This window comes from Cnephaeus nilssonii (genome assembly GCF_951640355.1).
Source record: "Cnephaeus nilssonii genome assembly, chromosome: 10".
Taxonomy (NCBI): Eukaryota; Metazoa; Chordata; class Mammalia; order Chiroptera; family Vespertilionidae; genus Cnephaeus; species Cnephaeus nilssonii.
The window spans coordinates 29543925-29832282 of record NC_137081.1 but is presented as its reverse complement, the minus strand read 5'-3'; the positions used below and the strand labels follow the sequence as shown (position 1 = coordinate 29832282).

Below are 288358 nucleotides of genomic sequence, written 5' to 3'. Positions count from 1 at the left end.
TACTTCACCAAATGGGATCTGTGGATAATGGCAAATAAAAAGATGCTCAGTACCATTAATTATTAGGGAAATGCAGATTAGAATTACAAGAAAAATCATTATATGCCTGCTAAGAATAGCTACAATTAAAAAAAACAAAACTAACAATACTTAGTACTGGTGAGTATGCAGAGAAACTGGAACTTTCAAACATTTCTAGTGGATATATGAAAGGGTATAACCACTTTGAAAAATACTTTGACAGATTCACAAAGCATCAAACATGCACTTATGTTCAATTAATATGACTTAGTAATACTTCTTTTAGGTATTTATCCAAGAAAACTTAACAATTAAAAATATGTCCACCCAAATATTTGTATGAACATGCTCCTCATCATTTTTTTTCAAACTGGAAATAGCTCAATGCCTATGAACAGATGAATAGATAAATCAACCTCTCATTCATACAAGGGATACTTCTCAGCAATAGAAATGGAGTAACTGCTGATACCCACAGTAATATCAATATGTCTCAACAGCATTATGCTTAGTGAAAAAAGAACAGACATAAATATATTGTATATTGTATAAATTCATGTATATGAAATTCCAGGGAGAAAAACACAGTGATAAAAACAGATCCACTATTTCAAGATCAGGGGGTGCAAAGAGGGACACAGTGGATATTTGTGGATGATGGAAATGTTCTATGTCATGATCATGTTGGTTTACATAACTATCCACATGTGTTAAAACATTCAATTAAACCTTTAAAGTGATGAAATCTATTGCATATAAATTATATCTCAGCAAATCTGACAGGAAAATTAAAAACATGCACAATCTATAGAAAGAAAACTATAAAATTTTGTTGAAGAACAAAAAAAGGTGACGAATAAATGCATAGGTCATTCTCCTTTAAAAATGTTTTAATTGTACCCAAAATAATCTTTAAATTCATTGTATTTTCAAATTCCCAAAGGAATTAGGATGTTTTAGGAGAAAATCTTGATTAGATTCTAAACACAGATGTTCAACATCACTGAACTTCTGAAATCTTTGTCTTTTCTATTTCTCCTCAATGTATCTTTTTTTTTTTTTTGCAACAGAAACTATAGTGGGTAGGAAAAGCAAATTTTACTTTAAACCTTTGTAATTAAGCCAATTTTGTACTGAATTATAAACAGACTAGTTTTTCAGAGTAGAATTCTATTCACAGGTCCATGTGTACAGGGAAAGTCACATGAAAGGGCATTTCAATTCATGAAAAAAAAAGTGTTGAGGTAATTCTTATAATTACTATCTCACATCATACACAAGGAGGTGAATGCTGTGTGAATTACAGATTCTTAAGATCACCCACATTCCCTATTCCCTTCCTCCACCTTAAAACAAATCTTTTATTGATTTCAGAGAGGAAGGGAGAGGGTGAGAGAGATAGAAACACCAATGATGAGACAGAGTCATTGATTGGATGCCTCTTGCACGCCCCTCACTGGGGATCAAGCCCACAACCTGGGCATGTGCCTTTGACTGGAATTGAACTGGGCCCTTAATCTGCAGGCTGACGCTCTATCCACTGGGCTAAACCAGCTAGGACCCTTCCTTCATCTTCAGAGCCACAATATTGTGTCTCTCTGACTCTTCTTCTTCCTCTCTCCACACCAAAGAAAGATTCTCCATTTTTTTAAGGACTAGGAAAATATATTTGAGCCACCCTGGTAATCCAGGATAATCTCCCCCAATTTTAAGTCCCAGTTTAATTAAATCTGCAAAGTCCACTTGCCATGTAAGAGAACAGATTACAGGTTTCAGGAATTAAGACATGGACATCTTTGAGGAGCCATTGTTCTACTACCACAATATTGTAAATAACAATAAAGATAATGAAATACTGGCATTATAAAATTATTTCTCACATCAAAAGCAAATAAAATCTTATTCTTACTTCTTCTCTTCTTGGTTTTTCCTGAAATGGAGTTGTTTCCAAAATCCACAGTACCTATAACAAAGAGGTGGTGATGAGAAAATGGAAATGATTAAATAAAATTTACAAATTTGCCCTTGCCATGGTTAAGGCATCATCCCCTGACCAAAGGATCACTGGTTCAATTCCCGGTCAAGAGCATGTACCTCAGTTGCAGGTTCCATCCCGGACCCCAGTTGGGGTAAGTGGGGAGGCAACTAGTTGACGGTAATTTTTTTTTCTGTCTTCCCCTCCCCACCCCCCCACCCCCGGCCCATTACCTTTCACTCTCTCTAAAGATCAATGGAAGAAATATCCTCCAGTGAGGATTAAAAAAAAAGTTACAAATTTTAGGATGGTTCATACTGCAGAAGTCTTGAGTTTATAAAGGTGTTTGATTAATTGTTTCTTTCTTCTAAAGTAACCACAAACCTACTACATTGAGAAGTAGGTCTTCAGAATTGGTCCTGGGTCTTCCTTTATTTCTCAATAACATTTTGAAAAATACTCTTAAACACCTTTGTACTCAGAGGTAGGACCAGGTCTCATATCCTTAAGGTATTTATGAGGAGGTTTGTGCAAAAGTTTGTATGACATCACTGTATAAACCTGTGACATGCTAGAGCACAGACACACATAAAAAGTATGTGCTGGGTTGCCTGGCTGGTGTGGCTTAATGTTTGAGTGTTGACATAGGTAATACTTCAATTGTAGGTCAGGTTGCATGCCTGGGTTGCAGGCTGAGCCCCAGTAAGGGACGTGCAGGAGGCAGCCAATCTATGATTCTCTCTCATTATTGATGCTTCTATCTCTCTCTCCCTTCCTTTCTGAAATCAGTAAAAATAATATTTTTTAAAAATGTGCTGGGTTTAGAATAGTTGATTTGATGTTTTTCCTAACAGTTCAGTGGTAGAATCAGTTGTCTTTTGAGGCTTTGCTATGATTGTGACAAAATGACAGTATTACTGAGAAGCAAAGAATACTTGGCTTTCATGGGTTCCACAGAATATGGGTGTGTTAGGGATGGATATCACTGTACAAAATCAAGACTTTATTAATTTTTATTATTACACTGATTATTATTAATGATTAATTCAGTGATGTAGTAAGCTAGATACTTCCATTTTAGGAGTGTATTTCTACTACATCTTCCGTGACAATCAACAGGGTTATGTTAATCATGACTTTATAATGATATCTTGCTTTCCTGCTAGTCCCAAAAGAATCAGGCCAAGCAAAAAGAATGGGATTCTGCCATGAACTGGACTCATTTTTTTGTCAGTGTGCTCAGAGTCAAGTGCAACAGAAAACGGAGCTCTCATTTCAGACTTCTGACATTCTGTTGTCCCAGTCCTGTGACTCTCACCTTCATAACTGACCCACTCCCAGCTGGTGAGCTGCCTGATATTCTTGATTCTTGATCACCCATCACTGACATACCAATCATCTATGGTACCTGCTAAATCACCTCCACCCTAAGACCTTGGTTAGCTTTACCCATTATGTCAGATGCTTGGCTACTTTCAGTTCCTGCCTCTTGGCCTCTTGGCACACCTTATGATGAACAAATGATGCAGAAACACTTCTTATTTCCAGGTATTTCTAAATGTCATGTACAGACAGTTATTCTTTGATTCTGATAATTTTACAAAAATGTTTCCTACAGCCCAGTCAGCTTGGCTCAGTGGTTAAGAGTAGACCTATAAACCAGGAGGTCGATTCCTGGCTGGGGCACATGCCTGGGTTGTGGGCTTGATCTCCAGTGTGGGGCATGCAGCAGGCAGCTGATCAATGACTCTCTCTCATCATTGATGCTTCTATCTCTCCTTTATTTCTCTTTAGAATCAATAAAAATATTTTTAAAAAATATTTCCTACAAAGATGCTTCAACTTCAAAAATATTCATTTAAAAAAAAGATTCATTTCAACAGTTCAGTACTTACCTGGACTATTGAACCAACAGAAGAATTAAATTTAACATTACTAGAAAGTAAAGCAGATGACATCTATTGTGGACAACTAACCCAATATTCTGGGCCAGGTCTGTATAGTTTACACACTCATATTTCCTTTTTTCCTTATTTAGTTCCTTCTTACCTCACAAATAATATAAGAGGCCAAGCACTCACAATAACAGTTAATGTTTCCTTTTATCCTTAATTTCTGACTGGAAAGATAACATTGGGCATCATCTTTAAACCTACTTCATAGGTCAAAACATAAAACTGGTTACACATATAGTCAAGGATGTTGAATGCCTAGTGAGATCAGACCAAATAAAGATTTGAAAGAATACTTTTTCCCATTGGGTAGGAATTGCAATGACCACCCCAATGACAGAAAACCAGAAAAATGTTTAAATTGCCCTGCATGCGTTACATTAGACAACAGAATTGCTCTTGACCAAATCTTTCCTGAACAAGGTGGGATTTGCTCTATTGCTAATACCTCCTATTATACTTGGATAAAACATTTCTGATAAAATAAAAATTAAACTAGATAAAATCTAGGTATAAGCAAAATAATTACATAGAATGCCCACTGATACCACATAGTTATTTAATATTTTCATGTGACTGCCTGTGGCTCAGTGTTAAAAAGATGTCACTCTAATAGTGGTTGCTCAACATTTTTAAAATGATCACTAAGGCCTTTGAGACTTCATCTGAGAAACCTCAAGGGACTACAGATGTTTTCCCTTAAAGAAACATGACAGGAAAGCCTTCCTCTGTTCTGATGCTCTTATTGCTCAAATGTGGCCTAAGGCTCCTAAGAAAAGGGAAAACCACTCTTCTTCCTACAGATCTTTTTATCTTTCAGAAAGAACTTCTACCTCAACCTCCAAGAACATATGGCAAGATATAAAAGGTGGTTATTACTTTATACTAGTGCTTATTATGGTTTCTCAGTTGTGTGTAGGGCAGGAGAGTGAGCTCCTCCTTTCTTATGTCCCAAGTTCTCCCTGCCTCCCCTAAGACATGGCCTTTTGGTTCCACCTAATTTTTCAGTTCATTCATTCCCTTTAAGTTTCCTACTTTCCCTTATTCTGTTTCTTAATATTGTCTGTGACCTATGAATGCCTCTTCTAGTCATTTTTTTTTCAGTTTCTCCATTTAATCATTCCCATCATTATCAAAGTTCTGCCCTAGTGACTTTTTACACACCAATCCCTCCACCTTGCAGTTCCCCTTCACCACTCATCAAACCCAGGCACTCAATCTTACCTTCCTGCTCAGACTTTTGGGTACATTGTTCACTTCCTTGTCGACTTTCTAGTGCATTATTGTTGTCAGTGGTTGTACCTGCTTCATTCACATTTATCTGTTGTGTTTCACAGCAGTGCTCTGAGAGTCCATGTTCAGGTAGGGCTGTACCTAGACCAGGTTTTGATTCATAGATATTTTATTTGCCCCTTGCATCAATCAGGGTCTAACAGGAAAATACAAAGCTTTCTACGCTGTTGAGGCAGAAGGAATTTAATCAAGGAGATTAGTTATGCAGCTGGTGGAAGAGCTGACAACTCCAAATAGAAGAACAGTCAACAGGAAAGTATGGGAGGGAGAGACCAAGAATGAGCTCATGTGCCAAGTCACTGGGGAGGTAGAAGCTGGACCATGGCCAGCCTGCTTGGTAGGATGTAGAGTTATGGGAGATCTAGCTATTGCAAGAATTGCTGCTCAAGACAGTGATGGGGAATACCATGCTTCTCTCTTGCTCCCCCTCTCCACTCTCTTGTTGGTGTCACCCAGGTTAGGAGCTTAGCAGTAAGCAGTAATAAGGGAGCTGGCAAGAAAGTCTGCAGGGGCTTGTGGCCAGAGATAGAGGGCAGAGCAGGAACCCATAAGGAATAAATCCCTGAATAAACCATCCAGGACCAATGTACCCCTTCTCCATGGTGAGTCTCCTCTGTTCATTTTTTATTTCATCTACTCATCTTACTATATTCCCACCAACCTCATTAGTATATGAATAGATACATATTTTTTCAGTGCAGTTTAGATTTTTCATTTAGTGCTATTTTTCTAAGCAAAGTATTTTATGTGAAGATGATTTAAATATTAATTCCCACAATTTTAACATAGACCCTGATGCATGTTTTGTGCCACATCCACCGTTCCTTGGAGCATCCTCTTGGGGAAGGGGCATGAGGCATAGCTTTTCCCTTGCCTGTGCTGGTCAGCTGAGTCAGACTTTTCAACACATTTATTATTGGTTTATTGTGAATTATCCTATATAATAAAACCCTAATAGGCAAATTGACCGAATGGCAGAATGACCAGTTGCTATGACTTGCACTGACCACCAGGGGCAGACATTCAATGTAGGAGCTGCCTGCTGGTGGTCAGTGCACTCCCACAGGGGGAGCACCATTCAGCCAGGAGCCAGGTTCACCAGTTGCGGGTCTGCTGCAGGCTGGTGGTAAAGAGTGAGTGGTCCTGGACTGCGAGAGGGATGTCTGACTGCTGGCTTAGGTCCGATCTCCATCTCCCGAGTGGTCCCAGACTGCCAGAGGGTGCAGGACTGGCTGAGGGACGCCCCCCCCCCCCGCCCCTGCTCCTAGTGCACAAATCCATGCACTGGGCCTCTAGTTTGGGTTATAACATCATTTCTTCCTCTCCCTCCACGCCCCCACACACCCTGCACACACAAACACACTCTGAATCTTTTCTCTATTCATTACTCATCACTGTTCCTCCTCTCACTCTTCCTATTTCAACCAGCTGCCCTGGTAGATGAACTGCTAAGTATAAAGATTGATGCATATTGGATATTTTATATTCTTAAATACTAACTTATTATTATTTTTTTACTAAATGTGATTTGATGAAAGTATAATGGTGCTTTCAAAATCATTCTGAAAGATATTTTCTTTTATGAAAATGCATTACTAATTTAGAACATCCTTTCTTAAATAATACACTCCAGTGCAAGCTATATAATAATGACTTCTATAGTGTTGTTAGAGCATCTCCAGGCCTGCTGCCCCAAAAATGATGGGAGAGGGTTGGCTCGGGAGGCACATGGCATCCATGGTCCTGTGTGAGGGACCCAACAGGTAAGAGACCATTAGCCCAACACCCTTGCTTAAGTGCTGGCCACCGCTGACATGATATCAAAGCAAGGCTGCAGGAAGATTCATGCAAGACAGAGGCAGAACATTGTGAAGCCAGGTGCATGGGCATTATGTCCAGGCCCAGGAGCTGGAAGCCAGTGCATTTCAAGAGTATGAAAGAAGCGACCCTTTCAGGCAACCAGGAAAATAAAGACTCCGTTATCTATAAATCCTTGGAGAAATTGCCAATGCAAAGACTGACTATTCTGGGAAATTAGTGCTAAAAGGAATCAAACCTCCCACCATACAAACCATTGTAATTACAGGCATCTGGGCCTAACCACATCGGTCTTTGATATGAATTACCACCAGTTCCTGGGGGAAGAAATGGGAGATTTATTTAAAAAAATTGAAGTATGGGCTGTGCCATTATCCCCTAATCTAATTTAATCTTTATAAATTAGGAGTTCAAGATCCCCTCCCCCAGGCATCAATACAGAGCCCATTTAGATCTGGAGGATCCCACCCAACTCTTGCCATTAGCTGCCCTCTCTCACCAGTCAGGCCATCTCACGGAGATCATTCATGAGCCACTCAGTAACTAGAAATGGCTTTTCTTGTCACCCATGGCCATAGGGAACTTGTTTTTGTTGTCAGGGATTGCCCTGACTGGTGGATTCACCTTGCTCCCTGCAAAATCATGTCTCCTTCTCCTATTCCCCTTCACACCAGACCCTCCCTATGCATGTCTGTTTCTCTGTCTTGTTGGCCTTTTTATAAGATTCAGTGTCTCCTTCTCTTATGTTTCCTCCAGCTCCTGGTATTCTTCTTTCTGTATCTTTCTCTCTGCACGTGTTTCCCTTCTTTGACTCATGTTTTTATCTTTTCCATGAGAATATCTGGGTGTCTATAGGGTTAAGCACACAGGCTCTGGATTCAGAATGACTAGATTCATCTTGATCATTTGACCCAAGGCCAACTACATACACGGTCTCTCGAGATTTCAGTCTCCTTTTCTGCAAATGGACAGAGAGTGATACTTCCCCCCAAGGGCAGCTGTGAACACTAAGCCCATAGTTGCCAGAGTAAATGGTCTATAAGTGAGCTCTTAGTAATGTGGTTGTTGTTACTGTGTAATTTAACCCTTTCTTCTGACTTTCATTTTCCCTCCTTCTCTCTCTCAAAATACTCACATCTTCTCCTGCACATTTTACCACTTCCTCCCTCCCTTCCCTATATGACTGCCCATCTCCTTGAATATTCCTGCTCTTGAATATCATCCCCCACGTTTAACTCAGTCCCTTCCTTATCACCCAGGATCTCCTCAGTTATGTTGACCTTGAGCCCATAGTTCCTAGCCCTTCACAGTGTCACACTCATCTTCTTCTGCAGGGTCTCTCTAAATCACAATTACTGTCAAGTTAGCATTATCTTTAAATTTGGTCTCCTGATACACTGGGTTCCTGTTCCTCTGTCTGGTTATTGGGCCAATGGTCTCTTGTCATAGCTTCTCCTCCAGGATCAGCCCCTGGTCAGATTTTCATACAAACAGCCCTTCCTGCCTTCTCCATGCTCTTGAACAGGTCTTCCCTGATTCCCAAACGTCCATTCTCCTTTCCTCTTAGCAGAAGAGAATAAGTTTTTATCTGTTTGCAATCACCTTGTTCCAGGCTTCGTTGGTAATTAGGCCTCTCCTCATTTTCTTCTCCATCACTTTCTAGGAAGGGTTTTATGTCTGGTATCTCTGAAGAGAGGACAAGAGAAGAAGACAATTAGAGATCTTCATGGAGTGGGAGCCATCTGAAATTACATGTTTAGGAATTTCCACTCCTTGGATCACTCAGTGCTCAGTGGGTCCCAATCCTATTGGTAATGTTCCCCCTTCATTCCTAGGTAAAAAAAAAAAAAAAAGAACAACCAATAAAGAAGCTCTTATACTTCCCACATAGAAAGGAGCCACTTGAATTTCAAGATAAAGGAGGTGTGGCAGCATCGTGAGCTTGTTACTCATGTGAAAATTTTCAGCTGGCCAGAAAAGCATATATCAAAATAAAAAATAGTTTGCTGAACTGTTCTAACTATAAGGAAAAACAGAGGGATTTCCTTGGGAGGAAAACAAAGATCCTATAGAGATTTACGTGAATAAAAGAGGGTAAAATTTCAAATCTTTAAAAATGAGGCTGGACAAGAGAAATTTTTGGCTTAACTGAGTCAGGGAGGATAACTGCTCCCCAAATAGACAAGTCAGAGAACATGGGAACACCTGGACAGACTTCCCAGGGGTACCCAGATCCCAGGACAAAGAGGAATACTCTCTGAAGCTGCAAGCAGGACATGAATATTGTGGCAATGACGAAGGACCCAAGATGCCTAGACCAAGATCTTCGAAGGCTGCCAAAGAAGGGAGAACACAGTACCAGCCCAGGGCCCCTGCATGTAGGTTACTGAGCTAACATATGAAGGAATACTTGGTGTAGGTTTCTACAAGGAGTCTGGGAGGAGACTGAGGGAAGCAGAGAGTGCATATAACTCAGGGGTGATAGCAAGGGTACCTCCTGGGTCAATAAACCTGTATTTATAAACCTGTACTATCTCTTTACTGTGTGGTAATATAACATTAAATTACTTAATTTTAGAAGCCAGACCTCCCCAAATCCTTTTTTTATACTTGTCCCCTTTGAATAAACTCACACAATCTGCTTCTCACTCTGAGATTAATCTGATTTGTCCTTGTTCTGCAGACACAGGACCCTTTAACGCTCCTGGAGTATCTGAATTCCTCAGTGCATGTAATTTTTCTTTTAAATTCTCCAGAATTATTTGGAGACCTTTTTGAAACCAAAAGTATATAGAATAAAAAAACTTTCTAGGCAAGGTAAAAGTTATTGGAGGACACTTTCTTTACTGAGAACCTATTTAAAAAATATAAAATTATGCCTCTCAGGGAGAAAGTAGAAAATCAAACCAATAGTATTGTATATTACTAAAAAATATCTCTGGCAGAGCAATTGGTGTTGTGATTATTTGATTGTTGATCACACCTGTTGTGGAGAATGAGTTAATAAAAACGTTTCAACTTCTTCAAGAGCAAATTTCAACTTGAGTTAATTTTCTTGCTCACTACTCTGGAAACTTGATGAAGGTGGCCTTTCTTCTATGTTAGTAGGCCAACACTGAGCTTAGAGTTAAAAATGACAGTGACTGAAGGTGGGTAAATTTCAAGTGGCCTAAGATGTGAACTATAAGCCACTTTTTGCCTTCTTTCAGTGTGGTAACTCTTGTACCTCAACTATCCCTTGTGTGGTCTCTGAAAGTTATGACTACAGAGTTAATACACAAGAAATTGACTCCCCTGAGTATGGTGTAGCTACATCAGGGTGGATCCCACACCCATAGCTATGCCAATAATTGAGGAGGGTTGTAGTCAACTTGGTGGACTGCTATATGGATCCCTGCAAAGGGTTCCATAGAAGAGGAACAACTAATGCCATCCTTTTGGAATTTGGGGTTTCCTCTCATTTGTCCTTGTAAGTAAATATGATGTCCCTATGGCTCTGGTAGTCTTGTGACTCTAAATGCCTAGTTAAGCAGACCTGCAGGTGGGTGTCTGTACTCTAGCCATTATATCATAAGCTTTGATAAACTCATGATTTGTCTCTTTTCTTAACTGCTACATCCCCACTGCCCAGAATGTCTGTGGCGCATGGTAAACAGTCAATATATACCTGTGGGAATAAATTGCTCTGGACATCAAAATGTAGATAATAAACATAATTACCTTTGTTGAATATTTTATAAATGCGATATAAATCAGTGTATTTATTCATGATGACCTTGCTGAACAGTGCTCGCAGAACGGACATGTCAAATTTCTTCTCCAGTTCACTGAGAACATCATATATGACTTCATGTACAGAAAACCGTTTTTTAAAAGATTCTTGAGATTTCTTAAGAATAGAAAATGGGGAAAATATAAATACAGACTTCCAAGTTACAGAAGATCCCTAGAAAGCGATTTTATTGTTAATGCATAATAATTTCCCAAAATAGGTATCTTCTCACATACAATTTTAGAATCCTATCTAATAAAGACGGAATATGCAAATTGATGCAACAAAGTGAGAAGCGGGAGGTGGCTCTGGCCTGAGCAAAGGCAGAAAGACAGTTCCAGGCCAGAGTGAAGGTGGTGCCAGCAGCCAGGGGAAGGAAGGCCTATTTGTGCACAAATCTTCATGCATCGGGCCTCTAGTGTCTCTATATTTGTGTGGCTACTAAGTGGAACAACTAAATCCTTCCTCCTAGAAAGCACCCACTTGTGAATCTGAGCTCCTCACCCTCGTTTACATGAGATGGAATAAGGAGCCATTAGGAAGAACAAAATGGTTTCAAATGAAGTAATATGTAGCCCTTTCAGAGCCTGGCTAAATGTTATAGGAATAGACTTAGTGGGTGTGAGCTGCTGTTCTATTGACTGGACAACACTTGTCCCTTCCCAAGGACTGACTTGGCCTAGAAGCTCCTGTGAACTTTGCCATAAAGAAAGCCTATGCACAGGGAAAGTGAAGATGTGCATCTCTATATCTCCACCTACCTCTTTTGCTAAAATTAACCTAAATTCTAAGACTCCAGAAATACCAAAAGAAAAGGGGAAAAATAGAAAGGAAACTGAAAACTGTTGTTGAAAGAATAGCAAGCATCTACTTTCAAATTTGTCCTAACAAGACATTAATTCTCTGTGAATTTTAATGTTCTCAGTTCTAAGTATTTAAATTGATGCTTATTGAAATGAAATGTTATGTCAATGATTATTTCATTAAATGAAGTCATTCAACTTATTCACCCATTCATTAAAATTATGTTTAATTCTGAGTTTATACTATATTTTATATATAACTAGAGGCCCAGTGCACGAATTTGTGCACTGGTGGGGTATGGCCGGCCTGGCCCCAATCAGGGCGGATCAGGGCTGGTCCTGTTGGTAGGAGATGGCTGGAGGTTGGCCAGCTGGCCCACCCAGATTGGGGCCCAATCAGGGCCCCCAATCAGGGCCCTAAATCAAGGCAAGGCCAGTTGGGGGAAGAGGCCATTGGTGATTGGCTGGCGGGCTCTGCCCCCAATTGGGGTTTGGGGGCCAATTGAGGGTGGGGCCAAACATTGGGAGGGGCTGTGGGTGGTGGACTTGCTGGCCCCACCCCCGAATGGGATGGGTGGGGGGGTGCCGATCAGGGGCCAGTGGGCCTGGGGGAGGGGTTATGGGTGGTTGGCCCACTGGCCCTGCCCCTTATTGGGGTGTAGGGGCAATCAGGGGTGGAGCCAGCCAGGGGAAGGGGCTGTGGGCCAATCAGGATGGTGGGGCCCATTTGGGGCATGGTCAGCCAGGGCAGGGGATGCAGGAGGTTGGCCAGACAGTCCTGCCCTCTATTAAGGTGGGGTGTGCGATCAGGGGCAGGCCGGCCAGGGGGAGGTTTGCGGGCCTATCGTGGTGGGGGCGATGATTGGGGGCACGGCTGGCCAGCAGGCCCAGCTCTTGATCAGGGTGGGAGAGTCTGATCAGGGGCAGGCCAACAGAGGGGAGGGGCCGCTGGCCCCACCCCCTGATCGGGCTGATTCGCTGGCCACAGTGGGTGTCATAGCGACTGGTTGTTTGATCATTTTAGTCGTGACACCTCTTGGCCTTTTATTATTAGGATTTCTAGAAGGCAATGTACACCCACTTCAGATCCAGCCTATCTAGGAGGCATGACAGAGCCCAATCCTTCAGTTAGGAGCAAGACTATCTCCAGTAATGCCTGCTTCACTTCTCTTTTGACTTGATAGAAATACTTAGCAGTACTTGAGAAGGTCCCCACTCATAAGTGACTCCTCAGTAGCCCAGTTGTGCTCTGAGTTTTAATTCTAGGATATCAAAAAGTATAACTTAGTTTGAGTTTGTTTTATCAGATTGTGACATAATAAACCTCACTTACTTCATACATTTCATTGGTGATGAATCCACAGTCCCGGATAAGTTCAAGGAAAGGAAATGTTGTTGTTATTGCGCCTGAAATCTCCACCTTATATTTTTTAAAGTATGTGAGTGCAATGTCATTGATATGCTTATTTCTTATGTTCTCATCTTCTGCAGACATCCTAGGGAGAAGGAATACCATGATAAAATGGCCATCAAGGTTTTGATATGCTGTAACATTTTAAATGTATATGAAGGATAGATTGGCTGTGAAGAACCAACATAAATTAAGTGGTCCTGAGTAGTGATTAGGACAAATAGAATTGAAGCAATAGACAAAACTATAAAAAAAATGAATCATGGTGGATTAGAAAGACATAATAGTATTGAAAAATACTGGTCTGTCATGATCACAGCCATTGTAAAATTATTTTGTCCCAAACATATCTGGAATTTTTATGAAAACATTTTAATTTGTACAAAAGTAAGATGGAGCAAACAGATCATCCATAAAGGAATATGAAACAATGGTATAACAATAGAATGTAAGCTTAAAAATGTATCTTAATTAACAACCAAGAGAAAATAAATCTCAAAAAGATAAAAACATGGTGCTCCCTCCTTGTCCTACAGCAGTTAATACTATCCTGAATTATAAAACTAGTTCATAAATGGTAAGATGTGGTTTAGTAATCATATGATAAGGCATAAACTAAAATTTTTTTTTAGTGCATGAAATTCGTGCATAGCAGGGCAGGGGGGGTCCCTCAGCCCAGACTACACCCTCTCCAATCTAGGACCCCTCGAAGGATGTTCTACTGCTGGTTTACAGGGAACGGGTCTAAACCGGAAGTCGGACATCCCTCTCGCAATCCGGGACTGCTGTCTCCTAACTGCTCACCTGCCTGCCTGCCTGATTGCCCCTAATCACTCTGCCTGCCAGCCTGCTCACCCCCAACTTCCCCTGCCACCGGCCTGCTTGACCCCAAATGCCCCCCACCAGCCTTATCACCCCTAACTGCTTTCTGTGCCAGTGTGCTCGCCCCCACCCTCCCTCCCCACTGGCCTGCTTGCCCCCAACTGCCCCCCTGCTGGCCTGCTCACTCTAAACTGCCCTCCCGTTGTCCTGATCACCCCCAACTGACCCCCACTGACAGCCTGCTCACCCCCAACTGCCCCCATGCTGGTCTGCTCACCCCCAACTGCCCCCCTCCTGCCAGCCTGATCACCCCCAATGCCCGCCCCCCCGCACCAGCCTGATCACCCACAACTGCCGTTCCATCCTGGCCTGATCACCCATAACTGCCCTCCCCTCTTGGCCTCTAACCACCTCTACCTCGGCCCAGCCACCATGGCTTTGTCCAGAAGAACGTCCGGAAGGTCTCCGAGTCTAATTAGCATATTACTTTTTTATTAGTATAGATAGAGGCCTGGTGCACAGGTGGGGGCTGGCTTATTTGCCCTGAAGCATGTCCCGGATCAGGGTGGGGGTTCCCTTGGGGCATGGGGCAGCCTGGGCGAGGTGCCTGTGGTGGTTTGCAGGCCAGCCACACCCCCATGGGTGAGATTCCCCGCAGGGGGGCGTGGCCAGCCTGGGTGAGGGGATGAGGGCTGTTTTCAGGTTGGCCACACCCCCTTCAGGGTGGGGGTTCCCGCTGGGGTGCCTGGCCAGCCTGGGTGAGGGGCTTATGGCTGTTTGCAGGCTGGTCAGGACCCCAGTGGGGACTCTTACTCCATGGGGCGTGGCCAACCTGGGTAAAGGGCTGAGGGCTGTTTTCAGGCTGGCCACGCCCCCTGGCAACTCAGGTTCCCAGCCCCTCCTTTTCTTTTTTCTCCAACCCCTCTTGAGTGGCAGCCAAGGTGGGCAGGAAGCTTGGCTTCCTCTGTTGCTGGGGGCAACCCAAGCCTCCTGCTCACTCCAGCTCCGTGGCTACCGCCATCTTTGTTGGGTTAATTTGCATACTCGCTCCTGATTGGCTGGTGGGCATTTCTCTTTTATTAGTGTAGATACTGTATAAAAGCCTAAGTGACCATTACGACAGTTGCTATGATGCACACTGACCACCAGGAGGCAGATGCTCAATGCAGGAGCTAGCCCCTGGTCGTCAGTGTGCTCCCACAGCCAACCTCCTGTGACTGGCCAACCTCCTGTGGTCCCTCCACCCACCCATATATTCCTGTTGCTGGTGACTGAATTTCATAGATGGAATAATACATCCTGTATACTTATATGTCTGAGTTCTTTTGCTCATCATTCATGTTGTTAGGTGATTATAAGTTTGTGGCTCTTATTGTTCAGTGTGTATACTACCATCTGTTTAGTCATTTCCTGTTGATGGACATTTGGATTGATTCCTGTTTAGGACTCATTTAAACAAAGCTGCTGTTCTTGTATAAACCTTTTGGTAGTATGTTTTTGTTTCCCTTGGATAAATAACTAGGAATTAAATTACTGGATTGCATGTTTAACTGTTTCAAAAATGTCAAATTGTTTTTCAAAGTCTATTAGAAATAGCCTTTCTAACTTAACTATTCCAATGTGTGATATGGTATCTCATATAGTTTTTTTAAATATTTATTTGATTACTGATGATGTTGGACACAATTTTATATGCTTATTGGGAATTTATATTCTTTTTTTTGTGAAGTGTTTGTTCAGGTCTATGGCCCATTTATGTTATTGTGTTGTCTTTTATTTAGAGATTAGTGACCTCGTGCACAAAATTCATGCACATTAAAAGGAAATTAATTAGAGGAAATATTTTAATATTGCTATTTGCCCTTTCTCTATAATAGAAGTGTCAGAGATGAAAGAAAATTAGTAAAATGTATATGAAAATCTTCCTCCTGTCAGAGACTGGGGTGCGCCACAGGAACCAGAATTAAGTCCCTACTCACCCACGTGTGCCTCAAAATCATGCGAGACCCAGACCTGGCCAGCCCCACCCCCATTGGGCTAGATCCAGACCTGGCTGGACCCAACCCTATCAAGCTCTGCCAGGTGAGGGGTGCCGCCTCAGGTCACCTGGGGTCCCCTGGCCTGGGCCAGAGGCCATGCATTGAGGTCCCCTGGCCTGGGTCATGGGGAATGACCTGAGGTCCTCCGTCAAGCTCCGTCAAGCCCCGCCAAGTGCGGGGCATAGCCTCAGGTCCCCCAGCCCAGCGCCAGGGCAGGGGGCACTGCCTGAGACCCCTGGCCTAAGCTGGGGCAAGGGGCATGCCTTGAGATCCCAATCAAGCCCTGCCCGATAGGGGGCATAACCTCAGGTCTCCTGTCAAGCCCTGCATGGCAGAGGACGAGGCCTCAGGTCCCCAGCCTGGTGCCTGGGTGGGGGGCATGGCCTGAGGTCCCCTGACCCGGCACTGGGGTGGGGAGTACAGCCTGAGGTCCCCTGTCCAGCCCCACCAGGTAGGGGGCACAGCCTCAGGTCTCCTGCCCCAGCCCAGTGCCACGCAGCCTTAGGTACCTGCTGATTGCTTGTTAAGGTTCATTATGGGAACTTGGCCTCCACTGTGGGTGCAACCATCTTGTTATGGCATGATGGTCAATTTGCATATTCCCTCTTTATTAGATAGGATGTGTAGGAGTTTGTTTTTATTACAGATACAAGCATTTTATTTAAAACTAGAGGCCCAGTGCATGAAATTTGTGCACTGGGTTTTTTTTCCCCTCAGCCCAGCCTGTACCCTCTCTAATCTGGGACCCCTTGGGGGATGTCTGACTGCTGGTTTAGGCCTGATCCCACAGGGCAGTCGGACATCCCTCTCACAATCCAGGACTGCTGGACTGCTGGCTCCCAACCACTTTCCTGTCTTCCTGCCTGATTGCCCCTAACCACTTCTGCCTGCCAACATGATCACCGCCTAAACACTCTCCTGCCAGCCTGATCGCCCCCAACCGTCCTCCTTTGTTGGCCCAGTTGCCCCCAACTGCCCTCCCCTACAAGTATGATCACCCCAACTGCCCTCCCCTGCAGGCCTGGTCACCCTTAACTACCCTCCCCTGCCAGCCCAGTTGTCCCCAACTGCCCTCCCCAGCTGTCCCAGTCACCCCAACTGCCCTCCCCTGCCGGCCTGGTCACCCCTAACTGCTCTCCCCTGAAGGCCTTGTTCCCCCCAACTGCCCTCTCCTGCTGGCCTGGTCACCCCTAAATGCCCTCCCCTGCCAGCCTGGTTGCCCCTAACTGCCTTCCCCTGTAGGCCCAGTCCCCCCACAACTACCTTCTCTTGCTGGCCTGATCACCCACTACTGCCCTCCTTTGCTGGCCAACTTGTGGTGGCCATCTTGTGACAATGTGGTGGCGGCCATCTTGTGATTACATGTGGGCAGCCATCTTGTGATGACATGGGGGTAGCCATCTTGTTATGACGTGAGGGCGAGACTCCACCTAGGCTTTTATTAGTATAGATAGGTGTGGTGAACATTTTTTCCAATTTGTGGTTTGTCTTTCATTTTCATAAATCTGTCTTTGATGGGGATTCATTTTAATTTTAGTGAAGTCCCATCTATTCTTTTCCTTTTGTGATTAGTAACTTCAATATGCTATCTAAGAAATATTTGCCTACCCCAAGTTTATAAAAAATATACAAAAGCTAACATGTATAAATCTGTATTTTCTCTTCTGTACCATTAATCTATTTGTCTACCCTTATGCCAAAAGTACATTGGCTAATAGAATTCTTGAATTCAATTGGAAAAATATTGTCTTGACTTTTCTAGATCTTTTGATTTTCTACAAATCTTTACTAGTAGAATAAAGTTGTTGAGTTAGTTTAATGCAGGAAGCAGGCAGCTTAGTGAAGGCTTATCCTGAAGTGTAACTTACATGAGAAGCTCCTGTATAGAAATGGCTGGTGGGATATTAAAAATGGTGGCAGAGTAGGTGGATGCTGCACAGACATGCTCCCAAGAACAAGCTGGAATTACAACTGAAATACAGAAAGGCTTCCTGAATAATGAACGGAAAACTCACAGGAGAGAACCCTGATACCTGAGGACTGAAGGCAGAGATTGCATAGAAACTGGTAGGAGGGGCAGAAGTGGGAAAGGGCTGGCTGGGAGCCCACAGTCAGAAATTAAAGTCCTGGAGAGATATCTCAGCTATTGGGGGAGGGGTGCCACTGAGAACTCTGGAATCTAATCCCCAAGATGGGCTCCCCAGCACAGAGCACCAAATCTGAGGAGGGTACCCACATAACATCTGGCTGTGAAAAGCAGTGGGGTGCTGTCTGCCAGGGAGTAACAGCTGAAAATTCAGGCACCCTCTTGAAGGGCCAACACACAAAAATTCCCTTTGTGCTCTGGCAGAGGGAGGGAGGGTGAAGTGGACTGGAGCTGTGAGGGCAGAACCCAGGACTGGGACTCAGAGGGATAAAGCTTAGAAGGCAGAAACCACAAGTTGCCTGGGCTGAGTCATTCCCTCACACAGTGGAGGACATCTTTCCCACAGACATTTGTCTTGCCTGGGAGGAAGACAGTCGACACACCAAATTGGAAAACACCTTGCCCTGAGGCCACTTAAGAGATTAAAAGTAACAATTAATCTCCAGGAAGAGCAACTGCCCCACCCTGTTGAAAAAACTCTCCCTACACCTGAGGATGATTGCCTGGGGGCAATTCAAGTCAGAAGCCTATTAGTCTGTAGACAGAGGCAGTCACTGAAGGCTTTGAGTTTTTCTGATCCAATTAGTCAGAAACAGCTTTTAGCACAGTCCTGCTCTGGAGATTGAGAGGTGTAGAGGATCTACATAAAACATAGTCACAAACCCAAACAGACAACGAAAATGAGGAGACAAAGAAACAACCCCCAAATGAAAGAGCCAGAGAATTCTCCAGAAGAAGAGATAAATGAAGCAGAGATAAGAAGTTTATCTGAAACAGAGTTCAGAGTAATGATGATAAAAATGCTCAACACTATGAAAAAAGATATAGTAACTCTGAAAAAGAGCAGTCTGAGATAAAGAATGACATAACACAAATAAAGAACACATTAGAAAGAATATACAGCAGAATAGGGGAAGCTGAGAATCAAATCAGTGAGTTAGAAGACAGAGTTGAAAATATCACTCATTCAGAGAACCAAAAAGAAAATATGATTAAAAAACAGAAGGACAGCTTAAGGGAGCTATGGAACAACGTAAAATGTAACAATAATAGAATAGAAAGGATATTTATTGGGTTTTCCTTTAATCTGTAGATAAATTTTGCTGAGAATTGATATCATAACAATATTGAGCTCCAATTTGTTAACACTGTATTACTCTCAATTTACACTGAGTGGCCAGATTATTATGATCTCTGAATGCATAATAATCTGGCCACTCAGTGTATCTATGTATATTTTAGAGGCCCAGTGCATGAATTCGTGCATGGGTGGGGTCCAGCCAGCCTGGCCAGGGGGAGGGGACATGGGTAGTTGGCTGACCTGCCTGCTGATCGAACTCCTGGTCGAGGGGACAATTTGCATATTAGCTTTTTATTATAAAGGATAGACACTGAGTGGCCAGATTATTATGCGTTCAGAGATCATAATAATAATATGGCCACTCAGTGTATGTAGTTTAAAAAAATTTTAGCTGAGAATATTTATAGTTTTCATTGTAGATGCCATGAACTTCTATGTTCATGCAGCATTATTTAGAAGAGCTAAGATCTTGAAACGATCCAAGTGTCCATCAGTAAATGAGTGGATAAAAAAAGCTGTGTTACATTTACTCAATGGAATACTATGCAGTTATAAACAAGAAGGATTTCTTACCCTTTGAAACAACATGGATGGACCTGGAGAGTATAATGCTGAGTGAAATAAGCCAGTCAGAGAGAGACAAATATCATATGAGCACACGTATAAGTGGCATCTAATGAACACAATAAACTAACAAACAAAATAGACCCTAGAGGTATGGAAGCATGGAGAAGACTGACATATCTCAGAGGGGAGGGAGGGAGATGGGAAGAGATTAGCCAAATAACTTATATACACACTAGAGGCCCAGTGCACGAAATTCATGCATAGAGGGGGAGGGGTGGTTCCCTCAGCCTAGCCTGCACCCTCTCCAATTGGGGACCACTTGAGGGATGTCCGACTGCTGGTTTAGGCCCGATGTGGGATTGGGCCTAAACCAGCAATTGGATATCCCTCTTGCAATCTGGGACTGCTAGCTCCTAACTGCTCACCTGCCTGCCTGCCCGATCACCCCTAATTGCCTCTGCCTGCCTGCCTGATCACCCCTAACTGCCCTCCCCTGCTGTCCTGATTTCGCCTCCAATGGCCCTCCCCTGCAGGCCTGATCTCACCCCCAACTGCCCTCCTCTGATGGCCAATTTGGTTCTGATTGGTCAGTTTCTATGCCAGTCAGCATCAAAAGCTCCACCTCCTAGGCAGCCATTGGCTCCCCACAACACCCAGATTTGGTTCTGATTGGTTGGTTTCTATGCCAGTCAGCGTCAGAAGCTCCGTCATGGCAACCCAGCACTGACTGCAGGACTGACTTCTGGTTGGTCTAGCCTTGGTCGTTACTGGTCATTACAACCCAGGGTTTTTATATATTAGGATATGCATAACCAATGGGTACCGAGGATAGTGTGGTTAAGGCTTGGAGTGGGGAGTGGCTAAGAGAAGGGAGGTAAAGTGGGAGGAAATTGGGGGATATCTATAATTCTGTCAACAATAAAATAAAAAATAAAGTAAATGGAAAAAGAAAAAAAGTAAAAAACTCTATACCAGTAAAAGGGTAATATGCTAATTAGACCGGACATCTTCTGGATGTCCTTCTGGACAAAGCCATGGTGGCGGGGACAGAGTCAGAGGCAGTTAGGGGCAATCAGGCTGGCAGGGGAGGGCAGTTAGAGGTGATCAGGCTGGTAGGGGAGGGCAGTTAGAGGTGATCAGGCTGGCAGGGGAGCAGTTAAGGGGTGATCAGGTCAGCAGGGGAGGAATTAGAGGCATCAGGCCAGCAGTCAGAGGTGATTAGGGGTGATCAAGCAGGCAGGCAGGTGAGCAGTTAGGAGCCAGTGGTTCCGGATTGTGAGAGGGATGTCCGACTGCAGGATCCCTGCGGGATAGGGCCTAACCCGGTAGTCAGACATCCCCCAAGGGGTCCAGGATTGGAGAGGGTAAAAGCTGGGCTGAGGGGACCCCCCTGCACGAATTTTGTGCACCAGGACTCTAGTAAAATATAAAGAAAACAGCTTGCATTTTAAGACAAAAAACAATAAGAAGTATAAAAATTGAAACAGGATAAAAATATGAAAAACATATTTAAAACATTAAATGTAAATAAAACCATGGTGCTATTGGAAGGCACAGGATCAAAAATGGAATTCAACAAGCGACACAAGGAAGACAAAGTGCCACAAAAGTTATTAAAATAAAAAATAGGCAAGTTACAGCATGCAGATATCAACAACAAAACAAAAATGATCTTGAAGTTAAAGACTATTTTGAAAAAGGGGAAGAAAAGAAAAAGGGAAATATAGTCAAACTCGGTTCCTGAAAATCTCCCATCTCAAACTTTGAAAAATAGACACAGGTCCACAAACCCCTCAAAAGACCTCATTAACCAACCTGGCCTTTAAGGTCTTTAATAATAGAGATGAGGAGACCCAAATCTAAAAACATAGGTGAGATCAAGCCAAGGCTGAGGCCCAGATGGAGGCCTTCCAGCTCTAGCCACCACTCTCATGAACCCCAAACAAAGTGCCGGTCCTCCAAACAAGGGAAAGTCAGGAGCTAAGCCTCCTCTGGGCTCACACTTCAAATGCAACAAGGAAGGACAGTGGAACAAGGCCTGCTCAAACCCAAGATCTCCACCTGTGCCTTGCCCAAGGGATGGAAGGGAAGGTCACTGTAGTCTGGTCCCTTCAGGTTGGACCTCAGCAAGGCCACCCTCTGAATCTGGTTTGGAGGTCCCAGACCTCTTGGGACTGGCCACCAAAGACTGAAGTTGCCCAGGCCATGATAGGTCCCCACAGACTTACATCAACAGGACAGAGCCTCGAGTAATGATTGTGGTGGCAAGTAAGCTGATCTCCTTTTTAGCTGACACTGGTACCACTTATTCTTCCCTTCCCAAATTTGCTAGGACCCTTGTCCCCTCCTCAGTCTTAATCTCACAGCCATTAGCCACCTCACCTCTATACTGCATCTTACTAGACACCACCTTTATCCACTCTTTTTTTTGGTCAATGTTTGTGCCCAACCGGAGTTACTGTGCATGCCCTCATAAAGCCCAATTGTCCTAAACCACAGTCAACTACCTCAACTTCACTCTCTCAGCCCACAAGGCCAAGCCATTTCTTGGATTGTAAAAGCCTTATCTCCTAATCTCCTCCATGACTGTCCTCTCCTCTGGACAAGAAATGTTCTCCTTTCGTGGGCTCGCTGAGTACTTTTGCCTTTGAGTTCCCAACTTTCGTCTTCTCACAAAGCCCCTCTAGGACATGGTGAGGGGACCTTCACTGAGCCTTTAGGTTCCATGGCCAGCATTCTCACCCCCTTTAATGCTCTATAAACTGCTCTCACCTCAGCACTTTCTTACCCTCTCCCCTCCCAAAGAACAGTTTCTTTACTAAAACTGCAAATGCTTACTTAACAGTGCAGCTACTATGAGAAGCTGAACTCATTATCACTCAAACCTTAGCATGTTATCTCTAAGGAAAAATGTGGCAGTTTTAAATCCAAGTGGTTGGATGTCTGGAAACTGCAGTCCTAGAACAGGCTGTAGGGCCTGCTCCCTTCCCCCTCAGCCTTTCCTCCAGCCTCATATGCCTATACATAATTTTCCAAAGTCTTCTTTGGCAACTTAAAAGCTTTGGAGCATTGCTGGGTTAAATGATAAACATCTGAATATTTTTAATAAGTTTTAAGTTCACTTGATTTTAGCTTTTGTTACAGAAAATCTATAAAGTAGATTTAGAACTGTTAATGTAATGTCTTGTGATTTGTTAAAGGTATGTTTCTTGAAAGTGAGAATGTTCATAAATGTCAGTCTAAGATATGCTGGCTGGAGGGGATCCAAGATGGCAGCCGACAGGACAGCAGTGAGGGAAATGGTGTGAGTGAGTGAGAGAGTGAAAGGGGAGTGCGTGGACACGCAGGGAGTGTGTGTATGTGTGAGTGCGGGACAGTTATATTCCACAGAACTGTTGGAGACTGGCAGACCAGGCTCCCCTGGCTGGACAGCCTCTGCTACAGCTGAAATCCCTCCCAGGGAAGCTGGCTCTGCCACAGAGAATGCACCATCTTAAAGGGGAGAGGGACTGTGATCAGAAGCCCAGACTTAACTTCAACCAGGGAGACCTCATATACCACCCAGGACCCTACAGCCACAATGCGCAGGGACCAGCTGCCTCAGCTGTGAACCCATGAGCACTGAGACTCCAGCCTCCTTGGCTGCGGGCACCTAAAAAGTTTGTCCAGGGGCAGACAAGGTGATAGCCTTATAGGCGAACAGGTCCTGCGCCTTCTAACAAAGCAGATAGAAGAAATAGCTGAATCGAATAACATCCACCTGGAATTGGTGAATTAAACACAGCTGGTGAGGCAATCCGTGGATGGAAAGATCAGAGATCGCATCAAGGATCTGGGCTGGAGGGAGAAATGTGCACAGCTGGGACTAGAGTCTCAGAGGGAGACTGTGCTGCACCAAATCCCCATCCCTTGGAGTCAGTGTAGCCCTCAAATGTGGAAGGGGGTCCACAGGGCTGCTGGCAGCGGGGGACTCTAAATTTAATCCCACAGTCGTGGGAGGCTGTGTACAGAAAGGCAGCCTGAAGTTCTACACCGGCCACACAGTGACCGAGAGAGAAAGACACAAGGCGGTGCAGTTGCTCTGTCTTTATAATTTTCTTGCTTTCACTTGCTAAACCCAGTACATAGGTTCTTTCAATTAAAAACACTCACTAAGATTGCAGGGGAAGGTGGGTTTTGTGGAAACTGGGGAGCAGAATAGGGAGAGACAATCAGGGACAGTCCATCCCTCCAGCCCTGAATAGACATTTTTCTCCTGAAAACCAGGCTCCTCTTAGCAGTACAGCAGAACCCAGTTTTGAGCACAGCAGGAAAAGGAAGATTCTAAATACCCCCAGGGAGACCTGGGGGACTGGGTTGAGGGGCCATTTGGTCCCGAAAACTAATACAGAAACACCGCCACCAAGGGGCCATGTTAGAAATAGACGCTTGTGTAAATAGGACTGAAAGCAGGAAGAAAAACAAAGTGGGCAGATTGATCCCGCCTGCTTGAAACCAAGGTTGTGGCATATGACACAGAGGAGCAGTGGATCTCTGGGAACTTCAACACTGTGCTGACTACCTGAAAGGAAACAGATGTGGCAGGCAGAATAGTAGAGAGGGATCTTAAACCAGCACCCATGGGACATTAAAGTTCCACTGAAGCGAACGAACTTCACTACTTTACTTTTTTATTTTTTATCTTTTACTTAAGAAACTAAAAATTTTTTTCACTTTATTTTATTTATTTTTATTATTATTTATTTTTTCATCTTTTTTGTTTTAAATTTTTATTTTTTAGATTAGTGTTCTACTTTCTATTTTTATTTTTTATCATTATTTTACTCTATATCATTTTTTTCTTTATGCCAACACTTTCTTCCTCACTTTTCCCTTTCTCATCTTGTTTTTCTTCTCCTTATCCTGCTTTAGTTTTTCTCTATCCATTCTTTTTACTCCTTGTTAAAAATGGATCTTCTTTAACTGCTTTATTGACACACTAGAGGCCCGGTGCACGAAATTCATGCACGGGTGTGTGTGTGTGTGTGTGTGTGTGTGTGTGTGTGTGTGTGTGTCTCAGCCCAACCTGCACCCTCTCCAATCTGGGACCCCTTGGGGGATGTCCGACTGCCTGTTTAGGCCCGATCCATAGGACCGGGCCTAAACAGGCAGTCAGACATCCCTTTCACAATCTAGGACTGCTGGCTCCCAACTACTCGCCTGCCTGCCTTCCTGATTGCCCCTAACCGCTATGCCTGACAGCCTGATCACCCCCTAACAACTTCCCTGCCAGCCCCTGATACCCCAGTCACCCCCAAATGCCCTCCCTTGCATATTCCCTCTTTATTAGATAGGGTTTTTTCTTTAGCATATTGGACAGTCCTAACTGTTTTGGCTCAGCGGATGGATGAAGCATTGGCCTGCAGAATCAAGGGTCCCAGGTTCGATTCTGGTCAAGAGCATGTACCTTGGTTGGGGGCACATACCCAGTGGGGAGTGTGCAGGAGGCAGCTGATCAATGTTTCTTTCTCATAGATGTTTCTAGCTCTCTATCCCTTTCCCTTCCTCTCTGTAAAAAATCAATAAAATATATATTATAAAAAAAGAAACATTTAAGATTCCTCCATATCTGCCTGGCTGGTGTGACTCAATGGTTGGGACCCCAGGCTGCCACCGCTGGCAGGGCATGGGGCCCTGGCCAGGCTGAGACCCCAGCCCAGGCTGCTGCCTCAGTCCAGCCAAGCTGAGACCCCTGCCCAGGCTGCCATCTCAGCCTGGCTGTGGATAGTCCGGTGGGGGTGTGCGTCTCCAGCCCAGGCTGCCTTCACTGGCCTGAAGATAGCTTGGTGGGGGTGCACCACCCTGCCGTTGCTGCTGGCTGGGTGTTCATGCAGTTGGGTGCCCGGCCCTGCAGGAATGAGACCCCAGCCCAGGCAGCCGCCTCGGCCAGGGATCATGCAGCTTGGGTGCCAGGCCCTGGCAGTCTGAGACCCCAGCCCAAGCAGCTCGGCTTGGGGGCGAGGTCCTGGAGGCCTGAGACCCCCCAGCCCAAGCCGGCGTGGCTTGCGAGCCATCGCGCGGCTTGGGGGCAAGGCCTGGCTGCCTGAGACCCCAGCCCAAGCCTGTGCGGCTTGAGAGCCATCGCGCAACTTGGGGGTGAGGCCTGGTGGCCTGAGTTCCCCCAGCCCAAGCCAGTGCGGCTTGCCAGCCATCACGCGGCTTGGAGGTGTGGCCCTGGCGGCCTGAGACCCCAGCCCAAACCGGCGCGGCTTGAGAGCCATCGCGCTTGGGGGCGAGGCCCTGGCAGCCTGAGACACCCCCAGCCCAAGCTGGCTCGGCTTGGGGGCGAGGCCTGGCGGCCTGAGATCCCCCAGCCCAAGCCGGCTCGGCTTGCCAGGGATCACTCGCGAGTCTCCGCTCCCAGCTCCTCCTGCCAGCGCGATTGGCACCCCAAGTCCCGCCCCCGCGCCTCCTGCTGGCCCAATCGTGGGCGTAGCGGAGTGATGGTTAATTTGCATACTTTCCTTTTATTATGTAGGATTACTATTAAAGTAGTTTCTGTTGGCCTACTCATATATCTAATTTCCTCTCCCCTACTCCAAGTCCATGCACACTTCTCTTTTCTCATTCTTCACTAGCCAAATTTCTTTTCTGTTCTTTCTTTCTTATTATTGTTGTTTGTTTGTTAGTCTGTTTTTTTATTTTATGCTTTTGTTTTTCCTCTTCTCACTTATCTTCTTCTACTAATAGCTTAATTAGCTTCAATCACTAACTCAGGCTTATCTGCTCTCTATTCTTCTTTTCCAAAAATAGATGAATACATAAATAGATAGATTAAAGAAAGGGAAAATATATATATACATACAAATTTTCTTTATATATATATATTTAATATATATTTTAATTATTTTTTTCAATTATTATTTTCTATTTTTTTGAGTATTTTGTTTTTTACTTTTCTTCTTAGACACTCATTCTCAATCTACCTCCTCTATACTGAATTGTGTCCATTTCCCCATTCATTCAATTCCTGTACCTTACCTTCTGGAAATAAGCTCTGCCACTTCATATTCAGCTTCCCTCCTTCTTTTCTGGGTGTTTGTTGCTTGCATTTTTTGGATTAGTTGGTTTTTTTTTGGAGTTTTCTCCCCATATAATATATTTTCCCCATATTTTTCCTTCTTTTTCTTTTCTCTCTTACCTTTTTTCCTTTTTTCAATATCATTTTTGTGCTTTTTCCTCTCCCCTAATTCTCCTTTCTCTGGTGGTCACCTTTATTTAGGGTTATTGGTATCATGAATACATTTGTGTTTTGTGCCCTTTGTGTTGTATCTTGTCGAGTTGTATTTTGTGCCTTTAAGTCATGGTAGAAAGTGAGCCACATAACCAGACACCCTGAGAGGAGTGAAAATGGGAAGACAAAGAAATAGCCCCCATACGAAAGAAAAGAAGGAATCACCAGAAACAAAATGGAGGCAAGCAATTTGTCAGAGAAAGAATTCACAGCAATGGTCATAAGGACACTGAAAAGGATGAAAGACAAATTCAACAACATGTGTAAGAACCAAGAGAAAATGAAGAACCAAGAAGAAATGAAGAATGACATAGTTGCAATAATGAACACAATAGAAAGCATCAATAGTAGCTAGAAGAAATGGAGGACTGCATCAGTGAGCTGTAGGAAAAAACACCCAAGCAGAGCAGCAACTGGAAAAAATAAAACCCTTAAAAAAAGGAGGAAATTACAGGGAACTCATACAACTTAATAAAAGGAAGATAAATGATCCAATAAAAAAGTGGGCAACGGACCTAAATAGATACTTTTTGAAAGAAGACAGAAGGAAAACCAAGAGACATATGAAAACATGCTCAAAGTCACTAATTATCTGAGAGATGCAAATCAAAATGACAATGAGGAAATCATGCTGCTTTGACTTCTCGTCCAGCTGACTATTATCAAAGTCCATCCCTCTGTGATCTGATGTCACCCTCAGCAGAAAGTAAATACAGAAGATATGACCTTTGTCCCTATTCCATAAAACAAAAACGCTGGAATGTTAGGTTTGATTGAGCAATTGAATCCATACCCCTCCCCTGGGAACTGACTTTGTATACTGGGCCTCTAGTCTATAATAATAAATGTGTAATATGCTAAATAGACTGGACAGCCATATGACCTTCCAGAAATCATTCCAGACATCCTTCCAGACGAAGCTGCCATGGTAGGGGCCGAGGCAGAGGTGGTTAGAGGTGATGAGGCAGGCAGGCAGAGGCAGTTAGGGGTGATCAGGCAGGCAGGCGAGTGGTTAGGAGCAATCTGGCAGGCAGGTGAGTGGTTAGGGGTGATCAGGCAGGCAGGTGAGCAGTTAGGGGCAATCAGGCAGGCCAGTGAGTTGTTAGGGGTGATGAGGCAGGCAGGCAGAGTGGTTAGGGGTGATCAGGCAGGCAGGCAGATGAGCAGTTAGGAGCCAATGGTCCTGGATTGAGAGGGATGTCCAACCGGCAGTTGGACATCCCTTGAGGGGTCCTGGATTGCGAGCGGGTGCAGACTGGGCTGAGGGACCCCCTTAGTGTGTATGAATTTCATGCACTGGGCCTCTAATCCTATATAATAAAAGGCAATATGCAAACAGACTGAATGGCAGAACAACTGAACAAGCAAACAACCGGTCACTATGATGTGCACTGACCACCAGGGGGTGTGCATGGAACATAGTGGGCATTGGCAGCAGGTTGCAGAGTGCAGAACATGGCGGGCATTTGCCATGGCTAGATGGTGGAGCAGGTGAGCAGGGGCACCAGACCAAGATGGGACACTGGTCACTGTCATTAGGGCAAGCCTCTGGTGGTTACTGAAAATTCTTTGCTCCCACATGCCGCGGTCCCTCCCGGCATTCACACCTGCTGCTGGCATGGGCCCTGCTCACACCCGCTGCTGGCACTGGAGCCACTGCTCACACTGACTACTGGTGCTGGCCCCACTCGCACATGCTGCTGGAACCTGGTCCTGGTCCCGAATGCTCAGCGCCGTCAGCAGGTGCGAGTGGGGCCAGCACTGTCAGCACATGGGAGCAGTGGCAGTGGGAGTGGGGCTGCTGGCAGACAGGGGACCAAGTGCCGTGGAGGAGGGACCAGGAGGGGGTGTGGAGGATGGGCTGAGACCTGCCCCTGTGCCCACTGCAGCCTCACTGCCCACACTTCCTTTCAAGGTGCATGAATTCATGCACTGGGCCCCTAGTTTGTAATAATAAGGATGCATCTATCTTATAAAACCAGTACTATAATAATTTTTTGCTCTAAATTTGATAAGATATAAGCTGCCATAAAATAGTTAAAAGACAAGGAAGTATATTTATAAAGTTCAGACTACATAGCAAACTCTCTCTTATCATTAAAGAAAGGACAATCACCTCAACTGATTACATTGGCCCAAAATAAACCAGCAATTGACATACCAGGCAATTTACTGTAAATGGCCAATAGACACAAAAACCTGTTTAACCACCCATGTAATCTGAGAATGCAAATGAATAGGATGCATCCCTTATCCAGCACCTCTGTGAAGTCTGGGTGTGGAAAGTTGGCTCATGACTAGAGGTAGCAGAATATAGTGGTTCAGCCATTAGGAAGAAAATCTGGTAAGATCTATAAACAATTAATTATTAGTATCCCTTACCTCAACAATTTTACCTTTTGGTTTTTGACATAGGACAAACACTTGTACGTATGCAAAAAAACAAAGAAATGTGTAATTGTTATTTATTGTGATTTGTTGGTAAGAGTAAACAACTGAAAAGAACATAAATGGTTTAAATGGAACATAATTTAAAAATTTTGGTATATCATTATGTAATATGCAGCTGTTAAGAACGAGGTAGATCCAGATGTTTATTAAAGTGAAAAGACATCTAATAACTAATATTAAAAAAATTTAAATGTAAAATGCAGAATGGTATATACCAAATAATCTTATTCAACAAAAAACGAGACATATATTATTTTTTAGAAAAATAAGTTACATGTGTAAATGTGGAGAGAAAGACATAAAACACTATGCTCACAATATTCAACAGGACCAGGATTAGAAGCTGCAGTGGGTGGGTGGTGAAATAGAACTTTTCCCTTCTACATACATCCATGTCATTTGAAATTTTATGACCAAGATTGTGTAATGTGTTTCTTTTGTATTAAAAAGATATCCAATCAAACATATTAAGTAATGTTATTTCTTACCCATTCCTAGAGAAAAAGACAGAATTTTTAGCCTTTGCCTTCTCAAAGATATAACTCATTACAAAGCAGAAATTCAGGAGAGAAACCAAGATAGTGGCAAACGTAAACACCTAAACTGCTGCCTCAAACAACAATTTCAAAACTACAACTAAAAGACAAAACAGACATCATCCAGAACCACTGGAAGGCTGGCTGAGTGGAAATTTTACAACTAGAAGGAAAGAGAAAAGCACACTGAAACTCAGTACAGGAGCTGCAGGAGGCAGAGGTACTGAGACTCGCGAGTGCGGAGAGGACTGGCAACTGAGTGCGTGGATGGCATTCTAAAGCGGGAGGGAGACAAAAGCTCCTGACTGCGCTGAACTCCAGTTCCAGGTGAGACTCTGGGGACCCAGACTCAATAGGTGCAAAACTGGACTGTCTGGCAGCGGGTGGAACTCCAGGACGGCTTTCTCTCAGAGGTGCTTGCAGCGATTACCAAAGGACACTGAGACACAGGGGCCTATTAGGGCAGGGCTGACAGTAAACCAATGCTGACTGCTCTGCCCTGAGACTCTATCCCATTCAAGCTGAGCACAGAGGCTTTTACAAGTCTTGTCTCATAAGGGTGTCTCCAGCACAGAAGTTTTCCCATCATAGACACAGCTGATCCTCACAGCCAAATGGCCTGGAGGTCAATTCCTCCTAGTGATACCAACAACAATTAAGGCTTAACTACAGTAAGACTGTGCACATAGCCCACAAAAGGGTGCACCAAGAGTGTCCACCTCAGGTAACTCTGAGGCTGAGCCACTGGGCCCTATAGGACACCTAGCACACAAAGCCACTCTATCAACTCAGGGAAGCAGCCAAAATGCAGAGACAAAGAAACAGGTCACAAATGAAAGAAATGGAGGAAAGCAAACAACTGGATATAGCGTTCAAAACCATGGTTATAAGTTTTTTCAAGAATTTTCTAGAAAAGGCTGATAAATTTAGTGAGACCCTCAAGGATATGAAAAAGGACCAACTAGAAATTAAGCATACACTGACTGAAATAAAAAATATTATACAGAGATCCAACAGCAGACTAGAGGATCACAAGAATCAAGTCAAAGATTTGAAATACAAAGAAGCAAAAAACACCCACTGGAAAAGAAAAAATAAAAAAGAATCCAAAAATATAAAGATAGTGTAAGGAGCCTCTGGGACAACTTCAAGCATACCAATATCCAAATTATGGGGTTGCCAGAAGAAGAGAGAGAGCAAGATACTGAAAACCTATTTGAAGAAATAATGACCAAAAACTTCCCATACCTGGTGAAAGAAATAGACTTACAAGTCCAGGAAGCGCAGAGAACCCCAAACAAAAGGAATCCAAAGAGGAACACACCAAGACACATCATAATTAAAATGCCAAGAGCAAAAGACAAAGAGAGAATATTAAAAGAAGCAAGAGAAAAACAGCTAGTTACCCACAAGGGAGCACCCAGCTGATTTCTCAACAGAAACTATACAGGCCAGATGGGAGTGGCAAGAAATATTCAAAGTGATGAATAGCAAGAACCTACTACCAAGATTACACTACCCAGCAAAGCTATCATTCAGAATTGAAGGTCAGATAAAGAGCTTCACAGACAAGAAAAAGCTAAAGGAGTTCATCACCACCAAACCAGAATAATATGAAATGTTGAAAGGTATTCTTTAAGAAGAGGAAGAAAAGAAAAAGTAAAGATAAAAATTATGAACAACAAATACATATCTATCAACAAGTGAATCTAAAAATCAAGTGAATAAAAAAATTTGATGAACAGAATAAACTGGTGAATATAATAGATTAAGGGGCATAGAAAGGGTGTGGACTGATAATTCTCGGGGGGAAATGGTGTGGAGGGTGCGGGAAGAGACTGGATAAAAATCCTACACCTATGGATGAGGACAGGGGCGCAGGTAGGGCAGAGGGTGGGGTGGGAACCGGGCCTAAGGGAGCTATGGAAGAAAAAAAGGAAAAATTGTAATAATCTGAACAATAAAGATTAATAAATAAAAAATTAAAAAAAAAAGCAGAAATCCAAAGTATAGATGAAACTACTCAGGCTGCATTATTCTTTCCCGTCTTGTCTTTCCTCTTCCTCTAATCCAGCGGTTCACAAGCTGTGGGTCGCGACCGCTTTGGGGGTCGAACAACCCTTTCACAGGGGTCGCCTAAGACATCCTGCATATCAGATATTTACATTAGGATTCATAACAGTAGCAAAATTACAGTTATGAAGTAGCAACAAAAATAATTTTATGGTTGGGGGTCACAACAACATGAAGAACTGTATTAAAGGGTGGCAGAATTAAGAAGGTTGAGAACCACTGGTGTAATCACTTAGATCAAGATCCTTGGGGGAAGAACCCAGCCCCCTAGCCAGAGATGGGAATAAGCCCAGGCTGATCCCTCCCCAGTTCAGGTAGGAGATGAAGGCATCCAGAATTTTATATTTTCTAAAGTATCCACTTTGGGACAGCCTAGGTTAAGGCAGAGGGGGCCTGAGGGAAATGAGAGAATTCAGACATCATGAGAAAATAACAAATCACTGTCTCAAAGCATCAGAAACCGAGTCCAGATGGGCTGCCAGCTGAGCAGTAGCTGTAAGACAAGAGTCCTGTGGGTTGTGGCAGCTGCACTCACATCAGCAGCTGTCCCTCTGCAGTTTAAAGATCCAATTCTCTCAGTCGTATTCCTGCATTTCATTACATTGCACGTGAATGTTCTTGTAAAGCAGGATGAGGTCAAGGTTTAGATGAGTGTCTAATGACACACACTAAAGCAGCAGCACAGCCAGACAGAAAGTTAAAGGAAGGGAGACAGAGACTGACCTGGTGCTGAGGTCGCTGCCTCCACTGGCCATCGTCCTGCCTTGGGCCCTTTCTGGGCCTGGAACCCTCCTGTGTCCCCAGCCTGCCTCTAGTGTGGCTGCCCAGCCCTGAGCAGGAAGTGTGTACAATCACCCTGGGAGGGCTCCTCCCCAACGGGGAAATTAGAAGTGAAACTAACTTTCTGAGTGTTTTCAGACATGTCTCCCTCCTTCTGCAGCCCCACAGTAGTTCTCAGCCATCAGGACATGTGGCAGCAGGAATGGAGGACAAGGAGGGACAGGGGAGGAACAGGACCAACCCCGCAAGAGTCCCCTTGCTTGTGCAAACACATGAAAAACACCTGTGAATCCTACTGTCCTCACTGGCTGCAACTTTCTAAGAGGGTGCAGAGACCTGACTCTTTAGGTCTCAAAGTTCAGAAACAGGACTGGAGAAGCAACATTCTCGAGAAGGATCATTTCCACATTTGTTCCCCTGAGTCCAACTTCATCTGGCTGTAAATAAGGATTCTCACCCTATTTCATTTAAGATACAGGGGAAGGTACTACCCTCTCTCCATGTACAGTTTTTCTTTTTTACAAAAGAAGCAAACATCAAATCTGGACAGATTCCATATACTGATGAGAACATTTTTTTTTTTTTAAACAAGAGCACAGGATCTCAGTGTATCCCAAATTCTGCACACATAGGGGATCTCTCTCTCCCTGCCCTGCCTCCTCTCTCATTTGGGGGTAGAAGGACTAGTAAACTGAGCCTCTGCTGAGCACAGCTGTCATCTGCTCCTGACCTCCATGGTGCTTGGGGACCAGACAGAATTTGACACCAATTACACCAGCCTTATCTAGTGTCCCCTCTCTCTCACCGTCCCTGAGCAATAGGCGGACTAGGCCACCACCATGCTGAGTGTTGGCAGCAGCAACAGTAGCGACTGGCCCAGAGGATGAAGACCTGGCACCTCTGCGGATGCAGAAATGGATGGGAGGGGCACCTGGGACCCAAGTGGGAGCACTCAGGCCCCACACCAATGTCCCCTTTTGGGAGGTGGCCCATCAGTCAGCAGGACTCCTGGCCCCCCTGCCCTCCCTTCTTCCTAGGGAGACTCTGAGGCTGGGAGTTCTGTAAAGTTGAGTCTGCTCCTTGGCAGGTGTCCCTGAGCTGATCCTGCTGGAGGGGCCAGGGCTCTGTGCTTCTCTGAGCGCCAGTGCAAAGGATAGCGGCCTGGGGATGTGGTGAATGTATGTTGTTGAGGCTAAGCCCTGTTCTGGGGTTCAGTCTTAGGAATTCTTTTTTGGCAACCATATAAACTATGTCCCCTGATCCAGCTTTTATGAGGAAGAAAGATGGTATTTTGATCCCCATCTGTCACACCTTCTGCCTGGCAATTGTTTTAGAACTCATGTCAGGGTACTTGCGGTGAGTTTATACATAGAATTTGAGGCTCCTCTTGGTGACTTTGGACCTTCTGGGATTTCCCCCTTCATTGCCTGTGAGCATGGTTGCTCTGGCTTCTTCCCTGACTCTGCTGACCAGAAAAAAGGGAGAACTTTCTACCAAAGTTTGAGCTACCCACCCAAGCCTGTGGCTGCTCTCAGAGCCAGGCAATAATAAGCAGAAAACATCTGCTAGGTGCTTGTGAGGTTCACTTTACTTCCAGACTCACCCAGTTTTTGTTCTCTGTAAGCAATGGGTTGGGTAGGAGCTCACTCAGCAGATCAGAAACAGAACTCTCCATCCCCACTAGATGCAGACCAACCCTGCCCACTCCCAAGCCCAGCCTGCTTCTGGCTTCTTAGGTGGCAGTGGTTGCTATGCCCCTGGGCCCCTGTCCACCAAGGAAGAGACATGCCTCTGTGCTCTTCATCAGAGGCACACCTGTTAGGAGATACACAAGCCGGGCTAGGTACATTTTGTACTTCTGTGATCACAAGAGCACACACACACCTACTTAGAGTGGGCTTGTTTCGTAAACAAAATAACAGAACAAGTAATACGCCTAGAAAAGACATGGTTTGTTCTAGAATTTCAGTTGGAGTTAATACTTAGAAACCATTTATACATATGAGATGTAAAAATTGTTGCCAAAAAGCTTAAGAGTATATTTTTCTTTGTTAAAGAAGGACGTTGAGTTATGGTTTTTGAATCTGGTATTTTGTTTCAAGGACATGTTTAGGCAGCCATCTCTTCCCAAGAGATTTGGACCACAGCCTTCCCTCTGCCTCCTACCTGCTCTAAATCCCCAGTGCCTGTAACAAAGGAAGAAAGGGTACTCAACTGTGTATAGTTGAGAGTTCAGGTCATGTTTTTACAATGTTAATTACTTACCTTTTATTTTAGCTTGAAAAACATCCTTTAGCACTTCTTATAAAGCAGTTCTAGTGGTCATGAACTTTCTCAAGTTCTCTTTGATGGGTCTATTTCTCCTTTAGTTCTATAGAACAGCTTTGCTGAGCATTAATCTTCCTTAACAATTATTTTCTTTCAATATTTTATTTTTTTCATTTTTTTATTGATTAAGGTATTACATGTGTCCATATCTCCCCATTTCCCGCCCCCCCACCCTACTCCCATACATTCCCTCACCCTCCAGTGTCTTGAGTCCATTGGTTAGGCTTATATGCATGCATACAAGCCCTTTGGTTGATCTCTTACCTCCCTCGCCCTCCCAAATCTTCCCGCTGTAATTTCACAGTTTGTTGGATGCTTCTCTACATCTGTATCTATCTTTTTGTTCATCAGGTTATAATGTTCTTTATTATCCATAAATGAGTGAGATCATGTGGTATTTTTCTTTCATTGACTGGCTTATTTCACTTAGCGTAATGCTCATCCACTCTCTCTTGATCTGCAAAATGCCTGTTAAGTAATTTTCTGATAGTCTTGTGGGGGCTCCATTGTATGTGACATAGTTTCTTCTTCTTTGTTGAACTTCTAATTTTGTTTTCTAATTTTATTTTGTTGTATGTTCTTGTTTTGTTTCCTGAACATTATTTTCTAATTTAATTTTGTTGTATGTTCTTGTTCTGTTTCCTGGACAGCAAACACTTGCTTGAAATTCAGCTCAAATTGCTCCTCCAGTCTCATTTCCCAGCAAAAGTTATTGCCCTAAAAAAAAAAAAAAAAGACAAAAATAATGACATTTATTATCAGTGTCATCAGATACCTTGCAATTTGAGTATAATCAGAACTCTTGCCTAAAACCCTAAATTACATTAACCAGGTTAAGATTAAAAACTCATGTAGCTATGAGTAATTTCTTTGTCCTAAGTGCATGATTATTTACTGTTATCTAGGTAAAAATGAAAAATCATTACCATACTTGGGGACTCTTACTCGTTTGGTTTGGGTTGTTTTCTTTAGTGTTAATTGGAAATTAAGGTCTGTGTAACTATCAAAATATTACAGATGTCTAAGAACAATCAGTTATCTTCCTTTCATGTTGTCACTTCTATTCCTGTCTGTTAATTATATATTCATTTACATGCAAAGAAACCTGGAGTTTGAAATTTCTGAGAAGTTTGATTGAGAATGTTTGGAGAGAGATAAGAAGCACAATATAACTTTAGGGTGCAATTCTCTTATTTGTTTGCGTGGAGGAGAGAGCACCCAGTGTTCTCAATGGGCACCTCTTGCCTTTGAGGAAAGGAATGAGCTCTCGGGGGCCTGTGATGCTCTATCTTGAATTGTAAAAGTCACTCACTTTTGCATCCCTTGCTTGTATAGGCTTATGATAGGATGAGATAAACTATAAAATTTCCCTACTCTAAAAAATGAGGGCAAAGCCACTCAATGGAAAGAAAATGAAATAGAAACAGGAAGCCACTTACCTTTTTAGATGCCCTGTGTTCCCGAAAGATGCGGTGCATGTCCTGCATAAACCCCATCAGGTTGAGGTAACCCTGCTCCTTTAGCTTCTTCTTGATTTCATTCAGCATCCAAAAATCTGCCATGCATTGAAAATTCTCTATTCTCTGATGAAAAAATAAAATCATTGAGAGAATTTCTGATACAGTACAATGTCTGCCTTCTGTGGATTCCTATAAAATCCAGCTGAAATACATAGTAAGAAAAACAGCATCTCCTGTTCTCACTCTCATGGTTTTCAGATCACCAATCCCACAAGAGCCCATGTCAAGGTCAGATAACATTATGGAGGCCTGTAATAATGTTGTCGTTTTCTTTAATTGTTACTCACATAGTTATCATGTTGAATATTCGGAAACACATTGCTGTCTGAATAGCAATCAAGCATCAAGAGGAGGAACTCACATTTCTACAAGAGAAGAAGGATTTGAATGAAAAGCAGCTTAGAGAACATGAGCCCATATGCATGCACAGCAGAAGCATGGCCACACTAGTTTTCCAGAAGTTTCCTCAAACAGGTATGGCTCTAGGAAATTGACATGTACTGGCTGATTTATTTTTTCTTTTCTGCAAACAAGTTCTGGTGAGTGTTCAGCATGTTGAGATCTGGTCAGAAAAGCAGACTCCCTTTGGTGCCCTCCTCCCACCCTATGACTGTTGACTTCTCACATGCAAGCCGAAAGGAGTGATCTTGGGGTTTGAATTTGACTCACCAGCTACTCCTCCAGCCCCATCTGCCTCACCAGGACTTCAGATTTCCTAAAGACTCCTTCACCCTGCACAAGGTGCAACTCCACGGGCTCCTGAGAGATTTGGCATAGGTGAGCAAGGCAAAGCCCCAGAAACAGCCAATGTCCCTATGGCTGCCACTGTTTTCCTTTCAGGAGTGGCCAATGGGCACAACCTGAGAATCCTCCCTAGAGTCCCCAAGACCTACATGTTGGGTCTGAGCCAATGACCCTCCTCCCATCAAGGGTAGCAACTGGAGTTGAGGGTGTAGAAGTTGGTGTCAGAGTGAGTGGTGGGCTCTCCTTTCCCTGTCTGAGCTGCTGGGAGCACAAGGAGCCCTGCCCACCAGGCCTGAGTGCCAGAGACTGGGCCTTAACCCTTGGGCTCTTGGGCCTCAATAAACCAGTTGAGAACATGGCAAAAAGTCCACGTTTCCTGCCATTTCTGAATAAGTACAGAACATAAACCACTGTCATTTCCACTCCTGTGAACAGGAATCTGTGCTAAGAAAGTTCTGGAAAGGACAGTAGTGGTATGTAGGCAAAGACCCAGCTACCAGCCTCAGCCTTGCAGAAGAAAGAGGAAAACATTACCCTCCAGCTCCAGGTCTTTAAACACATCCCAGGATCATACCATTGGACCCCCCACCTTCAACCCTGCTTCTTCCCCATCCAGACACAAGGAGGAACTCTGCAGGGGGAGTGTGCATGACAGGAGGAAAAGTCCCTAAAGGGAGCTGAGACTGCATCTCACAAACCTCTCAGTTTCCACAGGTGGGAGGTGGCAGTCCCCATGAAAGAAGCTCAAACAAGTAATACAGCAGAAGAGATTTCCTTCATGGCAGCAGACCTTACATACATCTGAACTTCTCAGCTGGAAGGTAAAACAATGTATTCCCAGTGAGACCCCAGAAGGCCACCATTATGAGGATCTAAAATGCACAAGCTTTTGTGAAGCTGGAAGAACACATTTGAATCAGGAAGTATCAGAAACTATTTGAAAAAAAATAAAAATTAAAAAAATAAACTATATTTGGCCATGGTTGCTTTTCTGCCTTCTGAGAGACTCCAGACATCTTGAAAGCATCTTGGGGGTAGTTCTATTGCAGATAGAAACATCCTGTCTACTCCATAGTCTATTGGAGAAATTCCTACCCTCTTGCGACCATCTGAAGTGACACAAATGAGACTGGTTTGAAGACTGGCCCACCCATTGATGAGTGTTTGGTGGAGAGAAAGCGGTCCACTGAGGAGCAGGAGGAGGCAGGGATGACAGCATCCAGCTTTCTCTGCCATGACTGTTTCTCTTTTCTCTAAACATGTGTGGCCCATGCCATCCTTTCATAAGTCTCACTGCTGTATCTTTCATTTCAGCCCCACAGTGATTCTCATCCATCATGACACGTGGCAACAGGAATGGAGGACAAAAACAGTTAGTCAGAACCTGGAGGCCAGAGAAAGAGGACCCTTGAGGAGAAACAGGGCCAGCCCACAGGAATCCCCTTGTTTGTATGTAGACACCAAAAATACGGTAGTAGCTGGAGCTATAGGGCCTGGAACCCTGGAATTCAGGAGAGGCAGTGACAGAGGATCTACACAGAACAAAGGGCATAGCAAAGAGAGGGGTTTCAGAAGCCTCAGTAGGAGCAGCTTCCATTCAGATGTCACTGATAGTCTTATGGGGACTTTCTTGCATGTGATAAGTCACTTTTTTCTTGCTGCTTTTAAAATTCTCTCTTTGGCTTTGACTTTTGACATTTTAATTATAACGTGTGTCTGTGTGGTCCTTTTCAGATTCTACCCATTGGGTCCATTGGGCTTCATGAAGCTAAAAGCCCATTTTGCTCCTCAAACATGGGAAGTTTTTAAGCATTATTGTTTTAAATGGACTTTCTGTTCATTTCTTAACTTTTGTCCTTTGAAATTCCCATAATAAGTATATGATTTTCTTAATAACGTCTCATAAATCCTATAGACATTCTTCACTCTTCTTTCCTTCTCTGAATAAATACTTTTAAATAACCTCTCTTCTAGTTCACTGATTTTTTTTTCTTCTACTTGACTGGATCTGCTGTTAAAGCTCTCTATTAAATTCTTCAGTTCAGTTATTGTATTCTTCAGCTCGAGGACACTTTTATATAGTTTCTTTGTCTTTTTGGTGAACTTCTCAGTTTTTCCTCCCCTCCTTCCCCAATTTTATTGATTTTTCTGTCTATAGTGTCTTGTAGTTCACTGAACTTCTTTCAGAGGATATTCTGAAGTGTTTTTCAGATAATTTATATATCCACATTTCTTTAGGGGTAGTTATTAGAGTACAGTCATTTTTGCTTTTTTAGTGTACTGTTCACCTGAATCTTCATGATCCTTGGTTCCTTGTGTTGGTATGAGTGCATATAAGTCAGCAATGTCTTCTTCCAGACTTTACAGGTCTATAAGCCCCACCTTTGCTTAAGTTTCTAGTAGTTATCTAGTAGCCAGAAATCATCTAGCTTTTTCCTTAGCCAGACTGCTGAATCATATGGCGATATAAAGGGGATTATAACCCTTTTATCCTTCAACCTTTGCAGGTGACACCAACCTCCTTCTTCAGAAATACAATACTGCTTTTAACCTACTGTGTTCACCATGGGAAATTTCTGTTTTAGAGCTTTCTATTTGGTTTCTCCCAGGAGAGTCATTGTTATTTCATAGGTTAAGGAATGAATGGTTAAAAAAAACTGTTTGTGTGTGTGTCTTGATTATATATTTAGGAGCTTGGGAAATTTGTAGATCGAGTGGATTCACCATTAGATAGACATTACCTTACCTCCATACACTCTAACAGGGGACATTATGGTGTCTTGGGTCCCCAAGGTATGAACTCATATACTGTATCAATAACCCTTAAAATTTCTGTGAGTTTTCTTTGTTTTGCATATGTGTTACTTGAATAAATGGCCATATATGCCTGTGGTGAAAAATTTATGGAATTACTATGGTATACATTTGCATAGTCCTTTATTATAAGAATTGCCATCAACAGTTTCTGAGTCAAGAATTGGCTAAGGTCTGGAATGTTTGCAAGGAATGTTGACGCTTCATTGAAGTGACATTTCAACCATCTGATCATCAATTTATAATCTCTTTTGATGAGATATATAAAGTAATATCCTTGTTAACTACTCATGTGTCTTGCCTGTAAGAACAGTATCTTCTAGTAGCTAATTTCTTAGACATTTATGGGCCAGAGTCCCTGGTTGTGATTCTAAGCTTGTTGCCCATTACACAAATTACTCATCTTGCTGTGACAGTTAATGTTGCCTCTTAGCTTCAGTTATTCTGGAGTCCTATGATTTCATTTGTTAGGGAATGCAGCTCTGTAAATTATTCCTGCATTACTCCAATCTACATAGGACAGTCTGGACTGAGCATTTCAAGGATGCAACTGCCATCTCAACAGTACATCCTTTATTGCCTTGTTAAGATGGTGTCTTTGAGGCATCAGAGGACACAGTAACCCCATGGATGGAATTTCCAGTTGTACAGAGTGAATCTATGACATCTTTCTAAAAATACTTTAATGGAGCTTAGAAATAGCCACCTAGACAGGCCGGTGCCGTTCAGTGGTTGAACATCGACCCATGAACCAGAAGGTCAGGGTTTGATTCCTGGTCACAGCACACGCTTGATCCCCAATAGAGGGTGTGCAGAAGGCAGAAGATCAATTATTCCTTCTTATCATTGATTTTTCTATGTCTCTTTCCCTCTCCCCTCCTCTCTCTGAAATCAATAAAAGCAAATTTAAAAGGTTTTAAAAAAGAAATAGCCATCTAACCATACAGTTCTTATAGTTACTATTTCTTTCTTTTTAAATGCTAGACAATTACATCAGTACCTCTTCCCCTACAGGTGAATGTTTATGCAACTGCACTGTTTTAGTACCCCAGGATCTATCAATATTCTACCTGTTACCATATGGCTAGACAGTGATCCAACTCAGAACTCCATGCTGAGGGATGGCTTGCTAAGATGATTACGTGAAGCTGGGTTCCATAAAAGCAAAGCCTGAGATAAAGTCTCTTAATTAAGTGATTTATTGTGAGAATTCTCTCTTATTCTTGTGAGGGATAAGGGAAGCAGGAAGAGTATCTTTTGTTTCCTAAGAGCATGGAGGGAAATGCTAAGCAAGGATGTGGTCATAGCTGGTGATCACAGGAACATGAATCACTTCACATGGTTAGTTCAGACTTGGCACTGGGAACAAACCCCCAGCACAAAGAGATGTAACCTTCAAGTGACTCTGGCTCCATTTGGCCCAAAACAATACATTGGGAAGAAGTGGCATTAGCAGCCAACATTCATAACAGTGGGGGAATGAGAAATCTGCCTGAAAGTGGGATTTTCCAAGGTATCAACAGCATCCATTACACCAGTGAACTGTTCTGATTTGTTTTCTGAATTGCAAAGACTTCTTTGAAATTCTTCTTAAATTCCTCTGAGTTATTGTGCTGGAAAAAAAAAAACACAGACAAACATAATGATGTTCAATATCATGTCATTAGACAACTTACAATTGAAAATGATGAGGACTCTTGTGTTAAACACCTAAGTTACATTAACCAGGTGAAGTTTAGAAAATCAAGCATCTAAGAGTATCTTTTGTTTCCTAAGAGCATGATTAAGCCTTGTTGTCTGAACAGAAATGGGAAATCATTACTACACGGATGATTCTTAGTCATTGGCTTTGGTTTGTTTCTTTTAGTGAAAGTTAGAAAAGTAATCTAAGGCCTTAGTGATAATCAAATATTACAGATGTACAATCAGTGATCTTCCTTTTACATTGTCAATTCTATTCCCCTCTGGTGATATGTTATATGGTTCATTTACAAGCAAAGAAATACGTAGTTTGGGGCCTCTGAGAGGTCTGACTGAGTATATTCGGGGAGAAATAAAAAGGATAACATGACTTTAGAAAGCAATTTTCTCCTCAGGTTTGGAATAGGGAGGGCACCACTGTTCTCAATGGTCACCTGTCACCTTTGAGGTGAGGAATGAGCTCTCAGGTGCCTGGAGTCTGGTTGCAGGGACAACTCCTTATTCACTGTTGCTCTCTCTGGTGAGCTTAAATTCTAAAAAAAGAAACCCAGTCACTTTCTGAATCCTTGCTTGTATAGGCTTGCCATAGGATGAGGGAAACTCTAAAATCTCCCAGTACCAGGAAATGCAGGCAAAGTGACTCAATGAGTAGAAAATGAAATGGAAGCAGGGAGAGCCACTTACCTTAGAATACTGAAAGATGTTGTTCATGTCAAGCACAAACCCCTTCACTTGGGAATAACTTTTCTTTAGATTATTCTTGATTTTATCCAATGTCTTAAGTGTCTTTAGGCATTGAGAAGCCTTTTGAACCTGGTGAAAAATATACCAATAGGAGCATTACTGACAAAGTTCAATGTCTACATTCTGTGGATTTTCATAAAATCTAGAGGAAATACAAGGTAAATGGAAAGACAGCTTAGATGCTCTCCCTCCCATGGGCCTTAAATCACAGATTTCACAGTGTCTATGTCAAGGTTGGATAACATTATGGGGCTTACACATGGTTTGTTGTTGTTACTCACATAATTTTGATGTGGAATATTCGGAAAAATGTTGGTCTCAAAATGGCAATAGGCCTTTAGGAGTAGGAATTCACATTTCTGAAAAAGAAGGAGACTGTGAGTGAAAAGCATCTTGGCAAGAGTGAGCCCATATGCATGTCTAGGCAGATGCATGAACACAGTAGTCTTCTGGAAGTTTCCCCAAACAGGGATTGTTCTTGGACACTAACATGTAATAGCTGAGTTGTTGTTTTTTTGTTTTGTTTTGTTTTCTGTAAGCAGGTTCTGGTGAGTTTTCAGTGTGGTTGAGGCATGGTCAGAAGAGCAGGCACCCTTTGACACCCTTCCCCTCACCCATGACTGTTTGACTTCTCATGTGAGCAACAGGGAGATGTCTTGGGTCAAATACAACTCACCGACTTCTCTTCAGGCCCCATCCGTCTTGCCAGAACCTCAGATTCACTGTAACACTGCTGACTTCGTGAAGACACTTGTAGTATTGTGCAGAAGGTACATCTCCAAGGTTTCCTGAGATGTCAGATATAAGTGAGTGAGGCAAGCCTAGAAACACCTCCATTCCCATAGCTGCCAATGTTCTCCTTTCAGGAATGGCTGATGGGCACAGCCAGGGAATGAGGGGACACCTCCCAGATTCTCTAGGACTCTCATGTGGTAACTCTGGTCCTTAGAGTAGCAGCATGGGTTTATTGGCTGGAAGATGGTGTCAAGGTGAGTGCTGGGCTCCACTTTCCCTGTTTGAGCTGCTGAGAGCACAAAGAGCCCTGCCTTCAAGCCTGAATATCAGAGAGTGGGCCTTAACCCCTGAGGCCTTGTGCCTCCATTAACCAGTTGAGAACATGGCAAAATAAGGGAAACTGTCCTTATTTACTGTCTTTTCTGAATAAGCACAGAACACAAACAACTGGCATTTGTTCTCCTGTGAACAGGAGTCTGTGGTGGCTAGTTCTGGAAAGGACAGTAGTGATATGTAGGCGAAGCACCCAGCTACAGACTTCAGCCTCCTAGAGGTGAGAAGAGAAGAGTAACTTCCTACTGATCGCATTTTTAAACAGCTTCCTGCATCATACCGCTAGACCCTTTACCCCTGACCCTGCTCTTTCCCCATCAGAATACAAGGAGAGACTGTATTTGGAGTGTGCATGACAGGAGGAAGGTCCTTGCAGGAGAAGGGGCTACATCTCACAAACCTCTCAGGTTCCACAGGCGGGATGTGACAGTCCCCATGAAAGAAGCTGAAACACCAGCTGCATTTGAAGAGCTTTCCTTCATCCCCACAGATCTTGCATTTGTCTGCGTTTTCCGGCTAGAAGGTAAAACAATGTCTGTATCCCCAGTGAGACCTTGAAGACCAGCGCTGTGGGAATCTGGAACTCATTGCCTTTGTGGGAACCTGCATGGACAGTTATGTGCTTCTCCCTGAGCTGTGAGCCAGCTGCATGGAGTGGAGGTTTCAGAAAAAGAATTCTTGGTCTGTGGTGAAGTTCAGGAGGAGTGACCTTTGTGACCAGAAAAGGTTTTCCTACAAAACCAGAGATTCTGTGGCTGACAGGGCAATGTAACCTGATATTCCAGGATGGGCAGGGTTACCCATGGTCCCCTGGCAAGGAGCATTGTTTAGCTGGCAGACCTTTCCAGGGGAGCTTGTTGTATAACCCTGCTCATCCTGGAATAACAGGTTTCAGTGCCCCTGCCACCCACAGAATTGTTCAAACAAGCCAGCCACAACCTTCCAGGGAAACCAGGGCACATCTCACCCTCCACAGTCCCTGGATGCTCCCTCTGAGGCCTGCCTGGCTGGCCCTGCCCTCCTTTCTCAGTCTGGGAGTATATGTGACTAATAAACACCTGTCAATTCCTCTGTCAGGTAACAGATGCTGTTATTTGCCATCCCCCAAACGGTTGGTGGATATGCATCCCTCATTAATGGGGTGAAGAGGATGTGATTAAAACAGAAAACCACCTTTTTTCTCTTTTTTAAAATAAAAAGCAACATTTACATATGAATCAGTAACTATGCTTGCTCCTGGTTGCTTTCCTGGTTCTGCCTTCTGAGAGAATCCAGACAGTTTGAGAATAATTTGGTGATTATTCTATCACAGATAGAAACATCCTGTCTACTCCATGGTCTATTGGAGAAATTCCTACACTCTTGTGACCATCTGAAGTGACACAAAGAGACTGGTTTGAGGACTGGCTCATCCACTGAAGAGTCCTGGGTGGAGGGAATGAGGTCCATTGAGGAGCAGGAGGAAGCAGGGATGACAGCATCCAGCTATCTCCTCGATGACTGTTTCTCTTTTCTCCAAACATGTGTGGCCCATGCCATCCCTCCATCAGCCTCACTGCTGTATCTCTTTCATTTCTTGTCCTTCTCTTCCTCCAACATTTAGATAGAATCCCTCAGGTTTCCATCAAATCACTCTCAAAGCTGCAGTTACATCACTATGTCTCCAGCTCCCAGATGTCTATCCTGTCTTCTGCATTTGTGCACATCCCTATGCTCACCCAGCATCTTCTCCTGGGCCCTTAAAGCACACCCCAAACTTATCCAGGCAAAACAATATATTATTGTCTCCCCACACCCACTACATATTCTTTCCTGGTGCTTCCATTTCATAAAACATTCACCTTCTGCCACAAACCTGAGAATCCTTTCTCATTCTATACTCCCAATAGCACCCAAAATTCTATCTATACACAATAATTGCTTAGCTTACTCTGTTAGTTCTGTCATCCCTCTAAGGTTCACTGAACACAGGTCTGCTGAGACCCTGAAAAATGGTTCCAAACCTAATACGTAATGAAAAGTGATCTGTTTCTCAGTCTGTATTATATCTCGGTTAAGAACACACAAATATCAGAAATGTCCTTTTAGCAAATGGACACAGTAATTTGGAACACAGCTATGTTATTTCTCTTTGTGCAGATAGTAATAACAGATGAAAAGTTGCTAAAAGTTATTTTGAGTCTTGTTCCGGACTTTTTGACAGAAATTTTTATCTTGGGGAAACAGGAATCTGGTCATTTCTTTTGCTTTTAAAAGTGGCCATATGTGAGCCTGGCCGGTGTGGCTCTGTGGTTGTGTCAACCGATGAACCAGGTGGTCACAGTTCGATTCTTGGTCAGGGCACATGCCAGGTTGCAGGCTCAATCCCCAGTCTGGCGAGTGCAGGAGGCAGCCTATCAATGATTCTCTCTCACCATTCATGTTTCTATCTCTGTATTTCTCCCTTCCTCTCTGAAATCAATAATACATACATATATATGTATTATTCCCATATATGGCCATCTCATATATGGCCATTTATATATATATATATATATATATATATATATATATATATATATTGCCAATATTTATATGTTGAATGAGTAAATAAATGAGTATTGTTTCACTTCGGAAAAGAGATTACATGCTATCTCTTTAGTAAATATTAACATAAGATAAATGATGGTTTGGTGGAGTATATCAGGTTAATTGACAACATAGAAGCTGTCACCAGAAAGTACAGGTGGCCCTCATCAGGAGACAGGAAGTTCTTGAGTGGTGCCATGAGTGACATTTAAATTTCCAGAAACCAGGAGGCTTTATCAACAAGACTAGTTCTGGGAGGCAAAGAGGACCTACAGAGGTAGTAATGGGTCCTGAGATCTGTCACTTTGGGTCATTTCTGTTCTTAATCAAGGAGACACAAAATATAGGGGCAATTGAGCCTTGTTGCTGCAAAGTATTGCACCCATGGATAAGGACAGAACCTGTGCATTGGAAGTTGAGTACTAGCTCTTTTAGGTACTCCATGTTGAGTAACTTTGGATGCATGGAGAATGGTGGAGATACTGCTGTTTAAAGTAGTCACTGAATAGGTCAAACAACAATTTATCTTCAATAAACCCAGTGTATAAACTGTCCCAAGGACTGGTAGTTCAAAAGAACCAGAATTTCAGTTAATATAAAGGCCTGGACTTCACATTTCTGGAAGATAAAGTTTCAGTAGCCAGCTATGTGCAACCTTTTCTAGAACTTTCACCTTTCCCTCCTTTTTAAGTTCTCATTCATGCCCAATATTAGAGAAACCATCACTTTGTCTTGAATCTACATTGCACGTTATATATTTTGTTTGTTGCCTTAATAGCCTTCTTCCATAGAGGGATAAATCACTTTCATGGATAGACAGGTGGCCTGCACAGCCCCTGAGTAGAGGCAAAGGGGTGGCGTTAAAGTAAACAATTTTCCAGGTCAGACCCTCATGTACGACACATCAATATCCCAAAAGCTCCCTTTCCAACAACACCATCCTCATGAAAATTGCCAATAATTTCTGCTTGAGAAAGAATTCTGTATGTCTGTGTATATGTTTTATAGAAGGATGGAAGATGATGTAAAAAATAAATAGTACATAGTTTTGTATATGACCCAATATAGACTCTGTACTAGACCAGGTTCTTCTGGATGATGGTGGCCAAAGTTTTGCTCCATCAGATTTCATTAAAGTTAAGATATAATAACATTTATGAAAAAAATCTGGGTTGAGTTAAAGATGAGCCTGTGACATAATTAAGAAATGTCTTTATGTATGCCATACTTATGTTTGCTTTTACAACTTGGACTCCCTGACAACATCTGCAACTATAGCTAAAACTCAGCTTTGAGATGGCACCTTATTATTCTCATCTCAAATGGTTTACCATTCAAAATTGACCTTGCATATAACCGAATGTTCAACTGGACAAATCTGAAGGCACTTGCAAAATAAATAACTTAATTAAATGAAATAAAGGCAGGGGAGAGGAAAAGAGGAAGAAATGTTAAATACACAACTGAGAAACCATAAAAAGATGCTGTAATATAAAATTAGTTATGTAATAAGCACTTGTATAAAGTAATAATCACCTTTTTTATCTTGCCATATATTCTTGGAGGTTTAGGTAGATGTTCTTTCTAAAAGATAAAAATATCCAAGCATATGGTTAGCCTGTTTTCATGTTTTGTGAGTCTGGCATTGCAACCTCCTCCCAAATATTTCTACTTGATGTCCCCCTGTCAGCTCAAACCAAGGCATCTAAATGAGACACCATCTCCCTCTACTTACCTGTTCTTCTAGAACAGTGGTTCTCAACCTTCCTAATGCCGCGACCCTTTAATACAGTTCCTCATGTTGTGGTGACCCCCAACCATAAAATTATTTTCGTTGCTACTTCATAACTGTAATTTTGCTACTGTTATGAATCGTAATGTAAATATCTGATATGCAGGATGTCTTAGGCGACCCCTGTGAAAGGGTCGTTCGACTCCCAACGGGCTCGCGACCGCTGTTCTAGAAAGAAGATTAACTACCGGAGAAAGGGGATTCTGGGTACAATCAATGGTACCCAGAAAATCATCTTCAGAACCTTTTTCCTTGCTCTTGTGCTTTCCCCCTAAGTTTTAAGAGCTTTTCATTCATAATCTCTTTGACACCTCTTACCTCCTTTCTACATCCACCAGTGCTACTCAAGCTTAAGTCCTCACCCAGGGCTATTCAGTCATTACACATGTATCCCATACCTACAGGGTGTAAGACACTCTGAACAATGTTGGTCCCACAAAGATGTATAAAACTAGAGGGACCTAGGAGAATAAGGGATTGCATGGAAGGGCACGTATAAAACTGTGATAAGGGCCTTAATAGTGAGGTCAGAGGTCAGGGGGCCCAGGGAAGGGATGACAAGGCAGGTCAGTCAGGGAATATTCAGAGAGGGTAACATTGGAGCTGAGCATTGTAGTTTGACTATAGGTTTCTTGGGATGAAAGACAGTGAAATCATTTCTAGGCCCCATGTTGTCTGAGATACTATTTTAAATATGCCACTTCCCACCTCAGGAGACCTTCCTGGTTCTGCATTGTTTATGCTATGCATTTAAACTCTTTAGACTTCCATTAAATCCTTCCACAAACAACCCCAATTGATGGATTATGCTGTATCACACACAACCTATCTACCTCAACCCACAGAGCCACATTAGTCATGGTTCTGGTTTTCACACCATTCTTTTTTCTGAAGTGCCTTCTGCACACGTGTTTGGCCATATACTGCCTCCTTTTTTACAGTGCCTAAAGTTGTCTGCAAGCACCTGAGTCAGAATGACCTTTCCCTCCTCCAGGATCCTGCATCTACCTCAACAGAGCCTCTTTGACAAATCAATGTGCTGTCATGTACTAAGTTATGAGTGTGGGACAAGCATAATGTCGGGGCTTGGGGCGTTAGCTGTCAGTCAACATATATTTGGCAGACAAAACAGTGACCTATCTTAGAGTGCAACTAGGAAAATCACTTCCAAGTTTCTGTCTCTGTAATACCTCCATCAGCCATTTTAGGGTTCTTCTATTGCAGCGCACGCTGTTTTTCCAGTTACAGGATTTGTAGCCTCCTTTAAGTTCAAATTCGTGTAGAGTGAACCAATTTCCATCCTGGCTTCTTATACACTTCACCATGGATCCTGTAAGACCAGGGTAAGTTGAATCTGAAACATCTTTGTCCTCAGAGCTCAGACACTGGCTTCCCACTACATTTCATCTGAAGTCACCCAATTTGGGTTCAAGATCACTCACTAGCAGAAAAGTCTGGCCTCACTTTTCATACTTGAGAATCCCCAAACCCAGCCTGTGAGTCCCCTCCCAGGGGATTTCTTGCTTTGGAATGAAATATCAAGTCCTGGTCCTGTTGCTCACAATGGCTTCAAAGCAACATCTGTGTCCTGTATTATAGCAATTTTCTTCCAGCTCATTGGCTTTATTGAGCAGATACTTTTCTATCCCTGAAATCATGGGTAGCTGATTTTAAAATAATATGAAATATTTTTTCAGTGGAAAATTTAACTTATATATAAAAGATAATGTTACACTTAACAGTATTCATTAGAGAAAAGAAAATAAAAACCTCATTGAGATATCACACCCACTCAGATGGCAGTGATGAAAAAGACCGACAATAAGAAGTATTGGTGAGAATGCAGATAAATTGCAGCCCTCAGATTTCACTGGTGAGAATATAAACTGTGGAAAATAGTTTGTTTTTTCCTCAACAAGTTCAACATGGAATTGCCATGTATTCTGCAATCCCATTCAGAGTATATAACAAAAATAATTAAAAATATATGTTCACCAAAAACTTGACACAAAACAGCATTATTCATGATAGCTAAAGAGTGAGAAAACCCAAACTTTAGATAAATGCAATATTGAATATCCATACCATGGGCTATTATAGTATTTGACAATAAAAAATGAAATATACTACATGTGGTACTATATGTATGAACCTTGAATACATCATGCTGTGTGAAAGAGTCACAGAAAAGCACATGTCACATGAGTCTACTGATATGAAATGCTTAGAATATGCCAGTTTATAGATCATAAAATAGATTAGTGGTTGCTTAGGGCTGGGTAGTGGGGTGAGGCAGAATGGGTATTGACTACTGAGAGACATGGTGTTTCCTTTAGTGGGGGACAAAAAGGTTCTAAAATTAAATTGTGATGATGGTTTTATAACCTTGTGAATAAGCCAAACCAACAAAAAACTCAACAGTGAATTCTACACTCTAAGAGGTGAATTATATGACATGTGAGTTATAGCTCAGTAAAGCTGTTTAAAAATAGTTATGATGCAAACATTTATTTATATTAATTGTTCACAAAGGAATATTAATAATAATCTGATATGAAGTTTATCATAATAGACAATTATTGGAAAGCTTTATGTTAAAAATCACAACACATTTTATAGTCAATATGTAAATTAATTCTCAAAGTCATACCATGAGGTGGGTTTTTAATTATTATCCATTTCTTAGATGAGAAGTTTCAGGCTCAGAGAGGTCCCATTATTTACTCAGTCACTCTTTGCAGAGTTGAAGCTGGGACTCACATTTTTCTGATTCTAAACTTTATGAACTTCTCACTACATTAAACATCTATCCTGATTATGGCTTCCAGAAGGGGTATAGGATATGAAGGTGGAAGCTGATTCAAAGTAAAATACACAATATTTTCTATCCACAGACTGACATTTCTGCATTACTCTTTGCTTCCTTGGGCATACTCATGGACACTTCCATGTGGAAGTGAGAACTTATGCACCATTTCTTAAAGTGTAAAAATATCATCTTTGGGACCCCAGCTCTTCTCAAGACAAAACTGGGGCCCAAATTCCTTGAATGATCAGGGTATTCCATTAATTTTTGTGATTCCCTCACATAGTGGTTGCAGATTAAAGTAAACCTTGAAACCTACCTCGTTCAAATTTTCTCTTAATTAACATGCCCGTAATCTCTCCACAGGTCACAGGAAGTATTTCAGCACCAAAATCTACATTCGCATCCATGTGCTCTCTTATCCCTGAAAAGAGAAGTTTCTTCATTGTGTCTCATTTTAAAATTGCACACATAAAAGGTCCTCCCATGTTGAGGTTGTTTCTATAAAGACAGAGGTTCTTAGGAAATTTTATTTCACAAATCTCCAGAGTTTCTAAGTTTTTCTGTCAATGGTATTTTTGTTGCATAATGAAAGATGTCCATCTTCATCTCACCTCTCAAACCTCATACAATTAGAATGCTTTAGCAGAGATAGGCTTCAATAAAACTGTCTTAACTCCCAATCCAGTCAGTCCCCTTGATTCTTACATGACAATGAAACACACAGGTGCTGTCATGTTCTGCCAGAAGCTCTCCAGCTATGCTATTCCACTGCAGTTAGGTAGTTGGAGACAAAGTCAAAGACTGTACATGCAGCTCCTGTTTGAGTTCTGACTCGGTGGCAGAGAGGATAATGATGGGTAACTTAATGGAGATGGTGTCTACTTAATATTTGTGTTCCCTTGCTTTACCTCATTTTTTCTCCTCATCAGCTTTCTCCAAAGCTGAAAGAGGAACTCAGGAAACTCTAGAACAATCTTCAATTTGGATGGCTTATTGGACTATTGTTGTCTGACAACGGTGTGCCCTTTATCAAAAGCTACGTCCAATGCTCTGATCATCTAACTCTATGACCTCATCTCCTCCTGTCCACACACTTCTCTATTATGGCTCTTTGGTCACTGAAGGCTGTTGTCCCCAAGGAAGGCAGAAAGGGATCAGCTCCTTCCTGCATTGTGATTAGGACAAAAGTGATTGGGGATTAATGGCATTGTATTAGATCAATTCTGAAAATCTGAGTTCTGTTCTGTTGGTAAGGATGCTTCATTCTTTCCCATGCTTCAGAGTGCCTAGAGGATTTGTTTATATTCTTTGGAAATGCCTTTTCCCTATCTGACTCTTTTCTGCATGAAAAGTCTGAGTGACAAATGATTATTAGAGAGAAAGATGAAGTTGCAGCCAGTGGAATTGTACACACAGAGTTTTTAGCAGAGAAGGAAGAGCAAAGACCCAGCCACCTGAGGAGGAAACACTTAGGTAGTATGGGAGATAGAGAGGCATAATTATATCTAAGCTTCACAACTGTCCCGAGTCTTCTTCCCAGAAGGAAACCTCTCTAGTCCAGCTCTTCAGTGTAGAATGCAGACATAGATCCATGAATACAGGAAAAGGCATAAAAAGGGCATTTCAACTTATGAAGAAAAAAGTGGTTAAATGTATTCACCACTTTTACCTACTTTCAAATATTCTAGAACCAAATACAAAGTCTTTAAAACTTTTAGGTGGAAATTATTTTTATATAAAGTCATAAATTTTATATAAAGCCATAAAGGAAAACCCTGACATATTTAGCTATCTAAAATTTTCAAACTTCTCTAGGAAAAAACATACAATTAAAAACCTAAAAAATTAACATTAAGTGAGACAAAATATTAACATTATACATTTGCAAAATTTAACATGTAATATATTAATATACCTATTCTTGGACAGGATGACCAACATAACAGCAACACTGGTAAGACAGATACCAGGCATTTGTAGAAGAGAAACAAATGACCAATAACCAGTGAAAAGTGCTCAACTACACTAAAAATGGTAGTAATACAAATTAAAACAGGAATGAAATAAAAGTATTTACAGTTAAATTGGCAAAATGTGTTCTTGATATACTGATTAAAATCAGGGAAATGTAACACTATGAATAGATTAACTCAGATAAGTAATATAATTCTAAATATGTTAATACATGGGCAGGAAAAATCTGGAAAGATACACAACAAAGTCTATAAAGTTCATAGATTTTAAAATTAAAAAGCAACAAAAATGTGAGCATTTAAAAATATATAAATTTCTTATTTGAAAGATGTAATCATATAAAGGCAAAATATTATCTCTCTCTTTTTTTTAATCTTATGAAAGGTGGTAGTTCTCTGATGTGGCTTTAATAAATTCCCCAAAACTTTGTAAACTAAAGCAACACAGGTTTTTATCTTATAATTCTAAAGGTCTGAATTAAGTTTCACTGGCCTCACATCAAGGTGCCCACAGGACTTTGTTCTTTTCTGAAGGCTATAGTAAGAATTTTTTTTTTTTTTTTGCTTTTCCAGCTCTAAGTGCTGCCCACATTTGTTGACTCCTTGCCTTCTGCTTTCATCTTCAAACACAGCCACATTACATCTCTGATTATTATTCCATAGACACAAATCCTTCTCTGCACAGCAGGAAAGTTTTTCTGATTTTAAGCATCTACATGATTTGACTGGGGCCGCCCAGATTATCCAGATAATCCAGCCATTTCATTACCTTAATCACATTTTCAAACTCTCTTTCACCAAGTAAAGAGACAGATTAGAGGCTCCAGGGACTTGACATGGACATCTCTGTTTCTGTTGGTATAAAATTCTCAAGAACCTTATAGGTCTTCCATGTATGTCATGGGGATTTGCTCCATGAGACAAGAGGCTCCTCCACAGATGTCTCCAATATAATCACATATCTATATTTTAGTTCAGCTGAGATGGCTGAGATATATGAGCTACATGTTTAGTCTCATCAAAGAACCTTTCTGTGACTAAATATTCTGATCTTTCACTGCTTCCGAGGCTCTAGCAAAAAGTTGTTCAGCCACACTCTCAGTCATTCTACAGAGCACACTTAACCTGACAGAGAATCTCAATTTTAGCATCTTTTGTAGTCTGTGTAAGCTAAGACAATCCAAATCATCAAGTCCTGATTTCTTTTTGTTGAGCTATTCTCCTCCCCTCAGTTTATTTTGTTCTTCTCACATTTTACTTTAAGCAGCAAAAAAGAAACCAGCTTCATCTTCATCACCTAGAAACCTCCTTAGTACATATCCAAAAAGTTCTGCTTTCCATATATCTGCAGGACAGGATTTTGCTCCACTTTCTGTCACTATATAATAAGACTCCTCTTCCTCACATTTTCAAAAACATATTCTTTATTCCCTTCTGCACCCTTACCAGTCATACCTTTAACCTCCATGTTTGTACATACTTGTGCTGTTCAGGATGACTTATGAATTCTCTGAGACAACATAGACGTTCTCCTCCATGTCTTTCTTCCTTCGGAGTCCTCCCTTGGTCTTCACCACCCACATTTCTACAAACTGCTCAAGGCAATCTAGGCTTATTTTTTTTCCTCTCTAATCATTCTACTTAGAATTCTCCTAGCCTCTACCCACTGCCCAAAGCCATTGCCACATTTTTAGGAATGTTTTACAGCCATAACCCACATTTAAGAACCAAAGTCTGTATTATTTTCATATTGCTGCCATAATAATTTACTATAAATAGTGGGCTTAAAACAACACAAAATCAGTATCTTACAATTCATGTCAGAATTATATGGCCTCACTGGGATAAAATCCAGTTTGTAACAGACTTTCATTCCTTTCTGGAGGCTATAGGGAACAATCTGTTTCCTTGATTTTTCTGCTTCTTAAGGTCACCCACATACCCTATTCCCTTCTTCCATCTTCAGAGCCAGCAACAGAGCATCTCTCTGACCATTCTTCCATATCACTATCCCTCTCTCCATACCCAAGAAAGGTTCTCCACATTTTAAAGATTAGGGGAGTATATTGTGGCCACCCAGAGAATCCAGGATAATCTCTCTCATATTTCGGCCACCCAGAGAATCCAGGATAATCTCTCTCATTTTAAGGTCCCTAGTTAAATTAAATCTGCCAAGTTTACTTGCCATGTAAGATAACAGATTGCAGGTTCCAGGGATTAGGGCACGGACATCTTTGAGAAACTATCATTCTACCTACCACAATATTATAAGTAATAATAATGATGAAACTCTGGTATATAAAAACTCATTTCTACATCAAAAGCAAGCAAAATCTACTCACTCTTATTTTTTCTTACTTCAGCTTTTTCTAAATATATTTGTTTCCAAGATCCACAGTAACGAATAATAATAATAATAATAATAATAATAATAATAATAAGAAGAAGAAGAAGAAGAAGAAGAAGAAGAAGAAGAAAGAGGAGGAGGAGGAGGAGGGGGAGGAGGAGGAGGAGGAGGAGGGGAAGGAGAAGGAGAAGAAGAAGAAGGAGAAGAAGAAGAAGAAGAAGAAGAAGAAGAAGAAGAAGAAGAAGAAGAAGAAGAAGAGAAAATAAAAATAAATAAATAAAAGTTGCAGATCTTAGCATGATTTATAGTGCAGAAGGCTTGAGTTTATAAGGATGTTTCATTTCTTGATTCTCTTTTTCTTCTAAAGTAACTAAAAACCTTCTGAACTGAGAAGTAGGAATCCAGGAATGGCCATGCTCTTCCTTTATTTCTCAATAGGACTTTGAAAAACACCTTAGTATGTCAGTTTATGAGGGATAGGAACAGACCTGGTCTTAAGATCCTGTCCAGGTCTTAAGATTTTATGAATGTCAGAGTCCTCTCATCTGGGTCCTCAAAGAACAGTGGGACTACTTTATCCTTTTATTGGCATAAAAATGCATTGCATTGCTCTTGTGCCATTGAACTTTTATACCAATTAGCTCAGCCCACCAAATGCAAAATCTCAACACATTATTTTATTATTTTAAAGAAAAAACAAAAATATTTGAACAAAGCTTATGTATCAAAGAAAGATTCTTGTTACCTTTGCTTATAGGTCTTTTCAGGTTGCCTCCACTAAATAGATTTGTTTTCAATGTCCACAGGATTTGGGAGTAAAGGAAAACACAGCCTTAACTAAAAGAGTTGTGAATCCTCTACAGTTATCTGGCCTAACATTTTGGTTGTTGTAAACATAAATAGATACCTTTTTTTTCAAAAATGTTTAAATATCACTATATGTGCCAATGTTATGTTGGGGGTCATCTGTCAAAGACTATAAATGGATTTGATAATAAAAGCAGAAGCTTTTCCTTCTGTCAATAATTAGAGAATAATCAGTGTCTATGGAATTCAGAACAGGTTTGTGACAAATTTGACCAATAGCTGACTCTCCTACTTTCTCTGCTCTGTACAGAATAGGTGGTGAGTAGGTGGACATCACTATGTGATCCAGCACTTTGGGGCATTTCATGTCTAAGAACATGGAGTAAGACACACTGCCATTCACTAGAGCCATCTTGTTAAGCCTCAATTTATAGTGATTTCTTTCTTTGTAGTTTTATTTATTTTATTTTTATTTAATTTGTTTAGGTGCCATTGGTTAATGAAATTATACAGGTCTCAGGCATACAGTGCTACAGTGTATATTGAATTGCGTGTTCATCACCCCAAGTCAAGTCTTCTTCCATCACCATTCCCTCCCCCTTTACCCTTCTGTACCTCCCCTACTCCATCTTCCTGCTGTTAATCACCATACTGCTGTCTGTGTCTAGGTATGAGAGGCTTTTTTCTTTGCTTAATTTCTTTACCCTTATCACCAGGTTCCTCAACCCCACCTTCCATCTGACCACTGTAGGTCTATTCTCTTAATCTATAAGTCAGTTTCTATTTTGTTTGTTTATTTTGTTCTTTGCAGTTTTCATTTGGGGGGATGAGGGGTCAAGGGAGTGAAAGGGGGAAAGAGAATGACATGTGTAATACTTTGAACAATAAAATATTTTTTAAATGGCATGAGATCAAGGCAGTAATAGGCTCCCAGGCCTTGGTGTGTGTTCAGAGAAACAGGAGCTCTGAGCTCAGACTCCTGATGTCCTAAAGCCCAGCAATGGCAGTCCTTATCCTTCTCATCAGGACCAATTCTCACTGCAGAGCTACAGGCTCCCGGGGGGCTTATCCTGTGCACTGAATCCTGAAGAAACTTCAAGACTTCTCACTGCAGAGCTACAGGGTCCTGGGAGCTTATTTGCTGCACTGAATTCTGAAGCCCCTTCAAGACATTTCGCAGCAGAAGGAACAAAAGTTTCTTCAACATCTAAGTGTATGAAAAAGTAACCAAAAGAGTAAAAAATGTGGAAGCACTGAAAACCCAGGCTTAAAATATCAATCTCTCAGAGCTCCATGATATACCCTTTGTATTTTCATGACCTGTAGATCAATATTTTATCCCGTACTGTCCCCTGAGCCTGAGCTAAGATATTTCAACTCAGTGGGCTTCTCTGATTTCTTTGTTTTAAGAAAAATATTTTAATTGATGAGAGAGAGAATGGGAGAGGGAAAGAGAGAAACATCTATGAGAGAGGAACATCATCAATCAGCTGCCTCCTGCACACACTCCTACTGGGTATAGAGCCTGCAACCTTAATATGTGCCCTAATGTGGAATCAAACCAATGACCTCTGGGTGCATGGGAGGATGCTGACCAAACTGAGCCACACTAGCAGGGCTTCTCCGTTTTCTTTTGGCCCTCTGTATTTGGCACTGCATTTTCTTTATTCTTTTACATATAGCTTATGGATTTGTGTTCATGTCTGTACTTGTATTACATTTTAGCTCTGCTTCTTTCCCAAGGTGGTCTTAGAAATTTGAAATTGAAAAAGGCAGATCTCTCATTTGGCTTCTTCCCAGAATTATTTTGTGAACAGAGTTCCTTCACCCCTCTCCCCACTACATAAGACCACTAGGAATACCTAGAAGCTAAGTTAACTCAGGTCCCTCTGGTCTGTGCCTGATATGCGTAACCTGCAGGTTGCTCCAGGTTCTACCAAGAAGGTGGTGAAGTTCATGCACAGAGGGCAGCTTTGCCCAACCTGAAGCACTTTTCTTACTCCCATTCTCATCCTGCCTGCTAACCCCACCCCCATTCTACCTCAACTCCCATCTTTACTCTATCTTTTACTGCTACTCTCTTTATATCTATTATCTCCACCCTCATTCTACCTCTTTTTTTTTTCATTCTTTCTTTGTACCATTCTAAACATGTTTAAATATTTATTAGCTAGGAAAATGGATCAGAGAAGTATCTATACTAATAGAGGGATATGCAAATTGGTTGGGACACCATCACACAATGACTAATCAGGGGGTGGGGCCGTGCTGGAGAGCTCTCAGCACACCTGCACTGGGGGTCCGCAGGGTTTGGAGAGGAAGGGAGAACAGACAGGCATTTAGGGTGATCAGGCCAGGAGGGGAGCGCAGATAGGCATTTAGGGGTATCAGGCCAGGAGGGGAGAGCAGTTAGGGGGATCAGGCCAGGAGGGGAGAGCAGATAGGCAGTTAGGGCAATCAGCCAGGAGGTGAGAGCAGTTAGGCAGTGAGGGGGATCAGGCCAGCAGGGGGAAGCAGTTAGGTAGTTAGGGCAATCAGGCCAGGAGGGGAGAGCAGTTAGGGGGGTCAGGCTAGGAGGGGAGAGCAGTTAGGGGGATCAGGCTGGCAGGGGAGAGCAGTTAAGGCCATCAGGCTGGCAGGAAGCAGTTGGAGGCATCAAGCAGGTGAGCAGTTAGGAGCCAGTGGTTCCAGATTGCGAGAGGGATCCCTGATTGGAGAGGGTGCAGGCTGGGCTGAGGGACCCCCCATTCCTATGCACGAATTTCGTGCACTGGGCCTCTAATACAAATATAAAGCCTAAATTTTAAAAATGGTATCAAATTATATATTTTTATTTATTAACTTTATTTTTAATTTAACTTATTGGGGTGATACTCTTTCACAAAACTGTATAGGTTTCGAGTGTACAACTCAATAAAACATCATTTGCACACTGTGTCAATTGCCCATCACCCCAAATAAAGTCTTTTGGTTCAGCTCATTTTTGCTAATTATGCTGGTTTCTGGCAAAGGTATCTCTTTATGCCTCACTTTATCTTTCTGTGCATGTTTTTATTAATCTCCTTTCATGAATATCCTGGCTCTCTGAAATTTTTCCTTTTCCTTTTACTCTTACCCAAATATTTTCCTCTCTTTAAATATAAAAATATGCTCACTGATGTCAATATTGACATTTACCATTTCTGTTTTTGATATTTTTTCCAATTACTGGGGATGTGTTTCTGTTGAACTCCCTGCACTTGTTCCCTTCCCTTTCTACCTCTAACCAAGATCACCAGGACTGTCTCCATTGGTCCTGATGACATGTCCCAGACCCTTGTCTGGTACCGGGATTCACATCACTGGGATTCACATTCTTTCAGTCAGCCTTACTTATTACGTCAGATGCCTGCTTACCGTCAGTCCTTGCTTGGGCTTCACATTCAACTCCTGAATTTAAAACTGGCCTTTTCTCCTGTATATGCACCAGGTCTACAGAGCAGGAATTGGTTTGGTTTCCATGGTGGAGTAGCTCTGCTCCTGGACGAAATTGTAATAAATGAAGAATTTCATTTGCCTCCACTAAGGGAGTGAGCACCCTCTCGACAATCAACAAGCCCCTCTCCCTGTAATTCCACTGCAGGGGAAAGCTCCCCCAGCCCTGTTGGTTCTTGCTACTCAACTCTGTCCTTTCTTTGTGCCTCTCTTTTAAAAAAATGTTTTTATTGCTTTTTAGAGAGAGTGGTAAGGAAAGTTACAGAGAGGAACATCGGTGAGAGAGGAACATCATCAATCAGCTGCCTCTTGCACACACCTCTAAAGGGCATGAAGTCTGCAACCCTAACATGTGCCCCAATGGGGAATATAACCAGTGACCTCTGGGTGCATGGGAGGATGCTGACCAAACTGAGCCACACTAGCAGGGCTTCTCTGTTTTCTTTTGGCCCTCTGTATTTGGCACTGATCCTCTTTCTTCTTTTACATGTAGCTTATGGATTTGTGTTCCTGTCTGTAATTGTACAATATTTTAGCTCTGCTTCTTTCCCAAGGTGGTCTTACAAATCTGGAATTGAAGAAGGCAGATCTCTCATTTGGCTTCTTCCCAGAAATACTTTGTGAAATAGAGTTACTCCCCCACTCCACCTTCTAGAAACCTTTGGAATATTTACTTGAAAAAAAATTGAAATTGTATTGAGTTTGAGTGATTGACCTCTTTAGGTTTATTTGTCACAGCCATCACAAATACAAAAGTTAAAATATGAACAATATTAAATTAAAGCAAATTTGTATTTTACTATAAAGGAAATAGGAAAATATTGGAACAAACCTTTTGTAAAAACAAAAGCAAAACCCTGTTCATTGTAACCATGAGAAGTTATTTGCTTACTCTTACCTGTTTTACAAAGTATTTTTCCTGCTGTAGGTGATTTTCTGAAATCAATGGGCGCTATAAAGTAAAGGAGAGAGAACAGTATTTGTTTACATTAGTCTTACATAGTCTATCACAACTCACACAACAGGTAGGGTTTGTGATAATTTTAATGTTGAGATTATCATTTTTCTCTTTCTCTCAATTGTACCCAGTTCTGTGCTCTGGGCCATAATGCTGGGCTCCTGCCTGGTTCTCCATTTGATTTTCCAGGTGAATTTATAAATGACCCTCAAACACCTCCAGTTTCCTCCATTATTAATGCTGGGATAACCTAACTTACCCTATCACCCTGTTAGTTTTTTGTGAAAACAAAATGAACTTGTATTCACAAAAGCCCTGTGAAAAATCAAAATGTAAGTCAATAGTTTAAGTATCATTTAAGTTTGAGAGTGGTTGGTCTAAAACATTTTTCCCATTAATAATTAATGTTAGCACAAATTATTCTTTGAAGACGATCTAAGTTTTGCAGTAATGACAATATTATCAACAGATAGTGAAATACTGTGCTCACTCACTATGCTCTATAGAATATGAACACTTTAGCATTAATAGATATGACAGTGCATAGTAAAAATGGCTGTTATTTACTAGTGTATTATTGTTACATTTTCAATATGTTAATTGAATGCATTTATCCAGTCGAACAACCACTTATAATGAATGCCTCTTGCTTTCGACAATTTCCCAATAAGATTGAAAAAGTTAAATGCTTAAAATTGTATCCAAGAAGTAATGAATCAATGCATATAGAGAACTTCAGAAAAAAGATTCATCCTGAAAACAGAGCTCTGGATTTAGACTCTGGATATTTTTCCAGAAATACAATCTTATCTGATACAATTTAGAGTTATAAACAGGTGGCTTCTTGGGTCTCTTCTTTGCTTGATTCTAAGGGACCTAGTTTATTGATCACTGAACAAGGAATAGGGTTCTTTAGGTGTCTCAGGAATTGATGGAGCATGGAATTCCTTAATACAACTTGAAACATCATCAAAACCCATGTATACCATGACCTGCACACAGGCCACCTGGTCCATCTCTTTAAGTCACCTACCTTGAAGGTTAGTGATGCTCCCATTCCCTATCCCCAGAGCAGAAAGTCACTGGCAAAGAGTGCCTATGCTCTGTTTGAATCTTACCTTCTTTCACTTTTCTCTCTTCTACCTCTTATCCCTTCTATTGTCATTTCACAATTCCTTCACCTGCTGTTTCTTTGTGGGGAGACCTTGGAAGTTTTGTGTTAAGAAGCATGTTGGTAGAGAGCCACTTCTACCCCCTGGTGCCCCTTGAAATAACCTTCTCTTGTGTTTGAGCAGTAGACCTATTTTGGAACCACCTTTCAGAGCACTTTGCCTACACTAAGCCACAAGTCAGAATGTACACACTCTAAAAATGGAAGGAAACTTACATGTTTACATTAATAAATATAGAGAACTTTTAGAACAAAAATATTTACAATAGTGTTCTGTTGTAACATCAAGACAAGGTAATATCTTTGTGTGTGTGTGTGTGTGTGTGTGTGTGTGTGTGTGTGTGTGTGTGTAGGAAGGTCATTTCCTAGTGGGTTTTCCTAAATAGACATGTTTCTAATATACTCTGAGAAAGAAGGAAGGGAAAATCAATCACCACTTAGTGCACTAAAGAGCTGCAGATTTTATCACCACTCATGCTACACACAGGATTGAGGAAACCACATTTTGATAACCGTGTTGAGCTCCAGCTTTACAAAGGAAATAACCGAGAATCCAGGAAACTGGTCTTTTCTTTTTCCTTTATCTCCATGAGACTTTGTGGAAGATTTGAAACATTTGTGTGATTTTGTTTCCTCACTTAGAAACAAGAGTAACAATGGCCATCCTGCTCTTTCCTCAGGGCTGTTGTAAAGGAAAAAGTAAGACACTATTTGCAAAGGTATTTTGAAAAGTCATTCTATATATCATGACCTGCTGGAGAACTCTCTAAAAATCAACACTTTGGGTTTCAAAACACCTTATCCATTTCTGCTAACCCAGGAGAGCTGGAGGAATTGACCCTCAACACTATTCAAACTTTGTGATTAGATGACAATATGACCTTCCAATAAAGAAATATTTAGCTTTCTATTTTCTGTAGAAATCACTGTATAAACCCAACACTTTATAGTCACAGAATTAGTTTTAAAATAAATTCACTACTTCTCTAGCCTTTTACTACTATATAATCAATAGATAGGTGCATTGGTTGATTTATAGGACCTATGAATTAATAGTCCTCATGTTTAAAAAATCCTCTCTAATAAAAGAGTAATATGCAAATTGACCATACCTCCGCCACACCCATAAAGCCCCGCCCACAAGCCACGCCCACTAGCCAATCAGGAGTTAATATGCAAATAAACCCAACCAAGATGGCTACAGCCACAGAGAGCAGGAGGGAGGCTTGGGTTTCCCAGGCAATGGAGGAAGCCAAGCTTTCTGCCTGCCCTTGCCAGCCTTAGCCTCCACTCAAGGCTACAAAGTTTCAATTATAGAAGGTAAACAAATCCAAACAGAAATGGCAGCAGCCACGGAGCTGGAAAGAGAGAGAGGCTATGGTTGCTGCTGGCAATGGACGAAGCAAAGCTTTCTGCACACCCTGGCTGGCCCAGGCCTCCACGTAAGGCTACAAAGTTTCAATTATAGAAGGATAATAACTCCAACCGAAATGGCTGCCAGCCACGGAGTGAGTAGGAGGCTTGGCTCCGCTCCAAGCTACAAAGTTTCAATTGTAGAAGGTAAATAAATTCCAGATACCAGGGACTCCGCTTGGGTCGCCAGGGGGCATGGCTGGCTTGCAAACCACCACAGGCCCCTCGTTCAGGCCACCCCACGCCCCAAGGGAACCCCCACCCTGATCCGAGACACCCTTCAGGGCAAACCAGCTGGCCCCCACCTGTGCACCAGGCCTCTATCCTATCTAATAAAAGAGTAATATGCAGATTGACCATCACTCCAACACACAATATGGCTGCCCCCATGTGGTCAAAGATCCTGCCCCCATGTGGACACAAGATGGCCACCACAAGATGGCAAGCAGGGGAGGGCAGTTGGAAGGCACCAGGCCTGCAAGGGAGGGAAGTTGAGAGGGACCAGGCCTGCAAGGGAGGGCAGTTGAGAAGGACCAGGCCTGCAAGGGAGGGCAGTTGGAGGCGATCAACCCTGCAGGGGAGGGCAGTTAGGGGTGACCAGGCCAGCAGAGGAGGGAAGTTGGGGGCAAACAGGCTGGCAGGGGAGCAGTTAGGCATTAATCAGGCTGGCCGCGAAGTGGTTAGGGGGTGATCAGGCTGGCAGGCAAAAGCGGTTAGGGGCAATCAGGAAGGCAGGCAGGCGAGCAGTTGGGAGCCAGCAGTCCTGGATTGTGAGAAGGATGTCTGACTGCCTGTTTAGGCCCGATCCTAAACGGGCAGTCAGACATCCCTCGAGGGATCCCAGATTGAAGAGGGTGCAGGCTGGGCTGAGGGACACCTCCCCCCCTTCCATGCACGAATTTCGTGCACTGGGCCTCAGTATAAACATAATGATTTCTTATTAATTTGCACACCCCAAAAGGTCAAGTAAAATAAACACAGAGAATTGGATTCCAAGATAAACTAGATCCGTGGTATAGGATGAACTCAGAATTGATGCTTCAGGAAACAGTAGCTTTTAATTGAGGTTTCTGCACCCCAATCCTTGAGCTCCCACCTCCTTACCAATTTTCCTTTTCAATGCTGAGGTGGAAGCTTTGGAGGGTCCATCTCCATCAGTAAATTCAGTGAAGTCCTGACTGTTGATCACTGCACAAAGAAGAAACAACTTCTAATGTCCCAGGGTGGGGCCATGAGTCCACTGAGTGGAAAGCCCTACATGAGACCACTAGGAAGACCTAGAAGCTAAGTTAACTCAGATCCCGATGTGCGTGACCTGCAGGTTGCTTCAGGACCTACCAAAAAGGTGGTGAAGTTCATGCACAGAGGGCAGCTTTGTGTAACCTGAAGCACTTTTCTTACCCCTCACTCTCGCTCTGCCTGCTATTCCAACCCTCATTCTTCCTCAACTCCCATCTTCACTCTATCTCTTACCTTCACTCTCTTTATATCTATTATCTCCACCCTCATTCTACCTCTTTTTTTCATTCTCTCTTTGTATCATTTCAAACATGTCTGAATATTTATTGGCTAGAAAGATGGATCAGAGAGAAGTATACATACATAAAGCCTAAATTTTAAAAATGGTATCAAATTATATATTTTTAATATTTTTATTTAATTAATTTTATTTTTAATTTATTGGGGTGATACTGGTTCACAAAACTGTATAGGTTTCAGTGTACAACTCAATAAAACATCATTTTCACACTGCGTCAATTGCCCATTACCCCAAGTAAAGTCTTTTGGTTCAGCTCGTTTTTGCTAATTGTGCTGGTTTCTGGCAAAGGTATTTCTTTATACCTCTCCTTGTCTTTCTGTGAATGTTTTTATTATTAATCTCTTTTCATTAATATCCTGGCTCTCTGAAATTTTTCCTTTTTCTTTAACTCTTACCCCAATATCTTCCACTCTTTGAATATAGAAATATACTCTCTGATGTCAATATTTACATTTACCATTTCTGTTTTTGATATTTTTTTTCCAATTACTGGGGACATTTTCCTGCTGAATCCCTTTATAAGGCACTTGTTCCTTCCCCTTTCTACCTCTAACCAAGGTCACCAGGACTGTCTCCATGGGTCCTAATGACATGTCCCAGACCCTTGCCTGGTACCGGGATTCACATCACACATTCTTTCAGTCAGCCTTACTTATACTGTCAGATACTTGGTTATAGTCAGTCCATGCTTGGGCTTCAAATTTAACTCCTGAATTTAAAAATGGCTTTTCCTCCTTTATATGCACCGGGTCTACAGAGCAGGAATTGATTTGGTTTCCATGGTGGAGTAGCTCTGCTCCTGGACAGAATTGTAATAAATGAAGAATTTCATTTGCCTCCCCTAAGGGAGTGAGCACCCTCACGACAATCAATAAGCCCTTCTCCCTGTAATTCCACTGCAGGGGAAAGCTCCTCAGCCCTGTCCTTTTTTGCTGCTCAACTCTGTCCTTTCTTTGTGCATCTCTTTTTAAAAAATGTTTTTATTGATTTTTGGAGAGAGTGGTAGGGAGAGGGATAGAGAGAAACATCAATGAGAGAGGAACATCATTTATCAGCTGCCTCCTGCACACACCCCTACTGGACATGGAGCCTGCAACCTGGGCATGTGCCTGACTGGAAATGGAACTGATGACCTTTTTGTTCCTGGGTTGACTCTCAACCACTGAACCACACCAGCCAGACTCTTTGTGCCTCTCTTGCCTTTGGATGTTTTACTTTCCGGAAGAAAGGCATATTTTTATCTAAGTGGGTTCCAGGGCCTTTTTTTTTTTTTAATTTTGTGGACACCTTTCCTTCCTAATGGTGTTGGGAACACCCTTTTATAGCCTTCTTTGTGGTGACTTCTCAAATCAGACATAGGTGTCCAGTCTTCATTCATTGTCCTTTATTTATTCTTGACATAATTGTCTTTGTGGCTCCCCCCATTTTTTCTATTTATTGTTATTATTTCCCTCTGCATTTTTCTCTCTTCCTACTCCCTTTCTCTCTATTTTTGTATCAGTGTCCCCATGGCCCAGCAGGGTCTAGGGGCAAGCACTGTAGCTGTGCAGGATACAAGAAGCTGCCAAGAGTGAGATCCTTCTTGCATGTGACCTCGGGTTTCCAGACCTCACCATAGATGGGGACTTGCTACCCACCTGATTTTTCAGTTTATCCATTATTTGTTACTAGTATGTTTTCTACTCCCTTCTTTTATATTTCTATTTCTTTATTCCTGTGAACCGTGAATGCCTTTTCTACATCAATTGTGTCTTTCTTTATATTTGTCTTTCTAGCATTCCAATCCTCACTAGTCTTCCCAGTGCCTTTACTCACAATACCAAGTTCCTCCACCTGCCAGTTTCCCTCCACTCATCAAACCCAGCCACTCAGTCTTACCTGCTGTTTTAGATTGTTGGGCACATTGTTCATTTGCTTGTTGGCTTTCTAGTGCATCCCTGTTGTCACTGGTTGTACATGTTTCAGTTGCATTTATCTCTTGTGTTTCACGGAGGTGCTCTGAGGGTCCACATTCAGGTGGGGCTGTATCTAGACCATGTGTAGATTCATAGATATTTTATTTGCTCCCTGCATTAATCAGAGTCTATCAGAAAAATACAAACTCTCTAAGCTTTTGAAGCAGAGGGAATTTAATCCAGGGGGTTAGTTATACAGCTGATGGAAGAGCTGACAATTCCAAATGGAGGAATGCAGCAACTCGAAGAATAGTCAACAGGAAGCTATGGGAGGGACCAAGGGTGAGCTCATGTGTCAAGGTCACCAGATACGTAGAAACTGGACCATAGCTGGCCGCTTGGTGGGATTTAGAATTATGGGAGATGTAGCCAATGCCAGAATTGCTTCCCATGACAGTGATGGGGAAATACCATGCTTCTCCCTTGCTCCCCCACTCCACTCTCTTACTGGTGTCACCCAGGTTAGGAGCTCAGCAGGGAGCAGTAGCAAGGGAGATGACAAGCAAGCCCGCAGAGTCTGTGGCCAGAGATAGAGAGCAGAGCAGAGCAGGAACCCATAAGGAATGAATCTCTGAATAAACCACCCAGGACCAGCATACCCCCTTCTCCAAGGTGAGCCTCCATTGCTCATGTTTTATTCCATTGACCCATCCCACTCTGTTCCCACCAACCTCACTAGTATATGAATAAAATATTTTTCAATGCAGCTTAGATTTTTCCATATAGTACTGTTTTCCTAAGCAAAGTAATTTATGTAACGATTATTTAAATATTAATTCCCACAATTTTAACATAGAACCTTGGCCCTGGTGCATGGTTTGTGCTACATCCACAGGTTTTTGGAGCCTCCTCTTGGGGGTGGGCACAGAGCACAGTCCTTCCCTGGCCTATGCTGGTCACAGTCAACTGTCCCAGCTGAGTCAGGCTCTTCTGCACATTTATGGGTGGTTTGCTGTTTATCATTTGGGTTATAATACCACCTCCTCCTCCCCCCAAAACCAACACCCTGGGCGCGCGCACACACACACACACACACACACACACACACACACACACACACACATTGAAGCCCTTCTCTGCTCATTACTCACCCCAATTCTTTCCTCTCACCTCTCCCATTCCCATCAGCTGCTATGGTAGATGAACTGCTAAGAATATGGATTGACGCATGTTAGATATTTTATATTCTTATTAACTTCTTTGACTAAATGTGATTTGCTAAAATCGTTCTGAAAGATTTTTTCTTTTATAACAATGTATTACTAATGTAGAATATCCTTTCTTAAATAACACATCCCAGTATAAGCTACGGAATAATGACTTCTATGGTGTTTTTAGAGCAGCTCCAAGCCTGCTGCCCCAGAGATGATAGGAGAGGGTTGGTTCAGGAGGCACATGGCATCCATGGTCCTGTGTGAGGGACCCAACAGGTAAGATTTGGCCTAGGGGAACACACTCATCAGCCTTACCCCACCACACTCGCTGCAGTGCTGGCCACCACTGGACGTGATGTCAAAGCAAGGCTGCAGTCAGATTCAAGCAAAAAAGAGGCAGAAAACTGTGAAGCCAGATGCATGGGCATTAGGTCCAGGCCAAGGTTGTCAGGAGCTGGCAGCAAGTGCATTTAAGGAATATGGAAGGAGCATAACCCTGTTATCTTTAAATCCTTGGAGAAACTGCCAATTCAAAGACTGACTATTCTGGGCAATTAGTACTAAAAGTAAGCAGCCCTCCCAACATAGCACCTGCCAGATGGGACAAGAAATCAAAGGGTCACAGAAAAGTCAATAAGAACAGACCATTGTAATTACAGGCATCTGGGCTTAACCACGTCAGTCTTTGATAAGAAGTTTCACCAGTTCCTGGGGGAAGAAATGAGATATTTATTTCAAAAATTGAAGTATAGGCTGTGCCATTCTCCCTTAATCTTTTTTAACTTTTATAAAGTAGGAGTTCAAGATCCCCTCCCCCAGGTATCAATACAGAGCCCATCTGGACCCGGAGGATCCTACTCATCTCTTGCCATCAGCAGCCCCCTGTCTTCAGCCAGGCCATCTCACTGAGATCATACATAAGCCACTGAGTAACCAGAGATGGCTTTTCTTGTCACCGATGGCCATAGGGAACCTGTTTTTGTTGTCAGCACTACTCCTGGCTGGTGGCTTTACCTGACTTCATACATAGTCATGTCTCCTTGTCCCACCCCACTTCACACAGCATCCTCCCTAAGCATGTCTGTTTCTCTGTCTTGTTGGCCCTTTATGAGGTTCAAGTCTGATTCTCGTGTACTTCCTCCAGCTAATGGTATTCTTGTTTCTGTATATTTCTCTCTGCACAGTTCCCTACTTTTGACTCACGTGTCCGTCTTTTCCATGAAATAATCTGGCTATGTATAGGGTTAAGCACACAGACCCTGGATTCAGAATGCCTGGTTCATCTTGCTCATTTGACCTTAGGCCAACTACATACACGGTCTCTCAGGATTTCAGTCTCCTTTTCTGCAAATGGACAGAGAGTGATACTTTCCCGAAAGGGCAGCTGTGAGCACTAAACCCACAGCTGCCAGAGTAAATGGTCTGTAAGTGAGCTCTTAGTAATATGGTTGTTGTTACTGTGTCCTTTAACCCTTTTCCCTGCCTTTCATTTCTCCTTTTTCTTTATCTCTCAAAATACCCACATCCCATCTTGCACATCTCATCACTTCCTCTCTCCCCTTCCTATATGACTGCCCATCTCCTTGAATATTCCTGCTCCTGAACAGCATCCCCCACATTTAAATCAGTCCCTTTGTCATCATCCAGGATCTCTTCTGTGATGTTGACCTTGGGCCCATAATCTTAGCCGTTCACAGCTTCACACTCATATTGTGACCCACAGCCATAGGGAATCTTTTCCAGCAGGATCTCTCTAAATCATAATTACTTCCAGGTTAGCATCGTCTTTAAATCTGGTTTCCTAACACACTGGGTTCCTGTTCCTCTGTCTGGTTATTGGGCCAATGGTATCTTGTCAGAGCTCCTCCTCCAGGATCAGTCTCTGGTCAGACTCTCATACAAACAGCCCTCCCTTCCTTCTCTAGGCTCCTCAACAGGTCTTCCCTGATTCCCAAACTCCAATCAGGACTCAGGGCCACTTCCCATTCTCCTTTCCTCTAAGCAGAGGAGAATCGGTTTTTATCTGTTTGCAATCACCTTGTTCCAGGCTTAGTTGTTCATTAGGCCTCACTGCATTTTCTTCTCCATCACTTTCTAGGAGGAATTCTATGTCTGGTAACACTGAAGAGAGGGCAAGAGAAGACAATTAGAGATCTTCATGGAGTGGGAGCCATCTGAAATTACATGTTTAGGAATTCCCATTCCTTGGATCACTCAGTGCTCAGTGGTCCCAATCCTATTGGTAATGTTCTCTCTTCATTCTCAAGACAGAAAGAGAAAAACCAACAAAGAAGCTCTTATGCTTCCCACACAGAAAGGAACCACTTGAATGTCAGGATAAAGGAGCTGTGGCAGCATCGTGAACTTGTTACTCATGTAAAAAATTTCAGCTGGCCGGGAAAGCATATATCAAAATAAATAATGTACTACTTATTTTGAAATGTGTTCACTGAACTATTCCAACCATAAAGAAAAACAGAGGCATTTCCTTGGGAGGAAAAAAAAGATCCTATAGAGGTTTATTTGTATAAAAGAGGATAAAATTCCAAATCTTTAAAAATGTGGCTGGACAAGAGAAAGTCTTGAGCCAGGGAGGATGAGTGCTTCCCAAAGAGACAAGCTAGAGGACATGGGAACAACTAGACAGACTGAGATCCCAGGACAAAGGAAGGACACTCTTTGAAGCTGCAAGTAGGGACTGAATTTTGTGGCACAAGAGGAGGTCCCAAGAGGCCTGGACCAGGGACCTTGGAAGGCTGCCAAAAAAGGGAGAACATAGCACCAGCCCATGGCCCCTGTATGTAAGTAGCCCAGCAAACATATAGAGGAAGGTAATATGTCAATAGTCCTTGGTGCAGGTCTCTGGAGGGTGCTCAGGGAAGAGATGGAGGGAAGCAGTTAGCCAACATGCCTCAAGGTTGATGGCACAGGTGCCTCCTAGGGCAATAAAGCTGTATTTATAAACCTTATAAACCTGTACTATCTCTTTACTGTGTGGTAAATAATATCAAATTCCTTAATTTTTGAAGCCAGACTTTCCAAAATCCTTTTTTATTCTTATCCCATGTGAATAAACTCCCACAATCTGCTTCTAATTTGTCCTTGATGTGCAGATACACAGACCCTAAAGAGGTCTATGCTTGCTCCTGTACCATCGTATTCCTCAGTTCATATAATTTTTCTTTTCAATTCTCCAGCATTGCGTGGAAATCTTTTTGAGAGCAAAAGTATATAGACTAAAAAAAAATTTCTAGGCAAGTCAAACAAAAATTATTGGAGGATACTTCTTTACTAAGAACCAAAAAAAAAAAAAAAAAAAAAAAGAAATCATGCCTCTCAGGGAAAAAGTAGAGAATCAAACCAGTAGTATTGTATAGCATAAAAAACCATCTCTGGCTGAGCAATTGTTTTTTTTTTTATTATTTTATTGTTGATCATACCTCTTGTGGAGAATCTATATATATAAAAGCCTAAGCAACCATTAGGACCAGATGACCGGCTGGTAGCTATGAATTGCACTGACCATCAGGGGGCAGACACTTAATGCAGGAGCTTCCCATGGTGGTCAGTGCACTCCCACAGCCAGCCTCCCATGGCCAGCCAACCTCCCGCGGTCCCTCCCCCTGGCAAGTCTGCCCCGTTCAGCCCTTAACACTGGCCAGACCAAGGGACCCTGCCTGTGCACGAATTCATGCATCAGGCCTCTAGTGAGTTAATAAAAACATTTCTACTTCTTCAAGAGCAAATCTGAACTTGAGTTAATTTTCTTGCTCGTTCCTCTGGAAACCTGATGATAGTGGCCTTTTTTCTGAGTTAGTAGGCCAACACTAAGCTCAGAGTTAAAAATTACCAGTGACTGTAGGTGGGTAAATTGCATGTGGCCTGGGAGGGAGTAGCTGTGAACTATAATCCATTTTTTGTCTTCCTTCAACATAGCAACTCATGTATCTCAACTGTCCATTGATCACTCTCTGAAAATTATGACTACAGTGTTGTTTCATGAGATAGTGACTCCTCTAGGCATTGTGTGGCTAAATCAGGGCAGATCCTGCACCCATATCTAAACTGTTACTTGAGGCAGGTTGTAGTCAACTTAGTGGACTGCTGTGTGGAATCTTGCAAATGGTCCCATAGAAGAGGAACAACTGATGCTACCCTTTTGGGATGTTGTGTTTCATGTCACTTATCCTTCTAAGTAAATCAGATGTCCCTGTGTCCCTGGGCATCTTGTGACTCGCAATGCCTAGTATAACAGACCTGCAGGTGGGTGTCTGTACTCTAGACATTAAATCATAAGCATTGAGAGACTCATGATATGTCTGTTTTCTTAACTGCTACATCCACACTACCTAGCACCTTGTGTGACACATGGTAGACACTCGATACATATCCGTGGGACTAAATTGGCCCTGGACATCAAAATGTAGGTAATAAACTTAATTACCTTTGTAGAATATTTTATAAATGCGAAATAAATCAGGGTAATTCTTCATGATGGTCTTGCTGAACAGTGCTCCAAGAAGAGACATGTCAAATTTCTTCTCCAGTTCACTGAGAACATCATATATGACTTCATGTACAGAAAACCGTTTTTTAAAAGATTCTTGAGATTTCTTAAAAACAGTTAATGGAGAAAACATAAATAGAGAAAACGTCTAAGTTACAGAAGAGCCTTAGAAGCGATTTTATTGTTAATGTAATATAATTTCCCAAAATAGGTATCTTCTCATGTACAGCTTTAGAATTTCTCTATATTTGTGTGGCTACTAAGTGGAACAACTAAATCCTTCCTCCTAGAAAGCACCCATTTGTGAATCTGAGCTCCTCACCCTCGTTTACATGAGATGGAATAAGGAGCCATTAGGAAGAACAAAAATGGTTTCAAGTGAAGTAATATGTAGCCCTTTCAGAGTCTGGCTAAATGTCTTAAGAACAGACTTAGTGGGTGATGTGCTGCTGTTCTATTGACTGGACAGCCCTTGTCCCTTCCCCAGGACTGACTTGGCCTGGAAGCTCCTGTGAACTTTGCCATAAAGTAAGCCTATGCACAGGGCAAATGAAGATGTGCATCTCTATATCTCTTTAGTCTTTTGCTAAAATTAACCTAAATTCTAAGACTCCAGAAATACCTAAAGAAAAGGGGGAAAAAACAGAAAGGAAACTGAAAACTGTTGTTGAAAGAATAGCAAGCATCTACTTTCAAATTTGTCCTAACAAGACATTAATTCTCTGTGGATTTCAATGTTCTCAGGTCTTAGTATTTAAACTGATGTTCACTGAAATGAAATGTTATGTTAATTATTATTTTATTAAACAAAGTTATTCAACTTATTCACCCATTCATTAATATTATGTTTAACTTCTAGTTTATATTACACTGTATATATAATTTCTAGAAGGCATTGTACACCCACTTCAGATGCAGCCTATCTCCAGTGCTATTCGCCCAGCTCCAAGGGGCCACCATGGAGACCATTCCTTCAGTTAGAATCAGGACTATCTCCAGTAATGACTGCTTCTCTTCTCTCTTTTGACCTTATAGGAACACTTAATAGCAGTACTTGGGAAGGTCTCCACTCATAGGCAACTCATCAGTTGCCCAGTTGTGCTCTGACGTTTAATTCCAGGATATCAAAGTATAACTTAGTTTGGGGTTGTTTTATCAGATTGTAACATAATAAACCTCACTTACTTCATACATTTCATTAGTGATGAATTCATGGTCACGAAGAAGTTCAAGGAAAGGAAATGTTGTTTTTATTGCACCTGAAATCTCCACCTTATATTTTTTGAAGTATGTGAGTGCAATGTCATTGATACGTTTGTTTTCTATGTTCTCATCTTCTGCAGACATCCTAGGGAGAAGGAATATCATGATAAAATGGCCATCAAGGTTTTGATATGCTGTAACATTATATATATGAAGGATAGATAGGCTGTGAAGAACCAACATAATTAAAATAAGGGGTCCTGAGTAAAGATTAGAACAAATAGAATGGAAGCAATGGAAAAAATTATAATAAAATGAAGTATGGTGGATTAGAAAGACATAATAGTATTGAAAAATGCAAGCCTGTCATGATCAAAGTCATTGTAAAGTTATTTTGTCCCAAACATATCTGCAATGTTTTATGAAAACATTTTAATTGCCCTAACTCCCTGCTGGCCTGATCTCACTCCCAACTGCCCTCTCCTGCTGGCCTGATCGCCCCTAACTGCCTCTGCCTTTGCCCCCACCACCACGGCTTTGTCCAGAAGGAAGTCGGACGTTTGGAAGATGGCTGGTCGACCCAATCTAATTAGCATATTACCCTTTTATTATTATAGATAGATTATATAGAATAGGATTGCTTAAATGGGGGGGGGGGGACCTTTTTCAGCAGGAGGAGATGCTCTTGGCAGACAAAATACATAATCCCTATATCTGGACTGATAGCCAGTCATATGTACTATACTGCCAAACCAGTCATTAAAAAAATTGAACCACTTCCTTACACCTTACACCAAACAGCTATTGCCCTTAAAACCCCTCCTCAACCCCCCCCCCCTTAGGTTCTGCCTTCACAATTCACCCAGATTAGGTTCTGATTGGTCAGTTTCTATGCCAGTCAGCATCAAAAGCTCTGCCTCCTAGGCAGCCATTGGCTCCTCGCAGTTCACCCAGATTTGATTCTGATTGGTCGGTTTCTATGCCAGTCAGTGTCAAAAGCTCCACCTCCTAGGCAGCTATTGGCTACTCTGGGAAACCCAGAATGACCCCACCTTCACGTTGGCACCAGCCCTTTAGTCATGCCCCAGTCTACTACCGGATGTATCTCTGGCTGCTCTGCAAAGCAGCACCTTAGGTCTGTGCTGGTGGCGATTTTGAATTTTCATCCCTGACTTAACCTTACAATTCGAGCTCTGTGAAGGCAAGCATTTCTCTTGTTCATTCTTGGTTCACTCATAGACTTTACCTGTGTCTATGCATCTATGCTAGTACAGAATGGTGACCGATCGAACAGTCATTTCAGTCATCATGGTCACTGCCTTTTTATATACACTGAGTGGCCAGATTATTATGATCTCTGAATGCATAATAATCTGGCCACTCAGTATATATATATTAGAGGCCTGGCGCATGAATTCGTGCATGAGTGTGGTCCAGCCAGACTGACCAGGGGGAGGGTACATGGGTGGTTATCCAGCCTGCCTGCTGGCCAAACTCCTGGTTGAAGGGACAATTTGCATATTAGCCTTTTATTATATAGGATATACACTGAGTGGCCCGATTATTATGCGTTCAAATATCCTAATAATCTGGCCACTCAGTGTATATAGATGATTATATATGGAGAAATTATAGAGACCTAAATAAATTCCTTAAGTACTAGAAAAGGAATTTGCTGAGGAGCCTGAATAAAAAACAAAGTAGGTACATAAAACTAACAGATATTATACGCACAGCATATATTGAAAAGAAATAATACTTAAAACCCAATAGTAAATACATATACATCATAATAATAAAAGGCTAATATGCAAATGGTCGTCACACTGTGATGCCTTAATGATCAATCAGCAGGGAACTGAGGCTGCACAGTGCCGGGCCGGGGAGGGGGACTTGAGGCCACACCTCCCCAACCTGGTGGGGCTTGACAGGGGACCTGAGGCTGCGCCCCCTGCCCAGCAGGGCTTGACGAGGGTGGGGCTGGCTGTGTCTCGATCTGGCGCAATTTCAAGGCATGCGCAGGTAGGTGGGGACTTGACTCTGGGTCCTGCAGCATGCCCCAGACTCTGACAGGAGGGAGATTTTCATATACAATTTACTAATTTTTTTTCATCTCTGAAATATTGAAATATTTCCTCTAATTAATTCCCTTTTAATGTGCACGAATTTCGTGCACCGGGCCACTAGTATACTTATAAACCTCTAAAAGTTATGAACCTATATGAAAGAAACTATAATGTCTTATTGAAGGAAATTAAACAAGATCTAAATAAATGGAAATGTAGAAGGTACCTCCAATTAGGAAAACATAGCAATTTAAAAATGTAAATACTTCTGACATTTGTAATCCCATTGAAACTGGCTATAGTAATTCATTAATTTATATGACAGAACAAATATCTAAGTCAAGGAAATAAAAGTATTACAAGAGTAGATGAAGACTTAATAGGTTTAAATATTAAAAATCAGTAAGATTAAAAGAATGTAGAAAATATTTTCAGCACACATGTCTAAGGCTTAATATATCTGATATATAAAGATTCCAGTCTGTTTACAAATTATAACATATAACCCCAAAGAAAATGGACCTGAACAGTCACTTAGAGAAAAGGAAATTAAAATGTCCAACAAATACATGGAACATGAATACATACAAACTAAAACATCAATGAGAAAACCCTTATCATCCATTAGATTGGCAAAAATGATTTCATAAAAACAATGCAGCAAGGGGGAAGATTCAGAGAAGTAGGCATTCATTGCTGGTGTGAACATAAATTGCTGTAGCTGTTCCTATACAAAAGTAAAAATAATAACACTTTTTATTTTTTATTTTATTTATTTTTTGTTAATCCTCACCCAAGGACATTTTTCCATTGATATTTAGAGAGTGGAATGGAGGGGGAGACAGAGAGAAACATCGATGCGAGAGAGACACATAGATGGGTTGCCTCCTGCACGTGCCCCGACCAGGGACGGGATCAAGCCTGCAATTGAGGTACATGACCTTGACCAGAATCAAACCTGGGACCCTTCAGGCTATAGGCTGGCGCTCTATCCACTGAGCCAAACCGGCTAGAACTCTCCTATATATTTTTTTTAAAGTGTCATTGCCCTAGCTGGTTTGGCTCAAGGGCATGTACTTCGGTTGCAGGCTCCACCCTGGTCTGGGCCCTGGTCGGGCACGTGCATGAGGCAACCAATCCATGTTCTTTTCTCACATCAATATTTCTCTCCATTTTTCCCTCTCCCACTCTCTCTAAAAATCAATGGAAAAATATCCTTGGGTTAGAATTTATATATATATATATATATATATATATATATATATATATATATATTTAATGATAAATGTTACTGACAAAAATATATTTTATATATCTATATGATAAATATATATACAAAATTAAATCTTTGTGACTTTGGGTTAGACAAAAAGATAGCTATAAAACCAAAACCTTGATAAATTAGAATAAAAAATATTTAATCTTTTGTACCTTAAAAGACACCATTAAAATTAAGCCCAGCTTAATTTTGTGGTGGCTCAGTGATTAAGCATCAGCCTATGAATCAGTAAGTCATGGTTTGATTTCCGGTCATGGCATATGCCTGGGTTGTGGCTCAATCCCCGATTGTTCAGGAGGCAGCTAATCAATGATTCTCTCTCATCATTGATGTTTCCATCTCTTGCTCCCTCTCCCTTTCTCTCTGAAATCAATAAAAAAAAATTTTTTTTTTTAAGGAAAAAACTACTTACAAAGCAGAAAATGAGAATCTGGGCTTGGTCAAGGACAGGGACTTCTGCTGAGAGCATGGAAGACAGATAAGCTTGTGATGGTCATGCAGGGCTGGAGTGAAGCACCCCAACACAGTCAGTTCCCCCCTTAGGATATGCAGTCAAGTTTTCAGGCCAAGAAGCTAAAGAAACCATGTCAAGTGTCACTGAAAAGCAGGGTAGAATTACCTGAAGCCTCACTATTCAGAAATGGCAATGGCAATTATGATAAGGTCTAGAGAACACAGAGTGTTGTTGAAAGCTGTGAAGTCACTTTGTCCTAAGGAAGCTGTATCAATTCTGGACACAGCTAGAGACTGACTAACTGGACTTGATACAGGTAGTGGACTCTGGCTGGGGGATGAAGAAACTAACACAATCAACATTTTAAAAAATGTAGTAATAACAAGAAACCACAAGAACTATTGAAAATTAAATAATTCGCCGAAGCCGGTTTGGCTCAGTGGATAGAGCGTCAGCCTGCGGACTGAAAGGTCCCAGGTTCGATTCCGGTCAAGGGCACGTACGTTGGTTGCGGGCACATCCCCAGTAGGGGGCGTGCAGGAGGCAGCTGATAGATGATTCTCTCTCATCGATGTTTCTAACTCTCTATCTCTTTCCCTTTCTCTCTGTAAAAAATCAATAAAATATATTTTTTAAAAAATTAAATAATTGTCATAGAAGAAAGGTTTGAGATAACCATTATGAAAAGAAAGTGAAATCCTAAAGCGATGATTTATTAGAGACAGATAAAGTTGTGAAGGTTAAAGTTGCACCAATGGAAGAAAAGCTTTGCCCCAAAATTTGTGTGTGTGTGTGTGTGTGTGTGTGTGTGTGTGTGTGTGTGTGTGTTTGTGTGTGTGTTTGAAGATAGTAGAGAAGAAAGTTTCCCTGAAGTAAAGGTAGAATTGAATCTGCCACCTTAAGAACAGGAGAACTATGGTTAAAGACAGTGTGTGTGTAAATCACCAGTAACTTTCTTCATCACTTTTATTTATTTGTAATAACAAGGGTGCATCTATCTTATAAAATCAGTACTATAATAATTTTTTACTCTAAATTGGAAAGGTTTAATAAGATAGAAGTCACCAAAAGACAGTTAAAAGACAAGGAAGTATATTAATAAAGTTCAAACTACATAGCAAACTCTCCCATATCATTACAGATAGGACAATCACCTCAACTGATTACATTGGCCAAAAATAAACCAGCAATGACAGACCAGGCAATTTCAATAGTCAAGAGACACAAAACCACGCTCAACTGCCCATGTTTTCTGAGAATGCAAATGAATAGGATGCATCCCTTTATCTAGCACCTCTGTGAAGTCTGGGTGTGGAGAGATGGCTCATCAGCTAGTGGTAGGAGAATATAGTGGTTCAGCCACTAGGAAGGAAATTTGGTAGGATCTATAAACAATTAAATATTAGTACCCTTTGCCTCAACAATTTCACCTTTTGGTGTTTGACACAATACAAATACTTGTATATATGCAAAAACATAAATATATAATTGTTATTTATTGCAGTTTTTTGGTAACAGTGAACAATGGAAAAGAACATAAATGATTTAAATACCAGTTCCATGGAGTAATATGCAACTGTTAAAAGTGAGGTGGATCCATATGTTTATTAACATCAAAAGACCTTTAATAATTTGAATATTAATTTTTAAATGTAAAATGCAGAATGGTATATACAATGTAACCTTATCATTAAAATATAAGACACAAATGTTTTCCTTGGGAAAGTAAGTTATATGTGTAAATGCAGAGAGAGACATAAAATACTGTCTCTCTCTGCATAACACTCAACAGGACCAGGATTGGAAGCTGCAGTAGGGTGGGTGGTAAAATAGGATTTTTCCCTCTATATACATCCATGTCATTTGAAACTTTATGATCAAGACTATGTAATGCATTTCTTTTGTATTAAAAAGACATCCAATTAAACATATTAAGTAATATTATTTACTGACCCATTACTAGAAAAAAAGACAGGGTTAATATAGCCTTTTCCTTGTCAAAGGTATAATGCATTTACAGAGCAGAAACTGAAAATACAGATGTAAATACTCAGCCAGCACTAGTCTTTCACATCTTGGCCCTTTCTCTTCCTTTTACTCCCTTCAATCAAGATCCCTGGGGGAAAAAAACTCACACCCCTAAACAAATTCTGGAATAAGCCCAGGCTGGCCCCTCCCCAGGTCAGGTATAGGACCAAGGCAACCAAAATTTTATACTTTCTAACGTACCATCTTTGAAACGACCCAGGTGAAAGCAGAGGGGGCCTGAGGGAAATGAGATAGTTCAGATGTCATAAGAAAATAACGAATCTCTGTCTCAAAGCATCAGAAACGATAGCCGAGTCCAGATGGCCCACAGCTGAGCAGTAGCTGTAAGACAAGAGTCCTGTGGGTTGTGGCAGCTGCACTCACACCAGCAGCCGTCCCTCTGCAGTTTAAAGATCCAATTCCTTCACTTCATTACATTTCATTACAATGCACGTCAGTGTTCTTGTAAAGCAGGATGAGGTCAAGGTTTAGACGAGTGTCTAATAACACACACTAAAGCAGCCGCACAGCCAGACAGAAAGTTAAAGGAAGGGAGACAGAGACTTACCTGGTGCTGAGGTCGCTGCCCCCACTGGCCATCTTCCTGCCTTGGGCCTTGCCTGGACCTCTGATCCTTCCAGTCTCCACAGCCTGGGTCCACTGTGGCTGCCTAACCCTGAGCAGGAAGTGAGTGAAATCACCCGGGGAGGGCTCCACCCAAATGGGGAAATGAGAAGTGAAAGCAACTTTCTGAGTGTTTTCAGACACTGTCTCCCTCCCGCTATAGCCCAGAGCGGGGGGGGGGGGGGGGGGGGGGGGGGGGGGGGGGGGGGAGGGGGGGGTTCTCTCAGCCATGAGGACCTGTGGCAGTAAGAGTGGAGGACAAGGAGGGATCTGGAGATCAGGGGAGAAGCACCCCAGGGGAGGAGGAGGACCAACCCCCAGGAGTCCCCTTGCTTGTCAAAAACATGAAAAAAGCCTGTGAATACTACTGTTCTCACCTGCTGCAACTTTCTAAGAGGGTGCAGAGACCTGACTCTTTAGGTCTCAATGTTCAGAAACAGGACTAGAGAAGCAACATTCTTGAGAGCAAGGGTTTCCACATTTGTTCCCATGAGCCCGACTTCATCCGGCTGTAAATAAGGGTTCTCGCCCTATTTCATTTAAGATACAGGAGAAGGTTCTACCCTCTCTCCATGTACGTTTTTCCGTTTCTCCCAAAGGAGCAAACATCAAATCTGGACAGATTCCATATACTGATGAGAACATTTTTTTCTTTTCAACAAGAGCCCAGGATCTCAGTGTGTCCCAAGTTCTGCACATATGGGGGATCTCTCTCTCCCTGCCCTGCCTCCTCTCTCATTTGGGGGTAGAAGGACTAGTAAGCTGAGCCTCTGCTGAGCACAGCTGTCATCTGCTCCCAACCTCCATGATGCTTTGGGACCAGACAGAATTTGACACCAATTACACCAGCCTTTTCTAGTGCCCCTCTCTCTTCATCCCTGAGCAATAGGCTGACTAGGCCACCACCATGCTGAGTGTTGGCAGCAGCAACAGTAGCGACTGGCCCAGAGGATGAAGACCTGGCACCTCTGCGGATGCAGAAATGGATAGGAGGGGCACCTGGGACCCAAGTGGGAGCACTCAGGCCCCACACCAATGTCCCCTTTTGGGAGGTGGCCCATCAGTCAGCAGGACTCCGGGCCCCCCTGCCCTCCCTTCTTCCTGGGGAGACTCTGAGGCTGGGAGTTCTGTAAAGTTGAGTCTGCTCCTTGGCAGGTGTTCCTGAGCTGATCCTGCTGGAGGGGCCAGGGCTCTGTGCTTCTCTGAGTGCCAGTGCAAGGGACAGTGGCCTGAGGATGTGGTGAATGTGTGTTGTTGACTGGAGCAGACTGAGACCTTGAGGCTAAGCCCTGTTCTGGGGTTCAGTCTTAGGAATTCTTTTTTGGCACCCATCTAAACCATGTCCCCTGATCCAGCTTTTATGAGGAAGAAAGATGGTATTTTGATCCCCATCTGTCACACCTTCTGCCTGGCAATTGTTTTAGAATTCATGTCAGGGTACTTGCGGTGAGTTTATACATAGAATTTGAGGCTCCTCTTGGTGGCTTTGGACCTTCTGGGATTTCCCCCTTCATTGCCAGTGAGCATGTTTGCTCTGGCTTCTTCCCGGACTCTGCTGACCAGAACAAAGGGAGAACTTTCTACCAAAGTTTGAGCCACCCACCCAAGCCTGTGGCTGCTCTCAGAGTCAGGCAATACTCAGTAGAAAACATCAGCTAGCCACTTGTGAAGTTCACCCTACTTCCAGACTCACCCAGTTTTTGTTCTCTGTAAGCAATGGGTTGGGTAGGAGCTCACTCAGCAGATCAGAAACAGAACTCTCCATCCCCACTAGATGCAGACCAACCCTGCCCACTCCCAAGCCCAGCCTGCTTCTGGCTTCTTAGGTGGCAGTGGTTGTTGTGCCCCTGGGCCCCTGTCCACCAAGGAAGATACATGCCTCTGTGCTCTTCATCAGAGGCACACCTGTTAGAAGATACACAAGCCGGGCTAGGTACATTTTGTACTTCTGTGATCACAAGAGCACACACACACCTACTTAGAGTGGGCTTGTTTCATAAACAAAATAACAGAACAAGTAATATGCCTAGAAAAGACATAGTTTATTCTAGAATTTCAGTTGGAGTTAATACTTAGAAACCATTTATACATATGAGATGTAAAAATTGTTGCCAAAAAGCTTAAAAGTATATTTTTCTTTGTTAAAAAAGGAGATTGAGTTATGGTTTTTGAATCTGGTATTTTGTTTCAAGGACATGTTTAGTCAGCCATCTCTTCCCAAGAGATTTGGACCACAGCCTTCCCTCTGCCTCCTATCTGCTCTAAATCCCCAGTGCCTGTAACAAAGGAAGAAAGGGCACCCAACTGTGTATAGTTGAGAGTTCAGGTCATGTTTTTACAATGTTAATTACTTTCCTTCTATTTTAGCTTGAAAACATCCTTTAGCACAGTGGTTTTCAACCTGTGGGTCATGACCCCTTTGGGGGTTGAATGACCCTTTCACAGGGGTCGCCTAAGACCATCCAAAAACACAGATATTTACATTATGATTCATAACAGTAGCAAAATTACAGTTATGAAGTAGCAACAAAAATAATTTTATGGTTGGGGATCACCACAACATGAGGAACTGTATTAAAGGGTCGCGGCATTAGGAAGGTTGAGAACCACTGCTTTAGCACTTCTTATAAAGCAGTTCTAGTGGTCATGAACTTTCTCAAGTTCTCTTTGATGGGTCTATTTCTCCTTTAATTCTATAGGACAGCTTTCCTGAGTACTAATCTTCCTTAACAATTACGTTCTTTCAATGTTTTCAATATATCATCCACTCTCTCTTGATCTGCAAAATGTCTGTTGAGTAATTTTCTGATAGTCTTGTGGGGGCTCCATTGTATGTGACATAGTTTCTTCTTCTTTGTTGAACTTCTAATTTTGTTTTCTAATTTAATTTTGTTGTATGTTCTTGTTTTGTTTCCTGAACATTATTTTCTAATTTAATTTTGTTGTATGTTCTTGTTCTGTTTCCTGGACAGCAAACACTTGCTTGAAATTCAGCTCAAATTGCTTCTCCAGTCTCATTCCCCAACAAAAGTTATTGCACTGGAAAAAAAAAATCCAAAAATGATGATATTTATTATCAGTGTCATTAGATACCTTGCAATTTGAGTATGATCAGAACTCTTGCCTAAAACCCTAAATTACATTAACCAGGTTAAGATTAAAAACTCATGTAGCTAAGAGTAATTTCTTTGTCCTAAGTACATGATTATTTACTACTAGAGGCCCGGTGCATGAAATTCATGCACAAGGGGTTGGGTGGGGGGAAGGGTGTTTGTGTGTGTGTGTGTGTGTGTGTGTGTGTGTGTGTGTATTTGTGTGTCCCTCAGCCCATCCTGCACCGTCTCCAATTTGGGATCCCTCTCACAATCCAGGACTGCTGGCTCCCAACTGCTTGCCTGCCTGCCTGCCTGATTGCCCCTAACCGCTTCTTCCTGCCAGCCTGATCACCCCCTAACCACTCCCCTGCCAGCCTGATCAATGCCTAACTGCTCCCCTGCCAGCCCGATTGCCCCTAACTGCCTCCCCGGCTGGCCTGGTCACCCCTAACTTCCTTCCCTTGCGAGCCTGGTTGCCCCTAACTGCCCTCCCCTGCAGGCCTGATTGCCCCTAACTGTCCTCCTCTTCAGGCATGGTCACCCCCAACTCCCTACCCTGCTGGCCCAGTCACCCCTAACTGCCCTACCTTGCTAGCCTGGTCGCACCTAACTGCCCTCCCCTTCAGGCCTCCCCCCCAACAGCCCTCCCCTGCTGGCCTGGTCACCCCTAACTGCCCTCCCCTGCTGGCCTGGCCGCTCCCAACTGCCCTCCCCTGCAAACCTGGTTCCCCCCAACTGCCTCTCCTGCAGGTCTGGTCGCTCACGACTGCCCTCTCCTACAGGTCTGTTTGCCCATAACTGCCCTTCCCTGCTGGCCTGGTCGCCCCTAACTGCTCTCCCCTGATGGCCTGGTTGCACCCAACTGCCCTCCCCTGCAGGCCTGGTCCACCCCAACTGCCCTCCCCTGCAGGCCTGATCCCTCCAAATGCCCTCTCCTGCAAGCCTGGTTACCCCCAACTGCCCTCCTGGCCTGGTCCCTCCCAACTGCTCTCCACTGCTGGCCTGATCACCCACAACTGCCCTCCACTGCTGGCAATCTTTGACCACATGGGGGCTGACATCTTGTGTGTTGGAGTGATGGTCAATTTGCATATTACCTCTTCATTATATAGGATTACCTAGGCAAAAATAAAAAATCATTACCATACTTGGGGACTATTACTCATTTGGTTTGGGTTGTTTACTTTAGTGATAATTTAACCCTTTGCACTCACTTGCTTTTTTCTCGATTCCTTTATTCTAATGCTAATCGTGTCGAGTCACCCTCGACATCCGAGAGCAAAAGGTTAAAAAGCAATCTAAGGTCTGTGTAACTATCAAATATTACAGATGTCTAAGTATAATCAGTTATCTTCCTTTCTTGTTGTCACTTCTATTCCTGTCTATTAACTGTATATTCATTTACATGCAAAGGAACCTGGAGTTTGAAATTTCTGAGAAGTCTGATTGAGAATGCTTGGAGAGAGATAAGAAGCACAATATAACTTTAGGATGCAATTCTCTTATCGGTTTGTTTTGAGCAGGGAGGACACAGTGTTCTCAATGGGCACCTCTTGTCTTTGAGGAGAGAAATGAGCTCTTGGGGGCCTGTGATGCTCTATCTTGAATTGTAAAAGTCACTCACTTTTGCATCCCTTGCTTGTATAGGCTTATGATAGGATGAGATAAACTATAAAATTTCCCTACTCTAAAAAATGAGGGCAAAGTGACTCAATGGAAAGAAAATGAAATAGAAACAGGAAAGCCACTTACCTTTTTAGATGCCCTGTGTTCCCGAAAGATGCAGCGCACGTCCTGCATAAACCCCATCACATTGAGGTAACCCCGCTCCTTTAGCTTCTTCTTGATTTCATTCAGCATCCAAAAATATGCCATGCACTGAAGAATCTCTATTCCCTGATGAAAAAATAATATCATTGAGAGGATTTCTGATACAGTACAATGTTTGCCTTCTGTGGATTCCTATAAAATCCAGCTGAAATACATAGTAAGAAAAACGGCATCTCCTGTTCTCACTCCCATGGTTTTCAGATCACCAATCCCACAAGAGCCCATGTCAAGGTCAGATAACATTATGGAGGCCAGTAATTATGTTTTGTTATTGTTACTCACATAGTTATCATGTTGAATATTCGGAAACACATTGCTCTCTGAATAGCATTCAATCATCAAGAGGAGGAACTCACATTTCTACAAGAGAAGAAGGATTTAAATGAAAAGCAGCTTAGAGAGCATGAGCCCATATACATGCACAGCAGAGGCATGGCCATACTAGTTTTCCAGAAGTTTCCTCAAACAGGTATGGCTCTAGGAAATTGACATATAATGGCTGATTTTTTTTTTCTTTTCTGCAAACAGGTTCTGGTGAGTGTTCAGCATGTTGAGATCTGGTCAAAAGAGCAGACTCCCTTTGGTGCCCTCCTCCCACCCTATGACTGTTGACTTCTCACATGCAAGCCGAAAGGAATGATCTTGGGGTTTGAATTTGACTCACCAGCTGCTCCTCGGGCCCCATCTGCCTTGCCAGGACTTCAGATTCCCTGGCAGATTGCTGATTTCCTGAAGACTCCTTCACCCTGCACAAGGTGCAACTCCATGGGCTCCTGAGAGATTTGGCATAGGTGAGCAAGGCAAAGCCTAGAAACAGCCACTGTCCCTATGGCTGCCACTGTTTTCCTTTCAGGAGTGGCCAATGGGCACAATCTGAGAATGAAGGGGATACTCCCTAGAGTCCCCAAGACCTACATGTTGGGTCTGAGCCAATGACCTTCCTCCCATCAATAGTAGCAGCAGGAGTTGAGGGTGTAGAAGTTGGTGTCAGAGTGAGTGGTGGGCTCTCCTTGTCCTGTCTGAGCTGCTGGGAGCACAAGGAGCCCTGCCCACCAGGCCTGAGTGCCAGAGACTGGGCCTTAACCCTTGGCCTCTTAGGCCTCAATAAACCAGTGGAGAATATGGCAAAAAGTCCATGTTTCCTGCCATTTCTGAATAAGTACAGAACATAAAACACTGTCATTTCCACTCCTGTGAACAGGAATCTGTGCTGAGAAAGTTCTGGAAAGGAAAGTAGTGGTATGTAGGCAAAGACCCAGCTACCAGCCTCAGCCTTGCAGAGGAAAGAGGAAAACATTACCCTCCAGCTCCAGGTCTTTAAACAGATCCCAGGATCATACCATTGGACCCCCCCACCTTCAACCCTGCTTCTTCCCCATCCAGACACAAGGAGGAACTCTGCAGGGAGAGTGTGCATGACAGGAGGAAAAGTCCCTAAAGGGAGCTGAGACTGCATCTCACAAACCTCTCAGTTTCCACAGGTGGGAGGTGGCAGTCCCCATGAAAGAAGCTCATACAAGTAATACAGCAGAAGAGATTTCCTTCATTGCAGCAGACCTTACATACGTCTGAACTTCTCAGCTGGAAGGTAAAACAATGTATTCCCAGTGAGACCCCAGAAGGCCACCATTATGAGAATCTAGAATGCACAACCTTTTGTGAAGCTGGAAGAACACATATTAATCAGGAAGTATCAGAAATTATTTGAAAAAAATTAAAAAAAACACCTATATTTGGCTATGGTTGCTTTTCTGCCTTCTGAGAGACTCCAGACATCTTGAAAGCATCTTGGGGGTAGTTCTATTGCAGATAGAAACATCCTGTCTACTCCATGGTCTATTGGAGAAATTCCTACCCTCTTGTGACCATCTAAAGTGACACAAATGAGACTGGTTTGAGGACTGGACTACCCACCGATGAGTGCTGGGTGAAGGGAAAGCGGTCCATTGAGGAGCAGGAAGAGATAGGGATGACAGTGTCCAACTTTCTCTGCTCTAACTATTTCTCCTCTCTCCAAACATGTGTGGCCTATGCCATCGCTCTATCAGCCTCACTGCTGTATCTCTTTCGTTTCTCATCCTTCTCTTCCTCCAACATTTAGACAGAATCCCTCAGGTTTCCATCAAATCACTCTCAAAGTGGCAGTTACATTCGCTATGTCTCCAGCTCCCAGATGTCCAGCCTGTCTTCTGCATTTGTGCACATCCTTATGTTCACTCAGTGTTTCCTCCTGTGGCTTTAAAGAACACCCCAAACTCATCCAGGCAAAACCTCATGTATGCATCTGTCCTAACACCCACTACATGTACATTCTTAGTGCTTCCTTTTCATTTTCCTTTGACTGCAAATCAGAGAATCTATCCTGGGTCTGTACTCTCACTCATATCCCAATTCCTATCTATGCCCACTCTTCACAGTAATTTTTAAGCTTCTTTTGCTAGTTCCACTGTTCCTATAGCTTCCACCGCATACAGGGCTGCTGAGACCCTAATGAATAGATCCACCTTAATGCAGAGAGAAAAGTGGCCTGTTTCTCAAAGTCTGTATTATATCTCAGTTAGCAACACACAAAGGTCAGAAATATCTTTCCTGAAGCAAATGACAGAGTAATTTGAAACATAGTTATTTTATTTCTCTTTGTGTAGAAAGTAGTAAAAATGAGAAGTTATTAGTTAATAGTTATTTTGAATACTGATCTGGACTTTTGGGCAAACATTCTTGTGTTGGGAAAAGTTAGAGTCTGGTCATTTCTTTTGCTTTTTAAAATGGCCATGTATGAGAAATCAAAACAGAGAATGTTTTGCCAAGAGCTCCCACTCTGTGTTCTGGAAGAATACTGAATCACATTCTCTATGGGGACTGAGACCGCTCTAGCATCAAGACCTAGTGCCATTTTCCTTCTCCTCACTGGAGAGATGCACAGATTATCATCATTCTCCAGAAAGTAATGACCCTCTTCCAAGAACAAGGAAATAACATATGCAACAAACACATAAGAATCTTGCATCCCTAATCTTTAATCAAGTTTAGAACCCTTTTCTCTTTGGCTTTTTGTTTCGTAGCTTGGCTTCCTATTTGAATTATCTGAGGAGAGTATGTAAAATGCTAAATTCCTGGTCCCAACTTTAGAGATTCTAAATTAATTGGTCTGGTTTGAGGCATAGGCATTGGTATTCTCCTTAAGTCATAGAATGAGTAACTTGTGTATCAAAATCATCTGGAGACATTTTAAAAATTCTATTGTCCAAGTCATAACTCAGAATGATTTAATCAAAATTTTGTCTAGAGTGGGATTCAGGCAATGTTATTTTTCAAAGATCTTCAGGTGATTGCAGTATGTAAATTGAGTTGAGATTTAGCCTGAACAAGTTTGGTTATTAATGCATAAGATATTGTAAGGCAATGTTGAATTAGCTTGTAATGTCTATCCTAGAAAACACTATTATCAAGAGTGAGGGTACTCATGCTGGAAGAATTGCCTTCTCGTCCCCATGGAATCTTTACCATGAGTAGTATGACATGACCCTCTGCATACCCATCTATCATTCAGAGTTCTGGGAACCATACAATACCCCAGAGATAACTCCACTACCTCCTATGGCTCTTCTGGGGCACTGCCCAAATTTAAAATTAATCCAAGGCCCTTGGTACTACAATTCTTCTTTCATCTCCCTTTTATCCAAGTCCCAAGATTGCACCTGACTGACTTTTCACAGAAAACTGACTACCAGGTATTACACTTACATTGCTTTTGTATATTCAATAGAATGACTTGGCCTCTTTCTTTTCAGGAAGCCTCAGCTTTTATCTTCACCCAGGGAAGATAAATCATAGACAAGTCTGAGCCACAGGAAAATGACCTGAGAAATGGTCATGTCACTGTCTGCCTCTCTGGGTAGCATTGAATCTCCTGCTTCCCAGTAGTTATTCTTCCATGGTAGACAACAAAGTTGAAGCAATCCTTAAGGCCAGGGATACTATTTCAATCTTCTTCAATGGACATTGGGCATTGTTTATGCACTCAATAATTGTATGCTGAATGAGTAAATAAATGATTATTGTTTCATTTAGGAAAAGAGATTATATGTTATCTCTTTAGCTAATGTTAGCATATAATAAATGATTATTTGCCTGAGCATTTCAGGTTATTTGACAACATAGCAGCTGTCACAAGAAAGTACAATTGACCCTCATCAGGAGGCAGGGATGTGTTGTGTGGTATCAAGTGCAACACTGAAGTTTCCAGAAACTGGGGCTCCATCAGCAATAAAAGTTCTGGGAGGCAAAGAGGATCCACTGAGGTAGTAATGGGTCCTGATATCTGTCACTTTGGGTCATTTTGGTTCTTAATCAAGGAGACACAAAATATAGGGGCAATGGAACCTTGTAGCTGCTAAGTGTTATACCCATTGATAAGTATAGAACCTGTGAGTTGGAAGTTGCTAGCTCTTTTAGGTAATCCAGATTGAGTAACTCTAGACACATGGAGAATAGTAGAGACACTGCTGTTTAAAGTAATCACTAAATAAAGTATGTTAAAATATTTTATCTTCAGTAAACCCAGTGGGTGAAATATCCCAAGGACTGGTAGTTCCAAAGACCCAGAACATCAGATAATGTAAAGGCCTGGACCTTACATTTCCAGTGTTATATGAAGTCCCAGTGAACAGCTATGTGCAACTTATTCAGCGAAAGCCTTGGACAGCATTTCTACCTGAATTGTATGAGAATGGCACTTCTCACCTTCCTCTCCTTCTCAAGTTCTCATCCATACTCAGTCTGGAAAAAATGATCACTTGCTGCTAAATCTGCACTGCACATTATGTATTTTGTATGTTGCCTCCATAGCCTTTATCCATAGAGGGAGAAGTAACGTTCATAAGTAGAAAGGAGGCCTGCACAGCCCCTGAGGTGGAGGCAAAGGGGTGCATCAAAGTAAACAATTTTCCAGGTCAGCCCGTCATGTAAGATACATCAATCTCCCAAGAGCTTTCTCCCTAACAGCGCCACCATGAAGGGCAAAAAAATTCCAACTGAGAAGAATTTTATAACTGTGTGTATATTTTATTGAATAATGGAAGAGGATATAAAAATATGAACAAAATCTGGGATTGAGTTTAAGATGACCCTGTGACATTATTAAGACATTTTCTAATTAATTCCATAATTATGTTTGCTTTGCATTTGACACCCTTACAACATCTGTATCTATAGCTAAAACTGTTCTGTGAGGTTATTGTGATGAATCCATATTATCCTAATCTCAAATGGTTTACCATCACAGATGACCTTGAATACAACCTAATGTTCAAAGTAGCATCTATGAAGGCACATGCAAAAAAAATGGCTAGTGGGGTGGGCGGGGGGGGGGGGAGGGGGACTAGAAGAAGAAACTTAATGGTAATCACAAATTTGAGAAACCATAATAAAATCAGTTATGTAATAAGATCTTGCATAAACTAATAATCACCTCTTTTGACCTGCCATGTTCTTCTGGAGGTGTAGCTAGTAGTCCCTTCTGAAAGATAAAAAGATGCAAGTATATGGTTAGCCTGTATTTATGTTTTGTGAGTCTGGCATTCAAACCTCCTCATAAATGTTTCTTATTAGATGTACCATTCAGTGTAAGCTCCAACCAAGGTGTCTAAATGAGACACCACTTCCCTCTCCTCACCTGTACTTATTCTAGAATTCATCAGTTCACCCTTACAAACTTTTTCCCTACTCTTGTGCCTTTTTCCTAAGTTTTAAGAGGTTTTCCTTCACAATCTCTTCGACACCTCTCACTTCCTTTCCATTCACACTAGTGCCATTCAAGCTTATGTCCTTATACCAAGGCTTTTCAACCAACACACCTACAGGGTGACAGACACTCTGGACAATGTTGGGCACGCAAAAATGTATAAACCCTAGAGGGGTCTTGGAGAACAAGGGATTGCATGAAAGAGTAAGTATAAAACATTATGAGAAGGGCCTTAACAGTGGGGTCAGGGAACCCAGGGAAAAGATAACAAAGCAGGTGAGTCAGGGAATATTCAGAGAGGGGTGACGTTGGAGCTGAGCATCGTAGGTTCACTATATTGAAGTCATTTCCAGGCTCCATGTTATCTGAAATACTGTTTTAAAGATGTTATTTCACACCTCAGGAGACTCCCTGATTCTGTATTGTATGTGCTGAGTTTAAACTCCTTAACCTGGCATTAAATCACTCTACAAACAATCCCAATGGATGGATTATGCCATATCATACATAATCCGTCTTCCTCAACCCATGGAGCCACATTACTCATGGTTCTGGTTTTCACACCATTCTTTCTTTGGAGTTCCTTATGCCCACTTGTGGACTGTCTCCTTTCTTTCAGTGCCTAAAGTTGTCAGCAAGCACCTGAGTCAGAATGACCTATCTCTTCTTCAGGCTCCTGCATCTACCCCAATAGGTCCCATTTGACTAATTGATGTGCTGCCTTATACTGAGGTCTGAGGGTCTGGCACCTCTCCCAGGGAAAAGGATAAAGTCAGGAGCCTCGGGGCTTTAGCCATAACTCAATATATATTTGGTGAGAAAATAGTGACCTTATCTTCGACTACAACAAAAAAAGGCATAACTTCTCTCCATCACTGGAATACCTTCATCAGCCATTGTAGGGTATACCCACAGTTGTGCACATGGGTCTTCCAATGACTATTTGAGGTTCCGTAGCCTGCTTTCTCTTCAAATTCCTCCGGGGTGAACCAATTTCCATCCTCGACTCTTATACACTTTCTTTTGGTTCCTGTAAGATCCAGGCAAGTTGATCGTGAAATCTCTTTGTCCTCAGAGCTCAGACATTGGCCTCCCATCACACTGGATCTGGAGTCACCCAATTTAGGCTCAAGATCACTAGCAGGAGAATATGGCTTCCCCTCTCAGATTTCAGAATCCCCAAACCCAGCCTGTAAGTCCCCTCCAAGGAGATTTCCTGCTTTGTGCACACATTTCTTTGACAGTTGTGCAACAAAAAAACATGACCATTAGCATAAAATTCAACATTATAAAAATATTCCAAAATCACCTTCTACAAGGAAAAGCAAGTGACTCTGAACAATGAGAGGATTGCAACTTGTCATTGAATTCTGGAGATAGAGGACAGGCCAGACTCTCTGATGGCCCTTGGTCAGTGTGGAGGCAGAAACTCAAGTTGGACTGAGATCTCTGCTGCTCAGAATGGCACCATGGCAACATCTGTGCCCTGTATTACACCATTTTTTCATCTAAGTTTAAAGTCATTATTGAGAAAAGATTTTTCCATCCCTGAAATAATGGACATTAAAATAATTGTGAAATATCATTCAGTGGAAAATTTGTTATACATAAAAGATAGTTGTAACAACATTAGTCATCAGAGAAATGGAAATCAAAACAATAAGGAACTACATTATATGCACTAGGATGGCTGTAATAAGAAAGACAGATAATAACAAGTGTTGGTGAAAATGTAGAGAAATTGGAGCCCTGAGACTTTACTAGGTGGAATATAAACTGGTGAAGTACTATGGAAAATAATTTAGTTTTTCCTCAATAAATACCAACATAGAATTACCATATAACCCAGCAATTCTACTCCTCGGTATATTCCCAAATATACCAAATTTTTATGTTCACACAAAAAATTCACATGAATGTTCAAAACAGCACTATTTATAATAGCCAAAGAGTGGCTAAACTCCAACTAATAAATAGATAAACAAAATATGGCCTATCTATACCATGGAATATTATGTTATTTGGCAGTAAAAAGAAGGGAATACAATAAACTAGAAGCCCAGTGCGCAAAATTCATGCACCTGGGGTGGGGGGCATTTCCTCAACCCAGCCTGCACCCTCTCACAGTCCGGGAGCCCTCGGGAGATGTCCAACTGATGGCTTAGGCCTGCTCCTCACGGGTGGTCAGTGCGCTTCCCAGGGGCCTAAGCAGGCAGTTGGACATCCTTAGTACTGCCGCGGAGGTGGGAGAGGCTCCTGCCACCACCACTGTGCTCGCCAGCTGTGAGCCTGGCTTCTGGCTGAGTGATGCTCCCGCTGTGGGAGTGCACTGACCACCAGGGGGCAGCTCGTGCATTGAGCATCTGCCCCCTGGTGGTCAGTGTGCATCATAGTGAATGGTCGTTCCACCATTCGGTCTATTTGCATATTAGCCTTTTATTATATAGGATGTTACTACATGGATGAACTTTGAAAACATCATGTTGTGTGGAAGAACCAGTCACAGAAAGGCACATGTTAGATGAGTTAATTGATATGAAATGCTTAGAATAATCCAGTTTATAGATCAGAAAATAGATTAATGGTTGCTTAGCGTTGGGTGGTGGGGTGAGGTTGGAATGGGCATTGACTACTGGGAGACATGGTGATTCCTCTAGTGGGGGACAAAAAATGTTCTAAAATTAGATTTTGATAATGGTTACATAATTTTATACAGTAAATAAAAAGAAACAAACAAAAATCCCAACAATGAATTCTACACTGCAAGTGGTGAATTGTATATGAGTTATATCTCAGGAAAGTTGTTTAAAAAATAGTTATGATGCAAACATTTATGTTAATTGGTGTTCACTGGCCATATTAAGAGAAATCTCATATGAAGTTTATTATAATAGAAAATTATTGTAAAGCTTTATAATTTAAAAATCACGAAACATTTTGTATTTATGATGTAAATTAACTCTCAACGTTATACCATGAGGCAGGTTTTTCTTTTTTTGTTATTATCCCATTTTTAGATTAGAAATTTCAGGCTCAGGAACTGTTCTTTTTAAAAAAATATTATTGATTTTAGAGAGGAAGGAAGAGGGAGAGATAGAAATGTCAATAATGAGAGAGAATCATTGATTGGCAGTCTCCTGCATGCCCCAAACTTGTGATCAAGCCTGCAACCCAGGCATGTGCTCTGACCTGGAATCCAACCATGACCTCCTGGTTCATAAATCAATGCTCAAATACTGAGCAACACTGGCCGGGTGGAAGTATTCTTTACTCGGTCACTCTTGGCATAGTTGACACCAGGCCTTATATTTTCTGATTCTAAATTCTATGGTCTTCTCACATCAAACCTCCTATCCTGTGATGATTATCTAGAAGGGGTATAGGAGATGAAGGTGGGCACTGAAGGCCTCTTTTCTTTTATATCTGATAAAAAGTAAAATATGAAATATTTTCCTCCCATAGACTGATGCTTCTGCACTTCTCTTTGGTTCTTTGGCTATTCTCATGGACACTTCCATGTGGGAGTGAGCACTTAATAAGCACCATTTCTTAAAGTATAAAAATATCATCTTAGGGATCCCTTCCTTCTTTCAGGCCACAGTGGGGCCTCAATTCCCTGAACAAAGAGTAATTCCATTACTATATATGATTTCTTCATATAGGTATTATAAATTAAAGTAGACTATAAAACCCACCGTGTTCGAACTCCTTAATATATAACATGCCTTTTATCTCCCCACAGGTCACTGGAAATATTTCAGGGTGAAAATTCACACTTTCTTCTTTGTGCTCTCTTGTCCCTGAAAGAGAATATTCTTCAGTCTATTTCATTTTACAATTATACATGTACAACTTCCTCTCATGTTGGGTTTGTTTCTATAAAGACATAGAAGTACTCCTTAGAAAACTTTATTCCACAGATCTCCAGAGTTTCAAAGTCTTTCTTTCAGTGGCATTTTTGATATATAACCAGGATTTTACTTCTCAAATCTCACACCAAATAGAATGCTTTACCAGAGATACCAGGCATCAATAAAATTGTCTTAATTCCCACATTGGCCAGTGTCCTTCAAAGGTAGAGCATTGGCCTGTGCACTAAAAGGTCTCAGGTTTGATTCCTGGTCAAGGGAACATACCTGGGTTGCAGGTTCATCCAGGCCCCAGTTGTGGTACTCTCAGGAGGCAACAAATCGATGTGTCTCCCTAACATCAATGTTTCTATCTATCTCTCTGCCTGCCCCTCCCTCCCTTCCACTCTCTCTAAAAATCAATGGGGAAAATATCCTTGTGTAAGGATTAACAACACCAAAAAATAATTGTCTTAATTCCCAATCCAGTCAGTCCCTTTGATTCTTACATGACAATGAAACACACAGGTGCTGTCATGTTCTGCAGGAAGCTCTCCAGCTATGCTATTCCACTGCAGTTAGGTAGCTGGAGACAAAGTCAAACACTATGCATGCAGCTCCTGTTTGAGCTCTGATTCAGTGGCAGAGAGGATAATGATGGGGTAACCTAAGGGAGATGGTGTCTGCCTGATATTTGTGTTCTGTTGCTTTACCTGATTTCTTCTCCACATCAGCTTTCTCCAAAGCTGAAAGTGGATCTCAGGTAACTTTAGAGCAATCTTCAAATTGCATGGCTAGCTGGACTATTACTGTCTGACAATGGTGTGCCCTTTATCAAAAGCTGTATCCAATGCTCTGATTGTCTAACTCTAGGACCTCATCTCCTCCTGTCCACACACTTCTCTATTATGGCTCTTTTCAAACTTCTTTAGGAAAAAAACATACAATTAAAAACCTAAAAATTAACATTAAGCGAGACAAAATATTAACAGTATACATTTGCAAAATTCAACATGTAATATATTAACACTAGAGGCCTGGTGCATGAAAATTCATGCACTGGAGTGGGGGGGGGGGTCCCTGAGCCTGGCCTGCCCCCTCTCACAGTCAAGGGGGCCCTCAGGGGTGGGAGGTCATCTGGCAATCAGGGGAATGCAATGCCCAATCAAACCTTTGCTGCTGCCACTGCCGGCAGTGCAAGCTTTGGCCGGCCCTGGTTACCTGAGCCTTGGCCGGCCCTGGGTGGCTGAGCAGCCACCATCTGAGGCTTGCCTGCACCTCATGCTGCCCTGGCGCGGCTGGAGGGCTGAGGCAACTGGGGACTCCAGAGGCAGGCGTGCCCCAGCGGGGCTGAGGGGATTTAGTACTGCCATCTTGTGGCTGTGGGTGCTGCCATCTTTGAGAGCGGGGCAGTCAATTAGCATATTGCCTCCTTATTGGCTGTGGGCGCTGCCATCTTTAGGACTGGGAAGTCAATTAGCATACTCCCTCCTTATTGAATGTGGGCACCACCATAATTGTGACGGTGTGAGGGTCAATTAGCATATTCCCTCTTTATTAGATATGATACCTATTCTTGGACAGCATGGTTAAAAAATGACCAACATAGCAACACTGGTAAGACAGATACCAGGCATTTGTAAAAGAGCAACTTATGACCAATAACCAGTGAAAAGTGCTCAACTACACTAAAAAATTATAGTAATGCAAATTAAAACAGGAATGAAATAAAAGTATCTACTGTTACATTGGCAAAATGTGTGCTTGATATACTGATTAAAATAAGGGAAAGGTAACACTATGAATAGATTAACTCAGATAAGTAATATAATTCTAAATATGTTAATACTTGGGCAGAAAAATCTGAGAAGATAACCAAAATAGTTCATAGATTTTAAAATTGAAAAGCAACAAAGATATGAGCATTTAAAAACATACAAATTTCTGATTCAAAAGATGTAAAGTAATCATACAAAGGTAAAATATTCTCTCTCTCTTTTTTTTAATCTTATGAAAGGTGGTAATTCTCTGATGTGGCTTTAATAAATTCCCCAAAACTTTGTAACCTAAAGCAACACAGGTTTTTATCTTATAATTCTAAAGGTCTGACTAAAATCTCACTGGCCTAAAATCAAGGTTCCCACATAGCTTTGTTCTTTTCTGGAGGCTATAGTAAGAAAAATATATATTTTTTTGTTTTGTTTTTTGTTTTACCTTTTCCAGCTCTAAGTACTGCACACATTTCATGACTCATTGCCTTTGGCTGTCATCTTCAAACACAGCCACAATTACATCTCTAATTATTATTCCATAGACACAAATCCCTCTCTGCACAGCAGAAAAGTTTTTCTGATTTTAAGCATCTACATGATTTGACTGGGGCCACCAAGATTATCCAGATAATCACCCCATTTCATTACTTTAGTCACATTTTCAAACTCTCTTTCACCATGTAAAGAAACAGATTAGAGGCTCCAGGGACTAGACATGGACATCTCTGTTTCTGTTGGTATAAAATTCTCAAGAACCTTATAGGTCTCCCATGTATGACATGGGGATTTGCTCCATTAGACAAGAGGCTCCTCCACAGATGTTTCCAATATAATCACATATCTATATTTCAGTTCAGCTGAAATGGCTGAGATATATGAGCTACATGCTTAGTCTCATCGAAGAACCTTTCTGTGACTAAATATTCTGATCTTTCGCTGCCTCCAAGGCTCTAGTAAAAAGTTGTTCAGCCACACTCTCGGTCATTCTACAGAGCACACTTAACCTGACAGAGAATCTCAATTTTAGCATCTTTTGTAGTCTGTGTAAACTAAGACAATCCAAATAATCAAGTCCTGATTTCTTTTTGTTGAGCAATTCTCCTCCCCTCAGTTTATTTTGTTCTTCACACATTTTACTTTAAGCAGCAAAAAAGAAACCAGCTTCATCTTCATCACCTAGAAACCTCCTTAGTACATATCCAAAAAGTTCTGCTTTCCATATATCTGCAGGACAGGATTTTGCTCCACTTTCTGTCACTATATAATAAGACTCCTCTTCCTCACATTTCCAAAAACATATTCTTTATTCCCTTCTGCGCCCTCACCAGTCATACCTTTAACCTCCATGTTTGTACATACTTGTGCTGTTCAGGATGACTTATGAATTCTCTGAGACAACATAGATGTTCTCCTCCATGTCTTTCTTCCTTCGGAGTCCTCCCTGGGTCTTCAGCATCCACATTTCTACAAACTGCTCAAGGCTAGGCTTTTTTTTTTCTAATCATTCTACTTAAAATTCTTCTAGCCTCTACCCACTGCCCAAAGCCATTGCCATGTTTTTAGAAATGTTTTATAGCCACAACCCACTTTTAAGAACCAAAGTCTGTATTATTTTCATATTGCTGCCATAATAATTTACAATAAATAGTGGGCTTAAAACAACACAAATTCATTATCTTACAATTCATGACCATTAGAATTATGACATGGCCTCACTGGGCTCAAATCCAGTTTGTAACAGACTTTCATTCCTTTCTGGAGGCTGTAGGGGACAATCTGTTTCCTTGGTTTTTCTGCTTCTTAAGGTCACCCACATATCCCATTCCTTTATTCTATCTTCAGAGCCTGCAATATAGCATCTCTCTGACTATTGTTCTTATCACTATCCCTCTCTCCATAGCCAAGAAATGTTCTCCACATTTTAAAGATTAGGGGAGTATATTGGGGTCACCCAGAGAATCCAGGATAATCTCTCTCATTTTAAGGTCCCTAGTTAAATTAAATCTGCCAAGTTCACTTGCCATGTAAGATAACAGTTTGCAGGTTCCAGGGATTAGGGCATGAACATCTTTGAGAAGCCATCATTCTACCTACCATAATATTATAAATAATAATAATGATGAAACTCTGGTATTTAAAAACTCATTTCTACATCAAAAGCAAGCAAAATCTATTCACTCTTACTTTTTTTACTCTCAGCTTTTTCTAAAGTAGATTTGTTTCCAAGATCCACAGTACCTAAAAAAAAGTTTAAAAAAATATGGTAGTGAGAAAATAAAAATAAATAAATAGAAGTTGCAGATCTTAGCATAATTTATAGTGCAGAAACCTTAAGTTTATAAGGGTGTTTCATTTATTGATTCTCTCTTTCTTCTAAAGAAACTAAAAACATATTAAATTGAGGATTCCAGGATTGGCCATGAGACTTCCTTTATTTCTCAATAGGACTTTGAAAAACACCTTGAATACCTTAGTACTTCATTTTATGTAGGGATAGGAACAGGTATCCTATCCTGTCCAGGTCTTCAGTTTTTATGAGATGTCAGAGTCCCCTCATCTGGGCCCTCAAAGAATAGTGGAACTACTTTATCCTTTTATTTGCATAAAAATGCACTTGCATTGCTCTTGTGCCATTGACCTTTTATACCATTTAGTCCAACCCACCAATGCAGAATGTTTAATGAGTATCATCTAAAATCACAACATATTATTTTTTTTATTTTAAAGAAAAAAAAATATTTAAACAAAGCTTGTGTAGCAAAGAAAGCTATTTGTTACATTTGCTCTTAGGTCTTTTCAGGTTGCCACCCCTAAATAGACTTGTTTTCAATGTTCACAGGATTTGGAAGTAAAGGAAAACAAAGCCTTAACCAAAAGAGTTGCAAATTTTATACAGTTATCTGGCCTAACATTTTGGTTGTTGTAAGCATAAATAGATATCTTGTTTGCAAAGACATTTAAATATCATATAATAAAACCCTAATATGCAAATTGACCAAATGTTGAAACAACTGGTGGAATGATGGGGCTCACAACTTGGGAGCACAGCGGAGGTGGTGGAAGCCTGTCCCGCCTCCAGCAGTGCTAAGGAGCAGCAAGCTGAGCAGTAAGTAGCAGTGAGAAGGTGGGTGGTAAGGAGTGAGGGGTCCCAGAGGGATGTTCGCCTGCCTGCTTAGGCTCTTGGACTTGAGAGGATGCAGGCCAGGCTGAGGGACCTCCCACCCCACCCAGTGCATGAGTTTTGTGCACTGGGCATCTAATATTACTATTAAGACCAATGTTATGCTGGGGATCATCATTAAAAGCTATAAATGGATTTGATAGTAATAGTCAGAAGCTTTTTCTTCTATCAATAATTAGAGTCTATTTAATTTTGAACAGGCTGTGAAAAATTTAACCAATAGCTGACTCTTCCACTTTCTCTACTCTATACAGAATAGATGGTGAGTAGGTGGACATCACTATGTAATCCACCACATTGGGAGATTTTATGTCTAATAACAGGAGTAAGACACACTGCCATTCAACTAGAGCCATCTTAAGCGTCAATTTTTAGTGATTTCTTTTTTTGTAGTTTTATTTATTTTATTTTATTGAGTTTATTGAGGTGACATTGGTTAATGAAATTACACAGGTCTCAGATATACAGTGCTACAGTGCATCATCTGTATACTGAATTGTGTGTTCACCACCCGAAGTCAAGTCTCCTTCCATCAACATTCCCTCCCCCTTTACCCTCTTGTACATCCCCTAGTCCATCCTCCTGCTGTTAATCACCATACTGCTGTCTGTGTCTGTATATGAGGGTTTTTTCCCCTTTGCTTAATTTCCTTACCCTTATCACCCAGTCACTCAACCCCAACTGACATCTGACAGCTGTCACTCTGTTCTCTGAATCTATGGGTCAATTCCTATTTTGTTTGTTAGTTTATTTTATTCTTTACAGTTTTCTATAAGGGGTTTAGGGATCAAAGGGTTTAAAGGGGGAAAGAGATGAGCATATGTAATAGTTTGAACAATAAAATAATTTTTTAAATGGCATGAGATCAAGGCAGTAATAGGCTCAAAGGCCTTGGTGTGTGTTCAGAGAAACAGGAGCTCTGAGCTCAGACTCCTAATATCCTAAATCCCAGCAATAGCAGTCCTTACCCTTCTCATCGGGACCAATTCTCAGTGCAGAGTAACAGGCTCCCAGTGGCTTATCCTGTGCACCGAATCCTGAAGAATCTTGAAGATTTCTCACTGCAGAGCTACAGGGTCCTGGGAGCTGATTCTGTGCACTGAATCCTGAAGACACTTCAGGGTTTCTCACTGCAGAGCTACAGGCTCTTGGGGGCTTATTCTGTGCACTGAACCCTGAAGACAATTCAGAAACTCTCACAACTCTCACTGCAGAGCTACAGGCTCCAGGGGCCTTCTTCTGTGCACTGGATCCCCAAGACACTTCAGGAACTCTCACAACTTTCACTGCAGAGCTACAGGCTCCTGGTGGCTGATTATGTGCACTGAACCCTGAAGACACTTCAGGGTTTCTCACTGCAGAGCTACAGGCTCCTAGGGGTTGATTCTGTGCACTGAATCCTGAAGACACTACAGGGTTTCTCACTGCAGAGCTACAGGCTGCTTGGGGCTTATTCTGTGCACTGAACCCTGAAGATACTTCAGGCTTTTTCGCTGCAGAGCTACAGGCTCCTGGGGGCTGATTCTGTGCACTGGATCCTGAAGACACTTCAGAAACTCTCACAACTCTCACTGCAGAGCTACAGGCTCCTGGGGGCTGATTCTGTGCACTGAACCCTGAAGACACTTCAGCTTTTTTCACTGCAGAGCTACAGGCTGCTTGGGGCTGATTCTGTGCACTTGATCCTGAAGACACTTCAGAAACTCTCACTGCAGAGCTACAGGCTCCTGGGGGCTGATTCTGTGCACTGAACCCTGAAGACACTTCAGGGTTTCTCACTGCAGAGCTACAGGCTTCTGGGGGCTGATTCTGTGCACTGAACCCTGAAGACACTTCAGGGTTTCTCACTGCTGAGCTACAGGCTGCTGTGGGCTTCTTCTGTGCACTGGATCCTGAAGACACTTCAGAAACTCTCACAACTCTCACTGCTGAGCTACAGGCTCCTGAGGGCTTCTTCTGTGCACTGAACCCTGAAGACACTTCAGGGTTTCTCACTGCTGAGCTACAGGCTGCTGTGGGCTTCTTCTGTGCACTGGATCCTGAAGACACGTCAGGAACTCTCACAACTCTCACTGCTGAGCTACAGGATCCTGGTGGCTGATTTTGTGCACTGAATCCTGAAGACACTTCAGGAACTCTCACAACTCTCACTGCAGAGCTACAGGCTCCTGGGAGCTGATTCTGTGCACTGAATCCTGAAGACACTTCAGGGTTTCTCACTGCAGAGCTACAGGCCCCTGGGGGCTGATTCTGTGCACTGAATCCTGAAGACACTTCAGGGTTTCTCACTGCTGAGCTACAGGCTGCTGTGGGCTTCTTCTGTGCACTGGATCCTGAAGACACTTCAGAAACTCTCACAACTCTCACTGCAGAGCTACAGGCTCCTGGGGGCTGATTCTGTGCACTGAATCCCCAAGACACTTCAGGAATTCTCACAACTCTCACTGCAGAGCTACAGGCTCCTGGGGGCTGATTCTGTGCACTGAATCCCCAAGACACTTCAGGAATTCTCACAACTCTCACTACAGAGCTACAGGCTCCTGGGGGCTGATTCTGTGCACTGGATCCTGAAGACACTTCAGAAACTCTCACTGCAGAGCTAAAGGCTTCTGGGGGCTGATTCTGTGCACTGAATCCTGAAGACACTTCCGGGTTTCTCACTGCAGAGCTACAGGCTCCTGGGGGCTTCTTCTGTGCACTGGATCCTGAAGACACTTCAGAAACTCTCACAACTCTCACTGCAGAGCTACAGGCTCCTGGGGGCTGATTCTGTGCACTGGATCCTGAAGACACTTCAGAAACTCTCACTGCAGAGCTACAGGCTCCTGGGGGCTGATTCTGTGCACTGGATCCTGAAGACACTTCAGAAACTCTCACTGCAGAGCTACAGGCTTCTGGGGGCTGATTCTGTGCACTGTATCCTGAAGACACTTCCGGGTTTCTCACTGCAGAGCTACAGGCTCCTGGGGGCTTCTTCTGTGCACTGGATCCTGAAGACACTTCAGCCTTTTTCACTGCAGAGCTACAGGCTGCTTGGAGCTTATTCTGTGCACTGAACCCTGAAGACACTTCAGAAACTCTTACTGCAGAGCTACAGGCTGCTTGGAGCTTATTCTGTGCACTGAACCCTGAAGACACTTCAGAAACTCTTACTGCAGAGCTACAGGCTGCTTGGAGCTTATTCTGTGCACTGAACCCTGAAGACACTTCAGAAACTCTTACTGCAGAGCTACAGGCTGCTGTGGGCTTCTTCTGTGCACTGGATCCTGAAGACACTTCAGAAACTCTCACAACTCTCACTGCAGAGCTACAGGCTTCTGGGGACTGATTCTGTGCACTGAACCCTGAAGACACTTCAGCCTTTTTCACTGCAGAGCTACAGGCTGCTGTGGGCTTCTTCTGTGCACTGGATCCTGAAGACACTTCAGAAACTCTCACAACTCTCACTGCAGAGCTACAGGCTCCTGGGGGCTGATTCTGTGCACTGGATCCTGAAGACACTTCAGCCTTTTTCACTGCAGAGCTACAGGCTGCTGTGGGCTTCTGTGCACTGGATCCTGAAGACACTTCAGAAACTCTCACAACTCTCACTGCAGAGCTACAGGCTTCTGGGGACTGATTCTGTGCACTGAACCCTGAAGACACTTCAGCCTTTTTCACTGCAGAGCTACAGGCTCCTGGGGGCTTCTTGTGTGCACTGGATCCTGAAGACACTGCAGAAACTCTCACAACTCTCACTGCAGAGCTACAGGCTCCTGAGGGCTTCTTCTGTGCACTGAACCCTGAAGACACTTCAGGGTTTCTCACTGCAGAGCTACAGGCTACTGGGGGCTTCTCCTGGGCACCAAATCCTGGAGACACTTCAAGAAATTTCACTGAAGCGCCACATGTTACTAGAGGCTTCTTCACTGCAGAGATTCCTGAAGACTCTTCAATACTTCTCCCTGAAGAAGGAATTAATGTTTCTTAAAGATCTCAATGTATGACATAGTAACGGAAACAATAAAAATGTGGGAAGCTTTAAAATCCCATGTGTAGAATTTCAATTTCTCAGACCTACATGATCTGCCTTTTGTACTCTCGTGACCTACAGGTCAATATTTTATCCCTCACTGTCCCCTGAGCCTGAACTAAGATATTTCACTCTCAGTGGGCTTATCTGATTTCTTTCTTTTAAAAAATATATTTTCTTATTGACTTTAGAGAGAGTGTGTATGGGAGAGGGAGAAAAATATCTATGAGAGCTGCCTCCTAAACACTATCTTATTGGGCACAAAATCTGCAACCCTTGGCAAGTGCCCTGATGGGAAATCAAACCAGAGACTTCTGTGTGCATGGGAGGCTGCCAAGCCAACTGAGCCACAACAGCCAGGGTTTTTCTCTGTGTGTTTTTTGGCCCTCTGTATTTTGCACTATATTCTACTTCTTTTACATGTAGCTTATGAATTTGTGTTCATGTCTGTCATTATATTATATTTTAGTTCTGCTTCTTTCCCAAGGTGGTCTTAGAAATCTGGTATTGAAGAAGGCAGATCTCCCACTTGTATGCTTCCCAGAATGACTTTGTGAAATAGATTCCCTCCCCCATTTTAAAACACTTTAGAATCTTTGCTTGAGAAAAATTTTGAAATTGTGTTGTGTTTGAGTGATTGACCTTTTAGGTGTATTTGTCATAGCCATCAGCCTAACTAACACAAAAGTTAAAATATAAACTATCTTAAATTAAAGCAAATTTGTATTTATTATAAAAGTAGCAAAAAATTAAAAAAAATATTTTACTTAAAAAAACAAAAACACTTGGTAATTTATAACCATGAAATGTTCTTGTTTGCTTGCTCTTACCTGTTTCACAAACTATTTTTCCAGAAGTAAGTGATTTTCTGAAATCCATGGACTCTATAAAGTAAAACAGAGTGAACAGTAATTGTTTGCAGTGGTCTTACAGAGTCTGTGACAACTCACACAGCAGATAGGGTTTGTGATAATGTCAATGTTGAGATGATCATATTTCTCTTTCTCTCACTTGAACCCAGTTCTGGTTCTCCCCTGAGTCCCACAGTGCTGGGCTCCTGCCTGGTGCTCTCATTTATTTTCCATGTGAAATTGTAAATGACCCTCAAACATTATCATCTCTACACTACAATGATGGCATAACCTACTTACCCTATCTCCCCATTAAGGTTTTTGTAAAAAGAAGTGAAATTTAATTCAAAAAAGTAGTGAAAATCAAAATGTAAGTCAATCGTTTAAGTATCATTTGAGTTTGAAAGTAGTTGATCTAAACCATTTTCCCATTAATAATTAATATTAGCACAAAATATACTTTGAAGACATTCTAAGGTTTCTATTAATGACACAATTGTCAACAGTTAGTGAAATATTATACTCACTCTGTTCTATAGAATATAAATTCTTTAGCATTAACATGATAGTGTGTAGTAAAAAAGACTATTATTTACTAGTATATTATTGCTACATTTTCAATGTATCAATTGATTATGCTCATCCATTCAAACAACCATTTATAATGACCTTGTCCTCTCCTATTTAGCAATGAGATTGATAAAGTAAATGCTTAAAATGGTATCCCAGAAGTAATGAATCAATGAATATAGAGAACTTCAGAAAGAGATTCATCATGAAAACAGGGGTCTGTGAGCTGTAGACTCTGGATATTTGGCCAGAAATACAATCTTATATAATACAATTTAGAGTCAGGAACAGGTGACTTCTTGGGACTCTCTTCCTTTATTTGATTCTAAAGAATCTAGTTTGTTGATCACTGCACAAGCAATAGGATTCTTTGATGTCTCTGTGTGTGCCCAGGGAATTGATGTAGCATGGAATTCCCTAATGCAACTTGAAAAATCTTGAAAATCCATGTATACCATGGCCTGCAAACAGGACACCTGGTTGGTCCCTTTAAGTCACCTGCCTTGTAAGTTAGTGATGCTCCATTCTCTGTCCCCATAGCAGAGACAAGTCAATGGCAAAGAGCACAAGTGCTCTGTTTGAACCTTACCTTCCCACACTTCTCTCTGTTCTACTTATTACCCTTCTATTGCCATTTCACACTTTCTTCATCTGCTGCTGCTTTGTAGGGAGATCTTGGAAATACTGTGTTAAGAAGCATGTTGGTAGGGAGCCTCTTCTACCACTGGGTGCCCCTTGAAATAATCTCTTGTGTCTGAGCTATAGCCCTATTTGGGGACCACTTTTCAGAGCACTTTGCCTACACTAAGTCACAGTCACAATGTGCACTCTCTATAAACTGAAGGAAACTTATGTTTTACATTGATAGATATAGAGAAATATTAGAATAAAAGCATTATTTACAATATTGTCTTGTTGTAATATCAAGACTAGGTAACATCTTTATTTGTGTTTTGCTCTTTTCCTAGTGGGTTTACCTCAAAAGACATGTTTCTAATACCTCTGGGAAAGTAGGAAGGGAAAAGCAATCACCACTTTGTACAAGAAAGTGCTACAGATCTGATGACCACTCAGGCTATACACAGGATTGAGGAAACAACATTTTGATAACTGTTTTGAGCTCCAGATTTACAAAGGAAATAATAGGAATCCTGGAAGCTAGTCTTGTTCTCCCCTTTATCTCCATGTGACTTTGAGGAAGACTTGAAACATTTGTGTGATTTTGTTTTCTCATCTAGAAACAAGAGTAATAATGGCCATCTTTCTCACTCCTCAGGGTTGTTGTAAAGGAAAAGGTAAGACACTATTTGCAAAGATCCTTTGTAAAGTCATTCTATGTCATGACTTGCTGGAGAACTCTCTAAAAACAACATTTTGGGTTTCAAAACACCTTATCCATTTCTGCTAACACAGGAGAGCTGGAGGAATTGACCCTCAACACTATTCAAACTTTGTGATTAGGTGACAATATGACCTTCCAATAAAGAAATATTTAACTTTCTCTTCTCTGTAGAAATCACTGTATAAACCCAACACTTTATAGTCACAGAATTAGTTTTAAAATAAATTCACCACTTTGACAGCCTATTACTATCACATATTCAATACATGGGTGCATTTGGTTGATTTATAGGACCTATGAATTAATAGGCCACATAATTTAAAAATATAAATATAATGATTTATTACCTTGCACATCCCAAAGGTCAGGTAAAATAAACACAGAGAATGGGATTCCAGGATAAACTGGGTCTGCGGTATAGGATGAACTGAGAATTGATGCCTCAGGAAACAGTGCCTTTTAATTGAGGTTCCTGCACCCCAAGCCTTGAGCTCCCACCTCCTCACCTGGTTCCCTTTTCAATGCTGTGGTGGAAGCTTCAGGGGGTCCATCTCCATCAGTAAATTCTGGAAAGTCCTGACTGTCGATCACTGCACAAAGGAGCAAAAAGCACACATTGTCTTGGGGTGGGGCCACTGAGACCACTGAGTGGAAATCCGTTCTTGGGAGGAGTAGGAAGACATAGAAGCTAAGTTAACTCAGGTCCCTCTGGTCTGTGGCTGATGCATGTGACCTTCGGGTTGTTCCAGGCCCTACCCGGGAGGTCATGAAGTTCATGGACCGAGCGCAGTTTTACTGAACCTGAAGCACACTTCTGACACCCAACCTCACTATACCTGCTATCTCCACGCCCATTGTATTTCAACTCCCATCTTCACTCTATCTCCTACCTCCACTCTCTAATATCTCCACCCTCATTCTATCTCTTTCTTTCTTTGATTCATTCCAAACATATCTAAATATTTATTAAGCTAGAAAGATGGATCAAAAAAAGTATAACTACATAAAGCCTATCTTTTAAAAATGGCATCAAATTATATAGTGTTAATATTTAATGTATTTATTATTTTTATATTTAATTCAATGTATTGGGATGACATTGCTTCACAGAGCTGTACAGGATTCAAGTGTACAAATGAAAAAAACATTATTTGCACACTGCATCAATCGCCCATCACCCCAAATGAAGTCTCTTGGTTCAGCTCATTTTTAGCAATTATGCTGGTTTCTAGCACAAGTGTCTCTTTATACCTCTCCTTCTCTTCGTGTGTGTGTTTTTCTCATCTCCTTTCATGAATATTTGATTTGCTGAAAATATTCCCTAATCTAATACCTTCCTCTCTTTGAATATAGAAACATACACTCTGATATCAACACTTAAATTTACCATTTCTGTTTTTGATATTTTTTCCAATTACTGGGGACATGTTTCTGTTGACCTCACTGCATAAGGCCCTTGTCCCCTCCCCTCTCTACCTCTAACCAAGGCCACCATTACTGTCTCCAAGGGCCCTGATGACATGTCTCAGATCCTTGCCTGGTACGGGGATTCACATCACACATTCTTTCAGTCAGCGTTACCTATTACATCAGATTCCTGGTTACAGTCAGTCCTTGCTTGGGCTTCACATTCAACTCCTGAATTTAAAAATGGCTTTTCCTTCTTTATATCCACAGGGTCTACAGAGCAGGAGTTGGTTTGGTTTCCATGGTGGAGTAGCTCTGCTCCTGGACAGAATTGTAATAAATGAAGAATTTCATTTGCCTCCCCTAAGGGAGTGAGCACCCTCACGACAATCAACAAGCCCTTCTCCCTGTAATTCCACTGCAGGGGAAAGCTCCCCCATCTGCTGCTCAACCCTGTCCTTTCTCTGGGCCTCTCTTAAAAACAACAACAACAACAACAACATATTTTTATTGATTGATTGAGGGGGAGAGGGAGAGAGAGAGAGAGAGAGAGAGAGAGAGAGAGAGAGAGAGAGAGAGAGAGAAAATAGAGTTATATAAACTTCAATGAGAGAGGAACATCATGGATCAGCTGCCTCTGCACAAACCCCTACAGGACATGGAGCCTGCAACCCTGGCATGTGCCTGATGGGGAATCTAACCAGCGAACTCTGGGTGCATGTGAGGATGCTCAGCCAACTGAGCCACTCTGGTTGGTTTCTCTGTTTCCTTTTGGCCTCCTGTATCATGTACTACATTCAGTTCCTTCTTTTAAATGTAGCTTATGGATTTGTGTTCATGTCTGTAATTATATTATACTAGAGGCCCAGTGCATGAAATTCGTGCACAGGGTTATGTGTCTCTCAGTCCAGCCTGAACCCTCTCCAATCTGGGACCCCTTGAGAGATATCCGACTGCTCTCTCACAATCCAGGACTGCTGGCTCCCAACTGCTCACCTGCCTGCCTTCCTGATTGCCCCTAACCGCTTCTGCCTGCCAGCCTGATCACCCCCTAACCACTCTGCTGCCAGCCTGATTGATGTCTAACTGCTCCCCTGCCAGCCTGTTTGCCCCCAATTTCCCTCCTCTGCTGGCCTGGTCACCCCTAACTGCCCTCCCCTGCAGGGTTGATCACCTCCAACTGCCCTCCCTTGCAGGCCTGGTCCCTCCCAACTATCCTCCCTTGCAGGCCTGGTGCATCCCAACTGCCCTCCCCTGCTGGCCATCTTGTGGTGGCCATCTTGTGTCCACATGGGGGCAGGATCTTTGACCACATGGGGGCAGCCATATTGTGTGTTGGAGTGATGGTCAATCTGCATATTACTCTTTTATTAGATAGGATAGAGGCCTGGTGCACGGGTGGGGGATAGCTGGATTGCCCTGAGGGTTGTTCTGAATCAGGGTGGGGGTACCTTTGGGGCGTGGCGCAGCCTGAGCAAGGGGCCTGTGGTGGTTTGCAGGCCAGCCACACCCCCTGGTGACCCAAGAGGAGGCCCTGGTATCTGGAATTTATTTACCTTCTACAATTGAAACTTTGTAGCCTGGAGCAGAGCCAAGCCTCCTGCTCGCTCTGTGGCCGGCAGCCATTTCTTTTGGGGTTTCTGTACCTTCTATAATTAAAACTTTGTAGCCTTAAGCAGAGGCCTGGGCCGGCCAGGGTGTGCAGAAAATTTTCTTCTTCCATTGCCGGGGGAAAACCTTGCCTCCTGCTCTTTCAGCTCTGTAGCGGCCGCCATTTCTGTTTGGATTAGTTTACCTGCTATAATTGAAACTTTGTAGCCTTGAGTGGAGGCTTAAGCTGAAGGGCAGGCGGAAAGCTTCGCTTCCTCTGTTGCCGGGGAATCCCAAGCCTCCCTCCCGCTCACTGTGACTGTAGCCATCTTGGTTGGGTTTATTTGCATATTTGCTCCTGATTGGCTGGTGGGCATGGCTTGTGGGGGTAGTGGAGTTAGGGTCAATTTGCATATTACTCTTTTATTAGGTAGGATAAACCCTTTACCATTAACATATGGTAGGGCGTAGTAAAAAAGACTATTATTTACTAGTATATTATTGCTACATTTTTAATATATCAATTGATTACGCTCATCCAGTCAAACAACCATTTAGAATAATCCTTGCCTCCTCCTATTTAGCAATAGGATTGATAAAGCTAAATGCTTAAAATGGTATCTCAGAAGTAATGAATCAATGAATATAGAGAACTTCAGAAAGAGATTCATCATGAAAACAGAGCTCCAGATTTAGACTCTGGATATTTGGCCAGAAATACAATCTTATCTGATACAATTTAGAGTCAGGAACGGGTGGCTTCTTGGGACTCTATTCCTTTATTTGATTCTAAAGAATCTAGTTTATTGATCACTGCACAAGCAATAGGATTCTTAGATGTCTCAGTGTGTGCCCAGGGAATTGATGTAGCATGGAATTCCCTAATACAACTTGAAAAATCTTGAAAATCCATGTATACCATGGCCTGCAAACAGGACACCTGGTTGGTCCCTTTAAGTCACCTGCCTTGTAGGTTAGTGATGTTCCATTCTCTGTCCCCATAGCAGAGACAAGTCAATGGCAAAGAGCACAAGTGCTCTGTTTGAACCTTACCTTCCCACACTTCTCTCTGTTCTACTTATTACCCTTCTATTGCCATTTCACACGTCCTTCATCTGCTGTTTCTTTGTGGGGAGACCTTGGAAATCTCGTGCTGAGAAACTTGTTGGTAGGGAACCTCTTCTACCCCCTGATGCCCCTTGAAATAATCTCTTGTGTCTGAGCCATAGCCCTATTTTGGAACCACTTTTCAGAGCACTTTGTCTACACCAGTGGTCGGCAAACTCTTTAGTCAACAGAGCCAAATATCAATAGTACAACGATTGAAATTTTTTTTGTGAGCCAAATTTTTTAAACTTAAACTATATTGGTAGGTACATTATTATTAACTTAATTAGGGTACTCCTCAGCTAGACTTTGCTAAAAACTCAAGGTGCCAAAGAGTCACATGTGGCTTTCGAGCCACAGTTTGCCAACCACTTGTCACAATGTGCACTCCTATAAATTGAAGGAAATTTACATTTTACATTGATAGGTATAGAGAACTATTACAATAAAAGTATATTTACAATATTGTCTTGTTGTAACATCAAGACTAGGGAACATCTTTATTTGTGTTTTGCTCTTCTCCTAGTGGGTTTACCTCAAAAGACATGTTTCTAATACCTCTGGGAAAGTAGGAAGGGAAAAGCAATCACCACTTTGTACACTAAAGTGCTACAGATCGGATGACCACTCAGGCTATACACAGGATTGAGGAAACAACATTTTGATAACTGTTTTGAGCTCCAGATTTACAAAGGAAATAACATAGAATCCAGGAAGCTAGTCTTGTCTTTCCCTTTATCTTCATGTGACTTTGAGGAAGATTTGAAACATTTGTGTGATTTTGTTTTCTCATCTAGAAACAAGAGTAATAATGGCCATCTTTCTCACTCCTCAGGGTTGTTGTAAAGGAAAAAGGTAAGACATTATTTGCAAAGATCCTTTGTAAAGTCATTCTATGTCATGACTTGCTGGAGAACTCTCTAAAAACAACATTTTGGGTTTCAAAACACCTTATCCATTTCTGCTAACACAGGAGAGCTGGAGGAATTGACCCTCAACACTATTCAAACTTTGTGATTAGGTGACAATATGACCTTCCAATAAAGAAATATTTAACTTTCTCTTCTCTGTAGAAATCACTGTATAAACCCAACACTTTATAGTCACAGAATTAGTTTTAAAATAAATTCACCACTTTGCCAGCCTATTACTATCACATATTCAATACATGGGTGCATTTGGTTGATTTATAGGACCTATGAATTAATAGGCCACATAAATTAAAAATATAAATATAATGATTTATTACTTGCACATCCCAAAGGTCAGGTAAAATAAACACAGAGAATGGGATTCCAGGATAAACTGGGTCTGCGGTACAGGATGAACTGAGAATTGATGCCTCAGGAAACAGTGCCTCTTAATTGAGGTTCCTGCACCCCAAGCCTTGAGCTCCCACCTCCTTACCTGGCTCCCTTTTCAATGCTGTGGTGGAAGCTTCAGGGGGTCCATCTCCATCAGTAAATTCTGGAAAGTCCTGACTGTCGATCACTGCACAAAGGAGCAAAAAGCACACATTGTCTTGGGGTGGGGCCACTGAGACCACTGAGTGGAAATCCGTTCTTGGGAGGAGTAGGAAGACATAGAAGCTAAGTTAACTCAGGTCCCTCTGGTCTGAGGCTGATGCATGTGACCTTCGGGTTGTTCCAGGCCCTACCCGGGAGGTCATGAAGTTCATGGACCGAGCACAGTTTTACTGAACCTGAAGCACACTTCTGACACCCAACCTCACTATACCTGCTATCTCCACGCCCATTGTATTTCAACTCCCATCTTCACTCTATCTCCTACCTCCACTCTCTAATATCTCCACCCTCATTCTATCTCTTTCTTTCTTTGATTCATTCCAAACATATCTAAATATTTATTAAGCTAGAAAGATGGATCAAAAAAAGTATAACTACATAAAGCCTATCTTTTAAAAATGGCATCAAATTATATAGTGTTAATATTTAATGTATTTATTATTTTTATATTTAATTCAATGTATTGGGATGACATTGCTTCACAGAGCTGTACAGGATTCAAGTGTACAAATGAAAAAAACATTATTTGCACACTGCATCAATCGCCCATCACCCCAAATGAAGTCTCTTGGTTCAGCTCATTTTTAGCAATTATGCTGGTTTCTAGCACAAGTGTCTCTTTATACCTCTCCTTCTCTTCGTGTGTGTGTTTTTCTCATCTCCTTTCATGAATATTTGATTTGCTGAAAATATTCCCTAATCTAATACCTTCCTCTCTTTGAATATAGAACTGATATCAACACTTAAATTTACCATTTCTGTTTTTGATATTTTTTCCAATTACTGGGGACATGTTTCTGTTGACCTCACTGCATAAGGCCCTTGTCCCCTCCCCTCTCTACCTCTAACCAAGGCCACCATTACTGTCTCCAAGGGCCCTGATGACATGTCTCAGATCCTTGCCTGGTACGGGGATTCACATCACACATTCTTTCAGTCAGCGTTACCTATTACATCAGATTCCTGGTTACAGTCAGTCCTTGCTTGGGCTTCACATTCAACTCCTGAATTTAAAAATGGCTTTTCCTTCTTTATATCCACAGGGTCTACAGAGCAGGAGTTGTTTTGGTTTCCATGGTGGAGTAGCTCTGCTCCTGGACAGAATTATAATAAATGAAGAATTTCATTTGCCTCCCCAAAGGGAGTGAGCACCCTCACGACAATCAACAAGCCCTTCTCCCTGTAATTCCACTGCAGGGGAAAGCTCCCCCATCTGCTACTCAACCCTGTCCTTTCTCTATGCCTCTCTTAAAAACAACAGCAACATATTTTTATTGATTGATAGAGAGAGGGGGGGGGGAGAAAATAGAGATATATAAACATCAATGAGAGAGGATGGATCAGCTGCCTCCTGCACACTCCCCTACTGGGCATGGAGCCCGCAACCCTGGCGTGTGCCCTGATGGGGAATCAAACCAGTGACCTTTGGGTGCATGTGAGGATGCTCAGCCAACTGAGCCACTCTGGCCAGAGTTTCTCTGTTTTCTTTTGGCAACCTGTATTATGTACTACATTCAGTTTCTTTTTTTACCTGTAGCTTATGGATTTGTGTTCATGTCTGTAATTATATTATATTTTAGCTCTGCTTCTTTCCCAAGGTGGTCTTAGAAATCTGTTATTGAAGAAGGCAGATCTCTCATTTGTATGCTTCCCAGAATGACTTTGTGAAATAAAGTTCCTTCCCCCTCCCCGCCACCACCACCTTAATAAAACTGTTTGGAAAGTTTACTTGATAAAAATATTGAAATTTTATTGTGTTTGAGTGATTGGCCTCTTTAGATTTATTTCTCACAGCCATTAGCCTAACTAATACAAAAGTGAAAATATGAACTATATTATAGTAAAATAAATTTGTATTTTACTATAAACTAAGTAGCAAAAATTAGAATGAATCTTTTGTAGAAAACACTATTCATTTGTCACCAAGAAAAGTTCTTATTTGCTTGCTCTTACCTGTTTTGCAAAGTACTTTTCCAGATGTAGGTGATTTTCTGAAATCCATGGACTCTATAAAGTAAAAGAGAGAGAACAGTAATTGTTTGCAGTGGTCTTACAGAGTCTATGACAACTAACACAGCAGATAGGGTTTGTGATAATGTCAAAGTTGAGATGATCATATTTCTCTTTCTCTCACTTGAACCCAGTTCTGGTGCTCCCCTGAGCCCCACAGTGCTGGGCTCCTGCCTGGTGCTTCCATTTACTTTCCATGTGAAATTGTAAATGACCCTCAAACATTATCATCTCCAGTTTCTTTCACTATGAATGCTGGGATAACCTATGTACCCTGTCTCTCTGTTAAGGTTTATATGGAAAGGAATGAACTTTTATTCACAAAAGCCCTGTGACAAGTCAAAATGTAAGTCAACCGTTTAAGTATTATTTAAGTTTGAAAGTAGTTGGTCTAAACCATGTTTTCCAGAAGTAATTAATGTTAGCACAAATTATACTTTCAAGACGTTCTAAGTTTCATATTAATGACACTATTGTCAACAGTGAAATATTGTGCTCACTTTGCTTTATAGAATATAAACTCTTTGGTATTAATAAATGATAGTGTGTAGTAAAAAAGACTTATTTACTAGTGTATTATTGCTTCTTTTTCAATATATCAATTGGTTGCACTCATCTAGTCAAACAACCAATTATAATGCTTCTTGCTTCCTCCTATATTCCAATAGGATTGAAATAGCTAAATGCTTAAAATTGTATCCCAGAAGTAATGAATCAATGCTTATAGAGAACCTCAGAAAAAGATTCATCATGGAAACAGAGCTCCAGATTTAGACTGTGGATATTTGTCCAGAAATACAATCTTATCTGATACAGTTTAGTGTCATGAACAGGTGCCTTTTTGGGTCTCTCCTCTCTGTGTGACTGACGCTAAGGGATCTAGTCCTAAGGAGTAGGATTCCTAGATGTCTTAGTGTGTGACCACGGAACCAATTCAGCATGGAATTCCCTAAGACAACTTGAAATTTTTCAAAAACCCATATATACCATCGACTGCGCACAGGCCACCTGGTCTGTCCCTTTAAGTCACCTGCGTTGTAGGTTAGTGATACTCTATTTAATGTCCCCATAGCAGAGACAAGCCAATCGCAAATAGTCCCTGTGCTCCATTTGAACTTTACCTTCCTACACTTCTCTCTGTTCTAACTCTCACCCTTCTATTGCCATTTCACACTCCCTTCATCTGCTGTTTCTTTGTGGGGAGACCTTGGAAATCTCGTGCTGAGAAACTTGTTGGTCGGGAGCCTCTTCTACCCCCTGGTGCCCCTTGAAATGGTCTCTTGTGTCTGAGCTATAGCCCTATTTGGGGACCACTTTTCAGAGCACTTTGCCTACACTAAGTCACAGTCACAATGTGCACTCTCTATAAACTGAAGGAAACTTACGTTTTACATTGATAGATATTGAGAACTATTAGAATAAAAGTATTATTTACAACTAGAGGCCCGGTGCACGAAATTCGTGCACGTGTGTGTGTTTGTGTGTGTGTGTGTGTGTGTGTGTGTGTGTGTGTGTGTGTGTCTCAGCCCAACCTGCACCCTCTCCAATCTGGGACTTCTTGGGGGATGTCCGACTGCCTGTTTAGGCCCGATCCATAGGATCGGGCCTAAACAGGCAGTCGGACATCCCTTTCACAATCTAGGACTGCTGGCTCCCAACTACTCGCCTGCCTGCCTTCCTGATTGCCCCTAACCACTATGCCTGACAGCCTGATCACCCCCTAACCACTTCCCTGCCAGTCCCTGATACCCCGGTCACCCCCAAATGCCCTCCCTTGCATATTCCCTCTTTATTAGATAGGGTTTTTTCTTTAGCATATTGGACAGTCCTGTTTTGGCTCAGCGGATGGATGAAGCATTGGCCTGCAGAATCAAGGGTCCCAGGTTCGATTCTGGTCAAGGGCATGTACCTTGGTTGGGGGCACATACCCAGTGGGGTGTGTGCAGGAGGCAGCTGATCAATGTTTCTCTCTCATAGATGTTTCTAGCTCTCTATCCCTTTCCCTTCCTCTCTGTAAAAAATCAATAAAATATATATTATAAAAAAAAGAAACATTTAAGGTTCCTCCATATCTGCCTGGCTGATGTGACTCAATGGTTGGGACCCCAGGCTGCCACCGCTGGCAGGGGATGGGGCCCTGGCCAGGCTGAGACCCCAGCCCAGGCTGCTGCCTCAGTCCAGCCAAGCTGAGACCCCTGCCCAGGCTGCCATCTCAGCCTGTCTGTGGATAGTCCGGTGGGGGTGTGCGTCTCCAGCCCAGGCTGCCTTCACTGGCCTGAAGATAGCTTGGTGGGGGTGCACCACCCTGCCGTTGCTGCTGGCTGGGTGATCATGCAGTTGGGTGCCCGGCCCTGCAGGAATGAGACCCCAGCCCAGGCAGCCGCCTCGGCCAGGGATCATGCGGCTTGGGTGCCAGGCCCTGGCGGTCTGAGACCCCAGCCCAAGCAGCTCGGCTTGGGGGCGTGGCCCTGGCGGCCTGAGACCCCAGCCCAAGCCTGTGTGGCTTGCCAGCCATCCCACGGCTTGGGGGCATGGCCCTAGCAGCCTGAGACCCCAGCCCAAACCGGCGGGGCTTGAGAGCCATGGCGCTTGGGGGCCATGCCCTGGCAGCCTGAGACACCCCCAGCCCAAGCTGGCTCGGCTTGGGGGCGAGGCCTGGCGCCCTGAGACCCCAGCCCAAACCGGCGGGGCTTGCGAGCCATCAAGCGGCTTGGGGGCGAGGCCTGGAGGCCTGAGTTCCCCCAGCCCAAGCCTGTGTGGCTTGCCAGCCATCCCGCGGCTTGGGGGCGTGGCCCTGGCAGCCTGAGACCCCAGCCCAAACCAGCAGGGCTTGAGAGCCATCACGCTTGGGGGCCAGGCCCTGGCAGCCTGAGACACCCCCAGCCCAAGCTGGCTCGGCTTGGGGGCGAGGCCTGGCGGCCTGAAACCCCAGCCCAAACCGGCGGGGCTTGAGAGCCATCGCGCGGCTTGGGGGCAAGGCCTGGAGGCCTGAGTTCCCCCAGACCAAGCCATTGTGGCTTGCCAGCCATCACGCGGCTTGGGGGCGTGGCCTAACGGCCTGAGACCCCAGCCCAAACCGGCCTGGCTTGAGAGCCATCGCGCTTGGGGGCAGGCCCTGGCAGCCTGAGGCACCCCCAGCCCAAGCTGGCTCGGCTTGGGGGCAAGGCCTGGCGGCCTGAGATCCCCCAGCCCAAGCCAGCTCGGCTTGCCAGGGATCACTTGCGAGTCTCCGCTCCCAGCTCCTCCTGCCAGCGCGATTGGCACCCCAAGTCCCGCCCCCGCGCCTCCTGCTGGCCCAATCGTGGGCGTAGCGGAGTGATGTATTTGCATACTTCCCTTTTATTATGTAGGATGTTGTCTTGTTGTAACATCAAGACTAGGGAACATCTTTATTTGTGTTTTGCTCTTCTCCTAGTGGGTTTACCTCAAAAGACATGTTTCTAATACCTCTGGGAAAGTAGGAAGGGAAAAGCAATCACCACTTTGTCCACTAAAGTGCTACAGATCTGATGACTACTCATGCTATACACAGGATTGAGGAAAAAACATTTTTAAAAAATATATTTTAATGATTTTTACAGGGAGGAAGGGAGAGGGATAGAGAGATAGAAACATCGATGAGAGAGAAACATCGACCAGCTGCCTCCTGCACACCCCCTACTGGGGATGTGCCCGCAACCAAGGTACATGCCCTTGACCGGAATCGAACCTGGGACCTTCCAGTCCGCAGGCCGACGCTCTATCCACTGAGCCAAACCGGTTTCGGCAGGAAAAAACATTTTGATAACTGTTTTGAGCTCCAGATTTACAAAGGAAATAACAGGAATCCAGGAACCTAGTTTTGTCCTTCCCTTTATCTCCATGTGACTTTGAGGAAGACTTGAAACATTTGTGTGATTTTGTTTTCTCATCTAGAAACAAGAGTAATAATGGCCATCTTTCTCACTCCTCAGGGTTATTGTAAAGGAAAAGGTAAGACATTATTTGCAAAGATCCTTTGTAAAGTCATTCTATATGTCATGACTTGCTGGAGAACTCTCTAAAAACAACATTTTGGGTTTCAAAACACCTTATCCATTTCTGCTAACACAGGAGAGCTGGAGGAATTGACCCTCAACACTATTCAAACTTTGTGATTAGGTGACAATATGACTTTCCAATAAAGAAATATTTAGCTTTCTCTTCTCTGTAGAAATCACTGTATAAACCCAACACTTTATAGTCACAGAATTAGTTTTAAAATAAATTCACTACTTCACTAGCCTATAACTACTATATAATCAATAGATGGATGCATTGGTTGATTTATAGGACCTATGAATTAATAGGCCACCTATTTTAAAAATATAAATATAATGATTTATTACTTGCACATCCCAAAGGTCAGGTAAAATAAACACAGAGAATGGGATTCCAGGATAAATTGGGTCTGTGGTATAGGATGAACTGAGAATTGATGCCTCAGGAAACAGTGCCTCTTAATTGAGGTTCCTGCACCCCAAGCCTTGAGCTCCCACCTCCTCACCTGTCTCCCGTTTCAATGCTAAGGTGGTTCCTTTGGGAAGCTCATCTTTATTAGTAAATTCTTCAATGTCCTGACTGTCGATCACTGCAAAAATAAGAAAAGAAAACACACACACACACACACACAAAAAACCACACACACAAGACAAAAACAAAACAAAACAAAAAAACCCTAGTGTCATGGGGTGGGGCCACATAGCCCCTGGTTGGAAACCCTTCATGAGATCACTAGGAAGACCTAGAAGCCAAGTTAACTCAGGTCCTTCTGGTTGTGCCTGATGTGGGTGACCTGCAGGTTGCTCCAGGTCCTACCCAGAAGGTGGTGAAGTTCAGGCACAGAGGGTAGCTTTGCCCATCCTGCAGCACTTTTCTTACCCTTTACCCCCTTGCTCATCCTGCTATCCCCATCCACATTCTACCTCAACTCAGATTTTCACTTTACCTCTTACCTCCATTCTCTTTCTATTATCTCCACCCTCAGTGTACCTCTTTCTTTCTTTGCATCATTTCAAACATATCTATATATTCACTAAACTAGAAAGATGTTTCAGAGAGAGGTATACATATATAAAGCCTAACTTTAAAAGTGGCATCAAATTATATATTGTTAATATGCTTATTTATTTAATATCATTTTAAATTTAATTTATTGGTTCACACATTGCATCAATTGCACATCACCCTGAGCAAACTCTCTTGGTTCAATTCCTTTTTGCTAAATATGCCTGTTTCTGGCAAAGGTATCTCTTTATACCAGTCCTAGATGTTGTTTGTGTGTTTTTTGGCATATCCTTTCATGAATATCTTATCTCTCCGAAACTTTTCCTTTTTCTTTAACTCTTACCCCAATATCTTCCTGTCTTTGAATATAGAAATATACTCTCTGATATCAATATATACATTTACCATTCCTGTTTTTGATATTTTTTTCAAATTACTGAGGACATTTTCCTACTGAACTCCCTGCATAAGGCACTTGTTCCCTCCCCTCTCTACCTCTAACAAGGCCACCATTACTGTCTCCAAGGGCCCTGATGACATGTCTCAGATCCTTGCCTGGTATGGGGATTCACATCACACATTCTTTCAGTCAGCCTTACCTATTATGTCAGATTCCTGGTTACAGTCAGTCCTTTCTTGGGTTTCACATTCAACTCCTGAATTTAAAAATGGCTTTCCCTTCTTTATATGCACCAGGTCTACAGAGCAGGAATTGGTTTGGTTTCCATGGTGGAGTAGCTCTGCTCCTGGACAAAATTGTAATAAATGAAGAATTTCATTTGCCTCCCCAAAGGGAGTGAGCACCCTCATGACAATCAACAAGCCCTTCTCCCTGTATTTTCACTGCAAGGGAAGACTCCCCCACCGATGTCCTTTCCTGCTCTTCAACTCTGTCCTTTCTTTGTGTCTCTTTTTTAAAAAAATGTTTTTATTGATTTTTAGAGACAGGGGGAGGGAAAGGGATAGAGAAGTAGAAGCACCGATGCAAGAGAAACATAATCAATCAGCTGCCTCCTGCACATACCCCTATTGGGGATCCAACCATCAACCCGGGCATGTGTCCTGACTTGGAATGGAACTGGCGATCTCTTGGTTCCTGGGTGGATGCTGAACTACTGAGCCACAATGACGGGCACTTTGTGCCTCTCTTAATTGTACATGTTTTACTGTCCGGGGGAGAGGCCTATTTTTATCTGAGTGGGTTCCAGGGCCATTTTTATTTTGTGGACACATTTCCTTCTTAATGGTGTTAGGAACATCCCTTTGTGCATTCTTTGTGGTGATTCTCAAATCAGCAATGCTTGGCCCTCTCTCTCTACCTGATTCACTCTCTACCAGGTCTTCATTCATTGTCCTTTACTCCTTTTCGACATAGTTCTCTTTGTATCTCCCCCCATTTTTTCTATTTATTGCTATTATTGCCCTCTGCATTTTTCTCTCTCCCTACTTCTTTTCTCTATATTTTTTATCAGTGTCCCCAGAGCCCATTAGGGTCCAGGGTGAAGTACTGTAGGTGCCGAGGACACAAGAAGGTCCTGAGAGTGAGATCCTTCTTGCAGGTGGCCCTCCTGGTTTTTTTTTCAGTTTATCTATTCTCTGTTATGTTTTCTATTTCTGTTTCTTAATTATTCCTGTGAACTGTGAATGCCTTTTCTACATCTACTTTGTCTTTCTTTATATTTGACTTTCTAGCATTCAATCATCACCATAGTCTTCCCTGTGCCTTAACCTACAATACCAAATCCCTCCACCTGCCAGTTCCCCTCCACACTCATCAAACCCAGCCACTCAGTCTTACCTGCTGTCTTCGACTCTTGGGCACATTGTTCATTTGTTTGTTGGCTTTTTAGTGCATCCCTGTTGTCACTGGTTGTACCTGTTTCAGTTGCATTTATCTCTTGTGTGTCATGGCGGTGCTCTAAGAGTCCATGTTCAGGTGGGGCTGTATCTAGACCACGTTTAGATTAATAGATATTTTAGTCAATCCCTGCATCAATCAGAATCTAACAGGAAAATACAAAGCTCTCTAAGCTTTTGGATCAGACGAAATTGAATCCCGGGGATTAGTTATACACCTGATGGTAGAGCTGACAATTCCAAATGCAGGAATTTGGCAACCCACAGAATAGTCAACAGGATGCTATGGGAGGGATCTAGGGTGAGATCATGTGTCAAGGTCACTGGATAAGTGAAAGCTAGACCATGGTTGGACTGGTTGGTGGGAGGTAGAGTCATGGGAGATGTAGCCAATGCCAGAATTGCTGCCCAAGACTGTGATGGGGAAATACCATGCCTCTCTCTTGCTCCCTCCCCCTCCACTCTCTTTCTGGCATCACCCAGGTTAGGAGCTCAGCAAGAAGCAGTAGCAAGGGAGATGACAAGCAAGTCCACAGAGTCTGTGGCCAAAGATAGAGGGCAGAGCAGAGCAGGAACCCATAAGGAATGAATCCACTAGTAAACCACCCAGGACCAGCATACCTCCTTTTCCATGGTGAACCTCCCCTGCCCATTTTTTTATTCCATCAGCCCACTCTACTCTGTTTCCATTTAACCTCACTAGTGCATGAAAAGATAAATATCTTTTCAGAGCAGCTTAGATTTTTTCATTTAGTGCTATTTTTCTAAGCAAAATGATTTATGTAAAGATGGTTTCAATAGTCATTCCTACAATTAACATAGTACCTGGGCCCTGGTTCATGTTTTGTGTCACATCCATAGTTCCTTGGATCCTCCTCTTGGGGAAGGGGCCTGAGGCATAGCTTTCTCCTTACCTGTGCTGGTCACAGTCAACTGTCCCAGGTGAGTCAGACACTTTGACATTTTTTATTGGTGGTTAGTTGTGCATCATTAGAGTTATAATATCTTTTTCTCCTCCCTCCACACTTAATACCTGTGCACACACACACTGAATCCCTTCTCTGCTCATTATTTATCATTATTCCTTTCATCCCTCCCCCCCCCCCACATACCCACCAGCTACCCTGGTAGGTGAACTGCTAAGAATATGGATTGATGCCTGGTAGATATTTTATATTCTTAAATATTAACTTTTCCCCCTAAATGTTAATAGCTAAAACTATAGTGGTGCTTTCAAAACATTCTGAAGGGTTTTTTTTCTTTTATAAAAATGTATTACTAATTTAGAACATCCTTTCTTAAATAACACATCCCAATACAAGCTACATGATAATGACTTCTATGGTATTTTTAGAGCAGCTCCAGGCCTGCTGCCCCAGAGATGATGGGAGAGGGTTTGCTCAGGAGGCACATGGCGTCCATGGTCCTGTGTGAGGAACCCAACAGGTGAGAGATCCTGGCTTAGAGGGAACACACTCATCACCACTACCCAAACACCCTCACTGCAGTGCTGGGCACCACTGGACGTAATGTCAAAGCAAGGCTGCAGCCAGATACAAGCAAGAAAGAGGCAGAAAACTGTGAAGCCAAGTGCATGGGCATTACGTCCAGACCTAGGCTGACAGAAGCTAGAAACCAGTGTATTTCAGGAGTATGGAAGGAGTGACCCTCCCAGGCCACCAAGAAAATGAAGACTTTGTTTTCTAAATCCTTGGAGAAATTGCCAATGCAAAGACTGACTATTCTGGGCAATTATTACTAAAAAGAAGCAACCTCCCTGCCCCCCACTCCCTCACCATAGCACCTGCCAGATGAGACAAGAACAACAAAGGGTCACAGAATAGTCAATAGGAACAGACCATTGTAATTCCAGGCATCTGGGCCTAACAACATCGGTCTTTGATGTGAATTACCACCAGTTCCTGGGGGAAGAAATGAAAGGTTTATTTCATTAATTGAAGTATGGGCTATGCCATTCTTCCCTAATCCAATTTAATCTTTATAAAGTTGGAGTTCAAGATTCCCTCCCCAGGTATCAATACAGAGTCTATCTGGACCTGGAGGATCCTACTCAACTCATGCCAACAGCTGCCCTCTGTCCTCAGCCAGGCCATCTCACTGAGATCATTCCGGAGCCACTTAGTAACCAGCAATGGCTTTTCTTGTCACCCACAGCCATAGGAAACCTGTTTTTGTTGCCAGGTATACCCCCGATTGGTAGACTTATCTGACTTCCTACAAAGTCATGTCTCCTTGTCCGAGCCTCCTTCACACCACACCCTCCATATACATGTCTGTTTCTCTGTCTTGTTGGCCTTTTTATGAGATTCAATGTCTACTTCTCCTATGTTTCCTCCAGCTACTGATATTCTTCTTTCTGTATCTTTCTCTCTGCACATGTTTCCCTTCTTTTGACTCATAATTCTGTCTTTTCCGTGAGGTTATCTGGATGTGTATAGGGTTAAGCACACAAGTTCTAGGTTCAGAAACCCTGGATTCATCTTACTTCTTTGATCCCAGGCCAACTACATACAGGGCCTCTGAGATTTCAGTCTCCTTTTCTGCAAATGGACAGAGATTGATACTTCTCCCCAAGAGCAGCGAGCACTAAGCCCACAACTGCCAGTGGTCTGTAAGTGAGCTCTTAGTAATTATGGTTGTTGTTATTGTGTCTGTTAATCCTTTCTCCTATCTTTCATTTCCCCTCCTTCTCTCTCTCAAAATACCCACATCCCCTCCTGCACATCTTATTACTTCCTCTCTTCCCTTCCTATATGACTGCCAATCTCCTTGACTATTTCTGCTCTTGAACAGCATCTCCCACATTTTAATCAGTCTCTTCTTCTACCATCAGCCAGAATATTTTATGTGATGTTGACCTTGGGACCATAGTTCTTAGCCCTTCACTGCTCCACACTCATCTTCTCCTGCAGGGTCTCTCTAAATCACAGTTACCTCAAGGTCAGCATTGTCTTTAAATCTGGTTTTCCAACACACTGGGTTCCTATTCCTCTGTATTGGTTATTGGGTCCAAGATCTCTTGTCAGAGCTCCTCCTCCAGGATCAGCCCCTGGTCAGACTCTCATACAAACAGCCCTCCCTGCCTTCTCCATGCTCCTCAACAGGTCTTCCCTGATTCCCAAACTCCACTCAAGACTCAGGCCCACTTACCATTCTCCTTTCCTCTTAGCAGAGGAGAATCAGTTTCTATCTGTTTACTATTACCTTGTTCCAGGCTTAGATGTTCATTAGGCCTCTCCGCGTATTCTTCTCCATCACTTTCTAGGAGGAATTCTATGTCTGGTATCGCTGAAAATAGGGCAAGAAAAGAAGATAATTAGAGATCTTTATGGAACAAGAGTCATCTGAAATTACACATTTAGGAATTTCCAACCCTTGGGTCACTCAGTACTCAGTGGGTCCCAATCCTGTTGGTAATGTTCCCTTTTCATTCCTGGGACAGAAAGTCAATGACTTTGTTAAGGAGCCCTTATGCTCCCACACAGAAAAGAGTCACTTGAATTTCAAGATAAAAGAGTTGTGATAGCATCGTGAGCTTGTTACTCATGTAAAAAATTTCAGCTGGCCAGGAAAGCATATGTCAAAATAAATAATGTACTAATTATTTTGAAATGTATTTACTGAATTGTTTTATCTATAAAGAAAAAGAGAGGGATTTCCTTGTGAGGAAAACAAAGAGGTATATGTGTATAAAAGAGGATAAAATCCCAAATCTTTAAAAATATGGATGGACAAGAGAAGGTTTTGGCTTAACTGAGTCATGGAGGATGAGTGCTTCCCAAAGAGACAAATCAGAGGACATTGGGAGCAACTAGAAAGATGTCCCAGGGGCACCCAGATCCCAGGACAAAGAAAGGGCACTCTTTGAAGATGAAAGCAGGGTTTGAATATTATGGCACAGGTGGACATCCCAAGATACCTGGACCAGGGATCTTGGAAGACTGCTAAAAAGGGGAGAACACAGCACCAGCCTTGGGCTACTGCATGTAGGTAGCTCAGCAAACATATGGAGGAAGGTAATACACCAGTAATCCTTGGTGCAGGTCTCTGGAGGTACCCGGGGAAGAGATGGAGGGAAGCAGTTAGACAATATGCCTAAGGGCTGATGGCAGGGGTACCTCCTGGGGCAATAATCCCATACTTATTAACCTTATAAACCTGGACTATCTCTTTACTGTGTAGTAGATAACATCAAATTACTTAATTTTTGAAGCCAGACCTCCAAAATCTTCTTTTATATTTATCCCATTTGAATAAACTCCCACAATCTGCTTCTCACTCTGAGATTAATCTAATTTGTCCTTGTTCTGCATACACATGGACTCTTTAACACTCTATGCTTGCTCCTGTGGCATTACATTCCTCAGTTCATATCATTTTTTCTTTTTAATTCTCCAGCGTTACTTGGAGATCTTTTTGAGACCAAAAGTATGTAGAATAAAAAATTTTTCTAGGCAAGTCTAACAAAAATTATTGAAGGACATCTTCTTTACTGAGAACCAATAAAAAATATGAAATCATGCCACCTCAGGGAAAAAGTAAAGAATCAAATCAGTAATATTGTATAGTATCAAAAACCATTTCTGGCAGAGCAATTGGTTTTTTGATTATTTGATTGTTAATCACTCCTTTTGTGAAGAATGAGTTAATAAGACCATTTCTACTTCCTCAAGAGGAAATTTGATCTTGCTCACTACTCTGGAAACCTGATGTAGGTGGCCTTTCTTCTGTGTTAATAGGTCAACACTGAGCTTAGAGTTAAAAATGACCAGTGACTGTAGGTAGGTAAATTGCATGTGGCTTGGGAGGAACTAGATGTTAACTATAATCCATTTTTTGTCTTCCTTCAATGTGGTGACTGTTTTAACTCAACTGTTCCTTGAGCAATCTCTAAAAGTTATGACCACAGAGTTGTTCCATAATATATTGACTCTGCTATGCATGCTGTAGCTAAATCAGGGTGGATCCAGCACCCACATCTAAGCCATCACTTGAAGCAGGTTGTATTCAACTTTGTGGACTGCTGTGTGGAACTTTGCAAATGGTCCCATAGAAGAGGAGCAACTAATGCTGCCCTTTGGGGATGTTATGTTTCTTGTCATGTGCTCTTCTAAGTAAATCTGATGTCCCTATGGCTCTGGTAATCCTGTGACTTTAAATGCCCAGTTAAGCAGATTTGCAGCTGGGTGTTTGTATTCTAGCCATTATATCATAAACTTTGAGAGGCTCATTATATGTCTTTTCTTAACTGCTACATCCACACTACTCAGCACCTTGTCTGACACATGGTAGACACTCAATATATACCTGTGGGAATAAATTGGCCCTAAACATCAAAATGTAGGTAATAAACCTAATTACCTTTGTAGAATATTTTGTAAATGCGAAATAAATTGGGGTAATTCCTCATGATGATCTTGCTGAACAGTGCTCCCAGAAGAGATATGTCAAATTTCTTCTCCAGTTCACTGAGAACATCATATATGACTTCATGTACAGAAAACCGTTTTTTAAAAGATTCTTGAGATTTCTTAAAAACAGTGAATGGAGAAAACATAAATATAGACTTTTAAGTTACAGAAGAGCCCTAGAAAGTGATTTTATTGTTAATGCATAATAATTTCCCAACATAGGTATCTTCTCACATACAGTTATAGAATTTCTCTATATTTGTGTGGCTACTAAGTGAAACAACTAAATCCTTCCTCCTAGGAAGCACCCATTTGTGAATTTGAGCTCCTCACCCTCATTTACATGAGATGGAATAAGGAGCCATTAGGAAGAACAAAAATGGTTTCAAGTGAAGTAATATGTAGCCCTTTCAGAGTCTGGCTAAATGTCTTAGGAATAGACTTAGTGGGTGTGAGCTGCTGTTCTATTGACTGGACAGCCCTTGTCCCTTCCCCAGGACTGACTTGGCCTGGAAGCTCCTGTGAACTTTGCCATAAAGAAAGCCTATGCACAGGGAAAGTGAAGACGTGCATCTCTATATCTCCACCTACGTCTTTTGCTAAAATTAACCTAAATTCTAAGACTCCATAAATACCTAAAGAAAAGGGGAAAAATAGAAATGAAACTGAAAACTGTTGTTGAAAGAATAGCAAGCATCTACTTTCAAATTTGTCCCACATTAATTCTCTGTGGATCTTAATATTCTCAGGTCTAAGTATTTAAATTGATGTTCACTGAAATGAAATGTTATGTCAATTATTATTTTATTAAATGAAGTCATTCAACTTAGTCACCCATTCATTGATATTATGTTTAACTTCTAGTTTATATTACACTGTATATATAATTTCTAGAAAGCATTGTACACCCACTTCAGATCCTATCTCCAGTGCTATTTGCCCATTTCCAAGGGGCCACCATGGAGACCATTCCTTCAGTTAGAATCAGGACTATCTCCAGTAATGACTGCTTCTCTTCTCTCTTTTGACCTTATAGGAACATTTAATAGCAGTACTTTGGAAGGACTCCACTCATAGGTGGCTCATCAGTTGCCCAGTTGTGCTCTGATGTTTAATTCCAGGATACCAAAGTATAATTTAGTTTGGGGTTGTTTTATCAGATTGTAACATAATAAACCTCACTTACTTCATACATTTCATTGGTGATGAATTTATGGTCACGGAGAAGTTCAAGGAAAGGAAATGTTGTTTTTATTGCGTCTGAAATCTCCACCTTATATTTTTTGAAGTATGTGAATGCAATGTCATTGATACGTTTGTTTTCTATGTTCTCATCTTCTGCAGACATCCTAGGGAGAAGAGATACCATGATAAAATGGCCATCAAGGTTTTGATATGCTGTAACATTTTATATATGAAGGATAGATAGGCTATGAAGAACAAATATAATTAAAATAAGTGGTCCTGAATAAAGATTAGAACAAATAGAATGGAAGCAATATACAAAAATATAATAAAATGAAGCATGGTGGGTTAGAAAGAATGCAAGCCTGTCATGATCAAAGCCATTGTAAAGTTATTTTATACCAAACATACTGCAATGTATTATCAAAACGTTTTAGCCGAAACCGGTTTGGCTCAGTGGATAGAGCATTGGCCTGCAGACTCAAGGGTCCCAGGTTCGATTCCGGTCGAGGGCATGTGCCTTGGTTGCGGGCATATTCCCAGTGGGGGGTGTGCGGGAGGCAGCTGATAGATGTTTCTCTCTCATCGATGTTTCTGGTTCTCTGTCCCTCTCTCTTCCTCTCTGTAAAAAATCAATAAAAAAATAAAATAAAATAAAATAAAACGTTTTAATTTGTACAAAAGTGAGATGGACTGAACAGGTCATCCACAGAGGAATAAGAAACAACGGTATAAAAATAGATTGTAAGCTTAAAAATGTATCTTAATTAACAACTAAGAGAAAATAAATCTCAAAAAGATAAAAACATGGTGCTCCCTCCCTGACATATATCAGTTAAGAGAAATAGCATCCTGAATTTTAAAACTAGTTCATAAATGATTAGATATGGTTTAATAATTATATGATAAGGCATAAACTGAAATTTCACAAGAATAGCAATAATTTTTCCTGTAACTTCTGCTTTATGTTAATATATATCTGTCTGTGCTATCCTATATAATAAAAGGGTAATATGCAAATTGACCGAATTGTGGAATGACCAGTTGCTATGACGTGCACTGACAACCAGGGGGAAGACGCTCAACACATGAGCTGCCCCCTGGTGGTCAGTGCGCTCCCACAAGGAGAGCACCACTCAGCCACAAGCTGGGCTGATGGCTGGCAAGTGCAGCAGCGGTAGCTAGAGCCTCTCCCACCTCTGCAGCAGCTCTAAGAATGTCCAACTGATGGCTTAGGCCCGCTCCTGCCTAAGCCATCAGTCGGGCATCCCCTGAGTGCTCCCAAACTGCTAAAGGCCATAGGCTGGGCTGAGAGGAACACCCCTCCCCCGAGTGCACGAATGTCATGCACTAGGTCTCTAGTTGTTGTATAAAATGAATCTTTTTAGACATCTTAATTTCAGAAGTGGCTGCTGTTTCCTGTGAAAGTAATTGTAAACCTGAGTCTGTAATTCTGCTTCTTAGTTGAATATTTTATTTCTTTGGTAATAATGTTTTGTTTTTTAAATATATTTTTATTGATTTCAAAGAGGAAGGGAGAGGGAGAGAGAAATAGGAACATCAATGATGAGTGAGAATTATTAACTGGCTGCCTCTTGCATGGCCCCCTACTGGGGATTGAGCCTGAAACCCAGGCATGTGCCATGACCAGGAATTTAATCTTGACCTTCTGATTCATAAGTGGACGCACAACCACTGAGCCACGTCGGCTGGGCTAATAATAAAGTTTTAATAGGCATTTTGTATTCCTAAATCATGAAGACACATAAGCTTCCTTTTTGGAACTAGAAGAAAATTATTGGCTCTTTCCAGTATCCAATATGCATCAAGGAATAATAATGTCACATTAATTTGGCAAATTCTATGAAAACAAGTTTCTTGTTTAAAGATAGGAAAGAAACCATTTGTGTTTCTCTCTTATTAAAATGCCACTAAAATGAGAGTTAAAAAATTGACTTCACAATGACAAATAGAATGGCAGGGGGCAATGTGTAAATGATAGATTTCAACAAAAAATGGTCAGAGGAGCATAATTGTTACTGAAAGTAAAGGTTGCTCCCTGCAGGCAACCAGTTTGCCCTGTGGAATCTTGAAGGTGGTAGAGATTGAAAGGGAGACATGGTGCTGAATACTGATGTGCCATTTGAAAAATGAAGAATAGGGAAATGTCCCCTTCATCCCTCAACTTGTATCCTGACCACCTCGAGCCAAGCAACCTCTCTGTTGCAAACATTGCTCTTCTTTTTATTATCATACTTTCCTGTCGCCTATGACAGATTTCATAAGTGGAATAATATACCATCTATGCTTATATATATACTAGAAGCCCAGTGCATGATTTAATCATGCACGTGTAAGCTGTCTGTCCGCTAGTCGGCAGCTCCGAAGTCCCTGGGCCCCTAGGGCGAGGCGGGGTGGGGGCATGGTCCTCCTGCAGCCGGAGCCCAGGCCAGGGTCTTGCCTTTGCCTCCCACTCAGGAAGGCTGGGGCCGCCACCACGTGCTCCTGCGTCCCAACTGCCGCCAGACTCCTCCCCGGGGAGCCGCGCCGCCCGCCCACCCCACCCCCCCCCCACCCCACCCCCGCCGCCTCCAAACCTCCAAAACGCTGGCTCGCTGCCCCAGAGGCCTGTCTGTGCCACAGCACAGCCATGGCCCAGACGCTGAGCTCGCGTCGCCGCTGGCAACGCGAGCTCAGGGTCCTGCCAGCCCAATCACCACCCCAGCCACCCCAAGTCCCGCCCCCTGTGTCTCCCACTGGCCCAATCGTGGGCGTAGTGGAGTGATGGTAATTTAAATATTACCTTTTTATTATGTAAGATAAGCATTTCATAAGTGGAATAATATATCATGTATTTCATAAGTGGAATAATATATCATATAAGCATATATGTCTGAGTTCTTTTGCTCATCATTCATGTTGTTGGGTGACTAGAAGTTTGTTCCTCTTATTGTTCAGTGGTATTCCATTGTGGAATCTAATGAACAACATAAACTAATGAACACAAATAGACCCAGAGACATAGAATCATCAAACAGAATATCAAATCTCAGAGGGAAGGCAGGGGAGTTTGGGGTGGGGTGGGAGGGGAGAGATCAATCTGTGAACTCATATGCATATATGAATAACCCATAGTCACAAACAACAGGGTGGTGAAGGCTTGGGGGGTGGGTGGGAGAGGACAATGGGGGGAAAAAGGAACATATGTAATACTTTCAACAATAAAGATTTATTTAAAAAAATAAAAGCAGAAAGAGTATTTAGTTATATCCATAAATTAATTAAAAAGAAAAATTGGAAATACCTAGCAGCAATTTTTAGAAAAATTACATGAAATTGATGGAAGCTGACCCAATATAAAATCTCTCAAAATGACAAATACAGCAGTAACCACTGAAATGATGAGGCCATTCATATAAAAAACAGTGATGCCTACCATTACCACAATTTACATACACTGTATATAATAATATATATATTTATATGTTTTAGGTAATGTACAGTATTAGGATAAGAAAATGAATGTATTGATATAAATACTAAAATAAGGTACAACATTAAATGATACTAGAGGCCCAGTACAAAAAATTTGTGCATTGTTGGGGGGTGTCCCTCAACCCTGCCTGCACCCTCTTCAATCTGGGACCCTCAGGGGATGTCCAACTGCAGGTTTAGGCATGATCTCCCAGGGATCGGGCCCAAACCGGCAGTCGGACATCCCTTTCACAATCCGGGACTGCTGGCTCCTAACTGCTTGCTTGCCTGCCTACCTGCCTGATTGCCCCTAACACCAGCTGCCCTCCCCTACCAGCCTGGTCACCCCCAACTGCCCTCCCCTGCCAGCAAGGTTGTCCCTAACTGTCCTCCTCTGCTGTCCTGATCATCCACAATTGCCTTCCCCTACTGGCCAACTTAAGGTGGCCATAGGGGGCCTGAGGGAAATGAGAGGATTCAAAGGTCATAAGAAAATAACAAATCGCTGCCTCAAAGCATCAGGAACGATAGCGGAGTCCAGATGGCCCACAACTGAGCAGTAGCTGTAAGACAAGAGTCCTGTGGGTTGTGGCAGCTGCACTCACACCAGCAGCTGTCCCTCTGCAGTTTAAAGATCCAATTCCTTCATTTCATTACATTTCATTACATTGCACATCAGTGTCCTTGTAAAGCAGGACAGATGTCAAGGTTTAGACGAGTGTCTAATAACACACACTAAAGCAGCAGCACAGCCAGACAGAAAGTTAAAGGAAGGGAGACAGAGACTGACCTGGTGCGGAGGTTGCTGCCCCCACTGGCCATCGTCCTCCCCTGGGCACTGCCTGGACCTCTAATCATTCCAGTCTCCACAGCCTGGGTCCACTGTGGCTGCTGAGCAATAGGAAGTGAGTGAACTCACCCAGGGAAGGCTCCACCCAAACAGGGAAATGAGAAGTGAAAGTAACTTTCTGAGTGTTTTCAGACACTGTTTCCCTCCTCCTGCAGCCCGGAGCCGAGGAAGAGGGGCGGGGGGGGGGGGGGGGGGGGGGGGGGGCGGAGCGGGGGGGCGGGGGGGCGGGGGGGGTGTCCTCAGCCATCAGGACATGTGGCAATAGGAGTGGAGGACAAGGAGGAACAGGAGGGACCTGGAGACCAGGGGAGCAGGACCCCAGGGGAGGAGCAGGACCAACCCCCAGGAGTTCTCTTGCTTGTGCAAACACATGAATAACACCTGTGAATCCCACTGTCCTCACCTGCTGCAACTTTCTAAGAGGGTGCAGAGACCTGACTCTTTAGGTCTCAATGTTCAGAAACAGGACTGGAGAAGCAACATTCTCGAAAGTGATCGTTTCCACATTTGTTCCCATGAGCCCGACTTCATCCGGCTGTAAATAATGGTTCTCACCCTATTTCATTTAACACACACGGGAAGTTTCTACCCTCTCTCCATGTACATTTTTTCTTTTCTCTCAAAGGAGCAAACATCAAATCTGGACAGATTCCATACACTGATGAGAACTTCATGTGTGTGTGTGTGTGTGTGTGTGTGTGTGTGTGTGTGTGCGTGTGTGTGTGTTTCTTTTTCTTTTTTTAAATAAATCTTTATTGTTAAGATTATTACAGATGTTTCTCTTTTTTCCCCACATAGCTCCCCTCCACCTGATTCCCCACCCCACCCCATGCCCATATCCCCCGCCACTGTCTTCATCCACAGGTGTAAGATTTTTGTCCAATCTCTTCCCGCAACCCTCACACCCCCTTACACCCGAGAATTGTCAGTCCACTCCCTTTATATGTCCCTGATTCTATTATATTCATCAGTCCATTCTGTTCATCAGATTTTTTATTCACTTGATTTTTAGATTCACTTGTTGGTAGGTATGTATTTGTTGTCATTTTGTTGTCCATAATTTTTATCTTTACCTTTTTCTTCTTCTTCCTCTTCTTAAAGAATACCCTTCAGCATTTCATGTAATCCTGGTTTGGTGGTGATGAACTCCTTTAGCTTTTTCTTGTCCGTGAAGCTCTTTATCTGACCTTCAATTCTAAATGATAGTGTTGCTGGGTAGAGTAATCTTGGTTGTAGGTTCTTGCTGTTCATCACTTTGAATATTTCTTGCCACTCCCTTCTGGCCTGCATAGTTTCTGTTGAGAAATCAGCTGACAGTCTTATGGGTACTCCCTTGTAGGTAACTGTCTTTCTCTTGCTGCTTTCAAGATTCTCTTTTTATCTTTTGCCCTTGGCATTTTAATTATGATGTGTCTTGGTGTGGTCCTCTTTGGATTCCTCTTGTTTGGGGTTCTCTGCTTTTCCTGGACTTGTAAGTTTATTTCTTTCACCAGGTAGGGAAAGTTTTTTGTCATTATTTCTTCAAGTAGGTTTTCAGTATCTTGCTCTCTCTCTTCTTCTGGAACCACAATAATTCGGATGTTGGTACACTTAAAGTTGTCCCAGAGGCTCCTTACATTATCTTCATATTTTTGGATTCTTTTTTCTTTTTGTTTTTCTGGTTGGGTGTTTTTTATTTCCTCATATTTCAGATCTTTGTTTTGATTCTTGGGGTCCTTTGATCTACTGTTGATTTTCTGTATATTCTTTATTTCAGACAGTGTATGCTTAATTTCTGACTGGTCCTTTTCTATTTTTTTGGCATTCTCATTAAGATCCTTAAAGGTCTCACTAAGTTCCTCAGAGGTTTTTAGAAGATTCTTGAGTAGCCTTATAAATGTGGTTTTGAACTCTATGTCCAGTAGTTTGCTTTCCTCCATTTCTTTCATTAGTGAGTGACATGTTTCTTTGTCTCTGCACTTTTGCTGCTTCCCTGTGTTGATGGGGTGGTTTTCTGTGGTAAGTGACCTATAGGGCCCAGTGGTTCAGCCTCCCCTATTGCCTGAGGTGGACACTCTTGATGCACTCCTTTGTGGGCTGAGTGCAAAGTCTTGTTGTAGTTAAGCCTTGATTGCTATTGGTACACTGGGAGGAATTGATCTCCAGGCCAATTGGTTGTGAGGACGTGCTGTGTCTATAATGGAAGAACTACTGTGCTGGAGACACCCTTATGGGGCAGGACTTGCTTCAGTGGGGCTTTGGTGCTCACCGAGTCTGCCTCTTGAATGTGTCACTTATGGATGTGAGGAGTTGAAATCTGGTGTCGTTTCAAACTGACCAATAGGTACACTGGCTTCTGGATCTCCAATGGGGTGCAGGTCAGCTGTTCTCTGAGGTCACCCAGCAGGAGCTACAGTGAGAACTGCAGATTTCTCCTCTTCGCTTGGTGTTTGGAGGTTTTGGAGCTGTCTGACCAGAGCTGCAGTTTGTTAGGGTAAGCTGCAATAGGGCAGGCCATTTATATGCAAAAGCCGCTGCGCAGAGCTTGGGTGTGTTTGTAAATTGTGCTGGGCAGGGAATCAGGGAGTCACTAGGCTAGGGAGTGGCAAACAGCAATGGCTGCCAGTCAGCCGTCTCTGCATCTCCAAGTTTCCACCTTCCTGCATCCCGCACCCCAGCGAGGTAAACAATGATTGTTGAGTGCACCTCTGCAAGAAAGCCACCCTCACTTTCCGACCCGATTGCAGACAGTCCAGCTTTTCCCTGTATGAGTCTTGGTCCCCAGAGTCTCGCCAGAAACTGGAGTTCAGGGTAATCAGGAGCTTGTCTCCCTTCAGGTTGAAAAAAGCAGTGCACCCAGCTGCCAGCCGCCAGCCCAATTCGCACACCTCCATACCTCAGCTTTTCCGCGCTTATGCACGACTCAATGCTCTTTTCTTTTTCCTTCTAGTTGTAGAACTTGTATTCAGCCAGCTTTCCCATGGTTCTGGGTGATGGACGTTTTGTCTTTTAGTTATAGTTTTGGTGTGGTTGTGAGAGGCAGCACGTACAGGTGTATACCTTATGCCACCATCTTGGTTTCTCCTTTTTTTTTTTTTTTAACAAGAGCATGGGGTCTCAGTGTGTCCCAAGTTCTGTACACATGGGGGATCTCTCTCTCCCTGCCCTGCCTCCTCTCTCACTTGTGGGGGTAGAAGGATTAGTAGCTGAGTCTCTGCTGAACATAGCTGTCTTCTGCTCCTGACCTCCATGGTGCTTGGGGGCCCGACAGAATTTGACACCAATGACACCCGACTTTTCTAGTGTCCCCTCTCTCCTCTGTCCCTAGGCAGCAGGCTGACTAGGCTGGGTATTGGCATAAGTGCCAGCTTTTCATGGGTTTGCTTAGAGTCACCTAGATCACCACATGAATCAGGGGCTGATTGCAGTCAGGTGGCTATGGAATCCACAGGGGCCAGCCTACTGGGTGGACACCCCGCACTAGAGCTGCCCTGGCCAAGGGAAGGACACCTTCCTGTGGAGCCAGAGAGAGCCAGGCAGCACCCCACTCTGCGAACAGCAATGGTTTCTGTGGGAACTGGAGGCCTCTGTGGAGAAAGCAAATATTTTTGTCCAGAAAACAATGTCTGACACGCCTGGTTAGGAATGCAATGAGACCATCTTCAGAAGCAGTTTGAAACCCTAACAATCTGCTGGGCTGATATGGAGGGAAGAAGAGAGGGCCTGAGGAATTGTCCAGGGTAACATGGGGCCCTGACAACAGAGACCATTTCTGTTGTTAGGAAGTACCTGAGCTAGGGGCCTGGAGACCTGGAGAGCAGGAGAGACGGTGACTGAAAAGGGACAGGGGGCAGGCTTCCTTAGCCTCACCAGGAGCAGCTTTCATTCAGATGTCACTAGTGGGCTGAGTCTCCAGCCTGGGAGACCATATGGGGACAGGGTTTGTCCCTGTGAGGAGGCAGAGTCCCAGACCTGAGAATTCAGGGGTAAGAGGAAGCAGCAGCAGTAGCAGCAGCCACTGGGCCAGGATAAAGACCTGGCACCTCTGCGGATGCAGAAATGGAGAGGGGCTCAAGTGGGAGCACTCAGGCCCCACACCAATGTCCCCTTCTGGGAGGTGGCCCATCAGTCAGCAGGACTCCTGGCCCCCCTGCCCTCCCTTCTTCCTGGGGAGACACTGAGGCTGGGAGTTCTGTGAAGGTAAGTCTGCTCCTTGGTGCATCTCCATGGGTTCATCCTGCTGGAGGGGCCAGGGCTCTATGCTCCTCCGAGCTCCAGTGCACAGGGATAGCGGCCTGGGCTGTGGGGAGTGTGGTTGACTGGAGTAGCCTGAGGCCTTCAGGCTTATTCAATTCAGGGATTTAGATTTATGAATCCTTATTTGACATACAAGTAAGCCATGGCCCTTGACTCAGCTTTTATCAGAATGAAAGCTGGTATTTTGATTGTCACTCTTCCCACCTTTTTGCCAGTCAGTTGATTTGGAACTCAGGTGAGGTGACTTGGGAAGAGTTTATACACAAAATTTAAGGATTTTCTAGGATTACCCTCTTGCTTCCCCCAGAAAGCCTGGTTGCCTGTCTATGCTTACCATGGAGAAAGTGGACTCTTACCAAAGTTTTGACCTCCCCACAGCCAGTGGCTGCTATCTAGAGCCAGATGATAGTCAACTGAAAACGTCTTGTGTTGGTTGCTTCTGAGATCTGACTCTCCTCCACAGGGAAGCATCTTGTGCTGTCTTTGTTCACTTTCCAGAAGTCGTAGGCATTGTTCTCTGAATATTGTCCTGAGTTTCTGGCTGTTTTCCTTAAGAGGATGTATTATTAGGAACTCATTCCTGCAAATAAGAAGCAGAACTCTGTCTTCGCTTGTAAGCAGCAGATTAGTTCTGCCCACTCCCAAGCCCAGCTCTGCTTCTGGCTTTTTATACCCCAGTGGTTCCAGTGTCCCTGAGCCTCTGCCTGCCAAGGAAGAGAAATGCTGCTGTGCCATGTATTAGAGGCACACCTTTTAGATACACAAACCAGACTATCACAAACACACCTATTTAGAGAGGGCTAGTTTAAATACAGGATAACAGAGAAAATTATATGCCTGGAGAAAAGACATGTATTACTATAGAAGTTCAGTTGGAGTTAATACTTAAAAACCACCTACAATGATGAGACATAAATTGTTGCAAAAAAGCATACAGGAAACCACCATCAAAATTAAAAGTGAACCCACTGTATGGGAAAACATTTTGCCAAGGATACACTTGATAAGTGGTTAATCCTCAAAATATATAAATTACTCATACAACTCAACAAAAGGAAGACACACAATCCAATTTAAAAAATGGGCAGAGGACCTGAATAGACACTTCTCCAAAGAGGACATACAAATAGCCAAGAGACATATTAAAAAAAATACTCAAAGTCACTAATCATCATTGAAATGCAAATTAAATGAGATATCTGTCAGAATGGCTATCATCAATAAATCAACCAACAACAGTGCTGACAATGATGTGGAAAAAAGGGAACATTAGTGCACTGCTAGTGGGAATGCAGACTGTTGCAGCCACTATGGAAAACAATATGGAGTTTCCTCACAAAGTTAAAAATGCAACTGTCGTTTGACCCAACAATCCTACTTCTGGGAACATATCCTAATAACCCCAAAACACCAATCAAAAAGAATATATATGCCCTTATGTTCATAGCAGCATATTTATAATAGCTAATATTTGAAAACAGCCCAAGTGCCCATCAGTAGATGAGTAGATAAAAAAAAAGCTGTGGTAAATTTACACGATGAAGTACTATATAACTATAAAAAATAAGGATCTCTTACTTTTGAGACAGCATGGGTGGACCTAGAGACTATTATGCTAAGTGAAATAAGCCAATCAAAGAAAGACAAATATCACACAATCTCACTTACAAGTGAAATCTAATGAAAAAAAAATGAATTGGCCAACAAAATAAGACTCGAGGCATGGAACAGACTGACATATCTCAGTGTGTGTCAGACACATATCTCATACACATGGGTGATTGGGGATAGGGGGAGACAAGGAGAGATAAACCAAAGAACACATACTTATATGGATAGCCTATAGACACAGACAATAGGGTGGTGAAGGCCTAGGGGTGGGGTAGGGATGGGCAGAGAAGGGTAAGGGGGAGGAATAGGAGACATCTATCAGACTATCAAAAATAATATATATATAATAGATAAAATAAAAAATATATTAAGACAAGATTTTTTTTCCTAAAGAAGGAGATTGAGTTATGGTTGTTGAATCTGTCCTCCTCCCCACCAAGGACTTATTTATGCAGCATCTCTTTCCAAGGGATTTGGGCCACAGCCTTCCCTCTGCCTTCTTCCTACTCTAAATTCCCTGAGTATATAACAAAGGAAAAAAGAGTACCTAACTGTGTATTATTGAGAGTTCAGATCATGTTTTTAGAATGTTAATTACATTTATTTTTAGCTTAAAGAATGCCCTTTAGCATTTTCAGAAGACAATTCTAGTGGTGATGAACTCCCTTAATTTTTGCTTGTTTGGGAAAGTCTATTTTTCTTTTATGCCTAAAAGACTGCTTCACTGGATACTATACTTTTTTGTGTGTTTAATCCTCACCCAAGGATGTGTTTTTTATTGATTTTTATTTGAGAGAGAGCGTGATGTGAGAAATATTGATTGGTTGCCTCCCATACACATCCCAACTGGGGATCGAACCTGAAACCTAGGTATGTGCCCTGATCAGAAACCAAACCCAAAACATTTTGTGTACAGTAGATGTTCCAACTAGATGAGCCACTCAGCCAGGGCCTGGAATGTTTTTGGTTAACAGTTCTTTAATTTTAATATTTTGAATATATAACTCCACTTTTTCTTGATCTGCAAATTGTTGAGAAATTTGCTGTTAGTCTTATGGAGGGCTCCCTTGTATTGTGACAAGTCACTTTTCTCTTGCTGCTTTCAAAATTCTCTCTTTATCTTTGCTTTTTGACTATTTAGTTATAAAGTATATTCTTGTAGACCTGTTCAAGTTTAACCTATTGAGTCCTTTAGGCTTTACAAATATGGGTGTTCATTTCTCTCCCCCAATTTGGAAGTTTTCAATCATTATTGCTTTAAATAGACTTTCTGTCTCTTTTTCTTTTTGCCTCCTAGGAGTCTCATATGCATATATGTTTTTCTTGAAGAAGTTACCTAAGTCACATAGGCATCCTTACCCGAGGATATTTTTCCATTGATTTTTAGAGAGAATGGAAGTAAGGGTGTGGTGGGAAAGAAAAAGATTGAGAGACACGTTAATTGGTTGCCTCCTACACACATGCTGACTGGACACAGACAATAGGGTGGTGAACCCAGGTATGTGCCCTTGACTAGGAATCAAACTCAGGACCCTTGGGTGCTGAGGATGATGCTCTAACCACTTTGCTTATCTGTGTGGATAATTTCAAATAACCTATCTTCTTGTTCACTGATTCTTTCTTCTACTTGATTGAGTATGCTGTGGAAATTCTATTGAATTATTCAGTGTAGTCATTGTCCTCTTTAGCTCTAGGATGCCTGTTTGACTTTTTCATAGTTACTTTTACCTTGCTGAACTTCTAATTTTGTTCATCTGTAGCCTTCCTTATTTAATTTAGTTGTTTGCCTGTGTGTTCTTGTAGTTTAGTTAAATTCAAGGATAATCCTGAATTTTGTGCTAGACAGTTTATAGATCTTCACTTCTTTAGGGACAGTTTTTAAAACTTTTTAGTTTCCTTAGGTGGTTTCATGTTTATGTGATTCTTCATGATTCTTGATTCTATGTGTTGGTATCAGTACATTTGAGTAAGCAGTCTCCTCTTCCAGAATGTACAGGTTCACTTCAACAGGGAAAGACCTTTAATAATAAGCTTAAGTTGCAGTACTGGACAGAATAGCTGGTAGTGTTTATGAGCAGGTGGGACATGTTATGAGGATCTCAGTTGGGCAAGCCCACTTCCATGCTCTGAGATTGAGAGGTGGATGCTAGCTGTACTTGGTGTCTGGTGGACTCCCTGACTGTGTAGGGTTGCTGGTTGTGCACTACATTCAGAGGGGCTCACTTACTTGGCTCTGCAATCACCTCTTGTCTGGTGAGGCTGCAAGGGTGGTACTAGTAGTTGTACTCCACGATTGGACAATGTTACAGGGTGGACCCTAAAATAGCTCCTGTTTCAGTGAAGTTTCAGTCCATGCTCCCCAACCTGATTGTAACATATGCTGGACTCTATGTTTAAGAGGAGCCACAGACAGGACTTCACCGTTAGATCTGATCTCATGCTATCATCTGTTAGAAGGCAGAGCAGAAGCCTGTTCCCTGAATTAGGAAGGGCCACAAGTTACCTCACAATCAAGCCACAGGCGGTACTCTGCAAGGTTCAGCATGGTTCTTAGCTACACTCTGGTTGGGATGGGTCTCCAGCTATATCCTGCAATTAGTGGGGCTAGAGACTGCTTCACTGTTGGGCAAGATTGTCATATAGGTTCCTTCATTGGGTGGGGCTTAAGCTAAGCTCAATGATCAGGTGAGTTCACTGGCTAAGCTACTACATAGATGAGGCCACAGGTTGATTTTTGGCTATTGTACAGAGCCATAGGCTGGACTCTGATGTTAGGCCGGAATGTAGACTGGACTCTGTGGCTCATCAGTACTATAGGCTTATCCCCATGGCTTCCAGATTCCCTGTCTCTAAGACCTGCTGAAAGGCCAGGACTTGCAACTACTTTCAGTAGTTGGGAAGAGTTGCCAAGTTGCTTTACCACCAGGGCAGGGTAGTAAAATGGGCTCTATAACCTGACTGGGGACTGTCAGGTAGAACTGTCAATCAAGCTTTCTGGCCACATGGGACCACTGGCTTGGTTCTGCAGAAGGGCAAAGCCACTATCTGCGATCTCTGCTTACACACCACTACAAACAGGAATGTGGTTCACTAAGCTCTGAGTGCTACTTGCCATATGCCCCACCCTTGCTTAACTTCTAGTAATCATCTAATAGCCATGAATCACCTAGCTTTTCTAGAAGCCAGACTGCTTAATCAAATGGAGATGTAATGGGGATTGCTACTCCTGCATATTTAAATATTTTCAAGTGGCACTAATCTCTGACATTCCCCTCCTTCACAAAGAATGTAATATTGCTTTTAAATTACTCTTTTTACCATAGAAAACTTCATTTTGAGGGCCTCTACCTGGCCTTTTCTAAAATAATCATTGCTATATCATAGGTTAAGAAATGATAAAGAACCAGTTTGGTCAACAACTCTGTATGTCCTGATTACACATTTAAGATTTCGGGCAGTGGCTACTGAGTGGCTCTATAGATTGAGTGGACTCATTGTTAGATGAACATTACCTTACCTCCATACACTCTACTCTAACAGGGATCATGATAATAAGTATTAGCCTCAGTTCATATGCTGTATCAACAGACCTTAATAGTTGGGTAGATTTTTTGTTGTTGTTCTGGTATATGGTTACTTGAATAAATGCCATAGGTCTTGTCAGTGAATCACTACCATGTACATTTGCAAGGTTTCTTATGAGACTTGTGCTCATTTTTGTCATCAGGTTCTAGGTCCAAAAATTTGCTCAGGTCTGGAAACTGAATGTAAAATCTTGACTTTGTATTGGAGTAGCTGACTTTAGCCATTGGATCATCCATTTTCAATTGATGTTGATGATATATATAAAGTAATATTCTTGTGGCTGTTCATCTGTCTTGCCTTAACAAAACCATGTCCTATTAGCTTTCTCTACAGATAACCATGGGCAACAGTATAATTCTCACCTTGCTGTTTACAAAACAAATTACTTCATCAAGCTCAGAAAGTTAAATTATGCCACCTCCTTCTATTATTCTTAAATCTAATCATTTTATTTGCTGCTGGGGAATTTAATCCTGTAAAGCATTCCTACATTATTTCAATATACAGACAACAGCCTCACTGAGCATCTCAAAAATTCTAGTACCCCTTAAGCAGTGTATCTTTTGTGATCTTGTTCACTTAGTGTTTCTGAGACTTGCTGCAGACACAGGCATGTGATGGATGGGTTTTCCAGTTGTAGAAAGTAGAACCATGCCATCTTCCCTAGGACTTTGGATCCCCCTCTTCTGCCCTGGCAAGTCTAGTATCTCTACTTACACTTCATCTAGTGTGCACCTTGCCTTACAGCAAGCCTCTAAGAGTCACCCAGGAGCATAAAAGAATCATCACCTTGGTCCTTTACAGGCTAATCCAACTCTGTGGCACAGGAAAATGCACCTGTATCAACAATTTTTCCTTTTCAGTTTCATATTCTCCTTTCTTCATTCTGAATCCACCCCCAGACTCAATCTCCTGGCACCTCATAGTATAGGTTGTTTAGCCTGGAGTTCTACTGGAATAGAAACCATCTCCTCACCTAGCTATCCCATCCAGGACTTGCTCACTGGGTCATGCTTGGAGGACTCCACATGTCCCTTATTCAAGCAAGAAGGGAGGCTGAGTGGATGTCTGTCTTCCAACAAGGGGCAGGGGTTTCTTCTGCAGGCCAGTGGGTTTGAGGGACCTGGAGTTCAGAGTTCAAATGTACATCTACCTAGGAAGTCCGATTCTGAGCTTCAGGGTTTCACTCTTTCTATATCAGGGCCTTGACTTTGGCATAAGAGGTCCATCTGAGCTTAAAATTCTGTCTTCTCTGGAGTTCTTCCATTCTTAAAATTAGGACCCAATCCAGGACTTTTTAAGGTTGCCTTCCAGCTCCAAGTATGAGAGTCCCTTCACTTTAGGTGTTAACCAATAGATTTAAACCTATCATTTACTCTTTTCAATACATTAGTGGAACTTAGAAATAGGCACCCAAATCCACAGTTCTTATAGTTACTATTTCTCTGTTTGTACTAGCTACTATACCTCTTCCCCCCTCTCTCCTCCAGTTTCCTACAGGCTGATTTTTGTCAATGGCTAATGCCGGTAGTCTTGATCCAGCATCTAGAAGGATTCAGGAACCTGGAGAAGGTGCTGTGCGTAAATTATTAAAGAGTCCAGAGACGAAACGTAATTTTGAAAGGCATCATGGGGAGTCAGAGAAGACTTAGCTAAAGGAGCTAAGTTCTCCTTGTCTCAGGACCCCTTGCTTTTTATTAATACAAATTGTCCTAAGGCAAGGTGGAGATATACACATAAAAGGGTAGGGTTTTGTATACACAATCCATTGTTAGATTGGGAAATGGCCTACGGCTATTCAGGTGTTTGGCCAGTAGGAGGCAATAACATGTAGATTGAAATGCCCTGAGCTGTCTGGCAGCAAGCAATCATTTAATGCATCCTTTTCAGGTTTGGGGAAATGACCACAGCCATCTCCAGATGATTCAGCCCTACTGACATGCTGGAATTGGCTTCTGGCAAATGGCACTGTTATAGCACCCCAGGGACTATCAATATTCCATCTGTGTCAATTGGCTTGACAGTGATCAACATTCAGATCCATTGTCATAAGTTGAGTTTCCTAGTAATAGAACCTGAGATGGAGCCTCCTTAGTAAGTGATTTATTCTGAGAGTTCCACTAGGGGAATTGGAGAAACGGAAGCAGGATAGCATGGTGGGAAAAGCTAAGAAAGAACGTGGTCACAGCAAGAGATTAGCTCCAGCCTAATCCCATGGGGAGCTCAGAAGTATGAATCAGTCCACACATTGCTTCTAGTTAAAGAGAAGCAGCCAGCCCCCAGCCAAAGAGGTGTGAACTCCTGCCCTAACCAGTTTGGCTCAGTGGATAGAGCGTTGGCCTGTGGACTGAAGGGTCCCAGGTTTGATTCCGGTTGAGGGCATATACCTTGGTTGTGGGCACATCCCCAGTGGGGGGTATGCAGGAGGCAGCTGATCGGTGTTACTCTCTCATCAATGTTTCTAACTCTCTATCCTTCTCCTTCCTCTCTGTAAAAAATCAATAAAAATATATTTAAAACAAACAAAAACAACAATGAGGTGTGAACTCCAGGTGAAGCCAGGGTTATGTGGCCAAAGTCAAAACTTTGGGGAGAGGAGAAACCAAGATGGGGGTATAAGTAAACACCTGAAATTGCTGCCTCCCACAACAACTTCAAAACCACAACTAAAAGACAAAACAGACATCATCCAGTACCACAGGATGGCTGGCTAAGTGGAAATTCTACAACTAGAAAGAAAGAGAAAAGCACACTGAGACTCAGAGGAGCTGCGGAAGTAAAGGCAGAGGTACGGAGGCGAGTGTGTAGAGAGGCTGGCAACTGAGTATGTGGCTGTCTTTTTCAAGTGGGAGGAAGACAAAAGCTCCCAACTGCTCTGAACTCCAGTCCCAGGCAAGACTCTGGGGACCCAGACTCAATCAGGGAGAAAGTGGACTGTCTGTCATCAGGCAGAACTCAAGGGTGGCTTTCTCTCAGAGGTGCTTGCAGCGATTACCAAGGGACATTGAGACCCAAGGGCCTCTTAGGGCGGGGTTTACAGGAAGCCCCAACCCTTTGTGTAGGACCACTTTTAAGCACATTAACCACATCCTGTTTTTGCAGAGCAAGTAACCCAAGACAAAACAGTTTTTTCCCAAGCAACGTCAGAGTCATGCCATTGACCACCATGTTATTCACAGGGTCATCCTGTTCTTCAGAAAGCTGACAGTGTTCTATGAAAGAAGGCCTACGTACTGGGAAGGGGCCATGAGACCCTATCTCAAGGCCTGGCCTGATGTCAGCACTGACAACTCTATCTGGGGCATAGTCCACGGCCTCTCTGGAAGCATGCTCAAAAATTCCCATTCTCCAATAGGAGGCGACCCAGCGATCAGGGGAAGGTGACGCCCCCATCACACCTCTGCTGCTGCCACTGCTAGCAGTGCAAGCCTCGGCTGGCCCTGGTTACCAGAGCCTCAGGCAGCCCTGGGTGGCTGGCTGGTCAGCCAACATTTGAGGCTTGCCTGCACCTTGGGCCAGTCCTGGGTGGCTCGGGGCCTGAGGGGACTGGGGGATTCCAGAGGCTTGCCCCACACCTGCCATCCCAGTGGGGTTGAGGGGACTGGGTGCCTCCATCTTGTGGCTGTGGGTGCCGCCATCTTTGAGGGCATGGCAGTCAATTAGCATATTCCCTCCTTACTGGCTGTGGGTACTGCCATCTTTGAGGGTGGGGAAGTTAATTAGCATATTCCCTCTTTACTAGATAGGATGTTTTATTAATTTAGAACATCCTTTCTTAAATAACACATCCCACTGGAAGCTACATTGCACTGCCTTCCATGTGCAGGAATATTCCTGAGTCTCTTCCATATCACTCATTTTCAAAGGAGAGTCATGCAACAAACACTTGAAACTTATTATAGACTAGTGTGCTCTAGGGTGAGGATCCTGAAGTCCTCAATTTATTTTCCTGGCCCTGAGGCTGGTTTGGCTGTTATCACTGCTTTTCCAAATAGCCCACAATTTACTGTAGTGGTTAAAAGCTTAGACTTCAGCACAAAAAAAAAACAACAAATAATAACGATCATTAAGCATAGTAATATTAACAAATGCATGGAACACTGATGAAGTACCAGGTATTATTGTGAATACTTTACATGAGATAACTTGTTTAAAATCTATCACCATGAAAGTAGGTACTATTATCACCTCCATTTTATAGATGATGAAACTGAGGAATAGAGAGGGGAATCCACTTCCTAAGGTCACAGGGCAGAATTTGAAGCCAGCATTGGGTCATCAGACTTTCTGCTCTGACACTACCCTAAGGCAGAGGTCAATCCCTAGTCTCAGTGGCTGAAATAGCCAGTCTCAGCTCATTCTTTGTCCTCTGAAAAATGCGGACGATATATCATCACTTTAAGTGTTTGAGGAGATTAAATAAAGTATTGCCTGTATCACTATACTCTAAGGGATATTGTAACTGATCAGGAAATTAAATCCTTATAATTAATGTCTTAAGTGTCTTAAATATTTACATAATTTGAAACCTATAAAGTGTGTGATGCATTAAAGGAGTTCAAGAGTTGTAAACAGTGGTTATTGGTTGCTAAAATACCAAAGTATTTTTCCAGAGACCTGTAAGGTGTTTTGGGGGCAATTTAGGTATGCTAGGAGAGGGCTTACATGGGAGGCACATGGTGTCCATGGTCCATGGTGTCCAAGGACCCAATGGGGAAGGTACCCTGACCCACCAAGGACATGCTCTTCACACCCTCCCCCACCTCTCTCAATGCAATGCTGGCCACATGACCTCAAAGCACCACAGATTCAAGTGAGACAGAAAATTGTGAAGCTAGGTATATGGACAAGACAGCAAAGCCCATAGTGTTAAGAGATAGCAGAAAGTGTATTTAACAGTATAAAGGAGTGCCCCTCTCAGGAAAGCCATAGTACCAAGACTCTGTCATCTAAGTCTTTGGAAAAATTATATAACCAATGGACACAGACAATAGTGTGGTGAAGGTCTGGGATGGGGCAGGGGCTGCGAGCATGGGGTGCAGGGGAGGAAATTGTGGAATATCTGTAATACTGTCAACAACAACAAAAAGACTGACTATTCTGGGCAATTAGTGGTAAAAAGAAGCAACCCCTCCCCAGCACATTCCAAAATGGGACAAGGATCACAGAACAGTCAACAGGAACAGACCAAGGTAAGAATGAAGGATCTGCTTATGAGGAGATCAGGTTTGGATACATGTTTTCACCAGTTCTTGGGGGAAGAAATTAGAAGTTTATTTCAGATATTGAAGTATGGGCTGTGACATTCTTCCCTAATCCCATTTTAATCATTACAAAGTAGGACTTGAAGATTCCATCCCCTCATGTATCTGGACCTGGAGGATCCCACCTGATTCTTGCCATCAGCTGCACCCCTGGCCTCAGTCAGACCATCTCACTGAGATCATCCACTTGTTTACTGGTGATGGCTTTTCTTGTCACTCTGAACTTGTTTTTGTTCTTAAAGCTGCCCCTGAGGAGTGGCCTTACCTTACTTCTTGCAAAGTCATGTCTCCTTGTCCTCACCCCCTTCACATCATATCCTCCCTATACATGTTTGTTTCTCTGTCTTGTTATTCTTTCCATGAAGATTAAGTGTACGGAGTTAAGAACACAGGCACTGGCTGGGTCAGTATTACTCAGTGGTTGAACATTGACTTATGAACCAGGAGGTCAAGGTTCAATTCCTGGTCGGGGCACATGCCCAGGTTGCAGGGGTGTGCAGGGGGCATGCAGGAGGCAGCTGATCAATGATTCTATTTCATCATTGATGTTTCTCTCTCCTTCTCCCTTTCTCTCTCTGAAATCACTAAAAATATATTTTTTTAAAAAAGAAAAAAGGCTCTTGATTTAGAAAGCCTAGGTTCATTTTGAACATTTGACTCCAGGCCAACTGTACACATAATCTTTTTAGACTTCAGTATCCTTTTCTGCAAATAGAGAGTGGTACTTACCCCCAAGGGCAGCTGTGAGCACTAAGCACACAAATGCCAGAATAAATGTTCAGTAAATGGGCTCTTAATAATATGTTTGTTCTCATTGTGTTCTTTGCCTCTTTCCCCTGTCTTTCATTTTCAGTTTCTTCCTCTCTCTCTCTCTCAAAATACCCATACCCCTACCTTTACATCATACCACTTCCTCTCTTCTCTCTATATATGACTGCCTATCCCTTGAATATTGTGCTTTTGAACATTTCCCACATTAAATCAGACTCTTTTTCTGTCTCAAAGATCTCCTCTCTGACTTGATCCTGTGCCCATAGTTCTTAGCCCTTCACAGCCTCTCACTGATCTTCCCCTACTGGTTCCCTCTAAATCACAGTTACTTCCAGGTCAGCATTGTCTTTAAATCTGGTTTCCTGACACACTGGTTTCCTGTTTCTCTGTCCTGGCTATTGGGCCAACAGTATCTAATCATAACTCCTCTTCCAGGATCAGCCACTGGTCAGATGCTCATACAAACAGTCCTCCCTGCCTTCTTCATGCCCCTCAAGAGTTCTTCCCTGATTCCCAAACTCCATTCAGGATTCAGGCCTACTTTCCTTTCTCCTTTTTTCTTATCAGATGAGAACTGATTTTTATCTAGTCACAATCACCTTGTTCAAGGCTTAGCTGTGTATTAGGGTTCTCCGTTCTCTCTTCTCCTTCACTTGCTTGATAACTTTTCTCATGGATCGCTGAGAAAATGGAGAGAGAGGAAATGAAAGATCTCATCACAGCTCAGGGACATCAGCTCAAATTTACACATTTAGGAATTTACAGCCTTCCAGTCACTCAGAACTCTATGAGTCCCAATCCTCAAGCTAAAGCTCCCCATCATCCCTGGGACAGAATAGAGGACCCACAACAAAGGAGCTCTTATATTTCCTGTACAGAAAGGAGCCATTCGAATGTCAGGATAAAGGAATCATGGAAACATTGTGAGCCTTTTATGTAAAATGAATTTACAGATGACTAGGAAAGCATATATCAAAATAAATAATAGAAGTGAAATATGTTTTCTGAACTGTTCAAACTGTAAGGAAGAAAGAGAAGAATTTCCTCAGAAGAGAAATAAGATCCTCTATAAGTGTCTGTACCCAGAGCTAAGCTGTCACATGAAGTGGGTAGTAGTCAATTTGGTTGGATTGCTGTGTAGATAGCTGCACGGGGTCCCACAGAAGAGCAGCAACTGATGCTGCCCTGTTAGGATGCGGTGTTTCCTGTCTTTTGTCCTAAGTAAATCTGATGCTACTGTAGCTCTGGTTGTCCTATGAGTCAAGATGTCTAGTTAAGCAGACCTACAGATGGGTGTTGTGTTATAGCCATTTTGTCATAAGCTTTGAGAGGCTCATGATATGTCTCTTTTCTTAACTGCTATATCCCCACTGCCCAGCACTGTGTTGCACATGGTAGAGGCTAAATATGTACTTGTGGGGAAAAATTGGCCCTGGACATCGAAAGGCAGATAATAAGCTTAATTACCATTTTCAAAGCTTTGAAATGTGAGTTAAATCAGGGTATATCTACATGTTGGCCTTGCTGAATAATGCTTCCAGAAGTGATGGTTCAAATGTCTTCTCCAGTTCACTGAGAACATTGCATACCACTCTCTGTACAGGGACCAGATTTCTACAAGATTCTTGACAATCCTTAAAGAACATTGAATGGAAAAAAATGTAAATACAGCCTTCCAAGTTATAGAAAAGCTCTAGAAAGTTACTTTATTGTTAATATATTACAATTTCCCAACATAGGTATATTTTCATATAAAGTTTTAAATTCCTCTATATTTGTATGGCTACTAAGTGAAACAAGTAAACCCTTCTTCCTTGAAAATACCATTTGTGAATCTGATCTCCTCACCCTCATTTACATTAGATGGAAAGAGAGCAATTTTGAAGAATAAAGGTGGGTTTCGAGTTAAATGATTTGTAGCCCTTAAAGAACCTGGCCAAATATTTTAGGAATAGACTTAGCAGGTAGTGAGCTGCTATTCTATTAACTGGTCAATCCTGTCCCTTCCCCAGAACTGATGTGACCTGGAAGGGCTCAAGGAAACCTATGACAATTCTCCCTTTTGGTGAACTTGGTCATAGAGAAAGCTTATTCATAGGGTAAGAGAAGACTTGCATCTCCGCATTTACACCTACATCTTTTGTGAAAATTAACCTAAATTTCAAAACTCAAGAAATACCTGGGGGAGGGGAGAGAGGAGAAAGGAGAAAAGAAAACTGAAAACTGTTGGCATGGCAAGAATAGCAAGCATTTCCAAATTTGTCCTAACAAGGTATTTGGGTTTGAATGTTCTCAGATCTAATTATTTATTGATTATATTGATGTTTATTGAAATAAATTGTTTTAATTATTATTTTAAGTGAAATCATTCAACTTATTCATTTATTTGTTCAAATTATTTTTAAGTCCTAGTTTATGCTATGTTGTAGGCATCTATGTCGCACACCTACTTCAGATCCAGCCTATCTCCAGTGCTATTCACACGACTCTAGGGGTAACCACAGAGCCCTGTTTCTTCAGGTAGGAGCAGGACTGTCTCAGGTGATGTCCAGCTTCTCTTCTCCCTTTTTACCTTATAGTAATACAACAGTACTTGAAAAGGTCCCCACTCATAAGTGACTCCTCAATCAATGAGTGGTTCTCTGACATTTGGTTCCAGGATATCAAAGCATAACTTACCAGTATTTGGGGCTCATTTACCAGATTGTGACATAATAAACCTCACTTACTTCATACATTTTATTGGTGATGAATTCATGGTCACGAAGGCCTTCAAGGAAAGGAAATGCCTTTTTTATTGCAAATGAAATCTTGACCTTATGTCTTCTGAAGTGCCGGAGTGATCAGGAAAGCAGCCAGTATAGCCTATGCATCCTGAAGAGGACTGAGGATTGCAAGGGAAATAATGTGCTGAAAATTGACTTTTTATTTGAAAAATGAAGTTCAGAGCAGTGCATCCTCTACCCCACAAATAGATAACCCTATTCTTGTCTTCTATAGACATCCTAGGGAGAAGGGATACCATGAAAAAAATGATCATCAAGATTCTGAGATACTTGTGAAGGCTGTAGTTTTTATAAATGAAGGATAGGCTGTGATGAACCAACATATATAAAATAAGTGGTCCTGAAAATGAATGAATAAATAAATAAATAAATAAATAAATAAATAAATAAATAGTCCTGAGTAGAGACCAGAATAAATGGAATTGAAGCAATAGACAAAGATGTAATGAAGGAAGCATGAAGGGTCAAAGATAAAACTAAGACTGAAAAAATTCATTCCATCTTGTCCTTATCAAAGCCATTATAAAGGAACATTACCAGATCTTAAATATTTTTATTTAAAAACTTAAATACATACAAATTCAAAATAAACCAAAGACTGGAAAACAACTAACTGAAAATCTAACTTTGAAAGTGTTTTTTAATTAACAACTAAGAGAAAATATATCTCAGAAAGATAAAAACCAGGTACCCCACTCTGACATAAAACTAGTCGGGGAAATACCATCCTGCATTGTAAAACTAGTTCATAAAACATATGATGTGAATTAATAATGGTCTGATAAAGAATAAACTGAGGATTTCACAAGAATATTGATAATTTCTCCTGGGATTTTTTACTTTGTGTTAATATAAACCTGTCTATGCTATTATTGTTCATAGTAAATAACTTCAGGGATCTGAATTTCATAAATTGCTGCTATTTCCTGTGAAGGTCATTTTAAACCTGGGTATTTAATTCTAGTTCTTAGTTGGTCTTTTTGTTGCTCTAATAATAATGTTTTAATTGACATTTTGTATTTCTAAAATTTATGAAGATTTATAAGCTTTATTTTCTCATACCAGAAGAGAATCACTGGCACTTCCCACTACCCAACATGAATCAGAAAATAATAATGTAAAGTAGTATTGAATACTGTATAAAAAATGTTTGGTTAACGATAGAAGATGAAGAGAAGCATTTGTCTTTTCTTGTATTGAGAACTTCACTAATGATAATAAAGGAACTGGGTTCACAGTGACAAAGGAAATGGTGGGACAATGAGTAGATGAGAGATTTCAACCAACATCTATAGGACTAAATGTTGTCAAAGGAGGCGGAGGATGCTCCCAGTGATCAGGAAAGCAACCAGTATGAGAAGCATACTGGGGATCAGGGCTAAACGGGCAGTTGGACATCCCTGTCATAATCTAGGACTGCTGGCTCCCAACCACTTGCCTGCCTGCCAGCCTGATCACCTCTTAACTACTCCCCTGCCAGCCTGATCAACATCTAACTGCTCCGCTGCTGGCCTGATTGCCCCTAACTGTCCTCCCCTACTGACCTGGTTACCCTTAACTGCTCTCCCATGCCAGCCTGATTGCCCCCAACTGCCCTCCCCTATAGGTCTGGTCACTCCCAAATGCCCGCCTCTGCTGGCCCAGTCACCCCTAACTGCCCTCCCTTGCCAGCCTGGTTGCCTCTAACTGCCCTCCCCTGCTGGACTGGTCTCCCCCACTACCCTCCCCTGCAGGCCTGATCATCCCCAACTGCCCTCCCTTGCAGGCCTGGTCCCTCCCAATAGCCCTCCCCTGCCGGCCATCTTGTGGTGGCCATCTTTGACCACATGGGGGTGGCCATCTCGTGTGTTGGAGTGACAGTCAACTTGCATATTACTCTTTTATTAGGTAGGATGGGCAGTGAACTCCATGTTGCCCCTTGCCCTTGTGGAGATGGCTCTGGAGAAAGACAAAAACTACAAATCTTCACTGAGGCCTTTGGAGAGCCTGTAGCCAACTGAATGGGTCCCAGTGTTTGGACATGGGCTGGAGAAGCAAACATTATGTAGACTCTACATTGTAGAGGAATGGATTCCTCATTTGATCTCTGAGTCTGACTTCCTCCAGCTGTAACTAAGGGTTCTCACCCAACTACATTTAAGACACAGGGGAATATTCTAACCGCTCTCCATATATGTTCCTTCTCCCCCCAAAAAGTGAATATCAGTCTCATTTGGACAGATTTCAGGACACTGATGAGGACATCTGTAACAGTGGGCAGGGTCTCTTGTGTGTCCCAGGAGCTGCACACACAGGGATCTCCCTTCCCTACAGCTGGACCTCTGTAGCACACAGCTGTCATGTGCTTCTGCCCTCATGGTGCTTGGGGCTCAGACAAGGTCTCACACAAACCACACCAGATTTTTCTAGTGTCCCCTCTCTCTCCTCTGTCCATGGGAAATAGGCTGACTAGGCCACCACCATGTTGGGTGTTGGCATAAATATGCCAGTTTAGAGTCACCAAGATCACCACATGAATTGGCGGCTGATAGCAGTCAGCTAGCTGGAAAATCCATAGGGGCCAGCCTCCTAGGTGGACACCCCAAACTGGGGCTGCCTTGGCCAAGAGAAGGACACGTTCCTGAAGGGCCCAAGAGAGCTAGGCAGCACCCCACTCTGTGAACAGCAGTGGTTTATGAGGGAACTGGAGGTCTCTGTGGAGAAAGCAAAGATTTTTATCCAGAAAACAATGTCAGACCTACCTGGTTAGGAATGCGATGAGACCATTTTCAGAAGCAGGTTGAAGCCCTGACAATCTGCTGGGCTGATATAGAGGGATGAAGGGAGGGCCTGGGACATTGTCCATGGTAACAGGGGCACTGAAAACAGAGACCATTTCTGTTGTCAGGAAGTACCTGAGCTAGGGGTGTGGAAACCAGAAGAGCAGGAGAGGCAGTGACTGAGGAGGGACAGGGGATGGAGGACATGCCAGGGAGATGGGCTTACTTAGCTTCACTAGGAGCAGCTTCTATTCAGATGTCACTAGTGGGCTGAGTCTCCAGCCTGGAAGACCCTATGGGGACAGGGTTTGTCCTTGAGAGGAGGGAGAGAGTCCCAGACCTAAGAATCCAAGGACAGGAGGAAGCGAAGGCAATAGCATCAGCAGCCACTGGCCCAGAGGATGAAGACCTGGCATCTCTGCGGCTGCAGAAATGGAGAGGAGGGACACCTGGGACCCAAGTGGGAGCACTCAGGACCCACACCAATGTCCCCTTTTGGGAGGTGGCCCATCAGTCAGCAGGACTCCTGGCCCCGCTGCCCTCCCTTCTTCCTGGGAGACTCTGAGGCTGGGAGTTCTGTGAAGGTGAGTCTGCTCCTTGGCGGGTGTCCCTGAGCTGATCCTGCTGGAGGGGCCAGGGCTCTGTGTTCCTCTGAGCTCCAGTGCAAGGGACAGCAGCCTTGGGATGTGGGGAATATGTGTGATTGGCTAGAGCAGCCGGGGGACTTGAGGCTAAGCCCCATTCTGGGATCTAGACTTAGGAATTCTATTTTAGCCCCCATCTAAACCATGACCCCTGATCCAGCTTTTATCAGGAAGAAAGCTGATTTTTGTAAAAATATATTTTTATTGATTTCAGAGAGGAAGGGAGAGGGAGAGAAGATAGAAACACCAATGATGAGAATCATTGATTGGCTGTCTCCTGCACGCCCCCTACTGGGGATGGAGTCTGCAACCCAGGCAGTGCCCTGACTGGGAACCAAATCAGGAACCTCCTGGTTCCTTGGTGGATGCTCAACCACTGAGCCAGGCTGGCCGGGTAAGAAAGCTGATATTTTTAACCCCATCTCTGTCTCACTTTTTGCCTGTCAGTTGGTTTGGAACTTAGGTAAAGGAAACTTGGGGCGGGGTGGGGAGGGGGGAGAATTGTACACAGAATTTGTGGTTTTTCCCATGATTTTCTTCTTTCTGAAATTTCCCTCCCCAAAAAGCCTGGGGATCTTTGGCTTCTTCCCTAGCTTGGGTGATCAGGAAGAAAGTGGACTTACTTACCAAATTTTGGCCATCTCATGCAAGCCTGTGGCTGCTCACCCAGCTGGGTGATAATAAACAAGAAATACCTTGTACTGCTGCTTCTGAGTTGGACTTCCCTCCGCAGTGGGCTGCCTTTGTTCATGGTCCAGAAGCCTCAGCCAGCTATTCTCTGAATATTGTCCTCACAGGGATGCCTACCCACCCAGTTTACACAGAGAGAACAGGAGAATCCCTGGCCCCTCCTCCCAGACAGAAAGCACTTCTCTCCAGCAAAGCAGAGCAGGGCATGTGCTGATACTCAGAGAAGCCACTCTGGGAGGTTCAGGCTGAGGGGTAGTTACCAAGAGCCCCTGGAACTCGGGAGCTCCAGGTCCTCCTGCAGCCACACTGTCCCAGGTAAGACCACAGCTCAGCTCTCTAGCATCATAAGAAGCAGCTGGTATCTGAGTCCAGGTAAATGGGACTGAGCAAATGACAGGCTTAGTGGCCTTCCTTGCCCTAGGCCAGTGGTCGGCAAACTCATTAGTCAACAGAGCTAAATATCAACAGTACAACTATTGAAATTTCTTTTGAGAGCCAAATTTTCTAAACTTAAACTTCTTCTAACGTCACTTCTTCAAAATAGACTCGCCCAGGCCAAGGTATTTTGTGGAAGAGCCACACTCAAGGGGCCAAAGAGCCGCATGTGGCTCAGAGCTGCAGTTTGCCAACTGCGGCCCTAGGCCATCTAATGGAGTGGGGTGGAAACCCTACCTACTAGCATAATGACCAACTCAGCCTTTATCTCTGTAGCACAGGACAACAGGACCACAGTTCTATTAAGGAATCCCCAGGCTCTGTGGCCCCTTTGACTGGCCTGGGACTGCCCCATCCTTCCTGTTAGGTTTCTGGGCCCACCTCTGGGGGTCCTCTGGATAGGTTCTGTCGATCAGTCATATTTTCCTTGGCCAGCCAGTCTCCTCCCCTTCCCTAACAGCACCCAGTTTCCTTTTAGCAGATGACTTCTTCCTGTGGTGTGCACCAGTGGAGGGATTGTTCATCATGATATTGGCCCTTGAGCCAGCCAGGGCAGCCAGGCTCCCTTTGAGGAGATGGACTTTGATAAATTTTGTTAAGAAATTTAAAAAATAGTTGGGAAACATTAATCAAAATTATAATGAGCTACCACCTCACACCTGCTAGAGTGGCCATTATCAATAAGACAAGCAAAATAAATGTTGGAGAGCTGATGGGGAAAAAGGAACCCTCATTCACTGCTGGTGGGAATGTAGATTCGAGATTCCTCAAAAAATTGAAAATAGAGCTACCATACGATCCAGTAATCCCTTTCTTGGGTATATACCTGAAAACCTCAAAATCTTGTATTGACAAAGATATATACACCCCTTTGTTCATTGCAGCATTATTCACGGTGGCCAAGACATGGAAACAACCAAAGTGTCCTGTGATAGAGGACTGCATAAAGAAGATGTGGTACACATACACAATGGAATACTACTCAGCCATAAGAAAGAATGAAATCGTGCCTTTTGCAACAACATGGATGGGCCTTGAAAATACTATGTTAAATGAAATGTTAGTCAGAAAAAGCTAAGAACCATATAATTTCGCTCATATGTGGGATATAAAACTGAAACTTATGAACACAAACTGCAATGTAGTGGTTGCCAGAGGGAAGGGGGTGGGAGGAGAAAGGGGTCTTAATATATGGTGACAGAAGATTTGACTTTGGGTGGTGGGGACATGGTACAAGATAAAGATTTATAACATAGAAACCCACACCTGAAACCTATGTGTTCATGTTGACCAATGTTACCCCAATAAATTTAATATTTTTAAAAAGGAATAGAAACCCTCTCCTCACCTAGCTGCCCCACCTAGGTCTTGCTATTTGGTCATGCTGTGAGGACTCTGCATATTCTCTATTCAAGCAAGAAGGGAGGCTGGGTAGAGGTCTGTCTTACAACAAAGGGCAGGGGAATCTTTTGCATGTGAGTGGGTTCAGAGGTACCTGGAGTTTGGAGCTCTCATATACAACTTCTTAGAAATCCCCATTCTGAGCTATATGGCTTCACTCCTATATCAGGGCCCTGACTGGAATAGAGGCCCAATTGGGCTTAGAATTCAGTCTTCTGTGAAGTTCTGTCATTCTTAAAATTAGGGCCTGTTTCAGGCCTAGAACTATTGCCTTCCAAATGCATGTATGAGGATCTCTTTGTTTTAGGTGGTGACTAATGGATTTAAGCCTATCATGTACTCTTTTCAATACATTCATCTCACTTAGCAATAGGCACCAAAATCCATAGTTCTTTTCTTTTTAATGTTTTTATTGATTTCAGAAGAAAAGAAAGGGAGATAGAGATGCAGAAACATCAATGATGAGAGAGAATCATCAATTGGCTTCCTCCTGCACATACCCTACTGGGGATCCAGCCTGCAACCTGGGCATGCACCTGACCAGTAATCAAATCATGACCTCCTGGTTCATGGTTCAATGCTTAACGACTGAGCAACACCGGCCAGACAAAATACACACTTCTTATAGTTATTTTTTAAATTAAATTTTATGTTTTTATTGTCTAAAGTTTTACATATGTCTCCTTTTTCCCCAATTGACCCCCCCCAGTCATTCCCACCCCAGCCAAGCCCCCACCGCCCCAAAGTCTGTGCCCAATGGTTATGCTAATATGCATGCATACAAATCCTTTGGTTGCTCTCTACCCACCCGCCTCCTATCATTTGTTTCTGGATCTATTCTTGTTCGTCAAATTATGTTGATCATTATATCCCACATATGAGTGAGATCATGTGATATTTATCTTTCTCCGACTGGCTTATTTCGCTTAGCATAATGCCCTCCAGTTCCATCCATGTTGTTGCAAATGATAAACATTCCTTCTTTTTTATAGCGGCATAGTATTCCATTGTGTAGATGTACCACAGGTTTTTAACCCCCTCATCTGCTGGTGGGTACTTAGGCTGTTTCCAAATCTTAGCTATTGTAATTTGTGCTGCTATGAACTTAGGGGTGCATATATCCTTTCTGATTGGTGTTTCTGGTTTCTTGGGATATATTCCTAGAAGTGGGATTACTGGGTCAAATAGCAGTTCCATTTTTAACTTTTTGAGGAAACTCCATACTGTCTTCCACAGTGGCTGCACCAGTCTGCATTCCCACCAGCAGTGCAGGAGGGTTCCTTTTTCTCCACATCCTCATCAGCACTTGTTGTTTGTTGATTTGTTGATGATAGCCATTCTGACAGATGTGAGATGGTACCACATGGTTGTTTTGATTTGCATCTCTTGGATGATTAGTGACTTTTAGCATGTTTTCATATGTCTCTGGGCCTTCTGTATGTCCTCTTTTGAAAAGTGTCTATTTAGATCCTTTGCCCATTTTTTTATTGGATCGTTTATCTTCCTTTTGTTAAGTTGTATTAGTTCTCTGTAAATTTTGGAGATTAAACCCTTATCTGAAATATCATTGGCAAATATGTTCTCCCATTCAGGGGCCTTCTTGTTGTTTTGTTGATGGTTTCTTTTGCTGTGCAGAAGCTTTTTATTTTGATGTACTCCCATTTGTTTGTTTTCTCTATTGCCCTAGGAGTTGTGTCTGTAAAGATATTGCTAAGACATATGTCTGCTATTTTGCTGCCTATGGAGTCTTATAGGATTTTTATGTCTTTTTATTTCCCGTCTTACTATTAAGTCCTTCTTATAGTTATTATTATAAATGCCAGAGACCTGTACCAGCTGGCATACCTCTTCCCCTCTATATCATCCAGTTTCATACAGATAAAAGTTTTGTCAATGACACTATTACAGAAACTATCAATATTATTTCTGCTACTTTCTGGCTAGACAGTGATCCAACTCATAAATCCCACTCTTAAGGCATTCTTGCTAGGACTATTATGTTAAGTTCCCTAGAAACAGAACCTGAGATGAAGTCCCTTAAGTAAAAGGTTTATTGTGATAATTCTCTCAGGTGGAGAAGTGGAGAGGGAAACAGGATTGCCTGATGGGAAAGCTAAGCAAGGATGTGATCACCGCTTGGACTAGCTTTAACCTAATCCTAGCGGGGAGTAGAATCATGCCACTCATTGAAGCTAGACCCAAGGCCAAGGAGGTGTAACTGTTATTGTTGCAATTAGCTAGTTTGTCAATATTAATAATAGGAAGAGAGCAAAGGGGATGCCAGGCATTATGAGAATGGTTATCTGGGCAGATTCACTAGGAAGCTATAGCTTCATGCTCCCCGGAAACCACCAGTCCATTCCCTGCAGATTATCAGAGGAAGGGATAGAACAATGGGGGAGATGGGTGCATGCGCAGTGAAGTCAGGGTGATGTAAGGAAAGTGCTTGTCTGCCATCTAGCCCAGGAAAAAGATCATTGGCTGGAAGGGTGGAGCCACGGCAAGTGCACAAAATCTTGGAAGGGTAAAATCCCCAGACAGTTCCTTCTCTCTTATTTACTCTGGTTCTCTCTTGCTCCTTGTCCCACACTTGCCTGTGCAACTGTCTGTTTTCTCTCCATAGCCATGTGGCCTTAAGCAGCCACATGGCGATGGGCCATGAAGACCCCTGGATTGAAGCTGAGAACACAAGCTAAGCTAGCCAGATGCTGAAATGGCCTGTATTTTAATATGAAACAGAAATTATGGGCACTGGCCTTAATTCTAGCCATACTGAAGGCAAGATTGGACTTCTGGCATGGTGAGACAGATGAAGATGGGACCTTGGAGGGAAATCCTTTAATTTTACATCATCAAAAAAGCTTTCCATGAAACCCCCTCCTCCCATGCGGGCCTCAGGAAATTCTTTTCCTCATGGCACCTCAGGAACTCCATTTTCACCAATATAACCTCCATGCAATGCTGGCTCCATTGATTGGGCTCAATGTAATATTACTCTGGGGAGAGATGGATTCATAGCACTTACAGGATGAGGGGATTTTCCAGGGCCCCAAAAGTATCCACTACACAAGTGAACTGCTCTCATTTGTTTCCTGAATAGCAAACACTTCCTTGAAATTCTTCTCAAATTCTGCCTCCAGTCTAAGTCCCATTAGGCCAAAGTCATTGTACTGGAAAAAAAGTAAATAACAACAAAAGTAATGCCACTCATTACCAGTGTTTAGAAACATTGCATTCAAGAATAACTTCCTTAAACACCTAAGTTACATTAACCAGTTTAAAATAAAAAACTCTTGTGGCTAAGAATAAATTCTGTGTCCTAAGTGCATAATTAATTCTTGTTAACTAGACAGAAATGGGAAATCATGACCACATGTGGGGACTCTCACTTATTAGTTTGGGTTGTTGAATAATCCATGTTCTTTGTAACAATCAAATATTACAGATGTCTAAGTACAATCTTTGATATTGTCATTTCTATTCCTCTCTGGTGATCCCTGTTAACTATATGGTCCATTCATATGTAAAGGACTCTGGAATTTGAGATTTCTGAGAGGTTTGATTGAGTATATTTGAGAGAGATAAGAACAACATGACTTTAGGACTCAATCTTCTTCTCCTTGGGTTTGGAACAGGAGGAAGAGACTCTTCTCACTGTTGCCTTTTTTGAGAAGGATGAGCTCTCAAGGACCTGCAGTCTGGTTGCAGGGACACCTCCTGACTCACCGTTACTCTCCCTAAAGAGCTTAAATCCTCAATTTAAAAACCCACTCACTTCCTGAACCCTTGCTTATATAGGTTCATCATAAAAGGTGAGGGAAACTCTAAAATTCCCCAGCACCAGGAAATGAGGGCAGAGTGACTCAACTGAAAGAAAAGGAAACGGAAGCAGGGAGAGACACTTACCTTGTAAGATGCCCTGTGGTTCTGAAAGATGAGGCGCATGTCCTTCACAAACCCTTCTACTTGGGGGTAATCCAGTTTATTTAGCCTCTTCTTGATCTTGTCCAACCACATGGGTTCCTTTAGATGTTGAGAAGTCTCTTTAATCTAATGGGGGGAAATATTATTGAGACAATTACTGACACAATTCAATATCTGCTTTCTGTGGATTCCCTTAAAGTCCAGCGGAAATACCAGGTAAAGATAACGGCAGCTCACACTATCCCTCCTCTGGGCTTCATATCACAAATCCCACAAGAGCCCATGTCAAGGTCAGGTAATACCAGGGCAGCCTGTAATCATGGTTGTTGTTTTTGTTGTTGTTACTTACATAATAATAATATGGAATCTTCGAAAAAAACGTGCTCTCTGAATCGCAATAGACTTTCAAGAGGAGGAACTCACATTTCTACAAAAGAAGGAGATGTGAATGAAAAGCAGCTTGGAGAGAGAGAACCAAGATGGCAGCATAGGTAAACTGATACTCGCCACCTCCCACAACCACATCAAAATTACAACTATGATACAGAACAACCATCACTCAGAACCACTTGAAGCTGGCTGAATGGAAGTCCTACAACTGGAGAAGTAAAGAAGAAAGCACATTTAGACTGATAAGAGGGGTAGAAGCATAGAACTGGCTGGTCCAACACCCATATGTGGCGTGTGTTTTTAATCAGGAGAAATATCTCAGCAGCTGAGGTGTTCTGTGAGGAGCAAAGTGTCCCAGCCCCACACCAGGATTCCAGGGCTGGGAAGACAAGTTTCCATAACTTCAGGCTGTAAAAACAACTGGGGATTATGGCTGAGTAACACAGAGACTACTGGACACTCAGGCAGTTCCTCTTAAAGAACCAGGGCATGAACTTACTTGGACTCATTCCCTTTAAGCTCCAGCACAGGGACATATGGGAAGAACTGGTTTGTCTGCCACTGGAGCAAGAACTTGGGGGAAGCTTTCTCCCAGACAGGGGTGCTCACAGAAGTCATTGTTCCTATGCTGAGACCTCCCCCATTGAAGAACTGCCGGGCAGCCATATCTGATTATCTATCAACCTGGCTCATATTGTTTGCTCCACCCTGTTGATTCCTGAGACCCTGCCCCATTCAATTTGCAGCCCCACTCAAGCTATTTGCAGCAGCTTTTCCATATGAATGGCCTTTCTTGGTTTAGGCTTCAGACTTTGCTAAAATTTATCAAAAAAAAAAACAAAAAACAAAAAAAACAGCACTGGCATCAGTATGCCCCATACCTATCAATAAGAGGCCCTAGAGAGCTTGGCTTTGTCTGGGCATTTCCAAGCACAACACACGCAGCAGCCATCAGCAGATTTTTCTGTAGTTCCTGCCAGGTAGCCATAGGCAGTGGCTGACTTTACACCTCCCGGGAGGACCCAGAGCCAGTGCACCCAGTAGACACATTTTAACAGGCTAGATTAAAACTTTACACATCCATGAGCAACACACTCAAGGGGAAAACTCAGTAAAGTCCCACTGAATCAAGTCCTGCTCTATAGGGGTATTTCCTGCATAGCAGCTCTTCCACTGTAGTCACAGCTGGTCCTCACAGCCACTTGGCCTGGAGGTCAACTCCTCTTCATGATGTCAACAGCAATCAAGGCTCAACTACAGCAAGACTGTGCACATAGCCCACACATGGATGCACCGAGAGTGTCCAGCTCAGGTGACTGGGGAGGCTGAGCCACTGGGTCCTTGCAGGAAACCTACTACAGAAGGCCACTCTACCAATTCCAGGAGACATAGCAGCTCTACCTAATACATAGAAACAAGCATAGGGAAACAGCCAAAATGTAGAGACAAAGAGACATGTCACAAATAAGAGAACAAAGAAGTCTCCAGAAAAAAAGAACTAAATGAAATAGAAGCAAGCATACTACTAGATACAGAGTTCAAAACAATGGTTATAAGATTGCTTAAGGATCTTCTGGAAGTTTCCTCAAACAACTATTGCTCTACAAGAATCATGCAATGGCTAAATCATTATTTTTCTGCAAACAAGTTCTGGTGAGAGGCACAGCCAGAAGAGCAGACATCCTTTGGCACCCCACCCATCACTCAATGACTCTTGATTTCTCACATGTGAGCAGAAAGGAAAGGTTGTGGGGTTTAAATCTGACTCACCAGCTGCTCCTCAGGCCCCATCTGCCTCGCCAGGACCTCAGATTCCGTGAGACACTGCTGACTTCCTGAATACTCCTTCATCCTGCAGAAGATGCAACTCCACGGGCTCCTTAGAGGTTGGGCATAAGTGAGCAAGGCAAGACCTCAGAAACAGCCACCATTCCTACGGCTGCCACTGTTCCTCCTTTCAGGAATGACCAATGGACACAGCCAGCAGATGAAGGGATAATCCAAGACCCCCTAGGTGTGGTCTGAGCCAGTAACCTTCCTCCCATCAAGGGTAGCAGCAGGAGGTAAGTGGGTAGAGGGTGGAGTCAGGATGAGTGGTGAGCTCTCTTTCCCCATCTGAGCTGCTGGAGCACAAAGAGCTCTGCCCACCAAGCCCAAATGTTGGAGACCGGGCCTTAACCCATGGGGACTTCAGGCCTTCATCTGCCAGTCAAAGATGTGATGAAATAAGGGAACCTGTCCATGTTTCCTGATTTTTCTAACAAAGCACAGAACACAAACAGCTGGCATTTCCACTCCCATAGACAGTATTCCATGCTGGGAAAGTTCTGGTAAGGACAATTGGCAGTATTAAGGCAAAGCACCCAGCCACCAGCCTTAGCCTCCCAGAAAAGAGAGGGGAACATTAGCCTCCAGTTGACAGCATCTTTAAACAGTTCCCAGGATCATAATGCTGGATCCTATACCTCTGACCCTGCACTTTCCCCATCAGAACACAAGGAGGAACTACGCTGGGGGATTGTGCATGGCAGGAGGAAGGGTCCCTAAAGGGAGATGGGGCTGCATCTCACAAACCTCTCAATGTCCACAGGTGGGAGGTGACAGTCCTCATGAAAGGATCTCGAACAAGTATCACAGCAGAATAGCTTTCCTCCATAGCGGCAGATCTCACATATGTCTGAATTTCCTAGCTAGAAGGTAAAACAATGTTCATATCTCGTGAGTCCCTGAAGACCAGCACTGGAGGTATCTAGCAGTCATTGCCCTAGTGTGAATCTGCACAGAACCTTATGTGCTTCTCCATGAGTTGTGAAGGAACAGCATGGAGTGGTGGTTTCAGAAGAAAGAACTGTAATCTGCAGTGAAGTTCAGGAGGAAGGATCTGTGTGCCAGACCAGAAAAGTTTTTCCTATAAATCCAGAGATTCTAATACAGAAACATAGGCAACAAAACAAGAGGATGATTCATGGGATCTGAATAATTTCATTACCATGCTGATAAAACAAGTTCCTGAAATACTGTTAAGTCTATTTGCCTACACCACAATGACATAGTATATTGGGTAGACAATGGAAAAGGATAATATATTGAGAATTTGATAAGATGGAAAAAATTTCTTAGTGCGGAAAGTAATCAAAGATGAAAAGACACTAATTCACAATTATTTTGAGTTGTTTCTAGGTTTTGTGGTGAAAATATTTGTGTTGGCTGGATTGGGATCATGGCCATTTCTTTTGTTCTTAAAAATGGCCACATATGCAGAAGTGCTAGCCCCAAGGAATATCTTGCCAAGAACTCCCATTAAGTGTTCTGGAGGGGGTGGGAGTCCTGACACATATCCCCAGTGAGCACTGAAATGCTCTAGCAGGGAGGCCTGGACCATTTTTCTTCTTATCTGTGCAGACACTCACAGATTACCAGCATTATTCTCCAAAAGTGAAGACCCCTCTCTCCGAGAGAACAAGGAAATGATAAACATAAGCAATGTTTAAGAATCTTGATTTACAATCTTCTTTCAAGGTGTATCTCTCTGGTTCTTTTCCCAGCTACACAATAGAATCTTCTAATGAGAGTACATAAGATGTCCTGTTCCCAACAACAGAGCTTATGAATCAATTGGTCTGGGTGGGGCACAGGCATTGGTATTCTTCTTTGAGTCATAAAATGGATAATTTTGTGTATCTGAATCATTTGGGACTTAATCCTAATGTCCAACTCATAGCACAGATTAATTACATCAGATTTCCTATGGGGGAAATCCAGGTCTTCAGATGATTCCAGTGTGCAACCTGGAGATTTAGCCTGAGCAGAGTCTAGTTACTAAGGCAGGGGGAGATTTTAAGTCAATGTTGAATTGGCCTGTAATGTATATCCCATGAAAGATATTAACAAGGGTGAGGGTACTCTTGCCCTCTCCTTTGTTTGGCTATGAGCAGTGCGGCCTGTCCCTCTGTGTTTGCATTTATCCCTACAAGACACATAAACACTGGACTCCAGGGCTGTTGACATGATTGAATACTCCCTCAGTTGGCCAAGGGTCAAAATCAATGTGCATAAGATCTAAATATTGTTGGAGAATTGCTTTGGTGGTAAAGTGTATGGAAATCTATTTGACTATCCCTCCTCTGTTGAATGTCATATATCAATATTACTGCATCGTATCCTATGGAGTGCTGCCCACTGGAGTTGTGCAAGGGCAAGTGTGCTTAAAATACCCATCTGTTGAAATGACATAAATCAATGTATGAGTTAGTTTAGAGAGCAGAATCATCTATAATTTTTCAGACCTTAAAGCAGGTTGGTATATGGTATCAGTTTGAGTAAAAATGCCCATGATTCACTAAGTAGTGATGGTTTTATTCCTAAACACTAGCTCAGCAACTTGATGGCTCCCTTGAGGTTGGATGCAGGGCCTCTGTAAAGGACCCATTTGCCCTGAGTACATTTTTCTGCAGGATTCATGACAGGATGTACACCTTGAACTCACTAGCTTTGCCTGGCCTGTTCTTTCTGTCTGATGCATGAAACCATCTTAGTTCTGCCTGCACCATGGAGTGAATATTTGTGATTTTTTTCCCCTTCCCCCTGCCTTTTTTAAAATGCTACTATCTCAAATTTGTTCTTACCCTTAATCTGCAGGCCAGCCCTGCCCATTTCCACTTAAAATCCCTTCTCCAGTGGTCTAGAGCTCTACCTCCCATGCTAATAAGAAGACAGTTTCCTCCAAACAAATGAAAAGAATGCTTTCATGCTGAGACATTCAACTCCAGAACCATCTACCTGGTATGGGTAATGCATCTGCTGTTCTCTGGATATGTTCCAACTGAGTATGAGCATGCTTCAAGGAAAGTCAGTAGTGGCAGAGATAATGTACCAAAGGAAAAAGTCTAGATTATTCTAGGGTTACAGGTTGGAGTTAGTACTTACATATGGGTCAACTAAGGTATTGTCATGAGACTGCGAGATTCTCCGCTACAAAGAGAGAAAGACTGTGTGACAATGCTGAATGTGATATTTACATCCATAACTTATTTAATCAGCCATCTTTTGAGGAATTCAATTCACAATGTATCTATTATTTCATAAATATATCTACAAGGAGAATAAAAAGTGCCGAAGTACCACCATTTGGCCTAATCTAATTACATCCTCTGGCTCTCAGACCAAAGGTGGGCCGTTGTGAAGTTATGGAGGTGGTCTGGCCCTGGTTTCCGCAGGTGAAATTGGAAGAGCTCTTCTGGTTCTCCTACTTTGAGAGGCCCTCAGGCCTTCTTCTTCATGTTAATAAGTATAACCCCACCAGAGTAGCTTCAATGAAAGTATCAAGCTAACAGCCTCCAGCAACCTCAGAGCCCAGATTCCTGGAATCCATGCAAATGTCCCAGAGAAGAATTCCACCACCCTTTGAAATTTTTCTAAGGTGTATCTTTAAAGAAAAAAATATGTGCTCACGGGCCCCAGTGTTGCAGCTCTTCTTCCTGAAGGTCACCCTCTTCTCTCCATTCAAATCCCAAGATGTCAGCTGGTGACATTTCAGAGGTTACTGGCTACCACCTACCAGACTTACATTGCTTGCGCATATTCATTGGAATGACTTGATGTCCTTCCCTTCTGGATTCAGGTAGCCTTAGCCTTTATCTCCAGCCCAGGGCATAGAGGTCATAGACAAGTGTGATCCAATGGACAATCACCTGAGAGGTGGCCATGGCACTGCCCATATCTCTTGTGGCCTAGATTCCTTCCATATTGTCTAATATGGAAGTTATTATTCCATATTAGAAGTTATAGTTCCATATTAGACAGTGAGTTGAAACAATCCTTGAGGTCAAGGTTATTGTTTGAATCTTCTTTAATGGCTAGTGGGCATTTAGTATGCCCTTGACATACTAAATGCCCACTAACAATTTTATGTTAAACAAGTGAATGGATAAGTATTGTTTTACTTAGAAAAAGAGATTACTTGCTCTCTCCTAAACAAACATTAGTATACAATAAACAATTCTTCTTGAGGAGTATGTTATTTCATAAAATATTGTCACCAAAATATATTAGAGGCCCTCTTCAGGAGCCAGGGAAGCTGTCTTGTGGTGCTACGAGTGACACTGAAGTTTCCAGAAACCAACGGGCTCCATAAGCAAGAGAGGTTCTGAGCGACACAGAGAACCCACAGCGGTAGTTACTGGTCCTGAATGAAATCTGCCAATTTGGGGAGCTTCTGTTTTTGATCAAGGAGAGACAAAATACAAAGGCAACTGCAGCTTGTTACTGAAAAGTGTTTGACTCATAAATGAGGGTAGACCCTGGTGAAAGGAAGTTGCCAGCTCACTTGGGTGCTCTACCTGAGTAAATCTTGACACTTGAGGAATGGTACAGATGCTCGTTTTTAACTCACTCACTAAATAAGTCTAGTAAGTTTCCAAAGATGAAATTCAGTGAATAAAATGTGCCAAGGACTGACAGTTTAAACCATTCAAATCATCAGACTATATAAAGGCCTGGACCTCACATCCCCAGTGAAAGATAAATCTCATTGGCCAGCTATGTGTGACCTATCTTAGGATTCGGGAATGTCTTGGATGGCCATTTCTACCTGAAGTATATAAGAATGGTATTTCTTTTCTCCCCCTCTACCTCAAGTTCTCATTCATACTCAATCTTGGAAAAGCCATCACTTTGTCCTGAATCTGAACTGTGCATTATGTATTTGTTTGTTAGCATCAAAGTACACAGTATTTCAGGTCAGGTCTCCTATATTCATGGATCTCCCAAAAGCTTCTTCCCCAAAAGCACTATCCTCATGAAGGGCAAATAATTTCCCCATGAAAAAGAATTCTGAGTGTCTCTGTGCATGTTTTATTGGAAGGTGAAAGAAGATGTAAAGGATCAGAAAAGAAACAGGCTTTTAGTTGCCTATCTCATGAAATGGTGTATGACAGGTTGTCCCAAAATAATGTATACACACTTTAATAGCTGTTAGCTCAATTTTGAAAAGGAAATGCACTTTAATAAGCACTGCCTTTATAATTATTCAAAGTGTGTGTATATATTTTGGGGAGATATTCCAAGATATACTACTAGACCAGGGGGTCATAGGGATGATGGTGAGCAAACTTTTGCACCATCAGATTTTAATATAGTTAGAAAATAGTAACCCTAATTTTTAAAAATCTAAGCTTGATTTGAAGGTGACCTTGTGGCTTTGTTATTAAATGCATTTATGTATTTCATAATTATGATTGCCTTTACAACTTTGACACCCTTATAGCATCTGCATCTATGGCTAAAACTCATCTATGAGATCTATTTTGATACCTCCGTATCATCTCCATCTCAAATGATTTGCTATACAAAAGAGACCTTGCATACAATATAATGTCCAAAGTAGGAACTCTGAAGGTACATGCAAAAAATAAAGGATACTTAATTATAACTATCCCACTGAGAAACCACAAAATAACATACCGCATATGTAAAATCAGTTATGCAATGAGAATTTGTAGAAAGTTATATAATCATTACCTTTTTTCTCCTTCCGTATATTCTTGGGGGATTACTTAGAAATCCTTTCTGAAAAATAAAAAGATCCAAGTATATGATTGGCCTGTGGATCTGGTTTGTGAGTCTGGCATTTCCAACTTCCTCCCAAATATTTCTACCTTGATATCCCACTGTCAGTTAAAACCTAGGTGTCTAAATGATACACCATCTCCCTCTCCTCACCTGTTCTTCTTCTAAAATTCATCAACAGTACCCAGAAAAATCACCTTTAGAACCTATTTCCTTGATCTTGTGCTTTTCCCCTATGTTTTAAGATATTTTCCTTCACAATCCCTTTGATACTTTTTATCTCCTTTCTATTCCCACAAGTTCCATTCAAAATTGCATCCTCACATCAGGGCTATTCAACCAATACATATGTATCCCACACCTAGAGGGTGTCTGACACTCTAGACAATGTTGGACACACAAAGATGTACAAACCCTAGAGGGATATAGAGGCATAAAGAGAATTAATGGAATGATAAGTATTCAATAGTGTGAAAGGGGCCTTAATAGTGGGGCCAGGGGGCCCAAGGAAGGGATGACAAGGCAGGTCAGTCAGGGAATATTCAAAGAGGGGTGACACTGGAGTTGAGCATTGTAGGTTGATTATAGGCTTCTTGGGCTGAAAAACAATGAAGCCATTTCCAGGCCCCATGTTGTCTGAGATACTGTTTTTTAAACATGTCATTTCATACCTCAGGAGACTCCTTGTTCTGCATTGTATATGCTATGAGTTTGAACTCCTTAGCCTGGCATGAAATCCCTCCACAAATTGATAGGTTATGCCATATCACACACAATCCATCTACCTCAATCCATGGAGCCACATTAGTCATGGTTCTGGTTTTCACACCATTCTTTCTCTAGAATGCCTTCTAACCACTTGTTTGGCCATAGACTGTATCCTTTCTTTCAGTGCCTAAAGTTGTCTGCAAGCACCTGAGTCAGTATGACTTTTCCCTCCTCCAGGATCCTGCATCTACCCCGAAAGAGCCTCTAATCAATGTGCTGCCTTGTACTAAGGTTTGAGAGTGGAGTAAGCATAAAGTCGGGGGCTTAGGGCTTTAGCTATAATTCAACATATATTTGGTGAACAAAAAGTGACCTATCTTAGGGTGCACCCAGGAAAACCACATCCAAACTCCTGTCCCTAGATTACCTCCATCAGCCATTTTAGGGTTCTCCCACCACAGTACAGGCTATTCTTCCAGTTCTTCCATCCTGCACGGCCTCCTTTGACTTCAAATTCTCTGGGAGTGAACCAATTTCCATCCTCACTCTGTATGCACTTCATGGTGGATCCTATAAGACCAGGATAAGTTGATCCTGGCCCTTTTGTCCTCATAACCCAGACACTTGCCTCCCACCACACTAGATCTGGAGTCACCCAATTTGGGTTCAAGATCACTAGCAGAAGAGTCTGTCCTTCTCTCTCAGACTTCAGAATCCCCAAACCCAGCCTGTAAGTTCCCTCCCAGGAGATTTCCGGCTTTGGGCACACATTCTTTACCTTGTATAACAAAATTTATCATTATCATAAAAATCAACATTATAAAAGGATTCCAAAATCACCTATAAGGAATCCTCCAAGAATCCTCTCATTCGGAACAATGAGAGGATTTCAATTTGCTGTTGAATTTTGGGAATAGAGAATAGGTCAGAATCTCTGATGGCCCTGGGTCAATGTGGAGGCAGAACCTCTGGGTGGGCTGAGACCTCAGGTGGTGGCCCTGCAGCTCAGAATGAAACCACAGAAACATCTGTGTCCTTTATTTCAACATGCTTCATCCAGTTTAATGTCATTATTGATCAGTGAGTTTTTTCATCCCTGAATTCATGAACAGCTGATAATGAAAATAATTGTGACATGTATTCAGTGGAAATTTTAAATTATATATAAAATATAATCATATGCTAAACATTATTAGCCATTAGAGAAACGCAAATCAAATCCACAATGAGATATCACTTCACATTCACTAGTAGGGCCATAATTTAAAAGTCAGACAATTATAAGTGTTGGCAAAAAGAGAGAGACATTGGAGCCCTCATTCCTTACTGGTGGGAATATAAAATAGTGCAGCCACTATAGAGAATATTTTAGTGTTTTCTCAATATGTTAAACATAAAATTACCATATGAACCAATACTTTCCCTCTTGGGTATATATCCAAAAGAATTAAAAACATGCATTAAAACAAAAACTTTCACATAGATTTTTAAAACAGCATTATACATAATCCCAAAGAATGGAAACAATCCAAACTGATGATGTGATAAGCAAAATAAGGTATAGTCAGACCATGCAATATCATATTATTTGATAATAAAAAGTAATAAAGTACTATTCATGCCATTACATGAATGAACCTTGGAAACATCATGCTAAGTGAAAGAAGCAGTCACAAAAGGGCTCATATGATATGATTCCATTTATATAAAATACCTACCATTTATATGAAATTCCATTTACATGAATATGTCAATTTACATAGCAAAAAAGAGGTTAGTGATTGCTTATGGCTGGGTGGTGGGGTGAGGTGGAAATGGGCATTGACTACTGAGAGACAAGGGGTTTTCTTTAGTGGGGGCAAAAAAGTTCTAAAGTTAGATTGTAAATTCACAATCCTATGAATATACAAACAAAACTCAACAATGAATCATACCTGTAAGTGGTGAATTGTATGATTTAGGAATTACATCAGGAAAGCTATTTAAATATTATACATCAATTATGTGAAATAATTCCTTATAGCTATACAATGAAGCAGATCACCTATTTTTTAGATGAAGTATTTCAGGGTCGAGAAAAGTCCCCTTCTCTACTTAGATGAATCATTCACTCTTGGCATAGCTGAGGCTGGGACTCAGGTTTTCTGACTCTAAATTCTGTCATCTTCTCACTACATCAAACACCCTGCCCTTGTGATTATGATCCAGAAGGAAGAAAGCATATGAAGGTGGAAGCCAAGAGTCTCTTGCCTTTTATTTCTGATTCACTTCTCTTTGGTTCTTTGGGCATTTCCATGGTCACTGCCATGTGGAAGTGGACATCTAAAATGTATGGTTTCTTAACGTGTGAAAATATAATCTTTGGGATTCCTTCCTCCTTCTCTCAAGCCACAGTGGGTCCTCAATTCCTTGAATGATGGGTAATTCTATGACTTCTTGTCATTCCTTCACATAAGAGCTGCAAATGAGACCATGAAACCCACCTTGTTTCAATTTCTTCTTATGTAACATCCCTTTCACTGCACCACAAGTCACAGGAAGTATTTCAGAGCAAAAATCCACACTTCCACCTCGGTGCCTTCTTGACCCTAAAACAGAAGATTTCTTCATTCTGTATCATTTTCAATTGCACATTTACCCCTCTTCCTATGTTGAGGCTATTTCTAGAAACACATAGGGGTACTTCAGAAACTTTATTCAACAGATTTCTGGAGTCAAAGTCTGTCTTTCAAGTGGCATTTTTAATACATAACCACAGAGTGTCTGCTTCTACCCTCAAACCCCACACAATCAGAATGCCTTAACAAAAAGATAGGGCTTCAATAAACTGTCATAACTCCCAATCCAGTCAGCCCCCCTGATTCTTACATTCTTTACATCCTTACAATGAGACATACAGTTGTAGTTAGGTAGCTAAAGACAAAGTCAGAGACTGTATTTGTATCTCCCTGTTTGAGCTCTGACTCAGTGAGCAGAGAGGATAATAACAGGATAATTTAATGAAGATGGTGTCTACTAGTATATGTGTTATCTGCTTTGCCTTATTTTTTCCTCACGTCAACTATCTCCAAAGATGAAAGAGAAGCTCAGGAAACTATAATAATCTGAAAATTGTATGGGGGTTGGGAGCTAGAGACCTGTTTACACAGAAGAATGAAAGTTTTTCAGATGAACTAACTCAAGAAGGATCTGTAGTTAATCCTGCCCTTCCAGCCAACGTTTTAGAGCCTTGATGGGAACATGGATAGCTTATCCATGTTCCAATTTTGAGATAGTCAGACTATTAAAACTAGGATGGACTGAGAATGATGGTTGGCCTAATTCACTCTCTTGATTTACAGATGAGGAAACTGAAGCAAACGTGATCAAGTGACTGGCACAAGCCCAGACAGTCAAAACAGAGGACATGGACTTCTGACCACTACTTTTGGCCACCTTCAATATGCAACCAGGGACTCTGTGTAACAGGAGAAGAGCAGCTAAATAATTTGTGGGTTATATATATCCTTTATATGGCAGCAGCTTAAAGCTATCAGTTCACTGGAAATACCAGCACTGCATTGGACCCGGGACCCCAGGAACTGGTTTAGATCTGTCACCAGGTAATAGGTGTGTGGAATTATCTTCTTTCTGACCTGACACATTTTGGAAAATCATATAAATTTCTCAACAGTTAGTCAAGTTACATGAAGCAATTAGGAAATTGGTTTATTACTAAAAACACAGACTAGAGCACAGGAAATTAGATGTTTAGTTATTGAAAGTCTTTCATTGCCTCTTGACTGGACTCTCTTCTTTAGGGCTCTGTTCCTATGAATTAAGTAAATTCTAGATCTGCCTCTCTTTTCCCTGACAAAATGAAAAAATATAATCACAGTTGCAGACATGCAATTTCTTTGCAGATATTAGTGCTTTTCAAATTTTCCATTTAAATGTAACTTTCCCTAAGCCTGTCTAATGCATAAAGAAAAATATATAATCCCTAGCTTTTAAACTATCAAGAAATAAATGGCTAATCTTAAGTTCATTTTCTATTTTATTTTTCATAACACTAATTAGTAAAACAATTGAAATCATCATTTCACTTATATCTCAAATTGCCATGTGTTAAGTGCTTAATAGATGTCAATTATATATCTACCAATTTATTTTGTCTTTCCAACATATATATAATATTAAGATGATGATTACTCGCATTACAGAAACTAAAAATATTCTGAGAAAATTGAGGCAAAAACTGCAAAATTAAGTGAAGACATTTAGGAATTTTTTGGTGGAGAGATAGAAAAAAAATAGAAATTCTGTGCATTAAGGAAAACCCTATGGTGGGCTTACAGGTGAGCAGCACATTATCTTGAATAGAGCTATTTGTACATTTGTGCAGAACATGATATAAAAGCGAAGTAAATGTGACCAAGGGCTTTGTTCACCTTGTTTTGACAAAGATATTATTGTCTAAGAAACTACCATCAGAAGGCTAATCAATAGAAATGGATAGAATTGAGTCTTACAAAATCTTGGTTTGAAATAGTAACTAAGGATTGACTTGGTAGATGTTGCAGCAGAGAATGTTCTTCTTTTTGTAAGTTAATTGGCTATGAATGTGCATCTCAATGTTTGCTGTCATTAAAGTGTGTTTTATTCTGTAGGGCAGGAAGACAAATTAATTTCCTTCTCTCTGTGTTCAATGCATACTATCCAATGACCACTATCTGGTGGTGCTAGGTGAAGTTATGTGGACCTCCCCGCCGTAGGTACAGTCAATGCTAAGCACATTATGAGAATATTAGACCAGCAAAATAAAAGGGATATTTCCTTCAATCAAACCTAAAATGGACTTATTACTTGATAAAAATAACCCCACTTTCTGGTCTTTAGACTAAACAGTTACTGAGAGGGTTTTTATCTCTTCAACATCAAAATGGCCCCATAGGACAAATATTAATAATTAGACTTTTTCACAAGATCAGAAAAGTTACAGACTAATTGTTACCGTATTATTATGTAAACAAGATAATAGCAGCTCAAACAAGATGTCTATAAAGATAAACTTGTATAAGAAAGTGGAGGACTTGTATATAAATAGCCATGAGCAAAGGAGAACTGCGAAAAAGGAGAAAATGTGTTTTTTGAAGTGGCAGATTAATTTTTTTTTCTGCTCCCTCTCCCTTCCTCCTTCTGGAAGGTGGGGTCCCCAGGCAATAGAAGGTCATCCACCCAGGCACAGCTCTCAGAGAGGCTCTCCTCCCCTCCTCTTTCACCCAAGATGCCAAAGTAGTGAGGAACTTTGAAAGGCCAGGACATCTCTGTCTCTCTCATTCCTGCCTCCTCTTCTGAAAGGCCATGCTCAGCCCAATTAGAAGAGATTCACACATCTTATTCTTGCCTCCTCCATATTCCGGTCAGGCCTGGCACAAAGCTCTAATTACAACCTTGGAGGATCCAGAAAATACATAGTGCTTTCTGTGTCTCTCTAGTTAATTTTTCCTGAGACCAGTGGATATATTGGATTTAGCTTTCATCAAACTTGTTAGGCCCAAAATTTTTAAGGGGAAAAATAAAATACATTGAAGTCCACTCTAGCCTATGGAGCTAAAGAGATTTGGAGTTTAAAACAGGAGGTAAGGGAGGCTGAGGGAAAGTCAATGGGGGGAGGGGGGGAGGAGATATATGTACCACTATGTGTAATACTTCAAACAATAAAAAAATAAAAAAAAAAACCAGTTAATTAATAACATAGCATTATTGTGTTTTACTCTCATAATATATTGGCTAAGCAAAGCAGGATTAAACTATTTTTTGTGTTCTCAGGTTATAAAACCCATTTAATAACACTGAAACCTAATCACAACCCTAATAAGTACTATGGCAGTCAGAATATAACTTAAGGTTCTTTTTAAAAATTTATTATAGTTGGTATTCGTTAATCTCTAGAAGTAAGTGTGACAGAATTTTAAATTCCTTCTTGTTTTCTCAAAATTTTAATAGAAGTTTCAACAGTTGGGAATAATTCACTAAGTGCCAAAAAGGGTGACCAACTGCCCCAGTCTGTTCAGAACTATGGGGTACCCAGGGCCCAGGATTTTCAGTGGCAAAAATGGGAAAGTCCTGGACATACCAAGTTGAGTTGGTCACCCCACATCCTAAAGGGAATGCACCAAACCACCTATTCAGCTACCATACAAAGTATTGGTGGAACTGGTTATATTGGCTCTAGGTCTTCCGTCATATCCAGGCAGTAGAAGAAATACTACATTTCTTTTGAAAGTAGTTAAGCTGTGGTGTTTGACTCTGCCCTTACCTTCCCCACGGAGTTGATGAGAGCATCTCGTGGAGGAAAGAGCTAATGATTGTGCACTGTTCATATCCAATGTCAGCTCACAACTGTGCCCATCACATAAGACACTTCCACACTCTTCTCTCTCCTGGCCCTTCCACCTCCCCATCCTGATGGACCCAAACCAATAGCTCTTGAGTGGGGGTAGAGCCAGGAGAGAGAGAAGAGCTGGAAATTTCCACCTTTCCACTGCAGGTGTCCCAGTCCAAGGTTTGCCCAGGTGCTTTGAGTCAAAGAAAATATTGAAGTTTTAATCCTAGACAAGGAAGGACTCTCAACTACTGAACAAGAGAACAGAGAAGCTACCAGGCCTGCCCAGGAGTGAATGAACTCATCTAGAGGGTAGATTTGAAAGTCAGTGAGAGAATGAACCTTCTTTCTGTTTACAGTTACCAAGTCCAGCCACTTTCATAAACCAATTATGTAAGGTAAAGATATTTCCATGAAAAGCAGATAAAATTCAGAGGGGAAAAAATCATAGGTTTGGGCAGAGCTATGATATAAATGCAAACAATTGACAACCACAGCTCCAAACAGATTGGCTTTCAGATTTCATAGCTCTCAAATTGCCTGGTAAGCTTGAGTAGTAAAAATTTAAGTAGACTCTATGATCCCCAAAAGCTTAGCAAAATTTGCACTGACCCATACATAGTGCAAAATGGAAATGGCACAAAGTTTATCTTTTGCCAAAATCTTGGCAGAATCCTGCAGATTCATTTTCACCTTCTTTCTACTCAAGACCAACTGGCCAAGAGCTTTGCTGAAATAGGCAGGTAACATCAAGTTGGGCAAAATTTGCAACTGACATGTGAGACCACCTCCACTCTACACTCAAGACAAGAAAGCAAGTTAACAATAAGGGATCTCAAGAAGGTGTCCAGAACATTCTCTACTTTTAAGAAGGACAACTTTTAAATAACATATAAAATTTTATTGTACTGTAGAAAGAAATAGTTCAAAATCCATCTATATACATAGAGGCCTAAATCATTCAAAATCCATCTATATACATATAAAAATGTTATCATAATTAATTCCCAATATTTGATATTCTGAAAATAACCATTCTTAAAATGGATGCAACCACTTTCTTTTTCCTCAAAAGAAATTATACAAATTCACTAACAGGGCAGCCAAGTAAATTGGCAAAAACATAAGATATGCAGATTGGTGAAAATTGGGAATTTTTCATTGGACTCTGAAATATTATTATGTAGATCTACTGATTCAGAATTTTCAATGATATACAAAATGAGTTCTCAACCTCATTGTTTCAGAGAAAAGAGTTGCTTGAATCACTATAAAAATAAATAAGTATCAGGAGTCTGATTAGAAGAAGCCACAATTAACTTATTCAAAAACATCCTCCTAGGCTTTTCTCTTTTCACATGTTACTAATGAAATAATACTTCTGTATTACAAAAGTTGAATGTGTTTACTATTGTTAATATGCACACATACATTTTAAAAACACAAATAAAAATATAAAGATCACTAATGACCAAATAAAACTGCTGCATATATTTTTATGGATGAACTTCCACTGACTTTTCTATATATCTATATCTATGTTTCTCTATAGATATTGATAATATGTACTAGTATAAATAAGCATTTATACATATATAAAACACATTTGCACATATATATGCTTATATGTATATATTTTTATAGTATATATCATACATACATACATACATACAGTCTGCTTTCATACTCAGCCTTCTTTGGAACATCTTCCTAAATTAATAAAAATGTATTGACCCAGTAAAGAAACCACAAAGTAAGGATGGCAGTGTCTCCCTATTAGCCCCAGATCAATTAGCTCTGGAGGATTACATACCTGTATCAGAAATAAACCATTTTGTTCAAGTCACTGCATTTTTAGGCCTCTTTGTTACAGTGTCTTAGCCTATATCCTACCTGATATAGTAGCTGGGAAACTATCATAGCCCTCAGGAGATTGCAGGATACAAGGATACAATAAGCAGTGCCTTAGTAAGCTCAAAAGGTGTGACTACTTCACTTTGCCCACTTACCTTTTCGATATATATTTCTTGGCCATTTCCTTTTCATTCTTGTCCAGGAATACCCTTTCTTTTTTTCTTCAAAAAAGAAGAGAACAAAGTCAATTATGCAGAACCATGACTATAATTCTCAAAGCCTCATAGATCAGTAGTGTTCAATTATTTTTTTCAAACTTTGATCCACAAAAATGAAGCAAAAGTCTGAATTACCAGTGTGGCAGCATGAGGTTGTTTATGGAGTTACTGTGTGTGGACTTGGGAGACTGTAGGAAATTACCTTTATTTGACAATTAAAAATAAATCACATGTAAGCATGGGTTTACTTCTGAAATTTCTCTGCTGTCCCACCGATCTATGTGTCTGTTTTTATGCTAGTGCCATACTGTTTTGATTACCATAGCTTGGTAGTATAGTTTAAAATCAGGGAGCATCATATACCTCCAACTTAGTTTTGTTTTGTTTTTTTCTCAAGATTGCTTTGTCTATTCGGTGTCTTTTCAGGTTTTATATAAATTTTAAGATTATTGTTCTAGATCTATGAAATATGCCATTGATATTTTGATAGGGATTGCACTGAATCTGTAAATTGCTTAGGTAGAAATAAACCCATACTTATATGGTCAATTAATCTATGACAAAAGAGGCAAGAATATATAGTGGGGAAAAGATAGTCTCCTCAGTAAATGATGTTGGGAAAACAGAACAGATACATGCAAAGGCAATTTTCCGTGGCATTTCTACATGCCTCAGCGTATCTTTTCAAGGATGTTTCAAAAACTGCATTGGAAAGCAGAGATAAGTAGCCCTCCAGGTCAGAAGGCAGCTTTGTTTCCTGACCAGTATAAAAGCAGAGAATATCTCCCTGCCTAGAAGTATTCCAGGATGATAAAGTCTCCCTCCTCTCCTCAGACAAAATTTGCTTAAGTTCCAGCTAATATAATGTCTCCTACAGGGGTAAGGTTTGAGCAGGTTTACTAACAGGTTTATTAAACCCCTTCTAAGACTGGGGCTTTTTGATAGATAAGAACAGTTTCTGAAGCATTTTTTTCTTCAATTCGGCACAGCCTCTATGTGTTGCATAACCCCTACATGGGTTTGCATTTATCCCATATCCTAGCAATTTCATTCCTAGGAAATTATACAAAAGATGTGAAGGCATGGAGCCACAGAAAGACTTCTACAAGAATGTTCATTGCAGCCTTCTCATATTAGTCAAAAACAGACACACTGTGGTGTCCATCAATAGAAGAATATATACACAAAATTGAGTACATTCATACAATGTGCACTGCTTTACAATGAAAAAGAAAAAAACTGCTAATACATTCAACAAAGTGAATTAAACTCAAAAACATTATGCTGAGAGAAAAATTACGCTGAGTAAAAGTAAACTTTTCAATAAAATAGTTTTAAAACCAGCCAAATTAAGTGATAATGAAAAATATAAGTTGCTATTTTAAAATATATGATGTACTTATATTAATTGTCTATTGGTGCTGGAGTCAGAAACTGACACAACTCTCGCTGGGCTAAATCAAGGTGTCCACAGGCTTGGTTCCTTTCTGGAGGCTATCCGGGATAATCTTGATCTTTTCTAGCTTCTGAAACTGCTCACATTTCTTGGTTCATTGTCTGCATCTTTAAAGCCAACTGCATTGAATCTCTGATTATTTTATGAGTACACATCCTTCTCTCCACAGCTGGAAATGTTTTCTGATTTTAAGGACACCTGTGGATTTATTGGGGCCACCTAAATAATCCAGAATAATCTCCCCATTTTAAGATCCCTAATCACATCCTCAAACTCTATTTCTCCGTGTAAAGAAACAGATTATAGGTTCCAGGGATTAGACATGGAGAGTTCTGTTTCTGTTGGTATAAAATTCTTAAGAATCTTATGAATCTCTCATATATATTATGGGGATTTACTCCATTTAAAAGAGGCTCCTATACAGATCTTTCCTATATAATGATATATCTGTGTTTTACTTCTCCTGAGATGGCTTGAGAAGACATACTAAATCTCGTCAAAGAACCTTTTTTTGTGACTGAATACCCTGGTCTTTTGCTACTTTTGAGGCATATGCAAAAATTCATTAGGCCAGATTCTTATTCATTCTTCAGAGCATAGTTTCCAAACAGTGGCTCTCCTAATTTTAGCATCTTTTGCAACCTGAAAAGGCTGAGAATTTCCCAATTATCAAGTCCTGATTTATTTTGTGTAGCAGTTCTTCCCTCAACTTATCTCTTTCCTCTCCCATTTTACGTTAACCTGTGAAATGAAACCAGTTTCACCTTTATCATTTGGTTTAAAAATTTCCTCATATATACCCAGAAAGGTCTGCTTTCTGCATGTCTACAGACTAAACTTCGCTAAGCTTTCTGCCATGATTTCTGTCTTTGGCATCCACATTTCTACTAACAAACTGCTCCAGGTCATAAAGACATTCTCTATCATTCTACTAAAATTCTTCCCACTGCCCAATTCCTAAGCCAATGCTACCTTTTCAGCGATGTGTTATAGCTACACTCTACTTCAAATAACCAAAATCTGTATTGCTCTTCTATAGCTGCCATAACAAATGAGTACAGATTTAGTGGCTTAAAACAATGCAAACTTATTATCCTACAGATATGTTGGTGAGAAGTCTGACAAGGATCTCTCTGGGCTAAAACATAGGCCTTTGTTCCTCTCAGGAGGCTGTGGAGGAGAAGCTATTTCCGTGACTTTTCAGCTTCTACAAGTCACCCATATCTTTGTTCATTTCCTCCATCTTCAGAGCCAGCAATGTTGTAGTTCTTTATATCTTCCAGAGTTACTCCTCCCTCTCCCCACTGTTCTCCAATTTTTAAGGCCAATTGATTATACTGGTGGCACACAGATATCTAAAATAAACTCCCCTTTCAAGGTCTCTGGCTTTGTTATATCTGTAAAATCCCTTTTGCCATGGAAGAAAACACAATCCACGTTCCAAAGATTAGGAAATGCACACGTTTGAGGGATCATCATGTTATCACTTACTATTATAATAATTGAAACTCTGGCCATAATAACATCAATTTAATATCAATATCAAGTAAAATCTTATGCACTCTTACTTCTTCTCCTCTTGCGTTTTCCCAAAGTAGAGTGGTTTCCAAGATCCACAGTATCTGGCAAAAGAGGTTGATGTAAGAAAACAGATATTAATAGCTAAAAGTTACCAAATCCTATGATGATCCATACTACAGAAGGCTTGCGTTTATAAAGTTGTTTGGATTATCATTTTTCTCTTCCTTCTAAAGGAACTAAATATCTCCTGAATTGAGAAGTAGGAGTCCAGGATGGGCCTGGGATCTTCCTTCTTTTTTTACTCAATGGGACTCTTAAAAAACTCTTCAATACCTATGAACTTTAATTCATTCACGGATAAGAACAGTTGTCCTATCCTATCTAGGTCTTAAGATTTTTGTGAGGAACAAATAACATATTATTTGCAAATGTTTGTAGGAAAAAAATGTATAAATTGGTGACATGCAGAGAACATCCAACAAAAAATATGTGCTGAGTTAATCAAAGTTGATTTGATGTCTTCCCTCCTGACAATTAAGTGGCAGGATCAGTTGTCTTTGAGGTCTTTCTAAGGTTGTGGGGAAAAAAATGACACTATTATCTACTAGAAAAAGTACACCTTGTTTTCTTGGGTTCCATAGAATATTGGGTGCGACAGCAGTGGAAATAGCTGAATAAATTCAAGGTATTATTGCTAACATACCAAACTATATATTGCCATTTTAAGAGTGTATTTCTACTACATCATCCATAATAATCAATAGGACCCATCCTGTTAAATATGGCATTACAATTATCTCTTGCCTCCCTGCTGTTCCCTAAAGGGTCAGGTTGAGAAAATGCAGAGAACAGGAGAGTGGGATGGACTGGACCACCTGCTCCACTCTACCTGGGGTCCTGGGTAACTATGGATTCACCCTCACACCATGACCCCTGTGTAGTGCCTTACCTTGGCTACCTCCAGCCATTGCTTCTGGACCTCGTGGCACATATTTTTAGAGACACACAGTGCAGGAACACTTACTATTTTTATGTGCTGGTTGCTCTGATTCTGGACCCAAATCATAATTTTTGAAGCACATAACACAGGAACACCTCTCATTTCCATGTGTTGGCAGCTCTGCTCCTGGAACAAAATTGTAAGATATGAGGACTTTTTTCATATGCCCCAGTGATTCCATTTTTGGTACCCTTGTGAATTTCTGTTTTGCTACTTCTTCCTCTGAAATATAACATTAATCCTCTCTACATCTGACTCTTCCTTTATGCCTCCCTTTTTTCTTCTCTTGTCTTTTTCTCTTTATCAGAACTCTGTTTCTTTAAGTCATGCTTACCTTGTCCATCACAGGGTAGTGGGCCAGAGGTAAGTTCTTCAGATTCTCCTTCTCTATCCATTTGGGGAGCTTCTAGTTCACCAGATACTAAAGAAAAACAAGAAATTTACTGTTAATGGATCCTGAGGCAGTGACTAGGGAATTGTTCCTGGTGCTCCTATGTGGCACACTGATATTCTGAGCTAAGATGAGCTGTTTCCTCAGAAAAATACATCTGCTCCAATAATCACACCTGAGTTCTGACAGAGCCATGCTTATCCCATCTTTTGTATCTCATTGTGCTTCCTTGACTTTTATTTTTTCTACTTGTAGCCCTAAGAATAAATAAAAACATTGTATTCTTCCAGGAAAAACAACTGTTTTTTGAAAATTGTAAAAGTAACTACCAGAACCACTTTTATTCATTTGTTTAAGAAATCCTTTTTGTATTTTATGTAGCCTAGGCTATGTTTACATTTAATCTCCATTCACATATTTTTATCTTTGTTCTTAAAACTATTACATATGTCGCCTTTCTTTCCCCATTGCCCCCTTCTAGTTCTCCTCACCCGCTTCCCCAAGCTTTCATCACACTCTTATCTGCGTTTATGGATTATGCATATATGCATATAAGTTCTTTGGTTGATCTCTTCCCACCCACCCACCACCACCTTGCCTCTGAGATTCAATAGTCTCATGCTTCTATGTCTCTGGATCTATTTTGTTCATCAGTTTATTTTTGTTCATTAGATTCCACATATGAGTGAGATCATGTGATACTTGTCTTTCTCTGACTGGTTTATCTTGCTTAGCATAATACTCTCCCGGTTCCCTCCATGTTCTCTCAAAGGGTAAGAGATTCTTCTTTTTTACAGCTGCATAGTATTCCATGGTGTAAATGTACCACAGCTTTTTTATCCGCTCATCTACTGATACCAGAACCACTTTTAAACTCATGCCAATTGGCCAATGACTGCTTACATTGCCAACCACATTTAAAGCAAGCTAATAAGTTACAGCCTCACCCTTTGAAAATAAGCCATAATCTATTGGCTAAAGAAAAACATTATATAAAGAAATATTACAGCCCTAACCGGTTTGGCTCAGTGGATAGAGCGTTGGCCTGCGGACTGAAAGGTCCCAGGTTCAATTCCAGTCAAGGGCATGTACCTTGGTTGCGCGCACATCCCCAGTAGGAGGTGTGCAAGAGGCAGCTGATCAATGTTTCTCTCTCATCGATGTTTCTATCTCTCTATCCCTCTCCCTTCCTCTCTGTAAAAAGTCAATAAAATATATTTTTTAAAAAGAAATGTTACAGAGTATCCACAGTTACTCAAAACAATTACTAAAAAACAAATAAGGGGAAATATAGAATTAACTTGGTATTGAAGACAATGGGTATCAAACTTTTCTGTAATAGTGTTCCTACATTTGACTACATCAAATATCTTAAGCCACTCTCATGGAATGCACAAATTGAAAATACCTTAATGCTCTCAAAATATTCCCTCAATAGCCATCTACACTGGATCCCTCATATTATCACAATCCTTTTGTTTTATATGTACATAAGAAAATAGGCCACGCTCTAGAGGTATTAGTTCAAACCATGACAAGACATTAAAAGCCCATTGCTAGCAGCCACAGCTTATCTTGGTTGCCTCAAAACAATTGCAGATGGCCATTAGTTTTACCTTTTTTATATTTGGACTTGCATCACCTTTACATATGATGGATTACATACTGTACAACTCTGTTGTTAATTGAAGGTATTCCACCAGTGTTCTGCCATCCAATTAACTATGTATAAAACATCACTACTTTATCTTTCTTCTATCATCCTGTGCAGACAAAATAATTCCACCTAGCAACTCTATAACTCTTACTCAATGAAGGGGATTTTGTTTCCAATGTGCACTCCAAAAGAGATATTTGGGATACTTTCATGCTACTAGTAAATCCTGACTTAATATTATTTGGTGATAAGTATTGTTTTTAAAATAAAAATAAAGTAAAACAAAATAAAATAAAAATACCAGGCTGGTTGTCCAATTCCCTTACATTTCCTTTATAGATTTACAATTGTTCATGTGGAAAATAATGCAATAATTAATAAATAATACAAGAATAAGCTGTGTTTCACATACTCACAACTGTAAACCTACTTTTGCTCTATCCTGTATAAATGAAAGACTATGATTCTGTGCTGAAAAAGTGAATATAAATATTCTTGAAAAATAACAATAAATGGCTAGAGGTAGTATATCCCAGTAAAGTTAATTGAACTTTTGTGCTGATCTTTTGTTGTTTTCCCAATATGGAATTTTTTCTACAACCAACAAGAAGTCTAATGAAGAGTAATGGGTAGAATTGGGTTCTCCAAAAAATCTTACTTTCAAATAACTATTAAGGATTGACTTAATAGATGTTGCAGCAGAGAATATTCCTCTATTTTGTAAGGTAATTGGCTGGCTGTGAATGGACATTTCAATGTCTGTTGTCATTCAAATGTGTCTTATTTTCTAAGGCAGGGAGACAAATTCATTTTCATCTTTCTGTGTTCAATGCCTACCATCCATTGACCACCATCTGTTGGCTCTGGGTAGGGTCATATAGACCCCATGAAGAATTATTTTCCAGACTATTCAGTCCTAATTGCTATAAACAACTCACCAAGTCCAGTCACTTCAATAAGCCAGTGATGTAAGATAAAAGAATTTCCATAAAAAGCAGATAAAATTCCGAGGAAAAAAACTTATAGGCTCTGGGCAGATAAGAGCTATAATATAAACACAAACAATTTGCAACACTGGGCTTGCTTTTTAGGTTTCATGGCTCTCAGATTGACTGGTAAGCTTGACTAGTAAAAAAAATAAGGAGAATCTATTTTCCTCAAAACCTTAGCAAATATTGTATAGACCCATACATAGTGCAAAGAAGAGTGACACAAAGTTTATCTTTGCCTAATCTTGACAGGATCCTACAGATTCATTCCCACCTTCTTTCTACTCAAGAACAACTAACTGGCCAACAGCTTTGTTGTTGTCTAAGGATAGGCAAGGAAAATACAGAGTTGGGCAAAACAGCAGCTGATATGAGGCCAAAAGCAAGTGTGGGAATCCTGGATTCAATTCTGAACACCTTCACTCTACATTCAGACAAGAAAGCAAATTGATGGTAAAGGGTCTTGGGTTTCCAGAATATTCTCTCTTTTTGGGAGAGACAATTTAAATTACATGCAAGATTTCATTGTACTGAAAGAAGTGGTTTAGAATTTTTTCTACTCATTTATACACTTAAATGAAACGTTATAATGATTAAATCTCAAGATTTGGTATTTGGAAAATAACTAACTTTAAAATGGATTCAACCATTTTTCCTTTCTTTCCAAACAAAAATTTCATACATTCCCCAACAAAGCAGTCATGTAAATTGTTAAGAACATAAGATATTTAGGTTGGTGAAAATTAATGAGTTTTAATTAGACTTTAAAATCTTACATAGTTCTACTGATTCAAAATTGTCAATGATCTAGAAAATGAGGCCTCACCCTTATTGTCTAGAAGAAAGGAGTTCCTTACCATAAATAACTGCAGAAATAAACAAGCTCTCAGGGATCTGATCAGAAGTAATACATATACATTATTGAAAAATTAGAAAATAGAAATAGTATGACACATCACCATCTGGGACTAACCACAATTAACTTGTTCAAAGCATCACGTTAGAATTTTTCTTTGCATATGTAACTATTTGAGTAATATTTTTTCATTATAATAGTTGAATGTGTTTACTATTATGAATATGCACATATAGCTTAAAACACAAACAAAAAATAAACATTACTTATATTTCAATGACCAAATGTAATCACCGCACATATTTTTATGGATGAATTGCCATTGATTCTTCTATATATCTAAATATTCGCTTCTCTCTATATATATGTTTATATGTATATATTGTTTACCACATGTACACCCACACATATAGCCTGCTTTCTTCATTTAGCCGTCTTTGGGACATCTTTATTAATTAATAAAAATGTATTGACCCAGAAATAAGCCATGTAGTGAGGATGGCAGTGTCTCCCTATTAGCCCTGGATCATTTAGCTCTGGAAGATTACATACATGTATCAGAAATAAACCATTTTGTTCAAGTCACTGCATTTTTAGGCCCCTTTGTTACAGTGTCTTAGCCTATATCCTACCTAATATAGTAGCTGGGAAACTATCATGGCCCTCAGGAGATTATAGGATACAATAAGCAGTGCCTCAGTAAACTCAAAAGGTGTGACTACTTCACTTTGCCCACTTACCTTTTCGATATATATTTCTCGAACATTTCCTTTTAATTCTTGTCCAGGAATGCCCTTTCTTTTTTTCTTCAAAAAGGAAGAGAGTAAAGTTAATTATTCAGAACTGTGACTATAATTCTCAAAGCCTCATAGTTCACTAGTGTTCAAGTACTTTTTTCAGACTTTGATCCACAAAATAATGGGACAAAGTTCTTAACTACCAGTGTAGCAGCGCGAAGTTGATTATGGAGTTATATTTTATGCTGCAAGGACTCAGGAGACAATAAGAGATGACCTGCATTTAAAATTACTTTTTAAAGTTAGAAAATAAACTCCTGCTGATGCCTTAGACAGACAACTATGGTAAAATAGCAATATTTTCCCTTTTCAAATGTTGATTCAAATGTGCAATGGGGAAGCATACTCATTATTATATTCCTAAATAATATCATGGATCATATACTGGGCTAGAAAGCAAGGAAACAGTCTCAACTTCCACGTGGAGTGTTTTCATGAAATAATCTCTGAGCTCTTGCAGGTATAAAGCAGATTCTCTCACTTATATTTAACCTCGTGCCTGAAGCTCCTGGAGAACTTGAAGACCACAACAGGTTTTGTGTGATTGTGATTTTGCTTTCTCATGAATGATATGAAAACATGTGAATGTGAGAAGACCACTGGCACTTGATAGAGACCATGTCTTGTTGTTATTATTATTATCAATATCATAACAACCAGCTACTAGATGTTTACTGCTGAAAGTAAAAATCCATGGAGGAAGGCCTGTAACTCTCTCCTGAGATTCCCATTTTGAGGTGAGTCAACTCTAGGACTTACAGTGTAAGAAGGGCCTGAAAGCCTTGCTCTTCAAGTGGAAATGGTATATTAAAGAATGTGGGATGTTGCCCAATGGCACCTAGGCTTTCTATTCTCCTTCAGAGCCTAAAGCAAACATTGGCCTTGCAGGGTCCTCAATTCAGCAAGATTCCCCTGGTGGCTGGGCCTGGTGCCTTAATGCCTGGCTAAGCTGACAGCCAGTGCCCACTGAGCTACTGAGGCTGCTTGGCCTCAGAGCCAACTTTGCAGAACCAAAAGCAAATTTGGTCACTCCTCTGGTTGGCAGCACTCAGACAACTGTGCTTCTCTGCACGTGGCCTAGATGTTTAGTTGGCCAAGTGGAAAGCAACAGGCTGGCAAAGTTAAGATGCCTTTCTCTAAGGCATAGCTTAGAAATGAACTTGTGGTGCTGACAGACCAGTCTGGACCCCTCATGGAGATACCTAAGTACCTGCTGACAGGATGACACCATGGCTGTGATCAGGGACTGCAGCTGTGTGCCAGGCATATGATTCCTGCTAACATTTACCTGTTCATTCCATGGTCAGGGAGCCCCATCACAAGGGGCGTTGCTCTGCCTGCTTCTGACACACTGATCAGGCCTCAAACCCCTCTTGGTGCTATGGGTAGTGCATCAACATAGTCCACACTTCAACTTACAAAGCAACTGATTCTGGCCTCACCATTGTGACCCTGGGAACTCACAGGTGTCATGAACTTGGCTGGCTGGACCATCTGAGTCTGACAATGGTATGCCCTTTATCAAAAACTACTCCCAAAGCAATGATTGACTGACTTAACATTCCTCATCTCCTCCTGTCCACACACCTCTGTATGGCTCTTTGGTCACTGAAGACAGCTGTTCCCAGAAAAGGATCAACTCCTGTCTGCATCAGGATCAGGACAAAAGCAGTGCGGGATAAATGCTGTTAAATAGACAAATTCTAAAAATTCAGGATTCTGTTTTGAACATCCCTGGGGATGATGCTTCCTTCTTCTCCCAACCAGCCTCAGAGTGTCTAGGGAAGGCAGATTTAATTCTGGTTACACCTTATGAAAATGTATTTTCCTGCTTGTATCCGGTCCTTATGTAAAAAAAAAAGGTCTGAGTGACAATTAAAGATGATTGGGAGTTTTCCGTGTATAGGTCTTTTACCTCCTTAGTTAAGTTTATTCCTAGGTATCTTAATTTTTTTGGTGCGATGGTAAATGTGATTGCCTTTTTAGTCTTTCTGTCTGTAAGTTCACTATTGGTGTATAGAAAGGCCATAGATTTCTTGGCGTTAATTTTGTATCCTGCTACATTGCCGAATTCATTTATTAAGTCTATTATTTTTTTGATGGAGTCTTTCAGATTTTTTATGTACAATATCATGTCTAGAGGAAGACGTAAACAGATGGAAGAACATACCATGTTCATGGATTGGTAGAATCAACATCATTAAAATGTCCATACTACCCAAAGCAATTTATAGATTCAATGCACTCCCATTAAAATACCAACGGCATATTTCACAGACCTTGAAAGAACTCTCCAAAAATTCATCTGGAATAAAAAAATACCCCGAATAGCCACAGCAATCCTGAGAAAGAAGAATAAAGTAGGAGAGATCTCAATACCAGATTTCAAGCTGTATTACAAAGCCACTATTCTCCAAACAGCCTGGTACTGGCACAAGAACAGACATATAGATCAATGGAACAGAATAGAGAACCCAGATATTGACCCAAACCACTATACTCAATTAATATTTGACAAAGGAGGCATGAACATACAATGGAATAAAGACAATCTCTTCAATAAATGGTGTTGGGAAAATTGGACAGATACATGCAAAAAAAATGAAGCCAGATCACCAACTTATGCCATACACAAAAATAAACTCAAAATGGATACAGGACTTAAACATAAGACGGGAAACCATAAAAATACTAGAGGAATCCACAGGCAGCAAAATCTCAGACATATGCCAAAAGAACTTCTTCACCGATACTGCCCCTAGGGCAATGGAAGCTAAAGAGAAAATAAACAAATGGGACTACATCAAAATAAAAAGCTTTTTTACAGCAAAAGAAACTATCAACAAAACAACAAGAAAGCCCACTGCATGGGAGAACATATTTGCAAATGGTATCACTGATAAAGGTTTAATCTCCAACATCTACAGGCAGCTTATACAACTTAATAAAAGGAAGATAAATGATCCAATAAAAAAATGGGCAACGGACCTAAATAGAATCTTTTCAAAAGAAGACAGAAGGAAGGCCAAGAGACACATGAAAACATGCTCAACGTCACTAATTATCCGAGAGATGCAAATCAAAACAACAATGCGGTACCATCTCACACCTGTCAGAATGGCTATCATCAACAAATCAACAAATGATAAGTGCTGGCGAGGATGCGGAGAAAAAGGAACCCTCGTGCACTGCTGGTGGGAATGCAGACTGGTGTAGCCACTGTGGAGAACAGTATGGAGTTTCCTCAAAAAACTGAAAATGGAACTCCCATTTGACCCAGTAATCCCACTCCTAGGAATATATCCTAAGAAACTGGGAACACCAATAAGAAAGGATATATGCACCCCTATGTTCATAGCAGCACAATTTACAATAGCTAAGATCTGGAAACAGCCTAGGTGCCCATCAGCTGATGACTGGATCAGAAAACTATGATACATCTACACAATGGAATACTATGCTGCCATAAAAAAGAAGGAATTCTTACCATTTGCAGCAACCTGGGTGGAATTGGAGAACATTATACTGAGTGAAATAAGCCAGTCAATGAAAGAAAAATACCACATGATCTCACTCATGTATGAATAATAAAGAACATTATAAACTTGAACAAAAAGATAGATACAGAGGCAGTAAAGCATCAAACAGTCTGTCAAATTACAGCAGGAAGGTTAGGGAGAGGTGGGGAAGATAAGAGATCAACCAAAGGACTTGTATGCATGCATATAAACATAACCAATGGACGCAAAACTCTGGGGGGTGAGGGCATATATGGGAGTGGGGTGGGGGGGGCAATGGTAAGATATGTACACATATAATACCTTAATAAAAAAAATTGGGGAAAAAAAAAGATGATTGGGAAAGAAAGATGAAGTTACAGCCAGTGGAATGGTACACACAGATTTTGTGGCACTGAATGAAGAGCAAAGATCCGGGCACCTAGGGAGGAACACCATACAACTTAAGACATTTGAAGGAGGGAGAAGCATTAATATCTGTCCTTCAGAATTGTCCTGAATCCTTCTTCCAGGACCATGTGCATGGTCCAGCTCTCCCACCAGGGAGATGCTAGTCTTCCATTCAACTCCAGACACGAGAAAACAGGGCTTGCCCCTGCATCTGTATATCCATGCAGAGCCCCTCTGAACATCAAGGACTAGACACAGTAAATGGAACTGGGAACTGTAAGGCTTAAGGTCAGGGCCCACACTGGGGGCACTGTCCAACTTCCTCCTGGTGGTGTACATCACACTCGGGGGCTCAATAACTATAAAAGCTTCCCTTCCAGGGTCACTGTGTGTGCCCTTGAGATGATACTTCTTAAGAGAAAGCCAGGTACACACTTGTCTCCCTCATGCAAACATGGTGAACTGCAGATTAGGGTGGTCCATAGAGACCTACAGCACTTATGGTTTATGCAATACGTTAAATGGTGCAAGAAACAAATCAAATGGATTTGGTCCTACCCCCACTGGTCAGAATAATTGGAGTGGCTTGTGAGTGGTGTCTTCATGGGGAAATTTGCCAGAGTTTTCTGGGTGAGGTGGATTTGTTCAGAGGTAATTCTTGGTGGCATTTCCACATGCTTCCGAGTATCTAATGTGGCCATCAAGATCAGAGGGTAGATTGGTTTCTTGACCAGTATAAAAGAGAGGACATCTCCCTCATTAGAAATATTCTGGAATAGTAATGTTTTCCTCCTCCCCTCAGAGGAGGTCTGCAGGTTTACTAATAGCCTCCTTTTAAGGCAGGGGTTTCTGACCGGTAGAAACAGTTCCTGAAGCATTCTATTTCTCAGCTTGGCACCATTTCTATGTGCTGTATAGTCCCTACTTGGGTTTGGGGGGACAAAAGACTGATGCATCTATACCATATCTCATAAAATTTATTTCTAGAAATTTATATAAGAGATATGAAGGCATGGAGCCACAGAAAGACTTCCAGAAGAATGTTCATTGCAGATTTTTCATATTAGCCCCAAACTGGCACACTTGTGCTCTCCGTCAATAGGAGAAGATATACTCAATGTTTGGTAATATTCATACAATGTTCATTAACTGCAATCAAAAGAAAAAAAAGCTACTGATACATTCAACAATGTGGTTAAAGTAAAAGATCATTATGCTGAGTGCAACACTGCACTAAAAGAGAATATGCAGTAAAACCTTATTTATTTAAAGTTTGAAAACAAGCCAAATTAAGTTATCATGAAAAAGTAAGAATAGGTAATTGCATTTGATGAGTGAGGGTTGAGGATATACCAGAAGGGCAGAAGGGCCCTTTCCAGGGTAATGGTCATGTTCTGTATTTTGATAGGATTTGGATTACACAGGACAATGCATGTGTCAGAACACATCAAGTGATATTCCCAACTTTATTAATTTTATTTCAAAAAAATTATTTTAAAGGTAAGTTGGCAATACATTAAATGTTTATAATGTCTTGTACATGATATACTCATTTAAAGTAAGGGAAATTAACAGTATCAATAGATTTTTTAGGTATATGATATAATTCTAAATGTGTTCATATATGCATGGAAAAAAATCTAGAAATATATATGCCACATTTACAAAGTTAATATGTTTTAAAATTAAAAAGACATGCAAAGATGTGAGCATTTAAAAGTACCAATTGCTATTTTAAAAGATGCAATCTAACATATAAAGGTGAAATATTCTTTTTTGTTTGTTTTTTTTACAAAAGGTATTAGTTGTCATGGCTGCTGTAATAAATTATCATAAAATTTGTGGCTTAAGACAACACAAATTTATTATTTTGTGGATCTGAAAGTCAGAAGTGTGACACAAGTCTCACTGGGCTAAAATCTAGGTGTCCACAGGGCTTTTTTCATTTCTGAAGGGTATAAAAAATTATCCTTTTTTTTCAGCTTCCAATTTCTTCATTCATTATCCCATGTTGGCATCTTCAAAGCCAGGTCATTGTAGCTCTGATTATTTCAAGTGTACATGTCCTTCTCTGCACAGCAGGAAAAGTTTTCTGATTGTAAGAACCCATGTGATTTGGTTGGGGCTACCAAGATAATCCAAGATAACTTCCCCATTTAAAGATTCCTAAAACTCTCTTTCACCAAGTAAAGAACCATTGTTCTAGGGATTAGACAGGAAGAGTTTTGTTTCTGTCCGTACATAATTCTCAAGAACCTTATAGATCTCCATGTATGTCATGGAGAATTACTCCATAGACAAGAGCTCCTCCACAGCTCTTTCCTACATAATTACATATCTATTTTTTAATCTCTGCTGAGATGGCTTGGGGGGACTTGTGAATCACACATTTAATTTCTTCAAAGAACCTTTTATGTGAACGAATATTCTGATCTTTTGTTATTTCTGAGGCATCAGCAAAAAGTTATTAAGCCACATTCTTGATCACTTCTACAGAGCACACTTTCCTGACAGTGGATCTCCTAATTTTAACATCTTTTGCAACCTGAATAAGCTAAGAATTGTACAGATCATCAAGTCCTAATTTTTTGATGTTGTTGAGCAGTTCTTCTCTGGGTTTATCTCTTTCCTCACATATTTTACTCTAAGAAACAAAAACAAACAAACAAAACAGCTGAATCTTTATCACTTGCTAACAAATATCCTTAGCTGTACACACAAAAAGGTTTGCTTCCCACATATCTTCAGGATGAATTTCACTAAGCTCTCTGCCTTTACTTAATAAGAATCTTCCTTCTCCAGTTTTCCAAAACATGTTCCTTGTTCCCTTCTCAGTCTTCACCAGCCACATCTTTAACCTCCATATTTCTACTAACATCTGTTGAGCATGACTTATGTATTCTCTAAGACAATATAGGCTTTCTCTCCCATGTTCTTCACCTCCTTCCAAGTCCTCACTAGTAGTCTTTGCCCATTTCTACTAACAAACTGCTCCAGGCCATGTAGAGAGTTTCTATCATTCTACTTAAAATTCTTCTCATTGCCCAATTTCTCTCTGTCCATTGTGCAATTCCTAAGCCACTTCCACCTTTTTAGGAATGTATAATAACCAAAATTTGTATTGCTCTTCTATTGCTGCCATAACAAATGACAACAAATTTAGTGGCTTAAAACAATTCAAATTTACTATCTTACAGATATATCAGTTAGAAGTCTGACAAGGGTCTAGACTGAGAAGGGCTAAAAAATAAAGGCTTCAGTGGGCTCCCATTTCTTTCTGGAGGTGATAGAGGAGAAACTATTCCCATGACTCTTGCAACTTCTACATATAACCCATATTCCTTGTTCCACTTCTCCATCTTCACAAAGATTGCATCTCTCTGTGACTATCTTCCTCTCGCCATATCTGAGAACAGTTCTTCACTCTAAAGCTCATTGATTATATTGGTGGCACCCAAATAGCCAGGATATTCTCCCCTTTCAAGGCCTAGCTTTATTATATGTGTAAAATCCCTTTTGCCATGGGAGAAAACACATTATAGGTTCTAGAGATTAGGATATAAACAGGTTTGAATAACTATCATATTATTATCACTTATTTTTTATTATCACTTATTACTGTAAATCTATAATAATAAAAGCATAATATGCTAATTAGACCAGACGTCCTTCCGGACGACCTTCCAGAAGAAGCCGGGGCTGTGAGGGAAGCCCGAGTCCTGGGTGCCTGCCAGCAGCTGGAGGAAAGACCAAGTCCGGGGTGCCAGAGGGAAGGCAGTGCTGGCAGCCAGCAGAAGGAAGGCCTACTCTTACACAAATTTCGTGCATCGGGCCTCTAGTAGTCATTTAAAACTCTGGCATTTAAAAGCTCATTTTAACATCAAAATCAAGTAAAGTGTAATGCATTCTTACTTCTTTTCCTCTTGCGTTTTCCCAAAGTAGAGTTATTTCCAAGATCCACATTTTCTAGAAAATAAGAGGTTGATGTAAGGAAACAAATTAATAACTAAAAATTGCCAATCCTAAGGTCATTCATACTACAGAAGGCTTAAGTTTTTAAAGATGTTTAGACTATCATTCTTCTCTTCCTTCTAAAGGGACTAAAAATTTTCTGAATTGAGAAGTAGGAGTCCAGGATGGGCCTAGGGTCTTCCTTTATTTCTCAATAGGATCTTGAAAAACACTCTTAAATGTCTCTATACTTCAATTAATTCAGGGATAGAACCAGTTATCCTATTCTGTCTAGGTCTAAAGATATTTTTGTGAGAATCAAATAACATCTTATGTGCAAAAGTTTGTAGGAAAATAATATATAGATTAGTGACATGCTGGAGAACATCCACCAAAAATATGTACTAGGTTAAGAGCAGTCGATTTTAAGACTTCCCTACTGAAAATTAAGTGACAGGATCAGTTATCTTTTAGGTCTTTCTAAGGTTGTGAAAAAAATGATACTATTATCTACTAGCAGAAGTACTCTCTCCCTTTTTTTGGATTCTGGGTGGAACCGGGATGGAAATCACTATATAAATACAAAATCTATTACTAATATACTAAGGTAGTAAACTAGATACAGTCATTTTAAGAGTGTAATTCTACTATAATCAACCATGTAAAATCAACAGGACTTGTCCTGTTAAACATCTCTTTATAATGAGAGATGTTTTGCCTCCCTGATGTTCCCAAAGGGGGCAGGTTGAGAAAATGCCGAGAACAGGATAGTGGGATGGAATAGACCACCTGTCACACTTTACCTGGGGTCTGTGTTGCCTGTAGATCTACCCTCGTGACTTGACCTTTGGACAGCCTTACCTATTGTGTCACATTCTTCACTACTTTCAGTCCTTGCTTCCGGACCTTCTGGCATGTCATTTGAGAAGCACATAACACAAGCATACTTCTCATTTCCACCTGCTGGTAGCTCTGCTCCTGGAACAAAATTGTGATTTATGAAGACCTTTCATTTGCACTAGGGACCTTCTTTTATGTAAATTTGTTTATCCCCATTTTCTACTGATTCCTTCAAAATCTTCCATTGATCCACCCTACATCTGATTCTTCCTTTAAATCTCCTATTTTTCTCTCTTGTCTTTTTCTCTTTATCAGAACTCTGTTTCTTTAAGTCATGCTTACCTTGTCCATCACAGGATAGTGAGCTACAGGTAAGCTCTTCAGAGTCTCCTTCGCTATCCATTTGGGGAGCTGCTAGTTCACCAGATACTAAAGAAAAATAAGAAAGTAACAATTTATAGATCCTCAGACAGTGATTAGGGAAGAGTTCCTGGTGCTCTAATGCAGCACACTGATATTCTGCTTCCTCAGAAAAAATATACCTGTTCCAATAATCACACTTGAGATCTCACAGAGACATGATTTTCCTACCTTTTACCCCTTATTCTTCTTCCTGTACTTTTATTTTTCTACTTGCAGCCTTAAGAAAAATAAAGATTATATTCTTTCAGGAAAAAAAATAACTGTTCTTTGAAAATTCTATAAGTATCTACCAGAACCACTTTTAAACTCATGCTAACTGACTAATGACTGCTTACATCACCAACCACATGAGTTGCAGCCTTACATTTTGAAAATCAGCCAGTCAGCAACAACCACACTCCAGAAAGCCTAAATATATGGCTAAATGCTAGTCTGTTTACAATCACTCCTATTTCTGAAAGTCTGCAGTCCCTGAACTACATGCTTCCCAAAACTCCACATAAAATCAATAGTTTCCATTTTTTAAGAAACAGTGTCCAATAAGTACACTGCCTCCTCCTACTGTGTGCCTTGTTAAGCAAGAAATAAGTCTCTCTTTTAGCTTCAGATATTGTATAAAGATAATCCCTTCACAATGGAGATCACCTTAAAGACTTTTGCTTAGAAAAGTCGTGTGGCACCGTTTAACCAGTAAGTGTAAATCTTCAGTATCAACAACTACTTGAGCTCTGAGCAGTTTCATGAGCTCTTATTCCTGAATTTATCTTATTATTTAATGATGTGTATGTAATTAGATGCAAAGTAGTTAGTTGGACATTTGCTTTGGAGGTGTACCATTTAACAAACATTTCATTAATGTGCTTATTCTTTTACTACTTCATTTACTCTCACTCTCTTGTCTATTGTAAAAAGTCTTATTTCACATGTATTTGTTCTTTATTTTCCAGTGCTTCTTGAATGTTAGAAGAAAACGATCCAAAGCAAATGGAAGGAGGCATAGACCTGATAAGTCCCTTATCCAAGCCAGTCCAAGAGACTAATTAATGGGTATAGGTCCATTAGACAGTAGCCAATTTGTACAAAGAGATTTGGTCATTTTGTCTTGAGTCGCTCACCAAACTTTTCATGAAGGCACTTGACATCCTATCAAATTGTAAGGAAAATAATTTTGTTTAACACATAATCTGAGATCTATTATTATCATATAATTGACCATATGTCTCTTTTTAAATCTCTGCTTGGTAGATGAGCTCAGTACTCCATTCACATGCAGGACACCATTCACACTTAACTGAATGTTGTGGCCTCTTTGCTGTTTGTCATGAGCTTGTCTTTGCCAAAGCTACTATTTCCCACTGGCAGAACTCCACTTCCTTTTTGTACGCTCACTGTGATTCTAACTGTGGCACATCCTATATAATAAAAACGTAATATGCAAATTGACCCTAATGGCAGAATGGGAACAACTAGTCACTATGACATGCACTGACCACCAGGGGGCAGAGGCTCAATACAGGAGCTGCCCCCTGGTGGTCAGTGTGCTCCTACAGGGGGAGCTCTGCTCAGCCACAAGCTGGGCAGCGCTAAGGATGTCAGACAGCGGCTTAGACCCCCTCCCCATGGGGAGCAGGCCTATGCCACAGTCAGACATCCCCCAAGGGCTCCCACAGTGCCAGAGAAATGTCTGACTGCCAGCTTATATCCCATCCCCCAAGAAGTGGGCCTAAGCTGGCAGGTAGACATCCTCTGAGGGGTCTTGGACTGTGAGAGGGCACAGGCCGGGCTGAGGAACTCCGCTACCCTCTGAGGGCACGAATTTTCATACACTGGGCCTCTAGTATCTTAATGACAAAACTTCACAGACGATGACTTTGGGTTTCAATGGCAAACAATCTCCCCTTCCTTACCTGGCTCACATCTGGGTGGGGAGCTCAAGTCTTCCTCCAGCTCTTCTCCATCACAGGGCTCCCAAGAGGCAATGCTGTCCTCTGCAGAAAGAATTGAACTCTCTCAGAGGTCTCCATACACAACCAGGGGGGAATGAGACAGCTGCTCCAGGGACCTCACCTGAGATCCAACCAAGCCCTGGTCTGCCTCTGTTTCCATCTCATTCGTCTCACTTTCCTGCTCTCTGCTTCTCAGTTACCTATAGACCTGTCTACAGATATTTCTCTTCTGCACGAGGGGTATATTTGTACATCTTTGATTTTGTGGGCTCTGCTCTCACTGACTTCTCCTATCTTGTTACTTTTCTATCTTCTTTTTTCCTCAATTTTGATCTTGATCTCTTCTTTTCAGCTTATTTTCTCTAATTCTATTCTCCTAGGTCTCTCCAATCCCTACACCAGAATCTGGTCCCTGTCTCACTGTCTGGATTTCTCCCCTCCCTATGGACATGCTTTATTTGTGAAGTAGAAGTGTCTCTGCATCAAGCCTTGTTCTTTCCCTGGGAGCCTGCAAGTCCCCCTTTGGAATCCAACTGTGTCACCACATTAACCCCCACTAGCCTCACACAGCCATCACTTGTAGTGAAATACTTGGGACATGGGTCTCTGCTCTTCCTTGGTGGAAGCAAGTATCCCATGTCCTAATCTCTAAGGAGGGACAGTAGCAGTTTCCCTGGCTAAGTCCTAAAGTTTTGTGAGGAAGTCACATTTGCCCAAGTACTTTGAAAGAAAGAAGTGCTATGTAATCCAATAATCTTATGAAGAATATGTGGGAGAAAAAGAGTAATTTGATCTTGAGACTCGTTGTTGTTTTTTAACAAGCAGATCTCAGAACCGTGTTTCTTTTGAAGCCTACCCAAGGTTACAGCAGCTTAATAATATTATTATTAAGCACTAAATAAACATTAAGTTTGTATACTTTATATAGAAAATAAAGGTGGGCAGGGTTAAAATCACAGTATTGAGTTTTTAGTATCAATAAGAATAAAGAATGTGAAAAATTCTTTCCTTCCTTGGTATTTATTTATCTACCACAAAATGAATAGGTAACACACCTATTCTAACACTAAGGGTCCTGCTGTTCAGCTCTGGATTCAGCCTCCTGACACCCTGCAGCCAAGGGCTGGCAATGCCCCCTTGCTTACCTGGCTCATATCTGGGCGGGGAACTCAAGTCTTCCTCAAGCTCTTCTCCCTCACAGGGCTCCCAAGTGGCATTGCTGTCCTCTGCAGAAAGAATTGAACTTCCTCAGAGGTCTCCATATACAACCAGGGGGAATCATGGCAATAAAACTCATAGTGAAGATGTGGGGAGCTCAGGTATCTCCTAATTGGGACTGTCCATGTCCCAAACCATCCTGGTCTGCCCTTTGCATTCACCTGTTCTGAAGATTGGCCCTCCTCTATCACTGTCCCCAGGGGCTGAGAACCATCCACCATCTTCCTCCCTTGAGTTCACCTAATCCTCTCTCTACCTCTTTTCCAGCCCCATTGCCTTTGCACATTGTTTCTGTCTCTGCCCTGTTTCCTGCTGCCAGTGTCCCTAGATGCTTCTAATTGTTTATGATGTGTTTCTGTTTCCCCTGCTCCTATCTCTTTTTCTCTTGAGCTCCTGACACTGCTCTTTGTTGACTTTTCTCATCTCACTTATCTCCATCTCACTCCCTTTCAGGAAAGGCATCTTGAAATAGTATAATATAACCTGATCAGGGAATGGGATAGAGAACAGAATAAGCCAAGGCAATAACCACCAAACACAGGAAGAGTTGTTCAAAGGCCCACATATAAAAGAAAGATCAGAGCATTGCAATAACTGAAAATATTTATACTTTCATTAGAGATGAGGCAGAAGTCATAAGTTGGAGCCCCATGTTGAATGGAAGGCAAAGAAATCCCCAGGAAGAAGGATAACTGATTTAATCCAAGGGCAGCAAAGGTCACCAGATTTATGTGGGAAAATAATATGATCTGATTTACATCTTGCAAATAGCAATCATGCTAAAGTGAAGAAAATGGGTGGGCTGGGAGCAAGAGAAATGGGGTACTCCACACCCAGATGTGAGCCAGGTAAGGAAGAGGGGAAGCCAACCCTAGAGAAGGAGGAGTTTCTGTCTCACAAAAGAAAATGTTGGTTTCAATCTTGGAAGTGTCAGTTCCTGAAAGACATACAAATGGACAAGGTCTTGGGATAAATGCCATCAGTTCATAGATTGATGACCTTGGGAGAAAGGTCTGCCTAGCAGACATGCTCTTCAGACTCATTCTGTTACTGGAGAGTAGCTGAGGGTGCCAGGGAGAATGGCATTATTCTGAGTATGTTATGGGCACTACTCTACCTGGGGAGACCTTAATCTGAAAACGCACTACTGAGATGCCCGCTTTTGCTGGCAGTTGCTTCTGTCTAGTGACTTGTACTTGAGCCTTACAGGATCCCAACACCTCTCCTTTCCTCCTTATACAGCAGTTTTCACTCTTTGTTGATTCCTTATACAGCAGTTTTCACTCTTTGTTGATTAAAATTATTTTGATAGAACACTTTCTCTCACGTAGTTCCCTTTGTGCTCCCTTCCACATTACTTTATTATTATTTTGGATATTTATTAGCCTCTCTATGTAATTTTTCTGGTTTTTATCTCTGTATCTCATTTCTTTATTGAAATTATACCCTTTCTACTTTGTCTGCCACTTTCTTCTTTTCTATCTCTGAGTCTTCGCCTTCTGGATGCCTGTAAAAATGTCCATTATTTTATATATTTTCCTCATTCTCACAGGTCCTTCTCTCAAACTGACAAAAATTCTTCCATTTCACATGGACCACAGTGCCAGGGAGCCTTCCCTAATCAGTTCTATCCTAACAGTCAAAAGAGCCTTTCTAAATTACAAGCCTCCTCAATTATTCACAAAACTTATTTCCGTGTTCCTGGTATTTCCAGAAGTAGGCTGAAAATGATCTCCTTGCCTGATTTGCCATAACCTGCTGATATCTGCATTTTGCATGCATTTAATAAAATTGTCCAGGCAAAGGGCCCAGCCTCCCTTTGGCATATTCTGTCTTTCTCCGTTCTCCATGAAGGGATCCCCCCTCCTCCCAGTAGCTGAGCCCACCTTTATTCTTTGTCTCTCTCACAGTTTGGAAAAAGCAAAGCAAACCCATATGTATGAATGTGAATATGAGAAAGAAGATGGGAGGTTGGGGAAAAGGGGAGATATTTTTCCCCTGCTGTTGGAGACCGGGTGTAAGCTGACAGAGTCCTTGCACCCGAAGGGACTGACAAGAATTAGTACCTTCCCACACAGTGTCCCCTGACTTGTTTTGATCTACTTGCTTTGATGGCACATTCCTATTGTCAGCAGATGAGTGGAATAAGAGAGACCATTCATAGCTTATCAAAAGTCTGTAAATATTTACCAAGAAGTTGGCCTCCTGCTTTATCTTAAAGATTAAGAAGAACAGAGAGTACATTCCTCTTTGTTGACCTCCTATTCAGTATTTGTGTATAAAAGGCATCACGCAGTTAATAAAGGAGCTGCAATCCATCGATAGCTTGCACACTCCTCCCGACCCCACTCTCCTGTCTTTCTTTCTTTTCTCAATTCCCACCTCCCTACCTCAACCCGGTTCAATCGTCAGGCTGGTCCCTGACACCCTGCTGACCAGAACACAAAGATACATTGAGGAAGCTGGGAATTTAAATCATAATTACCTTCTCCCTCAGCAGGTTGTAGGCTGAGCACCTTCTGTACTTCTCCTTCATTAGTCATTTCTGAAGCTTTGAGATCACAGGTCACTGCAGAGAAACAAGAACATGATGGACCCTGGAGGGCGATCAGAAACTGACTTCAGGGTTTTTGTGCCCACCATGATGAGGAAGTGGTGAGTCTGCCCCGAAGACGGGTCCTGAGAGCCATGCCATCTTCTTCTGCTTTTTTGCCATCATATGACACCTCCTTCTCCTTCTCTCTAATTCTGTGTCCTTCCTACAGCTCTGCATCCATGCATTTCTGTTTCCTCACGTTTTGATAGTCAGCTTTTTCTCCGCATCTCTTCTTTTTAGGTGTAGTTTTTGGCTTTTGTTTTTTCAGGGGTAGCATGTCATTTCTCCAATTATGTTTTCTATCTGTCTGATTCCAGATCTCTCTTAGCCCAGGTGGTTGGAGCATTCCTATGCTTTCTCAGTGGTTTCCATTCCCTACCCATCAACATTCTTTTTTTTCTTAATTAGGTTCTTACATTGGAAGCTGGGTGTGCTACATGAGAACCTGCAGAATTCCTAGACTTCCTGATTCTCTTCTGACCCTGTGAACCCGCCCTGACCACCTGCAGGCTTCCCTAAACTGTCACCCTCAGTGACACACCAGGAACTCTTGTGCCACTCTTCCTTTTCTACTTTGACCCTAAAAACTGACCTGCATGGCTTTCTGTGCTTTATTTCCTTGTCCATAAAATAGAGTTACAGTAGTTTGCATGTCTGTGTCTTAGGTTTTGTAAAGATTAAAGGCCTTGTACAATCCAGTAATCTGATGGAGACTGTCAGAAACCTTGCATCCTTGTCTTCTACCCCTGTTCTTTCTCATTTTCACCCTTTCTACCTGTCTCTGCTTCTTCTATTTCTACCTCTGATTCTTGCTGATGGAATCTCTTATCACTTCTCTTTGTCCCAATTTGTTTCTTTTACCATGTCTGTTCCCACATCCCTCTTTTCCCTCCTGCTTCCCTAAGCCATGTGTTATGTCTTCTCCCATCTGATTCTGCAGCTTTCTAGAACTATCAGTCAGAAAAGGCATCTTTGAGATAGTATATAATTTCCATATACATTTACCAAATTAATGAGCAGAATGGAAAGCTGAGTGGGGCAAAACAAACAAACAAACAAACACTGGTTCCAGGCATAGAGCTACACATGTGCAAAGGCTCAGATGAGAAAGAGTAGTCAAAAAATCAAAATTCCTGGTGTTTTACCCAAAGTGTTGAAGTGATAGCAGGAGAAGCAGGAAAGGAGAAAGAACTGGTCTTTCTCTATGCCAGTGGTTCCCAACCTTTTTTGTGGCCATGCCCTACCTAAGCATCTGTAAAATCCTGATGCCCGCCCCCCCATGACATATAATTCTTATTATTCAAAAAGTAAACTCTTATTCACATGGAGGAAACCTAAAAGTCCATTAACTTGCTCTAAACAAGCTCCCAAAAAACATGGCATCCATGAAAGAGAAAAATAAAAGAACGAAAGGAAAGTTGAAGTACTGAGGAAGACATCACTAAAAAATTGTTTTAAAAAATAATATGAAGTGATATGAAAAAAGAGGAAATAAAGTTTCAAAACATATAATAGAGAACTGAAATGCATAAACATGTCACAATATATATTTATATGAGGCCCCGAGTTCCACAAGAAATGCAAAAAATTCATTGTTAATAACTCACTCTCAAATTTCCCTTCCTTAAAAATCAAATTGCCCCCCTGTGGGGCGTGTGCCCTACATTGGGAATCACTGCTCTATACTGACAAGAAAGTCAAGCTTTAATTACAAAATAGAGCATTCAAATACTAATTACCGTCTCCATCATAAGGCAGTAACTTGGGCATTGCTTCTATTTCTCCTCTTTCATCCATTTGTAGATCAACAAGTTCCAAGGGCACTGAAGACAGAAACAGGACCATGATGAGCAATTGAGAGTCACCTGAACTCTACCTCAATGTGGTCATGTCCAGAATGCAACGGAGCTCTGATGTTCCTAGCGTGGGAGAACTGCTCCTTGGGGATAAAAGTATATTGCACCAAACCAGCTTTGCTCTGCACCCCTGAGCACTTTGTTAGGCCCTTTTCCCCTTTCTCCTCTTTTTTATCCCTCTTACCCTATTTCTACATATTGCTGCATCTGCACCACGAGGCTATTTGTGGATCCCTTTGACTATGACTTTCTATCCCTGACTTCTACCATCTCTGCACTTCTGTCTTCTTTCCCCATGATATTCTTCAGCTTTTTGCTCCATTGTATTTCTATTTATTCTGTTAACTCACTTCCTCTTTGTCTTTCCTATGCATAGTATTCCATTATTCCCATTCAATCCCTAAAGAGTGAGTTTAAAATTCTCTTTCTTCCCAAACTCTAAACTGGTAGTATTTAGATTTCATATACATTTAGAGAAAATTAAGCTTAATTAGACAACTCCATTGGATTCCACAAATCTACATTTTTATTATTTTGTGCTCTTCAATTGTCCTCCCAGGAGACCCTTCATTAGGTACCTACTCCTCCTTTCCTCCTTACCTCCACATGCCCAGGGAGAGCAACCAGAGAGAAAAAGAAAAAAAGTGTGAGCTTATGTTTGAGGGAAGAAAAGAAAGCTTCCCTTTCATACAGAAAATCAAACAAATATAGTGAGGTATTTAGTCATCTAAAGCATGATTACCTCCCCAATCGACTGGAAGCAGTTTTGGTATCGCTTCAGAATCACCTCCACTAGTCCTTTGGAGAGCTTCGTGCTCACAGGAAACTGAAGAGAAACACAGAAATGACCAACCAGTCATGATGACCTGGGCACAGACTCAGAGAGCTCAGCTGAATTCTGGTGTTCAGTGCTCAGGTGAGCTTCTCCTTACCTACTTGTTGAGATTCTTGGGCGGATTCATTTGTCATTTCCTGGGTTTGTATTGATCTACTTAGGTCATAAGATGAATCTTCTTGCTTTATACTCATTTGCTGTCCATCACTGAGATGCTCTGAGATTCTAGCTCCAAGTAGGGCTTCACCTGGATCACATTAGGAGTATTAAAGAATTTGTTTTCTCTTTCATGATAAACCTCCTTTACTCTTTACTAATATCTACTACTAATCCTTCCACCACCTCATTCTCCTTTCCCCTACTCTAGCAGTATTCGGCTCTCTAAGCATACTTATGATATATTTTCTACTTTTTAATGTACACTTTATACTCTTAGCAATTTGTCTGTATTCAAAATAATAAGTATGATTATTAACATAGATCCAAATTTTATACAAATACTAGAGGCCCAGTGTACGAATTCGTACATGGGTGGGGTCCCTCTGGGTGGCCTGCAGGGATCGGACCAAAACCCACAGTCCAACACTACCTGCAGCTCCCGCTCATCCCAGCCCCACTGTGCCTGCTGCAGGCTTGTGCCCAATCAGTCCCAATCAGGAGAGGTTTGCGCTGCAGCAGCATTGCTCGCTGGCCATGAACTCTGTGTCTGGCGCCCTCCCAAGAGGAGTGGCCTGTGGGATAGGGCTGAAACTGGCTCTCTGACATCCCCTGAGGGTCCTGGATGGTGAGAGGGTGCAGGCCAGGCTGAGAGACCCCATCGGTGCATGATCGGGTCGGGGAGGAACCACGGGAGGGCTCCAGGGCATGTCTGGCCCATCTCTTTCAGTCCCAATCAGCCAGATTCTAGCAGCAAGCTAACCTACCAGTTGGAGCATCTGCCCCCTGGTGGTCAGTGCACATCATAGTGACTGCTCGACCGGTCGACTGTCTGCCTCTTGGTGGTCAGTGCATGTCATAGTGAGCGGTTGAGCAGCCTTAGAATATCATTAGCATATTATGCTTTGATTGGTTTTTCGGTTGTTCTGCTGTTCGTCTATTTGCATATTACTCTTTTATTATATAGGATATTAATACAGTTAAAAATGTATAATATCTGAGGTATCCATCCAAATTAAAGAATACATATTAAATGGCAAAGCTGACTACACTGAGTGGTCAGATTATTATGATCTCTGAACGCATAATAATCTGGCCACTCATTATATATATGTATTAGAGGCCCTGTGCATAAATTCGTGCATGGATGGGGTCTGGCCAGCCTAGACAGGGGGAGGGGACATGGGTGGTTGGCCGGCCTGCTGGTCGAACTCCTGGTCGAGAGGACAATTTGCATATTAGCCTTTTATTACATAGGATATACACTGAGTGGCCAGGTTATTATGTGTTCAAAGATCATAATAATCTGGTCACTCAGTGTATATTCTTAAGGTTTTTCTTACATTGACTATTTCCAAGGGAAAATATAAACATTTAACAAATAAATAAATTTATTGTAGACCATTTGGCTTAAGAATGACCTTTTCTTGGGCTTTAAAGCTGTTTCACTCACTGCTACTCTAGTCTGAAAAACAATTTTTCTTCAGTGGGTGTCTTAGAAAAGAAATTTCAAAGTGTAGAGCATTGACTAAATGTCCAGTTCAGGCGTCCTCAAACTACGGCCCGTGGGCCCAGAGATATCTGGGCTATAGTAACTTTGAGAGAGATCACAATTTTCAGTATTAATGTCTTATGTGTTATAATTTAATGATGAATTATTAGCAATAATACAAATGAAAGGGTGATTAAATAGTTAGAATTGGTGGTTATTGGTTACAATTGTACATAGTTCATACGTATTAAATGAGTTGATCCATAAGAAGTGCTGACCTTATACCCATAAAAGTTAAGTGTAGTTACTACCATCATTGTTAAAAATTATTACTGCCCTTTATTCTCTTCTCCCCTTTTTACTCCCTTTCTTTTTCCTCTCCTCTCTTCTACACAGCACCATTCCTTCTACATTCTCTTCTACGCATGATTACTACTCACTCACTTCCTCTATTTTCCTAGATTATTAGGCATATTTACAACAATTCCTCCTTTTGACATACCAAAGCCTTCCTCTTTGGACTTGTTACAAAGGACCAAACCCTTACTCCTTCCCAGATCCACTGAATTCCTAACTCACAAATACTGCAGTCAGTTCTTCCCTTAATTCTGCCTTTTGGTCACACTAAGATCTCTCTTGAGTGTATGTTCCAACTTCTTAGTTGTTACTTCTGTCTGAAAATATTCTTGGATTCCCATCTGGTTGTTGGTTAATTGTGAAGCCATACAACACACCATTGCTCTGGCTTCCCATTTCCTTCTGCATCCCTTCCCCAGGGTATACTCTCCCCTGAGGAATGCAGTCTCCTGATCTGTGATCTCCTTTCCTCTTGGTAGATGAAAAAACATGTTTCTATCAAGTCATAATTACCTTGTTCACAGCTTTGTTGGCAGTTGAGCATCTCTGTTGTTTCCTCACCATCAATAGCTTGGCAATGGAATTCACGATGAAGCACTGAGAAGAGGAAGGAAAAGGCAATTATAGGTCTCTGGCAATGGCCAGGGGATGCATCTCACAGTTGCACATCCAGGTACATTCTGGACTCCAGTAATTCAGAGGGAACCTTCCAGCCCTCAGGGAACCCTGGGCTTTTGTGGGTCTCACATAACCTGTGACTTGATGATGTTCCTGGAATCCTATAGCTGTTCCACACAGAGATGCACCTCTCAAGGTTTAAAAATGATGGACAGTAGACAATTGTAAATCAGAGTTAAACCCCTTCAGAATAATCTTAGAATGGTGAAAGCCAATTTAAAATAAATAATGTGTTTTGTAAATTCTACATATATTAGGAATAGAGAAGAAGCACATGGATTTCTTCAGGAAAAAGGTAATGCTTATAGTGAAATAGACCTACTTAAAAAAAACACACACAAAAAAACCCTACATCTTTAAGGATGGAGAATTTAAAAGAAAGGAGGGAAGGAAGGGAAGAAGGAAGTATATCTTGGGTCAGGGAAGATTATCTGGTTACAAAGAAAGATATATAAAACTAAAAAGAAACTAGAACTTCCCCCAAGGTGGAATGGGTGGGAGGAATCCGGGAAACAAAGGAAAGATACTTTCTCTAAAGCACAAACAAGAATAATATATTATTTTAATTATTATTATTAATTTTCACCTGAGGTTATCTTTTTATTAATTTTGAGAGAGAGAGAGAGAGAGAAACATCAAACATTGATGTGAGAGAGAAACATAGATAGGTTGCCTTCCTTATGTGCCCAACTGGTCTTGAACCCACAAACTTTTTGTTGTATGGGATGACACTCCAACAAACAGAGCCACCTGGTCAGGGCAGGAATGAATATTTTCTTAGAGGCACAAACCAGAAGTGAATATAGCACAGCTGTACCAGTGACCCAGGAAGTGGTAACAAGAAGTTCAAGAAACCGATCCAGAGCACTGCACTTCAAATATGCATACTGAGGTAACTCATAAAACAGATTTTAAAAAAAGCAAGACTCCCAAGACATGAGAAAAACACCCAAGAAATACAGAAAGATGCTGGACTAGAAGGAGAGGTAACTGGATCAGACTTTCTGGGTACAAATCAGTGGGATTTGTACCCAGGGCGCTAGTGAGGGGATCAAGGTGGAAAGTTCCAACAGATGCATTTGCCACACCAAGGACATGTTGACTTCATGTCCAAGCAAAGTCTGGAGGAAGACATGGCATATAAATGCTGTAGGGGCTAGAGAACATAAATGGGGACCCCAAGCCCAGGCATTTCAAAAATGAGGGGGTCTTCTCTACACCTGCATGCCCCCCAGCTAAAAGCTTGGGCTTTGGGCTGAAGACCCACAGCTCCCATGTACATCCGGGCCTGGGAGGTACCAGCAGCAACCTCCTCTGGGGGCAAGTGGGCAGCCGTACTGGGCCAGGCAGTGAGCAGCGCAGCCATATCCCTGCTAGGGAACCCCAGAAACTTACATGTGTGATGTGGGTGCTGGGGCCAAGGTAGGGATAACCCCACAATCCATGGAAAGAATTACAGACCCTAAGATGTAGGGAGTAAAGAAAATTGCCATTCTATTTATACCCGTGGTCCAGGAACATGCTTAAAATTTGTGACAAAGTATTTGATTTCCTTAATCCTTTCTCTGACTGAGATATATCATAGTGTGAAAATGAGGTGGCTCTTATTATCAATATATGGCTTTCACAAATCAACACATCCATTCTTTACACTGATTTCTTTTACTTTTTCTCTGTTTAAAAATCTTTATTACCTCTTTATTTCTTTCCTTGCCACAGAGTGTTGGACCCTCAAAAATTCTTTCCAACTTCCCTTTTCAGAATTAGCTTCCTAGCACTCTTTCCCATGCTCTATTTCTTTAGCCAGAGAATACTTTAAGTTTCTTTTGCATTTTGTAGCTTTCACATGCTGCCCCTCCCTATGTACGGATGTGTGCTGATGGACTCGTGTGACTTCTCCACTCTTTGTTTGGAGAAGTAAATTAGTAAAGGTCTGAATTTAATTACAACTTTTCTAATAAAAAAAAAAAACCTTTTCATTTTTTAACATTTTTGCAAATATCAGAGAGGATTTTCTTCTTTCTTATAAAGGAGCATAATTCATATCTTCTGCCCATAAAGTAGAGACTCAAATACTATGGTTTTTAGCACCAAATTCAAGTCATGACTGAGGAATCATTTATGGGATTTCTTGGTTAACCTCTATCACCCCACTATGTGTGAGCTCCATGAGGACACAGGTATGTGTTTTCTTCAACACTGTATTATCTCATGCTTATCACGTAGTAGTTACTCAAAATAATTGTCAAATATATATATATATATATATTGAGACAGACAGAGAGAGAGAGAGAGAGAGAGAGAGAGAGAGAGAGATCTACTTGTTCCACTTATTGCATTCATTGGTTGATTTTTGTATGTGCTCCGACCAGGGATGGAACTCATAACCTTCGTGTATTGGGCCGAGGTTCTAACCAACTGAACTATCCAAGCAGGACAATTGTCAGATATTAATGAAGAGTGGATGAATACATGAATCAGTGAATGAAATGGACTTGAATCCCCAAATTTCATTGAAGTTATAATTACCATTTTGGAAGCTTCTGCAAATCTCAAGTAAATCAGGATAAGCCTTCAGGTTAACTGTGCTGAACAAGGCATTCAGAATTGTGATGTCAAATTTCTTCTCCAGTTCACTGAGAATGTTATATGCCACTCTCTCCATGGGGACCAGATTTCTACAAGCTTCTTGAAAACGCTTAAAAATATTAAATGGACAATTTTATAGATACACATTTATAGGTTAGAGAATATTCAGATTATAAATAAAATATTTGTTCTCTTGGAAAATATTAGAATGTCACATATATTTCGATGACTCCTTAAATACTCCACACCTGAAAAATACACTTATTCTGTGAACCTGACTCTCTAACATTGATGTATGCTTGAGAGAGCTATTTTGAAGAATAAAAGTGGTTTCAAAGTTGAATATTGGGGCGGGGGGGGCTCTAAGAGTCTGGCCAGAATGCTTCAAGAGTTGGCCTGACTGGTAATGAGTGGCTACTTTTGGTGTCTAGACAATACCCCACTTCCCTCCATTGGCCTGAAGTTTCCAGGAAACCAGACAACCACTCTTCCCTGCTCTGGACCTGGCCAAAGGGCAAAGAAAATTCACAAATAGAGAGAAGGCTTGTATTCAATATAACTGAGATTCTCTGTACCTACGGAGCGTTCCCATTTCCAATCCTGCCACATCTCCATCCCATGCCCCTCCACCAACACTTACTACAGAAGAGGGAATGCTTTATGTGGTCCTGCTTCTCCTGTCACCTCCTAAAGTATAAGATAATGAAGGTCCACACTCACAGGGAGCCCCTTAGCCTGTCCATCGCATCCAAAATTTTGTAATAATATAGTAAGGGGCTGTTTATCAGGAGGAAAGCCCCTTCACTTACATTATACATCGGTTCAGGGATAAAACCACGGTCTCGGAGGCCCATAAGAAAAGGAAATGGCTTCGTTATTGCACTTGCAATCTCCACCTTATTTTCCTTGAAGAGCCTAAAAATGAACTCATAGAAAATCTGCTCCTCTGGATTCTGGTCTTCTGGGCTCTGGTCCCTGAGAAACAAAGACACGATGTAAAAATAGACATTGGGTTTCTTTTTTATTTTTAAATTTAAATTATTTATTGTTGAAAGTATTACATATGTCTCCTTTTTCCCCCATTGACCTCTCTCTGGCCACTCCTATCCCCCGCCCCAGCACATGCCCTCACCCCCTAATGTCCATGTCCATTGGTTATGCTTATATGCATGCATACAAGTCCTTTGGTTGATATCTTACCTCCCTAGACATTGGGTTTCTAGGAGGCTTGTGGTGGGCTAGAAGATCTGAGACTTGAAATATAGTTAATGGAGAGCCACCACATGTAAAATAGTGTTCTTGTGGCGAGACCAGAATAAATGAAATTTACTTACTTAAAGAATAATCAAGGGTGCAATAGAAGAAAACACAGAGCTTAAGAGGGACTTGTACATAGAAAAGTGAGAGTTCACCCTGTGCCAATCAAAGCTACTATAAAAAGACTTTTACCCAAACCGTCTAGAGAAGACAAGGGATTTTTTAAACATTAAACTTTTTACAGAAATTAATATGATATTGTAATGTGCTGGAGGCTAAGACCAGCAGGTCATAATTATGCAAGAAGTCCTTCAGAAGGCTGGTGGTCCCTGGGACTTTGATATTCAGAAGGGCTGAAAATCTGCATATTATTACCTGCTGCTGGCTGAACAGCTGAAGGCAATTCCCCTAACCTGATAATCCTTTATTGTTTACCAAACCTTACCATTGATGTGTGTTTGCTTTGCTAAAGGGCAAATGTGTATTCCAGTAAATAAAAAGCCGTGGAGCTGGAGATTCAGCGAGTTTCTCCACTAGAGGGAAGTGATTCGCCCGGCTTCCCCCAGTGCCTTCCAAATTTATATTTCTTGTCTAGTCTCTTCATTTAAGTCGCAGCCCCTTCTCCAGATTCCTGAATCCTTGCTGCAACAGTTTTCAGCAGTAATGGTTGATTTTATGTGTCAAATAGGAGAATATTTGGGGACAAGACTAACATTTAAGTTGGTAAACTTTGTGTAAGCAGTTTGTCCTCCCTAATGTGGGTTGGCCTCATCCAATCAGTTGAAAGCATGAATAGAACCAAAAGACCAGCTTCCCTGGGTAAAAGAAATCCTCCAGCAGACTGCTTTCAGATGGAAATGCACCATCAGCTCTTTGGGTCTCCAGCCTACTGACCCACACTGAGGATTTTGGATTTGCCAGCCTCCATATCATGTGAGCCAACTCCTTGTAATACATATTTCAAATCTCTCTCTCTCTCTCTCAGAAAATTGTGACTAAACAAATATAAGACAAAAAAAGGTTATAAAAATTTAAAAACTGTGAACAACAAAAAAGGGGGCGTTCTACGGAAAGCCACCTTACAGGGTGAACTGAACATAAATTCCTACTGGGCAGCTCATGGTGGGTAGTCATGCCCAAGACATATAACTTCTTTACTAAAAAGTTTATCTTTGCCTTAAGCAAGCCCTGTCCATTGTTTCTGTGCATTGTTTCTGTGTTCAAAGGTTAACATACCTTTGAAATACCAGAATAATACTCTTTTCAGATCCCTAAGAGGTATAACTAAATTAAAAAGTATGCTTAGAGTTATAACTACTCAAGAGAGCAAATGGTCTTGTTGCCTGTATATCACCCTCATTCACTGTAAATGTTGTTAACTATCTTACATCCACCAATGTAAAAGAAGTATATCTCTCCATTTTACATTTTATTCAATCATATGGATTTCCCACCTTACTTTCTCTGTCTCCTTTATCTATCAACAATGTACATCATGCAATCTTCCTTCCTCCTTTGATTTCAAATGTACAAAAATAAATGAAGGCTGCAAAACTGCCATTCTCTGGAGCATTTTATTAATTAGTTAAGAGCTTGCTTCTGGGCATGTCCTCAATTTAGGTCAAATAAACTCTAATAGGTGCTGTATAGGCTTGCACATTCTTACGTTGACAATATCCTGGGACTGTGCAAGACCCTTTCACGTGTCATCAAAGTAAAATCTGTTTTCAGCTCTAGCTGGTTTGGTTCAGTGGATAGAGCGTCCGCCTGTGAACAGGGGACGCTCTATCCACTAGTCCTGGGTTAGATTCTGGTCAAGGTCATGTACCTTGGTTGCAGGCTCCTCCCTGACCCTGGTCCGGGCTCATGCAGGAGGCAACCAATCGATGTGTTTCTCTCACATCAATATTTCTCTCTGTCTTTCCCCCTCTCTTCCACTCTCTGTAAAAAATCAATGGAAAATATCCTTGGGTGAGGATTAAAAACAAAACAAACAAAAACAAAAAACGCTTTCATAATAATACAAAGATATATTTACCCTTCTTGTTTCTTACATTCTGACAAATGTCAAGTGGAATTTTCCAGAGAATACATGGCCTATGGTATCACAACAGATTGAATTCAGAAGCAGACAGTAAAATCTGTCTTCCACTGAACCAGCTACTAAAGAGACTTATAAAAGTGTAAAATATTGCTATCTTTTAAATAAAATTTATTTTATTTTGAAAAACATACTTTCACACAATGTGTCATTTTCATAAAATATGTTATTTAAGTTAGCAGGTAATGAGTTCATTACTATTTTTAATGAATAAATAAATATGTTAAGTGTTCAAAATTTTAATTCCTATGTGGTAAATATCAATAGATATAACCCACATGAACAACAGCTAGCTCTTTAGGGCTCTCAGTGATATGGAAGTATACACAGAGATCTTGAATCCAAAGACTTGAAAAGCGCTGTTCTAAAAAGAGAGAATATAATAGTAAAATCATAATAATTTTAAAGTAAAACATCAGATTATATTAAAAATTTTTAATTGAATAGGGCAATTAAAAAACTCAGTTAAATAACCTACTTCAAACTATAGTAAACTCAAATGCTATGGTTTCACATTTGATGCTATCAATTAGAGAAATATATATCTGAGAATTAATTAGAAAACTTAAGGGTAACAAATAGCATCAAAAATGAAACTATGAATCTTACAAAAAATAAAAGTAAAGAAGCTCTGGCTGATTTGTCTCAGTGGATAGAGCGTCGGCCTACAGACTAAAGAGTCAATGTTTGATTCTGGTCAGGGATGCGTACCTCAGTTGTAGGCTCAATCCTTAGCCCCAGTCAGAGTGCGTGGGGGAGGATACTAATCAATGTGTCTCTCTCTGTCTCTCCTCTCCCTTCCACTTTCTCTAAAAATCAATGGAAAAATATCCTCAGGTGAGGATTAACAAACAAAAAAAAAAGTGAAGAAAATGTACTTTGTTATTTTTAATAAGAAAAAACAAAGAGGCATAAGACATGAAAAGTGCAAAAAATTATAAGCAAGGAGATATATGTCATTTAAAATAGATTAAATTATCATCTTAAAGTACAAATGGCCAAAATAGAATCTAACTACAAAAGATGCAACAAAAACAAAGTGACATTAAAAATTTTAAACGGAAAAAGATGGGCAAGTTACATTAGACAAAAGCAAACGAGATTGAAAGCAAAAATAACAATATTTATATTTTCAAAGTAAAATTTAAGACTACAAATAGATAAATCTTTCATGGTGATTAAAAACCACTTTACATCCTATCCTTAACTCCTAAAGTATTTACACACACACACACACACAGGATATGTTTTACAAATTAGAAAAATATATTTATATCAATTATTTGGCCTTGAATTAAACTAAATAAATAATACGGAGAAAATGAACAGTTACATGTTCTGGCTATAAGGTCATATTACAACAAGATCAAATTTCAAAACAAAAAGAATATTTTTTAAAGAAAAAAACTAAACATATGGAGATTTTAAAATGCAAATGCTTTGGGAGTCATCACTTTCATCCTCACAGAAAGAAAAAGTCAACAAACTAAAAATCAATGACTTGTCATGTACCTAGCAGAAATCCAGGTCACAGAGCAAACTGCCACCCCAAATCTCTATTGGACACAAATTTGGAGAATCACATATAAGATCAGCTGCCTGAACCAGAAGTAACCAGATCCATAAACCAATAGAAACACTTAAATGGTAAGTTTGATGAATTGCTGGAGACTGACTATTGACTTTGTATATGATAGTGAAAACCTTTTGTCAGTTTTCCCTCAGGACCTCGCCAGGTATTCATGGTGAAGTGCTAAGAAAAATCCCCTGAGTTTCTGACATGAAGATGAGAAAACAAAACCTTTGAAACAACCAGAGCATTCTCCAAAACAAAGGCCTACTCTCTGGGGAAAACATTTTACCCAGACTTATCTGACCTAGGGGAAGGACAGTTTCCAAAATTAGCCTTTCAGTATCATCCAAATGATGCATGGAAAAGGGATACAGCTATGAAATCATTTTAAAATGTACAGTCCTGGGACACAGTTTCACTAAAAGACTGTTATTTAATCATAACATTATAGAATGCTTTCTCTCCCAACACCTTACTGCTACACCAACAGGGTTCCAGTAAACAACTGGATTACAGCTGAAAAGGCTGCAAGGCCAGATTTAAGAAAGAGTTCCCAGAGAATAACATTTTTAAAAATAGGGGAGACAACAACAAGAACACTGGAAGACTTTGAAAACTCTGCCTCTGAAAGTTGGAACAAATATTAACCATGACCCGTCTGCTAGCCAAATTAACATAAAACCTCATATTAGTCACTTATTTGCCTTAGTTCCTATTACCTGATACATCACATCTTGCTTTCAAAAAAAATTGTAAGGCATGCTAAAGTCTGAAAAGACAAAACAATCATCAAAACGAGACTCAGATATGAAAGGTTTTCAAATTATCAAACAAGAATTTAAAATAACTATGACTAATTAAAATGTTAAGGGCTTTAATGGATAAAGCAAACAACATGCAAGAACGGAGGGTGAAATAAGCAAAGAGATAGAAACTCAACAAAATAATAAAAAAGAAAATGCTAGGAATCAAAAATACTACAACAGAAAAAAAAGAATGACTTTGATGGGCTCATCAGCAGATTGGACATGACCAAGGAATGAATCAGTGAGTTGAAGATATGCCAATGGAAACTTCTCAAATAAAACAACAAAGAGAAAAAAATATAAGGGGGAAAAAAAGTAAAACAGAACACACTAAGAATGATGAAACAATCTCAAAAACATGTGTAAGTTGGATACTAGGGGATAAAAGAGAAATCAGAAGAAATGGTTCAAGTAGTAATTGCCAAATATTTTTTTCAAAATTAATAATAGACAACAAACCACAGAGTCAGGAACCTCAGTAAATATCAAACTGGATAGATGCCAAATAATCTATACCAAGTCTTTTCATATTCAAACTGCAGAAGGCAAAGACAAAGAAAATTATTAAAAGAATCCAAAAGGATGAGGAGAAAAAAATCTTATCTATGGAAGAACAAAGATAAAACTAACATCAAATTTCTCATCAGAAGCCATGCAAGAGGGTGAAAAGAAATAGTCGAAGTGATGAAAAACAAACACACCAATCTAAAAATTTTTAGTCTTTGAAATTAACCTTCAAAGTAAAAGAGAAATAAATATTTTCTCAAACAAGCACTGAGGTAATTCCTTTCTTGAAGAAATACCCAGAAATAAATTTTTTTAAAAAGTTCTACAGGCAGAAGGAAAATTATATGGATCAGAAACTCAGATCTACATAAAGAAAGGAAGAATATTAGAATGAAATTAATGTATGTACAATCATTTTTTCCTATTATAAACTGATCTAATAGATAACTGTTTGTTCAAAGTAATAACAACAACTATGTTGTTATTACAGCATATGAATAAGTGAAATGACTGGTAGTAGTGTTATAAAGGACAGGAGGGAAGAATTTGTTACATCCTACTATAAGATGCATGCACTAACCATGAAGCAATACACTATTATTTAAAATGGATATAGCTAGTTGTAAATATTTATTGCAAACTCTAGGTAAAGCAATAAAAATGTTTTAAATGAAGTATAATTGATATACTGAAAGATGGAATCATAAAATGCTCAATTAAAACAAAAACAAAAAAGAAAAAGGGAAAAACAAATAGAAACAAATACAATGAATAGAAAACAGTTATAAGATTATAGATATTAGTCCAACAACATGAATAATCACTTTAAATGTGAATGGTCTAAATATACTGATTAAAACATAGACTTTGACAGAGAAAAAAGACAACATCCAACTATATGCTGTTTATAAGCAAGTCACTTTAAATACAAAAACACAGATAGGTTAAAAGTGAAGGGATGAAGAAAGATATACCATGCCAACATTAATCAAAGGAAAACTGTAGTAGCTATATTAATTTCAGACTAAGCAAACTTCAGAACAAGTATAATTGTCAGAGATAGGAAGGGCGTTATATAATGACTAGAGTCACGGTGCATGAATGCATGCACCAGTGGGGTCCCTCAGCCTGGCCTGCAGGATCTGGCCAAAACTGGCTCTCCGACATCACCCGAGGGGTCCCGGATTGCAAGAGGGGTGAATTTCATGGCAATCCTTAATGTGTATACAATTTAAAAAGTAGCACTGACTTCCAGTCAAGATGGTGGCATTGGTATGCAGTACTAGCATCATTTTACAACCACATCAAAATTACAACTAAACTATACAGAACAACCATCATTCAGAACCAACTGAAATCTAACTAAATGGAAGTCCTACAACTAGGGAATTAAAGAATAAGCCATATTGAGACTAATAGGAGGGGCAGAAATGCAGAATGGGCTGATCCCACCCACATGTGGCAGATAACAATTAGGTGGGTACATTTTCTGAAACCTACCCCACAAAGCTGTCAGTCACCACTCCCTCCCCATTCCCCCACCTCTCCATCCCCATCCTGGTGATTCCCTGAGATCCTGCCCCATCCAACTTCTGAGCCTATCTAAGCTGTTCCCAGTAGCTTTTCCATACCAATGGCCTGCCTTGGCTCATGCTTCAGACTTTCTTAAAATTTCCCAAACAAGCAGCACCTGGCTTCCATGTGCCTGGTACCTCTTGTTAAGTTGCCCCAATCCCGGCACTAGTGGTAGCCAGCTTTGGTTCATAGCTTGGTCTCTCCTAGGCACCTCCAAGACCAGCACAAGTAGCAACCATCTGCAGACCTCTTTGTAGCTATGCCAGGTGGCCCCAGACCAATACACCCAGTAGGCAGCTTCAAACCACATTGAACTACCACCCACTATTGACACACTCAAGGGATGGATTTAGCAAGCACCAGAGCTCTGCACAGCTGATCATCCTCAATGGTTGCATCCAGTCATCGATCAGCCTGGGGGTAAATATCTCTCGTGGGTGTACCAACAGCAATAAATGTTCAACCACAACAGGACGATGTACACAGCCCACAATGGGGTTGCACCTGGAGGCCCAGTTCGGGTGAACCAGAAGGTGTGTCACTGGACCCTGTAGGACACCTACTAAATTAGGCCAGTCTCCCAAGCTCAGGAGACATAGCAGCTCTACCTAATACATAGAAACAAACACAGGACTGCTAACATAAGGACACAAAGAAACATGTCCAAAATAAAAGGACAGAACAAAACTCCAAAAAAAGTACTAAACAAAATGGAGACAAGCAATCTACTAGATGCAGAGTTCAAAACACTGGTTAAAAGGATGCTCAGTGATCTTAGGGAAAATGTATATGAACTTAGAGAGAACTTCAACAGCATAAAAAAGGACATGGAAACCATAAAAAAGAATCAATCATAAATGATGAATACACTAACTGAAATGAAGAATAATTTACAGGAAATCAACAGTAGAGTAGATGAAGCCCATAATCAAAACAGTGATTTGGAATATAAGGAAGCAAAAAACACCCAATCAGAACAACAAAAAGAAAAAAATATATATTCCAAAAAAATAAGGACAGTGTAAGGAGCTTCTGGGACAACTTAAAGTTACCACCTAAGGAAACTAAAGGGGGGAGGAGTGAAATATAAGCTTAATGCAAGCAGTAGAAAAGGAATCATAAAAGTTTGAGTAGAACTCAATGAAATTGAAAACAGAAAAACATTAGAGAAAATCAATAAAACCAAAAGATAATTATTTTAGAAAAAAAATTCAATAAAATTGACAAACTTCTAGCCAGGCTAACAAAGAAAAACAGAGAAGGCAAATTATTAATAACAGAAACAAATAAATCACTATTCATCCTATGGATGTTAAAAGAATAATACAGAAATAATATGGACAACTATGTCTACAAATTTGATAAAAAATGAAATGAAAAAAATTCCTTAAAAGACACACACTACCAAAACTCAACAAGGAAAAACAGATCCTCTGAATAGGCCTATATCTGTTCAAGTAATTAGATTAATAATTAATAGCCCCTCTCCAAAAGAAAGCAGCAGGCCCAGATGATATCACTAGTGAATTCCACCAAACCATTTCAACTGCAATCTCTTCCAGAAAATGGAAGCAAGGGCATCACCTCCTAAATGATTTTATGAGGCTAGCATTACCCCTGACCTCACTTCTCACTGCCTCTCTTTCGCTGCCTGAAGCCAAAGGCTGACTGGACTACTAGCTCTACTCACTCATCTTCAAATGTCGTGGGAGCAAGTGGAGGAGTAGGTGGTCAGGACATGTTCTCTGTTGCCAGGAGAGATTGTGCTGAGTGTTGCGGACACACCACAATGCATAAATTTCCATAAATTATACATTGTTTTAATTTTTACCAACAAGAACATATTGATGTATTTATCTTGCCTTTTTAAATTATACTAGAGCCCCGATGCATGAAATTCATGCACGGGGGATATCCCTCAGCCCAGCCTGCAACCTCTCCAATCTGGGACCCATTGGGGGATGTCCAACTGCTCATTTAGGCCCAATCCCGGGATCAGGCCTAAACAGGCAGTCAGACATCCCTCTCACTATTCAGGACTGCTGGCTCCCAAACATTCGCCTGCCTGATTGCCCCTAACCGCTTCTTCCTGCCAGCCTGATCACCCCTAACCACTCTCCTGCCAGCCTAATCGACACCTAACTGCTCCCTTGCCGGCCCGATTGCCCCCAACTGCCCTCCCCTGCAGGTCTGGGTCCCCCCTCAACTGCCCTCCCCTGCAAGTCTGGATCCCCCCCAAATTCCCTCCCCTCCTGGCTCGGTCACCCTTAACTGTCCTCCCCTGCAGGCCTGGCCTCCCCAACTGCCCTCCCCTGCAGGTCTGGGTCCCCCCCCGCAACCGCCCTCCCCTGCTGGGCTGGTTTCCCTTAACTGTCCTCCCCTGCAGGCCTGGGTCACCCCCAATTGCCCTCCCCTGCAGGCCTGGTCCCCCCAACTGTCCTACCCTGCAGGTCTGGGTCCCCCCCAACTTCCCTCCCCTGCAGTCCTGGGTCCCCCACAACTGCCCTCCCCGGCAGGCCTGGTCCCCCACAACTGCTCTCCCCTGCTGGCCATCTTGTGGCGGCCATCTTGTATCCACATGGGGGTGGCCATCTTGTGTGTTGGAGTGACAGTTAATTTGCATATTGCTTCTTTATTATATAGGATTTTTTAATTGTGCATTTTAAAAGAATATTTGCTTCCTTCTCTAACCAGATGGGTATTACATCCTAGAATTAAAAAAAAAAAAAAAGGCAACACTCACTCCCCACTTGATTATATTAGTCCCTGTTGGGCACCACCTATTTTCAGTTCCTCTTATCAAGTGTTCAGAGGCACTGGATCGACTCTCAAGCTCTGAATAAAACTGGTTCCAACTACCTGGAAACTGGAAAAGGTTTGACAACAATCAGGCATTTGACTGGGATGTTAATTTTTCTAAAAAGACCTTTTCTGGACAGAGCTGTCTGTGGGTAGGGATAGAGGAGGCATTGGGAAAATGAGAGGGTTCAGGGGTGTGAGAAAAGGAAATATGTAATGTGAGTCATGTGGCCTTAAATTTTCCCATTTTAATTTTGGAAAACCTAATGCGCTCATTATGTATTTATTTGTAATCTCCTTCTCTTGCATACCTGTAGAATGAGGCTGGGTAGACAGAAATAACAAGAGTAGATGCCCACCTTACCAAAAATGAAGGACAGGAGAGGACACGAGGACTGACCTGCAGTTGAGATCATGGTCTCCATCTGCCATCTGCTGGCCCCACTGGGCCATGGAGCTGGACTAGGATCACCTTTGGTTGGACTTTCCCTGACCGTCTTCCCACAGCTCTAGGGAGAACAGCTGCCCATTGAAGGATCCTTCAGGTGTGGCACTCAAAGGGTAAAAGAAAAGTGAAAAGGCAGATCAGCTTCTGTGGTGTTTGTCCCTCCCCCCAACCTCAGAGGGCGTTTTTAGTTCTCAGTTCCGGGGAGGAGGAGCATGGCCAGATCTAGGAGGAAGACAGGGGGCCACTTGTTTACCCCAAGGAAAGAAGGCGGGGAAGCCTAATTCAAAGGAATCGAAGTTGTTCTGAGGTGAGGCAGTAACTTTGTATGGGAACTAAGTGTGCTTTGCATTTGTGCCTTCCCCTTGCTGAGGTGGCTTGAGAAAGAAACGGGACAGCTGGCCTGGCACAGCAGGGAGCCTGGGACTGGAGGAGGTAGGTCCAGACAGGGGGCTGGGGACAGCCCCAATGCTCAGCGTTATGAAGTGTGTTATAAGCATAGCTGAGCTGCCTCACTGCCCCTTTAATTTCTTGTTTGTTTTTTAAACTTTGATGGTTTCCAGTAAATGTACTCAGTTGTGTGACTGTCACCATCACCACAATCCAGTTGTAGAACATTTTCATTACCCAAAAAGTATAGAAGGACAAGACATGGGAAATAGAGGTGGGTAGGGAAGGAGACCCACGGTGGCTTCTCAAATCCCCAGGACCCTGGGGTTGAACCCCTACACCTCCTCCCCTCTGTTCCCCCTCCCAGGCTGGACTGGATGGGGAGCACCCCACCACCAGCAATCCCAGGTACCCTAGTAACCTCACAAGTTTCCAGGGGGTGGAGTGAAGCTGCAAGTTCAGCCTTCAGCTTCCTGCACAAACTGCTCAAAATACTTTCACTTTTCTTTCCTGGGAAGCCTGGCCCTCTCTGCTTCGTGTGCCAAGCACAGACTTCCTGCCTCACCCGCTGGTATCTCCCTGCCTGTCTTCCAGTCTTCCAGGAGCAACCCCTGGCTGGTCCCTGCACCAGGGAAGGGAAGGAGCAGGTAGAAAACTCAGCATCCAGGTGGGTTTTCCACTTAGCTGCTTTGTTCATGTTTGGTGATTGGGCTGTTAAGTTTCATTTCCTGGCAGCAGCTGCAGAGTGAAACTCCACTGCTTAAACCGTGCGGGGTACTCTCTGTAAAACTGTGTTTTCCAAAGAGATAGAGGGTGTGTGGGATTTAATAGGAGACTACTGAACAGGGGGACAGACATAGAAGGGCAGCACACACACAGCTCAACTCCCTCTTCCCTAAATTCTAGCCTGTTGTTGTGGGTGAGACAAGATTTGCTCGCCACCATGCTCATCCTCGCTCTGTGATCCTGCACTCTGCCCCAAATGGCAACTCATTCATTATCCACTGTGCCAGTGCAGTGACTCGAGGTAGTTGGGAAGCTAGGAGAAAGGAGAAAATAAGGAGGGTACATTGAGGGTACATCTGTGTGGTGTATTGTAAACTTCTTATAGTTTTTCTTTAAGCATATTTATAATTATTTACCTGAAATAAATTCATAGAAGTGGAATCTGGGACTCAAGGGAACACATACTTTAGGACATTTGGCCATGATTACTAAGTTAGCCTTCAGCTTCCACCAGGAGAGTCTGTGATTCTATCGAGGTCCATTTGAGAGGCAAACATGTTCTTCAATTGTCTTTATTTGCACTGTCCTGACTACTAGTGAGTTACCCTGTTTGTTATTCTATTTATTGCACAATTATATAATTGCCTGTTTATGTCTTTTGCTTTTTTTCTACGTGGATGTTTGTCTTTTGTTGGCTCATTTTAAGACTTCTTCACATAATAATCTGAACATAATCTGAACACTCATAGATGAGACGTGGTATCAGGTGCTGGCGAGAAACAGGGCTGTGGTCAGATGAGCTCTCCTTTGCCACTGAATACCTTTGGGCAGGATACTTAACCTCTCTGTGCTTCATCCCTGGGAATCATAACAGACAAGGAATGAGGAGGGTCACTTCATTAATTATTAATTATATAAATATCTAATCACTATGATGAACACTGAAAACTAATATAATAATGAATGACAACTGTAATTGAATAATCACAGAAAACACTTTTTTAAGAGTGAGGAACCAGGGGAGTGTTCTGTTCTGAAAGCTATTGTATAATTCAGGGGTCCTCAAACTTTTTAAACAGGGGGCCAGTTCACTGTCCCTCAGACCGTTGGAGGGCCGGACTATAGTTTAAAAAAAACTATGAACAAATTCCTATGCACACTGCACATATCTTATTTTGAAGTAAAAAAAACAAAACACCCGCATGTGGCCCGCGGGCCGTAGTTTGAGGACGCCTGGTAGTCATCCTAAATGTAACCCCAGGACCCCTTCCTCTTCTTAGCATGTCGTGTGTTCATTCTGACTTTCTCTAGCTCTGTGCTCTTTGCACTATCCTTCCCTCATGCATGTCGTGGATGGTAGATTTCTTTCCCAGTTGTTCTCTATCTTCCAGGATTTCTTCACAATTATAGACGCCCACCCCACCCCCACCCCTGGCATTTTTTTCTTGTTTTCTAGTACTGTTCTGGATTTTCTTTTTTATAATATCTTTTTTTTATGTCAACTTAAAGGATTTGAGAATGAAGAAAGAGAGAGACGGGGTACTCAATCTGCCACTGGGATTAAATCCTGGGAAATAGTCATTAATTACAGTTCCATTTTCTCTTGGACATAAAATGGTGTTGGAAAAATGGGATCTCTGTTCGTTTTGTTTTTTAAATATCTCCAGATGAATAAATATTTTGTCAATGCTTCCCTCTTCTTGACAATTTGTCAGGAAATGTCATCTGTCAATTTCCTGCCTATTAAACTTATTATTTTCTCCTGACCTATAAATGGTGAATTTTATAAATGTGTCATGGGCATGGGAAAAGGCACATGTCTAAGATATGAAAATGATACATAAATCAGTTAATTCACCTTTACTAATCATGTCTTTTATATTCTCTGTGTTTTTATTTATGTTTTGCCTATCTATGTGTTGAAGATTGTAGGTGGTTTATTAAAGTTTCTAAGATTTATCATGTTTCCATCTTCTTGCCTGTTTGGGGCCATCCCTTTTACATAAGCATTGCCACGCCTTAAGCTGCAGTCTAGGAAATCATAACTCAGCTCAATGTAGCCACAGACCATAGTGCTTATGACTGGGAGCCAGGAACCAGAAAGTCAGGACTTATTCACCTGCACCACTTCCAGGTTGCACAACTTAGGGTGAGTTATTAAACCCCTCTATGTCTCAGTGTCCTTGACAATAAAAATGGCTATGATCATAGTAATCAAAGGTTTTTGTGAAGGTCAAATAAGTCACTTCATGGGAAACCCTTAAAATCTGGCACACTGGAAGCTGTCAACTAATATTAGCTACTTTTAATACCTGCCTGATGTTTAACCAGCAGCTCCTTTGGGATTTCAGAGTCATGTCGCTGGTCACTTTTAGCCTCCATTGTTGCTAGGTGTTGTCCTATAGACCCAGAGTCTTTGAGGCAGATGTTGCTTTGCAGACTGCTCAGGGATGCCTTTGGGACCAGAATGCTCACTAAACACAGAGGGCAGCTTCCCAAGCTCCACAATGTCTTTGCTTCCCTTTTTTTTTTTTTTTTCTTCTGCCCCTTCCATAGGATGTTCAACATCACCCGAGACTTAAAAGAAACTCTTCGCCAGCACTTCATCTTCCAGAAGCTGGAGATCTCCTATGCCATATGCAAGCCATTTCCGTTCCTGGAAGGCCTCCGAGACAAAGCCTTCATCTCTGAGAAAATGTACATGGTGAGTCATGTTGACCACGTTCACATCGCCGCCCAGTTCTCACCAAGAATGCCTGATTGTTGAAGTCCCAAACCAACACCTCCCCGCACACACACACACACACACACACACCGGATTTCTAGAGTTTAGAAGGCCTGAACTCAAATGTTCATTGGCAGAAAAAAAGGATATCATAGGGTGATCTCAAACCAGGTGACTTAAAAGAAATAATGGCTCTGGCTGAGTAACTCAGTTAGTTGGAGCATCATCCTGATACACCAAGGTTGGGGGTTAAATCCCTAGTCAGGGAACATACAAGAATCAACCAGTGAATATATAAATAAGTGAAACAACAAGTCAATGTCTCTCTCTCTCTCTCTCTCTCTCTCTCTCTCAAAAGAAATCACTAAATAAAAAAAAATTTTTTTAATGTATTCTCCCACCGTTCTGGAGGCCAGAAATCGAAAATCAAGGTGTTGGCAGGGTTGATTTTTTTCTAGAGATTCTGATGGAGTCTGTTCCCTGACTTTCTTCTGGTGGTATCAGCAATGTTTGGTATTCTTTACTTATAAAAACATCTAATCGCTGCTTCCATCTCTACATCACTTTATTTGTTTGTGTGTCTTCTCCCTTCCTCTCTCTTTCTTCTAAGAATACTTGTCATTGTGACTTAGGGCCCACCTAATCCAAAATGATCCTTAATTATATCAGCAAATACTTTTTTTTTTCTCAAACAAGATCACATTCACAGGTTTCAAGTGGACATATCTTTGTAGGGAGGGGACACCATTCATCCTACTAATGGCACCATTTTAATTCCTAAGAGCATGGCACCCATGGTCCATTCTAATGTGAAAAAAGGCAGGCAATGGGATATGTCTATGTGTATAAAAATGGCACTCTTTTCATATAATTTGGGGTGTTTAAAGCATTTCCTGAGCCTAGGGAAGTGTTAGCAGTGATAGAACCTCCCCTCCCGACCCCAGTCTTGACCTGGTTGGCTCTAAGCCCTCTCTAGATCATAGCCCAGCTGTCACTTCTCAGAGATGTCTTCATGACCCACTCCTAATTAAGACCTCCCTCATTATTCTTCCTGTGATTTCCCTTAATAAAACTTCTCTCAACAGCCGAAACCGGTTTGGCTCAGTGGATAGAGCGTCGGCCTGCGGACTGAAGGGTCCTAGGTTTGAATCCGGTCAAGGGCATGTACCTTGATTGCGGGCACATCCCCAGTAGGGGGTGTGCAGGAGGCAGTTGATAGATGTTTCTCTCTCATCATTGATGTTTCTAACTCTCTATCCCTCTCCCTTCCTCTCTGTAAAAAATCAATAAAATATATTTAAAAAAAAAAAACTTCTCTCAACAATAATTGGATATTTATTTAATTTGTGTTTATTTAACTAGAGGTGGTCTAGTGCACGAATTTGTGCATGGGTGGGTTCTGGCAGGCCAGCCCTGATCAGAGTGGGGGTGCTGATCGTGGGTGGGGAACAATTTGCATATTAGCCTTTTATTATTTAGGATGCCTATCTTCTTTGCCTGACAGTGCCCCTCCCCCAATAAGGGGAGCACCATGTTAATCTTCTCCATTGCTTTGTACACAAGGACTAGACCAGTAGGTGTTCCATAAACATTTTGTAATCAATTCTCTCTTGCCATATTTGACTTCTTAGCCATCCTCTCATCAAGAAGAATTCTCTGGGTCATTTCCCTATGGCTGGAACCTATTCGGGCCATCTCAAGTCCAAGAGGCAAAGAGAGAACACAGGCTAACAATAATCATCAGAATAATAACTAGTTACTGACCACTGGGTCAATTGCTGAAGTGTCCTGCCCAGAGCCTTAGAGATTTAATTATACCATAACAGCCTTTGACTCCACTTTCCTTTCTTAAAATTTCTCTATTCCCTCAAATAGACCTAAAATAAGGTTTACAAAACAGACTTATTTTAAAGAAGACTAAATTATTTATTTCTATGACTATCAAAATACGTATATATGAAGTTCCCAAGTAAACAGGTAGAACTGTGATTTCTCTACATTAGAGAGTTTGGCTATACATTTTGCATGAAATTCCTCCTTAAAAGAGCAAAATAGCTCTATTACAACTTAGAAAACCACAAATGTATAACAAATCTCTATCTTTATAATCATGTATAATAATCCTTCATTCTGTTTCTTAAGGAGTCTATGGAAGCCTGTAGAAATATGGTCCCTGTATCCAAAGTGGTATACAACATTCTCACCAAACTGGAGGAGCCATTTAATCTGTCATTTCTGGAAATGTTGTTCAGTCAGATCAATCTACGTGAATACCCCAACCTGGAGGCGATTCACAGGAGCTTCAGAAATGGTATGAGGCTTCTTAAATACCTCTGGGGCCATAGAAGCATGAGGGGGGTTGCTATGGAAAGTTTGGGTTGTTTTCCAGCCCCGTGGAAGAGGCACTTTAATTGCCCATTTTCTCTTTGGGAAGGTGTGGGCCATGCTCTCTCACAGATGTGGCAGCAAGAGTAGCCTCTAGCCCTGGTTCTCTAAGATGACTTTCAAGAGGTCACATATGTTTCTGTCTGACCTGTTCTAAGAATTTGGGAAAATTGTACAGATTAGCATACTGGACAGTCTCTAAGGAATGCATAATATGAGGAAGTGCAAAGTTCCAGAGACCCTTTCTGACGGAAGGACAAGGAGAGGAAGAGTAATGGGTAAGGAGAGATAATAATAAGTATATCTTTTGGTGGTGGTATTGTTTTGTTGTTGTTGTTGTTGTTGTTTTGAGTGCTTGGTATGTTCCAGGCAATATCCCAGGCACTTCATATGATTATCTCATATCATATTTAAAACAATCCTGTGGAGTCACAATTATTCCCATATAACACAGAAGGAAATTAAAGCTCAAAGTAAAAGTAACTTTCCCAAAGTTATTTGTCTGTTAAGAGCAGAGCCAGAATTCCTACCTGGATCTCCTAATACCAAGGCCTGGAATGTTAATCACTCTACTAAAGCGGATAGCTGGAAGACAGAATGTGACACTGGAGGAGAGAGAAAAGGGAGGGGAATTGTGGACACAGAGGCAGAAAGAGGATATGAGAAAGACATAGAGCATGAAGCACACTTAAAGGGAGAAAGAACTGAATAAATAAAGGAGTAGAAAAAAGAACAGTGATAGAGATCGGGGGAAAAAAAGAAGTAAGAGGAGCAGATGGTAAAACTATTTCAGGTTTGAGGAGAAACACAAGGTTCACTTATCTGAGAATGGCAGGGGAGAGAGCAGCAGAGCACGATTGTTGACAGCTCTTCATCTGCTCTCCAACACTTTTCCATCCAGAGGCTCCTTCCCAAAGGGAGAAATGAATCCTTGGGCTCAAGGGGCCTCAAAAGAGAAAAGTCACCCTTCAGGCAGGCATGTGGGCCCATGCTCCTGGTAGCATTGGGGCATTTCTGGGAGAAATGTTGTTCTCAAAGGCCATGCCAAGCAAGTCAGAGGGACCACACACCAAAGTGCCCCCCTGACCTAGCTGAGCTCAAACCTCCTTCTTGATCTATTACTCTGTGATTTTTTTTTCTGGGTCCCTCTCCAAAATCCCACCTTACTTGCCTTTTTCTGTTCACTGATTGAAACAACTTTACTTCTGAAATAAATGATGGAGAAGAATCATAAGAGAAACCCACCATTGGCCATGCCAGGGAACAGCCTGGGAAAAGTCATGGGCCTGGGGTACTAGGGATGGGAAGGAAGTTGGGTGTGGCCAGATCACAGGGTCCAAGGTGAGGAGGCACGGAAGCTGAGTCTGCAGAAACAAGAAACACTATGAAAAGAAATTTATATTTTATTTTATTTGCTACAGGGAAGTATGATATGTTTATTTATTAAAACAGGGACATTTATTCAATTAAAGCATTGTTCATAATTGTCTAATTTCTGAAGCCAAAATTAAGGAAAATCTAAAAAATTTAAATCCCTGGAACAAAGTGAAACTCAACTTCATGTGTGAAACTACTTTGTTTTTAGATCGAGGCTAGATACAGTTAGTATAGCACTGCTCAAATTCATAAATTATAAAGAGGCCACAAATGGATGGCGATGATGATGAATCAATTCTCTGCACCTGTGGGGGAGAATGAATACCTCCCTTCCAACCTTTTGGAAGTCATGTGTGTAAAGAAATCCCTTTCCCACATAATTCTGAGTCTCTGGGGTGCTGATGTGTGCTCCTTTTCCAATTCCAGTTGTCGCTTCCTGTGGAGGATGGAGAAGAGCCGTCTTTGAAGTCCCAGCCAACTCAATAGGTAGAAACCCCCATCAGAACTTGCTGCCACTGCCTGCACCCCAGCGCCCCCCACTGAGATGCCCAACCCAAGTGCCCAGAGTCAATCAGCCCAGAGCAATCCCACAGCACAACAATAAGGTCCTGGACAACGCTCTCCCAAGAGTCATCCAGGAAGGAAGGCCCACTCCAGGTGAGAAACAGACTCATTCTAACACCTGGACATCGCCAGCCTGGGTGCCTGTGGCCATGTCTACAACCCCAAGGTCCCACCTTTGTATTAATCTTCCCCTTCCATACACCCACCTCCCATATACAGCCTTTTCTAAGACGGATTATGTACACTGTGAGGGGCCTGGGTGTGGGGCCCAGAGCCCTGCTTCCATCCCTCACCCTCACCAGGCCTTGGTGTTCAGTCCGGGCCCCATTGTTTTCTCCTGATAGAATAGATTGTTCTCTTTCCTCCTTCTCTGATCCCTGCTTGCTGGTCCTGGCATCTGAAATTCCTTTTCCTTTTCTGCTCAGTGTCCAGTGACCACCCGACCGCTCAAGCAAAATATAAAGAAGAGGCTCAAGAGATGCCCCAGGCTTCCTCAGCCCACGAGCCAGGTAATTTTGATTTAGGCAACTTAAGTCCACCTTAAGTTTTTATGTCTTCAAAGAGGAAAATCCATTTGAATCTTCTAGAGACAGGGCTCCTGACCACCATCACGGTGCAGCTCCTGGCTGCTCACCCAGCCCTTGGAGGCTTGGACAGACAGGAGACCTGAGCTCCTAGAGGGAGATAGAGTCCCTGGGGAAGGCAAGGTGGACTGGGAAGGGGACACCAATGACAAGGGATGGGACCCCTCCTAATACCCACTGGACCTGGACTCAAACACCACTAAGGGGTCTGCAAAGGGAGAACATTCATCTTTCAGAGGGGTTGTGGTGGGAACACCGGAGAAAGCACGAAGCACTGAGCCAGGCAGGACTGTTTGACTCAGCCACCCTCTGAAGCCACTTAAATAAGGCAAGGCTCAAAACTGCTCCATCAAAATGCAAAGCAAGCAAAACCACTGTGTGGCCCTAACACTGAATCAGTGCCCCAGACATGGATGGCCCTCCTTCCCAGTCCCCACCCTAACTGTAGGAAACGATCACTGTCAGCCCTCAAAATTTCTGTATGTTTGGGTTTTTAAAAATTGATATTATTTAAATAGTTTTAAATGCAACAAATTGTTTAAAGGGTCTAGCGACTGCTTGCCACCTGTCCCAGTTACCTGTTCCTAAATAGGCCAGAATTTGAGATGGATGTCATAACCTTGTGAAGACAAAAAGGTGACAGCTTTCTTGAGATGGGCCTCTGTTTGTGATGGCTTTGAGCCCTTCTATCTTTCTTAGTGCAGCAGAAACTAAGAACAGTTGTATTTATTTGCTGTTAACAAGTGCTAGCAAGTACCCCCTGGCTCCTGCTTTCTTCAGCTGATATATATATAAGGCACTTAGTCTCCTTCACTGTTTCTCAAGGTGAAATAATCAGGTAGAGCAGGTCAAAAATATCCATTCATAGGCATCTAAGCAATAACATATATCTTTTTATATGGCAGACATTCACCTTCACTGTGGCTGACAGAATTCAAGGTCACCGCTTTCACTGCTCTCAGCCTCATTCCCTGAGTGAGGGCTACTCAGATTCCCTGTATTCATCGTCCACTGAGTAAGGGGAATCCATCCAACGGGCAAAACTGAGCCCTCCTCTGCAGGCAATTGCTCCCTGGTTCTGGGATAGTCATGCAAGTCACAATAACCACAAGTTTGATTGACTCAGGGCAGAGCCAGGAAACCCTGTAGTGGTGGGGACCCCTTGGGGGATGTCCTGGACCACACATGTCCTCCATCCTCTTGTTCTCACATCGAGCTCCTTCAGTACTTTCTCTTTAGCCCATCTGACCTCTGAAATGAATTCTGTTTCCCTTATCAGTGATAAGAAATGATTCTCCTGAACCAAATGAGCCGGCAGAGCCCCAGGAGGCAGCCAGCACACCTCTCGTCAGGAAAGGTAAGGTTTGCCCTCCTCCTACAGGCATCAGGAGGGGGAATGCGAAGGTGCGTCCTGTTTTTCTGATTGGATCTTGTCATGAGCACGCTCTCTGTGATTGTAGTCATGACGCTCAGGACTATTTGTTTCTGCAATTCCCTTTCACTGCCTCTTCCTTTGAGGCCTTCATTAAATGATAGGAAAAGTGGAAGGCATTTAGAGCCATTATAATATGCACCCCTTGAAATTGCCTGTTCTGCAATCACCAAGCTCTTCTATATCCACAACTTCATAAAGGGTTAGTCGCACCTCCTTTAAATGAAAGGAGGTTTCCCAAGAGCACATTGCTTTCTCTTAAGACATGCTGCGTATTCTCTCAGCTATCACTCACCTCAATGTGGAATGCAGGCTGTATGTCACACCTTGCTCCCCACTGTACCCAACCAGCCCCTTGCACCCCATCCGCTTTGCTGAGGCTTAACCATTGAGTGAATTATTCACTACTTCATCAGTATTATCCCTGGACTTCCCCTCCACTCCCCAGCAGAACTCAAAGCTGACTTAGAGTTTTTCTATTTCAAGTCTTGCCATCATCCTGGACACCTTCAATGTATCCTATATAATAAAGAGATAATAAGCAAATTGATTGTCATGCCCTCGCACAAGATGGCTACCCCCATGTGGTCAAAAAATGGCCACCCCCATGTGTTCACAAGATGGCCACCACAAGATGGCTGGCAGGGGAGGGCAGTTGGGGGCAATTGGGCCAGCAGAGGAGGGCAATTGGGGTGACTGGGCTGGCAAGGAAGGGCAGTTGGGGGCAATCCAGCCAGCAGGGGAGGGCAGTTGGGGGCAATCAGGCTGGCAGGGGAGCAGTTAGGCATCAATCAGGCTGGCAGGGGAGTGGTTAGGGGGTAATCAGGCTGGCAGGCAGAAATGGTTAGGGGCAATCAGGCAGGCAGGCAAGCAAGCAGTTGGGAGCCAGCAGTCCCAGATTGTGAGAGCGATGTCCTACTGCCGCTTTAGGCCCGATCCCACAGGACCATCAGTCAAACATCCCCAAGGGGTCCCAGATTGGAGAGGGTGCTGGCTGGGCTGAGGGACACCTCCCCCCCCCCCGCCCCCGCCCCAGTGCATGAATTTCATACACCGGGACTCTAGTATATGAATAACAGGCCCACCCAATACTCTGATTTCTCCAATCCTTCATCTTATAATTTCCAATTATTTTTCCGCCACCAATTCTTTGCCTCCTGCACCCTAAGACTAACCACAGGCTCTTTCATCACTCAGATCTGGCTCAACTTCCCAATAATTAAATAATTCATTTTTTGACACCAAATCTTTGAGTTTGCTCCTTCTACAATAATCATTCAACCTCTTATTTCCCCTTCTCAGCAAAATCTTTAAAAATTAAATTTAAAATATCCTTCTCTGATTTCTTCCTACAATGTGTTCCCTCTGTAGCTATCCTTCAACCTCATTGGGATGACCTTGTTCAGTCCATCATCTGCCTTTCCTCACACCCCTTCATTCTGGCTTGGAGTCCAAGAGCCACCATTTCAGTAACCTATGGCAGATACTTATTCTGCCTTGACTCTCTGTCTTTTCCTAGAACTCTCTGGAAGGTCTGGAAGGAGCCTATTACTGCTTTCTGCACACTGCATCTAAAAGCAGGCACTGCCGGGAAGAGGCACACAGCAAAGCAGACTACACCCACTGTGTCTTCACGGTTTCAGCTAAATGATCCCTCCACACCTTGAGACAATCCCACTTCCTGTGATGATCCTTTCAAACTTCGAGCTCTTTTTTTCAAACTTCTGCCCTTCTTGATGCCTCCTTTTTTTCTCAAGAGATTAATTTTCCTCCTAATTCATAGAAACCCATCAGGTGGGAATTTCCTCTTCTCTGGTTCCCTCCTTCTCTCCAAGGCAATCCTTCCACCTCGCCTGACTGTAGAATTCAGCATCAACCTCTCACAAGGATCTGCATCCTAACCAATGCCCACGCCTATCCCAGCTCATAAAGGAAATTTCTCTTGATCCCCCTCTCTCTTCACTTGCCTCCGTAGCCCTTCCCTCCAGTTCACAACAAAGCTTCTAGAAATGCATTACCTGGACTCATTGTCTCCTTTTCTTCGTGTCTCTCCTGCCTCTGCCACTTTAGAATTTCTTCTCTGCCATTACTCCATGAAGTAGCATCACCTAAGGTCACCAATGACTGCCTAGCCATTGTCGTTTGAAGACCAAACCTAAAAGTTGAGAATTGTTGACATAGACAATTGGGAGATCTATGTGTGTAGCTATAAAAGATTATATGTATTCTGTCTTTTTAGGGAAGAAAAGAAAAAGAAGTATGTGGTCAGTTCTAAAAAAGAGACAACAGAAAAAAAGACTTCAAAGAGGTAAGATGACAGTAGAAGAGGAGGCTGGAGGCTGGAGGCAGCTCATGCTTGTAGGTCAAGGTGTGGGAAGGTGAATTGTATTCTAAATGTAATGTAAAACCATTGACAAATCTAATCAGTGAATGACACTATCCAATTTTAAACTAGATAAGACTTATTTGGGTGCTGTGTAAAGAATGAATTGGAAATAGAAAAGAATGGAAATAGGGAAACCATTTGGAGAGCAGATGTCATGAGAGTTGATAGTAACCTGGATTCAGATCAAGCAATGAAGATGGAGAGAAGAGGACCAATTCAAAGTCAGTTTGGAGGTCGAGTTGACAAGACTTGATAAACTGGAAAAGCGTATATCCCCCACGTGCATACCCACAGGCAGCAAGAAGAGAGCTAATGGAATCTTTCTATGTGAGTGGCAGATTACGTTCCATAGACAAGGAATGGAGAATGATGGGTTTGCTGTTTATATACAGGACTAGGACAGCATCCTGGGTCTGTACCCTAATTTTTTGGAATTTAAATGTGTCTTTCCAAGAGCCATAGAAACCCTAGGTGTCCTTGTCTTTTACTTAGAGGTGTCTCCAAGTTCTGGTCTCATCCTTTTTGACCTGGGCTATGATGAAGAAAGGAGAAGGTGGTACAAGGTGAGGGTAGAGAGGGGCCAGATCATGTGGCCCTCACAGGCCGTTGGGAGGAATTTGGAGTTTATTTAACTTGAAATTAGTTACCCTGTTGCCAAGCCAAAAAGTAAGCCATCCTTGACTACCTGATTATCTACCTTAGTATATTGACAAGTTCTATTGATTCTGCCTCCTCTTTGCTACACTAAAATCTGATAGTTTCATTCCCATGCTTACAACTTATCCGTAACCTCCTAGTGCTTTTAGAATAATGCTCATAGTTCTTAGTGTGATTGACAATGCTCTCTCCAATCCAACCTTCTCTTCCTCTTCAACTCCATCTTTTCCCACTCAAAACTCGAGCTGACATTCTGAACTTTTATTCCTCCTGTTTCATTTCTCTCATCTTTGATCCTTGGTATATGCTCCTCTCTTTGAATGCTACATTCTGACCCTACACTACTTCCCATAAATGTCTGGCTATCTCCTGTTCATCACTGGTGTTGGCTTCAATGTCTACTTCAAGGTGTTCTCTGATGCTAAATTAGATAAGGTGGTCACATTGCATGTTCCTATAGAACTCAGCACTGGTCCTTTGGGAAAATTCCACATACTCCATTGTAATTACTACTTAAGTAATGTGTCTCTTCTAAGCTAGATGGTAATCTCCAGGCACAAATGCGACATTAATTATTACCTGAATGAAAAAAAAATGAAAGAAACCATATTTCCTATATCCCATAATTTGAAGAATGATCTGACAAAGGATGGTTTGTGATTTATTATTATGCTATGCAGAGTCACAGGTACCACTAGCAGCATGTGGTCTTGATATAAACTAAGAGTTATTGGAGGGAAATCTCACGGCAGAGAAACAGAACCCACATAATCCTCTTTCCTGTTATCCCTAGTTTAGAGCAGGCATGGATGGTTTGCATGCCCTCTGGCCAGCATGCCAATACTGAGGCATCCACTCTCATAGTTCTCTAAAGGTTTATGTGACTGAGGGCAGGAACATCTATTTGACTATGCAACAGCACACACTCCCCAGTCAGAGTGGCCTTGTTAGAAATGGGGCTTGTGTTAAGCTGTTCTGTTTGGGTAACTTCCCTACTGAGACTTCCCTCTGCTAAGAAGATGCCAGATTTGGCTTTATTCCTATATTATTTACTTTACATTTAATTAATCATCTTTATTAAAAATACTAATAACACCTGAAAAGAGATACCAAATTTTGAGAAAAAAAGAACACACACAGTCCTACTAAAAATATACATGTTATATTCTTGCATGCAAAAAAAGGTGGTAGTCTTTATTTTTGGTAACAGTTCTCAACTTCTCTGAAACCCTCCTTTTGTGACAGGGGAAAAACATGTCACAAAAACATATTAAAGGAAACTGTTAGGCTCTTTTAGGTGGCCCCAGTGACTTTTGGATAAATACTCAGTAATTGCTATGACTGAACTCCCTGGATACCTCCTCTCCAACTTTTAGCCACTCATGCTTCCTCCATAAGTGGCATTTGAATGTTAAAAAAATAAAAAATAAAAGTTTATCTGTCCATCTTTTAGGAGAGGTCGTATACTGTCCCCCTGGCTTTCAAAGAGATATTCTTGCTCTACTGGGGATCAGCTTCTAAAGTCCACAGTCAATGAAAATTGTGATCTCTTGCAACAATGAGGCGGACTCGCCCTGCACACAGACACCTCTACCCCTACCCCCATCTCTCCCATACCACACATGGGCCCTGGGAACCTGAGGAAGTAACTTTAGAAAGCCCCTCCTCTGCTGAAACAAACCACCAGGCCATTTTTACTCAGATGTGGCCACCTCCTTGTGGCAGCTATAACTCAGACACAGGAACCAGTAAATAAGCCTCACTGCTCTGGAATTCTCCCAAATTTCTCTGGGTGATTTCAATAGGTACAAAGAGTGAGACGAGGTGGTGAATTTGGGGATGGGGGAAGGGAAGTAAGGTGCACACAAGAAAAAATATATAATTACAGAGAAGTAGCAGGAGAAAAGTGAGGCACAGGGGTACAGAGATCTCAACATTTGGGGGCTGGAGGCATGAGAAGGAAGGTCACTAAGAGGGGATCCCAATGGAAACTACTCACAAATCCCTATTTGGACCAGGAACCACCTCACCTGGTCACAGAATCCAAGAGAAGCTCCAAATGGTGGATCAGGTGACTCAAAGAAAGGATGACTCAACCAGGAACTCAAAGGTGGTGATAAAGACCCAAAAGGCAAAGACTGAATGTGCCCAGATGTCTGGACCTGAGGGTAAGACTGGTGACAGAATCTGTCATTTGAAGGCTCAGTATGGGTCTCTTGTGAAGCAGGCACAGGGTTTGGTGGACAGGAGAAGTTAATATGAGGAGGGAGCAATACAGGGAAAGACGATGAGGTATGACAGGAGCAACAGAGAAGGCACAAATCCAGGTTACATCTGAGGAGTTTTTGTTAAAGAAACAGCTGTGATTACAGGGTATAGCTGACCCCACCTGGGACTTAGGACACAAAGACTATTAAAAGGATGTGTACTCAAAGATAGAAATTTAATAAAATTAATAGTTTTTACTACCTCATCAAGAACATTCTTAAAACTGGCTTTTTTTTCTTTTTTCTGGTGAGTGACAGTTGTTGTTTGTTAGTCAATGTGGGATTTGTAAGTTAAACTGAAGTAACTTACAAAGAATGTGTTAAATTGTAGTAACCACTCCTACAGTTTGGAGACACTGCTTTGATTTGTCCTAAGGCACCAGCAGTTCTTGATCCATGTGTAGAAAGATCTCCATAGTGACAAAGACAAAGGACACCTTGTTATGAAAACAGTTTTGACCTCAAAAATCTCCTAAAAGGGTTTCCAGGACTCCTCAGGGGTTCATGACCTCACTTTGAGCCTCTGGTCCAGGGGTTCAGATGACTGCTCTCTCATTGGATGTTCTGCTGCCCTGAGTGGGAGATACCTAGTGATGGATACACAGGAGGGCACCACGGAAGCTCTAGAAGATATGCAACCTCCAGCCTTCAGCTACAGGGTGTGCAAGGTTCCTCCCTGGATCTCTGCGAGATTCCCCATGAGATTTTTCTAGAGCGTGTTTACTGAGATCTGAACAGAATGCCATTTTTTTTGAGAGGTCAGTGATGATACTTCAGATATGAATGAAGCATAGAGTCCCAAGGACCCACCCAGCATGCCACCAAGAATCACGCAAGGTACAAATGAGGGATTGCGAGTCTCAGAGTGCAGTCTCTGGAGCCCAGATTCAGAACTGTTTTACTCTAAGCAAGAGTTTCTCAGCCCTCTTTTCATTATCAATGCCCTTGGGAGCCCACTTGCATGTGTTTTTTACCTAATCAAGAACACACACCCCATGACATTTTAATATCACAAAGATATATATTGATTTAAGGACTGCATATATTTATTTATGCCTTATACATAAAAAAGAGTAAGATTTCCCCCCCAGGAATCAATTTTTGGGCAGCATCACCTCTACTGAGAATTCATGCACTAAGCATATTCTTAGTACTTTATTGGAAGTGCCCAAGCCTTAGATCAAGTTTTTTCTTAAGTCCCAATCTCCATGCTTGGGAAGAGAACATCTCATCATAAACACAAACATAATAGTATAACTGGGCACAAGCAACTGATGATGTTGTTGGCATGCACTGGTGAACGAGTGCATGTTAATTCATTCTCTCCATGGCTACTATTATGCTCCTTGTAATCACTGTCCTTGGAGGGGAAAAAGCTGAACATCATTCTGTTTGTTGGTGATTTTGGTCATTATATCACAACTTACAAATCACAACTTACAAATCCCACATTGACTCACAAACAACAAATATCTAGTCATTGCCACAAAGAATGTGTTAAATTTGACCACCTTTGAAATAAATGATCATTTTAACAATTTTTCCTCCATTGCACTGACTTCTATTTTCTTTCACTTCTAATTTTCTCGTGGATAAATTATATTTATTTTCACAACTGCCCTTGGAGAAGTGTGAGTAGTTTATCCAGTTTTACAGATGAGAACACTGAGATGTGTAAAAGGTGAATGGGTTTTAGATGATTCTCTGCGTACAGGACTCATGCCTTTGAGCCATGATTCCCCATCAGAAAGGAAGGGACAGAAATAGCATTGTCATCTTAATATTGTCTGAAATGAGTGTGGTCAACAAATGTAAAGCCTGCTTATTTAAAAGTAACTTTGTCATTACTTTGTAGATCCCCTGGATGATGGAAGCAGACTGTCATTGAGGAAATCTCCAAGAAAAAAGCGTAAGTGTAGAACCTGGGTGTTCTCTGTCTAGGTGGGTTCCACGTCACTCTTACAGGTTGTCATATACTGTGTGTGTGTGTGTGTGTGTGTGTGTGTGTGTGTGTGTGTGTGAATAATAGTAATATTCATACTATTAGTCTATTTTATTAATACTTTTTTATTGCAAATTTCATGCACATATCTTCATGTCAGTGTTTTCTATTTCCTTTCTCTTAGCTGCATAGCACATTATTGTATGATTAACAATTTAAGTCATCACCTATTGATGAACAGTTAAGCTATTTTCAATTTTTATATGAAAATAGAAATCACGTTCACATGTATTTGTATCTTTGCACACTTCTCTAATAATTTCCTTGGAATTTCTAAATGTGAGATTACTTGGTTTGAATCTTCTTATCTTAAATTTCATATATGTCACCAAATTGTTCTGTCAAAAATATAATTGCTTACATTCTCTTTAACAATACAGAAGTGCTCATTAACTATATCCTCATCAATTTAGATAGGATAAAGTTTTTAAAGTGTGGGGTATCCTTAAAACCAAACAATGCATTTTTTATTTTTAGTGGTTTAAAGATAATTTTTAAATAAATTTATTATTTGTATTTTTACTTTAATAATTTTCAATTTATGTTCTTGGCACATTTTTCTTGTGTTATTCATCTTTTGTGTTATTTATTAAGGATATTAACCCTCTATATTTTACTATATTGCAATTTTTTATTTTTTGTTTTAATATTGTGGTGATGTTTTTTGAAGTGTGGACATTTTTAATTTTTTAATGGTCAAATCTATCTTTTACCTTTATGATTTCTGGCCTTGAGTTTTGGCTAAGAAATATTTTATATCTAAAACTTATAATAATCTATATATATTCTTCAAGTCTTGAAAAACCAGGTTATAAATTTGAAAAAAAAAGGCCTAACTTAAATGTTAATAATTTAGTATATCTTTATTACTTCTTTATTCAACTTTTTAAATTTCCTAGTAAAATGGAGTACTTTTTTTCACATAGATCTCATGATTTTCTGCTTCCCCAAAGTGATTGGAAGATAGAAGTAAATTGATGTATAAAATATTGACATCTCGATCTTGTAGACCAATCTGTATAGCCATGAGATATATTTTTTCTGTTTTAGAAAATAGAAGAAAAAAATATAGCTGCTCAAGGGCAAAAATAAGACAGAAAAAAGGCTCCCGAAAAGTAAGCAAGAAGAGGGAAGTCGTCACTTCCTTGCTATTCATGAGGTCCCTCACTTGCATGACAAGCTTGGCCTCTTTTCCAGGCACATGGTCACCTGGTGTCACGGGAACATGGCTAGTCCCATCCCTGCCCCTTAAGCCACCCTGTGAAAGGACTCCTCCTCACAAAGAGAGAACCCAGACATTCTGTCGGTTCCAAAAGCTTCTTTTCTTACCATTGGAAAGGAATGGGGGAGAGGTGGACAAGAGGCATCAGACAATTTTGAGATTAAGACTGTGTCTAGTGCAAGTTCAGAGCCAGGAAGAATAGACAAAACAAATCTGAATGTGCAGGAAGGATTCAGATTCCCCACATCAAGCTGGAGTTAGATTTATAGTCACAGAGTGCACCAAACCACCTACTTATCATGCATCTACCATGAAACTTGTGTTATTTTCCTACAGGAAATAACAATTCATGAAACTGCATTTTTCTGACTCCTTTATTCTCTCTGCTGTCTTCATCACCCTGTTCTCCTTCTCCTCTGCATTCTCTCCCTCTTTCCTCTCCTTTCTCCTTTCCTTTTTCTGCAGCTCAAGGTATGCTAGTGGGTGAGGAATCTCTTGGATTCCCTACCTTATGGGGTCCTGGGTACCCTCTGAGGGGACCTTATCTCAACTTTCAAACATGCAGCATCACATGAGCTTCCCTGCTTTGGACATACCCCATTTTTCTGCTTCTTTCCAACACCCTCAATCTTGGGATGAAGGGACTCAGACCTCCTTCTGTGCCCGCCTCCATCCCTTATCTTTTCTCCCAACTCCCAACCCTAGTGCCTGCCTAGGCTGGAGGAAACTTACTTTTTGTCAAATGCTGAGTTTTTTGTTACCAGTGACTTCTATGAAAATTTTACATTCAGACTTCCAAAACTTTCTTCTTGGTACATGAAGAAAATTTTCGGAACTTAAAAATTCCCTTTATTCTCAGCAAATTCTGTGCTTCAGGATGTGTAATGTCTCCAAAATGATTTCAACTGAGCCGTGACTTCTCAGTTCTAGCCAGCACCTGCCCTCCCCTGAAACTTATTTATTTAATAATTAGGAAACCCTAGGACACTGGGATTTATAAGGATGAAAAATTCATAATTCTAGTAATTTCAAAAATATTAAATGCCCTTGTATATTCATTCAAAAAGAAAAATTGAGTTGAGGTGGGTGCCAGGCACGTGTCCTAGGTCTTGGGAAATCATCTGAAAGCAAAATAGACATGGAGCTTACATCCTCACTGGTACACATGTAATTAACAGACAAAAAGAGGAGTCGAAAGGGGATACAGAACCAGAAGGTGTATTGTGAGAAAGGAGAGGAGTATTTATAGAAAAACAGAAAGAAAAGTGAGGTATAGGGATGCAGGATTTCCTGGCAGTGTGGAGACAGGGAGCATCAGAAGAAAGGTCACTAACGGGAAAGAGGAGCTGCATTAGGGACCTCAATGAAAACTACTCACAAATCACTATTTGGCCCAGGAACCACCTCACCTGTGCACAGAACCCAAGAAAAGCCTCAAATGGTGGATCAGGCAACTCAAAAGAACAACTCAACCAGAAACTCAAGGATGATGACAAGGACCCAAAAGGCAAGGACTGAATGTGCCCAAACATCTGGACCTGAGGGTAAGGCTGGTGACAGAATCTATCATTTGAAGGCTCAGTGTGGGAGGGTTTCTCATGCAGCAGGCACAGGGTTAGGTGGACATGAAAAGTTAATATGAGAAGAAGAACACAGTGTAGACAAGAAGGGCATGAAGACAGCAAAGATCTGTTGGTCTGAATGGTTGTTGGAAGAAGTAAGTATGTCCTCTGGATGCAGTTGACCTCAGCTGTGCCCTGTGGACTCACATGACCACTTCCCAGTGTCTACTGTTTACATTTCTATTAGTAGAGTCACCACTGCTCCACTGAGTCTGAGGCTCCTCTCTGATTCAAGGTGACCCAATGAGGAGACTGTCACCAATCCCCAAAGTAGACACATTCTCAGTAGCATTTCTTACTAGTGAATTTCTAAAAGTGAAGTCAATTGGTCAATGAGTCTGCATATTTAAAATGAGCATATAGTGATGACCAAATAATTGCCACTTTAGACTCACATTAATGAGATATGGACACTCTCTTCCCTACACCTTCACAATACTAGAAATAATGAGACTTCGGTGTTTGACAAATGAAAAGCATGGAGTGATATTCCAACAGTTTCTCTTTGAATTTCTTTGCATCATGCATGTGGTTAAACATGCTGTGACAGGTTGTATTACTGCTCATCAATATTTCAGAAGATTATACACTGAGTGGCCAGATTATTATGATCTCTGAATGCATAAAAATCTGGCCACTCAGTGTATATCCTATATAATAAAAGGCTAATATGCAAATTGTCCCCTCAACCAGGAGTTCAACCAGCAGGCAGGCAGGCCAACTGCCCATATCCCCTCCCCCTGGCCAGGCTGGCCAGACTCCACCCATTAACTAATTCATGCACCAGGCCTCTAATATATATATATATATATATATATATATATATATATATATACACACACACACACACACACACACACACTGAGTGGCCAGATTATTATGCATTCAGAGACCATAATAATCTGGCCACTCAGTGTATATCCTATATAATAAAAGGCTAATATGCAAATTGTCCCCTCAACCAGGAGTTCAACCAGCAGGCAGGCAGGCCAACTGCCCATATCCCCTCCCCCTGGCCAGGCTGGCCAGACTCCACCCATTAACTAATTCATGCACCAGGCCTCTAATATATATATATATATATATATATATATATATATATATATATATATACACACACACACACACACACACACACACTGAGTGGCCAGATTATTATGCATTCAGAGACCATAATAATCTGGCCACTCAGTGTATATCCCTGCTCTGTGTACTCAGGGATGGCCATGTGACTTGACATGACAAAGAAAAGTGGGCAGAAGTGAGAGGGTCACTTCCAAACCAAAGCTTTAAGAGCCTCTGTGTTGTCATTCTCTGCCATGGGGCCAGCGATGTTCTAGACAGAGGCATCTCTGTCCCAGGCTCCATGAATGTCAATGGAGTGGGACCTCATCTAACTTGTAATCAATAAACAAGGAGAAGTAAACCTGTGTTTTTCTAAACCAGCGTTTAGCAAACTTTTTCTAAAAAGGGACCAATAATAAATAGTTTAGGCTTTGCTGGTCCTGCTGTCTCTTTGCAGCTACTCAACACTGTCATTGTAGCACAAAAGCCACCAGAAATAAATATATATAAACAAATGGACCTGGCTGTGTTCCAATAAAACTTTATTTACAAAACCGGCATTGAGCCAATTTGGCCCTCAGGCTGTAGTTTGATGACACCTGTAAATAAACCACCAAAGTTTGGGACGATCATAAACGACCAGAACCTATTTTTTAATAAAATTTTTATTAGAAATTTTTTTAAGGATCACCTGTTCATATATGCCATTTTTGTATAAGAATATTCTTTTTGTTGTTGTTGTTTAATCAAAATTAACATTTTGTTATTGCAATTTTTCTTATTTTGTTTTTGTCTTCTAACTTAAGAAATTTTTGGTTATAGAAACCTTTTTTAAATTTGTGTTAGACAAATCAGTTTATCTTTTCCAGTATGTTTTATGCCACAGTTTTACAACTTGGTATTCTTGGCCTCTACCAATCAGAGGCCAATAGCACTTGCCTCCCAGTCATGACAAAAAAAAAAAAAAATCCCAACATGCCATATAGCCCCTGGATGGCAAAATCACCCAGCGTTGAGAATCACTGCTTTATGCCCTGTACTTCTGCCTTAAAAAGTCCTTCCTATATAATATGTAAAAGGCTAATCCTTTATTAACTCCTAGTATTTGTATTAAATGTATACATACACATTATTATACATATTACTATATATAATAATTTGACATTTTGACTTCTGTAATATTTTAGCCTTCCTATCTATTAACATGAGCTTGCTATTTTTACTTGGTCAATGCTATGATTTTCCTTTCATAAGAATTCATATCTGTCTTTCTCCAAACTGGAATAAAGACAAGAAATATTACTTCAATGCGGTTGACATATAAAGCATGTAAATTATAATTGACCTTTTTTTTTTTTTTTTTTAGAAAAGAAAAAAAAAGATGTCTGTTCAAGTTCAACAATAAGTTGTCAGAAAAATATTCCCCAAAAGGGTAAGTAAGCGAGGCAGAGACTTGCCCTTAGCTCCCCCGGGCCCGGGCCTGCTGCTGAAAGCTCCTTTCTCCCTCCCCTCCTCTGCATTCCCTCCCACTGTCCTTGTCCTCCTCCTAAGTCTCTTCTCCACTCCAACTAGGTGCCACATGCGACACACTCCCAGTGAAGGATGTAAGGATTGCTGCCCCACTGCCCACCCAATCTATCCATGTTGTGCCCTGGCAACCACTCTTCCACACAGTACCTACAGAGACCCCAAAAAAGATAAGGGAAAATGGCTGAACACTTAAGTCCAGTTTAATATAAACATCTACTTTCTTCATTCTAGGAATTGGTGAAAGCCCTAATCTAAGCAAAGCAGAGCATGCTCTCATTTCTGGTGGGGCTGACTTTCTCTTCCTGAGTTAGTCAGGAGTGCATGTCTGGTCTCTGTGGGTCAGGCTCTGGGTTTGCTTCTGTCCCTCTGAACTCTTGTGCCTCCTGGGGTGACTGTCCTCCCCTCCTCCTCCTCCTTTCTCTTCTCCTCCTCTTCCTGTACTCACTTTTCTTCTGCTTTTATAACTTACTTCTTCAGCATTCTTTCTTGTCACTCTCTCCTTCCTCTCTGGCACAAGCAACATTGGTCTTTTTAGTCCCATTAACTTATTATTAAAGTATATAGCAGGTGCTATTCAAAGTGGAGTCTACAGACTGGTGCCACCTACAGGCCTGTTTGTTGCAGGTCTGCAGAGCTTGCGAACCAACTGTGACATTGAACACGCTGTTTTTTTGTGGCCAGACCTACCCAGTGGAGGCAGCAGTGCACTGATTTCTATCCTGGTCAAGAAGGATCTCATCACAGGCCACATGCTTAGTAGCCCTGGTGTGACGTTGTACAGCTTGAGGAATTAACACAAAGCAAGAGCCCATGTGTACCCAGCACCGAGTCAAGAAACAGAACACAATCCACTCCCATAATCCAATCCCTACCCACACCCCTCGGTGGCCACCAGCCTGATTTCTCAACACATAGGTTCCTTTGACACTGAATGCTTTATTTTCCTTCCCGTTCAGGGCCTGCTCCGTGTGCTTCCCTCCCCCAAACACACACATACACACACGCTCCCTCATCCCCATCTCTCCCTTTGCTATACATCCTCAGGCCTCACCTTGAATAGAGCATTCTCCACCCTGCAGGCAGGAGTAGGGCTTCCTATATTTTTTTCTCTCTGGTACTTAATCACAACTGTAATAAACTGAACTGTCTGTGTCGGTTCTGTTCACTGTGTGAAAGTCAAATGAAGTCAGTAAGTGGGTCAGTCTTGCAGCCTCCCCTGTGCCTCACACTTTTTATGCTTAAGTAACCGTCAAGTCATCAAAACCTTATTCATTCTTCCTCATCAAGGATGAATACCAACAACATCAGGGCCTTCATTTACCCATATGATGCCCCTGTGAACTAGAAAAGGGTGCTCCTTCCTCAATCATGTTTCCCACATCCCTCGGAGCTGATTCCTGAAGCCACGGCCTTTTCTGCCCTCTGCTGGAAGATTGCTGTAGGAAGTGTACAGATGGATTCTGCCTTGGATGCAAATCAGAGCCCTCTCCAAGGTGGAATCCTTGCTCAGTGCACAACCCACACAACCTTATACAGAGGCCCTGACAACAATATAAGTGTGTACATCACTTTACAATTGTCAAATCACTTTGCTCTACATTTTATCATTTAACCCTCAAGTAAGTATGATTCAACTCATTTTATAATCAATTAGAACAAGAAAAGAACTTTCATGAGCTAACAACCTAAGGTGTTCAAACTTCAAGTTCTTTTTATACAAGAAAAAAAAAAAAAAAAAGCCCTGGTCTTTTTAGAAAACACTAGTGTAAGCAAGAATCCAGGCAAACACTGACAGTTATCCACCAGCATCAGCTTCTCCTGCCTCCTTAACATTCCCACACTGGCTGTGCCTTCTGAGTTAACAGTGTCCCTATACTGTTATCAATTATACTAGTATATTAGGGAGTCTTGTTGAGGCCCTTTGGATGGCATGGGAAGAGCATTAGACTAGATGGTATGTCTGGATCCCAAAGCCAGCTGCCTCTCATGAAATGTGCTGACCAGCAGGAATTCTCTCTAGATCTAAGTCTGCATCCCCACCTGTAAAATGGGGATCAGCATTGCCTTCCCTGTTTCACAAATTGTTGTGAAAATAAACAGTGCAATGTGTGTGCTGATCATAAAGCTCCCAGATCTTTGCCCAGGTAGTGTCTTTCCATATCATTTTCACCTAGTGCCCTTTCCCTATGTTCTGTAAGAATTCCTGGAGTTAGTCTTCCCATGGCTAATTATTTTGTTGTTGTTTTCCATTCTGCTCTTCCTTCTCTTTGTGAGGCTTCTCTTCATTTCCTCCACAGTGCTTTCTGTTTACATGGACTCTCTTTGTTTTTCAATTGCTCACTTTCACAGCAGGCTCCTCCTATTGGCTCACACTTACTAATGGTGACCTAATCCACACTGGAGCGCTCCAGGCAGGGTTCCACCCTTAAAGGCCTGTTTGCTGAAATGAGTGAGGAAGGCTGAGCCAGACACAAGATTTGGGGGAACACTTCAGAAAGTTGTTTCCCTCCCTTAGCGGCAGGGTTGTCATTTCTGAAGTACTGCGGACACAAGGTCCCCATGACTCAGTGAGCTGCCTGCACCAAGTAAAGGAAGGTGTGCTGCTTATGCTCAAGGAAAGGAGGATTCATGAGAGAGATAGAATAAGGACTGAGTAACGAACTGTGCTCTTCGTCCACTTTCAGAAAAACCCAAAGATGATGCTGTGGATTTTCAGTCTCCTACACTTCCTGTGACCTGTGGTAGGGAGACGGGGATTTTACATAAGGAGAAAATGGGAAAAGGTGAGTTCCTTGAGAGTCTGCTCTTTGGAACCCCTAGACCAGAGGTGGGGAATGTCCGGACCGAGGGCCATATAAGGCCTGAAAAAATCATTTGGTCAGGCCCTGCCAAGGCATTAGGGCTGAGTTAATTAAATGTTTGACCAAATATAGCAGGCTAATTTTTAAGTTGATAATTTTGTATGGCCCTCGAATGATGTCATAAATATCCAAGTGGTCCTTGGCAGAAAAAAAGTTTTCTGCCCTGCCCTAACAAAGGACTCACTAGAGGGGAGGAACGTACCCAGGTGTGTGATTGTTCAGGAAATGAGCCCTGCAAGCCAGGCTGCAGAGAAAAAGGTGTTCGTTAAAAAGGAATTTTCAAACTTTTCCTGGCTGTGGTATACCTGGTGGCCACTGCACTACCCCAAAGGAGTCATCCATCTATGGACCCCGGGACACTGATCACCATGATGTCCTTGCCACATGAAAGTGTCACATAAAATGCCAATTCTCTCCCAACCCCTCACCACTCAGACAGGATTTAAGGCTCCCTTCAATCTGAGATAGAAGGAACCCAGACTCCCTGCTACTGGTTCTGCCTCCCAGGGAGTCTCCCTGAACCCAGACAGGTAGAACACCACAATCAGGGGGTTGGAGTTTAGGGTGAATTCAGAGGATGGAAGTAGATGGTGGGATGGGCTTTCTTTGTTTTATAGGATCCTCAGAGAAGTGCATTCAGAATGAGGAGGGAGACTGGTTCACACCAAGAGAATTTGAAATTAAAGGAAGAGGAATAAAATCAAAGCACTGGAAACGGAATGTGCGTTGCAAAGGACAGACCCTACAACAGCTGATGGAGGTATGATAAGGACAAGGGGCAGATAGGTGATGGGTTTAATTCCCTGAAGGATGAGGGAGATGTCAATAACAGAAGTGTGAAGAAATTCCCATTAGGATTCCACAGCATGACTGAGAAAGAGGTAAACCTTAGCAGAAAAAAAGATGTGTGTGATAAAGCTAAAAATGCAGATTGGTGCTGATAGCGAAGAACTTTAAGTGCAAGCAAAGGGTTTTGAAGTCAGGAGAGATATAAGTAGCTTTCCCTGGTGGTATTAGGTAGGGTTGGCTAGAAGGAAACTGGATGAAAACAGACCTCAGCTATAGCTTCCCAGTGTCCTCCACCCACTAAACACTACTCAAGACACTGTTCCATCTGGACCCCTCAGTGAAGTGTTTCCAGGCCGTTCTGTCCATGGTCAGTCTCGCCTCTGTACTTCCCAGCACACTATTCCATCCCATGAGCAACTCACTAGGGTCCTAGTGATCCCAACACAAAGCCTCTCAAGTACACTCAGAAATCATTGCTGGGATGAAACCATAGGATTTTATCTAGAGAGGAAGAAATGCAAATGAAAAGGAGTGGGTGGGGAAGGGACTGAGAAAAAAAAGACCAACAGGTCTTGGATTTGAGTAATAGGGTAAAATGATTTAATCAAGTCCAGAAGAAGAACTGATTGGAGAAAGGAGCTCATTTTTCTTTTAGACACTTAGGGTTTGAAACCCAGTAGGATGTCCAGGTATAAATATTCACTAGGAAGTGAAAACTTTGATAATTACAAAAGGAAAGTCTCCAGAATAACCTAATTTATTGACCTCTTCTCTCTTTCAGAAAGGACTTTTGTTCTGTCCTCCAAGAATAAATTTCAAGAGAGAGGTAAATAGAAAGTGAATTTCTACCACATTTTCGATCACCAAGTTGCCAACTTTTTATGTCCAAAGGCTCATAAATGAATCCTGGAGTTGCCCAGCTCTGAGTGATCTTCATATTTAGACACTGCGTCTTCATGTTGACTGCTTTAGTACTCTGATACCTGTACATGCCACCACTATTTTCATAGCTGATTTGAGATGGGGGCAAATAACTCTTTAGAATAAAGATCAGGACAAATGCTGATGATGTATACATTGTAAACAAAGATCTGGATATTTGGATGATGGCAAACCCAGGGTGTCAGAAATTGAGTGCTCTAGTTTGAAAAGTAAATATGGTGTTGAAATAGATAAGAACAGAAAAGGAAAGATGATCATCCTTGATTGAACACCAAGTCATCCTAACTCAACATGCTCTTTATCAAGGGCATCAGAATGGAAGAATGTGTTTGAACTAAGCTTTGTGTCTGCAGAACCTCCCTCCAGGTGAAAATGGCAGTCCACTGGCTGTACCAGCTGCTTTTCCTCAGCCTTCTTTACTTGCTTAGATGCCTCCTCTCAAGTCCCATTCATGGGCTTCTCATTAGATCTGAACCTCCAGCAGAGGCAATGGTGTCAGTCCCATCTTGCCCTGTAGGCTACCTTGACCCTTGGCTGGCTCCATTCAAAGTGTGTGAAACAATGGTCCCCCAATGCCATTTCTTGTATAAGCTGCCTTTTCCATACTGATTTGAAACACCTTGATATGTACAGGATGCTCATTGTAATAGCAAAAAAAAAAATTTAGGGAAGACTACAAATGTTCATCGGTATTATAAAATAACCTAAAACATCTACAGAATGGTATTTTTTAAATGCATAGGTGAAGATTCATCCTTCAGTCAATGGAAAACCACACACAGGTTTTGAGGTCAGGAAAGCTTTTGGAAGCTCAAACTGGTAGTACTGTTTTGTTTATGTAAATGTGTAGGTCTATGCCTTTAAAAAATCTGAAAGAGCTAGCTATTATGGGACAGGATTATAGGGGAAATTTGCCTTCCATATTACACATTTATGTACATGTGGAAATTTTTAAATAACCACTTATTACTTTTGTAATCAGAAAAAAAAACCACAATAAAGATATTTAAAATCCAAATCATTAATTCATGGCCCCAACATTATAGTTTCTTCTTACTCGTACATAATGCCACATGTCAGCACATGATAGCCAGGAGTACACTTGATCTGACCTTCCATCCTACCTAGAAGGAGCCACATTGGGATCATGAGAATGAAGTCTAGTTCTGACTTCAAATAGACTAACGCAGGCCTTTCCCTGGCCCCATCACTCTATACATCACTGTTGCTCTGCAGTAGACCGAGTCCCACTGGTGAGGAACTCTGTACGGGTGTACCATCTAGACACCTGATGCTGATATTGCAAACGTGTTTTGTGGTTTCCCACAATGGGTGGCTGGTGCAGAGTCCTGGCTCAGAGCTTGTGAGAGCCTCCATCCCCAAGAGCCCAGTGTGTAGGCAATAGTTGCTTCTATATGAAAGTGTAGTGTGGGGTTGAGGAGAACAGTTAGCAATAGGGTGAGGATTCTCTTGCTGGGGCAGGGCCTATATGGTTTGGACTTTCTACTAGGGCTGAGGGAAGGAACCCATAGCTTTAAAAAAAATTATCTTTATAAACCCTTATCAACTTGCACAGATGTGGCAAGAGGGTAAGAGGGGGGGTGGGGCTTGAAACTATCAATGGTCATCACAAAAACCAGAGTCAGACTCTTTTTAGAGATCAGGGGGTTGAGGAATTGTATGTCCTTTCTCTATTATTTTGCTATCATATCATGTGTGCTTGAAACAATTTCACTCCAGAGTATATGGGGGCAGGGGGTGCTAGTGGCTCAGGACTCTGGATCCAACTAGTCTTAACTAGGAAGAGTGGGTAAGTCTAGGCTACCTTGGAATCTGCATCCTGGTCCAGAGCAGGCCAGGCATCCAGTCAGAGTATCAACCCAAGGACAAAGAAAAGCAGACTGGAGAATTCAGCATGGGAAGGCCAGAAAGATCCACTGGACTTCAGGGTGGAGGGATCCCTCTTTATGAAGTCCTGGAGCCCAGTCAATGGAGGGAGCTGCTGAGAAGTCTCCTGTCAGTTACAAGCAAGAAGAACACCATCCCAAAATCAAAAGGAATTTTCACTCTGGCTGAGTGGCCAGTGTTGAGCATGGAAAAAATTCTCCTCTCTAAGCTTTTACCCAGATCCTCATGCTTGCGTTATGGACAGTTGAGGGCAGTGGCCTGTCCCAGCCCCTTGGATCCTTTCCTCCAGCTCCTGGTGATCTGTTTCCCACCTTTTTACCCCCCACCATCTGGGGTGCACAATGGGCACAGAAGGATGAATGCCGCTTCCTAGCTCCTACCTTCAGCACAGAGAAAGTGGTCTCTTGTCCATGTAGAGCCTTTGCTGTCTGTCTCGGGTGGGGTGCGGGAGGGTGAGAGTGGGGGCATCAGTAGCAGAACCAGTGCTTTACTCAGCAGTGAAGATGGGATTCCTCACCTAAATCACTTGCAGAATTTACTGGATCCCATTTTAAGGCCACGAGAAAGCTCCGTATGAGTTCTCAAGCCCACACTATGACCCATTGCACAGCAGCTCTGTCTTTGTGTCCTGTCAGCCATAGCCTTAGGGACAGTTCTGTGTGGTCTACAGGCTTACAGGCTTGCCTGATATGGCACCCAGCAGATGGGAACAGCTCTGACCCCAAGTAGGCCTGAGTGCCAGTCTGGCTCGGGTACTAAGTTTGATTCCTGCAGGAATCAAAGCATTTCATCTTCCCAGGCTGGTAAAAGGAGAGAGTTGCCTATAGCCATGTTTTCTCAAATTTCACATACCAACCACCTGGGATCCTTTAGAATGCAGGTTTGATTCAGTAGATCTGTGTTTCTAACCAGCTCCTTGACGATGCTAATGCCACTGGCCCTCAAACCATACTTTGTAGAAAGGGCTTCCATGACCTTCCAGGCCCTTCTGGGACAGGCAAGGACAGTGTGTCCCAGAGCCCCACGGTGCTCAGCGGATCTTGCTGATCCCAGGCATGCCCACATTATCTCCTCTTCCAGTGGGAAAATGCGAATGACTGTGAGGTGTGCTGCAGAGGGGGACAGCTGCTCTGCTGTGACGCCTGTCCACGATCCTTTCATGAAGACTGTCACATCCCGCGCACAGAGGCTAAGAGGTTAGTGAGATGCAGCAGCCTCATGCACACCCTCTTCCGGGTTCTGTCTCTTGTCCCTCAGCTCCAGAGGGAAGAGCAGGCCCATGAGCGTGGTGGGCACAGGTGTGCTCAGAGCAACCTGATGGGGCACAGCTCTGTCCCCTCTGGTGTCAGTGATAGCCTGTGTCTGTGAGGCTAGGCTGCCACTGCCCCAAGGAGATGTCCTCTCCTAGGTTTGCAGCTCAGACTCCTGTCCAAGGGGAATGGAGATGGGAAATGCCAGTGGTCTGTGTTCTGTGCTTACTCAGAAAAGGCAGGAAACATGGCCTGGTTCCCTCGTTTTACTACATTCTCAATGGGCTATTGGGGCCCAAGGCCCCCAGAGGTTAAGGCCCAGCCTCCAACACTCAGTCCTGGTGCACAGGGCTCCTTGTGCTCCCAGCAGCTCAGATGGGGAAAGGAGAGCCCACCACTCACCCTGACACTGCCTTCCATCTACTGACCCCCAGATGCTACCCTCAATGAGCAGAGGGTCATTGGGCCACACCCCACCTAAGGGTCTTGGACACTGGGAAGTGACCCCTTCAACCTCTGACTGTGCCCACCAGCCACTCCTGAAAGGAGGAACAGTGGCAGCCGTAGGAATGGTGGCTGTTTCTGAGGTCTTGCCTTGATCACTTATGCCTGACCTCTCAGGAGCCCATGGAGTTGCACCTTCTGCAGGATGAAGGAGTCTTCAGGCAGTCAGCAGTGTCTCAGGAGATCTGAGGTCTTGACGAGGCAGATGGGGCCTGAGGAGCAGCTGGTGAGTCAGATTCAAACCCCAAGACCTTTCCTTTCTGCTCACATGTGAGAAATCAAGAGTCACAGGCTCAGGGGATGGGCACCTAAGTGTGTCTGGCTTCAGAGGATGGTAATTCAGTGCCCAAAAATTAAGTCTGAACAGGATTAAACCCGCTTTAGGACACTTTGACAAATACGGTTGGAGGGCCTGAGTGTCTGCCTGCACATGAATGCTTGTCTGGACACAGGTTCTCTCTGCCGTCTACCAGCTGCATTTCCCTTTAAAACCCTCTTGATATTTTACAGAAATGTGAGTTCCTCCTCTTGAAGGCCTACTGTCACCCACAAAGTGCCTTTTTTGCAAAGACCCCACATAACGTAAGTGTCACATTGGATGATTCTCATCCTCCAGTCATCTCTCTGGTGTGAAACTCAACCTGGAAACCTGGAATATGGGTCCTGCAGAGGCTACTGTCTGCAGGGAGCAGAACCTTTAGCTGCAGATGCTGGAGTGGGACCAACTCCACCCCACTGTGCTGGCTTCATCTCCCTTGGATCCTAGTTTTACTGTCTCTACAGGGCAATGTCTTTCTTAAGGATAGCTTACAGATTAAGATCTCAAACTCAGGAGCCAAACTGTGGGTTCAAGTCCCAGCTCTACTACTTTTTTGCTGTGACATCTTAGATAAGTTACTTAACCTCTCCCTCCCTCAGTTTCCTCATCTGTAAAATGGTAGTTATTATAGTACCTATCTCACAGGGTTGTTGTGGAGACCACATGTTATTACTGTGGCAGTTCTCAGAACAAAGCCTGGCATCTAGGTATCAGGTGGTATTATCATTACCCTGAAAATAAAGACTTGCCTTATACTTAAGTTGGATCCATCCCATCATGATAGCTATGCTAACATCACCCCTTTGATGACTTTGTCCCTAGATCCGAGATTATGCCGAGCCCTTTAAGGAAGCCATGTGGTTGGACCTGGTGAAGGAAAGGCTGACTGAGAGAATGTATTCAGTGGAATGGTTTGTACGGGACATACGCCTGATCTTTCATAACCATAAAACTTTTTACAAGGTAAAGTAGAAAGGACATGTCCTGCTTCCTTCTCACATCCTTTCTACTTTCCCCTAATTTCTGGGATGACAGAATTTTGCAAGAATTGTCCTCAGAAGATAAGGATTACAGGGCTGACTATCAAATAGAGCCTCACGCAGGACAGGGAAGAATTCTTGTAAACGGTGCCTGAAAAAAATCCATCCTCAGTTCCCAGATTGGCAGGCTGCTCCCACTGAGACAGTCAATTTCCCTAGCCTCCTTGTTCAAACTGAGAATTAGGGAAATTTATGTTTCCATTATTCTTCATGCCCCAGGAATATAGAAATAGATGAGTTAATTAAACAAGATGAAATAAATTAAACTTCCAGGATGCATATGCTTGGACTTATGACACCTAAATTTTCCAGTGAACTTAAACATCATGCAAAATTGTCCTTAGCTCTTATTGTCTTCCACCTTCCTTTGTAGGGAGAGGAGATTAGTTGAGGTATTTTTCAATTTAAATCTTTATTGTTGAAAGTATTATATATGTCCCCCCGTTTTTTCCCAATTGACCCGTTCTACCCCTCCTCCAACCCCAAGACATCATTAACTTTGTTTTCTTGAGTATCTCCTGGTTTTTACTCTAACTTGTACAGACATATTTGGGGATATAGCTAAAGAAGATTCTCACCTTCACCCAGCCTCCCGCCCTCCTGCATGCCACAATTCAGCATGTTCACAAGCCATAAATTGTGTCTATACATGGAGTTGGAGGTAGCAGAGTGGACCTGGGAGTGCCTTCACGCCTAACACAGTCTTAGCCTTGGAGAACAGGAGGTTCATCCTTCCTTCAAAGAGTGAGCTTTCAAGAAATGCCTTTACTTTTCCTATGTAACACCAATCTTGAGTTTCTCAGTGATCAGAACCAGTTCTTCAGTGCAGACCATCTGTCAGGTCCAAGTTACCAACCAGGCAGAGTTTCATCCATTTCATTGTAGCAGCAGCATCTCCCCACCCATTCTGTCTGAGTGCTGGAGTGATTGAATGGTCCTAATCCAATGTCCTTAGGTTGTAGGCAGCGGGAACAGCACCAGGTGTCTGACCAGTGGGGTCAGACCAAGCCTGGGTCCAGCATCCTGGGTACTTGGGTTCTGGCTAGGAAAGAATTCAGAGCCATGGCCCAAACTGTAAGAGAACATTTATTTGGTAAATCATAGAGGTAGAAGAAGTAATCCTGAAAGAAATGAGCTTAGGAAACAAGTTCTAGAGATAAAGGAGTGCCAGGGTCTTTCTCAGCATCTACAAGGGTTCAGGAATCTGGAAAAGGGGCTGCATGTAAAGGAATAAAGAGACTAGACATAAAATATAAATTTGGAAGGCATATGGGGGATCCAGAGGAAGCTTAGTTCTAGTGACTAAGTTCCTCGAATCTCCGCATCCAGGGCTTTTTATTCACACATCTTGCCCTCTAGCAAAGCAGATATACATATCAAAGGTAAAGTTTGGTGAACAATAAAAAATATTATCAGGTTGGGGGAACTGCCTTCGGCTGTTCCAGCAGCAGAAAATAATATATGCAGATTTTCAGCCCTGCTGAAGCTGTCCATCAGCCTTATGATTAACTTCTTGCATTTATTATGCTAACTACTGGAATTTGCTTCCAGCAAAGGAGGGGTCCTTGGAGCTTAGGAGTGAGGAAGCAATTGATAAGGTGCCTGGGGTAGGGAAGAGGAGGGGGACAGAAAGGAAAGGCATGGGTTGGGAAAGCTCCCCGAAGGGAGAGCGCATTGGGTCCTCTTTCCTAAGGACTTTAAGAAAGAAGATTTTAGGGAAGGTCCAGGGAAAAATCTCTTCTAGAAGTAATCCATTGCATTTTTTTTTTTTTATAGTTGGCCTTATTTAAGTCTTATTTTATTCTTTCCATTTTGAGTACTTTTATATTATTTTTGCCTATATTTCTTTATTTCTATCTTCATATCTATGCATTTGCTGTTTTCTCTTTCAGGCTTCTGTCTTGGGTCAGATAGGACTGGATTTAGAGGCAAATTTTGAAAAGGATCTCAAAGAAGTGCTTATTTTTCATGAAGCCAGTGAGAACAGTTTCCAGGCTCCTCCTTGACCACATTCTGGAAGGACTGAGGCACCTCCACTTCAGGATCCAGATGATGTGACCTTGGTCATCTTTAGATTGCCAGTGAGTCTGGAGGCTATCTCCTTGACTCAAATACAGGCCCTTCACAGCATCATCACACCTTCTACCTCCTTTTAGTGTTTGTTGTTTTTTGGTGTGTTGTTTTTTGGGTGTTTTTTTTTTTTTTTTTTTTTTTTGCAACTAAAAAAATTATACCTCACACTTAAAAAAATAAATACTTCTTTAATACCATTAAATAGCCATCATAGTTCACATTCTCCCCATTTCTTATAAATCTTTTTACAGTTGATTTGTCTCAATCAAGATTCAAACAAGTTCCACACATTGCATTTGACTACTCTGTCTCTTAAGTTCCTTTCTATTCTATAAGTTTGCCAATTTTATTCCTTGCCAACTACTCATTGGAGAGTCTATTGTCCCAATTATGCCCCAATTAATTGATTATCTGTCTAGACTTAGTGGGACAAACGCAGGTGACCAGGAGTCAGCAATAATGGCTTATCCTCTGGTACTTCAATATCTAGACAGCTGAGACGAACCAGAACACATGACACACAAGACAGAATTAGTATGCAATCACACAGGGTTTATTTACCTTCCTAGTGGGTCCTAGGCTCCAGCAAAGGCCACCCAGTGATGCACACTGAAGGACAGATGACGAAAACAGAGACAAGCAGGTGGCCACAGTTGGTTCAGGCTCACACAGCAGAGCAATCAGGGGCTTGTCTCTCGGAGCCACGTGGAGTCCTCCTCTTATCGGGCAGGAGACCTCAATTGAAGACGGTCTCAGGGGTATATAGACCGTGGTAAACAACTTGTGTCTTTATCAGTGTGGGCCAGACGGTGTGCCTTATGCTGGAAGCAGGGTGTTTACACTTGAAGGGCTCAGAGCTTTTACATCAAGATAGTGGGGTGTTCATTAATTTTGGAAGTTACAGAGTATTGGGGGGTTCCATATAGCAAATATTTCACACAATAATTATTTCATACATTAGAGGGATTACATTATTATAACACCTAGGGCCCTTAACCTATAAAATTTTTCATATTCTGGGCTTTTGTACACTCATACTATAATGAAAAATTTATTAAGTTGAATTCTAAGTTTGTATGGAATCTATTTTTGTTTGTTACATATTTAATATACCATTGCAGAGAGTATTTTTTTTAGGATTTCACATTTGTATTTATAAATGAGATTGGTCTATAAATTTTTGTATTTTGCCATAGTTAGGCATAGGGTTATCCTTGCTTGGTAAAATAACTCATAAAACTTTCTGCCATTTTATATGTTCTGGAATAACATATAGTGTTTTAAATTCATAAAATTATATAGTCTAGAGTCCTTTAGAGAGGCACTTATTGACTGTTTTCTCTGTTTTTTTTCATGGTGATTAGACTATTCAGATATTCTATTGCTTTTTTAATCAGTTCCACTTTTATATTTTTTCTAAGAAGTAATCCATTGCATTTGTGTGTGTTTTTTATAGTCAGCCTTATTTAAGTCTTATTTTATTCTTTCCATTTTGAATACTTTCCTTTTTTTTGCCTATATTTCTTTATTTTTATCTTTTATTCTGGAAGCATTGTAACAGTTTTTAGTTCCTTTAATACTTACCTGAAAGTTTTTCAAGTGCATTGTAATGTATGTTTTAAATGCCAGAGCTAAAAATTAAATATCTTTAACATGCCACATGTTTAAACTAAAGTGTTTGTCCCTCTTATACCCCTCAGTTCCCTAATTCCTGTCTATTTGCTGTTCATTACATTACTAACATTTGTATCTTTTACTGTAATTAATTATTTTAATTGTATTTAATTACATTATACTAGAGCCCTGGTGCATGAAAATTCAAGCATTGGATGGGGGGTGTCCCTCAGCCTGGCCTGCCCACTCTCACAGTCCAGGAGCCCTCAGGGGCAGGAGGCGACCCAGCGATCAGGGGAAGACGATGCCCCCATCACAACTCTGCTGCTGCCACTGCCAGCAGCACAAGCCTCAGCCCAGCCCTGGTTACCTGTGCCTCAGGCTGGCTCTAGGAGGCTGGGCAGCCACCATCCGAGACTTGCCTGCACCTTGGGCTGGCCCTAGGTGGCTGGGAGGATGAGGGGACTGGGGAACTCCGGAGGCAGGTGAGCAGAATGGCAGGACCCACCTGGGAGCCGTGCGCTTGCTGCCCCAGCAGGGCTGAGGGGACTGGGTGCCGCCATCTTGTGGCTGTGGGCACCGCCATCTTCCATCTTTGAGAGCGTGGCAGTCAATTAGTATATTTCCTCCTTATTGGCTATGGGTGCCACCATCTTTGTGAGGGCATGACAGTCAATTAGCATATTCCCTCTTTATTAAATAGGACTAGAGGCCCGGTGCACGAAATTCGTACGGGGGGGGGTGGTTGTCCCTCAGCCCAGCCTGCACCCTCTCCAATCTGGGACCCCTCGAGGGATGTCCGACTGCCCGTTTAGGCCCGATCCCAGTAGTATCGGGCCTAAACGGGCAGTCGGACATCCCTCTCACAATCCAGGACTGCTGGCTCCCAACTGCTCACCTGCCTGCCTTCCTGATTGCCCCTAACCGCTTCTGCCTGCCAGCCTGATCACCCCCTAACCACTCCCCTGCCAGCCTGTTTGCCCCTAACTGCCTCCCCTGCCAGTCTGGTCCCTCCCAACTGCCCTCCCCTGCTGGCTTGATCACCCACAACTGCCCTCCCTTGCAGGCCTGGTCCCTCCCAACTGCCCTCCCCTGCTGGTCATCTTGTGGCAGCCATCTTGTGTCCACCTAGGGGCAGCCATCTTTGACCGCATGGGGGCAGCCATCTTGTGTTTTGGAGTGATAGTCAATTTGCATATTATTCTTTTATTAGATAGGATAGAGGCCTGGTATATGGGTGGGGGCCAGCTGGTTTGCCCTGAAGGGTGTCCCAGATCATGGTGGGGGTTCCCTTGGGATGTGGGGCGGCCTGGGCGAGGGGCCTGTGTTGGTTTGCAGGCCGGCCATGCCCCCCGGTGACCCAAGCAGAGGCCCTGGTATCTGGGATTTATTTATCTTCTATAATTAAAACTTTGTAGCCTTGAACATAGCCAAGCCTCCTGCTTGCTCCATGGCCGCAGCCATTTTTGTTGGGACTTATTTATCTTATATAATTGAAACTTTGTAGCCTTTAGCAGAGGCCAAGGCAGGCCAGGGTGTGCGGAAAGCTTGGCTTCCTCCATTGTGGAGGGCAACCCAAGCCTCCTGCTTGCTCCGTGGCTGCAGCCATATTGGTTGGGGTTAATTTGCATACTTGCTCCTGATTGGCTGATGGGCATGGCTTGTGGGTGTAGCATAGTGATGGTTAATTTGCATATTACTCTTTTATTAGATAGGATGTCATTATTTTGTTATTTTTATATTACATCAATTATTTATTTGGTAACATCAAATTTTGTGTTATATCATAATCCATAGTCATTAAAATAATATTGATGTATTTCTGTTTTACAGTTCAGGTTTCCCCACTGGTCTTTTCTTGCATGACTTTTCCATACTTCATTTTTGTTCCATCTTTCAGTCAACTGAAGTATATCTTTAAATAATTTTTAAAGAAAAGTACATGGGTGGTATGCTTTCTTTGCATACTCAGAATGCCCTTTATTGTTTTCATCATTAACCATGTATTGTGCTACAATATATATCTTATCACAATTTCTGACCTTCAGAATTGATTTAGACTTTGTTCCACTGCCTTGGGGCATTTTGTTCTACAACCCTGAAGTCTGAGTTCAGCCAGCATTCTATCTCTTTGTTAGTGTGTGGACACATATAGGATTTCCCCCTTTACTTCTGTAGCTATGTCTTTACTTATTTTTGACAGGATAAGATTCAATGTAATATTGTTATCATGGATCTTGCCTGGCATGCTGAGCCCTTTCAATATACATAACTGGTTCTTTTTTCAGTTCCATTAAATCTTTCTGATCCATTTATTCTAGGCTCACTTTCAAAAACATCTATTATCCATATGCTGACTATCTATTCTCTGTCCTCCCTATTTATCAATAAAAAAAGAAGAAGAAAGTTCCAGAAAGCACTACTCCTCTTAGGTCATTAGTATGAGACTTAAATATATTAACTTAAAATGATTGTAATCCTATGTTAATGTTTTAAACTGGATGACTCTTTGGCATTTTAATAATGTGAATTGCTATCTATTAACCAAGCCTCAAAGGATATAAACTTTTCATCGCAATACATTCCTTTCCTCAACATAAAAATAGAAAAAGGTCATTGCAACTTACAAAGTTGTCCTGATCTGTGTTTCTGAGTTTTCATTCTTATTTAGTGTCAATGGAGGATTTTTATGGACTGAGTTGTGTCCCCCCAAATTCATAGGTTGAAGCTCTAATCCCCAATGTGACTATATTTGGAAAGAGGGCCTATAAGGAGACATTTAAAGGTGAAATGAGATCAGTTGCCTGTCCTTTGCACCCCCTAGCCCACATTGCCTGTAACCTGTAACCATTATACCCATTCTTATTCCTTCTGCCTACCTCCCCATGTAATCTTTATAAGCAGCTGGCTTATGTGGGGGGGGGGGGGGGATAAAAGCAGATTTTTATGGATGACCTACTGCTCTCCCATGTTGCCAGCAATATTGGAAAAATTTGAAAAGAAAGAGGGAAAAGATTAAATGAGGTCAAAAGAGTAAGGCCTGATTCAGATCAAATGTGTGCCCTTGTAAGAGGAGAAAGAGGCAGCAGAGATGTCTCTCCACACAGGCACAGAGGAAAGGCCGTGTGAGGACACGGCAAGCAGGTGGTCATCTGCAAGCCCCTAGAGCACTCTCACCGGTAACTGAATCACCTGGCACCTTGGTCTGCTGTTGAAGCCACCCAGTCTGTGGATTTGTTATGGCAGCCCAAGCTGACCAATCCAAAGAATGAGTGACACCACCACGGCCCGTCTCTCCCCAAAACCAGGCAGAACTGTACAACAGGATCTCCCAGTCTCCCAGTAAGGAACTGGGAGGATAGTGTGTTGGAGTTTCCATGGAGGGGCCTGGTGTCACAGGATGATAAGTAGAAAATGTATAGACATCCCCTAGGTCCTATTTACAAGTGTTTCCACAATAATGTGAAGTGCGACATGGACTGACTTCACCTATGATCCAGAAAAGGGCAGAGGCAGTTTGAAAACTTAAGAAAACCATATAATTAAACAGAATTGCTTTTATTATATAAGAAGATGGCAAATATGGCCTTAAAGACTGCCACTCCTGGTGCCATTCTGAAAGGGAATGGTGAGTCCTAGAGATGATAATTCTCTTGGGATTATCTTTGGATTTCCAAATTCTTCTAATGGGAGCACTAAAGCTTTCTCTCCCTAGACCAGGGGTCCTCAAACTTTTTAAACAGGGGGCCAGTTCCCTGTCCCTCAGACTGTTGGAGGGCCGGACTATAGTTTAAAAAAAACTATGAACAAATTCCTATGCACACTGCACATATCTTATTTTGAAGTAAAAAAACAAAATGGCAAAAACACCCGCATGTGGCCCGCGGGCCGTAGTTTGAGGACGCCTGCCCTAGAGTGCTATGATTAAGGTGACCAGACGTCCTGCTTTTGGCGGGACAGTCCCGATTTTTAACAATTTGTCCCGCGTCCCGAATGCACGACAAGCTAGGGAACGGCGGGAGAACGGGAAGGGAATATACGGTTTTCGGCGGCCATGTGGCTATTTAGCCAGGATATGAGTTTTATATTATTTTTGTTAATTTCATAATGTTAAACTTTAATAATAACAAATAATTGTTGAGAACTGATTATCGAGAACTGCTTATCAAAGTTTGCATTGTTAATCAGTTGTTAGAAATCGACCACCATTGTTTGGACTTAATGAACAGTGGCATTTTTTGGGATTGGCAACGACGAAAACATTTTGTAACTGTCTCTCAGACGATACACATCGTACTGCGTGCTAGTAAGCTAGTTAAACAAGTGATGTCATTACAAATCAGCTATTCAGATAATTTAGGTAAGTAATTTATTTATTTCATAAATACATAAATTTTCTTGAATTTAGCAGACAGTACTCGTATTATTTATATTTTATAGAGGCGGCAAAAAGTCTAGCGCCGGCCTTGAAAGTGATACTTACGACTTACGTTAATCAAGAAAAAAAACCCCGCCGAAACCGGTTTGGCTCAGTGGATGGAGCGTCGGCCTGCGGACTCAAGGGTCCCGGGTTCGATTCCGGTCGAGGGCATGTGCCTTGGTTGCGGGCACATCCCCGGTGGGGGGTGTGCAGGAGGCAGCTGATCGATGTTTCTCTCTCATCGATGTTTCTAACTCTCTATCCCTCTCTCTTCCTCTCTGTAAAAAATCAATAAAATATATTAATTAAAAAAAAAGAAAAAACCCCCACCCCCACCCCCGGTCAATGGTGTCCCGCTTTACCAATGTTAAAATCTGGTCACCTTAGTTATGATAAAAGATCTTCCACCCTACTGGTTCCCAGTGGGCAGAATTGCTGTGGTCTACATGATCTTGCATCCATTTGTGACCCTTTCATTCTGGCACTGGTAAGCTGAATTAACTCACTCTCTCTCTCTCTCTCTCTCTCTCCCCCCTCCCCTCTCCTCCCCTCCCCTCCCCCCACCCCCCATCATAGGTCTTGGCTGCTCTGTCACTAAAAAAGGGAAAAAAAAAAAAAAAAAAACCACAGTAAAGAGTCATTTATTTCTTTTGAATGGGAAGTTTCAACCATTAGCAGTCTGGTTGCCATGACAACCAAGACCCCTATGTCTGAGACTGTCTCTCTCTTTGGCTCCCTTTTATTGCTGTACTGCTCTTCTGGTTTTTAAACTATTTCTACCCCTCAAGAGCAGGATTTGGTTTATTCTGCTGAATTCAGCTGGCCTTCCCCCACTCGCTATGAGCTGTAGGCTCAGGCCACCCTCTTTTGGTCTCCTGGTGCCCAGGCCCACCCAGTTCTGACACACACCTCCTTACACACTAATGACTCTTAATGAAACCAGTGTAAGTGACAGCCTGGCAGACAATGCCAATTGCCTCTCCCCAGGGATCTCTTCTAGTCCTGTACCCAGGCTATTTCTCTCTTCCTGGTCCAGCTGGGTTTTATTCCTTTCCTCCCGCACTGGCCAGGGCTGCTGAGAGCCCAGGTCAACTCAGGACTGCCTCCACCCAAATTGTGAGACAAGAGACTATAAATGACTACAATGGTTCCCTGAAGCTTGGCAATGCTAAAGCTGTAAAAATTGAACAAAGAAAAGCTTTGCAGAAAAATGCCTGAAGGAATTCTATGTAAGAATTTATCCCCCCCTCCAGCTGACACCAGAATTCAACCTTGGAAAACTCATTTTTAGGAGCTGGGAAGGTGTGGTCCCTTGGGCAAGTACATCTGTCCTCAGGAGAGGTAGACTTCATTGGCAATCAGCATCTGGGCTGAGTACTACTTGTCTCGGGTGCTTTCCAGGCTCCTGCAGAGTCAGGCTCTGATATTAGCTGCATGACGGACTTCTGCAGGCGATTGTACAATGCTGTTCCACCACCAGAGGGCAGTGTGGATCCTCTCCAGAGACAGAAAGGAAGTAAAGAGTGAAAGTGGGAAGTAGGAACTAGAAGGAAGTAGAGAGGACTTTTAAGGGGGCAAAGCTGCTCTCAATGACTTTGTGATTGAGAATCCAGTAGCAGGAGCACCAACCAAAAACCAGATTAGGTTGGCTAAGAATAACCAGTTGGACTGTCATGGTTAGGCATGTGCTTATGTCTGGAAAAACTTTAAGTGAGGATTTTCTTACTGGGACACAGGCCAGAGGTCCCTTCTTTTTCTTAAATTAATTTTTAAATCTTTATTGTTGAAAGTATTACATATGTTCTCTTTTTTCTCCCTTTAACCCCTTATAGCCCACCCCAACCCCACACCCCAGGCCTCCACCCTGCTATTGTCTATGTCCATAGGTTATGCATATATACATACAAGTTCTTTGGTTGATCTCTTCCCCTCCACCTACCTATCCCGCCTCCCCTCTGCAGAGGTACCTTCTGTATCACAAGCTTGGGACCTCACAGCTAGCATTATGCAACAACTGAGGTGTACTAATCAATGTGAACTGGAAAGAGGGCCGTGTGGTCTAGTTTTTCATCAAACAGGTTGTGGTCACATGGTAGGCCCAGCCACGTGGAGATGGCCAACAGCTCACTCAGACCTGAATTACTGACCCTCCCATTTGCAAGAACATGACCTGCTCTCCAGGATGCTGCAGGCCAAGGATCAGGTCCTCACTGCCAGAGGGGTCTTTGGTCCTAATAAAGTAAACCTGACCAGATGGTGTATACAGAAGGGTCCTCTGAGATGGTTGTACATCTGTCTGCTTCCTATTGAACTTGTTGAGGAGGAAAACTTTCTCCTCTGCCATTCAAGGTCTAATAATTAAACTGATAAGAGAGAGCAACAGGAGAAAAAAACAAACTTAACTTTGTACATAAGGAGGCTCCATAAGAATATGGGGGCCCACAGACAGTCATGTAATTGAGGCTTACATGCCATTCTGAACTAAGGAGAAGGAGGTAGGGGCTGGGACTTAGGGAGGAAGGCAATGCACTGGAAGATGGGAAGGGCAAATGTTGGTAAATAAATGTTTGCCCTGCCCTGCAGAGGCAATGGGACACAGAAAGGAATTAGATCTCCAGATCCTGCAGGCAACCTCAAGCCCACCACACCTAGCCCACACATTCTTTGTAGTTAATCCTGGTGATAGCTCTCTTCCTAAAACCGGCCCTCCAACTAAATTCGTTTTAGTCAGTTAAGGAGGAGATGAGAAGTTCTTCCGAAGCCTTTTGTTTCCTTAAAATAATCAGCCTAAAAGAATCCTCATCCAAAGAGACATATTTTGGGGTGGAATCCTACTTCCCTACAAAATGGTTAACTACTTCAGAATCACCAGGGAGCTTGTTTAAATGCAGATTCCCAACCCTGGATAAGAATCTCTAGGTTTGATGCCCAGGAAGTGGTGTTTTTAACAAGTTTAACAAGTTTGCCAGATGACCCTTTTTTGGAACTGTTATGCTTGGCATCCATTGCACTAAGAGAAGATTGGTCTTTTGTCTGACTTAACCTTTTGACAAGGGAACAAATTTAAGGCTTCCGGGAAGAGAAGGGAGTTGAGAGTAAGAAGATAGGGAAGACTAAGAGGAAAAGCAGCAGTGTGGGGCAGGTTTTGGAGGGTGAGGGGCAGGCATGGTAAGCATATTATTGAGCAGCTGTCAACAGGACTTCAGAGGTGGGTGAGTGGAGAGGATCTTCAAGATGCTTTGCTAGGGCCAATCTTGAGAGACTTGAGTGTTTCCTTGAGATGCTGGTGCTGAAGCTATTTTGGATGGTGAGCTGGTATTTTATTTCAATGTAAAATCACCCTGAGGTGGCTGCCAGGCACCCCATTATATTCAGGCTACAGGCAGTTGTAAACATCATGGGAGCCAGACTATTGACAGGTCCAGACTGAAATGCTTTCCTGCAGTGGCTGCATGGAGAAACACAAAGTGACGACAGGAGGGGCCCAGAGCTGAGGACCAGAGGCCCCAAGGTGGCAGTGAAGCAGTGACAGCCACACCTTGAAAGAAGCACTGGGGACACCCACCTTCCAGGGACCCGGTGAGGAGGGGAGACTGGAGGGGAAAGGAGCGTCCCTAGCATAACAACCCCTTTCCCTCTGAGTGCTTCAAAGGATCAATTCCCACTGTTTTGCTTTTTAGGGGATGAAGTGGGGGTTGGAGAGAAGGGACGCTGTACCCAGGGGAGGGAGGAAAAGGTGTATAGTGGTGGGGTCCCGCTTCACGCCCCAAATACCTAAAACCAAAGCACACCTTACCCTGAAGAATTAATTTCCTTCTGACTCCTTGCTCCTGGTCCCCAGGAAAGATTTATAGTTCTATTTAGCTGCGTCCTTCAACCTAAGTTCCTTCCATTTAACTAACATGGTCTATTTCATAAGTTATTTCTTGAGAACTACTAAGCCTGGCTTGGGCTTTATTCTGCTGAAAGAACACCTGCCCTTGGCCCTGGAGTATATAAAGTAAGAAGATACGGAAGACTAAGAGGAAAAGCAGCAGTGTGGGGCAGGTTTTGGAGGGCAAGAGGCAGGCATGGTGAGCATATTATTGAGCAGCTGTCAACAGGACTCTTAGTGCAATGGATGCCAAGCATAACAGTTTTCTCTCACTGACAGATAATGCAGGGTGCCCAGGCCCAAATTAATCATCCTAGTTTCTCAGAAGGGAAGAAGTGTCATTTCATCTGATCATATATTCGAAGTGCCTGGCACACAGTGGCCGCTCATAAAGCTAAGTCATTGCCATTGCCTGAGATAAGCGAGAGTTCCTTGCCCTTGACCTGAGTTGTCCCAGGTCCTCCCGACCCTCCTGACCTTCTGTGCCTGTGGAGCTGAGGTCCCATCATGCTTCATGCTTTGGCCCCACTACAGAACAGGTAACCAGCTCCTGACAGGCTGACCAGAATCCATGACCCTGGCTAAGGTCAGGCAGTGGGATCCTCAGAGAGAACAGTGACCCAGTCCCAGCCCAGAGGAGACCATCTGCCCAGGGAGTGAGCTGACTGGGGACCAAGGAAAGCTGGGAGGGTAGAATTTCTGAGTCTGCCCACCTTCTGTTCTTATTTTCCTAGATACAGTTTTTACTGTGAGAAACTTTTTTTAAAAAGAGGGGTGATGTTTTTCTCAGAGACATTCATAGCAAGGCGTCATTCCTGCCTCACTTCTCACCCCATCCCTCCACCAGCTCCCAGGGTGGAAATTCTTGATTCATCCCAAGGTCCAGCCTCAGTGACAATCCAGACAGGAGGCAGAAACTTGTAAGCAGCCAAAGAGCTGGCCCATGATTTGCTGGCTCTGACTTTAAGTAGCATAAATGTAGAATTGGCCACTAAGTTACGGATTCCTTGGCCATCTGGAATGTTGGATGTGTGTGGAAAGTGAGGATGGAAATGGAGTTTCACATGCCCCACTTCTAAAAATTCCCAGAGAAAAATATGTTTTGTAAATGCCAAAAATGTGATAGGACTTTCCATGAAATCAGCAATAACAATTATGAAACATGAGTCATGGTTCTGTTTGTTCGGAAACTATGAAAATCATAATTTCTCATCATGATAGAAATCAAACACCTAACTTGTTCAACAAGTTGTTCTAGAACAATTAGATAGCATATGCAAAGAATTCCTAAAGACATCCACTCTCTAACCCCAGAACCTGTGAATATGTTATGTGATATAGCAAAAGGGACTTTGCAGATGTAATTAAGGTTAAAGACTAAAATATGAAAAGTGCCCAGCCGGTGTTATTCAGTGGTTGAGCATCAACCCAGGAACCAAGAGGTCCCCAGTTCAATTCCCAGTCAGGACATATGCCCAGGTTGTGGGCTCAATCCCCTGTGGGGTGTGTGCAGGAGGCAGCTGATCTCATCCTTTATGTTTCTATCTCTCCCTCTCCCTTCCTCTCTGAAATCAATAAAAATACTTTTTAATTAAAAATAAAATAAAATATGGAAAGTATTCTGGATTATCCAAGTGGGCCTAATCTAAGCTTATGACCCCTTAAAAACAGAGAACTTTCTCCATCTGTGGCAGAGGGGGAAATTAGAGTTTTCAAGCATGAGAAGGATTCCATGTGCTTTTATTAAGAGCAAGGGACCCTGCATTCAAGGATCAGAGAGAGGCCTCCAGGAGTGAGGGGCAGCCCCAGCAAGGAAATGGGGACCTCAGTCCTACAACCTCAAGAAACAGGATTCTGACAACACTCTGAATGAACTTGAAAGTAGGTTCTTCTCAAGATTCTCAATATGAACCCAGCGAACCAACACCTTGGTTTGGGCCTTGTGAGAAACCAGAGCAGAGAAACCAGCCAAAGAACCCACTTTTCCTCTTTATCTATTCTGACCTATAGAACTGTTAGCTAATAAATTTGTGTTGTCTTTTGACACTAAATTGGTGGTAATTTGTTATGGGAGTAACAGAAAACTAATAAAGAGACCTTGAGTTAGACAAAGATCACTAAGATAAGACATAAAAAACATAAACTACAAGGGAAATTTTTGGATAAATTGAACTTCATTAAAATTAAAACCATCTGTTCTTTGAAGATGCTTTTAAGAAAATAAAATTTAAAGAACCAAGCCAAAACCAGAAGAATATATCTATAAAACACATATCTGATGAAGGACTTGAATCCAGAATATATATATTAAATCTTATAACTCAATAATTCAGAAATCAGAAGACCCAAACGTGTTTAAAAGTGGGAGGACAGAAGATTTGAACAGACACTTCCTCAAAGAAGATATACAAAGGACAAATTAAGCATATAAAAAGATGTTCAATATCACTAGTCATCAGGGAAATACAAAGTAAAGTCCCAATGAGATATCATTGCATACCTATTGCCACAGCTAAAATTTGAAAGACTAACAATACCAAGGGTAGGCAAAGATGCTGAGCAACTAGAAATCTCATACATGGCTAATGGAAATGCAAAATGGTACAGACATATTGAAAAATAGTCTAGTAGTTTTTATAAAATTAAACATATGCTTACCATTTGCTCCAGCAACCCCCTTCTAGGTAGTAAAATGAAAAATATATAAGTCCTTACAAAGACCTACACAGGATGTTCATAGTAGCTTTTATTTGTAATGGTCAAAAGCTGAAAATAACTCAAATGTCCATCAACAGGTGAACCATTAAACTATAGTACATTCTTACAATGGAATACTACTCAGCAATGAAAAATAATGAACTACTGATAAATGCAACAACATGGATGAGTCCCAAGGACTTCGTACTAATTGAAAAAAGTGAGATTCAGAAAACCAATGTTATTAGTCTGCCAGGATTGTCTTAACAAAATACCACAGACTTGGGTAGCTTAAACAGCATAAGTTAATTTCTCACAATTCTAGAGACTGGAAGTGTTGGAAGAATTGGTTTCTGGTAAGAGCGCTCGCTTCCTGGCTTGCTGACTCTGCCTTCTGGCTGTATCCTCACATGGTCCTTCCTCTGTGCATGTTCATCCCTGATGTCTCCCTCTTCTGTCAGATTGAATTAGGGCCCCACCCATATGACCTCATTTAACAAACCTTAATAATGAATACTGGCCTTGCTAGCCACAACATTGAAATGGCAGAACATGATAGGATGTGAGTAGGAAACAACTTTATTCTTTTCCCCAGGTCCATTCAAACCCCATTTGTAGATTCAGCTTTTACCTGTCCTCCGATAAAACCTTGGGTAAGATCTTGAACCCCATACTTTTGTCTCTTGCTCTTTTCTTTTTTAATTGTGACCAAAAAAAAACCCCAAAACAAAACCCCACATAACATATGACATCTCAACTATTTTTAAGTGTACAGCTCAGTCATGTTAAATACCAGAGACCGGGTGCACAAATGTGTGCATGGGTGGGGTCCGGCCAGCCCGCCCTGATCGGGTAGATCAGGCCAGGCTGGTGGGGGTAGGGGCCATGGGAAGTTAGCCTGCCAGTGCCACCCCCTGGTCAAATTCCCCGTTGAACTCCCAAACTCCCAGTCAAGGGGACAATTTGCATATTAGCCTTTTATTATATAGGATATTCACATTGTTGTGAAACAGATCTCCAGAGCATTTTCATCTGAAAAAAGTGTTCATCTGAAACTACAGCCATTAAACAACTCCCATTTCCCCCTCCCCTCAGCCCTTGGTGACCACCATCCTATTTTTTGTTTCTATGAATTGGCCTACTTGAGATACCTTATATAAGTGGCGTTAGGCAGCATTTGTTTTTGTGAGACTTGCTTATTTCACTTAGCATAATGTCCTCAAGGTTCATTCATGTAGACCATGATAGGATTTCCTTCCTTTTGAAGGCTGAATAGTTGTCTATTGTAAAAATAAACCACATTTTGTTTATCTATTCATCCATTGATAATTTGGGGTGCTTTTACCTCTTGACTATTTTGAATCGTGCTGCTATGAACCTGTATATACAAATATCTCATCTGCTAGTAGACTCTGCTTGCAATTCTTTTGAATATATACTCAGAAATGGAAATCCTAGATTATATGGTAGTTCTATTTTTAATTTTTTTAGAAGACATCATACTGTTTTCTTTAGCAATTGCACCATTTTACAGTCTCACAAAGGTTCCAATTTCTTCAAATCCTCGTCAACTTGCTGTTTTTCTGGGGATATATATATCCCCCGAATATATATATTTATATCCATCCAAATGGGTGTGAGGTGTTACCTCATTGTAGTTTAGATTTGTATTTTGTCTTGTCTTAAATTTTAAAAAGTCCTTTGGTTATTTTCAGCTCCAAAGAACAGTCTCATTCTATAAAACATGATAAGCAGACTAACACCCCCTTTCCCACAAAGAGGCCCTAATCCTATGGATATATTAAGCTACATTATAAGGGGGAATTAAGATTGCAGATGGAATTAAAGTTTCTAATCACTGCACTCTACCCCAGATTACCTGTGACTCCTCCAGAGTTAGAGAGATGAAGGCTGGGAGGAGATAGAAGGAGTAAGAAAGACCATCCTTCCTGAAGGCAGATGTAATATGTCTGCATCTTTTGGGTGGAGCAGATTCCCAATGGTGATTCTTTCGCTTCTAGAGCATGATGTGGGGTCCTCAGTCAAAGTTAGCCTTTCTGGCTAGCTACTTCTCATCCCATTTTCAGCCTCTGCAGCCAATAGTAACCTCCAGCCTCCTTCTGCTGAGAGCCCCTCCCCTTTGGGATGAAGCCTTTTCCAACAACCCCAAGGCCAGATCCTTCCCACAGGTTTTCTTGGCTCAAGAGAACACTCTGGCCTCCTTTCCCCTCGCCTGCCAGGGTGTATGAGCAGTGTTCTCTAAACAATAGCCTGGATTCATTCAACATTTTCTTAGGATGGATACTATGAACTATTTTTCTGTTCTTGCTTTTAGGGATTTTGCCCAAGTTCATTTTTAGTTAGTCAACATGCGTTTATACGGCATATGTACATAAAAGCCAGAAATAGTTTCATACAGTGATAATAGTTGCAATCAGAGTGGATAAAATGTTTTAAAAAAACTTAGAAATTTTGAGATAATTCACTTTTTTTCCCCTTAGGTGATTTATTTTTTCAGAAATATGTCTTATCTGAACATTTCCCCCAAACCCTTTCTGACTTTAAATTCAATATCATTGCACCATTCCTATGAGGGAAAATAACATTTTACAAGAACTTGCAACTAATTGCCAGTAACTTTAGCCCCCTCTTCATCTCTCCCCTTCTCTCCTGCATCTTGCCCAAGTTTAAGGTTCTCTAGGGGTACAAAGGATTTTCACATCAGAACATAGATTATTGCTGATGTCATTCATGACATAAATTATTAATTATTCTAAATATCAAATTTAAACAACTTCCCAATCCAAGTTCAGGATATCAAAACCAAAATTATCTCACAAATGAGAAAGTCTCAATAGTTTATAGATCATTCTTACTAGTTTGAGATAATTACTTGAGGAAAACACAGAAAACCAGTAATAGTTGTTGATTGTCAAAAGAGAACTGGAGCCCAGCCAGTGTGTCTCAGTGGATGAACATTGAACCAGGGACCAAAAGGTCACTGCTTTAATTCCAAATCAGGGCACATGCCTGGGTTTCATGCTCCATCTCCAGCAGGGTGCATGTAAGAGACAGAGCCCATAGATGTTGATGTTTCTCATCGATGTTTCTATCTCCCACTTCCTCTCTCTTAAAAATCAATAAAAACTTATTTTTAAAAAAGAGAAAGAGAACTGGAGACCTGGGAAAATGGGGAGGAGAAAGACTTACTTTTTAGTAAATATAATTTTGAACCTTTTGCATTTTATACTACACAGTCTCAATTTTTAAAAATTGTTTTAAAATTAATAATTTGCTTTTGAAAAGAAAAACTACCATTCTGATACTCAATCAGATGTTATCTGATATCAATGTTATCAGTAGAAGTTACCTTTTGATATTAGAAAATAGAGCTTAAGTTTTAAGGATAAAAAAAAGTTTTAAGGATAAATTACATTCTGTATATTAGATCTACACAATTTTAACTGAGTTAAGCTTGGTAACTTTTTGAGATTTTCTCCCAATCTCAGATTGCTTAAAATTTCAACAAAAACTAAGAGGCAGCCCTACCTGGTTTGGCTTAGTGGATAGAGCATTGGCCCATGGACTGAAGGGCCCCGGGTTCGATTCCGGTCAAGGGCATGTACCTTGGTTGCAAGTTTCCTCACCCTGGTTGGAAGGCAACCAATCAATGTGTCTTTCTCACATCGATGTTTCTCTGTCTCTCCCTCTCCCTTCCACTCTCTCTAAAAATCAATGGAAAAAATATCCTCAGGTGAAGATTAACAAAACAACAACAACAACAAACAGCTTGAGTTTTAGGAAGAGGGGGTTTGTAGAAAGGCATGTCTTATGGACCAATGAGTCCTTTTCATCTTTTGTCAAGGGCCTGATGTCTACCAGGGAGACAAAGGTAATAAGCCCTGGTGCCCACCCTGGAGAAGACTTGCATATCGGGAAAGAGTAGGTGATGTGACATTTTGAATTCTCAGAGTTGGGGTTGAAGGAAGAGGGAAGCCTTAGACTGAACAGAGAAGACAAGAAGAACTTGAAGTCAAAGTGGAGTTTACACATGACACAGAAGTCACTAGAATCTAAATACAACAGGGGTCTTCACCCCTATGTTCATTGCAGTGTTACTTACAATAGCCAAGATTTGGAAGCAGCTCAAGTGCCCCTCAGTAACTGAGTGGATAAAAAAGCTGTGGTACATTTACACAATAGACTACTACTTGGCAGTAAAAATGAAGGAAATCTTAATTTTTGCGACAGCATGGATGGGCCTGGAGAGCATTATGCTAAGTGAAATAAGTCAGCCAAAGAAAAACAAGTACCATGTGATCTCACTTATACTAGCATGTGGAATCTAATGAACAAAATAGAAACAGATTCATAGATACAGAAAACATATTGACAGTTGTCAGAGGGGAGGGGAGTTGGGGGACTGGGTGAAAAAAGTGAAGGGATTAAGCAAAAGAAAAAACAACACAAAAACTCATAGACACAGACAACAGTATGCTGATTACCAGAGGGAAAGGGAGGTGAGGGGAGATAAAAGAGAGTAAAGAGGGGAGGGGGTAAATGGTGACAGAAGGAGACTTGACTTTGGGCGGTGAACACACAATACAATATACAGATAACATAATAGAGAATTGTACACGTGAAACCTATGCAATTTTATTAACCAATGTCACCCCAATAAATTAAATAAAAATTAAAAGAATAGCTTTTTTACATAAATAAATAAATAAATAAATAAATAAATAAATAAATAAAATGGGGGGGGGGGCGGGTACTAAGGATGGGAGAACGTAGTCAAAGCAAAAGGTGAGAAAAGACTCTTTTCCACAAGCCAGGTGTCTGCACCCAAAGCAAAGTGAAGAAGCAAGGCTCAAATTTCCCCGGCAATCAGTTCAGCTCTTAGTAATGATGAAATGATCACCATGGGCCAAGTCCTGTCTTAAAGGGAAGGTCTTGGCCTTCTAAACTCCTGCAAGGCTTTTCTAAGCCTCAGCATTTCTCATCTCTAAGTCAGGAATAGTAATACCTGCATATAATATTGTTGTGAGGATATAAAATGGCTTACATTGTGTTGGGAGCATAATAGTTGCCCAATACATGGTATCTATTTTCTTTGTTGTCATCATAGTTATTGTGGTGGTTGTTGTTACCTGTAAATAAAGCTAAATATTGTAATGATGGATCTCATTCAATCCTCATGTCACACTCCTTTTGAAGTAACTACATTTCCCAAACTACTTTGCTCTTAGAGTCTGGATGCCAGGTATGTTCCACCAATTTAGAGGCAATCATGTAGGAACTGGAGGATGGAATATCTTCCTGTTGCTGTTTATTTTGGCAAACAAAATCACAGAGCTATGAGTGGCATGAGGCAGCAGGGGCCATGGTGGAAGCAGCTGCTTGACCTCCAGATCACAGCTGCAGTAGATGACTCTTGACATCAATGAATGGTGGCCCTGACTTCCACTCCTCCAACCCTCCCAGTGACTCTGTAAGCATCTAATTCCTGTATTAGCTCCTTTATATTTAAATACCTAAAGTGGTAACTCCTGTTTCTAGAAATGAATCCTGACTGATTCACAGATGGATGTCTCATGTAAAGAAATGTCATATATAAACTTATCTGAAAGAATTTATGGCATATTGCTGTCTCAAACTTTCTTAGATTTAAATAACGTGTTAATTCTATTTAAACCAGTTCAGTGTTCTCTTTATTGATGCCATTCTCTTTGAGAGCTATTGACATAACACAATTAAAGTTTCCTGAAATCCTGAACAGTTAACACTGTATTTGTATATCATGTTGTAAGGCAGAATATATTTTTGTGACAATCATTAATGCATTCATTGTATTCCTTTATACTTTATTTTATTGAGAAAATGACCCCTGAGATAGTTTTGCTTCCTGATATCCATTCTTTCTTTCTTTCTTAGTATTAAGAACTCTAATTTTTAACTGGGTAGTTGAAGGCACTACTACTGAACTAAAATTTCTCCCCACTCTCCCTTAAAGCCATATGACTTTCCCATAGCCATATGACTAAATTTTGGCCAGTTACATGTAAGAAAAAATGTTTTCTGTAACTCCTAGAAAGTGTCTTCAGAAGAAGAGTACTGACCCTTCTTTGCCCCTTGCTCTTTCCTGTTGGCTGGAGTGAGAGTGTGATGATAGCACTAACAGCCATCTGAGGTCATTAGATAGTATGCAGATCATGCCAAAGGAAAAGAGAATATGCCCTGAGAACAATTTGCCACATAGGTCTGGATTGTGTACCTCCAGATTTCTTTTACATAAGAAAAAGTAATAATCTCTCACTTTTTAAAGTCACTGTTATTTTTTTGCTGCTCTGTTATAACTTATCCCTAATAAGGGGAACAGCCAAACTTCCTCCCTTCATATCAACTATGGACTATTTCTCAGTCTCTAAAAACAGGAGCATTCTCAAAAGTTGCTCAACTACTGCAACACAAGAAGGCATGCTGCCAAAATGTGGATCTGGGTTTAAAATTAAAGACATATAACGATTTCACTGAGGACAGATCAGTGTATGCAGCAGCAAAGTTTGTAAGCCAGATGAAACTTTTGACTTACTAATATTATTTTCAATATCAAGTCAACGCACCAATTTTAGGTTGAGTAAAAGGCAAGTCCTTCACCCTAGCTGATGGTCCACTAGGACTAGGGTTATTGACCCCAAATGGCTGAGTTTTTGTTTAAACTTGCCCTCTGCTGTTCATTGTGTGACTACTATACCCCAGTTGACAGCATATCCAATAACATAATTTGCTTTGCAGCTCGGTATTCCACAGCCCATAGATCAGAGGATTAAAACACTGGCCAAATGAAAAGACTCCAAAAAGCACCAGATTTAAAGCAAAGAAAAACACTCCACACATCTTTCCCAAACCTATAAATATCAGGGTTGGTATTACATGTAAGGCGATCTGCAAAAAATGAATTAGGACTGTTTTCCTTGCTTTGATATTTGACCTATTAAAATGGCCAGCACGTTTGCCCTCTTGATATATTAGAGAGTAACTTATAAGAATTATAGCTAGAGGAAGGAGAAAGAAAATCATGCCAATGGCTCTGGCAGGAGTACCATTGAAAATCACTGGGCAAAGGGGCTCTAATTTTAAAACAGCAACCGAAGTGGAGCTGGTGCCCTCTATGACGAATAAGCAAACATTCTTGAGTATAATCATTATCCAAGTCCCAGCCAGGATTCTATACTTAACTGAATCTACAAAGGACAGAGATTTCAATGGCCAACATATGACCAGGTATGTGTTGACAGCCATCAAGGCCAGAGTAAAGAGGATCCCTTCTCCAAAACTTATCTGGGCCCCAAACACCAACCAGCACATCAGCACGGGGCTGTTGGCCATCAGGGCCCGCATCCCTTGGAACACCATTCCCAGGCCACAGTAGGAGGAGATGCACAGCAGATGGTGGCAAAGGAAGATGTATCGGACCTCTTTCCTAAGTTTTGAATTCTGTGACACTATTGCGATGATGATGATCGTGATGAATGTGGCAAAGGAGAAAGTGACCACGTACACAGAGGCCTTCACTGTTGCTTCGAGCCTCAGCCAATCTGAGATGTTGCAGTGCTCAGAAGTCAAGTTCATGATCATCAGGGCAACTTGGCTCCTGCAGGAGAGAAGAACAAGAGTGAATCTAGCTTAAAGCATTTCCTGTGGTTTTCCAGCTCTCTGATCTTGTGCACAGTCTCAAGGGACAGATTGCATGTTTTTCAGTATAGAGGATGACAATTTTAGATCTTATTGACATGGGTCAATAAACTGGAGAAATCATCAGGGGCCTTCTCTTTATTTCATGAGAGAGGCATACATTCAAATCATCTAAAAGGAGGATTTGAAAGACATGCTCTCTATACTCATCAAATTGCGCAAAATCAGGTCAAGGTTCTACTCCTTATGCATCTTCTTTCCCATCTTTGATTGTAAGAATGATTTAAGTTCAAAGCATAAAGCACAACACTGCTGAAGTCAATTGATTAACTAACAAGCCCTTGTTAACACTTAGCACTTGCAAAGATCTGGGGAAGAAGTGAAGGCAAGAGCTGTGAAGAAGGCAGAGAAGTCATTGATGTGGAGACTTGAATTCATTTGAGTCCATAAGACATGAAAGGGAGATTAACAGTAATGATGACAATCCTGGGGAATATTTACTGAATAATTTCTAGGGATCAAAATTGTTCTCAGAGCATATTCCTCACAAACCCTGGAGGTTATTTTCTTTTCCACCATGTAGTTTTCACAAACGGGGATATGGGGACTTGGAGAGGCTAACTAACCTGCTCCAGGCTGTGTGATTATTGCCTAGTAGGGCCAGGATCTGCATTTGGTACAACTCCAGAGCCCATTCACTCAACCACTACAAGGAAGTTTATGTCTAATGTAAAGCCAAATGAATACATTCCCTGAGGTCTTCTTTGGTTAATGTCATTTGACTTGACAACTAGACCCCATTTGTAGGAATATTGTTTCTATTGTGAAGAAGCTGGAAGACTGAACGTCTAGGGAAATGCTGGTATCTCAGGGTTTCTGATGGACTGTGACTACTAAAATGGTAAGAGCCGTATGGTAGCCTCTAAAATATTCTCAAACATGCACAGCAATGAATAGTACACTTTGTGACAGCCTGGGGAAAGTACAGTATCTTTGTTGTCTCTGTGGAAGTCTGTTGTAGAGACATCAACTGTTGCCTCCACACCTGCACCCCATCCAAGGACAGGAGCCTACCATAGCCTTGCTGCCTGCTTCCTCATGACCTATAACATCACCTCTTCCTCCATCAAACTTAATTGGACCTGACAAAGAGATATCGCTTATAGAAAATCATTCTGTAGACTGTGCTGAGTTAATGTCTGTCTCTGAAAAATTTGACCCAAGGATTTTCACATAGAGAATTTAATCCAAGTGTGATGTCATATAAGTGACCTGCCAGTCATTATGGAGTGTAGATGAGTAGAAAAAAGAGAAAGGGAGAGATATTTGCTCTAATTTTCATTCTTGAAAGGTCAATGCAAGTCTCACTTTCTTTTTTTATTTATTTTTTATTTTTTTTAAATATATTTTATTGATCTTTCACAGAGAGGAAGAGAGAGGGACAGAGAGTCAGAAACATCGATGAGAGAGAAACATCGATCAGCTGCCTCTTGCACACCCCCTACTGGGGATGTGCCCGCAACCAAGGTACATGCCCTTGACCGGAATCGAACCTGGGACCTTTCAGTCCGCAGGCCAACGGTCTATCCACTGAGCCAAATCGGTTTCGGCCTCACTTTCTCCAAGGAGCTTTCTCTCACTGCCTCAGTGATCCCTCTATTTCTAAACAACCCTCCCATAGCACACCTAGCTTCCTCATGCTTTTGGTAAATGAGTAATTATAGAGGCCAGAAAGCCCCTTAGAGGCCATAAAAGCCCTTGCACAACAAAGAGAAGAACCTTGACTTCTGATTCCACCGAGATGCTCTGCATTTTCTGTCCTTGTGTTCTAAAAACATAACACACCCATATATTATTTGACCTAGCTCAAATGGTTTTATTCTTTCCTCTAGAGTTCAAAGTATATAAAATGGACCCTGAAAAGGTACAATAAGTTTTACTGATTTCCTAAAGGTCATATCACAATGGAGACACAACTATTGCAACTTCCTGAGAATCTAAAATGTCATAGCTCCTTACAAAATCCCTTGGTGAAGGCACACATTTTTTTCTGCCTATTGTATTGTCACCCTTTGTGGAGAATTTTTCCTATGCTGATGGATTTTTTTTCTTTTTTTACATTGTCATGCTGTTGAGCTCCAGGCATCTATTTTTCTCTACCCTCCAGCTCTTCAGAGAGGGATAGAAATTGTAACTGTCATTGTCAAACTCACCATCAAGCTTTTTTTAGCTGTGGGTTTTTCAGTCAAAATCTTATACCAGTCTGACCAGCATGGCTCAGTGGTTGAGCTTTGACCTATGAACCAGGAGGTCAGGGTTCGATTCCCAGTCAGGGCATATTCCAGGTTGTGGGCTGAATCCCCAGTGTGGGTGCAGGAGGCAGCCAGTCAAGGATTCTCTCTCATCATTGATGTTTCTATCTCTCTTTCCCTCTCCCTTTCTCTCTGAAATCAATGAAAATATTTTATAAAAAATCTTACATAAGAATCCTTCAATAATAAACAGAAAAGTGCAATCTGTGCACATGGAATGCCTCCTCCTAATCGCTCACTCCCAGAGCACACACCTGTAACTGGCCTCAGGGCACCACCATGGAAACTGAGGACCCCACTGAAAACCCTGGTAAGCTGAAATAAGCACTCTACCATTGGCCTGGGGGCATCACATGAACTGGGCTCTAAGCCTAGATCAACTGCTAACAAGGAATGTGACTGGACATTGAAATCACCACACTTCTCTGGTCCTCGGTTCCGTACAGCCATACAACATCATCAAGCTCCACATCCTTTCTCTTTATATCTACAGTCATCCTCACTCATATTCTCAGAGGCCAACTCTAAACTTGGACCTGGAGTATCTGGGTTTTTCCCTTACTCTTGAGAACAAGATTATCTCCACCTCTATCCCAGCTATAGTATCTTATTCCCATGCTGGAGCCATAAATAGAACCCTAAGCTCTCTAGGACAGGGTCTACCTCATCCTGCCAGGCCCCCTGTCAGGACCTGAAACCCAGTGTCTGAGCCCCAACTTAGGGTGGTCACTGCTGGCAGGCTCTACAATGGTGGAGGCCTCCTTATCTCCTTGGGCCTCCCAACAACACCCACTCCTGGGCTCAGTGTTGCGGGATTGGCCCAGATGATGGGCTATATTCCTCATTATTCAGTCTTGCTCCCCACACACCATTCTTCCCAGAATCTGTCATCAGCTATAGCATACCAGCTGGATTCTTGCTTGAAATGACTTCCCTGCACCTGGTGGGGCTCATCTGCTCCCCCTCCCCTCCCCACCACACACACACACACCTGTCTAGTTTATTTGACAACACCTCTCCGATAGCAATGAGCCAGGCTTGGCTTATCTGTGTTCTAAGACTTGAAACCCTATACTGAGCATGAGTGACTGTCATTGTGCTTCTTTTAGAATAAAATTCTAAAAGCTGTTCCTTCCCCCATGAATTACTGCAGCTGCAGCTATAATAAAGATGAAACTACCAACCGCTCTCCCTCCTGATCTGAAGTGCTTTCAAGCAACTATTTATTGAGACCAAGCAAGAACTACTTTCTCTGGTTTTCCAATATGTTTAACACACTAATCAATGTGGCACCTTGTTCATCATTTCACTCAACCAATCTCCATCGAGTCATGAAACACACAACATATAATCAATAGTAAGGTTAAAAGTGGGAAAACACTGCCCGGCCAGTGTGGCTCAGTGGTTGAGCATCGACCTATGAACAAGATAGCCATGATTTTATTGCTGGTCAGGGCATGTGCCCTAGTTTTGGGCACTATACCCAGTGGGTGGCATGCAGGAGGCAGCCAATCAACGATTCTCTCTCGTCATTGATGTTTCTATCTCTCTCTCCTTCTCCCTTCCTCTCTGAAATGAATAAAAATATATTTTTAAAGGTGATAAAACACCATTGCTAACATACAGAAGCTTCCTGTCCAGTGAAGAATACAATGTAATTAGATAATAACCAGAAACATCATGTCTATTATTACTCATTTACCAAAAGCATGAGGAAGCTAGGTGTGCTATGGGAGGGTTGTTTAGAAATAGAGGGATCACTGAGGCAGTGAGAGAAAGCTCCTTGGAGAAAGTGAGACTTGCATTGACCTTTCAAGAATGAAAACTAAAGCAAAGCAGGGTCAAGGGTGAGTTGGGGAGGGAAGAAGAGAGGTACAGATTCCAGGCAACAGAAAGCCATGGGAGCCAAGATGGGACCGTACCCGGTATGTTCAGGGGACAATGAATAGATTGGTTTGGGTGGAGTGATGGCTTGTTTAGAAGACTAAGGATAGACTGGGGGCTTTGATACCAATCCAAGTTTAAAATTTATTTTGTAGGCCCTGTATGATTAAAATTGGGAGTAGCAGATGCCATAGGTTAAGAGCCAACACGAGATGTCCACCCTTGCTTGCCCAGTGGCATTTGATAAGAGGTCTGCAGAGCAGGCAGCTGGGCCAATGACAGATTTGCACAATGAAGGCATTGCTAACATAGTGGGTGGCTCAGAATACTTTTGTACACATGAAATCTCCAGGAGGGCTGCAAATCTACAAAATCAATGAGGGCTAGTATCATTGCCTTTCCTTTCTTTATGAGATCTCAGAAAGATCAGTAATGTATTCAGGATCATGCAGCCAGAAAGAATCTCTCAGTCTCCAAATTTAAATGCCTTTTCAGAGGTATATTTGCATATCAAGAGCTCATGGCAATCAAACCCATATAATAAGCCCTCATCTATTCATAATATCTCCACTTAAGGACAGTTCTAAAAGCCTTTTTCTTCTTCTGAAATTATAAAATGGCGAATACCTGTTTCCTTCTAGCCCAAAACGTTACTTTGGCTTCAGCTTTTAAATAAAACCCTGGTGCTAAGAGATTTCAGCAAAGAGTTACACTATAATCACAGCTGCCCTTACAAATCAGAACCAGCCACCACCACTGTCTTAAAAAAGAAAAGAAAAGAAGCTGATGGGTGCAAAGGGCAGGACTGGGTCTCATCCTTAATTTTTGTCCCTGCTTCCAATTTAGGACCAACCAGAGAAAGCCGAATATGTACCCCTAACCCAGTGGTCGGCAAACTCATTAGTCAACAGAGCCAAATATCAACAGTACAACGATTGAAATTTCTTTTGAGAGCCAAATTTTTTAAACTTAAACTTCTTCTAACACCACTTCTTCAAAATAGACTCACCCAGGCCGTGGTATTTTGTGAAAGAGCCACACTCAAGGGGCCAAAGAGCCGCATGTGGCTCTCGAGCCACGGTTTGCCGACCACTGCCCTAACCAATCACATAGAACACCCACTTCTAGTTGGCTGCCTAGAACTTCTCCAGGACCACAGCTGCCAGTCAGGGCAAACCTGGATCCTTCCCTTTTCCCACTAGAAAGCTTTCCCACTCCTTTGTCTGACTTGTAGTCTCCATCAAAACCTAAGTAATGATGGCTGCCTCCCTTGGTATAGCAAACTCCAAATATGTAACCTTTGCTTTTCTCCTTTGATTGGTCTTGGTTTATCCTCACATCTGTATGCAAAGATGGTGCTAGTGTCATTGGCTTTGCTGATGAATTTGTGGGGGCTCCATGCTTCCTCTCCATCCTGTGCCCCTCTGGTCAGGCAGTTCAGGCCGAGTAAGGCAGATCCCTTTCCTGGAGGAGTAACTGCCCCCTTGACCTCATCATGAGATCTGGTCACTGAGCTCGGAGAATTTCCCGCTTCTCTTGCATCTGAGGGTTCACAGAGCCCCCACTTCAGAAGAAAGTTAAGAGAGTATTGGATGTGTGCTAACCTGAGTGGGGCACCTGGAAGGGAGCATATGAAAAGAGATTATGACACTGGACCTAATGGTGGCAGACAAAATATATTGGTAGATAACATGTATTGATTGTTCACTGAGGTGGCTCTAGTGGGGACTGACTTCTTTAATATGAACACCAAGCCTATAAAGTAGGCATTCTCATTATTCACATTTTTCAGAAAACACTGATAGAGAAAGGAAGTAGCTTGGCCAGAGTTAATTAGTTCATGACAGTGATACTAGAATTTGGACCAAGCAGTCCAACTCCAGGGCCCACTCTCTACAGCTCTGGGCCAGGTGCCCCCATGTCAGTAAAGGCCAATATTTAAAGGTTGTGAAGGGCTCTCCATACTTCTCAAGGAGTTGCTGGGTGATGGTGAAGTCTGGCTTCAAACCTAGCTCTTCTGATTTCTGAGATGACATTTCGTTATTATTGTCTGTTGAGTTTTTTCCTAAAAGTACCTACCATATTAAAGAGTGTGAATCAAATTCTTTTAAAAGAGAGAGAGAAAATGTGTTATGATCTGGATTTGTGTCCCCACCAAATCCATATTTTGAACTCTAATCCCAGAACTTCCAAATGTGACTGGATTTGGAGATAGAGTCTTCAAAGAGGTGATTAAGGTAAAATGAGGCCATGGGAGGTGGGGGGGTGGGAATCCAATCTGACCAGTGCCCTTGTGTCTTGTGAGAAGAGGACATAAGGATATATAGAGAGAGACCTCCAAGAGATATGTGTGCACAGAGAAAAGACCATATAAAGAGGTAGCAAGGAAAGATCACCTACAAGCAAGCCAAAGAGAGTGGCCTCAGAGAAACCAACCCTGTCAGCACCTTGATCTTGGACTTCCAGCCTCTACTTTTCTCTTGTTTAAGCTACCCGTCTGGGGGCATTTTGTTATGGCAGCCCTAGCATCCTGATACAGCAGGGAAAAGCAGTTGCCAGCTACCCCCTTATTCCTTATATCTGAGAATGGCTTCACATGGGTCCTATTAGAATCTGCCCAATACCTACACCTGGGAATTTCTGAAGAAGGAAAGATCTCTGATCTCTGTGAGGAAGAAGGACCTTCCCTTCCCGATGCTCACAGTCCATCAGGCAGTGATTGCCACCATCAGGGCCAGTGTCTGACTTGCCCCCAATGGGAAGAACTCATGAGCTGAGAACAAACTTCAGAAATGATTTCAAGTGCTCAGTGGCTTCTGGTAGAGGCCAATGAGGACACGTGGACATGTCCAAAATGGCTCTTAAACCCTCTCTGAAAGACCAGACCTTCTCTCCCACAATAAACATGCCCCCTTCTCTTTAAATGTGGCTTTTCCTTTGGTCTAATTGGCACTGTACTTTGTTATTTAAAAAAACCACTTCAGTAGGTGAAGCCTCTGGGATCTCCTCTGTTTTTCTCCTCAGAGGGGGAAGGAAGGGAGGGAGGAACCGGTACTTCCTGAGCACAGGCATTTGACCACAAGAACAAGCACTTTCTAAGTATTAGCCGTGATTGTTAAGCATCTGGAAGAGGCTCTCAGAGGAGATGCAGAGAGCTGGGTGAGGTTACACAGCCTCTGTAGGTATATCCCGTGACTTCTGAAGACAGAAAAATTACACGTTTTCCTAATGAGTGCTTTCCCAGGCAGTTGACTTTTTGAGTGTTAGCCTGCCTTTTTTTTTTAAATAAAAGGGAAATCCTCCAGCTTTGTCTTCCAATTTTTTGTGAACAAAATTTTGATCTACAGACAGTCTTCTAATTACGCATAGGATTCCTGAATCGAAAGACCCACTATTTTGCTTTAACAAAAGCTTGCCCTTTTCTAAACTACTCGGTTCTCTAAAACACATGTTAAAAAACAATGTACACACGCACCTTCACTGAACACCTTGAGGTTTTAAAACAGCAGGCTGCTCATGGTCCTGGACAGGGTGATACAAATTCACAAACCTCAATATGAATAAATATTTAAGAACACAGTATTGGAAAGAAGGTAGCTCATTAGAATAGTGACAAAGCTTTTTTCAGTTTTATGAGTTAGATCATGATACATGTGTCTGACCCAACTGATACATGTGTCTGACCCAACTGATTGCAGTAACAAGGAGATCTGTGTAAAGAAAGCGGGCACAAATTCATGACGCTCTTCACTGTCCTAACTGCAGGTAGAAATCAGGCACAGGAGCCATCCCAGGATTTCAGGAAGAGACTGGTCCATACTCACTAACTATAATGGTGTCATATGTAACATAACATTTTTTTCTGAACCATAGAAACTTAAACAATGAATTTATATGAAATTATGGTACATTGATTAGAATAAAACAGTCATTCAATTCTACTGGGATGGAGCTCGATGCATTGGCATGGGATTATCCAAGGAACAGAAGTGGCAGAGACAGACATTTGGTCATTTCCAACTACCTCTGTGCCCCCAGCATGAATCTAAGAGCTGGAGACACACAGTAATCCACACACACCAAGACTTCGATGTCATGGAGCTTACACATTCCTGAATCCTCTGACAGTTACCTAGCAGGTAGTAAACAGATGGATTCTCTCTTCCTCCCTATCTCTCCAGAATGCCAAAGGTCAATCTGATATCTGTAAACCACAAAGAACAAACAGCCATCATTCTGCTGCTGAGAAAATGATTCATTGCCAATCCTATTCCCCAGAATCTGAGAGGTATTTTTGTCTTTGGTCGATTGGTTTTTCTCTAACAAGAGCTCGTCTTGTAGCATTTACTTTTGAAATGTGCTGAAGCTATTTTTTTCCAGGTTTTCTTTTAATTGTTGACACTATTACATATGTCCCCATTTTCTCCCCCTTTGCCTACCCCTACCCAGCCCCTAACCCCTTTCCCTCTAGCCATCACCATACTGTTGTCTGTGTCTATTGGTTATGCCTATATGTTCTTTGACTAATCCCTTCACCTTCTTTCATCCAGTCTCCCCTCCCCGCTCTGACAGCTGTCAGTCTGATCCGTGTATCCATGCCTCTATTTCTATTTTGTTCAGTTTATTTTGTTCTCTAGCTATTTTAATGTTGCATGACTGCAATTATTAAGCTAGTGCAAAGTTATTTTACCTGCATATGACTTTAACATTATTAAAGCTTACAAAATAATACATAGCAGCCAAATGGTGAGTTTTGTGGGGGGGGGGGCTGTTGTGTGTTTCTTAAAATATATATTTTATTGATTTTTTACAGAGAGGAAGAGAGAGTTAGAAACATCGATGAGAGAGAAACATCAATCAGCTGCCTCCTGCACACCCTCTACTGGGGATGTGCCCGAAACCAAGGTACATGCCCTTGACCAAAATTGAACCTGGGACCCTTGAGTCCTCCGAGTTTTGTGTTTTGCTAGTAGGCAATCCTCTACTCTGGAGCCAATGGTTTTCTTTCATTGCACAGTTAAGACAGTTGCCCCTCCTAAACAACAAGACATACTCTCTCTGTCTCACAGATTGCACCTGGCTTCAACCATAAACCAAATGCTTCATCATCAGTACAATCTTGGCAAAGCAGAAATCACAGATTCCAAGAAGTGCTTTGGTTTTTTTCTCTCTGACTCAGCATTGAGGATTATTGTAAACTTCTGTCCGTTTAATTCTATTTCCCAAATTAAGGTGCAATTTAATGATAGCTATTCTTATTAACCCTTTTTATATGCTGTGATTTGTTTCACTAATGAAAAAGAACTCCTTTAGTTTTGAAATCTATATACACTATATATTGCTTGGTTAAATACCCCTGTGTTGCCCAGCTGGAGTGGCTCAGTGGTTGAGCATCAACCTACAAACCAGGAGGTCACAGATTTGATTCCCTGTCAGGGCACATGCCCCGGTTTCAGGTTCAATCCCCAGTAGGGTGCATGCAGGAGGCAACCGATCAATGATTCTCACCATTGATGTTTCTATCTTTCTCTCCCTCTCCCTTCCTCTCTGAAAGCATTTAAAACAATATATTTTTTAAAATACCCCTTTTTTTATTAGGTATCTTTGCATCATTCAGATTATACATGTCCTGCAAAGTCAATTTTTGAGACCTGAAAACTATGATTTTAAATAAATCTTATGATTGAAGGTGGAAATTCATGGAGTGCCTTAACCTTTGGTCTGCTCTGAGAACTTCTACTTAGCATATAATTGATTATTGATTATAAACCTGAACTTTTACTTAGTTATATATATGTTTTCTCTCTATTGCCAGAACCTATGTATAAAGGTCCTTTGGCAGAGATATAAGCCCACCTATCACAGCAAATTCTCTATTCCCATTTGGATGGAATTGTATTTTTTCATAGCAAAGTCCACTATGCCAAGTTATTAAAGTTCTTGGTTAATTTCAGTATCATTTATATTTGTTATATATCATGAATATAGAATTTTGAATCATATTTATAGAGAAAATGGCTGCTTCAATATTCATCTTTGTGATTATCAGTAAATATGACCATTATATTTATCTTTTTATTTATTGGACTTATTCCCAAATACAAAATATATTATTGTCACTAATGCTATTTTTTGCAAACATTATTTGTAACTCTATTTTGTATTTTTTCAAAAGTCCTCACTTTCTAAGTATTGGTGACAAAGAAAATTATTAACTTTGAAAACCCTAGCTAAATTATCATTAAACCACTTTTGAGTATCCAAAACTCTTTAATCAGGGTTTTAAAATGCATGCCCATATCCTTATTGCTTCATTTATACATTCACTCACTCATTCTTTCATTTAATAAGCATATTGTGCACCAACCCACATATGTTAGGCACTGTTCTAAATGCTGGGCCTAACAAAGATGCATAATATATGGCCTCTGTTCTCAAAAAATTTACTTTATTGATTTGGAAGTGGGACAGGAATGAACACAAGTATAGTTTATGAGAGAGATGGCGAAAACATAGATCAATTTTATATATTGTGAATTAGAGAAAATGTATACAAACCACAAATCTTTGGTTAGAGAAAGGTGAGTTCTTTTTCCAAGAAGAGGATCTGGGGAAAGTGCTGTTTCTTTTCTTGCATGGAAAACCAGAACGGCAAGGTTGAGATAAGTCCCAGGCAGTACAGATATGGAGCTAGAAGAAGCTTCCTGGAAGAAGCAAGGACACCAAAAAGTTTAGTAAGGCTGCTTGAGAATGACAGAGGAGGGTAAAGATGCCCTCTAGAAAACCACACTGCAAATAAGTAAGTAAATCTATATATATAAAAGCCTAAGCGATCGTTATGACCAGAATGACCAGTTGACCAGTCGTGATGATGCTCACTGACCACCAGAGGGCATATGCTCAATGCAGGAGCTGCCCCCTGGTGGTCAGTGCGCTTCCACAGCCAATCTCCCATGTCCCCTCTCCTTGGGCCCCGATGGGGAGGGCCAGCCAGCCAACCTCCTGTGGCCCCTCCCCTCCGGCCTGCCGGCCCCCTGATAGGCCTCAATTGCTGGCCAGGCCGAGGGACCCCACCCATGCACGAATTCGTGCACCAGGCCTCTAGTAAATAAATAAATAAATAAATAAATAAATAAATAAATAACAAAGGCTGGTACTGTGGGGAGGAAATGAGGGCAAATCTATTCATGGAAACTTGCAGATAACACCTAAAGAAGGAAAACAGACAAAGACTTTTCTAATTTAAGCAAATACATGTTTGAAGGGGACAGTTAGCAAGATCAAGATACTGGCCAATGTTGGGATTTACCCAAATGACTAAGAGGTTTTCGACGCCATCGGGGTATAGATTTATGGAGAAACTACCCCATTAAAGAACAAATGAGAAGTCATCACAGGGATTCTCAGTGTAGGACATAACTGGAGAATCCGACAACAACACAAGTGCAGGGTGCAAGGCCTCCTGGGAGGTGAGGGTGGGCCTTAATCAGGAGGAAACATATAAACCACAGTAGTGTGTGCCCAACAAATGCATGGCAGTATCACTCTGATCTAGTGAGACTTGCTCCAGCACACAAAGAACCTTCCAATAGAATTCCTTTTCACCACCTCCTTGGCCACTCAAACCACTCATGTCCATTAGGTCAGGCCACACAAAAGAGCAGAGACTATAGAATTTTTGGCTACAGCAAACCCTGACAAAGAAAGAGGTTCACATCACTAGTCCCTGGTTATCACCAATTTTATATAACTTGAAGATTTACCTTCTTTCAGACTCTCAGTCTGTCCTGATCTTAAACATGTGTTTGCCACTTGACTTCCTAAATTTCTAGTCTTAAAACATCAAATATTATTTCTGGATGATACAGGATGGGGGTCCATGTGAAACCATTTGCTCTTTCAGAGTTTTCAGGGTGGTGCCATACATATCTTGGCCCCCAAGGAAATAACACCTGCTTATAAGGCAAGTGCACCTATTGAAGGAAGTACGACCTCCAGACAGAGGACCACAGGTGATAACAGAGATGAGCCAGAGTGGGGACCAGGCTGGAGACTTCAGTTTTTTGTGACCAGAGCTGTAGGAAATCACATAGCATAGGAGAGATGTGTTATGTCAAGGTGGCCCTCCTAGAAACAATGCATCCTACCTTTAGACATGGAGATGGTTTGCTGATGAGATTAAGTACGGTGCTTCATTGTATAACATCAGGAAGTGACTAATTTGATCCTGGAAATGTAATCCATGGAAACCTTTCAGTGTATTTGTAGGTTCAACAGAGAGATATTGAAATGACAGTTGAAAATAAAAGGATGCTTGTTCACTTGGAAGCAATGAGTAGTAAGTTAATAATGCATCACCAACATTGCAGAGAAAACAGGTCCTGTTGAGTGGAATATCCTGATCCACTGAACAAGTAGATCCCATTAGCTGAGAGATATTCAGGAGGTTGCCACAGTATTATTTTATTCAATGAATATCTACTATGTGTCAGAGTACTGTGAAGTGGCTCCAGTTAGTTAAGTGAAAAATAAGGCAGAATCCCTACATTTGTGGAGCTCACAGTCATTTAGGGAAGGTAGATATGTAAGCAGATAGTTTCAATACTATAATTAAAGTGCTTTAATTCAAAGTACCATGGAAACCCAAAGGAGGGAATCTAATATTCCTAAAAAAGTTAGGGAGAACTTCGCAGAGGACAGTGACTATAGAAAATAGTAACAATTCATTCATTCAGTGAGCCGGCCTTCCATTCATTCATTCATTCATTCATCACATATGTGTTGAGTGACTCCAACTGTTCTGTATGCTGTGGAACAAGACAAAAAAAGACAAGACAACTGTTCTGTATGCTGTGGAACAAGACAAAAAAAAGTCCGTACTTGAGTGAAGGTTACATTCTGGTGGGGTGTGAATGATATTACCTTAAGACCATCCAGTGTACACCTTCTGGCCTCATTTCCTCTCCCACATATTTTCCTACGGAGACAGAGTGCCCTGACCACACTGGAGCATTCTGATCTTTTTGGTTAAGTGTATCTCTCATCATGAAACCAGTTTCATGATGATGCCAGTTTATTGCTTACCATCACAATAGAATAATTCCAGAAGGGCACCATCAGATGAAATCAAGTTTCCGAAACTGTTACACTGAGAACCAGTTTCACACAGAAATAAAAGTGAGAAATGAGATGTCTAGACTGACATGAAAAATCCTTACCTTACTTTCCCAATGGAGATCTTTCCTGCCAATGGAAAAAAAAAAAAAAAAAAAAAGAATTCTGTTTCCCAGGAGAAAGTTTGTGGAAGAGCAGCAGGAGTTTCTTTGTGAATCCCGGGAAGAAGTCCCAATGCCCAGCAGGTAGTAGAAGTGAATCAAGGGACATGCCTCATTTCACATTCTCCCAGGATCCTGAGCCTTCAGACCTGGGGCCCCTTCAGTGGTGCCTGCAGCTAGTGTCACAGGGTGATTCACCTAGAGAGCTGCTGGACCTCAGGGACAGTCACTTCCTGAAAGAACACTTAGCGTCTTCTCTCCAAGAAGGAAGCGGAAGAACCCTGGGGCCAGCGCCTCCCCTTCTGTGCACAGTATCCCTCTACAAAGAGAGGCATGCTCTCTGCACCCTTCTGGGGTTGGGACCCACTTGATGGCATTTAAAGGTGACAAGGAAAAAAATGTCTCTAGAGAAAGCAAAGAGGTTTCCCCACCCTAACATAAGGGGAAACATTCAAGCCATTGCAACCAGTGGTTTGAAGCCAAACTGACATTAAAAGATCTCAGACTGCTCCTATGGAAATGACCACAGTTTCATAACAGAAACAAGAGAAAGGAAGTTAGAAGCTTCTGCAAAGCACAGTTGGCATCATTCTGAAAACTCATAGTTCCTGTTGACCAACAT

General features: G+C 41.8%; 8 protein-coding genes across 15 annotated transcripts in view; 2 read left to right on the top strand and 6 right to left on the bottom strand.

Annotated features, from left to right (window-relative positions):
• LOC307106290 (nuclear body protein SP140-like protein) overlaps window positions 1-32851 on the bottom strand; it is a 54089-nt gene extending 21238 nt beyond the window's left edge. The window contains exons 1-7 of one of the 3 annotated variants that reach the window (XM_079782648.1): window positions 32757-32851; window positions 12968-13130; window positions 10780-10948; window positions 8662-8745; window positions 7314-7376; window positions 5173-5322; window positions 1931-1984 (exon numbers count right to left, since the gene is read on the bottom strand). In XM_079782648.1, coding sequence (XP_079638774.1) covers window positions 1931-1984; window positions 5173-5322; window positions 7314-7376; window positions 8662-8745; window positions 10780-10948; window positions 12968-13130; window positions 32757-32788 — 715 coding nt within the window. In that variant the 5' untranslated portion in view covers window positions 32789-32851. The remainder of the gene's footprint in view (window positions 1-1930; window positions 1985-5172; window positions 5323-7313; window positions 7377-8661; window positions 8746-10779; window positions 10949-12967; window positions 13131-32756) is intronic. The other 2 variants (XM_079782649.1, XM_079782650.1) reach the window with 2 other exon arrangements.
• A 2617-nt stretch (window positions 32852-35468) lies between these two features.
• LOC307106298 (nuclear body protein SP140-like protein) lies at window positions 35469-37249 on the bottom strand. The gene is made up of 3 exons (XM_079782670.1): window positions 36949-37249; window positions 36581-36724; window positions 35469-35858 (listed from the first exon to the last, which is right to left on the bottom strand). Exons 1-3 carry the CDS (start codon window positions 37003-37005, stop codon window positions 35748-35750), a joined length of 312 nt encoding a protein of 103 aa, XP_079638796.1. The 5' UTR covers window positions 37006-37249; the 3' UTR covers window positions 35469-35747.
• Window positions 37250-40705: 3456 nt separating this feature from the next.
• Window positions 40706-79905, bottom strand: LOC307106288 (nuclear body protein SP140-like protein). 4 transcript variants are annotated; one of them, XM_079782642.1, is made up of 17 exons: window positions 79799-79905; window positions 73386-73548; window positions 72138-72306; window positions 69731-69814; window positions 68339-68401; window positions 66463-66612; window positions 64149-64232; window positions 60401-60454; window positions 59425-59547; window positions 51218-51322; window positions 49283-49422; window positions 47837-47884; window positions 44133-44248; window positions 43341-43452; window positions 42946-43023; window positions 42605-42733; window positions 40726-41832 (listed from the first exon to the last, which is right to left on the bottom strand). In XM_079782642.1, the coding sequence occupies exons 1-17, from the start codon at window positions 79828-79830 to the stop codon at window positions 41749-41751; spliced, it is 1734 nt and encodes a 577-aa protein (XP_079638768.1). In that variant the 5' UTR covers window positions 79831-79905; the 3' UTR covers window positions 40726-41748. The 4 variants fall into 4 exon arrangements, with proteins under 4 accessions (XP_079638771.1, XP_079638770.1, XP_079638769.1 ...); XM_079782644.1 differs by lacking the exon at window positions 59425-59547 and having other exon boundaries at window positions 40707-41832; XM_079782643.1 differs by lacking the exon at window positions 64149-64232 and having other exon boundaries at window positions 40725-41832.
• A 2064-nt stretch (window positions 79906-81969) lies between these two features.
• LOC307106558 (uncharacterized protein) lies at window positions 81970-131598 on the bottom strand. The gene is made up of 24 exons (XM_079783124.1): window positions 131502-131598; window positions 127239-127401; window positions 126003-126171; window positions 123846-123929; window positions 122480-122542; window positions 120562-120711; window positions 119363-119509; window positions 118264-118347; window positions 113682-113735; window positions 112676-112822; window positions 111610-111693; window positions 107680-107826; window positions 106605-106688; window positions 104166-104219; window positions 100292-103267; window positions 98327-98380; window positions 94218-94322; window positions 91407-91552; window positions 90250-90297; window positions 86245-86360; window positions 85444-85552; window positions 85062-85139; window positions 84702-84845; window positions 81970-82893 (listed from the first exon to the last, which is right to left on the bottom strand). The coding sequence occupies exons 1-24, from the start codon at window positions 131567-131569 to the stop codon at window positions 82783-82785; spliced, it is 5385 nt and encodes a 1794-aa protein (XP_079639250.1). The 5' UTR covers window positions 131570-131598; the 3' UTR covers window positions 81970-82782.
• Window positions 131599-156579: 24981 nt separating this feature from the next.
• Window positions 156580-219503, bottom strand: LOC307106287 (nuclear body protein SP140-like protein). The gene is made up of 27 exons (XM_079782641.1): window positions 219301-219503; window positions 209092-209257; window positions 208223-208391; window positions 205529-205612; window positions 203108-203257; window positions 202918-203001; window positions 202059-202142; window positions 200209-200292; window positions 197651-197731; window positions 196467-196547; window positions 194479-194565; window positions 194158-194274; window positions 193258-193311; window positions 185381-185446; window positions 181082-181168; window positions 180772-180873; window positions 179795-179848; window positions 176708-176773; window positions 170815-170919; window positions 168759-168901; window positions 167576-167623; window positions 164984-165028; window positions 162632-162747; window positions 161828-161936; window positions 160017-160094; window positions 159650-159793; window positions 156580-158913 (listed from the first exon to the last, which is right to left on the bottom strand). The coding sequence occupies exons 1-27, from the start codon at window positions 219351-219353 to the stop codon at window positions 158806-158808; spliced, it is 2565 nt and encodes an 854-aa protein (XP_079638767.1). The 5' UTR covers window positions 219354-219503; the 3' UTR covers window positions 156580-158805.
• Window positions 219504-219543: 40 nt separating this feature from the next.
• On the top strand, window positions 219544-248163 carry SP110 (SP110 nuclear body protein). Of its 3 annotated transcripts, none has more exons than XM_079782658.1 (15): window positions 219544-219655; window positions 220254-220402; window positions 223018-223165; window positions 225329-225497; window positions 227375-227605; window positions 227938-228021; window positions 229376-229453; window positions 231768-231836; window positions 234590-234739; window positions 236694-236747; window positions 239460-239606; window positions 242116-242181; window positions 244964-245062; window positions 245758-245900; window positions 246711-248163. In XM_079782658.1, exons 3-15 carry the CDS (start codon window positions 223019-223021, stop codon window positions 246768-246770), a joined length of 1497 nt encoding a protein of 498 aa, XP_079638784.1. In that variant the 5' UTR covers window positions 219544-219655; window positions 220254-220402; window position 223018; the 3' UTR covers window positions 246771-248163. The 3 variants fall into 3 exon arrangements, with proteins under 3 accessions (XP_079638784.1, XP_079638786.1, XP_079638785.1); XM_079782660.1 differs by having other exon boundaries at window positions 219555-219655; window positions 220330-220402; XM_079782659.1 differs by having other exon boundaries at window positions 219641-219780.
• Window positions 248164-249570: 1407 nt separating this feature from the next.
• On the top strand, window positions 249571-255064 carry LOC307106297 (nuclear body protein SP140-like protein). Its single transcript, XM_079782669.1, has 5 exons — window positions 249571-249975; window positions 250651-250759; window positions 251044-251115; window positions 251675-251815; window positions 253785-255064. The coding sequence occupies exons 2-5, from the start codon at window positions 250679-250681 to the stop codon at window positions 253896-253898; spliced, it is 408 nt and encodes a 135-aa protein (XP_079638795.1). The 5' UTR covers window positions 249571-249975; window positions 250651-250678; the 3' UTR covers window positions 253899-255064.
• Window positions 255065-272521: 17457 nt separating this feature from the next.
• On the bottom strand, window positions 272522-287728 carry LOC307106294 (uncharacterized protein). Its single transcript, XM_079782666.1, has 3 exons — window positions 287680-287728; window positions 285020-285165; window positions 272522-274224 (listed from the first exon to the last, which is right to left on the bottom strand). The coding sequence occupies exon 3, from the start codon at window positions 274206-274208 to the stop codon at window positions 273285-273287; it is 924 nt and encodes a 307-aa protein (XP_079638792.1). The 5' UTR covers window positions 274209-274224; window positions 285020-285165; window positions 287680-287728; the 3' UTR covers window positions 272522-273284.
• Window positions 287729-288358: the final 630 nt, after the last annotated feature.

Coding starts and splice junctions, on each gene's coding strand:
- LOC307106298 (XM_079782670.1), bottom strand. CDS start 37,005: ATGCTTGATTGCTATTCAGACAGCAATGTGTTTCCGAATATTCAACAT. Junction 36,725..36,948: donor ATATTCAACATGATAACTAT/GTGAGTAACAAT, acceptor TTTTTTCATCAG/AGAATAGAGAATTTTCAATG. Junction 35,859..36,580: donor AACACAGGGCATCTAAAAAG/GTAAGTGGCTTC, acceptor TTTTTTTTTTAG/GGCAATAACTTTTGCTGGGA.
- LOC307106288 (XM_079782642.1), bottom strand. CDS start 79,830: ATGGCCAGTGGGGGCAGCGACCTCAGCACCAG. Junction 49,423..51,217: donor TAAGAGAAAATTTGAACGAG/GTAGGTTTCAAG, acceptor CTGGTCTTACAG/GATCCATGGTGAAGTGTATA. Junction 44,249..47,836: donor TATATGGCAAGATAAAAAAG/GTGATTATTACT, acceptor TTTACCTTCTAG/CCGGAAAACGCAGACAAATG.
- LOC307106558 (XM_079783124.1), bottom strand. CDS start 131,569: ATGATTAGAGGTCCAGGCAGTGCCCAGGGGAGGACGATGGCCAGTGGG. Junction 104,220..106,604: donor AGCATTGAAAAGGGAACCAG/GTGAGGAGGTGG, acceptor TTTACTTTATAG/AGTCCATGGATTTCAGAAAA. Junction 84,846..85,061: donor ATATTCAACATGATAACTAT/GTGAGTAACAAT, acceptor TTTTTTCATCAG/GGAATAGAGATTCTTCAGTG.
- LOC307106287 (XM_079782641.1), bottom strand. CDS start 219,353: ATGGCCCAGTGGGGCCAGCAGATGGCAGATGGAGACCATGATCTCAAC. Junction 203,258..205,528: donor CCAACAAAGCTGTGAACAAG/GTAATTATGACT, acceptor AATGTGATCCAG/GTGAAGCCCTACTTGGAGCT. Junction 197,732..200,208: donor ACAACCTGCTGAGGGAGAAG/GTAATTATGATT, acceptor TTCTTTCTGCAG/AGGACAGCAATGCCACTTGG.
- SP110 (XM_079782658.1), top strand. CDS start 223,019: ATGTTCAACATCACCCGAGACTTAAAAGAAACTCTTCGCCAGCACTTC. Junction 227,606..227,937: donor GGAAGGAAGGCCCACTCCAG/GTGAGAAACAGA, acceptor TTTTCTGCTCAG/TGTCCAGTGACCACCCGACC. Junction 229,454..231,767: donor CACACCTCTCGTCAGGAAAG/GTAAGGTTTGCC, acceptor CTGTCTTTTTAG/GGAAGAAAAGAAAAAGAAGT.
- LOC307106297 (XM_079782669.1), top strand. CDS start 250,679: ATGAAGGAGTCTTCAGGCAGTCAGCAGTGTCTCAGGAGATCTGAGGTC. Junction 250,760..251,043: donor TGGGGCCTGAGGAGCAGCTG/GTGAGTCAGATT, acceptor GATATTTTACAG/AAATGTGAGTTCCTCCTCTT. Junction 251,116..251,674: donor TTGCAAAGACCCCACATAAC/GTAAGTGTCACA, acceptor CTTTGTCCCTAG/ATCCGAGATTATGCCGAGCC.
- LOC307106294 (XM_079782666.1), bottom strand. CDS start 274,208: ATGATCATGAACTTGACTTCTGAGCACTGCAACATCTCAGATTGGCTG.